Raw genomic sequence first — 242,770 nt, forward strand, 5'->3', positions numbered from 1 at the left:
TTTTCCCTCTTCCTTGGCTGAACGTTTGGACACCACTTTTCATTCTAGAGATTTTCTGCCATCAGATGACAGCACAGGAAAGGCCGTTTCATTTTCCAGTAGCAGATGGTGCATTAAGACTTGGCCTCCTACAGCGTTCCGTGGATCCAAGGGCTCTGCAGTGTGATGCTCCTTCACAGACCGCACTTTTGTCCTGGCTGGGTCACCCTTCACTTCCCACCTGGAGGTTTGGTTTCCTGGGGCACTTGGCCTGTGTTGTGAGCTCTGAGGCTGCCTTATGATCTGTGCTTTGTTACACCTTCCCCAGGTGGTTCTCAGTCCCTCCTGGAAACACCACTGGAGAGTGTACATCAGTAACAGCAGCACCAAGTCTATTGATGGAGCCATGACTGCAAGAATGGAGGTGAGATGTGCGAAGCGTTCGGTCCAAGATATGGCATGTTGGAATGGGATGGAAGAATGGCTGGAAGGCTGTGCTGCCATTTAGTGAGACCTGGACAGGCTGAGAGTTGGGCAGAGAGAAACCAGAGGAGGTTTAATGGGAGCAAGTGTCTAGTCTTGCACCTAGGGAGGAATAACCGCGTGCACCGGTGCAGGCTGGGGATGAGCTGCTGGACAGGAGCTCTGAGGAGAGGGACCTGGGTGTCCTGGTGGGTGACAGGCTGGCCATGAGCAGTGTGCCCTGGTGGCCAAGAAGGACAATGGGATCCCGGAGTGCATTAAGGAGAGCGTGGCCAGCAGGTCGAGGGAGGGGATTTTCCCCCTCTGCTCTGCCCTGGTGAGGCCTCACCTGGAGCACTGTGTCCAGTTCTGGGCTCCCCGGTACAAAACAGACAGGGATCTGCTGGAAAGAGTGCAGCGGAGGGATACAAAGATGATAAAGGGTGTGGAACAGCTCCCTTATGAGGAGAGGCTGAGAGAGCTGGGGCTGTTCAGCCTTGAGGAAAGAAGACTCAGAGGGGATCTGATCCACATCTGTAAATATCTGAGGAGCGGGAGGCAAAGGGACGAGGCCGGACTCTTCTCAGCAGTGTGTGGTGATAGGACGAGGGGAAATGGCCACAAACTGAAGCATAGGAAGTTCTGCATCAATGTGTGTGGGAACTTCTTCACAGTGCAGTGATGGAGCACTGGAGCTGCACAGAGGTGGTGGGGTCTCCTTCTCTGGAGACATTCAGGACCCACCTGGACGCCGAGCTGTGCAACCTGGGCTGGGAGCTGCTTTGGCAGGGAGTTGGACCTGATGATCTCTGGAGGTCCCTTCCAACCCCTACAATTCTGCGATGCTGTGATGATGCTGCACCATCCCAGGCACAGCCACTTGAGCACATCCATCTCTGTTCTTCATTTACCACCCAGAACCACGTAGCTCTGCCGGTCAAGCGCATTGAGGAATGTGCTTTTATGCAGCATCGCTCATCTGGATGGGTCCCAGCCCTAGAAGGAATGTTAAGTGGTTTTACATAAGGCTTTACGTAGGATTAGAGAATGTGATCTGTTTGCATTGTAGTCTTGAGAAGAAGGTTATTTTAATGAGATTTAGTTGATAACGGTCGATGCAAAGCTGCACCAATTTCTAGCTGAACAGCGTTACAGAAGTGCTTTTTAAAGCAGCACTGGGTACAAGATCAGCCCTACCTCTCATGAGATGGCCAAAGCACCTTTAATTTCACATTGCTTAACGACCTCGCACCAAAGCTGCTCAGAACTGTTCTGTGAGATTGCTCTGTGGTTGTGGTGCATCTGACTACTAAAATAGCTCAGATGTGCAGCAGCGAGGAAGCTGAAGGCACAGGAATCGGCGACAGGGCCTGCAGCTTTCCCCTCGTTGATTCATGCCACGCACTCTACATCAGACTTCATTGTTGAGGAGACAAAGTAGGCTCTCAAGAAATGCTGCAGCATTTTCCCTATGGGTTTTTTTGTTTTGTTTTGTTTTTAAGTTTGTGGTTTGGGTTTTTCAGATTGCTTTTCCTCTGTGATGAAACATATGCTTTTGCTACAGAATGTCTCCCTGCTGCTGCCAGCCAGGGGCTTTCCTGGAGGGAAGGACTGAGGAAGATATCCATCCGTTGCCCTATCTCTGGAAATGATGGCCAAGGCCAGGTTGGATGGGGTCCTGGGCAGCCTGGTTTGGTGGCTGGCACCTTCCCTGCCCACAGCAGTGCGGTTGGAACTAGGTGATCCTTGAGGTCCCTTCCAACCCAGACCATGCTGTGATTCTGTGACAGAGAAGTGGAGCAACTTCCAGGGCAGTGCCCTGACACCAAATCCAGTTCTGCCTGCTGTATGTAGGGTGCTGAGCATACGGCAGCTTCCCAGTGTCACTTCAGGAGCTCACAGTGTTGCTTACACCACTTTGTGCTGGTGGGACCCACAGACAGCGGGGGCAGGGCAGGTTTTACAAGGGCAGAATGACCTCTCCTTGTTGGTGCATCCCTTTGGAGCTGGGAGCAGCTAACAGCAAGCACAGGATGCTCAGTACAAAAGATGCCAGAAAGAAAACAACGTGCTAGTAAGAGGACCAAAGATTGCATGTTGCGAGAGCAGAAAGGAAGACTTGTTGCTCTGGAAGGAGAGAAAAGTCACCTAGGGTCAGAAGGACAAAGCCTTCCCAAGCTGCCAAGAGGCACAAAAGTCAAACAAGACCCTCTGCCAGCTTGAAGCCAGCTCCATGGGCAAGGATTTGTTTTCCAGGGAAGGAAGAGGAGCGCAGGTGGCTCTGCACCACTCCTGCGTCACCTTGCTCACATCCCAGGTCGCTCTGCAGCTGTGTGCTGCCTGCAGGAAGGAAGGCAGGGCAGAGGTGAGCTGGCAGCTTCACGGGCAGCAACTGCTCAGCATGAAGATGCAGAGAAATGTGGCTGCTCAATTCAAAGCCACATTAACAGGACGACTTCAGAGAACTGCCTGGAAACCCATCTGCTGCCCCTGCTTTCAGCTGCACGAAACCCGGCTGGAGCACGATGAGAGCACCTCGCTGAGTCTTGCAGACAGGCAGGCTGCGTGGGTATTTCTGCCAAGGCACGAGAGGAGCCGGAACCCTCTCCCTGGGAAGAGGTGGATCTTAGGGGGAAATCCTAGAAACAAACTTGGCACACGCAGGCTTTGGCTTGGGCTTAGTGCAGCCACGTTGCAGAAAACAGAGCAGAGGGAAAGGATGTTTTGAATATAGCGTCCGTCCATCCGTCAGCGTAGGAGAGAAAGAAAGAATTAAAAACAGTATCGGAGATAAATGGGAAGCTGGGCTTAGAAGAGCTCTTACTGACCTTTACAGAGAACTATGAGGAAGGAAGAGGAATGTGGGGAGGCTGTGGCTCGTCCTGCAAAACCGGTATTGTCTGAATCCATGGTTCGGAGTGGGATATTTTGCTCCGGTGCAGCAAAACCCTACAGGAGTCCTCAGGGTGCTGTTTGGGGTGAGGGACCAACTGGAAACAGACCCGGTGGTCCAAATCAGATTAGAAGAGTTGCATCTGTTTATTGCAGGCCTTGTGCAATCATTCCCATGCTCGGCCTGACCGGCGAACCCAGCTGTCCCCACGTGTACTCTGAGGTCGCTCTGGTTGAAGCTTTTGGCTGATATCTATCTCAATCACTTCTTCAATTCTTAACTAGTTCCTGCAGCTTGCAGAGCACCTTCCAGAGGAAGGCCCTCCCCACAGAGGGATTAAACAAGTTAATTAATTAACTGCTGAAATTCCATCTTCTCTGTGAGTGAAGTGGCTGTGTTACAGCTCCGGTGCGCAGCGATGTTAACAGGAGAAGCAAAGAGAGTTTCCTCTGGTTGCAATCCCCATGCATATGTGGGTGGTCACAATGCAGTTCGGGGTGAGAAATAGGAGCTGCAGGAACAGGAGGATTTCCTAAGCAACGAGGATCTGCTTTGCTTAAAAATACCTCAGTAAAGGGGGGGTGGGGGGAAAGGCAAACAGAAATTTGAGACAGGTTTCGGCTCTCAAGGAATGGTGAAAAGCTGATTCTGTTCTATCCCTTTTTGATGTTCCCTAGGAATCTTGGCCTCTTCACCTGAGAGTAAGGGCACAGCAATGAAAACTGATGACCAACTGCCGCCACGGAGCACTGTAAGTGTTCAGGAGCAGTGCAGCTAAGATCTGAATCCCAAGCACTTCCTCATGAAATTAAGCAGAAGCAGTGAAAAAGCAAAGAGTGAGCGGGCAGAGGGGGCAAGAACAACCTCATACAGCAGCATGGGAACAGCCCTGGATGCCACAGGATAATGTGGACCCTCTAAGCAGCCCCCAGTGCGTGGTGGCACCTGCAGGAGAGCCGAGATCGTGCAGCACCCACCCGGCCCTTACATAAGCATCACAATGCTTCTGCCCGTGAAGGGGCGGGGATGGGAAAAGTAGTGGTAAATGCTGCTGTGGTAAAAGTGGGCCAGGAGAGGCAAGGTGAATTATGAAACTGCCCCCGTGAGCAATGCGCATTATTGGGTTTGAATCCAGGTTTTCTGCTCATTCTGTGGCTTTTTAAGTGCTGCATCCCCCAGCACTGCAGCTTGCTGACCCCACGGCCATGCTCATTTTCTGCACGGCGCTTTCTCTTTTTTGCCTTTCTCCCATTTGCCATTGTTTTTCCTTTGAGAATCCTTCCACTGTGTGCCTGCTCAGCCCTGAAATTGACCCTTTGTGATCTGGTTGCTCGGGCATCAAGGACGTGAGGATGCTCCCGAGGGAGGGATGCTCACGGGTGGAACAATGAAGGTGGGAAGAATCAGAGAATTACTTGGGTTGGGTTGGATTGGGCTGGGCTGGAAGGGACCTTACGGCTCCCCAGCCCCACCTCTGCATGGGCTGCATGCCCTCCCAGCTCAGGCTGCCCAGAGTCCATCCCCAGCCTCGGGCACCCCAAGGGATGGGACACCCTATGAGCTGCCTGGAACGTATCATTGATTCATTGTTGAAATTCCCCCCTGGATCACACTGGTTCCCGTGCATCCATCAGATCCCAGAGGCCTCTGGCTGTCCCCGAGAATCTCCACTTACAGACAGCTGAGCCCTTAGTTCCTTTTCCCATCCTTCTTTGCTTCTGTCAGTGCAGTCCCCCCATGATCGCTGCAGGCTGTGCCTCAGGAGCTGCTCTGTGCTCCTCCATCAGTACACCGTGGGCTGGGGTTGGTCACTGCCCACTTTTTGCACCTGGGTGCTCCCATTCACTTATGCTGAGTCACCGTTTCAAAGAGCCATGAATCAATCCCGAATATGAGGGGTCAGAGCTCACTGATATGGGGAAGTGTGGTGTGTGTTATCAATCTCACTGTGGCCACACGACCCCTGGGTTCCACTGGAGCTGGTCCAGAGGAGGGCACAAAGATGCTGGGAGGATGGAGTGAGGCAAGCTGAGAGCTGGGGGTGTTCAGCCCGGAGAGGAGACGGCAACGAGGAGACCTCACTGCGGCCTTCCAGTACCTGGGGGGATCTGACAGACAGGGGGAGAGCTGCTTTTTGCGTGGTCTAATTATCACAGGACAAGGGGGAATGGTTTTAAACTTCAAGAGGGGGGACCTGGGTTAGATGTCAGGGGGAAATCCTTCACCCAGAGGGCGGTGAGGCCCCGGCACTGCGGGTGCCCCATTCCCGGAGGGGCCCGATCCCGTGGATGGTCTCTGGGCAACCTGAGCCGGGGACACCCAGCCCACGCAGGGGTGGGGCAGCGGCTGCCCGCAGAGCCGCAGGCTGAGGGGACGGGAGCGGAGCAGAGCCGTGCCCCGCCGCCAGTTCTCCCCGCGGGGCCGGGCCGGGCCGTGCTACGCCGTAGCGGGCGGGGATGCTGCCGGCGCCCCCGCCCGCCCCGCTCCACCGCGGCAGCCGCGCCAGACGCAGCGCGGCTCGGAGCCCGCACGGAGCTTCCCGCAGCCGCCCCGCGCCATGGCCCGGAACCGCAGGGAGAGGAGCGGCTGGGGTAAGCGGCGGGCTGAGGGTGGGGAGGGGGGAACGGTGAGGGGAGGGGAGGGCACGGCCGCGGCCATCCGCGCCGCCGAACAATGCCGCGGGGCGGGGGGCGCGCCCGGCTCCTCCCGGGCCTCGCTCGGCCGCCGGGGCGGGGCGGGCGGTGGTCGGGTCCTGCGTGTGTGCGTCCGTCCGTCGGCCCGCCGGATGCTGGGGAGGGGGCCGGGGGCTCCGTGCTGTCCCGAGGGGCCGCCGCCCTCAGCCGGGGCCCGGCCGGAGCGCTTCCCCGCCTGTCAGCACCCGCAGCCCCAGCGGGGCGGACCTGCGGCGGTCCCCCCCCCCCCGTGCCCGAGGCTTTCCCCACTGCCGAAGATTTCTCGGTGTGCCGCAGCCCCAGCCGCTTCCACGCCGCTCCGCCTGAGCGCTGGGAGCTTGTAGCATTGCTAGCGAGGAGGAGGAGGAGGAGGAGGAAGCCTTGCAGCCACCTTCGTGCAGGCCTTCCCGTCTCCCAGCCGCCTTCCTGCGGGCGGGCGGGGGAAAGCTGCGTCCCCCCGCAGCCCCGGGCTCTGCCCCGGGCACGCAGCCTGCCCTTCTCCCACCCTGCCTTCCTCACTCGGTGACAACGCAGCTCAGGCGGTGCGCTGCTACTATTTAAGGCTGCAGAAAGCGTGATGTGTCATTCCTCCTGTTCCGTTCCGCCTAGCGAGGCATCAGATGATGCTCCGTCTGCAGGTGAGCGGAGCTCTGATGTTTAGATACGCAAATGAGGTTCTAATTTGGATAGATGAGCATTTCCCATGGTAATGATTAACGGCTCGGGGACGCGTTTGCAGAGGCGCACAGATAACGGAGGCTGTGATTGAAGCAGACGGAGCAGGCGGTGTTCCTTTGGCAGGAGGAAATGAGCAGCGCGCTCGAGAAGGGCCGCGTGTAACCGTGACTGTGCAGGAAGGAGCTCCGAGCTCGGGTGAATGGGGCTGACAGCTCGCAGCGAGCACTGCAACGCCCTCAGCTCTGTCTCACGCGAGCATCGGTCCCGTTTTCTGTGCGGGTTGAGCATTGCGTGCACGTACACACTTTGCACTTTGCATCTTTGATAGCGTGAGAAAAAAAGTGCACGTGATGTCAAAACAGATTGAAATGGAGAAAAAACCATCCCAGGAGGGATAGCCTCGGTCTAGCAAAGCAATTGGGCACGTGCCTGGTGCGAGCGTGCTGCTGAGCCGTGCCGGAGTGACGCTGGTTTGCTTCTGGGTCAGCTTTGCAAGGATCTGGATCCTCACATGGACTGACTGCCTTCCATCCACCCACAGAACAAATATGATGGGGTGGACCTGGGGTGGTTTCCAGCGCTGTGCCAGGCTGCTTGGTGCTGCACTAAGCCGGGGAGCCGAACACTGTGCTTTTAGTACATAACAGCCCCCTTTAAGCAGATGCCTCCATGTGTATGACAGCACCTCGTCGCCTGAAAGATGGGTTTTGTCCACTGCCTGCTGCTGACATCAGTCCATGGGGTGACTTCAGGGCTACATTTCTCAACCTGTCTGCTGAAGAAGGACTCTCGATCTCTGTCCATCCAGGCAGAAAGTGCAGTCACTCAAAATCTGACGCTGTTTTGGAATGGATCAAACTCTGTCCTAGTTCCTAGTTGTTAGGCAGGCCTGAATGCTACTCAGTGCCTTCGTTTCATAAAAATAATTTGCTTTTTTAAAGATCACAGAGTGAATGAGGGTGAGCAATTGCAAGGCACCCAGAAGGAGTTGCCTAGGGTCAGCTATCAAGGCTGGGTTACTGCTGCGTGCAGGAGCACGTCGTGCATGTAGTGCAGGGCTTAGCCCTGGGCACAAGGTCAGCATAAGGCTGTGCATCGTTGGAAGCTCCCTTAGAAAAGTGCTAAGTGGTGCAGACAGCTTCCAGCTGCTGCTGGCTGTGGGATGGCTGGCTGGGAGAGCTGTGCATGGAGAAATCATAGGATCCTAGAAAGGAATCATAGAAGGGCCTCTGTGGGATTCGATCTTCGAGATCATCTAGTTCCCACCTCTGTGCCTGAGAAATCATGCCATGTTTTCATCAGAGAAAGGGATCCTGCTTATACCTGGTCTGAATCCCAGTGGCTGCAGTGTTATGAAGGTCTGCAGTGTGTGGCAGTGATGTTTTTTTCTGAAATTCCTTGTCTTTTTCCTCTGCTGCCACAAAGCCATCCAAGATCTCTGCTCCCAATCACTCCTTTAAACAGCTCGGATGGGAACAAAATACATGAAATCTCTCCTACCCCATAATGGCACATGTTGTCACCAACATGGCTGGCTCGTCAAGAGTTCAGTTTCAAAGACATAAGGAGGATTACAGAGGTTCAATTGAAAGAAAAAAAAAAAAGGTGGTTTTTTTCTGTATACATATGCATATATTTCTGTAGGTGATGTTTCTAACCACCTTTTTGTTTGTTATTCCGTTCCTGCCCTTTTGTGGTGGAATTTCAGATTCTATTTACAGGTGTTTGTTGGTGACTCTGGGTGTCAGGAGCCTCCTGAAATAGGAAAGCTGAGGTTTTCCAGGCAGGAGGACCTTTACATGAATGCTGCTGGAGGTGAGAAGTTGCACAACAAAACTTCTAGCCTGTAAATGAGAAGGGAAGATGAGGTGTTGGGGCTCGTGAGCGAGCCGAGCCAACAGCACAAGCCAGAGATCCAAAGCCCTGAATAGTGTTTGGTCTTGGTGTGCCCGTGGTTGTGAGAGGTAGTTGCACAAAGAATGTGAACAGCAGGGTGTGAGTCATTCAGAGATCAGCAGGAGCAAGTCCAACCTTGCCCCTCCTGGGGAGGAACAAAGACCTCCTGAGCCTTGAGCACAGGTTCAAGAAACAGAGATGTGGCACGTAGGAACATGGTTAGTGAGCATGGTGCTGGTGGGTCACGGTTGGCCTCTGTGCTCATAGCCACCAGGAATTGTGTTAACCCCTCCACGCCGCTGACTGCAGCCACTCCTGCTGTGCTGTGAGGCAGGGGCACGCTGTCAGGCTCTGCAGGGTGCAGGGTTCCAGTGGGTCACCTCCAACACCGCCTTGGTTTGAGGACACCACAGCTCATGAGGAGAGTTCTTGTTTTGCTCTCACAGAATGGCAGCACGGCATGTTGGTGTGTCAGCCACTCCTGCTTTGTTTCATCAGCAAACGTGCACTCCGTCCCTTCATCCAGATTAAGATGTCATAAGAGACCGGTCCCACTACCAACCCCTGGGGAACACCACTGGCTTTGTTCCTGCTAGCAGCCTTCCATTTAGGAGTGTTATCACAGTAGTCACTCATCTCCCTGATCTGTCTGTGTATGGGAACTGTTGAACCATGGCCTGAACCACTGATAGATCAGCTGAGGTGAGCACTGAGTCAGCCATGGGAGCACAGGTGAAGGCAGTGCACTGTGTGAGCAGAAGGAGTCTGACCCCCCCTCTCCCAGACCCCATCTGAGGGCTGACCACCACCACTGGGGAAGGATCTCTTTCTGGAAATCCCTCCTTTGTGGAGTTTTTTCCTGCAAGCCTTGATCCTCAGAGATGGGTGAGCATTTATCCTTATATCAATTGTCTCTTTCCCATCCTGATGATCTTTTTAATTACACCATCTATAAAATATATCAGCTAACAATACAGTGTGGTATTATTCATGTTGTTAACTGCACCCGTTACAGTCTGCCATCAGAAGAGGGAGCTGAACTGTCCGTGCTGCCCTGGTGCCAGCTGGATGTGTCAGGGCTGGCAGGAGGAAGATGCAGGGCCAATTCTTTACATTATGCTGGTGGATGGATGGAAGAGGGCTCTGCCCAGCCTGGCAGCCCTCCTGGAGATGCTGCCTCCCTGGAGCAGCGCTGTTTAGACAGACACCTGGCAGCTCCACACCTGGGGAATTCGCTAACTCACAGCTGCCCTTGGTGCTTTGGGATGCAGCTGTGCCCCTCAGCACTTGGGAAGGAGAGCTCTGCAGCTGAGCCTCAGTGCAGGACTGACACAGGTTGCCTTAACTCTCCATTGTGCGCTTTGTTTCAGTGCTTTATTTCTTGTTTTCCTTCCCTGGCATGCTAAGATGCTGAGTTCTGTGCAAGCCTCTCTCGGGGAGATCTCTGGTTCCCATTCAGAACGCTGCAGTCTTTTCCAGCCTCCTCTGATCCTTTGCTGGTGGTCGTGTGGTGCAGTTAGCTCAGCACGAGCAGAGCCAGCAGGACTCGTGGCACGGGAGCTGGAAGGGTGAGTGCTGGGGATGCCACGGCTGGAGGTAGATGGCTTTCTCTGCCCGAGCTGTTTGCACAGGGCAGATAAGCTTCCTGGCAGCCAGAGCCCTCCGGAGAACGCGCCGAGGGACCCAGGCTGAGCACGATCTGCTCAGTGTTTGGCTCGTGGTGTGGGTAGCAGTACTGTGATATGTTTGTAATGCAAACAGCTGGGGCAAAAACAGCCTCCAGAAGGATCTGCACAGCTATCACTGCTGGCTGAATTAATCCCCGGAGGGCTGCCGATAAGCAACCGAATCCGTCAATACACACGTGGCTCATTCCAGAGAAAGAACCAGTCACAGTCAGAGGGTCACCGAATATCCCGAGCTGGAAGAGGCCCATAAGGATCACTGAGTCCAACTCCAGGCTCTGCTTAAAAATTAGAAGTTAAGCCATTACATTTCTATTTTCTCTCCTTGGTGTTTTCTGTCATTCTGTGCTGTGGAGGCTTTCGGAGCAGCAGCTCCATGGTAAATCAGCGTGTTGTAGCAGGGCCTGGGATGCAGCCCTGCTCCTCCTGCACTGCTCTGCCTGCTGAGGCTGCTGGGCTCCCCTGAGCTGGGCTGCTTGTTGGCCGTCTCAGGGTGTGCCCTGCAGCCCGTGTTTGCACAGGCCGTGCCCTGGGTCGCGGGTTAGTGTCTGGAATGAAATGTATTTGTTGTGCAAACTCATGTAAGGAAAAAGCTGACATTATTAGTCGGTCTCAGCGTATGACTTAGTGCTCACCAAAGCATGCTGCGTGATCAGTGGCGTAGTTTATCTGCTTTCTTCTTCTGTAGTGCCTTCGTTATATTGCAGAATCAGAATTACAGGGGTTGGAAAGAACCTCCAGTGATCATCTAGTCCAGCCCCCTGCCAAAGCAGGCTGTCAGCTGCCTGCCCTCACACAGATGCAGCCTGAAATATGCTGTATTCATTTACTAAACTTGATTTAATTTTAACCGTAAATAATTCCTGCAGCGATTGAAGGAAGCTGTGTTTTTCCCATGGGCTCTCACGCAGGGAGCAGGGCTGTGCTGGGGCTGCCTGCAGGAGCAGGGCTGTTTCCTCACCGCTCTCTGACACAATAAGAGCGAATGCAGATCCCCATCTCCTTCATCTTTTCACTTCAAATCACCGCATGGAAAAGAGACGTGGGTTCCACCCTGCTTCGGAGTCATGGAAATGAGCTGTTATGAAATGGGAAAAAGGAACCGTGTCCTGGTGGTGTGTGAATGAGCAGCTTGAGGACTGACGTAATCGCAGGGCGCCGAGAAGAGGAGGAGGAGGAGGAGGAGGAGGAGTCGAGCCAGAAAAGGAGTGAAAACAAGAGTGTGTCTGGGGGAGCTGAGGCCTCCTGCCCTCCCCTTTTGGCCAGGTGATGTTTTGCCATTGCCAGGTACACCTTCCTGCAAAGCAGATAACTAACTTATGCTGGAAAGAGCAATTAAAGTAATTGTTTTCCAGTAATGCACAGCTAGGTTATAAAAACATCTCTGGCAGATCATCCTTTAACCAGAACCGGAGTTTCATCGCTTGGAAATAAATAGGAAGGATGAGAGCTTTGCAGGCGGCTACATGAAAGCAGAGGAGATAACAGGGCTGAAATGAGCTCAGAGACCTGCTTAATGTGATGCCTCTCCTCCTGGTGTCCCTGAGGAACTGGAAAATCCGTGCATCCTGCTCCTTGTGCTCCATGTTGAGCAGACAGCCTGGCGGCCCACTGCACTCCATGGTGGGAGAAGGACATCCTCCACCAGAGCACAGCCACTTGATACTGCTGCCTGTGTCCCAAAATCCATCACTGCTCAGTGAATTAAAATCAAAGCATTTCCAGTGAAGGGCAGCACAACCTCCTGTTGGTGCTGGTTGGTGATGGAGCAGGGGCCGCCGTCCACTGGATCCCTTTTGTACCCCGTTCTGCTGCGGGTTGCACCACCCTTGGGGAGCTGCTGCAGCTCTCAGCTGCTCCCATTACCATCGAGCTGATCTAATTCTCATGTGAGAGCAGTGGATGCAGTAAGAATTCGTTAGTGGATGTTTCCACCGGGGTGAGAAGATCCCTGCTCTTCCTGTCAGTTGAACGAGAGCAAGAGGAAGACCTGGAGACCTCATCCAGGCACTGGTGCCAGGGAGCTGGGTAGCAAGCATCCCATGGCAGGGTGGGAGGGAACAGGAGTCGGGGTGGATGGATCCACAGCAAGGCCAGGTCTGAGCTGGGGTATCCTTTGTGCCCACCTGAGGTGTCCTGCTGTGGGACTGTGGTCCCTCTGTGTGTATGCTCTGTGGAGGGGGACCTGGGGGTGGCAGTGCTCTGTCACCTGCACGCTGGGTGGCCTTGCCATGGCTACAGCCAGCAGTGTTGAAATTTAAATTCCATTTATACATGTTTTCCTGCCTCCACCATGAGTCACATCCTACAAGGATCTCTCTGCTGTACGTTCTGTGCAGCTGTAGAAAAGAAAAAAAAGGGGGAAAAAAAAAGGGAACTTGCTTAGCTCAGCATTGGGAAACACGGTGGGAGAGAGGTATTTCTGATCGTAGGCTTTATATGGCACTCACAGCATGCAGCCCCTAAAAAGAGCACACAGATCTGTGTCTGTTTGGCACCTGTCTGCACTCCTAATGCTGGAGGAGGTACTGAGTGCGTGCAGAGCAGACAGAGCACTGTGGGGTCTTCAGTTCTCGGGTGAGAACACTTGCCTGCTCTGGGAATGGGGGGGGGGTTTCTTGGGGGCTGCTGAGCAGTGAGGTGGGCCGGGGGCTGGTGCTGCAGCCTGCTGCAGAAGATCACTTTTCAGCACATTTGGGACTTTTTGTTTTGCTAAGGGAACTCCAAACGTGGGGAAGAAAAGATCTTTGTCTTTCAACTGAGCGAAGAAAGCTCGCAGTATATGTCTGAGAACCACCAGAAATCCCATAGCAACGAGGCATAATGATCCTGATATTTCATAGTGGGATCATGGGCAATCAGAAACTCCTACAAAAGCGCCGTTGTTATTTAAAATAAGAAGTTGCTGCTGCAGGCTTCTTTAGAAAGAGGCCAAGAATGGGCAAACCCCATTCCTTGTGGTATTTATAGTTTGCCTTTTAGCATGTCTGTGCTTTGGAACAGCTGGGACAGGCTGAACGCAGGGCCCTGGGGTCAGGGCTGAGCCGTGAGGAGGGATGCTTTGGAGAAAGACCAGGCACTTCCCATCACATTTTCCCTCCCCAGGGCCCATCCACGGCCTCGGGCACCTGCAGGGATGGGGCACACACAGCTCTGGGCAGTGCCAGGGCCTTACTGCCCTTTGTGTGAAGGATTTCCCCCCGACAACTAACCTACATCTTTCTTCTACGTGTTGTCAACACGATTCTCATCCTAAATCTAGAACACAGCACCATATAAGCTGCTAAGGGAGATGCGTTGGCCTAAGCTGATGGAGATGCTGGAGCAATCTTTGTGCATGTTAGAAGGTGTTTCCAATGGGAAGAGAATAATCCGTTCTCCATGTCAACTCTTGTAGGAGCGTTTTGCCCAGGAGGGTTCCAGCAGGGACAGGCAGGCATGCTGACAGATTGCCCCAGTGCAGCCGGTGGCTTTGTCAGGATGTCTGGGGAGTGCTGGAAAGACAGCCACTCTGAGTAATGCTGTTTTGAGGTGGATATTTTGGCCAGCTGATGTGTTACAGCCCTGTCCAGTCCTGCTTTCCGTCCTTCTGTGCTCTGCAGAAGGAACCAAACGTCTCTCGTGTCACTTGTTTCCACAGGTAGTTTTGCAGACAAGGCTTACGAGTGGAGCTCGGAGGAGGAGGAGTCAGTGAGGAAGGCAGGACCGGTGCAAGTCCTCATTGTCAAGGATGACCATTCTTTTGAACTGGATGAAGCCGCGCTCAACCGCATCCTCCTCTCGGAGGCCGTCAGAGATAAGGAGGTTGTGGCTGTGTCCGTTGCAGGAGCGTTCAGAAAGGGAAAGTCCTTCTTGATGGACTTCATGCTGCGGTACATGTACAACAAGGTATGGCTGCCCCTGGCTCTTCCCACTGCTGCTCCGTGCTCCTGTGTACCCAGGGCTGATCAGGAAGGGCTCTGGCTGGGCGCTGTAGAGGTGCTTCAGCCTCTCCTTAGCATGGAGCCTCACAGACTACAATACAGGTGTTTCCACAGCCCCGTGCAGCAGTGGGTCTCCAGTGGGACGCTAGCTTCCTTGGCTCTGGAAATGTTCACATCCTGTATCGTGGGGGCTGCTTGTCTCCAGTGCTGGGGTGGAGGCAGCACAGAAGAGAGGTGGAAAACCACAGTGAAACAGGAATTTCAGCATTTCTTCTGTTCCCACCTGCAGGAAGCAGTGGACTGGGTTGGGGATTACAACGAGCCTCTGACTGGTTTCTCCTGGAGGGGAGGATCTGAGCGGGAGACAACTGGCATCCAGATATGGAGTGAGGTTTTCCTGGTGGACAAGCCTGATGGTAAAAAGGTATTTGCTTCTGTGCTGTGTGGCTTTCTATCTGCGTGTGTTACCCATCAGTTTGTCCTGCTGCTCCAACTTCTGTAGGACTCTACTGCTTTGTTGGAGGTGGCTGAAATGGCTGTGCAGGTTTTTGATACGTACCCCTGATTTAGCATGAGTGGGTGCACCGAGCGATGTGATGTCCAGGTGTTTGTATGTCCCTGATATCCTATCTACTTGTCCCTGTAACTCTGGGCACCCCAGAGATCATTTCTCTGCTGTTTCCAGGGATCTGGGATTTGAGGTCCTTGCAAACTCCTCCTCCTTCCTAAAGCAGTGGCTGTGACACAGAATGCCTTCACTCAGGGAGGTCAAGTGTAGTGAGAACTGGGAAATCCTGCCATTTCAGCTTTTAGGCAGGAATATTTGTATCTGTCAGCTCTTCAGTGAAGCTGAGATATGCTGCTGTATTTGGCTTCTGTGACGTGAAGCTAGTGCAGGCTCAGGAAAAGACCCATCTGCACTGACAGCAAGTGTTAGAAGAACAAAGCAGTCCCCTCCTCTGTGTTGTGCAGCAGTCACTTCTTAACATCAAGAGTGACTCAAGATGCTCTTTTCCTTTATCTTCTGCCAACTGTATGTCTGAGGTGGGAGCACTGACATTCTGCACACAGTAACACAGCTGACATTCAACCACCCATTGGCGTTTGGGAGTGATTTTGCTTGGGTGCAGATGCTGAATGGGTGCATCCAGGCTGACCTGGAGCTTTCTGTTTCTCAGGTTGCTGTGTTGCTGATGGACACACAAGGGACCTTTGACAGTCAGTCCACCCTGCGGGATTCAGCCACCGTGTTTGCCCTTAGCACAATGATCAGCTCAATACAGGTAAGGTGGGAGATGTCTCCAGGAAGCAGCTGCTAAAAGGTGGTGGCTAAGATCCTGCAGCTTGGCACCAGTCTAATGCAGAGACAAATGTGGTGGGAGAGACATAGGCCAGCATGTTGGCTGCACTGGGTTCAGTTGTGACTGCTCCATTGCAGGGAACAGCCTCATCTCCTCACCCCAAAGGCAAGGCCAGCAGCAGATGAACCCCTTTACACCCAGCAGACAGAGAAGAAAGGACATGGCCTGGTGAAGTTCATGTGCCTTTGTCTCAGTGCTGCTTGAGAAACCTCTGGGCTGAGGGTATTCCCACAGCAGGTGTTTGCTGTCTGTCTGTCCAGCAGTGTGGCTGTGCTTGGAGCACCAGGGGCCAGCTGGGCCTTCCCCGTGGTCATGTTGTAAGCCTTAACCACACTGATCCAAGGGACAGTGCTCTGAAGTTTCTGTGTTTACTTATAGGTTTATAACTTGTCACAGAACGTGCAGGAGGATGATCTGCAGCACCTGCAGGTAAGAGCCCTTGTCCCCCTGCTCTGTGTCACTGAGGTCCCTGAATTATGCTCTGCACTGACAAGCTGCATTGCTCTGGAAAGGCATGTTTGCATCTGGAATGACAAGAAGGTCTCAGAGTTTCCCAGCTCTCATTTTGGTTCATGGGCGTAGAGGAACAGTCACTTGTGTTGAAACGTGGCTTGTCCCACAGCATGCCTGCTTGGGGCCCGGGCCCTGTGGCAGGGCAGTCAGTGGGACACTCACCAGGGGCAGAGTCGTGCCCTGTAGGATGTGGGGAGTGGCAGGGGTCTGTTATTTACTCCTAGAATCACAGAATTACAGAATGGCTTGGGTTGGAAGGGACCTTGAAGCCCATCCAGCCCCAGCCCCCACTGTGGGCAGGGACAGCTCTGAACAGAGCAGGCTGCCCAGGGCCCTGTCCAGCCTGGCCTTGGGCAGTGCTGGCGATGGGGCACCCACAGACATTTAAAATGGATATTGGCTGACATACACGGAGCATGCCTTGCACAGAGGCAGTAAAAGTGCTCATTTAGTTTAAGAGACCAGGAAAGTGAAGGCAGAAGTTGCACTGCTGACACCCTACAATAGGAATTTTTGGTTGAGAAACACAGAGCAATTGCATTGTAAGCCTGGATATTGACATCTGGTTGTGGCTCAATACAGATAACCCACAAGGGCTGGTGAAACCCTGAGTGCTGGAGACAAGCAGCTTTGGGGTGTTTTTTTATGGCACACGTGTCCTGCTCACCTCTGCTTACAGTTCTCTCTTGTTCACTTGGCTCCTTGACTGGCTGGTGAGCGTTTTTTCAATAGCTTAAGGAAAAGAGGAGGAAAGGAAAAGTCCACTGGAAAAAATCAGAAGAGTTTTGTGCTGTTTCAGACACTAAACACTTTTTTAGCAATAATACTTCATTTATGCTGCACTTACCCAGTGCAAATCCAGTCTTTCAGATGGCATTGGAAGCCACTTTTGTTTAACACACTGACCGACTTTGAGGCATCTGTGAAATACATTACTGGTGCCTTTGCTAAGAATTTGCAGTCCGGAGAGACTGGAGAGCCTTCAGACGTTGCTGGTAGGCTGATCTTATGGTCTCTGCACAGTGGGGGTTTGCAGGGAAAGTACCCATTTCTGAATTCATTTCCTCTCCTTCTTGGAGCGGGTGAGGAGAGCAGGACTGCAGCAGCCCCCCCCCCCCCACGTGAAGTCTGAAGGCAGCAGCAAGCAGTGGATTGGAGCCATTTTTCACAGATTTGGCAGCCAAAAAAACTCCAGGCTGAGTTTTCTTTCGTGTAAGGGCTCTGCGTGGTGATTGCCCATTGCAGCTCCCCCTGCCTGTAAAACGCAGAGCGAACGTTGCCCTGCCTGTGGCCCCAGGAGCTGACAGTCCTGCTTCCCTTGCATCTCTCCCCAGCTGTTCACGGAGTACGGGCGGCTGGCCATGGAGGAAACCTTCCTGAAGCCCTTCCAGGTGAGTGGAGGCTGCTGGCCGCCAGCGTCCCCCAAACGGATGGCTTTGCCACGAGGTGTCACTGCAGCTTGCAGGACGGATGAGCAGGGAGGTGTGGAGAGTGGCTGAGCTGGGGCGAAGGGAAGGCTTTGTGTCTCCTTACCCCCAAGGAGCTTTCTGAATACATCCAATATCTCTTTCTTCCTGCTCTCAACCTTGGCCGCTGGCAGCTCCCCAGCCCTGCAGCGATCCCCTCACCCCGCAGGTCTGGATGCAGCTGGAGGCTGTTAGCTGAGCCAGGCTTTGTTCCCAGGGACAAAAGGCTTCGGTGCAATGTGATGAGTGCTATGTGGCATCAGCTGTGTCCTGGCAGGGCACCGTACAAGTGATGCTCTGCCTTGAGAGCTGTGAGCACAGTGATGCAGTGTCCCCAGCTGCAGGAGGGAGAGCCATCCCTGCAGCTCAGCCCTGTCCTGCTGGGCTCATGAGGTGGTCAGCTAGAGCTGCAGAATGAATGCCCAGGCAGGTTTGTAACAGAACCAGCTGTGGTTTGTATGGCTTTGATAGGGGCTGTACTGAATCCTGCATACCTGGAAGGCTGGGAAGGGGTCAGACAGGTTTGGAAGGTTTTGGAGATCACTGGTATCTGCACAAGCTAGGAAGCAGAGCCCAGTACTCAGCTCCCTTACCCAAGTGCCCTCTGTCAGTCCCAGAGCCATAGTCCATCCTGTAGCTTGCACCTGCAATAGGAGAGCTGGTTGCTGGATGTGGGGTTTGTGAGCCTCCCGAAGCAGAAAGCAATTGTAAAAATGCACATAGTAATAGGGAATGGGTTACAGCTGTCTTGCTTTGCCTTCCAGTATTAAAAGAGAATTGTCAGTCTCCCTGTCATCCTGGAAGGCAGAAGGGGTTTATAAGGTGGCTGCGGTCAGGAAGGGGGAATAAAAAAAAAAGGTTAAAAAATACAAGTAGACAAACAGAGGTTTGTAGGGAACTTTGAGGATATATTGGACATAGCATGGGTAGATGGTTGGTAAGTGGTGTTAAAGCTACCAGTAAAAATATATGGCCCGTAGCTGTAAGGACCAGGAGAAAACTGTAATACAGTACAGAAGAAGCCAGACATTAAATAAATATTTCTGTTCCTTATTTAAAAGCTAGCAGGATAATCTTGCCAAATATTACAGTAAGAGTGAAATACTTGATGCTCCATCAGTAAGAAAGGGGCTGCACGGAGACACTCTGAAATGTGCTGAAGTCATTAGGACTGGCTGTCAGCCCACAGCTTCACCTAATGCTGCAGGCCGTGTCAAGTCACGCAGGTCTGTGGGCAGCAAGTCTGCTCACACATCCCAGTATATATTTTACAGGGGCACGAGCGTGGTTGATAAAGGTAATATCACCGTGGCACTCTGCCTTCTGTGGGCCTTATCTCCATAAAGTGCTGATTAAAAAGGAGCCAGCAACGTAGCTGCTCAGCATCGTCTGTTTTAATCCGTGTAAATGGATTAAAAACCCATTAAGTGATAGATGGCTGAGAATGCTGAACGAGGAGTGCATAATGCATCTGTGGAGAAGCCCTAAACATGGGCACGTCTCCTCAGTGTCCTGCAGCCTCCGAAAGAACAGCACGTCCTGACAGGCAGAGCTGCGGGCGTCTGCTGTGGCGTGCATTGCCTTCAGGAATGGCCAACTCACTGCTCTTTTTTTTTTCATTTCTTCCTGATGTTTTCTGGAAGAAAAATAAAGAGGGGAAATATTTTTCCCTCCCTGTCCCAGATCTTGGTTTCAAACATAGACAAGTTGCAGGGAAATTCCGATGGAGTGCGTTCCCCTTTTTCCGATGCGGGGGAGAGAGCTGCAGCTCCTCTGCCCCCAGCACTCAGGGCACCCTCAGGACTGTCCCCCTCAAACCTTCCACGGGATGCAGATGAGGCAGTGGAGATGTGGTTCCAAGACCTGATTTGGTAAAGGTGCAGAGCTGTCCGTACCGTATTCATGTGCTGAATAGAAGCGCCGGATGCCTCGGTAAAGATTACCAAAGCCAGCGAGTTCTGAGCTCCTCCTCGTTGTCCTACATGTGCTTCTCGTTATAAGTCTGTCTGGAGAACTGCCCAGTGCAAATGGCTGGAAAACAAGCCTGTGAAATTCCCATAGGATGGAGCTAAATGCGGTCGGAGCTCGCTGCCTTTTGTCCTGGTTAGCAAAAAATCCCTCCCTTGTTTTGCAGTCGAAATGACCGGTGCTGTTTTTCAAGCGAGGGGCTCGAACTGTCATCCAGCAAATCCCCTCCTGATAACGCGTGGCCGTGCAGCGTTGGTCGCTGCTGCTGCGTGCCCTGACTGCCTCTGTTTCTCTTTCCCAGTCCCTTATATTCCTTGTGCGTGACTGGAGTTTTCCCTATGAATTTTCCTACGGGTCCGACGGCGGCGCGAGGTTCCTGGAGAAGCGTCTCAAGGTTTGTTCTTTCTCCTCTGTGTTTCATGAGTGATCTCTACGTGGGCTTGTGCCGCTCTACGAGCCAGGGGTTTGCTCGTGGGTTGGCCGGTGGTTGCCCTTGCCTTAAAATCACAGCAGAGGTGCCTTGGAGAATCATAGAATGGCTTGGGTTGGAAGGGACCTGAAAGGTCATCAGCTGGATGATTCTACTTGATGACCTTTGAGGTTCCTTCCAACTGAAGCCATTCTGTGATCAGTTCCAGCCCCTTACCATGGACAGGGTTGGCAGCCATTCAGTCAGGCAGCAGATCAAGCTGCCCAGGGCCCCATCCAGCTGCCTCTGGGCACCTCCAGGGATGGGGTGTGCCAGCATAGAATCATAGAATCACTCAGGTTGGAAAAGACCTTAAAGATCATTGAGTCCTACCACGGCCTGACCGTACTAATCTAACAGCCCTCCACTAAATCATGCCCCCGAGCACCACGTCAAACAGTTTTTAAACACACCCAGGGATGGTAACTCCCCCACCTCCCTGCAGAGCCCATTCCAGTGCTTAACGACCCTTTCTGTAAAGAAGTGTTCCCTAATGTCCAGCCTAAACTTACCCTGGTGCAGTTTAAGACCATTCCCTTCGTCCTGTCACTGTCACCAGTGAGCAGAGCCCAACCACACTCTCGCTGTGAGCACCTTTCAGATACTGGGAGAAAGCAGTGAGATCTTCCCTCATCTCCTCCTCCCCAGAACACACAGCCCCAGTCCCTTCAGTCTCTCCTCATGGGGCACACTCTCCAAGCCCTTCACAGCCTTCTGTGATTCTATGGTTCTGTGTCATGGGAAGCTGAATTCTCTGGGCTACCCTTCTGCTGGAGGGACCAGGAGAAATGCTTTAGTAATAGGTACTTGCACAGTGAAACTAACAGGCAAGGGCTCTGTGGGGACTGTTCAGGAAATGCATGGGTGATTTGGTAGTGGAGAGACCTGGTCAAAGGGAAGACAAGAATGGCCCAAGTGGGAAATCCCAAATGCTTTTGCATTCAGGTCATACACTCGTGCACATTTTCCAAATGATAATAACATGCCCCAGGGCAGGTTGGAGATGGGCCAGTTCTTGGGCTGCTGGCAGAGCTCTGTGCTCGTGCATTGCTCCTGGTGTGGGGCACCCCGTGCTCCTGCTGGTGCTGTTGTCCCAGTGTCACTGCATCTGAAGAAAACCTGACTGCACTTTGGTCTCTTGCAGGTCTCAGGAAATCAGCACGAAGAACTGCAGAATGTCAGGAAGCACATCCATTCCTGCTTCACCAAAATCTCCTGCTTCCTCTTACCTCACCCCGGCCTGAAGGTAGCCACCAACCCCAATTTCGACGGGAAGCTGAAAGGTACAAGGCCAAGGGCCATTTTCAGACATAGATGCCCAGACACACTGTCCCATTTGCAGATATTTTCCATGAAAGAGCTTCAGCAGTTCATTCCCATTCCTCATTTGCAAACTGGGTGCAGACTGGTTGTCGCACGGCGGGTTGTGCTGGCAGAGGGTGGAGGGTTTGTCACACGTGCTCTCAAAAGAACGTTATTTTTATTTGAAAAGCTTTCCAAGGAGGAAGAGCCCTCCTGACTTGTCGGCGGTTTCCTTTCAGGGCAGACTTAGTTAATCAGGTAGAATAAAAATGAAGGGTAAAAAAAAAAAGAGCAGCAGGGGTTATCTTCAGTTGGGTTAGCTTCAGTTGGGCTGAGATAATTTCTGAGTGCACACCTCACTGAGTTACAGTGTCAGTGCCCGTATCCTAGCTCAGCTTTCCTCTTCTTGTGTGATCAAGAATCATAGAACAGCCTGGGTTGAAAAGGACCACAAAAATCGTCTCATTTCAACCCCCCTAGGTGGGCAGGGTCACCAACCACTGGAGCAGGCTGCCCAGAGCCACATCCACCTTGCCTTGAGTGCCTCCAGCGATGGGGCATCCACAGCCTCTCTGGGCAACGTGTTCCAGTATGTGATGGCAGCACGTGCTGTGGGTGAGGGCTGACACTGATGACGTTGGCCTTATTTTCAGAAATAGACGATGAGTTCATCAAGAACTTGAAGATTTTAATTCCCTGGCTTCTTAGTCCCGAGAGCCTGGATGTTAAGGAGATCAACGGAAACCACATCACCTGCCGAGGCCTTGTGGAGTATTTTAAGGTATTGGCTTTTTCTGGAGGAATGGGGTTTATTTGTTTGCAGCACATTAGTGCTGGAATGAGAGGGGAAAGCAGTGAGCCCGAGGAGCGGGCAGGGCTGCTCCCTTGCCATGGAGAATGGAGGACCAGAGGGAGGGAGGCTGAGGGCCGCATTCCTGTTGCATTTGGAAAACGCTTCATTGCGTTGTCATGGCTACTGGGAGACATCAGTGAGTAATCTCACCACCTACTCTCTGGGGCTACCTGACTCCAGCTCCTTCTCCTTCAGTGAAGGACGGAGGTAGGTGCAGATCCTATGGGGTAGATGCTTGGAGTAAGTGATGGGAGTGTGAGCCTTGAGAGACCCAAGGAACGGACGGCGAGCCCTGCCCAGCAGAGCATCCCCTGCTGAAGCCATCCCATGCCAGGAGCCTCCTGCTCTTCGGGCTCTCCCCACCCTGTTGACGCTGTGCTGTCACTGGGTGGAGGTGTTTGTGCGTTGCACGTGACGTGATTTCGTGTTTTGCAGGCATACATAAAGATCTACCAGGGGGAAGAGCTGCCGCACCCGAAGTCGATGCTGCAGGTAGGTGAGCTGGTGGCCATTCCTGCACTCACTGCTGTTGGTCTCCCGTTCTCTGTTGGAGTCGTGCTAGTGCAGCACACAGTGCAGGGCCGGGCTGCTGAGCTGCAGCTGTTTCCCTGCAGGTGAGCAGTGTTGTCCCCTGGCTGCTGTGCGACCGCACACAGAGGGATGTGCCCCACGTGGGTGCTGCTGTGCCGGGTCAGGGCTCAGCAGGAGGCTGCAGCTGTGGATGTTTACATACCCTGAGCCTTTCATCTGTTTCCTTGCTGTTTCCCACAGCTGAAGCCAGAGGTTCCATCGCTCTGACTTGGAGGGGGGGATCCTCTCTGACACAGGCTTCTCTCTGGGGGACTGAAAGTGGAAATACGGAAGGATCTTGTTAGGTGTTGGTCGGAGTGTGGTTGGACAAGGGAGCTGGGTAACTGTGAGAGCGTGCACCGGGGTGCCATGTGTGCATCCAGGCCTAAAGCACGTGGATTGTGTGCACACGGCTTCCTCACCACCACTGCACTTCTGTAACTACAGGAGTTGGACTCGGTGATCCTTTTTGGATCCCTTCTGCATTGGGATATTGTATGACTCTGTGATCCTTAACTTCACAGTCCTGCAGCTAAACTTTGCACCTTTTTGTCCTTCTTGCAGGCCACAGCTGAAGCCAATAATTTAGCAGCAGTTGCCACTGCCAAAGACACCTACAGCAGGAGAATGGAAGAGGTAGGTGTGCTGAGCACCCTGATTCACAGGCTCTCCTGTCCTGATGGAAAACGTCCTGCAAAGACTTGGCCAACATTTCTGGCCACATCCGTGCTGGTGCAGCACGTTCAGGATCCCAGTGAGGCACTGCCATGTTTGTGGTGGAAAGGGGCTTAAGGGGATCAATGCCTGGTCAGGATTTCATGGTGGGGCACTGGAAGACAGTTGATAGATGGTTGCTCTTCCATCTGATGACAGCTTTTTGCAGAGCATGTGACCTCAGCTGAGTTTGCATCCTTTTCCCAGTGTTCCCTCAGCTGCTGCAACCCCTGAGTGTCAGAATGTGAAGTGATGGCACAGAGGTGCACCAGGGGAGCGTCAGACAGGACATGAAACATTCCTTTCCGTGAGAGTGGTCAGGCACGGGAGCAGGCTTCCCAGCAATGTGTTTGGCTGTCAGCATTCAGAGGGCATTTGGGCAGTGCCCTCAGTCGTGTGCTTTAACTTCTGGTTGGCCCTGAAGTGCTCAGGCAGTGGGACTGGGTGGTCTTTGTGGGTCCCTTCCAACTGAATATCCTGTCCTGTCCTATCCTGATCCTGTCCTGTCCTTTAACCTGTGCTGTGGCTGGTGCTAATTAGGGGATGAAGTCATTATAACTGGCTTTTCAGCATTGCCCTGCCCTACCAGCTCAGGCATGAGATGACTGTGATGCTTTAAGGTGAAGCTCAGCCCTCAGCCTGTCTCCAGCCACTTTCAGGTCTGTTCTATGGTACTGGAGGTTGCTGTGCTTTGGCATGGAAGGGGTGCAGAGCTACATGGCCAAATTCCCATGCCGAAGAGGAGCGCGGGGAGCTGCCATGCTGGTGGTTTGCGTGGCAGAGCACAGGAGCTGAGGGTGCTGAGTGACCAGGCTGTGCTTCCCATGCAGGTGTGTGGTGGGGACAAGCCCTTCCTTGCACCCAGCGACCTGCAGGCCAAACACGTGGAGCTGAAGGACGAGGCCGTGAGGCTGTTCCGCGGGGTGAAGAAGATGGGTGGGGAGGAGTTCAGCCGCCGCTACCTCCAGCAGCTGGAGAACGAGATCGATGAGCTCTACATCCAGTACATCAAGCACAACGACAGCAAGAACATCTTCCACGCCGCCCGCACCCCCGCCACGCTCTTCGTCGTCATCTTCATCACTTACGTGATCGCCGGAGTGACCGGCTTCATTGGCTTGGACATCATAGCCAGTCTGTGCAACATGATCATGGGCTTGACACTTATCACACTGTGTACCTGGGCGTACATCAGATACTCTGGGGAGTACAGAGAACTGGGTGCAGTAATAGACCAGGTGGCGGCGGCGTTGTGGGACCAGGTAGGAGAAAGAGCTTTTCATTTACAAAGCGACTGGCCAAACCCAAGTCCCCCACTGTGTTCTTCAGCACTGTTTCCCGGGGCTTGTCCTCCTCTTGGAATGGCTGTTGGGCTTGCACGCAGGGTTGAGAGGTGCAGAGGGACAGCACGCTTCAGTGCATGCCTTAGGCCTTGTGGATGGGGAAGGTGGGACTGGAAGGAGGGGATATTGACAGGTGGGGGTGTGGAGCTGATTACGAGGGGAGAAGTCTTAGGTTTGGGTGGCTCTCTGAGGACAGAAGAGCACAGTGAGCTGAAGCTGGCTCGAGTGCGATCCCTGCAAGCTGTTTTGTTCTGCCTTTTTCTGCTTTGTTTTACCCATCCCAAAACGCTGCTGTGTGGACTCTAAATGCTGGCACGGGGCAGCACAGAGTGCGACTCTGCTGGGGAGGTGCTCGAGACCACAGGAGTTTGTGTGCTCAGCGTGTGTGCTGAGGAGCCATCCCTGGGCCACAGGAGGCTGAGCTCAGGGCTCTGTCCTGCCTGCTTCACACGTGTCCATCTCACCCTTTCTTTGTCTTTGCTTTGTGCAAACAAGTGCAGAGCTCTTTGGCTCCCTAAAACCTTAACGAAGGTTGCAGTGAGAAAACACTGTCCTTGGCAGCACTGCCCTTTGGCCGCTTTTCATCCACAAGAGAGGAGTTCTTGCTTCAGTGTGACCACCCCTGCCTGCTCCAGGTGCAGCTAACCAGGAGCTAAGCTTTGTTTTTCACGCGGAGCTGTTCATCGCAGCAGTGATGTCACTCGGCGGGGCTGCCTGTAAGACAGCAAGGAGAGCCCATTGTCCCCTGCAACCCGGGCAGGCCCCTCCTGTCATCCCAGCGCTGCTGTTGGTGCTTTTCAGGGGACTGCTGAGCATCGAAGCCCATCCCCGTGCAGGAACCTGGAACGCCTTCAGCACCGTAGCGAGGACAGGATGGGGCCAGCAGGAAGCGAGAGGCACGGGATGCCTGCATGCTGCCCTGCTGGGAAATGTAGAGGTTTAAGTGCTTGCAGCTGCTCCCTGGCGCCCAGCTGCCCCGGGCAGACATCTCAGCACTTCCCCAAAGGAGCGGTGCGGAGCAGCAGTGCCTTAGGGGCTGCTGGGGGGAGGAGCAGCGCTGGGAGCCCTTGGGGCTGTTACGTTGGTGTGCTGTCCCATGGGTGCAGGAGGGCTGGCTGGGGCCCTGGGGGGGTCCTGTGATACACAGAGACGCTTCTTTTTTTATTTTCTTTTTTCCCTTTTTCTTTCCCCAATGCCTCTCGCAGGGGAGCACAAATGAGGTAAGTGTCTCTCGGGTCCCCTTCTCCCCACAGCACTCTCCCGTGGACGCCTCGAGCAATGGGGAACCCCTGGGAGGTGATGCATGTGGAGCTGCTGGGTGCAGGGACGGGGCTGGTGGCACCTCCAGGGCCTGGGGAAGGGCACTGATGGAGGCCAAGCTGGGGAGAGAGTTCGGGGGCTTTTGTGTGTTTGTTCCAAGCGGGGGGAGGGGGGTTGAATCTTTCTCCTTTTAGGAGATGCTGTTTGGGGATGGCGTGGTGTCAGCTCCACTGTGCGGCTTCCCTGCGCTGTCGGCGCTGCTGTGTTTTGCTGCTGTTGAGTTAGGTGGGGATTTGCTTGAGAGGTGGAGCAGCTTTCTCAGGTGCTGAACCCCCTCCGTCCCATGGAGAGCGGAGCAGGGCCGCCTGGGGGGGGTCCCTTATGCCTCAAGCACTGCTGAAGGCTGTGCCTTCTGGGGCTGGGGGCTTTGCTCTTTGTGCAGTGGTAAAATCTCAGCGTCCATCTTTCCCCTTCTGGGTGTCACGGCAGGGCTTGAGCTCCGCCCAACCATTCTGCCGCTCTGTGATCGTACACCATCAGCAGGTGCTGTGCTGCGGGTGAGCTGAGCCTCTCCTCTCTGTTCCTTGCAGGCTCTGTACAAGCTGTACAGCGCGGCCGCCACGCACAGACATTTGTACCACCACGCCTTCCCCGCACAGAGAGCGGAGCCGGCCGAGGGCTCGGAGAGGAAGAAGATGTGACGCAGCCGCGTGCGGTGCCGTCGGTGCGTGGACGACGCGGGTGGGTGGGCTCAGCCCTTCGCTGCTCACCCATCCGGAGCTGCTGCTCAGGGCCTGGGCCCGGCGCGTCCCTGCAGCCCTGGCTGTGCCGGCGGGGGCATGTCTTGTGTTCTGTTAGTTGTACGTCGCGGTGCTGCCGCCGACACAAAGTGCTTTTCGTTTGCGATACCCAGCGTACGTCCCAGCTCGTTTCCGAAGCCTTATTTCTCCCTTTTTAATTAATCATTAAGGTCATGAAGGGAATTAGGATTTGCGTGGTGCTGCGACTAAAGACCTTCCGAACCTTAGCGTTATTCAGAACCGGCTCCTGTCCCGACACCTGGATGAGCTGTAACCACGGTCTGTCCTCACAGCGACATAATTAAAAACCTATTAACCCGCTCCGCCAGCAGCTGTAAGGACACTTGTGCTATGGTGTGTTAACGACGTTGTAAGGAAAGCGTACTTTGCCATTCGTAACCGATGCACACGGTATCACTCTGTACAAGTATTGGAGGAAGTCTCACTGTATTTCTGTATATATATTCGTTATGGTGCGTAGGAATGTGTTCAGCGGTTCTGTTCTCTTATGGTCAGCACTATTAAAGTTTGCTTTCTGTTCCTAAGAAGTTGGCTGCTCGGGTCCCAACTGGGTTGTCCCCCCTCGACGTGGCAGAAATGAGCTGACCGCCCCCGCGCCCGTTAAACAAAGTGATCTTTATTGAATTAATAGGATTTACAAGAAATGCCTTCTCTTTTGTCTGCAACCGTGTTTATTGCACTAAAAAGAATCCATAAATAACATTTCAGGACAATCGAATTGAATGGAAACAGTGGTGAGGGTAACTGTACACATAAAAAAAACCTCCCCCGGGTCAGGAAAGCTCAGGGTGAGACACAGCTCGGCTACAAAAGAGAAGTAAGAAAGGAGAAGGTGGGGACCCAGCCCTGATGTTCCACGTGCGGTGCTGCCACGCTGAGGTTGCTCTTTAAGGAGGGTCAGGTGTTTCAGCCTCTGACATCTGGAGCAGGAAATGCGAGGGAAGGAAGCGTTGAACCGAGTAAAAAAATAAGGCAACTCCTGCTTCACCTGCGTGAAGCCGTGACGCAGCTCCGTGCTGCTGCTACCACTGCCAGTGTTGTGTCCGTTAAAGCTGTAAGCAGAGCTCAGAGCTCCCACTGCGGGAGAGGAAGGCCCGGGGAGATGCACTGCAGTGCCAGCGGTGCTCTGCATCCAGGGCCCTTCTAACCGCATCTATTGCCCATTAAAAACAGCCAGCTTCTCCATAATGCGGCCGACTGCTGGAGAAGGAGAGCAGGATCAGGTCTCTGCTCCAACTCCACGCTGGTTTTCAGCACAATCAACTCGTTTTCTTATGGAAAAAAAAGATTAACAAACGCTTCTAATTCGTATAAACAATACATAAAACCATGTAGAAAAATATTCAAGAGGATAATAACAAAGGTGCAACGTCAACAAAAATAAGCTGCCTTTTCAACCAAAGCACTTCTCGTAGTATGTACTGTGGGGACATCTGAGAGCTCCTGTGTCCGTGGGGCAGGCGTGGCTCAGAAGTTCTTGCCGTGCTGCTGGGCGTACCACTGCTGCCGCTGCTTGCGGTGCTCCAGCTCGGTGAGCAGTGCCTGCCTGTAGGCCTCGTACAGCTTCACGATGCGCTCCAGCTCCTTCATGAAGAGCAGCTTCAGCATGCCCTGGTACGTGTCCAGGTCGGCCAGCTGGAACAGCTCCCACTTGAGGATGTGGTCGTACCTGGAGCGGCACAGAGGTTACCTGCGGCTGCCGCGCTGATTCAGGTCGCTGCCGCTCCGAGGGCAGCGGGAGGGGAGGAGCAGGTAGCACCAGGAAGGAGAAACAGCCCTCATCACCTCGGTGCCAGGCCGCAGCACTGCTGGTAGGCAGCTGCTGGCCAGGTGCCTCAGCTCCCTGAACCCTGCCCTGCTCACCCTCCTAGTTTTTATTTTCCAATAGGGAGCCATTCTGCATTACCCCCGACTTGCTCCGTACCTCTACTTGGATAAAGTACTTGGATGAAGTCCCAGCACTTCCAAACATTGGTAACTAACTCATCCACAACTTGGTTTTCTCGACTTGGATATCAGCAGCTGACAAGGCAGCTACTGAAAGAACAGAAGAAAAGATGGAATGAGCAACAAGCAGAGCTGTGAGATCCTGGTTACGTGGAGGAAGACACAGTGCTTCAAAAGAGGTGAGGAAGAATCTGAACTGCAATCTCTGCTCTGAGGAAGGCACTGTCACACTCCCCTCCCCCTGAAGGCTGCTGTCCCTAACTGCAAAGACAGAAACACCACGTTCAGGGCTTAAGCACATGCCAGGGGTCCTGGCTGCACCACCTGGCAACTGCACTTAAGCTCTCATAAACCCTGGACGGGTCCTGGGAGAAGGAGAAGGTGCTTCAAGGTGTCACCAGTACCTGGATACTGGAAATCACTGCACCTCAAAGCCTCTGTGATAACCAGAGAGCCAAGTGCTGCCTTTTCATTCTTAACAGACTGCTTGTCACCATGAAAGCAGAACCAGAAGATCATGGCTAACAAGTCCCTGTCAGAGCTCTCCAGCAGTCAGAATTCTCCTTCAGAGAAACTCATCAAACCAAGAGCTAGCAGTGCCTACTTGGCCATCACATCTACTTACAAGCATTAACAGCTCCCCCCTCCACGCTGTAAGCCAGTTGTTTTAACAACAGGGGAACCACATTTGTAATGAGAAAATGAGCTGAGGTGACAGCAAGTCAGCTGTTACCTCTCCTCCTCACTTTCCCAGTACAAACTAAGCATGAAACTGGACTTGCTTCTTCACAGCCACATTTGAGAATGCCACAAACACCAGAGTTTGTAGCAGCACTGCTTCAGCTGAACGAAGGTAAAAGGAGACTGGAAAATGTGTGACCGTGGGTTCCTCCCAACAACGGCCGTTCCAACACTGACTTCAGCATCCAACCTGTCAGAGTCTGCGAGTATCTCAGTGCTTATCTCCAAGTGTCAAGAGAGGAACCAGCAAGAACCTATGCAACACAGGCTGAGGCACTTCCAACTGCACGGTCCATGTGTGCCAAAGACCTAACTAAAGAAATGCAGCTGCAGCCAAAACCTGGGAAGTATTTCTAGAAACTCAGCCCTCTCACAGGTTACAGGAACTCAGCATGCCCATGCTGCATGAGCACACAGCTGGATTTTAGGGCCATTTAAATCTGTATGGGTTTGCCAGCAGCCACAGAAGTAATTAAAGCCATTCCAATTACAGTCACTAGAAGCAGCTACACGTTTCAGCTGGAAGACACTGACTGCCACACGGCTGGAGAACTCCCAGCTGCACGCTGAGCTGTTTGCTGCTGTAAGACTGCCTCACCACATTCTCCTTACAAAGAAACACATGGTTATATAGTTACTGAAGTGCCACCTGGATGCTTTTAGAAGCTCAATTCCCACTCAGTGTCAGTCTTCTGCAGAGCTGCAGCCATCAGAAAATGTTTCATTGCACTGACTCAGATTTACTCCTGGAGAAGAGATCCCCTGTTCTTGAAAACATCCCATGTGTTTTATAAGCCACGGGGCACCATTCTGACAAGTGCACTGAAAGTAAAGCCCATCCTCCCAGCTCTTCTCTTGCTATGCTTCTGGAGATGTAAGTGCCATACATATGGTTTAAACCATAATGTATATATACACAGATTATATGCACAGAGAGTTTTCTTAATATAGATGTATACAGACCATACATACACGTTTTAAAAGCATGTTCTGACAGTAGTTTGTTGAATGGGTGATTGAGCACCAAAAACTACACTCTAAAGTGTTCAGGCTGTGGTCCACTCAGTTTAGTGCATCCTGTATTTCTGATACTTCCTCCTCCACTGTCAGCAACAGCTCTCGTGCAATTACAGAACAGACACCAGCTAGAGCTCTGCTTTCAGTCACTGGAATTCATGTGGTTTCTGTCTAAATGATGCACGTGCAATCTGCTGCAAAATAAGAGTAAAGAAAACCAGCTTACTTGACAGGAGCCCTGGCGTAGACCTGCAGCCAGTCTGGGATCTCTGCAGTGTGGTAGGGGTTTGCAGGCACGAGGAGGGGCTGGCTTCTCTCTGCCTGCTGGGGCTGGTAAGTCACTGGGGGAGGCTGGTCGTAACGGGGAACGCTGTGAGAAGGAAGGCAGAGGAATTCAGCAAGCACAGCAAGAAGGAACAAATAGCAGAAATGAACTGCTAGATTTGGTGCACACTAACGTGATTTTACCTTCATATTTTCAGTAGCTAAAATATCTGTTTGCATCCCAGAGATGACTTAGTTCAGGTTTCAGATATGTGCCCTTTGCTCAGACCGTTTCCTGGAACATCAGTCAAGTTCACCTTCAGTCTAAAACCCAATTCTGCTCTCAGCAACTCTGCTGCTTTGCCAACAGAGAACGGCTGCTGAATTTTAGTGAGGGAATAATGATATCCTCTTTCTAAACTAAAGTAACAGGTGAGACAGAAACTGACAATTACAACTTCTAACATCTCAGTTGAGAAGCAGTAAAGCTTGCTTTTAAAAAATCAGCCAGTTTTGGCACACAGCATGCAAGGCAAAAGCAGTTCTACAGTTCACAGCTGGACTAGAAGAAGGACCATCACAACAGGCAAGGCTGGTGTCATACCTGGGAGCACAAGGATGTTTGTACTGAGCTCTTTTATTGATGTGATCCACGTAATACACTCCAAATTCTGCTGACTCAACCCTCTCCCACCCTGGTGGCAGCCCCTCTCTCTCCAGGGGATGGCTCCAATGCGTTGTGTTGGTGTTGTGGTCGATGTAGTACTTCCTTCCTCTAATAGTCCAGTCCACCGACCAGCCGGGGGGAAGAGGTAAGTCTTCAGAGCTATGATTTGTTAAGTTTCCTAGAGATGTAGCAGCAACTCTCCCGATGCCTGGAAACAGAAAATCAAGATATTTACCTCAACGGGTGACACCTCAAACCAACATTACGTACTGACTTAGCTTTCTCCCCTCAGACACAAGGCACGATGAACAATTGTGCCACATTTGCAGCACAGTTCCTTACACATTCGTCAAAACCACCATTCCTTTCCTCAGCTTGTTTGACTCCATCCCTGCTCCAGGATTAGCAGCCAGCTAATCAAAGCCAAAGCTTGTTCAATGAGTGTATGTCACAGGGTGCAAACTGCTGTTATGGTGTCAATTTGCTGAGCCCTACAGGCTGGGGAGGAGTGGCTGGAAAGCTGCCAGAAAGGGACCTCGGTGTGCTGATGGACAGCAGGCTGAATATGAGGCAGCAGTGTGCCCAGATGGCCAAGAAGGCTGATGGCATCCTGGCCTGGATCAGGAGTGGGGCGGTGAGCAGCACTGGGAAGTCATCCTGTCCCTGTACTCAGCACTGGTGAGGCCTCACTGTGTAGTACTGAGTTCAGTTTGGGGCACCTCAGTACAGAAAGGACACTGAGGTGCTGGAGCAGGTCCAAAGGAGGGCAACGAGGCTGTGAAGGGCTTGGAGAGTGTGCCCTACGAGAGGAGACTGAAGGAATTAGGGCAGTTTAGTCTCGGGAAAAGGAGGCTGAGGAGAGATCTTATTGCTCTCTTCCAAAACTGAAAGGTGCTCACAGTGAGAGTGAGGTTGGGCTCTGCTCACTGGTGACAGTGACAGGACAAGGGGAAATGGCCACAAGCTCCATCATCTTTAAGGTCTTTTCCAGCCTGAGTGATTCTATGATTCTATTACTTTTAATTTGTTTAAGAGACTGTTCACTACCATTTTAGCATTCTCTTCTGGTTGCTGGGCACACACAGTTTTACACTGTTGAAGTGAGCGTGCTGGATGCTGGGAGATGTACCAAAGGAACACCATTCCCATTCTGTCTGCCCTTTCCTCCTATGTCCTGTGGATACCCAAGGCTTTTATGTTAGGTACCTTCCTAAGAAAAATTAGAGAAAACAACCAACCAAGTGACGCATTCAAGACTTCCAGAGGTGTCTTTCAACTTCTGAATGCTTACTCAACATGCTCCTGCTGGGCATGCTGGCCCAAATTAACTCTGCTTAAGGAATTCCCTTATCTGCAATGCTACAGTTAATCAGTCTCTGTCTCCCAAGAAATTCCAATTATCTTTTCATCAAATGCATTTATACTCAACCTCAGCACTCAGGGTTTGTGTATTACTATTTCCCTACAGCCACAAGAAGGGGTATGGGAGCTCCCCTCCCCAATCTCTTAAAGTCAAGAAGAGGTATGAGACCATAAATGCTGTGTTAGTGAGTGAGGAACACATCCCTCTACTTCTGCTTTTCAGAGCTAACATTTCTGTGAGCTCATTCCTGAGTGAGTGGAAGGAAAAGGCACAGCCTTTCAGGTACGGACACTAACTACAACATGAAGAGCAAAGCAGCAGCAAAGCTCTTCTGTTTCTCAGGAAATTCCATACTCTTGTTGGCTGACTAAGGAAAACGGCCCTTTTCACCAGTGCACATACAACATATGGCACACTGGCCAGGGGAAGCCACTTCCAGGTTAGCTGCAGAATGACAGATGGACAACTGCCTGGGCTGAGATTCCAGTGAGAGATCAAAGTCATCACCAAAGGAATGGGAAGGATCCAAAGCAACGGGACCAACAAAAGCAGTAAATGCAGGAAGTTCCTCCTGAGTCGTGCCCTGTGGAAGACACCTGCTCACCTACAAACCCACTGCTGGCCTTGGCACGCACTGGATTACACAGCCTCGAAGTTTCTCCCTGTGTTGGCCTACTCACCCACTGGTTAGCTCTACAAAGGCAAGCTCATAGCTGTGCTCACGTGACAGCTCCATCCCTCATTAGCATTAAGCAACTGGCCCTTTACTTGCAGCAAGAAGGAACATCCCAGCTGCTGCCCGACCTTTGGCCATGCTGGGGCCAGGGACACCATTTCAGACTCTAGCCTGAAAGTTACACCATTGGGTTTGTTTTCATTCCAATGTCAAAATACCAACGTTTAAGCTTCTTGAAAACACTGCACTTTGGATAAAAAGCACCAAGAAACAATAAACTGTCACAAGTTTGCATACCCAGACCTGACAGAGGGAAATGACTTTTGTAAAGGAATAAACATTGTGCTGCTCACCCCATCAGTGTTTTGTCTTGTGGTGCTTTTCAAAGAGTTCCTCCCACTCAAATTCCTTCATGATTGCAGCAGCAAATACAAACATATTGGTTTCATGGGGTAAAGGTGAATGTTCCTTAACATTTGAGAGTTGGTATTAGAAGTTGCCCAAGGCAGGATGACAGGCAGCAAGCAGCAAGCCACCATTACTAATTCAGTTGTTTATGTAACGAGTTACTAAAAGCCCAGGGAAATCATATGTTGGTTTTGATTACAGATCTCAGAAGATGCCTCCTCAGAGGGAGAATGAACACAGGTATAAGGAACAGCTCCTGCTACAATTTGAGCAAGAGAACAGTGAAAACCTACTGTCAGATACACATACCTGTGATCATCACTAAGACCAGGCAGCACCAAGAGTTACTTTGTATGCATTCATTTCCAAAGCACCCACCAAAGAAGCAAGCTACAAGATGAAGCCTTTGTGTGTGAAGCTTTTCTGAGTAATACTGATCGAGTTTATAGTCAATGGGGCTTCAATTCAATTTTCAATTCAAAATCTACCATGAGCTGCAGCTCCTCCCAAGCACAGCTCGCCGTACTCCCTCCTCACATTGATCAGTTTTCTCCAACATCACAGGCAGCTGTACACAACACAACTCCACAAAGTCCTTTTACATTGGGATCTCAATCTCCAAATTGTCACACACATGTGAGAACTGCTCAGCTTACTGCTCAAATGGTACAGATTAACTCTGATTAACTTGCTTACAAGTCAGCTCCAATCTATGCTGTGGATATAACTTCACCCACAGACCTCCCCGAACCTTTACCTAGAAGGGAGGAAGAGATGGCAAGGAAGGACAGATAAAGTCTCTTAGATATAAGTTTGAAGCTGACACTTAAAAAAATAAATTACAAATCAAGCAATGCCACAGAGGTAACTAAACATACAACACCATGAAATACCTGAAGGCACTTTTCAGGACAAACAGCAGCACTGGTTAGTAACTAAAATAAACCTAATGAGACTAACAAAAAGAAGGCATGGAGAAATGAACCAAACAGAGAGAGTGTGACTTGAAGGAGAAAGGCCAATGCAATTCAACACTGTTACTGCCAACTCAAGACATCTGCTTAAATGCTTTGCTGAATACTTTGAGCGTGAAGACGTGCTCTCACTGACAGCTTAATTAACTCTGTGAAGAGCTCCACTTGGGTAAAACACTTACAAACAACAATGGAAATGCATGGGGAGGACAAGACAACGAACACAAGGCCTGTCCCTGTGCTGGACACCAAGGACAGAGGAACTAGCAATTAGAGGGACTGGTGCTGCTCAAGGAACAAGGCTCCAGAGCAACAGGCAGCTGAATTAAGACTGAGCTTAGTGGTGAGGGGAAGGAAGGAGGAGACCTGAGGTTTTCTTGACCACATCATACTTCTGCTGATAGAAAGTAACACCGACTCTTGAGAGGACACACAGAAGTTCAGGACGGAGGTTAATATTCTTACTGCAGTGAAACTAAAGGTGGAGCTTAAGAGTGCCCATTCTGTGTAAAGATGAAAGACAAAAACAGAGGATAATACGTTGGCAGACAAGAGGTTCACCTCTTTGGATTATTTCCTGTGTATTTGTAAGACTGAACGCTCATCCATTATGAAATTATTAAAATCTGGCCAAGCTATTAACTGCAAACATACTCCATACATGTGGAGGGGGTCCCCACAAAGTCTGCTTAGACCCAATGTAGTTAGCCAGCATCTAGCAAAGTTAAGGATGGAGCAGCAAGTCTTAAACATCAGCATCTCAGAACACACTGCCTGCCAGCAGCAATGCTAGCAGTGCCACGCCTCTGTATTAAAAAACAACCAGCACCACCAAAGCACTGGCAGCTTCTTAACTCCATCCACAGCCCCAGTGCTGACATTTTTAATAGCACATTGTAAGTAACGATGAACTAACAGCACATTTCATTGCATTATTTGCAAGTCTGAAGTGCTTCTTGCAAACTCCTCCTTGAACATCGTTTCAGCAGTATAAACACTGCTCAAACTCTGCTGCATGTACTGCCTGTAGGGCCCTTCTGTGGGTAGCACCACAACCCCACACTTCTTTCAGTAGATCCACAGCAGCATGGCATACAAAAGAACTCCTCTGTGTCACCACGGATAACCACACACTGCAAGAATTCACACTGAATGATTTTTATTTCTGATTCTCTTATTCCATTAGGAAATGCAACAGATCCCTATGAGTCTGTGAGTGTGGCTGCTTCTCCTCAGTGTTATGCCAGAAAAAAATCAGACTAGGAAGTGAATTTCAGCATTAACAGCACGCCAATTTGCTAATTACACAAGACAGTCATTACTCATTGTTTCATGTTAAGTGATTCGTTATAAAATTAACAAAAATTGAACTATACAATGATATTTATAGTAATAATAGATCAGAGCAGCAATGTTACTGTTTAGACCTGCTGGTTATACAATGCAATGAGAAAACAGCTGCTGTTTCCTACTGAGTCCAACTCCTTGCTTGGAAGCAAGGCAACTGATGTGGTCGAGAGAACAGCACGTGTGTTTGGGATGAAATCTGCTCAGACTTACCTCGCTTATTTCAGAAATGAATCACTGTTTACAAACGCCACCAGACTCAGTCCTGAGGTCTACAAACACACGCTCAGATCACAGAAACACCACTGAAAAAGAGCACCTACGGAAACACGGCCACGACGGCTCAGAAATACCTCTGCACCTGAAGCTTTTCAGTGACAGCAACGAACCATCCTCACCTGAAGTGCGCCGCCCATGGCTGTGAGACATCCTCTGCAAGAGCTCACCGCTGTGCTCGTAATACCTGCAGTCCTCGTGCAAGCGATCATTCAACTGCCGCCTCCTCTGGGCGTTGTAGAAGTGATCGTAGTAGTAACAGCGCGTGCCGGCATCTCCGTTTTCCATAACTGAATTAGTTTCTGTTAAGAAGGACTGGGAGGAAGAGCCATATTCTCTTGCAACATCAGCTAAACTTCGAGCGAAGTAGGAAGGTGCAGACAGCCTGTTGCTCTCGCGCCTCACTATTTCGTGCGGCGGTCGCTGCACTGGGGTTCGAAGGAAGCTCTGGTTTCTGGAAACAGCTCCATCTCCAGCGGAGCCGTATGCAGAAGGACCGGGCTCAGGAGGACAGATATCAGTTCGTCTTGGAATGGTCGGACCGTGACGGATAAAGGAAGGCATCAGATCTGTGACACCAGAGAAGGGAAATGAGCACTATGCATGCACTCAGCTAGCTCCATTCTAACGCCAGTACCCCTTCAAAGCACCTCTAATGCACGTACCAGCACAACACTGCAGTCTGCACTGGTGCAACAAAAACCATTTAGTCTGAGGGGAGACCTCATTGCTCTCTTCAAACACCTGAAAGGTGATCGCAGTGAGAGTGGGGCTGGCCTCTTCTCACTGGTGACAGTGACAGGACAAGGAGAAATGGCCCCAGGTTGCACCAGAGGAGGTTCAAGTTGGATATCAGGAAACACTTCATGGCAGAAAGGATCGTTAAGCACTGGAATGGGCTCCACAGGGAGATGGTTGAGTCACCATCCCTGAATGCATTTAAAAACCATCTGGATGTGGTGCTCAGGGACACGATGTAGCAGAGGGTTGTTACAGTTAGGTTACGATGAGGTTGCAGTTGGACTTGATGATCTTGAAGGTCTTTTCCAACCTGAGCAATTCAACGATTACACCCTCCATCTGCAACAGCAGCTATTGCCAAAGAAGCACAGTTCTGACAGTGTAACTGCAACTAGCAAAAGCAAAAGAAGCCAACAAAAACATCTCCCACTCCCACTGGACTGCAGCTCTATCAATCAGGTTTTAAGCCTCTCTATTAGTCCAAGAATCACAGAATCATAGGGCTTGGAAGGGACCTCTAGAAATCACCGAGTCCAACTCCCCTGCCCAAGCAGGTTACCTACACCTCCCTTGACCTGCTGGCCACGCTCTTTTTAATGCACCCCAGAATGCCAATGGCCCTCTTGGCCACGAGGGCACACTGCTCATGGTCAACCTGTTGTCCACCAGGTCCCTCTCTTCAGAGTTCCTCTCCAGCAGCTCATCCCTCGGCCTGTACTGGTGCATGCAATTATTCCTCCCTAGATGCAAGAATCACCACTTGCTTTTTTTGCTAAACCTCATCCGGTGTCTGACTGCCCAGCTCTCCAGCCTGCCCAGCTCTCGCTGAACGGCAGCACAACCTCCAAGATCCAAGCCCCGTGGCTCCCGCCCCACCAGGACCGCTGCCCTCGTGAACTGAATACACCAGCGCCTACGGGAACCTTACGCTTGGATCAGAACCACAATTCACCCTTTCCACACTCGTTCAAAAAGCTTCACCAGCAAAACGCTTGGCGCGCTCTCGAATCGCCCGCAGGAGCTCGGGAGCGCTCGCAGGGCCGGCCCGACGCGTGCTGCGGGAGCGCGGCCGGGCGAGGGCGCAGCCGAGGGCCACGCAGGGCCGAGCCGCGGCCAAACAACGCGGGCCTCGCGGGTTCCGTGCGGTGCGTGCGTGTGCAGGGCCCCCCTCCCCGGCCCCACGAGGCCCTCGGGCACTCACTGCGGAGCAGCGGGCTGGTCTCCTTCTTCACGTACTTCCCCTGCACCTCGCCCGGCTTCGAGAGCTCCGTCCGCGTCTTCTTCCGCGACAGCATCCCACCTCCTCCTCCCGGCCCGCTCCCGCCGCCCGCATGCCCGGCTCCGCTCCGCTCCGCGCGGGGCCGGGCCGCCCGCGGCCCCCTCAGGCGCTCAGGGCGGCGGGCGGAGGCCGTGAGCGGGGGGCGGGCTGCGGGGAGCCGTTAGGCGCCGGGCGTTGTGGGGCGGCGGCCCCGCCCTGCGGAGAGAGGGTAGAGCGCGGATAGAGCGGCGCGGGAGCGCGGTCACAGCGCCCCCTGGCGGACGGGAGGGCGCACACGGCAGCGCGTGATTCCGGTTGGAAGAGCCGTCTGAGATCGTGGGGTCGTAGGACGGACTGGGTTGGAAAGGGCCTCAAAGATCTCGTTTCAACCGAGGGTGAGGTCTCCAACCACTGGAGCAGGCTGCCCAGAGCCACATCCACCTTGCCTTGAGTGCCTCCAGGGATGGGGCATCCACAGCCTCTCTGGGCAACCTGTCCCAGTGCGTCCCCACCCTCTGAGGTAAAAAGCCAGAATCCAACCCCAACCCGCGCCAGTATTTTCATAAAAGATGAAAACAAACCACCACAAAACAAACAAAACAGAAAAAAAAACAACCCCACAGCCACGAGCAGGGATCTTACAGTGATTTATTTATAATTTTTACATTCATTATAAATAATGTGTAGATTGGCTCCTCCTCCAGCTTTACACGGTGGTGCAAGGACAACACATCACTGGGACACAACAGACTCCATAAAAAAAAACATATACAACAAAAACATATACAACTGTTTTCATTTACACAGAAGACAGGCCAGCAACGGTGGCATCTCACATGGCAGGCAGTCGTGGAAAACCTGAGAGATGGTGATGCCATTTACATTTCACTTAAAAAGATCTAGGCTGTCCCCAGCTCTACCTCGCCTATTATTTGGCTAAAAGTATGTTACAACCTTCTCTTTTTTCAGTCAGAAATGAAATAATTCAATTTTCTTTGTACCTAAAGTGGTAATCAGAGAATGTGTAGCAAAGTATGCTTTTATACCACTCTAAATTGATACGCTGTACTTCAACGGTGTGAATTCAGCTCGCATACACTGAACTCGAGTGTGATTCCTCTGCCTCTCCCTCCTCCTCTTCCCAAAACTCCAACCCTGGATATCCATGTGTCTTTATTTTCACAGTGATTCATAAAGTGAGAGTTGAAAGCATTTAAAACACCTTCTGGCAATAAAGTAACTAATGTCTTAATTAGTGATCCCTGCTGTAACAAGTAGGTCCAGAAATGCAGTGACTTACCATACCACTAAATACTTTGGTATCTTTAAAATGCCTCTAGTGCATAGGAGACACATTCAAGCACAAAAGACCACAAATGCTTAATGGCTTACATGTTTCTACGCTTATTTTCAGTAGCCTTGACATTGTGGAATGAGCTGCTTATCTCTTGAGCTGACACAACAAGCAACACAACACTGGTTGGTGAGCACCGTGACCATTCCCCCCCACCCGGGAAGGGTTTGTCCTGAATTTTCCTGCAGCAACAAAAATAGTACAGCATAGAGAGGCTCCAGCATACGTAATGACAAAAGGCACTTCTGAGATTTCATTCGCACAAGAATTCCAATGAGATTTGAGTTTTTGTCCTCCTCCACCCTTCTCCAGTCCTTTCCCGTGATTATGTTGGTGTTTGACCCCACCACTCCCTGGGCAATACGTGGAGTAGTGTTAATACGTACTAGCTAATAATACATTTCCAAATAGAGATCATCTGAACCATACATGTGTTATTTCTTGGAAATATTTTGGAACTTTGCAAATTTCCATAGCATAAGCATGCTTCAAGGTGTGCTCAGTTACACATTGCTAACATACAGCCCTGGTACCCATGCGTAGAGGTACATTATGATGCAGTGGCACAGGCTGCCCAGAGAGGTGGTGGGGCCCCATCCCCGCAGACACCCAAGGTCAGACTGGACAGGGCTCTGAGTGTCCCTGTTCAGTGTGGGAGTGGGACCAGATGGCTTTTAGGGGTCCCTTCTGACTCAAACCATTCTATGATCACAACTGTTACCACTTATGGTTTAATTAACCAACTCATGTCAGTGCGATTTGTCAAAATGTTTTTGCAGCCTGTGAGAAACAGGATATGTAAATCTCTGAGATTACGTAGCCAAAAAGCCAGTACAGGAATTCAGAACAGCACAAGTAGTGAAATAACTATGAAAGACATTTTTGTTCCTCCAAGATATTCTGCCACTATTGTATGCCTGTTTCCATAAGGCAATAGAGGAGGAGAAGAGGAGGTCATACCCAGCACGTGCAGTTCAGTCCCTCAGCCCTCCGAGTGGCAGGTAACCCCATAGACAAAGGCAGCATCCCCTACAGCCCCAGCACTGGGTGCAAGCCATCTCCAATATGTTACCCTGCAGGGTGTAGGCAGTTGCATCCCAGCGCCCAGAAGACATCTGCCACATTACAAATGCTGTCACAACTGTCACCTCGCTAGTCCCAGAGAAAAAGCTCCCACCTTCCCCTCCTCCATCCTCAATTTACAGATATTGAAAGAGGTGCAGTTTCAAGTATTGCCAGTACAGCCCCTTTTACCAGTTTTATATACATTAAGTACGCCTTACTGGTCTGATGGAGGCCAGGCATTTGTAGGGAGAGCTAGCATCACATTTAGACCATTGGCAATAATCAATTATAACCAGCTCCAGAGCATGCGAGCTCCCCTTCAGTGACTTATGTTGGGCCCATCTCACTCCCGAAGGTGTTCCCAGAAACCATGCTCCCCATGAACTCATCAGATAGGAGGTATAATTACCACCTGTCATTACGAAGCTGTGTGCTCTTCTGCCTTCCTGACTGCAGCACCACTGCAGGTTGCTCTAGGAGTATTAAGGTAATACTCAACCAAACGCAGTTCAGTTTATCCTGCTCTCCCTAACCCATGTTTCTCTCCATCTACTGACACAAACATCCACATTTATTAAACAGAAGGAAACTAATTTAAGATTCTGTTCCCTGAGTTCTTCGTATTCACATCGAGTATGTTTCCTCACAATTAATTGCAAACTTAGTTTCTGTATTCGGATGCCTTACACAAGACCTGTCCTCCCAAATTATCACATCAAACAGAACACTGCATCAGTGACAAAGGTCTGTGAGGCCTGATGACAGGGATTGCTGAAGAAAGCACTGAGTGCCCCTCTTCACTCTTCTGCCAGTTCTTTGATAAGCATACTTCACTGCTTTACTGAATTTACAACTTACATTAACTTCTACACCACTTCTGTTTGGTGACTCTTGTTTAGTATAACAAAAAATGTAAGGCCTCTACAATCTCTTAAAAAAAAAAGAATAAAAAAGGGTAGTAGTCTTTATTTGCCATCTGGGACATTTCTTCAGATAAAATATGGTTATGATAGTTGGAAGCAGTAGTCTATTTACATATTTTTGACTGCTTTTCTTCTGCAGAGAAGCAGCCATGAAGAATTACTAATGCATAGGTTAAACAGAGGTTAATGCCAGGTTCCTAATGCATAAGTTAAACATATTGCTTTACAGAAACTAGAATCGTATTGCAGGATACAGACAACACCAGGAAAGTCTTCCTTTCAACAGCAGTGACATCAGCAGTATTTGAGACCGTAGATGTCCCTCCTCATTCCCTGTTCTAGTTGGACTAGATGACCTAAAGCTCCCTTCAAACTCAGACGAGCCTGATTCTACCAATATCACTAGGTTTGGACCAAGAAGTATCCCAGAGAGCCAAAAGGGTTTGAAAGTTATTAATTCAATACCTTAAGTTTGTGCTTCAATCTAGACAGAAATAATTAATTCAGTAAATTCAGAATTCATGTTTTAAATTTAAACCATAGTATCAAAATAAGTTAACCTAGAAAAACAGACTCGTTTTTCTTTTTCTTTTTTTTTTTTTTTTTACATAGCAGAGATTACTGTTAGACAAAACTTAGCAAAATAGTTCAGGAATAAACAAAAGAATCTCTGTTGGCAGTGTCTGTTTGGGATTTAGCTCTGCCATCCCCTTGGAGGCATCTCTCAACTAAAAGTCATCGATACAAAAAGGCAACGCAGTGAAAAGCTGAAATACTAAAATTCCAGTAAAGTGCATGGGATTGTGGCATACTTAACAGCTTTGCTATGATCATAACTCAGCTGCTGAATTAAAAGATGGGGAAGCCAAGTTCTTCACGATCTTGTTGAGGTTGGCGATTTTTTCTTCTAGCAAATAGTTCTTCTTCTCAGCAGTTTTCTGGCGCTGCTCTGTCATCTCCAAAGCCTTCAGCAGTTGTGCGTTCTCAACATAGAGATCCTTGACCACTGCATCTGCTTTGGTGTTCTTGGAAAGCTGAATTGTGAGTGAAACATAATTACTCGGCACACAAACAGTAAAAGAAAACTGAAAAGCCTCCTTAAAAGGTAAGTAGGTATATCTGAAATCCTTCATTTTAACTTATCCAAGGAAGACAACCCACCCTCTCATTCTATTCTCATTTGTTGCAGTCTACACGTTTATGGAGTCATAATGGATGCTATGAATTTTGAAACTGGAAAGTCTTTGCAAGGAACCTGAAAGACCGTGCAGACGTTGGGAGAGCTTCAAATGACCCCTTTGCCATTTGTCCTCTAAGGACAGGTGTGCTCCACATGCTCATTGGTCCCACAGAGCAACACAGAGGTTTGGACCATCCCATAATATTAGGGAAAGCAGCTCGACGTTTGTCCATTTGCATTTGGAGAAGCTCTTTGGCAGGAGACCCCACTGATGTAGCTTCTCCTTAAAATAAGAGGGGAGATTGTGCCTCAGTAGAGAACAGATATTCTATTGCTATTGTGTCACTACTTTCTAAGTGTACAAAAGACCCTTTTCCTATACTATTGAGGACTTCTGAAGACAGACAACCCAAAGCAAGAACAGGAACCCCAAAATCTTATCAAACAAACAATGCGTTGGGTCAGGGGCGTGGAAAAATCAGTTCTGGTCCCATCATCCCCAGATTCTTCAGGGAATTCTTTACCCTTTTGTAAGCAACTTGTCCAGCTAAAATACTTGGCCCAAATTTGATGTTCGTTTCCTGACCTCAAGTGTCTGCATACCAAATGTGCATAGATTTTGGGAATTAATGAGTGATGAATTCAGACTCCAGTTTGAATTTTTGGGAAGTTCTGGGCAAATACATTGTCTCAGAAGCATTAGAAGAAAAATAGCTTTAACTTTCTTCTGAGCAAGAGCAATGCTGTGGCTTTTACCCACCTAGTTGTTTACAGAAGCAACAGGGAAGATTTGGGGAAAAGAGCAAGAATGCTTACTTGTTCCTTCAGCTGATTTACTTTATCTTGGAGAAGCCTCTTCACAAGCCTCAGTTTCTGTTCAACATCCATCATACGTTCTTCCATCATCTTTAGAAGCTGCTCATGACCTCCCTGGAAAGCAACAGATATGTGAGAACCTGTTAACAAAGATCAGGTCGCATTCAGCACTACTCTTCCTTTCACTTCATGCAGAAGAAAAGTGCTGCCACTCCACGCCTGTGTTTATTTTAAGGAATCAATTGAATTAATGAACAGTTCATGGAAGCAAAACTTTGTGGCAACGTTTAAAGGACACTCATGGCATTAAATCTAAGTTATACTTTGGATTCCTTTATCTAAGACAAATTGATATAAAATTCTAAGTTCTGTATCAACTCTGATAACTGAACCTGGATAGCATCCTTCTCATTTATCTGCTGAGTAGGAAAAGGATGCCAAAGTCTTACTGATTTCAGGGGAAAAAAAAGGCAGTCAAAATGGCTTGTTACTTCGATTGCAACCCTTCATCCCAAAGGCCACTTGAAATTAAATTACATCCTAAAATTAGCACGTCATCATCCCAACCTCAATTTCAAGTTTATTTGACTTAGTTGTAGATGCTTCTGAATAATCCAATGTACTTTTGCTGTTTTTCTTGAGCAAGGTAATGGGTGATCCAGCTAAAATCAAAGCAAACCACTGACATGAGAGCATCTGTTGCATCAACAGTTGAATGAAAGTCTCCCGCATAAGTTAGAAATCCTGGGAGCTGTGAGGAGTTGATCATCTTAACCACCACAGAAAGATCCTGTTGGACTGATTGATTCAAGTCTGCTCAAGATTTTAGTTGTTGGAACTCTGGGAACTCCTAAGTCTACACATGGAGTTGCACAATCACTTAATGCTTATAAAGGCATCAGAAAACATTATGTTAGAGTCATGCAGAAAGCAGATTTAAAGAGCTGCTGGGCTGAGTAACTTTCCAGCTTTTAAAAAGTACAACTAAAAGAAATTCCAGCAAAATCATCTCCAGCTATCTTCTGTAATTTAATTGGAATTCCCATGGTTGACTAGTAGATGTTGTGTTGGTTACAGGAGCCTTGAGAGAATGGTTCAGTGGAATCTGATAATTAGTGGCATTAACATCTCCAATCTATGCTTCTTGGCTTCAAGATAATTTAAGAGTGTTCTACCTAATTTCATATTTAACACTTGATAGAGAAACAAGCTCAAGCATAAAAAAGATAAGCAAAAAGAACATAAGCCTTAGCAGAGTGGTTGCCTACCTCAAATGATTATGAAAAAACCCCATCCTAATTTAATCTAGTACTTGGAAACAGAAGAAAAACCATAAAGGAACACCATCTGAGAAACAAGGCTGATAATTTTCCCCTTTCCTGGCACCACCATTTTTACATTATGGTCACAGCAGTAGGATATGGCTTTGTAGCATTGAGGTTCTTGTCTTAAACGTGTACATCTGCTGGAGAAGCAGAGTTCAGCATCAAAGCACACCTTTATTGCAAATCTTTCCCAGAAGAGACATGATAGCACGGTTGGGTTGGAAGGGAGCCTAAAGCCCAGCCAGTTCCAACCTCCAGCTCAGGGCCCCATCCATGGCCTTGGGTACCACTCTTGACATGAGAAATTCAACAACAGTGTCTAAAACTTGTTAATTCTTGTTCATAAAGCTGAAAATATTGATGCTATTAAGACAAGAGACACTATGTTTAAAAAACATTTTATTTTTTCATTTACATCAGAAATGTCATCTTTCCCTGTTATAAAAGTTTAGACATCTTATACAAAAAAAAAAGCATAAATACCCCAGCTTTCCTTTGTCTCATATAAAATTAGTACCATTTGAGAAAAATAGGCTCTTCCCACATTGAACAAACCCACATTTTAAATAACATAAATAAAAATGATTTGCAACAAATGAAAAAGGACAGCTTACAAACGTCCACAAAATAGCTTCTGGACAAATAAATAGGAAATAACACCTTGGAGGCTTAAAAAAATAAAAATGGATCCTCAAGTTTCTCAGCTTATGCCAGTTTGTATGTTTGTGTGAGTGTATCATGGTAAGGAATGAGATGGTAAGCAGCCAAGCTGTCAGAGGTGCCCGATCCTCCTGTAGGAATCTGCATGCACTGCTCGCTGCTCCGGTAGCAAGGCCTAGAGAGAGAAGGCAAGTGGGACACTTCACGCTGATATCCAGGTTGTCTTTACAAATATGTATGCACACTTACAGCAAATCACCAGTACAAGCCAAGCAAGCAACACAAGACAAAAACACACGCAATGAAAGCAGGCAGAGCACCACGTTACATTCCTCTGTATTAGTGCTACACGAACACAATTAAGGAAATAATCAGGATGTGTTTTCTAGAGGTCAGGATGATGGAGAAGGCTCATCCACGTTTTGAGGGGGGACTTAGAAAGATCAGTGACAGCAATGAAGTGCCATTGGCAAAGCAGCTACATTTCTTCCGGGGCGATTATCTGCCACTATGTATTGCCTCAGGTCACTAAAAAGCACTTGTGGAAAACAGTCTCACTGACCTCCTCTTCAAATTTAGTTGCAAGCCTTCTGCTGAGACAGCTGAGCAAGCTGTTGGCCAGAGGGTACTTGTTTTCCAATGTAAATCAGCAGAAAGGGGGAGTTGAGCAACTCGGAGTACTTCCAAGCAGAACTATGGGTTGGCAGTGGTTGGAGGGGACCTTCTGGGAACCTTGGCTCAGGGATGGGCCCATGGCACTCGTACTGAGCAAGGCCCAATGTGTATGGCAGTACTGGGCAGATGTTGCTCAGGAGAAAGGTAGGCAGGTTAACAGAGGAGAAAAGGCAGAGGGGCTTCAGTGTGATGAAGTTGGAATAGGGAGCTTTGTGAGCAACAGCACGGACTGTAATGCCAAGGAGAACACAGACCACTGCAGCCATGACTGAAAAGCAATGAAGGATGCAAAGCATAAGGAGCACTCAAATTCCAAAAAGGTGGAGGGTAACTTTGGTGCCTTACAAAGAAGGACTGGGGATTGAAGAAAGCAGCACTAACAGAACGAGGTGGTCAACTGGTGCAGAAAACATGAATGAGCTGCCATTGTACTCAATGGTGAGAAGACAGCAAAGAGGGTTAGGATGCAACTTCCCAGGATGCTAAAGGGAACATTACAATGGACGTGAGCCTCAGGATGATGAAGGGAAAAGGCTAAGGATTAAAGCTGTTTAAAGAAGCAGGTTCATCCCAGCTTAAAGCATCCACCACTTTGGCCTTGTTTATTGCTGTAGAATGAATGCTTCACAACAGTGATTTTAGAAAGTCACGTAGTAGAGCCCAAGAAAGCAGCTGCAGGAGATGTTCTGAACTGGAAGTTTGTTCACAGCTGTTCACTTGAAGTTAAAATCGATGCAAAAAGGAAAGTTATGAGGATTAAGTTAACAAATGCTTGCAAAACCTCTCTGAAAGGATTTTCAAATTCATGAAGGTTCTAGGAAACAGAACTGAGACACCTGTAAAACTGTGGGCTCCAGGATACGACCAGTTTGCAAACTGTTTCTCAGGCTTTCAAGAGCACAATTAGAAAGCTACTTCTAAAGCAACGCACACGGCACATTCATTTTGCAGATGCTGCTGCTGTAACATGGCTTTTATTGATTTCAACATTCAGCTGCAGGCTTTGCTTTCCTACGTGTGTAACTGAGTGCATCAGTAATGCACCTCCATCATGACTCAGTGAAAGGGAGAGAAACTGACAACTCACTTTTCCTTCTGTATTCTTTGCTGTTAAGCTCCTTTATATATATAAATAAGTTATAAATATATATATTTGTACATTTCTAATTTCTCTATGTAAAATGCAACAGACTGTAAAATGTATATATTTTTTCTGCTAACAGGTTAAATCAAAGACTTGACATTTTTATTAAGCTATAAGATAAAGCTCTAAGAAAGTCATATTATTTTAAGCCAAAGCTGTAGAGATTTAGGGATGTGGTTACCAAAACATCATTTGATTTTTCCAGTGAAAAAGACCTGCAGAAAGGGGGAGCTGAACAACTCAAAGAACTCTGGACAAAACTATGGGTTGGCAGAGGTCAGTGGACAGCCTGATTTTAAGGTTAATTTTATATGGGAGATGGAACATTTGCTAGTAGATCTGATTGTTGCATCATTCAGTCTTGCATGTTGAAATATGAGGAGTGACTCAGCTCAATGAGTGCAGTGGCTGTATCTTTGCTGGAATTTGACTGTTTTCCCTCAGAAACACTGAGGATGCTGTTTCAGGATAACAGCAATGGTGCCCTTCAAACAACGTCCTCTCGTGACCACATAATGAAAATGGGGAGACTTCAGAAAAAGAGTTACTTGTCTGTATTATGCTCTGCAATGTTTCATGTGGCAGCACCAGCCTGAACTCGTACTTGATGTCTGATGCCAGTGTGTCTGTGCAATGTGCATTTTTTGAAGCAAAGGCTCCAGACAGATGGTAGGGAAAATAAAAAGCCAACTACAAACACTTATACACATTGATCAGAAGGAGAAAAGCCACAGTTGAACATGGATGGAGCAAGCCAAGAAGATGAAGGGGACTCCAGAACTGAGCCATGGCTCGAGCTATATATACCAAATCAAGGTTTGTTTTGTGTAGAGCTTCAATGGAACTACTTTTAATTTTTGAACTGGCATAAACAGAGAACGGATCTCAAAAAAACAAAACAAATCAAAACACCAAACAAACCCAACACCCCACGGACGCAGCAGCCCACCTTGAAACGAGAGCTTTACCTGTTGCACGTTCGTCTCAGAAGCTCTGCTTTCAAGCTCCTCCTGCAGCCGCTGGCTCCGCTGCTCTGCCTGCAGCAGCTGGTGCTGGAGCTGCAGGAGCTGCTCCCTGGGCACCACGGTGCAGCCCTGCTGTGGGAGCTCCCGGAGGTGCAGGGGCTGGCTAAGCATCCCGCTGCCGCTCGAGTGTCGCATCTGCAGAGCAACACAGACAGGCTGTCAGGGGACAGCAGCACCACGGGTTGCACAAGGTGTGTTTCTGGAGTTGTTTGTGATGCATGATGTGCTAGAGCTCAGCTTAAAGCGTTCCTTGCACACAAGAGAATCGAGTCAAGCCAGTAGCAGGTGCTAAGACAAACTTTTCCCAATGAAAAGGATGCATCTATGTGCAGCTCTGCAAAGTCTTTGATTCATAACTTCAGCCCTGATTTACGACTTGTTGAATTTCTGGTGAAATCCTAAGCAGGTGTGTGGTGAGCTATAGCATTTATTTTTCATTGTAACCTTAGTCTTTGCTGCCCTTCTAATAAGAGCATCTTGGTACAAATAAATGCACTAGTATAGAATTATCTTAGACTTAAGGCTGGAGAAGACCTCTAAGATCCCCCAAGACCAATCATCCACCTACAACCAATACTGCCCACTAACCATGTACCTAAGCCTACATTTACACTTTCCTCCAGAGGAAAAGGTACACCAATCCCTAACACCAGAGACAGCGACTGCACCACCTCCCTGGGCAGCCTGTGCCAACCCAACCACCCCTTCAGAGAAGGGATTCTTCCCCATATTCAGCTTAGCATGAGGCAGGCCAAAGGTGCCATCCCCCAGAGCTTATTGTTTCTAGTCTTCAATCTAGGCAAAAAGTAAAACCAAATCCCAAAAGCAAAATAAATTTTCTATACAGTCTGGGGTGATTTAAGGATTTTCATGCTCTCTGCAACGTTGTCCTCAGAATTCACTATTTAGGAGCCCATATATCTACTGAACAAAAGACCTCTCAACACATTTAATGTTCTCCATTTAGAGTCAAGCAGAGCTTGATAAAATTTCTTGAGACTTAAAGTTTCAGACAAGCCAATTTGCAGCTTGAATTTGCATAAGATTAATGCTTTCTTCGTGTAAAAATGATTCTTCCTGTAAGAGCCAGCTAACAAGAGGATTTTATGATGTGGTTATCTCATAACCATTACTGCAGTCCCTTAGGAAAAGGTACGTGAGATTATGTTAGTGGTATTACTTTTCCTTTCACAAATGCTGTAATTAAGGCCTCAATTAGCAGTCACAGTTCCATTACTGAGCTCATCTATAATGGAATCGACTATAAGCATTTTACATAATGGTGTAATTCTATCAAGGGTACTGCTCTAATGGTGTATCCAATGGTGGAGCTTTAACACAGACAGAGAGGGGCTTGAAATGGGATGAGAACATTGGTGCTGTGGCTGTGATAGTGTCTGTTCACCTCTGCTGGCCCAAATGAATAGAATATTGGCTAATAAGGTGTTCTAAAATAGTGTAGTATTTTTTTATATATATATATATCAGAAGGTTTCTCTTGAATCAACTCATCTGGATTGGAGCTATTCTTTTACCACCAGCATCAGCAGTAGAAATAATGAAATATTTAAATGGGATTTGTTCAGACTTTCACGTGATGTGTGACGTTGTAACGCACATGAGCTGAGGAAACCCATCAATAACAAATGCTAGCATCTCAAAATCCAGTTGCATGGCTAATGAAAACAACATAGTCTTTCCATAGTCATCTGTGAAAGGAAGTGGAACAGTAAGGAGCTCACTAAACTATTGGGGATGACACGGTGTGACCACATAGTAGTGTTAGGGAAGCACTTGACAGACTGGTGAAAACACATGCAAGAGGCCAGGGGCAAACATGAGGACGCCTTCAAGCCTCACAGTCACTGGGTGAGAAGGAAGGAACTGAGCCACTTTTCATTTTCTCACAATCAGTTTAATCCTTTTAAATGCAATTGGTCATCTCTCCATTCTCAAAGCAACACCTCTGGAATATGCAGTGCTCCTACCGAATCAAACTGCAGAAAGCACGACCTGCACAAAACAGGTTAGTGCAGCTGCCAAAGCGAGGATGCTACATTAAAATGAATAGTGGCTCCTTTACTTCAGAGATGCATGGCATAAAAAAGAAAATCCATTCAAAGTGTTTTCTTCATGCTATGGTAGTACATTGAAAATTGTTGCTCTACCTTCGCACACTATTTCAGAAAGAGAACTGCACCCTTCTCTGCTAGTTCCAACCACTGAGCTCTAGACAGGTTAGCCATGAACAAAAGGAGAACAGGCACAAAAGAGAAAGTTAGAGGTCACAAAGTGCTGAGTGAATGTTATACACTCCTGTTGGGAAAACGATATCAGAAATAACAAGTCCTGCACGTTTGAACTACAAGTTTTGGGAGGAAACAATTCCACACTTGATGTTCAGACTGAAGAGTCTAACAAAGTTGGGATTTTTCCCAAAGCAGAATTAAGAATACATGAGGCAAAGGCACAGGAAATAAAACTGTTTTCAATGACTTGCCAAAAATTCATCTTTTCTAATCGAATCTTTAATAATTTTACAGCTAATTACACAGTCTATTCAGCATAACATATCTCCCATTTGCTTACTTGATGGGAACCATGAGGCGTTTTAACAAACGATGCTGTAAAAGTCTCATCTGTAAGACATCCTGATTTATGGAACAAGTGCAAAATATGCTTTAAACTCAAATTCAAACCATCAAGATCTTTGCAGAGACAATTTAGAGGTTCAGTTAAGCCCTTCTGTCCCCATCACCACTGTCATTTAAGATGCAGTTTCTGTAACATCCAGCAACACCAAACAAGCCTCTGCACTTACAGCAGGCCTTTAAAGAGACTCTGCTGAAGTTCTCTCTTGTCTTTAACATCAAGTTGCATATGCTCCCATTCAGTTATGCTCTAGATAAGAGAGCAAGGCTTCCATTTGGCCAACTATTCTCGTGGTAAATAAGAACAGGCTTCTACATTAAGAGCAGCATTAGGAAAATATTAGTCAGGAAACTCAAGGTTACATGTTTTATGAAGGAAGAGCGAAGTGTTAGCCTTGCCTCAAGCACAGAAACAAAAATCTTTGCTGTTTGACTTTGTATCTGGAACATTACATGAACTACCATGAACCACACTGTGCTTCACAGAAGCACATTGGTCACACTAACCCTGATCATGAAACATGACAACAACATGAGAGGACATTAATTCTTCTAGTTGTGATCATCGACCCCTGGAGATGAGAGGCTGTTGATTTTTTTCCATTTTATAAATCAAGTCATAAATTCAGTGACATACTGATAAACCTCCACACTACAGTCAATACAGTCAACACCTATTGAGAAGTACCTCCATTAACTGATCATCCAGCTTGACTTGCTTCTTCCTTAGCCCTTCATTTTCCGAGCTCGTTTCCAATTCATGGCCAAGAGAATTCATCTGACTGATCTATGGAAGACAAGAGGTTTCCTTAGAATGGCAGTAGCTTTGTTTTATCTGCTGTATTCAACATGCAAGTCACAAGTTGCTGCACATCACAACTCCAGATTAAGTATTTGGACAAGTGTAATGCTTTGTTAGAAGCTATATCTAAAAGTTATACAGCACGCCAGACAGAAGCATCAAATAAAAGGCAGGGTAGTGTTTTTCAGTTGAAATGTGGTAGATCTAGCAATGCAGATCACTTAGAGGCTACGTTTTGTTTGTGGCTCCCACGTTCCACCAGTGAACAGTTTGTACCAACAGCTCCTACAGCACAGAGCGTTGCTCCGCTGCAGTGCAATCAGCTGAAGCACAGAGCAGGAGACAGTGGGCACCTTGGGACAGGGATGTGTAAAAGACAGAGCACAAAGCTCAGAGTAAAAGAAATAAATCAGTGATTCAGAATTCACAGAATTCATCTCTGTGAGCTGTTTAGTGCAGCGCTGACCCCACAGATTCACCACCAGAGACTAACCTTCCTATTGGCAGACGACAGCTCTTTCTGTAGCTGTTCACACTCTCTCTTCAAGCTTAATTTCTCTTGTTCTATGGCTTTGACAATACCTGACTGGCTTTGATGTTTTTGGTGCTTTAGGGAAAGGACAGTAGATTCCAGCTGTCGGATCTAAAGATACCAGAGATGAACCAATGTGAGGAGACATTTCAAACCATTCCATCTGCTTTGCAGCACATTCCAGTAGGCCAAAACTAACCACCCACTGCAAATCAATTGCATTTGCAGTATCTCACACCAATTGATTTCAGACTCTTAGATTGTGGTACTTCTGATATTTAAGCTTTGAGCATCCCTTCTCCCTCCCTACAACGTGCCTAACATTGCGTACTGAGAAATTAAACATGGAGAATGCTCAAAGGTTTAATAAATAAATCCCAGAATTGCAGGGGTTGGAAGGGCTCTCTAGAGCTTCCCCAGCTCGACCCCCTGCTCAAACATGTTGCACAGGAAAGCATCCAGGTGGGTTTTGAGTATCCCCAGAGAAGGAGACCCCACCACCTCTCTGGGCATCCTGTGCCAGGGCTCTGTCACAGATGATGGCCCTCACAATCCCTGCAACCCTCTGCTGGGTTCTCCCCAGCTGCTGCATGTCTGCTTGGCACTGAGGAACCCAGAAGGGGATCCAGTGCTCCAGATGTGGCCTCCTCAGGGCAGAGCAGAGGAAGCAGACCAAAATCTTAGGCAAGAGACTGTCTGAAACATCACCTACCTTCTCCCTGGCGTGCACCAGCTCTGCGGCAGAGCTGCGGGCCTCCCTCTGCAGCCGCTCCTTCTCCTGCCGCAACAGCTGCTGCTCCTGGGCCATCAGCTGCTCCAGCTCTTCCTGCTGTGAGCACCCTGGGGAAGGCACAGCCCGTGCTAGGACCCGGTTCTTAAGACAGACAAAGTTGCAGGGTTAGGCCTTCAGCAGAGATGTAGATGCTTTCTCCTTTCAGGTGGGGGTTAAGGAGGCTTTGGGTTCCACAGGGTTCCATCTCCCTCCCAGCCTACATGCCATTTTCCAATCAAATCCAGCATGGTCATCCCAGTGTGCAGCCAAGCACTTCACCAAAACCACAGCTGGAGTGGTTACTGCAAGCACACACAGCACAAAAAGGCAATTTGGGCTCTATTTTGCACCCTCATTGAGCAAATAATGGAACCTCATTATGTATTATTCTGTAATAGCTGTGATTCAGTTCCCGCTGCACACTCCTGAAGCATTCTCCTTTCTGTGTGGACATTAAATATTCCTTTAATTATACAGCAAAAGAGCCAAATCAGGGACTACATTCATGATGCCAACACAGGACTGCTGCCTGCCACCTCCTTCAGACCCAGCTCCTCATCAGCTGAGCAGGGCTGCTGGAATGCTGTGTCTTGCCAAAACAAGTTGGGAAATTAGATTGCTGTCAATTAGTTCGATTGTTAATGGCATGTTATGTGTAAACTCACACATTGCCCACTGCTTCCTATGTTTTTATTGGAAAAAGATTTGTTCTGGGGGAAAAGTACTCTTTGGAAATGGACTGCTCATGGTCTGTCCTCATATATAGAGGAATTTTAAAATTAAATTGGTGCTGCAAACAACCTTACAAGACTAATGATAGTTAACTCTTAAAACTGAAAACAATTAAAACCAGAAAACATCATAGAAATACAAGTTCTTTTTATACCTTCCTCCCTCTAGCCAGTTTGACAGCTAGCCTTCTATCATTTGTGTCTGCAAGAGTCAAAACCAATGTCATTCAGAATCTGCTTGCTCAGGCCCGCAGCACTGTTTTTGCCTTACTCATTAATGAGCCAACCTGAAAACTAGACTAGCTCCAGCAGCAGGCTGCAGGATACCCATCTGGAGTCACCCACACGGAGCTGACTGAGGTCAGTTACCTTCTCATTTGCGTTCTGCAGCTGCTTGTGTAAAGACATCACCTCTTGTTCAAGGGTTTCCTTCTCCTGCTGTGCCACCCACAGGTCTGACTTCAGGCGGGACAATTGGAGGGTGGTGGTCTGCAGCACTTCATCCAGGCTCTGAACCTGGAATGTGCAGAAACACAGCTCTGCATCAAGCTTTTGTCTGCTGAGATGTACACATCCCAAGTCTCTGCTATTTGACTGCTGTCTACCTGGTAGGAGTGCAGAGATAACGCTGGCAGCCCACCTCCTAAAACTTTTTTTTACTTCTCTGAATTTCTGCTTCAAATTAGCTGCCATACATTCTTAAATACAGCCAAAATATTGCACTCAGACATCTTAACATTCCAGAATATTTACAGTGATAGGCTGGGAAAAGGAGACTCCTTTCCAATTATTTCTTCTTTCTTGGCCAACAAGAAACAAGAGCAGTGCCACCAGCCAAGCAAATGGTCATTTGTTCCCTCCCTCGGCTGCTAGGAGACAAACTACCACCAAAAAGCAGGGAGCAGAAGCAACATCTCTGCAGTGTCTGAGGGACAGCTGGGCAGAATGAAATAGCAAGAGGAACTTGGCTACAGACATAAAACAGAGCTTATTCTTGGGGAAAAAGAAAAGGTCATCTTTAACAAGTTCTCTCTTGTCCTTTAAGGACAGCACTTTGAAAGCCCATCAAAGCACCCATTCTCAGCCACATGAAGTCTTCATACATGTTAGAAGAAGGCTGTTTTCTAAGAGAAAAGCTGTACGTGAGATTCTGAAACACCATAACAGAACCCACTGTTGTACCTTCTCCTGTGAAGCTGAGAGCTGTGTTTTCAGGGTCTGACTCTGTTGTTCCCAGGACTTCTGCTCCTGCTTCAAGCTGCCAACCATGCTCTCCAAGCAGCTTACTTTGGCCACCTGGAATAAGATTACATCACTAAGCCTGAATCATTCAGGATTTTCCTTAACTCGGTTTGACTTTGGGAGTTCAGATAGATGGAGTTACAGCTACGCAAGGAAATTGGAGGAGAGCAAAAAACACAACCAAACCACCAACTCAGCTCAAATCTCCACATAACAGAACTGTTATTTATGGTGCTGCTCCAGCCTGGAGCTGGAATACAGAGTGCAAGAACACTGTCCTCCTTGTCCTGCTGCAACATTTCTATCCATGCTTCTGTTCTCACAATGCATGGAATCTGCTACATAATCAAACTGCCCTCAAGCTATCTTCCAAAAGCTCTCTTTAAGAGCAGAGGGAAAAAAATGCAATGGCATGGAAGCCTTGATCCAGCCTGGAGGTAAAAAGGAAATTCAAAGTGATTTTACAGCTTAGAGGGATGCAGATTGTGATATAAGAACTTCACCACCTTGTTACAGCACAAGGGTAGGAACACGAGTGTGCAGTCCTGCCTTACCTTATCGATACACCTGCTTAATTCCTCACTCAGGGCTTCCTTTTCTTTCAGCAGCTTTTCATTCTTAGTCATCAAGCTAGAGACTTCATTCTGAAGGTCAGAGAAGTCAGGGCATCTGGGCAGCTGTGGGAAACAACCCCCTCTCATTTCAGAGCCTCGCATGCAAGCACTAAACAAAGCCTTCTCCTCACCTTAGGACCAAGCATCATGTACTGGATAGAGGGGAAAAGACAGGAGCAGAATAACACTCACAACCCAGGACAGCCTGTGTTAGGGCTCCTGCAAACCACGCACCCACAGACAGCTGCTACACTTCCTGCATGGCCTGTATTGGTGTGTTAAAGCCCATCCAAATGGATGGTATCACCATTTACACTGGACAGTGAACATAGCAGACCCCAAATCTTGGAATCTTCATTTTGTGTTATTTATGGTGATTATTACTTCATTTTATTTTCATGAATAATCATAACAGAGTGAGAATTCTCCTTCCCACATCTACATGTCACCATTTGACCTCTAACATCAACGAGGCAGATAAGGCTTTGGATAACTCCTTCCCAGAGAAGGGAGAAAGAAAAGCCATACAGCTGACTTCTGATCCTTTTTTCATTTGGTACAGTGCTTCAGCTTCGTCTGTCTGCTCCTGTGCACTCTGGGCTATGCCACTCAATCTTCTGCCTTCAATTACACTAAAGCCACAATCCACTCTTGACTAAATAGACCTTTTCTGCTTTTGCTTTTTAAGACCATTATAAATCCCAAGCATTGGGAACATCAAATGAGTGCTCTGCTCTAAAGAAAATGACTTTGTGGCACCCTAATCAGGAAGGCTAATTCATTCATAGCCTTCATTATCTACAACTATTATTATATACTTACTGCCAAATCAACCATGTTCATGTGGGCAACAGCCAAGCCCTCCAAGAAATTATCTTTTTAAGCTCTAAGCTGCCAAATTCTCCAAGTGGCACTCTTAATGCTTTGGCTTTGCTAGGGGACATGCTGGAAGTGACCACTCCTTCAGAAGAGCTGGATGGATGTTACCAACTATTCACTGAGGCATTCTCCTGTCCACTCTACCCATGCAAGCTAGAAAAGCCTTATATGTCACTGAATTTGGTCATTCCAACTCAATCAAGAGCTCTCAGCCACCTGGTACCTGGACAGGGTGCCATACCTGTTTTGTCTTCTCCAGTTCCTCCTTGAGAAGGCAGTTTTCCTGCTCCAGTATATGAGCTTGAACTTTCAATTTCGACAGCTCCATCTCCAAGGAGGACACCACATTTGATGACTGCAAAAAGTAAAAGGCTCAGATTTCAGTTTGAGAGGCAGTAACCAAGGTTAAGCAGAGGATGCTGAGACCAGTGATATGGGTTAGAGAAATGGATGCTAATTCCTAAAGGTTACGTTGCTCCATTCCAGTCCCATACCTTAACTTTGTTGTTTTCTAGTTCCTCTTTCAGTGCCAATCTCTCCTTTTCCCACTCTTCCAGGGTACATTTTCCTGCTTCCCTTTCCTTTTGCTTGAGCACTCTTGCCAGCTGTTGGTTGAGATCCTGCACATCTGCTTGATTTTTTGAGTTTCTCTGGCTCAGTTCTATGTTTTCAGAGTCCAGCTGCTGGTTCCTGGCCTTCAGATCTGTTACCTGAATTGGGAGAGCAGTTTCAGTAGTGACAAATCCTGCACTGAATGGTTTTCTTTTTAATAAACCAACCAAACAAAAAACACCTACATTCCTTTTTTATTAAGGTGATTAAGGAGAACTGACAAGTGTCACTCTAATTCACCAGCCCTGCCATGGAAACAATCACAGAACGGTGACTGAGTGGTGAGACATAGCAGACAGTTAACTGTGGACCAGTCATGACCCCAGAGCCTATTGTACCTGCTCCATGCCCTCTTCTGGGGCCAAATCAAGTAGAATTGTTTTCAAGAGCAGGACTGCTGCTGCTGGCATGCTACATGCAGAACTACAGTCTTAGCTATCACCGTCTAAAGAAGGAATGATGGTTATACAGTGATGATGCTCCAGAGAAGCTGATGGACTCCGCATACCTGCTTTTTCAGATTGTCAACCATCTTCTGCACAGCCACTTTCTCCTTCCTTACTGCCTCTATCTTTTGCCTAAGAAAAAGGAAAGCTCATCAGCATAAGGGTCACTTGTTAATATATGTGCCTGCAAGAACAAGCTGGTTGACAACAAGAATTGGTCATTCTGGACTTTTATTTTACATGTGGCATCACTGCTTCGCACAGGCTTGGTGAGTACTTCCTTGACATTCCCATGCATTTGTTTCCTAGAAGACCTATGGGTTAAGCTCCTCCTTTAGCTCTAGGATCAGACAGGAGAAACAGTGGGCTGGGAAGCTGCACAAGGATTGCTGGTAGCACCAGGCAGTCTGCCTGCTTCAAAGCCTGGGCAATATCTAAGGCATGCAGGAGCTCTAGGAGAAAGGACATGACCTTGCATCAAGAGCCCAAAGGTGAAGACGTGGTCCCTCCGAGTCCTTACCGCATCTCCTCCCGGGACCCGTTCAGCTCACGCAGTTTCAGGCTGGAAGCACTGCCCTCCTCATTTAACAGCGTCACTTTGTTTCTCAGAGTAGCATTTTCTTCTCTGAGCTTCTCAGCCTCACATCTGTGGCACAGAGACATGACAGGTGAGAACAGCTTCTGTGCATCACCTAGGAAGAGAAGCCACGAAAGCCTGGACTGCTTGTGACACTTGACAACAAAGCCACACCTGGGAAATTCATATGAGCTGTGTGCAGATTTCACATTTAGACTGCTTCCCAAATCAAGAGAAAGGGGATATATCTGTATAAGACAGCTGCACAAAGTTAAATAATTAAGGTAGCAAGTAGAAGTTTCACACTTCAATACTGTACTGTACCTTCTGATCTTTAGTTACCAATAATGCAGTTGTGGGGCACTGGCACAGGTTGCCCAGAGATATGGTGGTGATCCATCTCTGGAGAAACCCAAGGTCAGGGGATGGGCTCTGAGCACCGATGGAGCTGTGGGTGCCCCTGTGCACTGCAGGGAGTGGGACCAGGTGGCCTTTAAGGGTTCCTTCCAACCCAAACCATTCTATGACTCTTTAGCATTGACTCTGGTATTTAAAAAAAGCAAAACACTTCTAGTAGAACTCAGTACAAGAAAGGAAAACAAAGAGGTGATATTAGTAAAAGCTGAAAGCATTCTGAAGAAATTACCACAATCTTTTAGACACTAAACACAAGAGGTCCCTGCTGTACAAACTACACACTGCACAGGCAGCTACATCCGTGGGCAAGTCACTTGTGTCAAGTTGTGCTAAGCCATGTTCAGAGGAGCAAGACGCATTGTTATCCACATTCAGACACCTAGCAGCACTCAGTCCCAGGCACTGCTTTCTAGGGCTAAACTACAGAGGTTAATGTGGCAGCTGCAGTGTGGTCAGTAGAGCTATGGACGGTCAGCAGGACACACACTAGGTTAGTTTCTACGTGGAGCAAGCAGCAAGCTGGAGTGCCGTGGGGCTGCCACGCCACTTACAGAGCTCTGTAAGTGTACATTACCTCAAAAGATCAACTTTTTGCTGCAGGTCGGTGCACGTGCTCTGTAAGCCATGCATCACCACGTTCCTCTCCTCCTCCTGGAGATGCATGTCACTGGGGTTAACCAGGGTGGTGACCTCCTCCAGCATCCCGCTGAGCTCCTGCAGCCCCATCTTCGCTGGTGATGTTTCTTTCATCGTGCTGTCACGATGCTCATCTAGCAGACCCTTCAGCACTGCAGTCCGTTCTTCTGGCTTTCCAAGCTGGCATCGCAGTCTTAACTTCTCCCTGGACACATCTACTTTTCCTCCAACACCTTGGCTTTGGCCACCTTTCAATTCTTTAACTGTTCTGAGGAGCTGTGTGTTTTCCTCCCAGAGCTTAATGCTTTCTAGGTCATTTCCTTCTAGCTCGCAGTGAAAGCTTCTCAGCTCACACAGGCTGTCTTCCAGCACTCTGTTTTTTTCAGCTAACTTCATCACTTCAGACTTCAGGTCCTCATTTTCTGCCTGAATTTCTTCCTGCAGTGACAGAAGCTTGGCTTGTGCCATCAATCTTTCTTGCAACTCTTCAAATCTTTCCCAGAGTTGAGGTATTGCACTTTCCAGGTCACTGTACATCAATCCAGGAGCACATTCCAGTTCTTCAACACGCTTGAGCTCGGTCTGCAGCTTTGAAGCATCACAATGAAAGCTTTTATTCTTGGGAGCACTTCTGTTACTTAGCAGACAAACATCCTGCTGTTTCATACCACTCTGAAGTATTTTTAGTATGGGTATTCTCCCAAGATCTCTCTTTTCCTGCAGCAGGGACACCTGAGACACTACCTCTTGGTCTTTGTCAAAATCAGGGTTACCATCACTTTCCAGTGCCATTTTACCCCCCTGCACCTGGCACATCCCCACCTTGAGAGCACTGCTGTCTGCTCTGCCTCCATCACACAGCTCCTCCAAATCTGAACGTGTCCCTTCTTCCAGCTCTGCAGCATCAGTCTCCAGAAGCTGCAAGCCATCCAGAGCCACTCCCCTGCCTGCATCTCCACAGTCACAGGGCAGCCCTCTGAAAAGTGGACCCACTTCATCCAGCAGCTGCAATGCCTGGGCAGCAGGGCTGGAGCAGGAAGGGAGGGCAGGCCCTGCAGATCCACACCCAGCAGCTTGCAGCCTTTGCTGCAGCCTGACTATCTCAGAAGCCATCCTGACGTTCTCCTTCACAGCTTGCTCGTGCACTCTCTGCAGGTTTATGAGAACATCTGCATCATCTCCTGGAGGCTCCATACCAGAGAGAGAAGCAATTTTGTTCTTTGCTTTGGCGTATTCATTTTCCAGGACCTTATAATGATTCTGTAGTGTGGAAAAACTAAGGTTCTCCCACTGCAACTTCTGCACTTTTTCTTGGAGGTTTGAGATTTCCAAATTCATCTCTGCCTTTTCTGCTTCTGCTTTTACACAGATGTCCTTGTTTAAACTTTCCAAGGCAAGAAGTTTGGAATTCAGTTCTTCTTTCTCCCGCTTATACTCGCTGCTGAGCCTCTCCAGCTTTTGGCTGACCAGCTTCCCACTTTCCTCTACCGCAGAGATACGCTCCTCTTTGTCCTTCAGCTCTTTCTCGTGGTCATTTTGAAGCTGTAGTATCTCCCGGCTCAGCTTTTTCTCCTGCTCCTCAGCAGCATCCCTCAGCTCTTGCAGCTCTCTCTGGAGCTGCTCCTTCTCACACAGCAGCGTGTTCACCTCCTCCTTAAAGCTCTTCTCCAGGAGCTCTTTCTCTCGGCTCAGGGCAACAGAAGCAGCCCTCTCATTTGCCAGGCTTTCCTTCAGCCGCTCATGGGCTTCAGCAACTTCCTGGGCAACTTCATCCTTTTCAAATTCCCACTGAGACTTCTCCTCTCTCTGCTGATCCACAAGCTCACGCAGCTCTCGCTGGTAGCGGCCCTCCAGAGTTCGGATTGTTTCTTCGTACTTATTCACAAGTGTTTGGGTGTCAGCAGAGAACTGGGTTTCAGCATGAGATGCTCTTCTGTTATATTCACTTGCCATTTTTTTCCTAAACGTGGTTAACATAACACATTACTAAACCCTGGGCTACCTCAGGAAGAGAAGTTGTTAAAGCTACTCAATGAAACAAACCAAATACTTTTTGCTACTGAGTTTTAGCAGCACTATCATTTGCTGGGTGCTTCTGAGAGCAAAAGTTAAACACGAGGCCATTTATTGAAACTCCAAAGATAGAAGTCTAATTGCTATGGGAAGTGCCCTTTGAAACGAATGGTTCTGTATACAGTATGTTCTCCTTCTGTACCTGGAATCAAGTTTGTGGGGGCAGATATTCCTGTCCCCAGCTCTCCCTGTCAGTCCAGGATGGTCTCATTACTTTTGACACTCACTCCCTACTAAATGCATTTACCAACCACCTGTTTACTTCTTCAGAAAAGGACAACCCAAAATCCAGATGTACAAATGATCATAAAGCACAGGGACACCAAGCAGAGTTCAAAGTAACCACTCCTGGTCACACTTTAGTAGTATTGCTGCCTATGGGTGAGCTAAAAACCAAGAATATCTGCTTGAAAAGGGTCAGAAGACAAAGCTCTGGGTACAAAACCACCCAGAATAAAGTACTGTGCAGTTACAACACCTGAAATGAGCAACAGGAGTGAGCTCTGTGCTAGCATCACTGAGGTCACCATGCCAAGCCATCAAACTACAGGGACACTCACCTCTCCTCCTCCAGATCCTGCTTGTGCTTCCTCAGCAGTTCCTCCTTCTCCAGGGCATGCACTTCTGCCATCCTCTCTAGTCGCTGGTGGAAGCTGAGCTCCAGCTCTCCCTTCTCCTCCTGCAGTGTCTGCAGCAGCGCTCTCAACTTCTCCTCTGCCCAGACACTGTTTTGGATCAGCTCCTCCCGTTCCTGACTGAACTTCTCCTTTGCCTGCTCCAGCCTGGCTCTAACATCATCCTCATGCTCCTGCCTCAGGAGCTCTTGCAGATTGGCTTTCTCCTCGCTGAAGCTGATCTGCAGCTTGTTTTTCTCAGCGTTATGTTCACAGCCAAGCTTCTCTTGCTGCTCCCTGAGCACTGCTGCCTCTCCTCGCAGCTCTGCAACTTGGCTCCTGAGCCCAGTAATCTGCTTCTCCATCACACGCATCTCCTCACTGTACTTCTTCCTCACATCCTCCTGCTCCTTTTCACAGCGGGTTTTGGTCTCATCCAGCTGCTTTTCGTAGTGACTCACCTGCAGGAGGAACACAGACTGCTTTGCCTTCTCCAGAATACTCCAGAGATGTTTCCTGTATGTTTCCGTTGTATTTTGTGACAGGAGAGAAAACCCACTCATCATCTCAAAGTCTTAAGTCAGATTTGTAAGCCATTTGTAAGCCACAGTGGGAGCATTTCATTGACTCATTCTTCAAAACCCTCCCCAGATTAAGGGGAGGGTGAGGGGTTTCCCTTTATAAAGGTTTTAGAAATGAGACAAAAAGTAAAGATTTCAGGGTAGTATTGCCTTGGTCCCCTTTCCCCACATGCATTACTCATCCCCCGTTGTAAACCAGGGCACAGAGTTGCCACTGTCAGAATGCAGTTTCACTACCCCTGTCTTATGCCATATATGAACTGAGTGTTATATATACAAGGCATAATTACCTGCTCTTAACTGGAGCTGAAGACCAATGTAACAAATGCAACAGGAGCCTGACCAGATCTCTGACTTCTGGTCCTGCTGCAGAACAAACCTGGACCATCTAAGACCACGCTCATATAAAAAAAGGCCACAAAAGTTGAGAAGCTTTAAACAAAAATAGCTTACAGTGTCTTCCAGCTCCTGCTTGAGGTGATGCAAATCTCTGTGGTGTTGCTCCTTCATTTGCTCAATGGCCATTTCGGCCTCTATGCTCATATTTAATGGATTGCAGTCTTCTGACCCAAGTCCTTTAAAGAGAATAATTACATACATGACCTCGAAACACTGAGAGCTATGTTCTCAACAGAGCATTCATCTGAGCTTTGAATATAGCACAGCAGCCATACTGCACTTAATGTTATACATTAAAACAGGAGTGCTGCCCAAGAAGTTCACTGGGCAGGTTTGGGAGCACCTTTACATAACCCCATCCAAGACATTATAAAGATCTACATCACAGGAGCTCCCACACAGGATTTACCCTGGTCAGGTTCAACGCCGCTGTTGCCATAGCTCTTGATATCAATGTCAAACTCTTCGGACAGTGAGTTTCTCAGAGATGGCCTGAACACCTTGCCCTGAGTGCGGTACTCCTCCAGCTCTGAGTGCAGCTCATCTATCTGGTCCTGCAGCTCCTGCCAGGGGAGGAACAAAGAAAAGCTTCTGTGAAAGCAGCTGCACATAGCACAGAGACAAGACATTCAGGAGAGAATTGCTGTAGGTAAGAACTCAATTTTGCCAGTTATCAGCCAGGATGAGGGGTGATGGCCTTAAGCTGTACCAGAAGAGGGTCAGGTTGGATATTAGGAAACATTTCCTCTCCAAAAGAATGGCTCTGCACTGGCACAGCTGCCCAGGGAGCAGTGGGGTACCATCCCTGCAGGTGTTCCAGGGCCACACAGGTGTGGCACTGAGGGATGTGGGCAGTGGGCACAGTGGGGTGGGTGGGGCTGGGGATCCTGGAGGTCTCCTCCAACCTGAATGATTCTCTAAGTCCTCTTTTGAAGGGGATACCGCTTTTCCAAGTTCTAACCCACATGCAAGTAGCAGATACGTTTCTATTTAAGACAGAGTCCTCTCCCAATAGATACACTCATGCATTATGCTTCTGAACCCTACCACACTGTAGGACCTTTCACTTTTTATTCCTTCTTCCTCCTACAATGGTAAGCAATGCCTTCAGAACGCTTTCAAACATAGTTGAGAAATACCCCCTCAAATACCATTCTACTTGAAAAGTAGAATCAGAAGTAAAAGATCAAATCAGGAAAGAGATATCCTCATTAGCACATTTCCCATCTGGTACTCCTGCCCACTTGCCAGCAGAACCTCTCAAGTGTTTGTGCCAAACGCAATGTGCTCAGCTCAGTGAGCAGCATTTATTGAGGAATATGAATGCCTGAATGTGTAAACACACAACTCTGGAGAGCTGAGGGGTTCAGAAAGGGAACCCAAAGTGTCTGCCAGTACTCAAGAGAGCCAGCTGCATATTCAAACCAATTCTGATCAATCAGTTCAGCAAATATTTCTAGAAAATATTTGCTTTTTAACCCCAACTTAACAAAGCTGCTGTGCTATCTGTCCCTAGCCAAGATGGCTCTTCAATGAACAAGGATAATGCAGAACAGATGATCTGAACGTTATAATCAGTGCAGCCCGCAGAAAAAAGATACAGAAATAGATTCTTGCAGACCCACCTTAAAGGAACATTCAGCTACACAAGACTTGGGAAGGAAAAGGCAAGCTTTAAATGAATGCAGTCTTATTTTCTTAAGCGAGAACTGTTCCAGAAACAGACAGCACTCAGAAATACCCCACTCCTGCCAGGTCCCCAGCCCCAGGGCTCTACTCACCCTGCACTGCAGCTCGTACTCACTCTTCATCTGGGCCAATCTCTCCTCCTGCAGGAAGAACTCTGCACTGCTGGGGTCCAGGTCCCCGAACTGAAACGACACAAGCACCACCCAGTCAGCCCTCCACATACCCACACAGCCTGCTCCCTCTTCCCACTTTATTACTTTCTCACTGGAATACCACCATGTTCAGCTTTTCACCTTGATTCTCAGATGAAATTTTAGCAGAGGCACCAAGCAACACCAAACAGCTCATATATGATCTGCCCTAGGAAGGAACTGCATGTTGGATCTATCTGAAATCAAACAACACCCTGCAAACCTACGGAATGACTGCTTTGCCATATGGCTCTCTACTGTCAATTTCAACAGCACTATAGCCATGATAGAGGATCTGTGATTTTCTTCACTGGAAATGAGTTGGGCCACTGTGAGCACGTGCTGGCAAGAGGAGGCATTACCTTTTCAGCTAGGACATTTTCCAAGTTCCTCTGCAGTTTGCTTGCCAGGCTTTCGTACTCAGCCAGCTTTTCTCCAGTTTCCAAGAGCTCACTCTCCAGACGGCTGTTTTCCTGCACCAAACAAAACCCAACATTTGCAAAAGGAAAGCAATAGCAAGCAACAGCTCATTAGAGTCAAATTAGAGCCTGACACTTAGGAGTTTCAGCCAGCAATGGGAAATGTGCATTGGTTTTCCATTCTCCACACACACACACACACACAAAATCCCTCTTGCCACACCAGAACTGCTGCTGCTGGCCCACTGTCAGTACTTGTGATGTTCACAAGGTGACACCGTTACCCATCACTTGTGATCAGCTTGAAGAAAAAAAAAGCCACACACAACCCAAAGCATTACATTACAATATGTCAGCTGTCAGATTCAGAGAAAAGCTGCTTGGAGTTCGTTTCCTAAAAAACGATATGGGAAAAGGATGTGAACGCATAGGGTCACAGTTGGAAGACTGCACTGGAAGGCAGAAAACAGCTGCTCGAGAGAAATTGCAGCAGACTGTCTTTAACATTTGAAACAGAGCCCCATGAGCCTATGGAGGTGACCCAAAAAACATCATTACAGTCATAGAAACACCCTGAATTGGAAGGGACCCATAAGGGCCACTGAGTCCAATGCCTTTATCTCGCAGCTAGAACTACTACTGAATTGCACTTCTGGGTCCACTTGCATTCAGTCTGTTACCTTCAGGGACAGCGTGAGGCGGTCACGGATGTAGTTCTCATCAGTTTTCAGCTTCTCTATCTCCTGCTCCAGCTCCAGCCGCTGTTTGCTAGCCTGCTGCAGGATTTGCTCTCGCTCTTTCCGCAGTTCATTCTTTAGAGCACCGATTCGTTCCTTGTACTCTTCATCCAGCTTCCTATTACAGCATCAAAGGTAAGACCAGCTCAGAAAAAGCAGCAGGCAAACACTGCTGTGAGTTAAGCTGGGCAGTAATCAGCACTGCTGCTATCAGTGCTGGCACCAGGCTGGACCACTGCCTGCAGAAGCATGGTGGTACACGGATTAACCACACAGCTCAGCAGCACAGTGCTTGCTGAATTCACAGCCCACAGCCCAGCCAGGATTTCAGGATTAAGGCAGACTTTTCTGCAGCCAGAGACGTCAGTATTTGAAGTCTGCTATCGGCACGTGGCTCTCCCTTCATGGGGAAGGTGAATGGTGAGCACAGACACCAGGGAGGGAAGCAGAGAGATGGGAATGGCACTGGCACCAGCTGAGACTCGCTGATGGGTCTGACAGGTGGGAAAGGAACAGCACAGGATTGCATTAGCTTGGCTAAACACCGTTCAAGACAATCTCAGGTTACATTTCAGCCAAACCTCAGGTGCTCACCCCTCCCCCAAGCTCCAGCCCCAAGCGCTTGCAGTGCTGCATCCCTGCAGGGGTGCTCAGGATAAGCAAGAGCTGCTGTGACCCACCACGAGGTGACCCAACACTGTACCTGAGGTTGTACTCATTCCGGCGCTCTATTGCTGCGTGGTGGTCATCCACTTCAGAAGCCATCAGAGATTTCAATTTCTCTGCTTTTTCCAAATCCAAGCGCAGCTTCTCCTTCTCTCTGGCCACTTGGTCAACCCGCTCCCTAGGCCAAAGGAAACTGAGACACTCAGACCTGCCCCATCCTGTAGTCACAGAGGGGACACAGGCAGCTGACAAGCACCAGTGATATAAGCAGATGGGCAACACCTGTGGGCTTAGAGACCAGCAGAAGTCATCCATGCTGTGGCACGGGTGTGTGGATTTGTGGTGGATGCATAACCAAGGACACTATTTCAAGATACACAGCAGAAAACTCGTGGCTGCTTACAGCTGGAGCTTATATGCACTGTGCACAGATGCAACAGCTATACAGGGGGAACAAACCAAAGGGGAAACAGAGCCAGTGACCCCAAGGACTCACAGTAAGTGTCTGATCTCTGTCTTGAAGCTGGCCAGGGCCGCCTGGTGGATGCTGTTCTTGGTTATTAGGAGCTCATTTTCTAGTGCCAGTGTCAGCTCAGTCAGGTTCACCTTTCCATCCAAGCTGAAATCCAAAGCCTGTGAACAATCCAATGTTAGAACAGAACATGCTTTCTTGTGCACTTGGATGTAAAGCGGGGACTAATTGCACTGCCCTTTTAAAATATTCAAGAATATACAGAAGAGTTCTTCTCCTGTGAGATCTCCACCTCTTTCAGAAGGATATTGTGATTACTGACTGGGATTTCCCTCAGCACAAAGCAGGACAGCTGGAATACCCTGCACATGTACTGCAAAGCACAGCAAGCTAGGGAGAAAGCAACAGGCAGGAGGTAAGCTAACTGCATACCACGCAAGTCTGGTTGGCATAGTAGTGTTAGTGAGCTGGGCTACATGCATGCAAGCTCCAGCTGGGTTTTATTGGCCAGAGAGCAAAGACAGAGCTTTGGATAAAGGTTTTACAGCAGCCTGGATGTGCGTAATCTGCACAAACTTGAAATGCTAAGAAAAACTGTTGTTACCATTGCCAGCAACTCAGAAGTGTTCTAGGAACAGGCATGTGCGAGTGCCCAATCCCATGCACAGCCTCTAGCAGGGTGGACAAGGAAGGGACTGACTTCAGGCACCTGACTCACAATGCACAGACCAAGTGGGCAATGTGTAATAAAGCACTAATCACTCAGCAGGGTTTCAAATGCCGCTCTCAGTTCCAGTGCAGGCCATAATCCAAGTCATGAGAGCACTAACAGGTTTGCAGGCACCATACTCAGTGAGGTGAAGGAATTAGATTGCTTTCTACAATCACAGGTGACCTCCCTGAGCTAAGCTGGAAGTCCTATTACACCCACCATTAACTCTTGGCTCTGGGAGGTGCACCACAATGTCAGAAATCACCAGGGGTATCCCAGAACAGTTCTACTCCCATTGGGATTGATTTTTAGCAAGCAAAAACCCAGCTACAGCCCAGAACCCCCCACTGAAGAGCCAGCAGGGCTGAGGTGTGCCCACCGTTACCTTCAGGACATCCTGGCTGTTCTCCACGCCCTCCTGGTGCCAGCAGTCGAGGATGCCCTCCACACAGCCGTAGCCCATCCCATCATCCAGGCTGGAGAAGAGGCAGAACCCGATGGTGCTGGGCATGGCAGTGGGGCCCGTGGTGCGCCGGCCACTCTCGTCGAAGGACTGAAGGGAGAAGGGAGAGCTGCAGTGGGTACAGACAGGCCTGGCCCCCAACACACCCACCCGGGAAGAACTGACGTGGGTTGCGTTGCTAGCGGGGATCTAGAGATTAAGGATTAATCCTCACTGCCATGCCAACGCCCAGCAGTGACCCCATGGGACCGCAGCACAGCCCAGCATGGTGGGCTTAAAGCACACAGCTTACACCCCTCACGTACCACACGTCACTTCTGGCAAGATGCATCTCTCCAAGCCCCGCTATGTTCACAGAATACGGATGGCAAAGACCTCTAAGAGCAAGTCCAGACATCGCTCTCAAGGAAACCATCTCTCCTACCTTGAGCACCAGGACGTTCCTACACTGTTCTGTCCCCACACACCCAGAGGACCTCCAGCTTCCCCTACAGCACACTCCAACTCCACGGGAACCTGGTGCATGCCAATCTCCCCCCCCAGCACAGCACAATGAACCTGGGCTCCATCCCCATCCCTCACCTGCATGGAGAGGTGCCTCTTCAGCTGTCGGTACGGGGTAGATGCTGAGGGTGTCAGTGGCTTTCCATTCCTAAACAAGCTGTAGAAGAAATCCTCCACGCTCATAGTGCCATCCTGCTCCAGGTTATGGAGCACCTCTTTAAGCACCTGCAAGCAGTAGGGGACAGAAATCACAGCTGTCATTGTTGAAATCATTGCAGCAACATTTGGCACAACAGACCAGCTTCTAGATCTCTACAGAGAAAGAAGGAGTAAAGCAAACAGACCAAAAGAGTACGCTGTGTCAGCCAGCCCACTGCTGGAACAGCCATCTTACAGAGCCACACATTACCCAGCTCTGTGGGTAAGCTCCTTATCACCCTTATCTCAGAGCATCCATCTTGTGAAACAGCATGAGAAAGCCTCACCTCGCTCCGCTCACGAGGCGGAGTGACCCCAAGATTTGAGCTCAAGTCAGCGAGAAACATGCCCAGACCCCAGCAGCCTCTGAAGTAACAGAATGGAAAATAGAAGACACTACAAGGTTACAGGAGATATCTGTCATGAAGCATAAAGCACTTCTTTCTTACTAAGACTAACTCCTTTAAGATCAGAGCTGTTGAGCCCACTCTTGTTCCTTGGCCTTGCGGGTTTCCTCATCACTTTCTGCCTTTCCTGTGTTATAAAACTGAAAGCACCATCACGAATACTGCAAAGCCATAACAACTCTGAACCTATCTTTATAAATGACTATTTCAAATCATTTTAAGATGTGAAACAATGCTTTTCCCATTTCTTTAATAAAACCGAATCTTAAATAGACATTTTTCTAAAGAAATAATTCACTCAGGACTCTGCCTGGAGAACAGAAACAGCCTGCAGTTGCTTTTGACTTTGCAAAGACCTATCTAAGGATATTTGAACCAACGTTTATTTTCTAGATAGAAAGTTTTTAGGATTAAGGAGGTATGCTTGGAATCCAGGGTATGTTTTATGGCTTAAGCAACCCCCAGCCCTGCTCACCTCCCCCTCGACGTGTTGCAGCCCATACTGCTCACAGATGGAGACGAGCTTCTTGCGGTTCAGGTGGCCATCCCTGGTGATACCGAGGTGCTCACAGACCTCCTGCAGCTTCTCCTCCACCCACTCTGGTGTGGGCAGCGATGTGCCCTGGGAGGCATTCAGGTCATCTGGGTTCCAGAAGCGCAGCTGCCCTGAAACGGGAGAAAAATCGCCCCAGTGTATGGGATGATCCATTAAAAACAGCCAAGGCCAACAGGAGATCAGTGGGGTTTGCACACCACAAGGAGCTTTGTAGACCCCGATGAACATTTAGCATGTTGAGGTATGACTACCAGTACCAGTGTGGTTGTCAGACTCTTCCAGAAGCAGATTTCACATGACATTTAACTTCTAAGTGCCACCACAAGCAAACGATCCCCACATCCAAGCACAGGGCAAGCTGGGACCTCCAGGATGGAGGTGAGCTGACAGCCACAGTGGGTTTGCAGCCAGAAGGGGACTGCCCTGCTGCCCATCCCCTGATGGGGAAGCAGGTCCTCCTCTCTGAAGGATCACAGGACTTATGGAAAAGACCTTAAGCAGAACCACCTGCCACAAACCAGCTGAAGTCTGCCCAGATGCAAGGCCACCTCCTTGTGCCTGCTGAGAAAGCGGTTTCTGGAGCAAAACCCCACCAGGATGGGGTGAGGGTTAACCAGCAGCTAATGTGAGAGAGGCTGGAGCAACAAGGAGCTGTATGGCTGAGCTATAAGCACATCCTCATGTGCAATGGGCATTGCTTAGAAGAGCAAAGCAGCTTGCTGCATCCCTGTCAGCTCATTGCTGTGGGGTCCACCCTGAGCACCCCAACCCAAACCACACCCCGGGGGCACCCAGCTCTGCCAACAGGACAAAGAATGGAGGGCTGAGCCACAGTGACATCTAATGACCACCCTGTCCCACAGCTCCCATGGCCAAGCAGGGACCAGGATGTGTCCCATGGGGATGAGGAAGAGCACGAGCAGCACCAGGAAAAGGAGAGGGCAGAGCTGCTGAGACACAAGGCAGTACCCTCAAGGATATTTGCTTTCATCCCTGTTCCTGATTTGGGGCTCACTCCCATTTCAAGCCAGGAAAGAGCCTGTTGTGTGGCTGGGACTGTGCCAGCTCAGCCAGAATTGGGACAGGAGCTCAGCACAGCCAGGCAGCACCTCACGCTCCTGCAATCATCCTCCTTCCAGCTTTGCACATCCATCTGCTTGCACTTACCTTCTGCCTCATATTCCTCACTGTCCTGCGTCTTCCAGCACTGGGGAGGAAACAAAAAAGGATCCCAAGCTGTTATGATTGCAAGACACGACATGTATGAAAGAATCCACGATCAGCATCAAACGAGCTGCGAGCCACCAGGCTTTCATCTCCCTGCTCCCAGTGGGCCAGGCTGGCAGCCCTCGGCTGTTTGATGGCTGCTGCTCCTGGCATGTGCTGTGCTGCTGGGGGATACACCACAGCCACAGCAGGAGCTGCCAAAGCCCCACAGATGGCCCAGGAGAGGTATGGTGGCAGATTGCAGCAGGGTCCAGCAGGTTGATGGGGAGGGAGTGAGACATTCACTGGTTTTTTAACTCCCCACACTGCTTTCTTAACAATACTGACTGAGACAGCAGGGAAGCAGCAAAGATTGTGCTGTGCATAGGAATCATCTGAATTTGCATCCCCCCTTCCTTGCAGCACCTGATTTCCTGCTGCAGAGTGACTGCTGCAGCCCACGTGGATCCCACACGTAGCCAGCTGCCTTGCCAGAGCACAAGCAGAGCCCACCTAGAGCCTTGAGCATCCCTCCCACGGACAGCCCTATGGCACAGCCCCACTCTCAGGGTGGCTTCACATCACCTCACACCAGCTGCAAGAGCCTGAGCACTCCAGGCAACACACACCCACAGCAGGTAATTAAGACACAACAATCCTGCTCACAGGAGCACCACAGGGACATCTGCTTCCGTAGCACACACGGTGTGGCAAACAGGGATGCTTTGTGCATCCCATTTTGCAAAGGGAGACCCATCTACCTGCAGAGAATAGAGCCAGCAGCCTGAGCATCCCTCTTCTTCTGTCTCCCTTGTACTAGCTGAGGGTATTTGCTAGCATGCCATGCTTACCAGTATTATCTCCCAGTCCAGCAACAGCATGGGCAGATGTTACTTCTGCATTACAAGTGTGTCCTTGCGCATGCATGGGACTGACAGACTTAAAGTCAAAGTCACTCGGGACATAAAGAGAGTCTAAATCATCCTACAAAAGTTCAACACGTCTCATTCAGATTACAGCTAAAAGCCATTAATCTACAGCATTGCCATGGAAACTGGATTAGGTCACCGTACTCTTTTAGCCCTGCTGTCAGATGAGGGAATGGCCGCTGCCAGCGGCCCCGCACAGCCCTTCACTGAGGGGCCAGGGCAGGAGGCCAGGGGATCCTGGGGAGGGGGAGATCAGCCTTTGTTCCCCTGTAAGGCTGCAGGCAGAGATGGGCTGGCACAGGCAGGGCTGGAGCTCAGCTGGGTGTTCGGGACAAAGCCAGGAACATAAATAACACCACACTAGAAAGCTGTGGATTTTGGCCTCAAGCAGAGCTGCCTGGCTACAGCCACGACTGAGGCACTGGGGCAGGCAGATCTCTCATCTGCCCAACAAATGATGGGCACAGTCAGTGAGGATGTGTTAGGATTGGACTGAAGGGGGTTGGGGGGTCATCTTGGAGGTCTCCTCCTAACCTGAATGGTTCCACGCTTCAGAGAAGCCAGAAAGAAGAGCCAAGTGCCATCTTCAGAGGGGCACAGAGGAGCAGCGATGCCACTGATGCATTCCCCATCACCCCATGTCCAGGGGCCCTTTGTTTGGTGGTGGGGAGAGGGCTTAGGGTCGGCACGGTGGGAGGAAAAAAGGGGCCAGTGCACCCCGCTGTCCCACATGGCATTGTTCCTGGCCCTGCAGCTGGATATGGGTCATGCACATCAGCGGCCGTGTGCGGGAGTGGGATCCCAGGAATGCATTATCCCAGCGGCGCGTGCTCGGCTGCCCGAGGAGCAGATGGCCACAGCTTTCAATGCTCTGGGCCTGCAGCTCGGGGCCCAGCGAGCATCTGCAGCCTGTGCCGTTTGCTCACAGTGGCCTCTCCCCATAATAACTTAGCAACCTCTCCCACCCTGCCATCTGCTTCTGCAGAGACAGACCTTTGTTCTCCCCCAGAATATATGGCTAATTAAAATGATGATCAGGAGCACATACTGAGTGTGAGGTGATCCCTCGTGCCTGCCCTGACAGCCCCTATTTCATCCTCGTGTGTCTGCCTGGGGATGAGCTCGGATCCCAGCAGGCACAGCAAGGACTGCTGGAAGGCAGCACAGCTCTACAACCCACCTTACGGGTTGGGTTATCCTCAGCTGCAAAGTGGAGCATCAGTAAATGTGGTTTTGGGCAGAGCAAGCACAACGCTGAGCTGTTCCTCACAGACCCTGATTCATATAGCCCCATGGTTTGGGGTAAGGCAGCTCTCATCTCCTCTCCCATAACAAAGCCACACCACAGCACTCCCCCTGCCAAAGCAAACACGCAGATGTCTTGGGAACAGATGGGGGCAGGAGCTGCTGTCACATCCCAGTCCCATCCCTTTGGTTTCTATGAGCCTCTGCCTCCTGCAATGAAGGAGGGACCTTTCCCAGAGCAGAGCCCAGCAGCTGGGCAGGGGGAGACGACAGATGCCTGGTGCTGGGGTTTGGAAGTCAGCACAGCCTGAGGATGGGGCACATGTGAACACATCTGGGGAGACAATGCTGGGGACCCCACAGCCATCAAACCCTCCACACCCCAACCACACACCACCAGGCAAAAGGGAAACTAAAGCAAGGCCAACATTCCCCAGGCATGTTTGGCCAGCTCTATGCCACCAGCAGCTTGAAAGCCCAACAAAATCCATCCCTCGCACCAAGATTTTAGGATCACACAATCACTCAGGTTGGAAAAGATCACTGAGATCCTCAAGTCCAACCTCACCCCACCATGCCCACATCCCTCAGTGCCACATCCCCAGAGCTCTCCACCTTCAGGGATGGTCACCCCACCACTCCCTGGCAGCTGTGCCACTGCAGCACCACTCTTCTAAGAAGCGATCTCAGATGATAACTGGGGCTGGAGATGAGCAGCTTCAACCACTGCAAGCTTTCATACTACATTTACAGAGGCTATCACGGTTGTGTCTCAGGCAGGACCACATCCTAAAACTGCCAGATCCACTCTTTTCTCATTATCCATTAGCACACAGCCTGGTGACAGTGCTGAATCCAGCCCTGATTGCTTTGGGTTTGGATGTGGGTTTGGATCCCACCAGGGATGGATGTGGCAGAGCCGCCCCGGGCAGCTGATCCCCACAGACCAGCTCTCCTCAGCTCTGTCAACACGAGATGAGAGGCTGAGAGGGAAGGAAGCTGCTCAGACAGAGCCTGAGCCCTTCTAATTGGCACCGCTTGAAAGCAAGCACCAATTAAGCCACACTGCCCCAGTTCTCAGGCTGGCAAAACACCCCGAGCTGGAGACAAACTCAGAGAGCAGTCAGCAGCGAGTTCATACACATGGCAAGGAATAACTGCTGGGTGGGATGGGCCCCACAGTATTGAAGACTACTCAAGCACTGACACCAGCCAGCATGTCAGCCCCAGGACAATGTCTGCAAACAACCAGATCCTGTTATAACAGGAGAATCACCTTTTGGAGATAAGGTGATAGCACTGATAAAGATGAGAAGTAAGGATTTCAGACTTTTTTTTGGCTGAAGTTGCAAGGGAATTACCACTCCATCCATCCAAAGAAGCACAAGGAGAGGCAGCGCCAGAAGTCTGCGCTCCCTGTTGGCAGCTATGTACCAATTTAGTTAATTGGCTGACCTTGTTAATGGGCTAGCCCTTTACACCTACTCAACAGCTGCAATAGAGGAATAAAGTTAGAGTGGGCTCTATGGAAGACATTACTTCCCTGGAGGGAGTGGGTGGATTCACACCGAGTTCCAGGTCAGGGCAGCACGGGGAGATGGAAGAGCACCCTCACAGCTTTGTGAAGCTCTGCTTCACAGAATTAGTGACTAGAGAAAACTTCTCCAAAAGAATGGGCAGACACAGGCACAGCTGCCCAGGGAGTGGTGGGGTCACCGTCCCTGGAGGTGTCTGAGATCCACAGAGATAGGGCACTGATCAGTGGGCACGGTGGGGTGGGCTGGGAATCCTGGGGGCCTACAATCCTGGGATTGTTATAATACTCCCTGGGAATCCTGGGGGCCTATCCAGCCTCAATGATGCCACAAAATCCCTCCCTTCCTCCTGCAGGGAGGAGCATGCCCATGTGTACGGCAGCTGCAGAGCTCAGAGAGAGCACAGTGACGCCAGGAAGGGGAGGGGAAAGCAGCTGCATTTTTCCTTCCTCCTGAAAAACTCCTACCACGCACTGAGTGCTGAATTGACAATGGCTGGCAGACCCGCAGCAGGCTGGAACGGGCCTGGCTCCAAGGAAACGCTGCTGTGGCAGCCTGCTGCCGAGCTGTGCTGCTGCCTGGAGCTCAGCACATCATTCCCCATCCACCCAGCAGGGAAATGCTTTCAACTAAAAGGGGAGATTTGGATGCGAGGAGAAATCCTTTGCTCAGAGGGCAGTGAGACCTGGTACTGCCCAGAGCTGTGGATGCCCCATCCTTGGAGGTGCCTGAGGCTGTGGATGGGCCCTGGGCAGCCTGAGCTGGGGGCACACACCGGTTTGGGGTCTCTTCCCACCCAGCCATGCTGTGGTTCATGCCCGTGGCTGGCTTTTCATGGCTGAGCTGACGGATGCTGACATGCTCCTTCTGCTAACTTGCCCCTAGCAAGTCAGGTTAGCCACAGAGGCCAGCTCACAGCCAACACTGAATTGCTGGCCAGGAGCACAGGTAGCACACATCACCATGCCAGCACAGCTCCTCCTGGGACCTCTCCAGAGAGAGGGGAGCAGAGAAGCCCGGCCCCGCAGCCGCCCTGCTCACCTCCGGCCGGCCGCTGGTTGCGATGTGTGGAGGCCGTGCTTCCTCACCCAGCGGCTCGAGGACGGTCACCTCAGCAAAGTCCTCCACTGACTGCTGGAACTCCGGCAGCGAGCGGCGGCCATAGCGCTTGCCACCTCTGATGTACTTGGGCTGTGCTTCAGGGGAGCAATCTGCAAAGGTGGAGAGCAAAGGGAGATGGTAATAGGTTAGAATTGCTCCTGCTGACAAAACAACTGCTCCTGCAGAGATCAGGGGGCTCTCCACCTTTCTCACTCAAAATCATTCAGGTTGGGAAAGCACCCTGAGATCCCCAAGCCCACCCCACCACATCCCCCCAGTGCCACATCTCCATGGTTCTGGAAGAGAGTGACTCTCTCTCTCCTCCAGTTAAGGTGCTGGGGAAGCCATCCACACTGCCAGCTCTGCCTGAGATCAGGACATTAATTAGGCCTTCCCTCCTTGTGCTAATCTTCATTAGCAGCGATGGGCAAGTTTAATGTGGGATGCATCCCTTTGGGCAGCACCAGAGACCCACAACACCCTGACAACCTCTGCTGCTTTCCTTTCAATCACAACTGGATTCCAAGTGTGAAAACAACCACAGTAGTGGAAAAAAAACCTGAGCAAGAATGGAGGCAAACATGCCCCAAGGGGCCCAAAACGAGCAGCTGATGCAGGGCAGGTCCCAACCCGAGCACACTGCCAGCTGCAGTATCCAAATAACCCTCCAGAGCTGCCATCTAATTACAGGGGGCTTGGCGGCCCTGCTCACATTCCCCATCTCAGCTTCCCCCAGCAACCTCCTGCCTTCAGGGACTGAATTATCGCCAGCACTTGCAGACAGGGATCAAAACAGGAAAAAAAAAATAAACAAGCCCATTTTGGGCTATTTTCAGCACGAGTCATTTGACAGCTGGAACAGGGGGCAAATTAACCAGGGATTCAATTAGGGAACAGGCTCTCCACTGTGCTTTGGTTCCGTGTTTGCTAACCTTGCTGTCAAACCCCCCCAGGACTCACTCACCTTTGTTTCCTGCAGCACAACGAGGTGGCTTTTTAAAGTTTTATTTGCACAGAGCTCTGGTACAAAACAAATGCGAGAGTGCTGTACTAATAACGAGCAGGGAAGCAGGACTCCAAAACCCCCTGCCCGAACGCCTCCTTGGGTAATATTCTTTTAGATACGGGAAGAAGGCTTCAAGCTTGTTAGAGGAAAAATATTCGGCGACTTAGCTATGCAATGAATTATAAAATACACAGGACTAGGAGGCCTTTGATTCCTCCCGACTCGCACTCCATCCATCCATATTGCAGCTCTGGGGAACGAACCCGGCGCCCGTGTTTGAACAAGGCCACTCTAACGAGATTTGCTGCAGCTGGGACTCCGCACATGAAAGTTGTGCGATGAATTGCGCCGATAGAAAAATCGCAGCGAGGCAGGCTGATGAAGGCAGGGCCCGAGAACAAAAGCAAACCTTATCGCTCCTATTAAAGCCTGCCCGGTGGTGAACAATCTCCATCGAGCAGCTCTCTCTGAAATGCTAATAGTCATGGCTGCCTGCTCAGCCATTCCCTCTCCCCCTGCAGAAGAAGGCTTCGGGGCCTTTGTTTTGGTTTTGATAAATAAATGTTCTCCGCAGGGACAGCAGCGCACCTCTGTGCGATCTGTCTGAGGGGGAAGGCAGCAATTAGGTGAGAATTAAGCTACCGCTAAGTTTTCTCCTGCGTTTCCTAACGCTGAGACAAATCGCATTCCCTAGCTGTGTTTAACCATGGCTGCAGTGAGTTACAAAACCCAGTCGTGCACAGAAACACAGGTGCCTCCACAGCAGGCCGCTCTGCAAGCATCCAACAGCAGAAGGGAGATGAGAGGGTTTCTTTTTGTTGTTTCTTTGTTTTCTAAGCGTTAGCAGGCCAGCAGCTGATGTACCTCTCCCCACTTTACCCACAGCACCTTTGATCTGAGCACCCTGTGCTCATTTTTCCTTCTCCAATGAAGAGATCTAAAGCCTGGGAGTGTCTCCAGGAGGGATGAGTGACCACCACAGCCCGAGATAGGAGCAGAAAGTTGGCTCACACCCTGCAGCACTCCTACACCATGCCTGAGCCCATCACACACGGACAGCCCATCCCTGAATCACCACCGGGTTGGTCATGTTGAAAAAGAGTACTGAGACCACCAAGGCCAACCACCAACCCACGTGCCCACCAAGTCATGTCCCTCATTAACCCATCCCTGCTCGCAGCTCAAGCCACAGCCAAATTCTGTTTGTAGGGCCACTGCTATCCTCTAAATGCTGGTTGACAGAAGCAGCTCAAGCTTCCCAAACGCAATGAGTGGTGCTCAGTTCCCCATTTCCAGCCAAAACCGGTGAGGAAGGATGGCTAAGGGCTTCTTGATCCACACCTGCTCCAAAGGTGCATAGGGAAACAGGTGGGGGATGTCAAAAAACAGTGCTTCAGATGCACACAGGCCAGACCTGTGCTCTTAACCCCAAACCCACACCCATGGGGGGCTGCTCCTGCACCCCACAGGGCAGACGGGTGAGGGATGCTCAGCACAGCCCTTGCTGGCCACTCATCAACAAACGAGGGGGAAAGGGAGAAAGAAAATAAGGAGCAGAAAAAAGGCCAAACACTCCCTGCTTCCTATAGCCCTCAGCAACCCACATGCTGCATAAAATACACACATCAGAACTGGTGCCTAATTAGACACTGGGGGCTTTCTTACCTGCCCTCCCCAGGTGCCGCCCTGAAGGCTGTGAGAGCCCACGGGCCCACACCTAAGCTCCCTGCCCTGCTACTGGGGTGACATGGCCACCCAAAACCGCATTTCAGCCCTGCAGACAGAAGTCATCCATTCCCCAGCTCCCCTCCCCGCAGCTACACGTCACCACAGCTGACAATTTCCACTTGATTCTCTGCCTTTCTGCATGAGATAAGTCATTTCCCACCCTGCTCTGCCCATGGAACCAGGGACTCATCCTGCCTTCCTTGCATAGCACAGGGAGCAGCATCACAAAGCTGCACACAAGAGAGTTGGGTGGTTGTATTTTTTTTTTTTAGAGGGGGGAAGGCAGTTGCCCTGAAATCTGGAGGTACAGAGGCAAAATTAATTTCTTTGTCACTGAAGATTTGGAAGGCAGGAATCCTCCCAGCCACAGCAGACAGCAAATCGCATTACAGATGGGATTGGCTAAGTCCTAATCCCCAGGGATACCAAGTATTGTCTAAACTCCTCATCCCTGCTTCACGCTTTGTGCTCTGTGACTGAGGCAGAGAGGAGCAGGGACCCTCGACCCAAAAATCAAAGTGCCTGTACCCAAATCATCCCCATCCCGTGCCTTTATACTCCACATGAGTCAACTTGCAGACTGCAAAGCTACAAACAACCCTTCCCACCAGGGAATTATCCACCCCAGTTCCCTGCTTGGGCGGGCAATGCTGTTGTCTCCATGGGAAGAACAAGCCCCTCATAAGGGGGCTGACATCAAGCTGCTCTTTAATTTGTCCTGGGTGTTCCCATAATCCCACACCCCACCCAGGTAATCCCTCCCTATCCAAGATGCTAATGCACAGATCTGATTGTTATTTTAAACAAAGTCAGGTTTTTTTTCTTGCCCCCCAACCTTTCAATCCCTTCTGTTATCCCTGGACAACCTCTGCAGAGCAGGCACTCAGCTGCCCCACGCACAAAGCATCAGTGGTCCCGCAGCAGCATCCCCCAGAAACCCAACCCCACACCCATCTCCCTGAGGGTTATTCATGGTTGTCACTCACTGAAGACCCATCCAAGCGTTCTTCTGCTTTTCTAGCACCCAGTTCCCCGCAAGCCATGTCACTTCCCAGCAGCTGACCTAGCTGCTCATGCTCTGCAGCTGGGTCCCCATCCCCTGTGTCCCCAGGGGGGACGGCAGCTGGCAGAGAGCTCTGCCCTTGGAGCAGCAATGCCCACAGCCCCCAAGTCTCACCCTCCTGCCAGCACGCCCTTCAAAGAGGGAACTAAGCTTTGCCGAGGCAAGATAATCAACTCAAATCAGCACCTCTCCCATTTGTTCCTCCTCTCCAAAAATGGGGAAACCCCATTGATCTCTTCTGCAGGAGATGCTTTAGCATCACACAGCCATCCCGGTTCCCTTGTCCCCAACCCATGTGTGACACCATGGCCCCCCAGGGCTGCCCTGCTGGCAGAGCAGTGGCACCAACCCTCCAGCCACATCACCAATGCTGCCACCTCCTCACAGAACAGCAAGCAGCCTTAAAACCCAGCCTTCCCCAAGTACATTTTCACTTCAATCACATGATGCAGAGCTCTAACTCAATCTTCCCCAAGCCCCAGGCTGGCTGCAACACCAGCACTCCGTGCCCGCTGACAGTTTGACACCGACAGCACAGAGCAGCTTGTTCTCCCAATCTCAAGTTTGATCTAAATTAAAAGAAGCAAAGACTTCAGCGTTAACCAACCTGTCACATCCCATTAAAAACAAATGCCTGCAGGGCCCACCTGCACTGGGCTCCCTACCTGCAGCACAAGCCCTTTGATTACCACCATGCTGACACATGTCCCTAAGGTGGGCTGCTCTTGGGGGCTGCCTTTGTCATTTCTCCATTAATAACCCCAAATTTAGCCATTTCTGGAAGATTTTTTTTAATGTCTGTTTTTAAACAAAGCCAGAGCTCCTCGTTCCCCAGTAGATGCGTAGCACTGGGCTCGTTCTGGTCAGCAGGGCTGCCTCTCAGCTCCTCTCCATTGAGCTGGGAAAAACTGCAGCCAACCCAAAACCCCCCGAGACACCAACAAAGCTCCCTCTGGCCCCACTGAGGGATGCCTGGTGTGAGGGCTGTCAGCAGCCATCACCCTCCAAGCATGGAGAGCTTCAAAAATGAGAGGAAAAAAAAATGAAAAAAAAATCCATCTACTGCATCTCTTGAGCTCTGCATTATTTTCTTCTCACAGCTTCTGTAGGAGGGGAGCTGTCATCTTGCTGTCTGGCTGTGCTATGGATGCTCGACGTGCAGATCTGACACAAGAGCAAACCTGGAGCCCCCTCTCCCCCAGCCCAAGCTGTTTCCTCCTCAAGGGCTTTCACGCCCCGCAGGCAGTGTTATGGGTTTGGGATTTACATACAGGGGTGCAGCAGCAAGCCTCAGCCCCCAGCTCCGGCTGGAGTTCAGCCCTGCTTCCCATGGCACCAGAGCTGTCACTTCATCTTCTGCCAGGGGTATAAAATACCCATACCTTAAGGGCATGTGGAAACAAAGCAAAGGAGAACAAAGGATGGTGAGGACTCAGTACCCTCTGCTTCCTCCAGCCAGCCCCATCCTGGCTCATCACAGGGCTCATCTTGGGCAGAAATAACTTAGGGACAGTGAGTAACACCATTTTAGAAATAGAATCAGGTTGGAAAAGACCTCCAAGATCATCCAGTCCAGCCATCTGCCCACCATGGATAGGACATCTCGCACTGGCTTCCTATGGGAAGCGATTTTCCCAGGTCATCTGGGGCACAAAGAAGAAGATGGACTTATAAATAAAACCAGCACTGTGCAGAAGTGACACTTCCATTCCCATCAGCAGGATGAGCTCTTGCCTTATGACCTTCATAAGAGCCAGGGTGGGCTGCAGCTGAGGACATATCTCTGAGCTGAGGACTGGGGAGCTTTAAGGTCCCTTCCAACCCAACCCATGCTGATTCTACAGTTGCAGCACTGAAACCACTCTACTTCTTACTATTGCCTCTGTGAGAGCTACCCAAGAGTTGTTTTAGGCAATTGGGGCACTTACCTGGCTCTTGGAAGTGCTCTTCATTTGACAGTGTTCTGGACAAGATGAGGATAAGTGCTTCTTTGAACTGATCAAAGTGGACCTGTGGAGAAAAAAAAAAACAAAAAGGAGAAGATCAATAGGTGCTGACAGCTTTGGGCTGATAAACCATCAGCAATGCTAACACTTGGTGTTATCACAGAGTGACCCAAAGCCATGACTTGAACTCATTTATGGGTTTTTCTCCATCAAACAGACAGCTGAAATAACCACAGAACCCTTAAGGGTGGAAAAGACCAGTGAGGTCATCTAGTCCAACCATAGCAGCCAGGGGACCTCAGGGAACATCCCAAGTTGGAAGGGACCAAGAGGGACCACTGCAGGGGAGTTGGACCAGATGCCCTTCAAAGGTCCCTCCCAAATCAAACCATTCTGTGGTTCAGTTGCAGAGGAGCTGCAGCATCATCTGCAGCTGCACAGGGGAATCTGAGCAATGCCAGCCATGTGCTGGCACCAGGCAACGCTGGCTGAGCAAGATGGAAAGCCAAGAACAGCTGGGCAAGGCTGCCACGGCCGTCTGTTAGGGCTGAAGACATCTTTGGAGGATTCTCAGCCTTGGAAGAAGGGCTTTATATTTAGAGAAACAGAGTCTGAGCAGATTTCAGTGCTGTTAAGGAGTAGATGAAAAGCAAAGCTTAAGGGTGAACCACAGAGTCACTGCAAAAGACCTCTGAGATCCCCAGCCCACCCCCACTGTGCCCACATCCCTCAGTGCCACAGCTCCATGGTTCTCAGACACCTCTGGGGATGGTGGACCATCCACAAGTCCCCATACCCATCACTGCTGCCTTCCAGAGTAATCCAACAGAAATGAGTTCAAGCAACCTCGTCGAGGAGGCCTTCATCTGAATGCTAATTGCTGCCGTTCACCCCACAGCACCAGCGTGTTGCATGAGAACAGTTTGCAGAGATAGGAGAATTTGACCGATAAAAAAACTTGACATTTAGACTGAAGGAGCATGAATAAAAGATGAGAATAGGAATAACAGTGCCATTCCCCCTCCCCCTTCCCTTGTAAGATCTGCTTGGGGGCAGTAGGCAGAGTCACCCCTTGGTCAGGCACAGGGTCTGGGCTGGGACCTGGCAGCAGCAAGGAAAAATTAATAGGAGTCACCCGGTGTCACTTGTGCAAATGGGATGAGCAGTGGGATTGAACCAGGGGAAGGGGGAGCACGAGGGGAGGGGAAGGAGGATGGGGCTGCAGCTGCACATGGGCAGATGGCTCCAATTTTACCGTGACCACAGCCAAAGGCACTGGTGGAAGATTAGGCTGCGAGGCCAGGGCTGGGAATCCTTCAGTGCTCCTGGATTTCAAATGCAAATGGGCAGCACAGAGACAAGAGGCACACTCACAGGTGTCCCTTAATCACAGAATCATTAAGGTTGGAAAAGACCTGTAAGATAATCTAGCCCAACCACCCACCTTCCGCCAATATCACCCACTGGCCATGTCCCTAAGCACTACATCTACATATTTTGTGAATGCAAGGCTCCTCCACAGCCAAAGGGCAGAGGGAGGTGGCACAAGGATGCACCAACAGCCCTGCAGAGAGCCTGAGTGCCTTTGGGGCAGCAGCACCCAGCTTTGGGATGGAGGCACCATGAGAGCTGGGGGGTATTTCCCTTCCTGTTCAACCTGCTGGAAAACATCAAGCAAATCCCAACAGCCAGCAAGCCAGGAAAAGCAGCGTCTGCTTGTGCCATGCACCTGACCTTGAGTGCTGGAGGGACACACAAAGGCCTAGAAAACTGCAGCTGCTAGAATTAGCACTGTGCTCAAGCACAAGCCAGGCATGGAAACCCGTGGGACAGCAAAGCCACAAGCTCCAAAATAGCTCACACTAAAGAAAGTGAGGCTTTGCCACTGCTCCCAGCACCACCCTCCTCCAATGACATGAGCACTGGACAAAGCTCTCCCAAAGCAGCCTCAGCCACGAGCTGCACAAGCGTAAGGCAGAATGCCCGCAGCAGCGAAACACCAGCAGGGCATTTAAAGTTTAATGCTCTTTTTGACACGCCCGGCTGAGCGCGGGGTATTTCAGGACCTGGAGCCACAACATCAGCCATCCCAGCCATGCTGGGTGACAATGGCAACGTGCGTGAGCCCTGCTGGGATTGGGCTGGGGTCAACACTGCGTCCCCTCGTCCGCATCAGGGCTTGGAAAGGCCACGTTGGGCTAAAGAACAGCCACCAAGGACAGCTCCATGGACATGCCCAACGTGCTCCAACCCCACAGCTCAAGAAGCGTGGAAATATGGCACTTCAGGAGACGGTGGGGATGGGCTGGGGTCAGACTTAGGGACCTTGGAGGTCTTTTCCAACTCGAATGATCCTACAACTCACATCCCTGCCACCATGCTGCCCCTGCAGTGCTGCTCTGTGTTAGCTGCTCGCTGACACACTGCAAGGGGCAAGCAGGCAGCGTGCCCAGGAATGCCAGGAATTGCTGCAAGCATCGCAGAATGGCGTGAGAAGAGGAACTGAGGATGGTCCAGCAGTGCTTGAGGATTTGCACGGCCCCGCTGGGCTGCGGCGATAATCCCCAGCGGCTCGCACAAAGCCGGCAGCAGCACGTGCACCTCCTTGGTGCTGGGATGGGGGGATGCTCCCCCCGGCCCCAAGCATTCAGGCCCAGCACAAAAGGCAGCACGTGGCCACGCCAACTCCCCACCGATCCGCAGACAAAACGTTCCTCCAGAGCCTCCCCATGAAATAAAGCCCAGGAACAAAGCAGCGTGCCCACAGGCAGCTGCAGATCTCCCCCAGTGGTAAATAAAACAGGAACAGCCCAAGCTTGCGGGATCCCGGCTTGTAGGAGGGATGGGGTGAGCATGCCCCATACTTGGGGTGCTCCCAGCAAGGGCTCAACACCCTGGTGCTTCCATCTATAAGGAAACAACCAGAGCATAAAGTCAACTTGCAAAGCACAGTGCAGCCAGGGGATCTGTGGGCCAGCAGGACACCACGGCCCTAAAGGAGGAAGGAGCTATTTCGTGCCAACAGCTGCATGGGGACACCAGGAAATATGGATAGAGGCAGCTCAGATGGACACCACGGAACCTGATGACGTTCTCAATAATGTGGTGGCATGCACTCCAGCCACAGCTGCTGTCCTCAGCAGCTTAAGTCACTCACAGCAGTGGGTTGGAACTGGGTGGGCTTTGAGGTCTGTTCCAACCCAACCATTCTGCAGTTCTTTGAAATCAGAAGCTCAAGCCCTGGCTTTGGGTCCCCATTACCCCCAAGCACCCAGGGAGGTGGTTAAAGTTGGAGATGGCATGAGCGATGCTAAGCATGAAGTGATGGGATTGGAGAACTTCAGTGGGGAGAAATTCAGCGCAATTGGCTCCATTTGGGAAAAAAGCAACAACAACAAAAACCCAAAACACTGCAGTTCACAGTTTTCCTCCTCCCAGTACCACTCACCTCGTGTAGGCTGCCCCATGCCTAACCTATCCCCATGTGATGGAGCAGCAGTGCAAACACAGCCGGAGTCAAGCTGTTCACAGCCCAGTGACCAAAGTGAGAAGCTGTGGGTGCCCCTCATCCCTGGAGGTTCCCAAGGCCATGGATGGGGCAACAGGCAGCCTGAGCTGGATGAGGGAGCACCCAGCCCATGGCAGGGGTGGGGATGTGTGAAGTCTCTTCCAACCCGACCATTCCACGACTCTATGAAACAAGTCATTATCACATGCACAGTGGGGACCACATCCACACACTAACACGACCCCAGCCCCAGCCTTACCCTGCCTAGGAGGTTGTCCTGGAGCAGGGTCTGCTGCAGCACCGGGGCCACCTCCTCCAGGTGCAGCACATGGCACAAGTCGGTGAGCTCCTCCTGCCCCAATGACCCCGTGCCTGTGCTGTCAAAGCTGTCGAAGAGCTCCTTGAGGCGAGCTTCATACTGGTCCTGCTCAGCTTCATCCATCCCATAGCCTGCCACGCTCACCTGCAGGGAGAAGCACGGAGGTAAGGATTCCCACGGCACAGCACAAAGAAAACCCTGAGGGCTGACACAGAGGCAGCTTTGCTCCGTGGTGCATGCCATTTGCATCCGTGTTTGCTTGCATTAAGCCACCCCAGCACTCTGCCAGCCCTGCAGCCTCTGGGTGAAGCCACAGGCAACATACTGCAAAGCTTCAGTGGGAAAACAGTGAGGATCTGGGGACTGCACACCTTGCTGGGTGACTTGCAGGTATGCGTGGCCACTCTGCTGGGTGCTGTACCCCAAAAACCCATGGGGGCTGCCATCACCCAGTCAGGAGCTTCCCTCTGCACATGGCTCTCATTGTATATGGGAACACAGCACATACCCCAAAGCAGCACTTCTGTTACTGCCATGTGCTCAGGGGACATATCCCTGCTGTGTCACTGCTCTGTCCACATCACAATGCTGTGCTGCACAGACCTGAGGTCAAACCCTGCCTGGAGCACTGGGCACTGAGAGGTGGCAGTGCTGGGAGCTGGAATGTGGAGCATCCCAGCCCCAGGGATTTACTTTGGGAGGGGGAGCAGGGAGTGAAATTTCCTGACCAAACCGAGGATTTGGATGGCATCTTTCGATTCTGGCTGCGGGGTTTACCTCCTGGCTCAGGAGGTCAGAGGCAAAACCAACACCACAACACCACCTCAGGGACATGCCAGCAGCCCAGGAGCACACTGCAGGGTTGTACCCAAGGTGCAGCCCAATACAATCCCCCAACACCATCCCCTTCCCACACATCAGCCCCCAGAGACCCCAAAACAGGCTGACCCCAGGAATTTGGAAATTAGAAAACCCACAGGACAGACACTGCAGCCCAGTCCGTGATGCACAGTCACAGTGCATCTGCATCCAACCTGGGGTGCAGAGGAAGTGTCAGCACCTGAAACCCCAAATGCCTGTGAGCAGAGGAAAGGCAGCAAACTGGTTCCTCACTTCTCACCCAGCAATCCTGTTCCCCACCTGCACACATTGGGCAGTACAGCCTGCATGGCAGCCCCAACACTCACAATACACATGCCTACAGCCCCAGGATCTTCCCAGGCACTTCTGGGCTTCGTACCTTTGGGATCAGCCACCTCCTGTCCACACAGACCATCCTGACTGCACATCCACACCCCCAAAACCAGTTCCCCCACCTGGGCAGTGCACAGAGCTAAGAGCCACCTCACAGCACATCCCCAAGTATTAGGAATCACTGATCCCCCCCCCAAACCAACACAGGAGAGCCAAGGGGTGCTGGAGCTCATAAATCCAGCAAGGAATGAACCCACGATGCCACAGAGCAGCCCAGCAGGGAGAGACAGCCAGAGCACGCCAGGCTATAAACACAGAGAGAGACATGGACAGGCAACCAAGGAGGGATTTAAGTTTTCCCAGCCTAAAAATGAACAAAGGAGGGAAACAGGCACAGGACATCCCCCCCTCCCTCCTTTCTACCTGCAGGCAGCCACCGCGGCGGTCCCGCATGCATCCCACACAACCTCCATCTTAGGCAGCTGCCGCGCAAGGTGACCCAAGATGCCTGAATTATTCAGCAGTGCTTCAGGGAGAAGGATCCAACCCAACCCCACGCCTTCCTCCTACTGCCAGGCTGGGAGGCACCGGCACAGCCATCCCACTGCCGTCAGGATAATAGAGTCAGTGCAGCACGGCTGAGCCCCAGCTGCTGGCCGGGGGCATGGAGGGGAATGGGAGCACAAAGGCCGGCTGAGAGCCCACAGCCCTTCCTCTTGGCTCCAGATGGAGCAGCAGCTGAGGTATTGGGAGTGGTGGGACTGGGGGGGAAAGGGGTGGGGGGCGGCAGCTGGGCTGGGCTGCCCCATATACCCTCCCCTCCCCCCTCAGATTGGGGCTCAGTTCCAATGGGGGCTCTTGGTCGCTTTGTTTGGGTTCATTAAGTCCTCCAAAATGACAAACTTTGGTAGAGCGGGCAGGTTTAGGAAAACTGCACTTTATCATTGTTATCATTGTTATTTCTACCGTTCCTATGGCGAGCTTTTGGCAGCAAAGCACTTGGGATGGTGAGATAAGGAATTCCCCCAGCATTTCCCTCCTCCCTTTGCACCCACCCCCTTCAAGGAGCCAGACGATCCTTGCGTACACGGAGGCTGAACCAATGTCATTCCCAGCTCAATTTAACCCCAACAGTACAGGCTATTTATTCCTTCAAGCCAATCCCAGCCTCCAAGCTTCGACCTTGGAGCTGCACATGGCCTGACCCATTGATGGCACACCGCAGTTGGCACAGCACTTGCTTATCAAAGCTAGGAGTGGAAGGAAGGAGACTCTCCTGGTGCTGTTGCAGTGATGCTCTGCCCACATCCCTCCCCTCGGGCTGTATTGCTGATGGCATTTCTGTGCACACAAACCAAGCCATTGCCACAGCCCAACCAAGCCTGGGCATTCAGCAGTGCACAGCCACTCACTGGAGCTCCATCACACGGCCACAGCTAGAACATCAGCAGCTGCAGGACACAGCCAATGTCACCTTGTGCTTAGCAAGGCTGGGACCCAGGCATTAGCACAGCATTTTGTCCCAACGTGCCACTGACATGAAACCCTGGAGCTCTTCTGGAAGGTCAGCACTGGAACTGTCTCATGGAGCTTATCTCCTTTTCCTAATGAACCATCACCCAGCACAGCTGGGGCTGAGCTGACATCATTCCCTGCTCATCACATCACAGACCTCTATTTTGGCTCTTTCAGGGTGATCTCTGAGCTTAATCCACCTCAGGTCCCACTACCTCCTCAGTCAAGCAACGCCCAAAAGCCAAAGGAAAGGAAGGCAATGAGAAAAAGCCAACAACACAAAAACAAACACACACAAAAGGACCAGGCAGCACCCAACTGTCACTCAATGACCACAGCATACCCAGTGCTCCACGGGTCACCCCATAGCCGACCCCACACCTGGCACTTCCCCCACCCCATTGAGCACCTCAATGATATCTGCAGCCCCTCAGTGCCACCTCTCACGCCCAAAACACAGCCAACCTCTCCAAAGCTGGCAGAAAGAGGAGATGCTGTCAAACAGCGGAGAAGAGATGACAAATAAAGCACTATAAATTTACTGGAAGGGCTTCAAAGCATCACTGAGGTTTGAATATTCACGGCATCTCAGGATTTGCATTGTAATGGGTCCTCTCAATAAGCGGCCCCGCGTCAATAAGGAAAAACAATGCTCCCATCTGCTGGGGTTCTGCAAAGCGCTGTGGGGCTGTGCCCCACAACCTGGGGAGCCCACACTGGGCCGAAACCCAGAGCCATGGAATACTGAGAGCCAGACAGAACCCGTGAGGATCGTGGGGCCCAAGTCCTGGCTGCACACCCACAACGCAAACCCTATAATCACAGAATGAGAGAACACCCCGAGTTGGAAAGGACCCATAAAGACACCGGGGGAAACTCCTGGCTCCCCGGAGGGCATCCCAAAATACAAACTCCAGGAATCACAGAACACCCCCAGTCGGAAGGGACCCACGAGGACACGGGGACCGACACCAGACCGCCGTCCCCGCGCTGCGCAGAGCAGTGGGGACGGAGCCCCGAGGACGCGGCTCGGTGCTGAATCACGGTGCCCGCACACCGGCACCCCCACGGCGGAGGTACGGAAGATGCTCAAGCACCGACGCATCCACCCCTAAAGCAACACGCACACCAAAAAAAACAACCCAACCAAAAACCCAGCCTCACCCCAGCCCCTGTCTCCGGCTGACCCTAAGGTCTCGCCCCCCAGCCCCGCGCTCACCCACCAGCTGCCGTCGCGACGGAGGGGATCTCACCGACGACAAACGGAGCGCTGTCACCAACCCAGCCCCCCGCGGCAGCCCACCCAGAATGACGGGAGCGGCCCCGACGGGCGAACCGAAGGAGCACGATTCCCATTCCCACCCCCACCTCCCCCCGGAGCCCCCCGTGCTCACCCGGCTCCGTGCCGGTGTCTGCGGGCGCGGCGGAACGGAACGGGGCTGTGCGGAACGGAGCGTGGCTACCGGAGGCGGTGCCCCGTTCAAATGCGGCCGCGTTTATTGGGCCGCGGAGCGGGGGCGGCCCCGGGGGGCGGGAGGACGGCGGCTCTTTGTGAGCCCGGGGGAGGGCCGGTCCCGAGCGGCTGCGGCGCCCCGGAGCCCCACGCGGGGTCCCCGCCGTGCACCGTGTGGGTGGCATCACCGTGGTGCCGTGTCCCGGCTTGGGGACCCCGTGGCCCAATTCTGTCCCGCGTCACCGTGAGGCCCTGCTGTCTTGCACCCCAGCACGTCACCCCACTGTGTCCAGAGTTGGCCTTCCCCTGCACATCCTTGTGCTGTGGGTCCTGCGGTGGTGACACAAAGCCCACGAGCACCCCCAGAACAATTAAACACCCGCAGCCCTCCTTGGAGCTGGAGCCCTCCTCGGCTGCCACCGAATACTGGGGCTGGGCTGTGGCCTGTGGGATCTCTGCCGGCTCATATGGGGCTGAGCTCACACAGCAACCCACTCTCCCACAGCTGTGGGCTCCTGCTTCGCTTCTTTCTGCAAAAACCCTCAAGGAACACTCCGAGCCCTCTTTTAAGACGAATCTGAAGCTGGACTCAACGTGCTTAGGAAATAAAAGCTTCAAACCCACAAAATCATGCCGCATGGCCAAGGGCCCCACTGACTTCAGTGGGGACAGAGCCTGGAGCTGCCCTGGTCGCCACGCAGTGTCACTGCCTCCTGTCCCTGCAGTCCCCAGCGCGTGCTGCCCGCTGGGGTCACGGCCCCACAGCCCTGGGTGAGGCTAAAGGGGACAGTGGCAGGGACAGGGGCTGTGAGGGACAGATGTTAGTGAGAGGGCTTTGTGCTGGGGGTGGGTGGGATTTTGGGGCCTGTTTTGTAACATTTGCCATTTTTCTCTGCAGCTTTCTTCTGCTCTGACACTTGCTGAGGGTTTTTCTTTCTTTCTTTTTTTCTCCTTTTCTTTCTCCCTCCCTTTCCCCATTTGCTGTTTCATCCCCGGTTCAAATCCTTTTTTTTTTGTTGGTTTTTTTTTTTTGTTGTTTTCTTTTTTCACTGTGCATTATACAGAGCTGGAACCATCTGCTGCTTTGTTTTGTTGGAGCCCTTGGCGAGTGCCAGGACCTTTATCCCCCACACCCCTCCCCACCGTGCTGTGCTAATCCACAGCACTGCCCCAAAATCACTGCTGCCACCAAACAAAGCCTCTGCACGGCTGCGTGCGCGTGGCTGGGTAGGCAGCATGTGTGGCATTCCCATGTCCCCACATCCCCGTGTCCCCAACATCCCTGTGTCCCCACATCTCTGTGTTACCATATCACCACGTCCCTACATCCCCAAGTCCCCACATTCCTACGTCCCTGTGTCCATACTACAGTCCCACACCCCTATGTTCCCACAGCCCCACATCCCCACTAGTGCCCACATCCCTGTGTGTCCCTGCATCCTCAAGTCCCCGTGTTCCCGTCCCCATGTTCTCATCACTGTGTCACTACGTCACCACGTTTCCACATCCCCGTGTCCCAAAACCCCCACGTTCTCAAGTCCCTTGTCACCCATCCCTACATCCTCACATCCCCATATCCCTATTTTCCCACATCCCCGTATCCCCACAGCCCCATGTCTACATATCCCATGTCCTCACGTCCCTGCCTCCCCATCTCCTCGCCCACCCCATAGGCTTGGCAGCGCTAGGGGTCACAAATCCCCCACTCCCTTTTAGGGCTTGCTGCCATCAGAAGCCATCCCAACGTGTTTCCCCTTTCCCATCCTTGCGCAGCCTCTATTTCTGAGCACCCAGCCGAGCTCTGTGAGCTCGCAGGAAGGAAACCACCGCTCGCCGACGCCATCCCATGTGACTCAGGCACAGAGAACGGCAATCCGGGGGAAGCCAGGCCTGCCGGGCAGGATCCGGCCCGGGCCTCGTGTGCGGCCCCACTGCTGGGCAGGAGACCCTAAACCCCCACCCAACGGCAGCAAAGCATGAGCGAGAGGGGCGAATAGCAGCGGGATAGCAGCCGAGGGGAGCCCTGCGGCCGGGGCGGAGACAGGTCGGGGACAGATGGAGCCCAAGCTTGGACACAGTTTGGCTTTCTTCTCGTACTGAAACAATGGCGACGGGCGTCCGCCTGCAGCTCGGTGCTGCCATCCTACGTCCGACTCGGCGCATTCCCGCGCAGCCCCGGCTCCGTGTCTCGGCTCTTACCTATTTTTTATTATTTTAACTGTTTTTAATTATTCTTACTTCTTGTCATTTTGGTTCGGTTGGCTTTTAGCGTTTTTATTTTATTTAGGACTTATCTCACACCTCCCCTCCCGCCCCCCGCAAAGGCTCCACCGCTCCCCAGGGACGTCCAGCGTGGGCGTGGCTCTACGGCAAGAGCCGCGCTGCGATTGGCGAGGCCTAGCTGAGGGGGCGTGTTTTCCCTCCTGGGGGGCGGACCATCGGGGAGTAGCGAGGTTGTGATTGGCAGGTTGCGCCGGGAGGGGCGTGGCTTAGCGGAGGAGGCGTGGCCCAGCAGCGGGGCAGCAGTCGGAAGGCGCGATGCGGCGGGTCGGCGTACCGCCGGCTCCGGAACGTGCGAGTGGCGATGGCAGGTGGCAAACGGCGGGCAGGAACGCGGCCCAGGCCCGGCCCCGGCGGTGAGTACCCGGCTCCGGTCCCCGGCTCCGGTCCCCGGCTCTGTCTCGGGTTTTTGCGTGGCCAGGCAGCGCCGCCGTGCCCCGTGCCGTAACACTACACCCCAGTGCCACGGGCGTGGGGCCACGTGCGCCCCTATGGCAGAGCCACCCCGCTGCGTGTCCCCGATCCCTGTGACCCTGTCTCCCCGGGTCCTCATAGCTTTGTGACCCTGACCTCCGCCATCACTTTTCTTTGGCCAAGCTCCGTGCCATGGCCGCGTCCTAGTGTCACGTTGCGCCCGACCCCGTGCTACGTCCTCAAGTCCTCTGTGCCACACCGCGTCCCCTTGTCATCCCTCCACACACCGTGTCCCGTCACCACGGCTGTGCCACCCCTCTGTGCGCTGCCCCCCGCCCCGGCCCTACCTGCCACACCTACGGGATGTTGTGCAAGCAGGGTGTGAGTGCTCGCCCCTGCACTTGGTGAGGGCGTGCAGCACCTGGTAATTAGCCCTAATGATGGCGAGGGCCGTTGGTGCAGCGCGCAGGGTTCTGCACCCTCCAGTGCCCGCAGGCCGCCTCGAGCTGCCCCTTGCAGCCCTTTCCTGCAGCGCTGCTTGAGGCTGCGGTGCTAAATCTGCCCAAGCACAACCCCACAGTGCCAGTGAAGCACTGAGCTCTGCTTGGATGCACACAGACACCTCTGCCCCAAATCCCTGCCTGTTGCCCCATGGCCCTGCACAGGGCTCGATGACACTGGGAAGCTGCATTGTTTGGCATTTGAAGCCCTCTTGGGTGCTTGTTTCAAAACTGCACCAGCTGTGGAGAGTGTGGATGCGTCCCCAGCGCTTTGGGGTGAGATGAGGCAGCTGTTGGAACATCAGCCCCATGCTGATGGCGTCCCTCATCTGCTCCTTGCGTTGTTTGTCCGCAGCGCTGGGGCTCCCCGAGCGCTTTCCCTGCTCCTTCCTTGTCCCCATCCCTGGGACGCTTCTGTCACCTCTGGGCGTTGTCACAGCGTTGGTGGCTCACTTGGCACGTGCCCTGTCCTTCCTGCCCACTCATGTCCCGTGGGAGGCTGCAGGGGACCTGCAGTGGTGGCCTTTGGTGACGCTGAATCACAGCTCTGAGGGCTCTGCTCCATCCCCAAAAGCCAAACTTTGGGGCAGCACAGCCATAAATCAGCAACGGAGAAAACAAACCCAGCATGAGGCCCTGGTCTTGGGAGGACAAAGCCAACACTGGGGCCTGGGGCAAACACTTGGGTCCAAAGGGGCCATGCTGAGGGTGCTGTGTCCCACAGGGGCTGGCTGAGCTGGTGCCCTCGGCTGCACACTGTCCTCCTGCAGCTGCTCCTCATCTACGTCTCCGTGCCCTTCCTCGTCCGCCTCTTCCCCGTCATCCTCAACAAATTTGTCTTCCTGAACTTCAGTGAGTTGCCTCAGCACCGAGGGAGCCACATGCAGAGCGCTGACGTTTTTGGGGGCTGCCCTTGTTTTTGGGGTGGAGGGGCTAAAACACAGGTGATATGCTTTCAGAGCTCACAGCAGCTCTCCCGTGTTTTGCAAGTGACCCTGTGTGTTGCCAGATGTTGCAACACATCTGAGTATATAATGTGTCCCTATGGCAAGAGGTGGCTGAGGGCCGTGTTCCCATGGGTTCCCATGGTCTTGGTGGGGAATTATATCAAAAAAAGAAAACAAGACCCAAAACAAACGCAACCCGACCAACTGAGTGATGCACCAAAGCAGCTGGCTTAGAGGGAGCACGGAGTCACGGAGTGGTTGAGGTTGGAAGGGACCACTTGGGGTCATCTCATCCAACCCTGGCTCATGCTGTGTCCCACAGTGGCGTTCCCATTCTTCGTGGACCTGCGGCAGCCGGAGCTGCTGCTGAACAACACCATCAGCCTCTACCTGCCCACTGAGCCAGGCGTCACCGTCGGCATCTGGTGAGCGAGGTGGCCGAGCTCCTTGTCCTCCCTTTGGTGGCTGTGGGTTGGGGATGAGCCGTGTCTGTCCCTGCAGGCACATGGTGCCAGGCAGCAGTGGGACTGAGGCACGAGGTCGGGAGCAGCGCTGGTTTGAGGAGGCTCTGGCAGATGCTCACCCCATCATCATCTACCTGCACGGTAACGGGGGCACCAGGCAAGTACCCATTGCTGCCCGACCCAATGGGCACACGGTGACATTGTCCCAGGTGATAGCTGGGTGCTCCTCTTTTGCTCCCAGAGATGTAGAACTGGCCCTTGTTCAACGTGACCCCACAGCTGACCCCATCCTGGTAAAGGGGGAAGACAGCCTGAGCTTTATTCTTGCTTTATTCTCTCTTTCCCCACCAGGGCTGCAGGCCACCGGATCCAGTTCATGAAGGTAAGTGGGGTCCGGGACCTGTGCACGTGGGAGGGGACACGGGGACACCTTCACGAATGCTGTGCCATTTCCACCAGCTGATGGGTGCTGCTGGCTTCCACATCCTGGCTCTGGACTACAGAGGTACTGCCACCCCCACCCCTCATCCTGGGGTCTGTGCCCTCTGGGTGGTGACATGGGAACGTGTCCCCACAGGCTACGGGGACTCCAGTGGGTACCCCTCAGAGAGTGGCTTCACCACCGACGTCCTGGCACTGTATGACTGGGTCAAGGCACGCAGTGGGAACAGCTCCATCATCTTCTGGGGACACTCCATGGGGACTGGGTAGGTGTGGGGCTAGGTGGGGGTGTATGCTGTAGGGCTCCCCCCCCCCCTTATTTACCACCTCCTTTGTTGTAGGATCGCAACGAACGCGGCCAGAAAGCTGCAGGAGGAGCGAGGTAACACCACATTCTGGACACCAGACTATGGGGAGGGAGGCTGCATCACTCTCCTTGAGAATCAAGTGGGGACAAGTGTCTGTCCCCATCCTCCTGGGGATGGGGATGTCCCATCTGACACCTATCCCATGCTGCTCCCAGGGGTCCAGGTGGACGCTGTAGTGCTGGAGTCCCCTTACACCAACATCCGCGACGCGGCCGCCCACATCCCCATCACTAAGGTGAGCACCAGTCCCTCCACTATGGCACCACATCCCTCTGGCAGTGACTCAGTGCGTGCCCTGCTCTCTCCCGAGCAGCTTTATCGGCAGTTCCCAGGTTTTGAGTACCTCATCTTGGACTCCTTGGCTCTGGCCAACATGTTCTTCTGCAATGATGAGAAGTGAGTGCCCAGTGGGATGGGGTGAGGGCACGGGGACGGCAGGAGCTGGGCGGGGTGTTCCACACCGTGGTGTGCTCCCAGTTGTGTTTGCTTAGCTTAGTCATGCCTTAAAAGTGGCTTTTATTTGTATGAGGTCAGATAACAACATTGGTGTCGAGCTAAGCCCACCATCTGGTCACAGAACCATTCAGGTTCATAGGTTCATTAGGTTGGAAAGGACCTACAAGATCATCTAGTCCAACCATCCTCCTATCACCATCCCTACCCACTGAACTAAATCAAATCCCTTAGGAGAAGACCTTTGAGATCCCCAACCTCAGCCCATCCCCACTGTGCCCCCGACCATTTCCCTCAGTGCCACATCCCCACAGCTTCTGAACCCCTGGAGGGATGGTGACTCCACCTCCCTGCACTGCCTGTGCCACGCATCACCACTCGTTTTATTGGCTTTGAGCATGATGTACTTGAAAGCTACCCACATGGCACCGTGGTGATGGGGTCCTCTTGGCTTGGCCTTCATGGACACCTTTGCTAAAGCTGCATGGTCTGTGGGTGCTTTTCCAGTCAGAGCATCCCTGAAAGGCGTTTTGGGTTATTGTTATTATTATTATTACATTATCAGGTGCTCAGTCCTGGAGTGAGCACACTAAGCAGCAGCCCTGGACACAAAGGGTGGCCCCCAAAGACTGGGGGGGGGCTAGGGTCACGTTAGGGGTGTTAGTGGGGCAGGAGAGGCTCCTGCAGCCCCATGCTGACCCCCACCCACAGTGTGAAGGTGCTGGCCTGCCCCCTGCTCATCCTGCATGCAGAGGACGACACCGTGCTGCCCCCGCAGCTGGGACGCCAGGTGGGTCACCTGCCCTGGGGGCTAACGAGGAGGAAGGGGGATTGGGACCCCACTGGAGTCCTGTTCCACTGACCCTGCTCCTACCCCCCTGCAGGTCTTTGAGACCGCGCACAGTGCCTATAAGGACAAGAGCAAGGTGAAACTCATCACCTTCCCTGAGAAGCTGGGGCTGGGCCATGACCACATCTCATCCAACCCGGAGCTGCCCACCCTGGTGAAGTAAGTGTTGCTCTTCACAAACATGGGGCACAGGATAACCCTTGCCCGTGCTCCTTCCCAGCCCCACAGTGAATCATCCCATCCCACCCCATGGCATTCACCGGCACGTATTTACTGAGCCCCCATCGCTTCTCACTGCTCCGAGCTCATCAGCACCCCAGTGATGAGGGGATGGGGGGTGGTGACACAGGGACAGCCCCCTTGGGGTAAGAAATGAGCAGCTGGGGTGAGTGACACAGCGTGAGGTTTATTGCATCGTGTTGCAGAGACTTCTTGAACATGAAGTGATGCCAGCTGCTGCCTGCAGCGCCCATAAGCACTGCCCTTGCACCGCACCGGGATCCCACCGTGGCACTGACCCTACTACTGCTGTATATAATAAACACTGAGACCCGTGCTCGTCCTCCCACTGCTGCGGGGTGCTCGGGGGATGGAGATAGGGCTGCAGGGACAGAGGGATCAAGTGGGGACCGCAAGCAGGGCAAAGGTGCCCTGCAAACACCCCCTCCCCCACACATCCCCAGCACTTTCAGCAATTAGCTTTGCAGCGAGCGAGCCCGGTTCCTCATTCCTCCTCCACCAACCCCCACTCCATCTCCGCATGGCACTTCTAGTTTTAGCCCCTACCGCAAGCAGCGGGTCGCAACGGTTTCGCATTCAGCCCTATGCTCCTCCCCTGTCCTCTGCCTCGCTATGCCCGCGCTGCCGTGCCGTTGGGGGTCCTGTCCTCGGCCCCCTCCCGCGGCTCGTTGGGCGGTGGGATCTTCACGTCGGAGGGCTCCACGTGCCAGATGTCCCGCGCGTACTCCTTGATGGTGCGGTCGCTGGAGAACTTGCCTGCAGCGGCGATGTTCCTGATGACCATCTTGGTCCACGCCTTGGAGTTCTGAGAGAGGAAAGAGGGGATGGAGGGAGGGCTATTGCTATCTCTGTGGATGCCCACCTGCACTGTGCAGTGCTGTTTTGGGGAATCCCACAGCAGACAGCCTCCCTGTCCCCTCCTGTGCTCACCAGGTACAGCTCGCTGACTTTCTCCTGGCACTTGACATAAGCCTCGTAATCTGCGAAGACTTTAAACCTGAGGCAGAGAATTGAGGAGTTAAGGAGAGCAGAGTGGGAGCAGGGCTGGCAGGGAGGAACAGGGCGCTCATATGGGTTCCCCAGCCCCTACTGAATCACAGCCCGCTAGAAAAGCCCTTCAGAAACCTGAAAGCATCCATCCTCTGGCAAGGGCTGTGCATTCCAGTTTCAGTGTGGGTTTAACATAGCCCACCTGAAGGGCCATGGACAGAGAGCCTTTTGTACCAGGGGTACACAGATTGCTTTTCCCTGCGCACAGCAGCTGGCTCAGGAAATGGGTTATTATCAGGCAGTGGGTGTGGGACTGCTCTGTGTGGGCATATGGTCTCCTTTAGGACAAGAGTTAATGGCCTCAAGTTGCACCAGGGGGAGGTTCAGGTTGGATATTAAGAACAATTTCTTCTCTGAAAGAGCAGTTGAGCTCTGGCACAGCTGCCCAGGAGTGGTGGGGTCACCATCCCTGGGGGTGTTCCAGAGCTGAGGACATGTGGCACTGAGGGATGTGGGCAGTGGGCGTGGGGCTTGGGGATCTCAGAGGTCTTCTCCAACCCGAATGATTCTGATGTGGAGCTGGAGCCCAGGGATGGGTGGCATCCCAGCCATGAACCTCACCGGTCATGATGGAAGAGCATGTTGACCACGTCCCTGAAGAGGTCTGGCTCATTCAAGGAGAAGAAGCCGTTCTGGATTTGGTCAACAGCTTGCTTCAGCTCGGGGAGCCGGTCGTAGTACTGCTGGGCGTTGTAGCTGGGGGGCAAAGATCATGAGCCCGTGCTGATCCTGCTGCCCACCACGTGCCCACCACATCCCCATCCCTACCCATTCTTGTCCAGCTCTGCCACGTCCTCCACCCTCATGCCGAAGATGAAGAGGTTTTCCTCTCCGGCCTCCTCAGCCATCTCCACGTTGGCTCCATCCATGGTGCCAATGGTCAGGGCCCCATTCAGCATGAACTTCATGTTCCCTGTGCCCGACGCCTCGGTGCCTGCCGTGGAGATCTGCTCCGACAGGTCGGTGGCGGGGATCACTGCCAACAGAGCACATGGCAAGGGGCTCTCCAAGGTCATGCTGAAGGACATGGGCCAACAAGCAGTCACAGGGCTGCTGTTCCCCTACAAAGCCTACCCTTCTCTGCCAGAGAGACCCTGTAGTTCTCCAGGAAGATGACCTTCAGCTTGCTCCCCACCATGGGGTCGTTGTTGACCACCTGGGCCACGGCGTTGATGAGCTTGATGATCATCTTGGCCATGTGATACCCTGGGGCAGCCTAGAGACAGAGCCATGGTGAGCTCAGAGTGCCAGGACCTCCCTTATAGGGCATCCCAAGGGCTTCCCCCAAACACACATTACCTTGCCCCCAATGATCACCGTCCTAGGGACGAAGAGCTTCGCAGGGTCCCTCTTGATGCCTGGAGGGGAGGGCAGCACTGATGTCAGCTGTGTGCCAGCTCCCACCCCTCCCCTGCCCGTCCCCACGGGGCCTTACGGTTGTACATGGTGATGATGTGCAGGCAGTTCATCAGCTGCCGCTTGTATTCGTGGATCCTCTTCACGTGCACGTCAAACATGGAGGAGGGGTTGATCTTCACCTCATACTCCTTCTCCAGGTACAGTGCAAACTTCAGCTTGTTCTCCTGGCCGAGGACAGGACGAGCATCAGCCTCTTGCCCCCCAAATCCATGCCCAAAAGAGCCGTGCTCCCCTTTATCAGTGCTGCTCACCTGCTTCACTTTGGCGACCTCCCTGATGAACAGGTCATCATCCACAAAGTCGTGCAGCTTCGCCAGCTGGCCCAGGTCCTTCACATAGTCCTCCCCTATTTTCTGCAAGAGGAGCAGAGCCGTGTGCTGATTGCAGAGCAGCAACGGTGTGCGGCCACGCGGGCCTTCAGAGAATAGGTTGGATTGGAAGGCACCTCCAAGCAAGGGCACGCTGCTGGCTCACACCCAGCTCAGGGCTGGAACTCTGTGATCCTTGAGGTCCCTTCCAACCCAAGCCATTCTGTGTCTGTATGATGACCCCCAGGGCTGGGAGCTGTGTGAGGAGAAGCCCGTACCTCTGCGATGAGCTCAGCCAGCCCTGGGTTGCAGAGCAGCAGCCAGCGCCGCGGGGTGATGCCGTTGGTCTTGTTCTGAAATTTGTCTGGCTCCAGCTCTGCAAAATCCCTGAAGCTGCAAGGGCAAGGAGGGGATGGGGGGCAGCATCAGCTCTGTGCCTTTGGGGGGATCCCCCACTGCATCCCGCCTGCCCTTACACTTCAGACTTGATGATCTCGGAGTGGATCTTGGCCACTCCGTTGACAGCGTGGGAGCCAACGATGCAGAGGTGAGCCATGTTGATCCTCTTGGTGCCTCCCTCCTCTATCAGGGACATCCTCCGCAGCCGCTCCACATCGTTGGGGAAGAGGGACGCGATGTGCTGTGAGGGGCGGCCGGGAGGGGGTGAGCACCCAACCCAAAGGACCACCACCCAAGGAGGGGACCACAGCAATTCCTGCTCCAGCAGGGACACTCAGAGCTGGTGCTCAGCCCTATGAAGGTCTCCAAGGAGACCCCACAACCTCTCTGGGCAACCCCTCTGCCAGCAGGAAGGGCTTCGCATTGCTTCACCCAGTTCCTAGGCACCAGCCTCCCCAAAGAGCTGCAGAACCACCCAGCCACCAACCAGATAGTGCAGGTCGTGCACCATCCCCATAGAGCGATTCACACCAGCCCCACCACCCAGAGCCCCCAGCCCACTCACATCCAGGTGCTTCTGGTTGATCTCATAGATGATCTGCAGGTGTCTGGGGAGCAGCTTCTCCACCAGGTCCACTGGCCAGCGCTCCAGGGCTTCGGGCAGCACAGTGTGGTTTGTGTAGGCAAACGTCCTCTTGGTGATGTCCCAGGCCTGCAGGCAGGAGAGCAACATAGGGGCAGCCCTGGGGCACCCGGCAGAGTGTGAACACCTGTGTGTAGTCCTAGGCCCAGAACCATGGCCCCAGCACAGTTCGGGTGTGCAGCACAGGCTCATTCCTCCCCAGTGCCCACTGGTGATCTTCCAACAGTGGGAATGTTCCTGAGCTGCAAGTGTAAACCCCCCCCCCCCCACTCCCACGTGCTGCTTAATTACAAGCATAGGTTGAAAAAGATGAGGTTGGAAAAGCCCTCCAAGATCCCCCAGCCCATCCCCACCGTGCCCACCAACCACATCCCTTGGTGCCCCATCTCCGTGGTCCTTGGACACCTCCAGGGACATGCCCATTGCCCCCTGGGAAGCTGTGCTAGAGCAGCACTGCTCTTATAGAGAAGAAATTTTTCCCCACTCCCCAAACTGACCCTCCCCAGCACAACTTAGGGACACACTCTGATCCCACCATCCTATTAACGAGCACACGGTCCCTACACAAAGGGAAGGGGAGCAGCACCCGTTGCCCAGACATGGAGAGCTGAGCCACATCCCCCAACCTTGCTCCAGGGCATTTTCTCAATGTCCACAAAAATCCTCATCAGCTCAGGGATGGCCATGGCAGGGTGTGTGTCATTCAGCTGGATGGCAACCTGTGGGGACACGGGCACCCATCACCCACACCAGCCCGGTGGTTAAGTTCACCAAACTGCACCAGAGTGTGGGTATACAGGAACTGCTGAATCACAGCCTGAACCACTGATGGATCACCTGAGGTGAGCACTGAATCAGCCATGGGAACACAGCTGAAGGCAATGCACCTGTGTGATCAGAAGGAGCGGAGTCTGGCTCCACCTCTCCCAGACCCCATGTAAGGGCTGACCACCACTGGGAAAGGATCTCTTTCTGGAGATTGCTCCTTTGAGGTTTCTTACTGTGAACCTAGGACATGGCTGAGCCCTTTCCTTTATTTTGATAATCTCTTTCCATCACGATAACCTTAGCATACAGCAGGGAGGTGGAGTGCTGGGCTGGAGGCACACAGCAGAGCAACCCCACTCCGTACCTGGTCTGGGAAGGAGTCAAACACGGTGCGGACATTTTCTGTGCTCCCAAATTTGGATGCTTTGAAGCGGCGGATGATGTCCTGGAGGGTGGCGGCCACAACAAAGTACTCCTGCTTCAGGCGCAGCTCCTTCCCCTCGAAGAACTGCCAGTGAGAGGAGTGGGATGGGCACCAGGCACACATGGGAAGGGCTCACATGGCATCGCATCACACCCCTGCGCCTCTCATCATGCACAGTGATGACACCTGACTTACGTTGTCGTTGGGATAGAGGACGCGGGAGATGTTCTCAGCCAGGTTCCTGTCCAGCACGGCCTGGATGTAGTCCCCAACGTTGACTGTGGAGATGCAGGGGGGTAGGCTCAGATTGACCTCGCTGTATCCCATCATACCTAGACCCTGCTGGCCCTCACTTACAGTCCCGCAGGTTGAAGTCATTGGGAGCCCGAGCCGACCACAGGCGCATGGTGTTGACGGTGTTGTTCATGTACCCGGGCACAGGAGTATCGTAGGGCAGTGCCAGCACCACCTGGAGCATGGGCAAGGCTGAGTAGACTGCAGGCACCACGTCCCTGTGCCCTGCTGGAACCCTCCCAACCACCTCCACAGGAGGGAGCTCAGGGCTGCATCCACCCTTGCAGTGATGACAGGGATGGGGATATGCTTTGACCACAAAGTTTCCCCAAGGTCCGTGCTGCCCGTGCCCCCATACCTGAGTGTCCACCCATTTGGTGCCGTTGTCAGTGTGTTCCACATGGCCATAGAAGTGCACGGGCAGCATGTACTCGGGCCGGGCCTTCTCCCAGGGGTTGCCGTGCCGCAGCCAGTCGTCAGCCTCCTCCACCTGCGTGGGGGAGTCACGGACTCACAGCACTCCCAGCACCAGCCCTGCCGTGGGCTGGCTGCCCCCCACCAGCTCAGGCTGCCCAGGGCCCCGTGCATGGCCTGGGGCTCCCACTGTACCTGCCACCCGTTGCGGATCTTCTGGTTGAAGATGCCATACTCGTAGTGGATGCCATAGCCATAGGCTGCCAACCCCAGCGTCGCCATCGAGTCGAGGAAGCAGGCTGCCAGGGACAGGAAGGAGCAAGAAGCCCCAGGTCACACATCCTGCACACAGGCCTTGCCCCCACCCTGGGAACAACACCTTCTGGGGGTCTGCTCACCTGCGAGCCGGCCAAGCCCACCGTTACCGAGCCCAGCATCCTCCTCAATCTCCTCCAGCTCTTCTATGTCCAACCCGAGCTGGGGACAAGGAGGAGGCAATGGGACCAAGTGCTATTCCCACTGCTGGGACATGGGAACATGACTTGGGGGGGGGGGTAGGGTCCATCCCCAGTGCTTTGGGCCACTACATGGGAAAACCACATCCTTTCCCTTGTTGTGAACAAGCTTACAGGTGGCACCACCCTACAACATGGACACAACACCCCTACAAACACATCTCCAGCTTTCAGCCTGCAGTGCTGTTGAGGAAGAGGTTTTGCTTATGCAAAGCTCCCGGGGCAGCTCAGCAGGAACTCAGCAGAGCCACCAGCTCCCACTTCTCCAAAAAAACAACAAACCTACCAACCAACCAATGGGTTTGCCAGCTCCTCCCCAGCCCAGAGCCCCCCGCAGGTCCTGCAGCACCAGCCCCTCGTTGCATTGCACTGAGCTGCCCAAAGCACCCCTATACACATTCAAACCAAAGCATGTGAAGCCAAATGTTTTATTTTAACAGCTTCAGAAAAAGCCCTACGAATAAATGGCTCTCCCTTTGAATGTCATTCGTTCAAAAGCTGCTCCTGCTGTTGTGCAACTGCTCCCACTGAGTGGTGACTGCCACGCACGGGGGTGGGAGGAGAGGAAAAACCAACCAACCAATCCCTCCATCAGCCCAAGCATCACCCAAGGGTCACGGCTGTGCCACAAGGCCCAGAGCACAGTGCTCACCTGGTACACGGCCTCGTCACAGGCGTTCTGCAGCCCCAGGTTGATCATGGTGTTCTGCAGCGTCCGCCCCATGTAGAACTCCAGGGAGAGGTAATAGATCCTCTGCAGGAGGGATGCAGTCCCGCTCAGCACTCAGCCAACCCCACTGCTGCTCCCAGAGCACAGCTCCAAGGGGGAATCCCCACCTCTCAGCACACTTTGCAGTGGGGATTTTAGGGGTCTGGGTGGGGAAGGGGGGGGATCCATAGCCCTCACCCCATTTTGGCCCCTGGGACATTTTCAAGGAGGGCACAGAAGGTTTGTTTGGCTGGGAGGGTCACCTCGGTACAAAGTTTAAAATCAAAGAGGACACATTTCCTAATATCGCTTGACACTGCAAAGTGGCAAAGCAGAACCAAGGGATTCCCACTTCCCTGGGCAATGCCATCCTACAGTGTCAGCAGAGATGGGTTTAGGGAGGATTGGGGCTGCAGAAGCACTGCCTGCACACTCTGCCCAAAGGGATCAGTGCTGGGCAGGTGGCACCTGGGGGAAAAGGGGGGGGGTCTGCATTTGGAGACCCACAGCAGTGGGGTTCCAGCTCCCAGTAATAAATAAATTGGGATAAATTGGAGCCGACAGCACCGTGCAGGTGGCGGGAGGGGATTAGAGCTTAATCCCCAGCGCAGCCCGGTGCAAACCGCCGGCACCGCTCCCCCTTAGGCCCCAGGTGCTGCAGAACGAGCTCTGCCCGCTGTCTCCTTTCAGCCCCATTTGCTCTGCAAACCCAATCCGCCCTACACCGGAGCGCAGCGTTCCCCGGGGCGCACCCACGCCCGGGCCGGGACAACACCGCCGCCGCTCCCACGCGGGTCAACGCCACTCCCACAGAGGACAACATCGCCATTCCTAAAAGAGACAACGCCGTTCCCATAGGGGACGGCACTGCCGTTCCCATGCTCGGCCTCCAGACCGCTCTGTTTGCTTTGCAAAGCAAAGGGCAGCGGCCTCGCCCGGTAAAGTCCACTCGGGACACTTTGCAAAGTTGAACAGCATCGCCCAGAGCTCTCCGTGCACCTCCCCTCCCCCCCCATCTCCCCAGGGAACCCACCTTGGGGTCCCTCTCGTAGTAATACTGCTGCGTGCGGATCCAGCGTCCCACCAGGTGGTCCCGCACGGTGTGGGCCAACGCGAAGTAGTAATCGCGTGGGGTGGCCACGTTGCGGTCCTTGACCAGCGTGAAGTGCAGGTGCCGGTTGAAGCCCCGCTTCAGCTCGGCCACGTTCTCGGCTCCCACGATGCCGCGGATGCTGATCTGCTTCCGCCGCTCCTGATCCGACAGCGGCCGCGACATCGCCGCGGGGAAAGCGGAGCGGAGCGGGGACGGCCGCGGGGTTCCGCCTCGGAGCGCGGTGGCACCGCCCGGGGGCTGAGCTCTGCCCGGGCCGCCCCCGGAGGGAGGGGAGCCGGGAGCCCTGCCCCTCCCGCTCTCCCCTCCCCTTAGCCTCCGCTTTGTGCACCCAATGCCCTTCACCCCCCTCTCCTCTGCCTCCCATTCACCTGGGACTCCCCACCCTACAACCCGATCTCCCTCACCCCCTCCCCGTCCGTGTTGGCTGTGCGTCCTTTGCGGCTCTCCTCTTCCCCCACCCTACGAAATGCCACCGGTGGCCGCGGTGACCTCTTTCCCAGCCATAGTGATACCACGGTACCATGAAAACCCCACTGATGCTGAAGGGGCTGCGGCGGCGCAGAGACGCTCGGGGAAGCTCAGCTTTTCTCTGATAAAAGTCCTTTATTAGAACAGCAACCGTGACACTTGTCTGTAGCAGAGCAGCTGCAGGCAGCTATCATCGCGGGGCAGTGGGGACGACACCGTACGACCATGAGGAGTCTAATAAGCACCATGAACATCCTAAAGAAGGGGGGAGAACGGCTGAGGGAGGCACCCCATGACCCGGCCACGGGGCCCATCGGGCAGTAAGTGAAGAGCTGCTCGGTGTTGTCCCGCAACGCAGCTCTCCTGCAGCGGAGGAACTCGTCGGTGTAATGAACAAGATAGCACCCAGTCAATAAATTAGGTGAATGTCGTACTAGAGCAACAAGGGGAAGGAAAGGGCTAAGAGGGCGGTGGGGAGGGGGGGTGACCTATGTACAGTCGTTCTGCCGGACCGGGCGGGCGACGAGCCACAGCTTTCTGATGGCACGGGAGCACCACCGCTGGGACGGGGACGGCGAAGGACCGCAAAGCAAAGCGTGGGGACGAGCGCATGCATGGCCCTCGGGTGGGAGCGTGTGCGGGCACGGGTTCCTGAGGGCGGGTCAGCTCTCCGTGCTGCCCGTCCCCGGGCTCCCCGTCAGAACCTCGCTGCTGAGCGAGTCTCCCTGCTAAGGGAAGGATGCTATCGGGCAGTATTTAAGGCTAGGATACAGCAACTCTACAAAAATAAAGAGGAGCTGCACGGCCTGTGGCTGTGACGCCGCTTTGTGGGGAGCTCGGTGCTGGATCTGCCCCAACTCCTGCCCCTGCTGGGCCTGGTTTTGCTCACCGCTCTGCGTGAGCCTGGGGCTGACCCTGGCAACAATGCAGCCCTGCTCCAGCAGCCGGCTGTGCTGTAAGCCCAGCCATGCAGTGTCACCCCTGGGTGCTGCTAGGGGGGGGACCGGCAGCAATCCAGGGCTGACCCCGGCACGTGGCAGAGGTGCTCTGCAAGAAAGGCCACGGGGAAAGAAATATCCTGCAAAGGAATGGGGCTGGAGGGGGCGAAAGCTTTCCTGGGGGGCACAGCCCGGCCACGCAGCTCTGCCAGCTGCAACGGGAAGGGAAGCTCTCATCACAACCCCAAGCCCCAACTCAAATGGGTAAAACCGAACCTAAAAGCAGACACAGGAACATCTCGGGCTACCTAGGTACTTCATCAGCCAAAAAGAGCTAAACAGCGAAGCGTACACACACAGGACAGCGCTGGTGGGTGGAGAACGAAGACTGCCAAAGCTGGCTTCCTCCTTTTCCCTTCTGGCCGCCCCCGTTGCCGGTGCCGCCTCGTGGCACAGCACAGCATCCTCACTGCATGGCCGAGCGCGAGGCGTAGAACTCGGGGACAGGCAGCCCCGTGTGCAGCGTCACCTGCAAGGAGGTAAGGAGAGGGTGAAGGATGCTGGGGGTGATGAACACACACACACACGCACGCAGGCACGCACACGCCCCGAGCTGCTGTGCAGGGTAAGTCAGCTCCGTCCCCAAACGCTTTGATTTGGGAGGAAAGCACAGTTCCTTCTTTTATTGAACAGTTCAGAGGCATTTTGCCCTTCAGATGTGGATTTATAGAAAACTTTGTCTACGATGCAATGATTTCCATCCTGATTAGAGTCACTGTAATTACTCATGCACCTTTGAAAGAGGATAATGAAGGGCTTGGATTTATTAGCAGCCTTTTATCAGCATCCCCTGGGATGTCCTTAATGCTGGGGGATTTCAAGCTCTGCCTTGCACACCGAGCTGCCAGAAACCAGAAGGTCTCTAGAAATGTGCCTGTCTCTTAGGACAATGTGAAGAAGCGTGGCAGGAATTAAACCTATCGTGGAAAAGGACGTTTGTACCACACCAATAAGCATCTCTTAAAGCAGTGCAGACAGAAGGGCTTGTGCAGTGCTGGAGGAGCAAGCAGTGACCAAGGGGATGTGCCACGGCCACGCTGGGAGAACGTGGAGACTCATTGGGGTCAACGAGAGCAGGATGAGAACAGTGAGAAGGGGAAATGAAAGATGAAAATACCAGAGAGGCCCAGGAAGCCACCACTTGGTGATGTTCAGGATAGCAGAGAGCTTGGAAGAGAGGGAGAGAAGAGGGGTTTGAAACTCCTCAAAGGAAAAGAGGCTTTCAGAGATACCCTTCTCCCCAGTAATGCTCCTGTTTAGGACCCTGCAAGGTGAAGGAGCTGGTGAGGCTCCTACAGGGAACCATCACAAAATGGAGCTGTCAAATCCCACCAGTCAGGGGAGCCCCAGTGCCTCGGCAGCCCTGATGGAAAGCCTGGAGCACGGAGCTGGAGGATCAGCTGCTGCACAAAGGCCAGTGCTGATCTTAAAGAGACTGGCAGGAAGATTTGTGTGCAGTAGCTTTTTGCACAAGAGCCCCCTCTGCTCCACAAAGTCCCCGTGCTGCCAAGCATTGTCACACTCTGCAGCGACAGCTAAGAAGAGGAAGAGTCTTCCCATGAGCTCAGACACGGGGTTTGCTGCTGAGGTCAAGTCTCTGCTCCCAGAGTATGGTCTGAACACGTACCTGCACGTTCCTGTTGAGGCTGACTGCTGGGAAGAACAGGCCCTCCAAGTTCTCAAAGGCGACAGGCCCCTGCTGGTCCTCGTTGATGGAGAAGGTCAAGGTCCTCCTGGTCAAATCCAGCAGCACTCCCACTGTGGCACCTTTCGTTATCCCACCCTCGGTCCTGCAGGAGCAAAGAGAAAGTCACAGCATCTCGGTGGCATCACGTCCCTCGTGCTCCTGGCACAAGGATAAACGAATCACAGAATGGTTGGGCTGGAAGGAGTCTTAAAACCCACACAGTTCCAAACTCCTGCCACAGAATCACAGCACGGTTGGGTTGGAAGAGACCCTAAAGCCCATCCAGTTCCAACCACAGGCTCAGGCTGCCCAGGGCCAGTACTTTGTGTGTTAATAGAAGAGCCAGCGTAGGGAAGAAATAGCTGTAGCAGCAAGCCAGTGCAGCAGGGGCCGTATTTTGCTTTGAGCAAGGGCACATCCTCCAACAAAAGTGACAAGGAGCCAGCTCCCAAGCCACGGCCTTACCGTGGAGCCGTGCCTAGGTGCAGAGTGCATACCTGTTGGTGTGCGAGTTGTTGTGCATGAACCAGCTGCGGTTGTTGTCCACGTACATGGCCCAGGCCTTGTCGTCCTTGCCCAGCATGGCGTCCTTCAGGACGTCGATGCGTGCCACGCCGAAGGCCGGGTCCGGGTGGTTATCGTAACGGTCGATGGACAGCTCCCAGTAGTGCAGCCCTTTGGAAAAGCCCGTTTTCCCCAGCACAACCCTGTCATCATAGCTGTTGCAGGTGACAGTCAGGTTGTCGTTAGAGAAGATGATGTCGGCGTGTGCGGAGGCAGGGTCGAAAGAAAACCAAGCTACTGGAATAAATGAAGAGCGAAGGGTTAGGCCAACGGGAACACCACCCTCCATGACCAGAGCACGGGGACCGGACATGCACGCTCCATGCAGGGCCAAGAGCGAGCGAAGGCACAGCCAGCAAACGCTGGGTAATGTGGGCTGGGCTGGGGCTTTATGGCTGGGACCCAATGAGCTGAGCTCTGTTCTGCTGCTCCCTGGGTCCCTGCCTGTCCCAGCTCAGCCTGGAACCCACAGGATTGTCACTGTCTCCTGAAGCCTGGCCCTGGCAGGAGGAGACGTGTGCTCCTGGGCAGCTTCTGGCTAACACAAGGCTCCACGCTCACTCTTCTGGCTACGGGCTGTGTGGGGTCAGGCTTGAGGTGGGAAGGCTAATCTGAGGTTGGGCAGGTAAACTGCATGTGTGCCTTGGAAAGCTGGCAGCTCTGGCAACCGAAAGCACATATAAAGGTCTGTGTTTATGGGAACGCTGCTCCATATCCCTACAGAGCAACCAGCCATGCAGAGACAAGAGTTAGCCCATGGCAATGCTGGGAGATGCCCCCAGACCTCCACACCTGGTTATAAGCACAGACTCGGTCACTGGCAGTCTGACACACGGCGGTGGTTGCACAAACCACCACCCTGCTTTCACAGGTGGTTTTCTCCAGCGGTCACTGAACATCCACCAACACTCTCCCACCCAAAGGAGGAAACACAGATTTAAAGATGGACGCCCTGGGGAGATGTATCCCACTGCTCACTGGATGGTTTCAGAGGACAGCTCGCATGCACGCGGGTGCCCCAGGGCCACAACCCGACAGAAGCGAATCCGTACCTGCCACCATTTTTTTTATGTCAACTGTGGTCATCCCCAAGGAGAGGCATGCAGGAAAGAAAACAGCACGTAAAGTTGGCATTCGGTCAAAGAAGGAACCAGAAACAATTTCTGCCTGCCTGCTTCTCTGGCTTTCAGCACTGTGAGTGCACTGAAATGCAGGGAGGGAATGTGGGGTGCGGGATGGAGGGCATGGAGAGTGCTCCAGGGGACTCCTTCCTCATCCCATCCCATCCCATCAGGATGGGCATTTCAGAGGACTGCTTACTTCATCCCATCAGGATGGGCCCTCCAGGGGACTCCTTCCCCCATCCCATTAGAATGGGACCTCTGGGTGACTTCCTCCTCCATCCCATCCAGTCCCATTAGGATGGGCACTGCAGGGGACTCCTTCCCCCATCCCATCTGGATGGCTTTGCAGGCTGTGAGTGCCATTTCTCCTGGAGAAGGCGGTGGGAGCCTGATGGACATGTCTACCCCAGCACCGCAATTAGCTGCAGGAGGGCTAATTATCTATTTGGGATCTGGCACAAGCTCAAGTATCCTGAATGAATGGAAATGCTTTGAGCAGAAGGCTGGGATTTGAATTAGAGGGCCATGTGCACAGCACTGACTTCAGGTTTCTCTTCATAAGGGGAAAACTTAAAATGCCTTCACAGCATATGGCCGTGACCTTCACATTTGCCTACTGCTGTCTGGGAACGCCCTGCAAGGAGGGTGTGCGTGAGAAATGCTGCTCACCCACCCAGGAAAAGTTAACTATCAGACAGAAAGGATGACCAACATGGAGTAGGTGCCGGTTAATTGTAAGAAAGATACTTGCCTAATTGAGAGTAAGGCGTTCCTTGTGTCTCAAAATTGCATCCTACAAAGAGATACTGCATTTCACACATCACAGCTAAGAAAGAACAACTGGTCTCCTGAAAAGCACTCCTGAGGAGTTAACCCCTAAGGAAGCAGCCACGGGAGGAGTGATTCATTGAAAGCCAGAGAGCACGGAGCGGGCTCCCAGTGCAGCCTGGGGGCATGGGTGACAATGGGGATCTGTGGGGCGGATCTTGGCCTCAGAGAGCTGCAGCCTTCCTCCTGCACAGACTGCACAAGCATCCCCCAGCACCGCCGTGCAGCCAGGCCAGACCCATACGGCTGCCCCCACCTGCAGGGGCTATGATTCTGAGGTCTCTGCGCATGGCTGCAATGCAATTCTGCAGTGCAGAGCAGTGGGGACACGCCGTGTGCTCACGGCCCCGCACCGCCCCATCTGTGCAACACGGGCTCCACGCACGATGCTCACGCCCACTGTGGGAGGTGCCAGGACAGCGGACACAAAGTCAGAAACGTCCGTGACGAGACAGAGCAGAAGCCATCAGCGCACAGCAGGGATGATGAGAAGGAACATAAAAAGCACAAAGAAAATCAAAAGTCGCAAGGCCCCCGCTTATCCCGGCAACGGTCATGCTGCAGCATTCCTCATTCCAGGTGATGAGATGGAAATAAAACGATCGGGGACCCCCATTCTTCCCGGGCTTACACCAGAGGGAAGTGAGAACTGCTCCGCTTGGAGCGGTGTAAACCCAGAGCAGTGGGAGGATCGGGGCCCAGGATCCATTAGTGACAGAGGATGTGCAAAGACTGGTTAGAAAACAGCTCTGAGATGCACTGCGCCTGCGCTCCTTCAGGGCCTCAGGGACCATCCTGCTCCAGCCCACCTCCATAGAGGTTCCTCCCGGGGGGGGGGGGGGGGGGTCTGCTCTGCCCATGTCTCAGCATAGGATGGATGCCAACTCTGAGAGCAGCACTCCCAGCATCGCCCCACGCCTCACACTGACTGTGCTGCTACGGACAGACGGACACACTGCCAGAGCTGCACCACCAGAACGCTCTACACACGTCGGGAGCTCGGGAGCGGAGCGTGGACAAACAGAACAGCTTCCCCCTGCCATCCGCATGTCATGGGAAAAACAAACAACGGAACAAAACAAACAACGACTTTGGAGATGGCCGGAAGCACAGACCAAGAGAAATGCCAGAGGCACTGGGCTCACCGGCTGAATTCAGGGACTGTAAGGAAGAATGCAAGCTCAGCTGGTGGGCCGAAGATCTTAGCTCAAAGTAGGATCTCCCCGGGAAGCTGGGTTGTAGATTAAGGGTGGAGGAGAAAGGACTCATTCTACGAAGCTGCAATCTTTCCAAAGGCACTGGAAAAGGGAGGGTCTGCTCTTCCGACTGCGTTTCTAAACGTGAGATCAATGCAAACCGGAGATCAGACATCAGCACTGCGGGACCCCGACCTCGGCTGCAGTGAGTGCACGTGGGCACGGTGTGTGGGGCAAGACACGTAACCAGCAGCTTTGGAAATGCCCCCGTGTCATCAAGGCACTCGGCACATTGCTTTTCCTCGCAATGAACCCTGCAGCTCTTCACCATCATGCACCTGAAGAAGCTGAGCGGTTACCTGACGTGCTTGCTGCTGTTTTTTAGTGTCTCATACCTTTTTGTGCACCATATTGGCTACATGCGTTGCTTGGCCGCTAAGTTTGGGATGCTGCAGAGGCATTTTGCAGGGCAGGGCCGAGCTCTATTGCCCTAAGTGCCACCAAGCACCCACCTCACTCAAAGGCTGTTCGGGATGGTGTGACCTCAGTATCTCTTTGCACCTGTCAAAACACATCTGAGCCTTACAGTGAGAATGGAACAGCAGAACGTCAATCAGAGGGGACCTCTCATCTCACTGCATTCCATTCCCCCTACCACCAACAGTCCTGCCACCTCCTCCCTGCTGCCTTGGCCAGGGCTGCTCTACTGTGAAGATTTGAATCCTCCATCCTCCACACACTGCAATCCCAGACACTGTCTCCCCAGCCTTCCCACCTCCCTGTGAGTTCAAACAGGCAAAAGGAAGCGTTCCTTTGCATGGCAGATGCTGACTCCTGGGACCTGCTGCTGTGTGAGGTTACGGAAGCAAAGAGCATCAGTGGGTCCAGCAACGGGTGAGGTAAACCACAGCAAAATGTGTCAGTACATGGAGCTCACATTGAAGTCAGGATGTGCCCTCTGATGTCTACCAAGAGCAAGGGGCAGGGGCTGCTGCAGGCAGCCAGGCCCACGGCTCTCCTAACCAGCACCTGATGCTCCTGCAGCTCCTTGTAGTGTCCTCCTTGTGCTGTTCAGCCCTTTCCCAATGAGGCTGGCTCAAAACTTGCTGTTGGAGGTCACTCCGTGGCAGGGATAGATGCTATGTCAGGTAGGGAAGGTGTTATGCTGTGCTCCACCTGAGGGACTGCTGCAATCTTTGGACTTGTGGAGGAGGATTGGGTTTCTTCCAGGCACCCCTGGTTGGAGGGGACCTTAAAGACCATCTGTTATGGGCTGGGTGACCTCCAGCTCAGGCCGCCCAGGGCCCCATCCATGGCCTCGGGCACCTCCAGGGATGGGGCACCCACAGTTCTGGGTGCTCTGAGGAAAGAATTTCCTCCTGAAAAGAATTTCTTTTCTGAAAGAGTGGTCAGGCACTGGAATGGCCTGCCTAGGGAGGTGGTTGAGGCACCATCCCTAGCGCTGTTCAAGAAGCGTTTAGATGAGGTGCTAAAGGACTTAATTTAGTAGTTGGGTAGAGATAGTGATAGGAGGATGGTTGGACTAGATGATCTTATAGGTCCTTTCCAACCTTATGAACTTATGAACTTATGAACTCCTATCACCTAATCTACATTTCCCCTCTCTTCGTTTAAAGCCATTCCCTCTTGTCCTGTCACGATCAGACAAAGCAAGAAGTCAGACACTACCTGCTGGGACCAGAAGCCTGCTTTTCTCTAACAGCTCCTCGGCAGAATATCTCATAAGGACTTACAACGGGACGGCTGTGCTCCGAGAAATGTCCTCGTGCAGAGGGCTGTGCTCCGAGAAATGTCCTCGTGCAGAGCCTGTCTCCTCTTTTGTCCCTCCTTGCTTTCCCACAGGAGCACTTTGCAGCGAGCAGCAGAGCAGGGCTGAAGGGGACAGCCAAGCCTGAAAGCTATTCCAGTGCAAACAGCACTCAGAAGCCCAGTGCTGCTGCACAGACATAAAAGCCCAGATGGATGGCGGTGACGTGCGAGGCGGCCGAGCCACCGCATCACTCAGGTGTCTGCACACAGCTGCAATTTATGGCCCTTTGAGTCCAAAAAGCTCTGACTGCCTCTGAAAGCACAAAGCGCTCCAGGTCCGTTTACTTCTTTCTGCCTCTTTCTTTTTGTGCAGAAACAACAAAAGCCATCCAACACAAAGCCAGCTTCCACCTGAGGCACAGATGAGCGGTTTGTGTGCGCTCCCTGAGCTGGGCACCAGCCCCAGGCACCTCCAGGCCTGCTGGGACCACCAACAGCCGTTCTCTCTTCCAGCTTCCTCCGTATTCTGGAGCTTGGATGGACACTGATAGCACCAACGAGATAAAAGCAGAGCTGGAAAGATCTCCCAGGACTGCCTCCAGGCCAACTGCAGGATGCTGTGTCTCAAATGCAGCCTCAGAGGCACAAATCTGATGCAAAGCCAAAGCCCTGCTGCCTCCTGAGAAGCCAGGCAGTGAGGTGGGTGACATCTGCTGGCTTCAGGAGTCACCCCAGTGTGGGGCTGCTCTGGGTTGTCCCGTCCTTAGCTCTCCAGAGCAAAGCTGCAGCCTCCTTGCTGCGGGTGGACAGCTTTGCAGATGCACACGCAGCTCTCTTGGATGAGAAGGGTTCATCACAGGTTTGCTCTCTCGTTGTCAGATGTGGATCCACTCCCGGCACGTGCCCCTTTCGAACAGAAGCAGCAGTGACCTGCTAGGGATGAGTGCAGGCAAGCACATGGGAGCTCTCTGCATGGCCTTGCTCTGCTCCTACTCTACAGCCCACCTTGCAGCAGGAAACCCTTCTTCTTTCCTGCTCAAATCCACCACTCTGCTCTGCAGCAAGAAGGGTCTCACTACCTTCCCCAGCCTGCAGCATTCCTGAGCCATGTGCTCCCTTCTGTCCCAGCTGCAGGTAGGCATGCTGGTGGGGCTGAGCCCTTCCTGCCCGGCTGCATCACTGCATGCTGACCCCCAGAGCCCAGTGCTAGCCCTGTGACCTGTATGTCAGAAGTGAGCCCATTTGCCATGATGGATTAAGTGCCTGCTGTGACAAACCCACTTAAATTCAGGCGAGGAGCCTCCCTACAACCTTCAAGAAGGTGGTTAATATTCTGAACACGATGCTGATGGTGTCTTTTGGGTCTGCAAGGACATTTGTGTGGCTCCACTGTCCCTGCCCTGTCAGGGGCTTAAGGGGACGTTGTACAGTGATGTCATTCTGCAGCCATGCACAGGAGCAATGCTCGGTGTCCTGTTTTAAACAAAATTAGTGCGGGCATCTGAGCTTCCCTTGGGTGTAATACAAACCCAAACCTTAAAACACCTCCCTCTGGGATACTTTTCACTGCTCCTCCCCAGACAACACCTTCTGCAAAGGAAAGGGGATGAGAGAGAATTGCGGGCACTGCTCGAGGCTCCTGACACAGCCCTTCCTCCTCCCCTCAGCGCTGTCTCCTTGCCATGGCTGCTCAGACACCAGAGACCCAGCGAGCGTGGAATTCCCAGTATGGCAGCACTAAGCCTGGGGTGGTGATGTGCCCCATGTGTGTGTATGAGCAGCAGCCGAGCGCGCGGGGCTGGGGCTGCGGCCGTGCCTTACCCTCGGATGTCTGCAGGACCAGGGTCTTGCTGTAGGGGCTGACTCCTGTTTTGTTGAAGGCTTTGACACGTGCGCTGTAAGTGCTGTTGAAGTGAAGCCCGTCCACCGTGCACATGGTTTCCTTGCCCACGTACACCTCCTGCAGAGCAAGCACGGGTTGGGGTTGGTTAGGAGGGGAAGCACCTGGAGCATCCAACCCTGGGGTGGGAGCACCCCACCTGCCCCTGCTACTCCGTGCTCTGCTGCCTGGGGCATGCATGTTGCTAAAGCCCAGCAGAATGACTCCATGCTTTGTTCCTTGACAATACCGTACAATTTCTATAGGGAAAAGATATGCTAGTCATGTTGGAACAACTTGCAAAGCACCAGTCCCAGCCAAGCTCACTCTGAATCCAGAGGAAATCTGACAGAGAGTTGAATTAATAACACAGAGAGCCCAGGACACAGAAAAACTCTCGCAGAAACTAATTTTGCAAGCTCCTAGACGGCAGGATCAAAGCATTCCTTGAAAGAAAACAAAGTGAACCCAAGCCGTGCTGACTCACCAACATGTCATGCTTCTGCTCCTGTTCAAAGGAACAGGGCTGTGTAAGCAGACAGCACACATCTACGGGCTACTGAAACACCTGGCTCACGAAGCACTGACTTGTCATTAGCAGATCCCACAGCCAGGCTCCATTTTAAACCGTGTGCATGGAGGCTCTGCTTGGGGAGCTCACCTGCACGCTGCCCTGCTCTGAGTGCAGACCCTGCTCTGATGCTGCCTGAGGAGCTAGTACTTGAAGCTGGCTCCTGCCTTCCCAAAGTGTGTGCCTGTCCTCAGGGCTCACAGGGCAGCCTGCAGGCTTCATTTCTTCCTGCCCTGGCTCTGCCCTGGCTCCTGCCCAGCTGAGTTTCTCGGGGATGTACTCAGAAAACACAATGGGCAGTAGCCGTGCCTGCTCCCAGCTGATGGGAGCACACCGGGGTAATTATCAGCGTGTTGGATCAGAGCAAAATCATATTTTAATTGTATAATTACTGCAATTTAAAAGGCTTCAGGCCTTAAATGTCTCTGCTTGCTGGCAGCTGGCAAGCTGTGAGACTTCCACAGCAATTAGCATACCTTGCAGGAAATACTTAGCAACTTAAAAAAGATGGAGCTTCAAACAGGTTTGCAAGCCACGTTGGTCACTGGATAGGTATTTCTACCCCATCAAGTAACCTCAGAGGCCCCAAAAGCCACAGCTTGTCTGCACCATTGGTTTCTCTGTGCGAGTCTCACATTTGTGGGGCAGAAGAGCACTTGCAAGAACCTGGGGAGCTTGCTGGTTGTTCTGTGGCCGTGCCCCAGGGCTGGCTCTGTGCCCCCAGCACTCACCCTGAACTGCCCTCCATTGCCATCATCGAGCTCCAGGATGTAACCTTCCACCTGCACTGTCGACAAGGGGGGCTGCTTCCAGGACAGCGTGGCACTGTTGTTGTGGGTACAGCAATCCTCCAGCTGCAGGATCGGGGGGGCCGGCACTGGGGAGGAAACTAAACACAAATTAGGGTGACCCTGGCTGCTAGCACCACTGGGGAGGAGCGGGGCAGAGCTGTGCGTGTGCAGCTGGAGGGTGGAGGATGTACCCAGGGCCAAGCTAGCTTTGCAAAAGTGATGCCAGAGCTGCAGAGACCAACAACCGTTGGGCTTTGCAGAACAGGTTGGATTTATCCTAAAATGGGAGGCTATGGCATCATCAATTGCAGGACTCTACAAAGAGGAGATGAGCGTCTCCCAGTGATGCTATTTCAGGGAACAGTGGCCCTTGATCGGCCAAAAAAGGCTCAGGGTCCTCCCACGGTGTCCCACACACAGTCCTCACAAATCAGAACCACTCCATCCTCTTCGCCCAGAATTGATTAGGCCCAGTTGGAGAGGACAGGTGGAGAACCCAGGCAAGATGTGGAGAAGCCACAGATGTCTGGGTGAGAAAAGGTGGACTCAATAGCAAAGGTTCCCCATTCACCACATCCTGCTGTGATTCTTCCATGCCTAGGGCTGGACCTTCAGCAGCACAACCCAGCACAGTGCAGCAAGGCCTCCTGGCACAGCATCCTTGAGGGATGTCCCTCAAGGCATAAAAAATGCTTTTTCTCATGCTCAAAAGCGAAATGTCATCTATCTCACTTTGTGGAGCTAAGCCAAAGATCTTCTGTAGCATCCAGCCCACAGTAACCCCGACACCTGGGAACCAAGGGAGTGCTGCCACTGCTGCCAGGGCCACCCAGATGCACAACAGGAGCTGACTGTCTTAAATGAGTATTAAAGGCCCTTTCTTGGAAGGTCTCATCATGCTGCACATGTGCACCTGCACTGTGCAAAGCTGGCTCTGTTCCTGAGCTGTCCATGGGTGGTGCAGTGGGACACAGCTGTTGCAGGGCTGCTCTCTGCTCTTAAACAAGCCCAAAAACTAGCAATGGGGAGTGGGGGGAAAAGCTGCTATCTGCATTTTACCACTGAGAAGCAGAAGCAAGTTGTATCTGGCTGACCCCCGACCTTCCAAACTCTGCTTGTTGGGAGGGATGGGAAGCTCTCCTCTGCTGTCCCTGACCTGTGACAAGTTGCAGGGAGTGCCCGGTGCGAGCAGAGGAATACCCTTACCTTTCATCTGCACGAAGTCGAGCTGATGGATGGACTGCAGCAGGGGGCCGTTGTCAAGGTTCAGGTCAAAGTCCGTGGTCATGCGGGGTGTGAGGGTCCCTTTTCCCCACTGGTCCTCGGTTAAGTGCACTCTCCTGATGAGAGCGTCGGAGATCTGGTGGCAGGGAGCAGCCTCAGCTACCGAGGGCCACCTGGGCTGTGTGCTGAGTCTTATCCCCTCCTCACTGTCCCCCTTCCCTGTGCCTACCAGGCTGCCACCTCTGTCCCCGGACCGCTGGAGTTTTGGTGGTCATTCCTGCCCACGTGCATGCTTGCCCTTGTTGAACCTCATTAATTTCCCCTCCACCCAACTCTCCAGCCTGCCCCGGGCATACTTCTGCTTCTGTTCCACTGCAGCCTGGAGGTGATGAGGGACTGGCCTTTGATTTTAGGGTTGGGAAAGCTGGAGGCAGCACCCTTGCTGCATCTCCTCTGACTACACCGCAGCCCCAGGGCTCTGGCTGTGTGATGCCTTCCCACTGCTCCTGCAGCCTGGCTGGGAGCCGAGCACTGACCTGCAGGAAGCCACTGGGGTCGTTCTCCTTGATCACCTCCAGGCAGTACTCCATCAGCCCCGTGGTCTGCCTCAGCTTGACTGTGCAGTGAGAAATCTGGTCTCGCACCACCTGCAATGGCACAGGGAGAGAGGCACTGGCACATGGATGTGGCCAGATGGGTTAGCTTGTCAACCCCACGCACAGAAACCGCCTGCCTTCATCCCTCCAGCTGGGCTGCTGGGCTCTGCCCTCCCTTCCTTTTGCTGGGACCAGGAGCAATACCTGGCAGCCTGCTATTTCCAGGAGGAAGGAACACATCACAGCCCCATCTTCAGCACAACCACAGCAATAAACTCATCTGTGCTGTGTCCCCTCTGCGAGCACTGTGCAAGGCAGAGGCATGGAGGTGAGTCGAGGCACATGCCAGCCTGCTGCAGCCAGCAAACCTGAGCTGCAGAGGGGGGCAGTGGCTCCTGTAGGGCAATCAATCAGATCACGCGTTGCTTAATTATAATTTAATCACCTCTGCTTAATCACCTAGCAGGAAGAGAAGAGTCAGCAGCTCTGCAGCTTGTGTCTGCTTCTGTGAGACAGTGGGAAACGCTGCCCTGGCTGGCTCCCGGTTTGGGGGGGATTTGCTATTTGCTGAGGCTGGAGAAGGGGTTGCATCAGCATCAGCATCGTAACCACCACCAGCAGCGCACAGCGTGTGCCGAGCCGGAGAGACAGCAGGGGGAGCTCCCAGCTTGTCCTCCATCCGGAGAAGCAGAGGGTGCTGGAGGATTTTTCTGGACCTGCTCTTGCAAAGGCTTGGACGCTGGGACTCCCAGCTGCAAGATATACAATACACATCCCCAGCGCACCCCCAGGCACAGCTGAACTGCAGGCAGCTTCTGCATTCCCAGCCTGCTGGGAACGGCACGTGGCATCGTACTGCATTGCACAGAGCCTTCCCCTTGCAGCCGCCCTCCTGGGAAACAAATGCACGCACACCAGGAAGACAGCAAAGATGGGATTGGGAAAACAATCTTCTTATCTTCTTTGCAGTTTAAATCTCCATCGGGCTGGGCCAGGATAATGAATTTGTGGCCCTCTCCTTGCCCGAAAGGATGCTTTCCAAGCATTACCAGCAAACGGCCATCTGTCAGCAGCAGCCATACATGCACTGCCAGCAAGCAGTGTTCACTCGCTGAGGACCAAGGCTGAGAAGTGATGCTCCCTGGCTGCACAGTCAACCCCAGCCAGCTCCTCTCATCCAAGCTAGGCAGATTATTTCCCAAGCTTCCCAGTGGATAAACCCTGCTAACAGAGGCCTGGTCCCAACCAGGAGGAGCAGGGCGGTCTGTGCCTGCAGGGGATGAGCCAAACACCCGCTGCTCCCAACCCAGCAAGGCTCACAGTGCTGCTGGCTGGAGGTGGCACGGCTAGGCTGGGAGCTCACCATCAGGCTCACAACCCACAGGCCAGGCTCTGAAATGGCTCGCTCACTTCCACAGCCAGCTGCATGGCAGTGCCTCCCCTTGCTACGGAGCACAGTCAGTTCTCACTGCACTGTGTGTTGGGTCTCAGCAGCTCTCCAGAGCATCCATCCCACTGGGGCTGCCCCTCGGCACCGATCCTGCCCTTCTGGAGCTCTGTGATCCCACTCAGGGATCGAGAACCTATTCAGCTGGAGAACTAGAGCATGAAACAGCAGATTAATTGCAGTGGTTCTTCTCTGCTGCTGTCCCCTGGAATTTCCACTCGGTGGGGGATCTCAGCTCCTCATTACACCAAAATAATGGGGGTTTATGTTAAGGGCCAAAAGAAAAAAAAACCTGGAAGCTCTTCAAACCTCTGACTTGCACAGGGAAGCAGGGCAAGCAGCCGTGCAGCTTCAGGAGGGCTCTGAAGGCTTGCAGTGCTCACCAGACCACCAGCAACACCGGGCTTAGCATGGAAGTAGATGGTTTGCAATGCTCTGCTGAAAGCACTGAATGGTGGCATCTTCTGGGAAAAGGCTTATGGGGTACAGAGTGCCTGCTCAGCCGGTGTGGGGGCTGGGGCAGCTCCACACATTTCGTTTCTGATTGCTGTTATCACTTTTTTCCCGTTGCATGTCAACGGAGGTAACAGCCAGAACCTGGTTACTAATTGCAGCTTGCAGAAAGGACGTTTGCTGTGTGCTCACAGCAGCTCCCTGCTACTTTAAAATAGGAAATTTATTTCCAGAGCTTTTCTTTCCTGCAAGATGACATTAACTATAATTTACATTTTAATATAGCTCCTAGAAGGCATCAGCACTCATCTCTACCTAAATGTCTCCCTCCTCTCCCTCCTCTTTTTAGCCCTTGGCTGGGTTTCTGGTTTCCAAGGCACACAGCCTCACGTGAACCTTGGCTGGATGAGCCCTGCTGGGGGCTGCCATCCCATACAAGGGGTCACGGAGCAGCACTTCACCTCTAGAGGTGCCAACACGTCCAGTGACACAGACTGAAGCTCCAAGAGGTATCTCAACTCTTCCTGGAGTAACCCTGCAGGAAGCCGACATGTCCTAAGCTCAAAATGTTTGTGCTGCGGGGCATCTTCCTTTAGGAACCAGAGGCAGCCATGAGAAGCAGAACAGACAAGGTCTGTCCTGGATGTGGAATTTAATCCCTGACCCCACTGCTCCCGCAGACCCCATTTTAATATGAATCCAAATTTGGGGAAGGTTTGGGCATCGGTATCAGCCCATGGATAGCCCTGGCCTGGTGCCTGTCTCCACAAAATGTGTGTCAAGCTAAAGTAGGTCAGTCCTGAAGCTGAGCTGACCCCAAATCTGGGCATAGCAAGCCATGGGCTGAGCACACAGCACAGGGCAGTTGAGGTGGCCCCTCCACGCAGTACCGGGCACCCTGCAGCTGTTCCTTCTGACACCCCACGGGGACAACTGCTCCCCCCACAATGCTTCCAGCCCCACAGAGCCTCCAGGCTTTGTCCTCATCCCCCGCAGGCAGTGCCAGCCTTTGCAGCCTTGGTGATACAGGGGAGGTGCAGCTGCTCTGGGCACAATGGTTGCACAGTTGGGAGCTGCAGGTGCTGCCTTTGTCTGGGGGCTCCTTGGAGGGACAAAGGGAAAGCTGCTCCAGGCAGCAATGACCTGGGCAGCCCACTCCTGTGGGTCACAGGGCTGTGGGGCCTGACGTGGCAAGGGACGAGGAGGAAAGCAGGAGGTGCCCAGCAGGCTTGAACCCATCCTATACCTCCACGTGTGGCAGCAGACAAAGACACTCTCTGCCACTGTCCCCAGGACATGCATTGACCTGATGTGTGTGCCTCAGCCATGGGGGTTACATCTCACAGTGCAGGACTCCACTGCCCTCAGATGGGTCACAGCTTTCCCCATGCAAGCCACAGGCGGCACAGCAGCATCTCTTGCTTATCCCTGCCTGCAGGAACTAGAAGGGAGAATTAATAAATCCAGGCTAAAAGTCTGACCAGCACTGTGCAGAGCAGAAGGGAGCAGTTTCTGGGTTTTAAATAGCAGCCCCTGCAATGCTGCTCACTCCATGGAGCCCTTCCTGCCGTGCAACAATCCTTCTTAGAAAGAGCAGGGAGCTGCAAAACTCCAGGCAGGGAGACTTGAGGGCTGATTTAAGAGTCCAGCATGAAACCCAGGGGCTGGAAGTGCACTCTCAGGGTGGCTGCTTCTCCCTAATGACAAAGCCCAGTTGAGTATGAGAGTGGATGGGGCAGGGTGATCATGTGCATCGGCTGGGGGACACACAATATGGGATGAGCAAGCTGTGGGAAGCAAATTCCTTCCCCTGGCCGAAATATGAAAGGCCTCTGTGGTTTGTGCTGAGCAAAGGAAACGTTTTATGCTTTAATTAACCATGCCCCAAAGGGCAAGAGTGAAAGAGAGCCCACAGACACAGGGGTCCTCCCTGCATCTACAGGCTGGCAGCGAGGCATTGCCTATGTGGGCACTGCCTATGTGGGCTGTGCTTTGTTGTCAGACAGCAAGTCGTGGTGGATCCCCACAAAGCTCCTATTGTCCAGCTCCCTGATGGACCTACGTGGGACCCACAGGGTTTAATTGCGGAGCAGAGTCTCATGCTGCATTGCGCTTGCCCACCCTGCTGGGAGCTTTGGAGGGAGGCTGGGGAGAAGCAGCAGCAAGGAGAGAGTGTAGGACAATGAACATGATGGAAATGCTTGAGAGGGAGGGCTTGAAGGAGGTGCACGCAGAGCTCAGCCTGTTTGTAGCTGACCTTGGTGCTCATGTTGAGATCTGCAGCTCAGCTCCCTCTGTGCCAACATTTCACTGCTGGGTGAAACAATCACCCTGAGGTGCTCATCAAGCAGAACAGAACACAGAGTGATTCCTGCTCCTGCCTGATGCTAACACTGGCATCTCGTGGCTCCAGGACTGCAGCTCGTGCTGAAACCAGCAGAACTCACAGCATTGCATCCTGCAGGGTCAGGTCGGGAGCTCAGAAGCAACGTGGGACATGAACAAGGTCATCGAACAGCCTCTGGATGCTGTACAGAGGGCACTAACAACCTAATCATTTCTAATTGGTGCAGCAATGGAATAATGCAGTGGGAACTCCTCAGAGGCAGCAGCACTTTGCTCAGGACCCATCAGAGCGAGCTGAGCATCTGCAGCAAAAGGGAATTCAATCAGCTCACGTGAGAAACATGGCAGGATGAGCAGCTTCACAGCGAGCCTAACAAACAGCACCACATCCTCACCCTGCTCTGGGGCCAGGCCTGCAGAAAGCTCTCTGAGCCAGGGGCTCACCTTCAGCTTGTGCTCGTGCTCCTTGTTGACGCGGGACAGCAGCTGGGCTTTCCTTCTGTTGAGGGCATCGATGAGGGCGTCACACTGGGCCACCAGGCAGGCCTCGAACTCCACGCTGTTCTCCTGTGGGTCAGAGCAGAGCATCACAGCATGACTTTCCTTCTGGGGTACTACCAGGGCTATTTTGAGGTGTACAGCCAGGCCACTGCAGCACACAGATCTGAGCTCTTAGCACACTGGGTGCATACAGCCCTGGCTAGGGGTAAATACAGCAGCAGTGTGTGTCCTTGGATATGCCTACAGCAGCGTGAGGGGTCTGCTCACTCCATTACACAGACAGCTTCAGGAGGAGCAGTTCTGGGGAAGGATACTATGAAAAGAGGCAGGTGCTGGCTGGGGGACCCTTTGGAGAGGAGACCCCCAAAGCAAGCTGGGGAGATAGGGCAGAAGATCCCAAAGAGCAGCTCATCCCCAGGAAGGGCTGAGCACAGTACCTGGATTTGCTGCACCATGTTGCGGAGCTGGACCAGGAACTCTTTTGCCTCCTTGGCTCTGTCTGACAACCCGTTCAAGGCCTGGGAAAGCTGGCTCTGCAGGGAGAAGAAGTAGTGTCATATTCATGTTTCAAACCCAATCTGCATGCAGGAGGAGCTGATGTGAGCGTGGTGGGGATGGACTGGGGTCCCAGCACTGCCTTTCTGGGGCAGGAAGCATCCTGTTGTGCTGGGAGAAGGAGGGGAAAGGAGGATTAGCCATCATCACACATGCTGAGTTTGGAAAACTTGGTGCCCTCCTCCTCTGCCAGCTTCCCTGGGAGCTCACAGGGAAGTCACATCCATCCATCCTCCCTTGGGGACTGGGGGACAGTGCAGGAGGGATGTGAGGTCACCACCAGTGGGGCTGCAATCACGAGTGGTCCTCCAGACCCACACTCCCACCCCAGATTTAGGAGGATGCCTAAACTGGAAGTGTTTCCAGTGTGCTCTTAATCCTACTGCATCCCTGCTGCTTGTGGCAGGAGTCACCCAGCTGGGGACACGGAGCTGTTAGCCCGTTCAACAATGTTAATTAATGCTAGATGACAACGGAGCGCGTGTGGGAATGTGCACAGGGACTTGCAGGCATGCCTGAATGTATTCATTAAGGACAGCACTGCCGGCACAGTGACAACGTGATTCATAGCTGTGGGGGACAGAAAAACCAAGCCCTTCTGGTTCTTTGTTATTCTAAGTGAGAGAAATCAAATGTCTGGGGGCTGTCAATCCTACAGGTGCTCTCCTGAAAGGCCACTGCCCTTGGAGCAAACCCAAGCTTCAGAGAAGGGTTGGATCACTGTCCCCTGGGCCCAGCGTGGGACCAGAGCAGCATCCCACCCCGACCAGCACGGGTGAGGGAGTGTGAAATGAAGAAACATCCTATTTAGCACGGTCTTAAAAACAAGAGTATTTGTTCTTCCCAAATAGCTGGCCTCCTTTCCTGATGCTCTGCTTACAAAGCAGTGAGAGGAGACCTCTGTAATTCACATTAGCATTAATGGGAGTTAAGCATTTAAATCTCTGTCCCCAGAGCACTTAGGAGAGAATCCATCCCCTTTCTGTGCTCACTAATGGCCCTCCTTCCCAGGCTCTGCTGACAAAGGGATTTCTGTCGGGCTTTGACTCCCATCTCGGGGCAGGGATGAGCACGGCTGTATCAGGGTGAGCCACGCTGGCTGCCCTGGATCACCTTCCCACCTCCCATATGCCTTAACAGCCTCCAGTGGCACTTCCTCTGCTGGGACATGAGCTGTCACACACCACGGGTGTCTGACTGCGAGCAGTGGGGCACTCACAGCGGGGTGAAAGAGGTAGAAGGGCAGCAAAACGGGCAAGGCAAGAAGAGATCTGCTCCCAGCTGTTCTGCTCGTGCCCCTGAAAGGATGAGGTGCTGTCACAGATGCTGGAGCTGAAGTCATGTGCTTCTTTCTTTTAATTAAAGCATAGGACCTACATACAGCCTTCGGATCCTGCGGCAAGCTCGCTGTATGTGATGCACAACTAATTAAAATGGGATGTTTAATTAAAACTTGCATCCACTCAGAAAGTTGACAAAGCTAAACAGCTGCTAATTGGCTTTCTGCTCCAGCCTGACCCCGGTGAGGAAGCAGGGGAGGGATGCAGCCCCTGCTGCTGTGTGTGACTCAGCTCCAGCTCTGGCCCTCCCAGCTTCCCGCGAGATGGATGCACTCCCAGGCTGGCAGAAAGCTCCAAAGAAAGCAACAGATGGAAGAGAAACGACCCCCTGCCTCCTCCTTCGCAGTTATGGGGGTACGCAGGAGAAGGGTGAGATGTGAATGTCAACGTCTAGCAGCCCCACAGCAAGTCCCAGAGCCAGGCTGCTGCCTGCCAGCTGCTAAGGTTTGGATAAAGCCAATTATTTGTGGATAAAAGAACAGCAAAGCAGCTCTGGGGGCTGCAGTACAGAGCAGAAACCAATTCTGGCACGCTGGATTTTAATGCCTTCTCAGCTCTATCCCCCTGCCCCAAGTCACTGTGTATTGAGGTACTTGGACACGTATCTGCCACGCTGTGCTGCTGTGGGGTGGTCGGTGCTCACTGCCTGCAGGGATGGCAGCAAAGGATCCCAGCACAGACCTGGGGGTGTCCCTGCCGGCCCATACCTGCTCAGTTCAGCTCACCCAGACTCAGCTGACTGCAAGAAGCAGCCGGGAGCCCCCAGCATCACCATGCTGTCCTTGTGTGCACAGATGGCCCCAGCCGCTGGCTTTGTTTAGGCAGACACTGGGGCAGTGTCTTTTCTCAGCAGGCAGAAGGGATTCAAAAGCTCCAGCCTGGAAATAAGACAGGGAATATATTCTTTGCAAGCACAATGACCTCGCTGAAGCCCTTTCATTGCCTCCCGTATGGCTCTGGGGTCCCTGCTCTGGGGAGCAGATGCACTGCTCTGCCTCCTCCAGCCTTGCAGGGGGAACACCGAGGCCTCGGTGATGCTGGCACTGCCTGGCAGTGACACACCACAGCCACTGCCCAGAGCCTGTCCACGCAGTGGGAAGGGACCAGGGTCTGTGTTCTGCTTGGCCCCAGGAGCCTCTCTGAAAAGAGGTTTCTCATGTTTTGAAAACCACCTGCTGTCACTTGGTTGCCAGCCCCTGGAATTGCACATTAGCCAGCACTGGGCACTCTGCTGGAAGTAAGACACTCAGGGTAAAAACTGCAATTATTCTCTTCGCATGGATTTTAATGCATGTAATTGCTGTGCCAAAAACCAGCCATGAGTAACTGGGGCCTGCAGGCCCAGCGAGGAGCAGCATGCAGGGCAGAACCCAGCAGGTACAGCAGAGCAGCACAGCACCCTGTGCTCCTGCTGGGAATCCTCACCTGAACCCTACACTTCCCAGTGCAAACCAGAGGAGGAGAAGGTCTGTGACCAGCCCAAGTGATGTGGTGAAGATGCTGCCCTTGCTTTGATACACGGTGTAGCCCTCGCTTTGATTTTTGCAGAGAAGAAATGAGCACCGAGATATTATTAACAGCCCTTTGATACTGCCCAATTAATTCCTGTCTTGCTTCATTAACACTCAACAACAAATCACCTTAGCTTTTCATCAGCAGAATGTCCCACTGAGATCCCGGGGAGGAGCACTGGCTCCATCATGGAGAGCCTGCAATAACCAGAAGCTGAGCAAGGACCGCTGCCTGCTCGCCAGTATGCTGGGCTGAAAAGCTAAAAAAGGCCAAATAGTGGGAAGTGCTGAGCAGGCTGATGGTGAGGAAGTCTGGGCAGCTCCATCTGGCTTCTGGGATGCTCTGGCCAGATCCTGGTGCAAGCTGGTGCCTCCCAGAGCAGCAGCAACTCGTAATAAGGAGCCAAGGCACGTCTTGTCTTGGGGAGTGCAGCCGTAATGGTGGCTGATTCCGGTCACTCGTGGCCCAGCTGGGAGCACACTGATCTACAGCTGCTGTCATGAGGCTGGTGGCATTTCCAACCCCCTGGAAGCACTGGGCTCATGTGCCGTGTGTCAGTGCTGTTACGCTTCCAGAGATGAATGAGGCTGGTGAGAGGCAGAGGACGACCTGCAGCTGATCCAAGGCTTCTCCAGGCTCCCTTCCACTCCCCTGCAGAGCATGGACCAGCCACAGCACGCACTGCTTTTAGGCTGCCCTCTGGGGAAGATGGAAAGGCACCTCCTGCACTTGCTGCATGCACACATGAAGGAAGGTTAGATGCCCTTTGCTGCGTGGCACTGGGGCTGTTCCCTGGGCTGTGATGCTTATGCCACGCTCCTCCTGGGGATGTCAGCCCCTTTTGTCATTGCCTCTTCACCAACACAGGGACACTGCTGCATGGCTTCTCTGCATTTGGGAGCAGATGCTGCTAGCACAGGAGCAGGGAGATAGAACAAGCTGCCCCAGACGGAGAGGGGCGTGGGGCTGCTGCTCTGTGCCCCACCAACGTAGCCCCAGCTCCAAACAAGCACCCAGGAGGGAAGCAGAGGCTGAGGTGTGTGTGGAGTCAGGGCAGCGGTTGGGGCTGCTGTTGGCCTGGTTCACCTGCTGGAGGGCTCTGCAGGTCAGAAGAAAGCGGCTCATCAAGGAAGATCCTCCACCTCTCAGGCAGCCACTGCAAGAGCACTGTTGTTCTGCAGAGCAATCAGCTCATTGCACAGCCTTCATTAGAGAGAGAGGCGGTTCATCAAACCAGACACTGCATTTCCTGAGAGCTCTGCTTAGCGGCTAATCCCTGCAGCAGCTGATCCCTCCTCGGGTCACTGCTCCTTGCAGCGTTTTCCTTTTGCTCCAAATGAGCCCTAAGCTCTGGGTTCCCCTTCGCAGTGTGCAGCAAGCCCATGAATGAGAACAAGGCATCCACGTTGCTGCTGGTGACAGCAGGGACCGACCCGGACAGTGCCATGCCTCCTTTCCCCCTGGTGCCTTCATGCAGCAAGCAGCCCTGTGGATACCACCAGCACCACAGCCCAGGGTCAGCCCTGTGCCCAGCGAGGGCCGTGCTGCAGCCCTTACACTTTCCACCTTAAAATGATGCCCCGTTTGCCTTCAATCCAATTATCGCCTTCCCACTCAGCTGCCTCCATGGTTACTCGCACTTAAGCTCTGCCATCCCATTACTGCATTAAGTCTTCCAATCTGATTACTTATTGGTTGGAGTTAAATTTAAACCTGATTAACTGCACCAACGATGAATTTTACCGATCTTAACCCAAATGCAGGGGCAATGCAGGCTGCAAGGGGCAATTCCCCCTTCTGCACTGAGAGCACTGACCATCCTTTTGTCTTGTCCTACAGCCTCCAACACCCATCTGTGTGCTGCTGCCCGGTATGGCCATAAATAGGCTTGACAGCTAGCCAACATCTTGACTTTGCTTTGACATTTCATTGCCTAGAAATGCAAACAAGGAGAGCAGCCACTCATCACCACCCTGCTGATGGCCACCGTGTCCCACTACAGGGGCCAGCAATGCAGTGGGCTGAACAGACCCACCATCCTATCAAGGACAGTCCCCATGTGGCTTTGCCCAAAGGTAAGAGCTCACCGCGCTGAGCAGAGGCACGCAGCACAGCTCTGGGAGATCCCAGCTCTATCAGCAGATCCTCATTTCACAGCCCTGTGCCTCTTTGGCTGCTGACCAACATCAGCAAGCACTCACACTCTTTGCTGAAGGGAGGTTTTCATAGGCACAGATGGGAGATGGCATCTCGTTCCCTTTGGCTCCTGGCACACAGGCCCTCCCTTCAATGGGGACAAGCTCACATCCCCTGAGCATCTCCGCAAAGCAGGGCTGCGTCGTGCCCTTGCAGACAACCCATCTGCTGCCACTTCCTAACAAATCCTTCATCTGCAGCCTCTGAAGATGAGCTAATGTGCCTCAGTGCCTCCCCCAGCTAAGATAAAGCAACTACAGGTATCTCCTCTCCCACCCCGAAGGACACAACGAACCCCTTCCCTCTGCTTCTCTGCCATTCAGCCCAGCCAGCCTGCCCAGCACAGGCAGCACCAAGGCCAGGAGATCGCTGCCTTATTGGCAGCACACAGAACACGAGCTGATTATTACTGACTTTATGCTTTCTGCTTTTAATAAGATTGCTGATATCACACACAGCCATGGCAGCAGCAGGAGCTGGGGGGAACGAAGGTGAGATGCACACAGACCGATGGGCCTTCCTGCTTCGCTCCTTCCCTCTGCAGCATCAGGGCATGCTGCTCCCCCAGACCAGCTGCCTTGCTCTGTGCCAGGAGCCTTCTGCAGGCAGCACTGGGAGAGGTAACGAGCTCTCCCTGCTTGGGGAGCTGCAGCTTTTCCCTCTGTGAATATCCTTGAGTGGAGATGCTCCCACCTTGCTGCCCACTGGGGTGTCTGGGTGGGGACAGCGAGGCCACTACCAGTCCTTGAACTGCACGTTGTCCTCCCTGGAGAAAACCAAGGGCAGACACAAGAGAGACAAACAGGGTTCCCAACTTCCTTGAAGCACGGCTGCAGAGATATTCCCATCACCATTGACATCAGAGCAGGGGGATGGCAATGCTCGTTGCTGCAGTAGGTGCCTGGGTGGCACTCAGAGCACAGTGATCAAGCTCAGACCTCATCTTGCACAGGATCCAGCCCTCCTCCTCTGCTCACCTTCCTCCAGGCACAGCAGCCTCAGCCTCCACACCAGGGAGTGTCCCAGGGATACCCAAAAAGCAGCCTGGATCACCAGGGCTTCAGGATAAGGAGGGAACAGGACTTGTGGGGATGGGCAGAGAGGGACACGTGGGGAAGAACCTCGTGCCCAGCCTAAGCAGAACCAGGAGCTCCTGCTCCTTATTTCCAGCTGGGTGCGCCTGGGGGCCCTCCTCAGCCCCAGGATGTGATGTCCCCAATCACAGAGGCATGGGATGGGGAGGGAAGGTGTGAGTTAAGCATGTGCACAGGTGTGAAGCCTCCGAGGACTGCAGCTCTCCTGATGCAACCCAGAGAAGGGTCCTCTGGCAAGGCTGCTCCTTGCACTTGGAAGATGCATTTCAAACAGGCTCTTGAGAGCCCCACTAAGATTTTCAGTGTGAATAAACCAGAAAGAGAGCAGTGCAGATGACAAAAGCACTCAAAGGCAGCATGAGAGCAGGAAGGGCATGGGTGGGGGTGGATACTGGGAAGGCTAACCACACAAACTGGGTGGGTTGTGAGAAGATCATGGAGCCATGAATAAAACAGGAGGAAGAATAAATCACAGGGCTGAGGAGTGCCTTTAAAATATTATTCTTTAATAGGAAAGGTCGTACGGCTAATTAGGAAGTAATGACGAACGTGTCAGAGAGAAAGGAGGCGAGGGGACCTCGTGCTCAGTGCTGAAGGATCTCCAGTTGCTGGAGCACGCCAATCCATCTCTGTGCTACGAGGAAAGCAGCTAATGGGCTCACTGAATCATTTATGATAATTTATGAAGAAGTGAAAAACCCAGGAAATACCGAGGGAAGGGAGGGGGCAATCATTCACATTTACTCCAGTAACCACCTTCTTAGAGGAAAGAAAGAAGCGATCCCAAGACCTAAGAGGAAAACCAGCCTAAGGAGAGAAAGGATCACAAGGACTCCATCAAGGTTTTTGGGGGGCAGCAGGAGATGGGAAGCAAACTGGTGGCTGGACAAGGGCCCTCCCCTGCTGCTGTGGGCAAAGGCAATGCTGGAGGTGTCACACGGGACAATACAGCCTTGCCTGGACCTTCATATCCGAGGGGAAGGGCTGATGGCACGCTGGCATTTGACGCTTCTTTAAAAGAAAATGCATATGTCAAAGAGTTACAGGAGACCTCGTGCAATGCATCTGACAGGCAGAAAACCCTCTTGTTTTCCAGAGCCAAAGAGCACCACTCTTCCCACTTGGGTGAAGGGCTCTTTCTAAGTTGCTGTTTTGATTTAAGGGGAAGAGAAATCTTTTCCAACGCTCTTGGAGCATGAAGCTCCTAGGGAGACAGGTGCTTTGCTCATCTTTATGAGCACGAAGGCAGCCAGCTTGCAGCAACAACACGTGGCACCTCGGGAGCTCTACTCCAGCTCCAGTGCAAGGCAAACAAACACTGGGGAGAATGGGAGAGGACCTGCTGGGCGCAGAAAGCAAACCCAGTGTGGTGTGCCAGCAGTGGCTGCCTGCAGCCTGAAAGCAACCAACGTGGGTTGGTTATGTGGGGTGAGAAGAAGACGTCCACCCTGCAGTGACAGATGACCTCAATTAGTAGGATTAACCCAGCTCTGACTCTTAATTAGCTCCTGGGCAGGCTCTGCTGTGTCCCACAGGGCAGGGATCTACCTTGGGTCTGGCCCAGCTCCGGTGTGGCTGCACCCTGGGAAGAGCAGAAGACAGTGTGAGTACCACAGAGAGCCGGGGGGGTCACAAATAGCTCCAGAACGTTCGCTGGGGCTTTTTCAGACTGCAAGGCAACGGGGTGAAGTTATAAAAGCGTTAGGGTCTATTCCTTAGGGCTGCAGCTTTGATGCTGGAAGATTTTGACTGAATCGTGTTTTTATTTAGACTTACAACTAGCTCTGAATACACAAGGGGAAAGCAGCTCATTAGCAAAGCTCCCCAGGCCTGTCCTTCCTTCCCTCCCTTCTCCTGGGGAGGAAGTTTGCAAGGCTCCCAGCCAAGCAGCGGCGGAAAGCACTTGCTGCAAACACAGCAGTACCACAGTGGCATTTGCACCCTGGAAAGGCACCGAGGAGGCACCTGCATGCCCATGGATGAGCTGGAAGAGCAGGAACACTCTTCGCAGTGCAACAGCTCCTCCAAAAACACCCCAGCTTTGCAAAGCCAATAAAGCAGTGCAACGCCGGAGCGCTCCCGTTCAGAGCTGTGCTCAGAGCAGCACGCAGGCAGGGCTCCCTCGTGCTGAGCCAGCTGGCTGCAAAGTGGTGGGAAACCACCAGGCTGTGCTGGGGGGTGCACATGTGGCTGCTGTGCCCACGGGCTGCACAAAGGGCCCTTCTCCCATTGCCAGCCCACTCTTCCTCTGCCCATCATGTGCAGTGCAGGCCAAGGATGCTCTCTGCAGTTGATGACATGCAGCTATGACCCACCTGCTCTCTGCAGCAGGGAATCTCCTGCCATTAACTGCAAAGAAACCAAGCAGCAAAGAGCCTCTGCAGGGCTGGGGGATGCTAAGCACTGGGCTGAAAGGAGGTTGTTTCAAAGCAAAACCCGCCCGTGCTGCTTCTCGCAGCAGATGGGCCACCCGAGCCACCTGCACCACTGAGCACCTTGGGGTCAACCACGAACAGGGTTCAAATGAGGTTTTGGTGTCACCTGCAGGCACAGCTCCTGGAACTCCCATCTGAGCTGGAGGAAAGAGGATATTCGTCCTGAGAGCATAAAGAAAGGAGTCAAACAGCCTCCTAAAGAGCACTGCAATTTCTCCAGCTCCTGCCTCTCAAATCCTGGAGTGTTTCAGGGCTTCCCACTGGAACCAATGAAGCTGCAGTGATTTACCCTTGCTCCAAGATGGCCCAGAGCCCAATTTTCCTTGCAAGTACCTCAGTGGGCATCTCCTGGCACCGAGCACAGTGCTGGCTCCAAAAGTGCCTTGTAGAACTTGCTGTACCACATTACCTTTGATTAATGGGATATTCTTGGATGCTCATTCCTCTGTTAACTGAGGTTAAGTGCAGTGGGAAGAGCTGCTTGACAGAAAGCTGTTTTCTACATCAGTGCTCACACGAGAAGGCAGCATCACCTCCAGATCTGAGACAGAGGGGGACAGGACAGACCCTGCGCTGCAGACAGGGTGAGGGCAGTGGGGATCCAGAAGGGCAGCAAAGCAAAGCTTGGCAAAGAGTAACGGGAAAAGGTTAAGGATTCTCACTGCTTCTGTCTCAGCAGCAAATATTTTACTTCACAACCCAAGCAGACCTTTGTCTTGCAGCAGCTCCTCGGGGTTTCCCACGAGGGTCAGGCAGGCTGATGAATAGTGCTGTCTCCTCGTTGCTGCCTTGGCTCTGGTGCACCAGGCAGGAGCTAACAGGCAACACAGTGTTTCCCACCCTCTTGTTTGCCCCACATGTGCAAAGCAATCGGGCTCAGCATCCTACAGAGCTTCTGATTCATACAGCACAGCTCCCCTGCATCCCTCAGTGCGTGAGCTGGGGCCTAGGTAACACAGCAGCTAATTAGCTCCTGGCTGCTAACCATCATCACAGCCGATTCAACAGTGTGCAACTGCAGCCAGCAGGGCCAGCCCCTGCTGCAAGGAGTGCAGAGATGCTGCAGGGATCTTTGATCTGAGCACAGTTTGGTTTTGGGGCTGTGAGGTCCCTTCTAACCCAACCAGTCCCTCATTCTATCTGTCACCATCAGCAAGCTGCTGAGCCTGCCCTCACCATGCACTTCCCAGCAAGCACAGGAGGGACTCGGATGTGCGAGGAATACATGAGCCAGCTCCATCTTGTGCCTCTGCTCCTGATATGACAGGCAGTACCACGTCTTCCCAGGGTAAAACCCAGACAGCTGCAGTTATGTGTACAAAACCAGGACAATTTGGCTTAAAGCAAAGAAGGAAATGGTTTCTTTGAACATTTACTCCTCTCCCAACAGCTGTCCTGATGGGAAGATAGGAACAGAGAGGATTTCCAGCTTAGAAACCGAAGCTTCCAGCATTATATTCTGTTGTGCATCCCTGCACCGACGCAGTGCTTGGGCCCAGCAGCCCATCAAGCCACACTCAGGTCACCGTGGGCTCCAGAGAGAGTCACGTTCACCTCAGGTCACAAATGAGCACAGATGCATCATGAGGATTATTTTGCACACAGCACTGTGATCACGGGAGAGAAAATAACAACACCTCCATCCCTTCTGATCTGTAGGTGTGTGCTACGAGTGCTCATGGCAGTGGGAAGGTAGGGCAGAAAAGGACACCCTCCCTGAAGGTTTGCCTTGCAGCCAAAGGGCCGTGCTCCCCAAACCTGGGGGGCTCCAGCTCCAATACACGTGGTTTGGCTCCTGATGTCTGTCCCTAACGCAGGATGAGGTCTCACTCATCCAAAGCTGGGCCAATTTCACTGCACAGCATCACAGCGAGAGCTCCTGAGCTCTGGAGGCGAAATCATTCTTTCAAATTAAAATAAATAAAGAAATTAATCATGCTCAATGCCAACAGACCCTTTTCGCTCCCCTAACAAACACGCAGTGGGGAGAGGCAGCACATTCAGGCCCCACATGCACCAAGCTGCCCAAGTGCTCAGCTGTGCTCTGAGCGCCAGCCTTGCTGGTCTGTACCTCGCTGGATGGGATAGCAGAGCACAGCCAAGCTGTGGCAAAAGACTCAGCACCCAGCAGAGCACCAAGGACAGCAGCCCCTGGCTCCTGCACAGATTTCCACTCCCACGAAGTGCAGGAGCAGGTCAGGCTGCAGTCTGCACTCACCGAGGTGGGCAGGGGCAGCGAGATGCTCTGAGCACACTGAGCATGGCAGGAGGATGCTCCCAAGAGCAATCCCCCAGCGCCTTCAGCAGGGGGTCACACGCAGCCCCAGCTCACCAGCTCCTCACTGCCGTGCCCCACACCCTCTCCTGCTGGCGTCACTTCGCTGGAGCTGGGACAAATGTGTCAGGGTTGGTGCAGCCCCTCACAGCCCATGCACCCACCACTGCCCTTCTGCTGCTGGGGGAGGTGAGCTCTGGTGCAGGAGGGGGCAGCTCTGTTCCCAGCCCCAGCAGCCTCTCCTCCAGCAGGGCCCTGTGTGGGAGTGCACTCCAGAGCTGATCAGCATTCAGGGGATGCCACCCTCCTCCTCCTCCTCCCCATGAGTCAGTGTGCAGGAGGCAGGCAGCTCTTCCTCGCTGCCACCATGCTGCAGGTTGGCAATGGTTTGCAACTCGAAGGAGGGGGATTTAGAATCGAAAGGTCAGAAAAGACCTCTAAGATCATCAAGTCCAACTGTGAACCCATCACCACCAGGGACAGGGCTTAGTGGGACGGAGTGACACATCTCCACGGCTCTGCAGCACCCCAGGGGCAGCGATGCCAGCACTCCTTGGGCAGTGCAGCACCGCTCTACCCAACCTGAAGCTCCTTTGGGGCAATATCAGGCCATCACCTCTCATCCTATGTGACATGCCGGGGGGAAATCCTTCACACAGAGGGCGGTGAGGCGGAGCTGTGGGCGCCCCATCCCTGTAGGGCCATGGATGGGCCCTGGGCAGCCTGAGCCGGGGGCACCCAGCCCACGGCAGGGGTGGGTCCGTGGGCCACGAGAGCCCTTCCAACCCAACACGCCGCACTTCCACGCCACGGCAGCTCACCTTGTGCAGCTTCCACATGGCCCCCAGCGCCTTCACCTCGTGGCTGGAGTGCTTGCCTTCCTCCAGGCACTGGTAGCACACGGGGCTCTTGCACTGCACGCAGTACATGCTGTGGTTCTCCAGCTCGTGGTCCGTGCAGGTGGAGATCTTGCGGGGGCTGAGACGGCGACCGACGCGACCCTGAGCGGGCGGCACCAGGCGGTGCTTGGCCAGGGGACCGCGGGGCGGGTGGCAGCGCAGGCGGCACGGCTCGCAGTAGAAGACATCGCACTGCTCGCACATCACGGCCGCCTCCTTGGGAGCTTTCTCGCACAGCTGACACCGCAGCGCCGCCGCCCGGCCCTGCTGGTAGCGGTCGATGACGCCTTCCAGCAGCCGGTTGCGGGGGAAGCCGCGCAGCCCGCGCTCGTCCAGCACCAGGCTGCGGTGGCACTGCGGGCACGTCAGGCACGCGTTGCGGGGAGGAGGCGGCGGAGGGGCCAGCGCTGCTGGGGGCGGCGGGGCGGCGGGAGGGAAGACCCGCACGCCGTTGGGGGATTTCTGGCAGGGGGTGGTGGGAGCGCTGGCGAAGCCGCCGTAGGAGCCGTAGCCGCTGTCCGCCTCGCTGTACAGGCTCATCTTGTCCAGGTCCAGGTAGTCGTAGTCGGAGACGGCCGAGCCCGAAGCGCGGCGACTCTGCGGGGATTCCGAGTCCGGCGTCTGCACCAGGATGTTGCGGGCGCACGCCTGGCACAGGTTGTGCGAGCAGGGCAGGATGATGGGCTCGCGGTAGAAGGAGCCGCACACCGGGCATTTCAACTCCTCCTCCATCTCTTCCATAAGGGGGAAAAAAGCGACGCGCGGCGACGGCCGCGGCACTGCCCGACACCGCACCGCACCGCGACTCAGCGCCGACTGCCGCCCGCCCGCCCGCAGCCCCGCCCCTCCCCGCCCCGCGCCCTCTCATTGGTCCTCTGGCGGCGGGGAGGCGGGCGGCGCGCCTCCATTGGTCACCTCTCCCGTCCGTCCGCTGGCGCCGATGGGGGCCGTCCTCGGGGCTGCGGGGTCGGCTCTGGGGCGGCCGGCAGCCCCCGCCGCAGTCCGGGCTTTACCGGAGCGAACGGTCCCCGCCGCCCGCCATGGGCCGCCCGCCGTTCCCTCCCAGCCCCGCGGGTACCCCCCGAGATGGCGGTGTTGTTGCCGCCGCTCGCCTGCTCCCGGCCGCTTTCTCTCCCCCCCGCGCCCCATCAGCCTGCGGGAGGGTCCGCTTTGTCTGCGGGAGAGATCGGGATGAAACCCGAAGACGTTGCACTGGGGAGCGGTGGGCGGCGCTGATGGGATCGCGCGGGATGTGTTAGCCCTAAAAAATCAAAACGGCGGAGCCTCCGGGAACGCCGATAACGGGGGGGGGGGTCGGGATGCCGTCCCACATCGCCCTCCAGCCTTCATCCCAACCGCATCCTACAGCCGGGCTGTAGGACACGGCTGGGGAGATCGATGTCATTCTCATCTTAGAGCGGAGCGAGATGCGGTGGGACGTGGAGCCGGAGGCTGCCCGTCGCTCATTAACGTGCCACATCCACCTCTGGGCAGCAAGCAGCCCGACTCAGTCTCTCTGCGGGTGGGATCCCAGCACGCTTCATCGAGGCGGTGAACTGGCCGCCTCCCACATTTGCTGCGTGCTGCATCCTCGGTTTTGGGTGAGATTTCGGGGGGGAGGGCCGGGAGGATGGACAAAGGTGTGCCAGGCACACGTGTGTGGGTAATGGGCAGCCAGGGGGTGAATGTGAGGACCAGGAGTCCCTCCATACGTAGGTGAGGCCGGGAGTGCCATCAGAACTGTGTCACACGTTCTTGGCAAGCAGCATCCACAGTGTCCCAGGAAATTTGCCATTTTTGAGGCTTGGGGTTGAGCTCGAACCCAGCAGCACCAGGTGAAGGCTTTCCACTGACTTCAGTGGCTCTGAAGCAGGAGCTTCTTGAGTCACAGCATCTGACTGCATCCATCCCATCCCTGTTCCCAAAGTGATGACACAAAGCTCCTCCAGCTGCTGAGCAGTAGCTGCAGACCTAGGGGTCCCACGCGAAAGTGACACCTCCCTGTCACCTCCCAGCTGCATCTGCTGGAAATACACTTTTGAGGAGCAGTGACAGCCAGGCATCCAGGGACATGGCAGCACCTGGGGACATCTGGGACTGTGGAAGGAAAGCCAGGTGCTGAAATGACACCTCAGCATGTGTCAAAACCCCCTCAAATCTGTATTTGCTGAGAGTGACATCATTTATTTCCATTCTATTTTTCCTCTGGGCTTTCTTGGGAGACTTCTGATTTCATTAGCTGTTGCTAATACACGAGAAGAGCTGAGCTGCCGGGATAAATTGTGATGCTCCTTTGACCGCTGCCTTTGTGCTGCCTACTTACTCATCTCCCCTGAGATTAATGCCCCACTTTCCCAACCTGTGACTCATTTCAGAGAACAGCAACACTGAACTCATCCCACCCGAGCAATCTGTCCTTCCTCCCACAGCCTGGCTGTCTTCTTCCCCTCTCTGTGCTGGTGAAGGGCTCCTCTGGGAGCTTTCAGGCCTGGAGATGCAGCATCCCTGCAGACAGTGCTGCCTCTGCACTGCACCCGTGACACAGAGCTCTCACTGGAGCCACCCATTCTCTGTGCTCCATGCTCACATCCCCTCTGGGATGGCTGATTTGGATGGATGTGAGCCGTCCCCAGTCCTGCAGCTCAGGCAGTGGGGTTGGAAAGTGATGACCAACCCAAGCCATTCTATGATTCTGTGATGTTCCTGTTTTCCAACAATTTCTGCTTGCTTTTAGCAGGATGTGGCTCGTACATCACCCTCTAAACCCATTCCACCTCTACGAAGCTCTGCGGTGCAGTCTGCTTGGCTGTGATACCTGACCGAATGAAACTTCATATCCCAATGAGAGCAGAGAGGGGCTTCAGGAATATCAGTACCACAGAGCAGCACGCTGGCTACTTCATTTCCCAGCCTCGTTCTGCCCACTGTGGCTTATGGCTAAGAGCTTGAGGAAAAGCACTTCAGAAGTTTTCGGATGTATCAAGTGGGAGGCCAAAATCTAATGTATAGCTGCGCCTGGTGCAGACTTCTTCTTGCTGCCATGGTAACCAAACTAACTAAAAATAAGAAGTATTCCCATAAATGTCAAAACACACCATGCTTTCGTGACGTACGGAGTATTTGACCTGAAATCTGTGATCATTATGTAACAGTGTTTAACATTATGGTAATTTCACGGGAGAATTGTCTCCAGGTAAGGCAATTTGCATGGCGTAGGTAGCCAGCCTGCTTCCCTGCATTTTTTGTGTTGCTAACATGATAACCAAGTGCTTAACAGAGCTGTTCACGTCGCTATGATGTGTTATGTGCTAATGCAGACATGGCCCTCATGGAACTGGTGCCATTGACCATTATCTCTGTATAACCATGCCCCTGGGCTTGGTGAAATTCAGGCTTCTGGAAGGCTTCTTGTGCAGATGGCAGCACCATATGGACTTAGGAGCCTTGAAGACTTGGAAAGGAGTGTGGGGAACCTTAGGGGGTAGATGCCTTCATGGGGGGCATCCAGTGTCAGCACCCACCACAGCATCGCTTCCCATGCCAATGGGATAATGAGACAGCTGGGTCAGAAAGACCCACTGAACCCTTGGGGGAGGTCTGGGTGGGTTGGGGCAAAAATAACCAAGCCAGCAAGTCCCAAAGTGAAGGACAGCAGCAAGGGGACCCCATGCTCCACTTCAGGCTGTTTGGGTGGTGGGGCTCCAGCTCCACGTGGGATCAGAGGTGTGGGTCTTGCACTTACTGTCCGCAGGGAATTGCTGCTTCCAGCCCCTGACGTGGGTGCTCCACAAGCCTGTTGCCATGCAGTGACACACTCAGATGAATCAAGGGGGTGGAAGTGTTGAGGAGATGCGAGAGAAGCGAGCCAGGCATGTTCCCAGCCCTGGCACCGCTCCTCACTGAGACATCTCAGGTTGACAAAATCCAATCTTCCATCTCGAGAAATGGACACTGCAGCATGGAGAGAAGCCCACATCTTCTCCCAGGTAGGCTCACACGGTCCTCACCTTGGGGCCACATCTGGAGGTCAAGCATGTATCCACAGGTATCCAGCAGTGCTTCCCCTACACATCGCAGCTACATCCTGCTGTTCTGTGACCAAGGCCAACTTCAGAACAGTCCAGTTTTTGTCTCCTGAGGTCTGGGGAATCTTGGGGTATTCTTAGGAGTTGGACTCGATGATCTTTACAGGTCCCTTCCAATTCAGGATACTCTATGATTCTGTGATCCTTAACAAAGCAGTGCCACCCATACACCCCCACCATGCATTTAGAGGAGCCAGAACCAGCCCTGCTGCAAGAAGATGTGCAGCCCACCCACCTCGGGCATGGCAGCAGATGCTGGCACAGATGAACAGTCGATCTGTGTGGGAGAGGACTGGGAAAGAAAATATCTACTGGGAGACGTCACTTGAGACACTGACTCACTGTGGGCTGAGCTGTCCTCACTGCAGCTTCCCTAGCATGGGCTGATGCTACTCTTTTGGTGGGTACTGTGTTGGCAATGCAGCGGGGTTTTAAATGAAAAGAAGGGGAATAAATCCCCTCTGATGGCTTCATAGATGTCCTGGAGCTGCTCTTGTCTGTCTCTGAGGGCCTTATAAAGGCTCTAAGGCTTCCTCCTCCCATGACTGCTCTGTGTCCACCCACCACACCCAGGATGCCACTGGAGACTTGATGGCTCCAAGGGCTGCTGCTCACCTGCCCTGGGACTTGATTGGGATCCAGGGGGATTGGCCACTTCCACCAGGTCAGTGCTGGCTCTGGGATGCTCTTGGCTTTTTGTTTGTCTTTTTTTTTTTTTTTATAGCTCACTACTCCCATACCTATTGCTTGCCTTCTTCCCTTTTTTCCTTCTCCCTGCTGCCATGGCAACCTCAACATATTCTGGTCACGGCTTTGGCCACAGGAACATCCATCAACAAGTGACACCCCAGCAGGGCAGGCAGAGCCCTGGGGACACCCCTGCAGACAGGAATCCTGCAGCAGGCAGAACTGCTCTCCCCGGGTCCCACTCCTTGTTCCCTCTGCCTGCAGCTGCCCCAGGATTTAGAATAGGGCTGGTTTATAGGGTCTGGCTCTATAGCCCCATGCAGACACAGATAGAGACTTGAGCCACACCTCTCCTGCAAGGGGAAGGTGGCCCCAGACCAGGCTTCAAGCCACCTGAATAAAGTCTTTCCCCCAGAGCATCCCTGAGCTCCTCCAACATTGCAACTCCCAGGGCTGTGAGTGCAGAAGTGCTGCCTGCCTGTGTGACATATAGGAAACCCAAGCAGGTGGCACTGGGGCACCATGGGGCGATGCCTGGGGGCCATCAATCACCCTGAAGCCCTTGGGAACATTCTGCAGCCAAACTGGAGCATTCTGGGGTGTCACCGCTGGCTTGAGGGGTTATAAAATCATTGAGGTTGGAAAAGATCACTAAGATCATCAAGTCCAACTGTTGACCCAGCATTACCACGCCCACTAAGCCATGTCCCTGCTGTGCCCATCAAGACAATGGTGCTTTAGATGTAGTCAGGTCCCAAGGGCATGAGGAGGTGCCCAAGCCAGGCCTGACTGAGGTCACCTCACATGGGGAACTCCAGCTCTGACTGCCTGGAATCTGGGTGATGCCACAGAGGATCCTACAGTGGGAGGAAGTGGGCAGTGTTGGCGATGTGGCCAATAATTCTGCTCCTCAATTCTTCTTGGGAACAAAAGTTGGATTTACCTCAGATGTATGTGATTTCCAGTGCTCAAATGGACCTTCAGCCTGAAGTTTATTTGCATTTTAATAAACTGTCTTTGAGAGAGAACACCCTTCCCTATTCATCTGCCACAAAAGAAGAGTGAATTGAAAATTATGCAGGATCTTAATGGATTTGAAAGGAAATTGCCAGCTCTGACTTGACTTCACTCAGAAATCTGAAGATCAAATGATCCTGCCTGCAACAGACTTAAAAAGCACCAACATCTGCTCGTGCTGAGTGCGCAGAAGGGATCAGCTCTCACAGAAGGATGCTGGGGAGGGAAAAGCAAGGGCATGTGAGGACACAAGAAGGTCCATATGTGCCCCCCTGGGCTGGGGGCTTCACATTGGCAAAAAGTCTAAGGGGAGCACAGCATGGGTTTGGGCTGGAACCGAGGTGCTTTGCCTGCAGGCCCCATGAAGATTTGGCAGGCAGGCTGGGGATGGAGCAGAGCCAGCTTCACAGGATGAGGGATGCTCAGGGCAGGAGCAGCATCTCCCCAGCTCTCATCATCCTCTTTGGAGGATGCTGCAGCTGTGGCTGTGGGTGGAGGTTTGCTGGAGGAGGAGCAGGAGGTGGGCAGACAAAATTACTGAGGAGAAGGGAGATGGAGAATAGGATACGAGCATCTGAGATCTTCATTGTCTTCTTTGTATTCAGCTGGGGAAAATTTAGCACCATCTGAGGAGAGCAAAGCCATCTCCGCAGCTCTGCCTCTTCCCGGTGGAAGCAAGCTCTCTATTTATAGCTGTGTATCAAGTGCTGCTCTGAACCTTCACACCCTGAGCTGCACTGCCTGGAGCTTCCAGGGCCAATGTGAGGGGTTTTAGGTTCTCCAGGTAGATGTCATGGGCTGTGCTTGGCCCCGGGGCAGCTTGCTTGAAATAAGCAAGCACCTGGGGCAAGCTTCCACTTAGGAGACACCTGAGCTCTGCATTCAGCATTCCTACCTGAAAGGAGGTAGAGAGATGGGGATTGGCCTCTGCTCCCAGATATCAGCAGTAGAACAAGAATTAATGGCCTCAAGCTGTGCCAGGGGAGGTTCAAGTTGTATGTTGGGAAACATTTATTCTCTGACAGAGTGGTGATGCCCAGTTTGGGCCATTCTCTGCTCCAAGCTGTCCCAACCCACTCGCTTCACATAGTGTTTATGGGCTGGAAAGGGCCAGAAAGGTTTTCAAGCTGCTCCTCGCTTGGTCTGTGCTTTGAAAATATTTCCCAGGTGCTGTGGAGGCTCGGTGGGAAGCCCATCTCCTCTCCCAATGGCTCCAAACACCTTCATGTTGGCTTTCAAAATAGGCTAATAATTCCGATATGCAGAGTGGTTCTTCAGCTCTGAGCAGTGTGGGGAGGGCCTTCTCTCTCACTGCAGCTGTGGTTCTGCCTTTATGCAGTGAGGAGGCTGCTCAAGGATGGCACACGATTCATTAATGCCCACTTAATGGCTGTAATTATCTACCCTCACACAAATAAGTGGCTGCAAACCTTCCAGAGTTGGTACGGGGTGCCCTGACTCACACAGCAGTAGCAGGAAATGAGACCTGCTAAAGGAAAAATCTTTGCCCAAGTAAGGAATAAATACTACTTTGCCTTTTTCAAAGAGGATGACTCGAGCAGGATGGCAGCTCTTCCAACAGAGCGTCTTGAGCATCACTGCACCTCTGAGTTCATAGGAGATATTACCTTTGTGGGAAAACATCAGGAACCCGTAGGATGTGCCTACTGACACTGGAGACTGACAAAGTTTGGGGCACATGGGCTGGTTTTTGTTTTCTTGTTTTGTTTTAATTGCCATTTGAGGTCCAGGAAAATTAAAGCAGAAATCCTGTCTGCTTGATTTAGCCTGAAAATTTTGATGTGAGAAATCATCAGGATTTGGTTAAAGTGGCTGGCAGTGGGTTTTGCTGCTCTCCCAGACAGACATCTGAACTGTGGAGGACACCCCAAAGCCCACACCTCTGTGGGACAATGTGGAGGACCTACCTGCACCGCAGCTGTGGCCACCCAGAGGATGCACTCCCAAACAGCAACAGATAAAAATACCCATAAAAATGCTGCTCTGACTAAAGCAATGCTAAAATAGAAGGAGATGCAAATCCCTTTTTAGTTGCTCCTCCCCAGCCCCTATGTGCTCCCCTACATCTGCCAGTGGGCGTCACACTGACCCTCATGTCTGCTCCTGCAATGATCCCTAAGGGGTGGTGACAGGATAGCACTTAATCAGTGAGTGGTAATCCCTGTTGGTATTTTTTTTAGAAGCTCCTCAGCTTCAGGCAAGCAGAAGCAGGACAGTGGCAGCAGTGGTATTTAGGGTGGGCTTATGTCCCAGCCTGGGTCCCCAGGAGCAGCTGCCCTGAGTGATGTGCCCTGCCCCAGTAAAATGATGCAGGGTGCTTTGCTTGGGGCTGCAGGGCTCCAGCATTTACATGGTGAGACTGTAGAATCATAGAATGGTTTGTGTTGGGAGGGACCCTTAAAGGCCACCCAGTCCTACTCCCTACAGAGCACAGGGACACCCACAGCTCCACCAGTGCTCAGAGCCCAACCCCTGACCTTGGGTGTGTGCAGGGATGGGGCACACCACCTCTCTGGGGCAGCCCTTTCCAATGCATTCCTACTCTTCTGGAGAAGAAATATTTCCTAACATCCAACTTGCCCCTCCCCTGGCACAACCTGAGGCCGCCTCTCATCCTATCTCTGTTACCTGGGAGCAGGGCTGACCCCCACGTCACCACCACTTCCTCTTAGGGGGTTGTAGAGAGAGATGAGGTCTCCCTTGGGCCTTCATGTCTCCAGAAGAGGAGCACGCAGCATGCTTGTGTCATCTGTCCCTTCACACACTTCTACTGACAACAACAAAACACGTGTGCATTGTTAACAACCCATTACAATTCACTTGGAGCTGCCACTGCTCAACTAGAGGCTGCTCTTGATGCTAAGCCAAACTGAGTTTTTTGTCTCGGCGCTCATGAAAACAAACTGTCAGACATCCAGATGCAAGAATGGAGAAATATTCATGGAGTGTAAGGGCTGATGGGGCTCGGCATATATTCATTTACTAATCTGATTGTTGTGCATAAATTAAATGGCAGCGTTAGAAGTGTATTCCCTGAGCCCGTGTTCCTCTGTATTAATGTGTGACAATTTTGCATCTTGGGTAACTGAGCAAACACATGTTCACAGCGATGAACTGAACCAAAACTGGGTGTGCGTGGCCCGTTGTTTTCACACCTGTAGGTCTCAAAATGCCCAATTTGGAAGATTCCTATGGCAGAACACCATTTCAGGGGTACAAAGCCATTGAATCACAGAATTGAAGAATGGTTGGGTTGGAAAGGACCTTAAATCTCTCCCCCGCCATGGGCTGGTTGCCCTGTGGGCTGATTGCCCCATCTCTGGAGGTGCCCAAGGCCACAGATGGGCCCTGGGCAGGCTGAGCTGGGGGGCACGCAGCTGGGGGGCATGCAGGGGTGGGGCTGCGGGGAAGGGTTGGGATCCCTTCTAACCCAACCATGCTGTGCTTCTGAGATATGATCCTACATCAGCAGCTCTGTGCTGCCCACTGCAGACAGCGGTCCATCAGCAAGGCTGCCGCTCACTGGCTTTGTCTCGTCTCCAGAAGCAAGGACATGCAGCGTAATGACTTCGTTTACAGTGGAAATCCAATTACTGCAGGGAAGCATTTCATTAGGGTGGATTTTCTCTGCTGGCCACCGCACGCTGGGAGCTTGCTGGTGGTGTCGGCGCAGGGCCAGCTGTTTGTGCTGGGGCATGCGTGGCAGTGACAAGCTGTGAAAGGCAGCATGTCACACTCCGGGCTCTGGCAGCTTAGAGCCAGCTTGTGGTGGTGGGGCTTTCTAGGAAAACCTCCTCCAACTCTTCTGTTCATTATGCCTGCTCTCTGCTCAGTTTCTACCAGCTCATATCTGCTTTTGGTGAAATTGGTCCTTCTAATGAGTACGTCCATCCTGCAATGCGTTTCTCCCAAAAAACAGCAAGCAAGCAAGCAGGAGGTGCTGCTGCAGGGGGCATGGTGGCAAGCAGCCTGCACGCAGCAGGCAGCAGATTCATGGGGCTGCAGTCGGGCACTGCAATGCAATTTATCAGCACTGAAGAGCGGAGCTCACCTTCGTGGCAGTGACAGATCACCTCCCCACTATCGCTGCATTGCATTGCTACCAAGAAAATGAAACCGTTTCTCTTGGGGAGTGTCGTGTTGGCAACTTGTCTGGTTGCAGATGTGGGTTTCGTTTCGATGGCACGCAGCAAACTGGGTTGTTGTAGACATGGGAGGAAAGCAGAAACAAATGAACGTGAGAGACAAGATTGGGCAAGAGGGAAGAATGCTCTTTGTGGCCCCACTTTATCAAATGCCCCTCATCTCTCATTTAGAGGCCCTGTGTGGTTTCTGATTCACCCCAAGGACGTGGGCAGTGGGCATGGGGCAGGGGATGGGTTGGGCTTGGACTTGGTGATCTTGGAGGTCATTTCCAACCTGAACAATTCTATGATTTAGTTTTATTCAGCATACTCTGCTTGAAGAAAGCACTTGTGATGACGGCAGGGAAAGCTTCCTCACGCCTGCTTCTATCTCCCTCTTCCCTGTGTTAGCAGATGGAGCTCTACCAGAAGAACACACTTTGCTCTACAATGCCTTTTTTTTGCCCAGTTACCATTGCTGCCTGCAGGTGAGCGAGGCACATGCTGGAGTGGACTCCTGGGAAGAAGGTTCTCTAATGAGTGTGGTTTCTTGCTTGGTTTCTCAATGACATTTTAAGGCATAGGCAGGCAGGGACCTGTGGGTGAGGGAACATTTTGCATCAGCCTACACAGCAGTTACAGCACCCTCAGTAAGTAATGTGTGGGCACATCGTACACAGCTCTTCAAAACAGAGATGCAGATATGTGTGCCAGAGAGAACACCCTCTGTGGAACAGAGGACAGAGCTCTTATTATGGAATCATTGACTCACTTATTCCCTTAAAGCATATGAAAACGACTCCAGAGTTTTTTTGTTTTGTTTTGTTTTTTTACTCTTTTGCAAGGAGATGAATAGATCCATATTTTCTTAGTGTAAATAGGTTTCTATTTGAATAAGCAGAGAGATTGCTAGCTTGGCTGGCCCTCACCCTACAGGCAGCTCAGTGTAACCTCTTGGGCCACCAGCCACAGTGGAAAACAGTGAAAGGGAGATCAACACGACTCTTTAAAGGCACTGAAGTGTGATTGCAGCCCATCGTGCATTGGTCACGATGAAACATTTCTTCTCTGAGTGATCAGGCATTGGGTGGTGGTGGGGTCACTGTCCCTGGAGGTGTTCAGAGCTGTAGGGATGTGGTACTGAGGGACGTGAGCAGTGGGCACAGTGGGTTGGGTTTGGGGATCTCAGAGGGCTTTTCCAACCTGAATGATGCCATAATTCTAAGTTACAAGCAGAAGAGAACTGTTCAAAGAAGAAAACTTTGCAAGTGTTTCTTCCCTTGCCAGCCCCATCGAGGTCAGGTGCCTGCTTCTCTGCCTCACTGCAAGCTCTTGCTGCTATTCCTGCGCTGCTCTGCTGGATCCTTTGATGCTGAGCACTCCATTTTAGAGGTCTTCTTTAAAGAAAAAAAACCCACCAACTTGATTTAAACAACTTTTTCCAATTATCCAGCAGTGGGCTTCCTGCCAACATTCAGCCAGCACCGGCTCCTTCTGAAGGCAGAAATGTCTTTCCAGGTGCTACAAGAATTTTTGTGGCAGAGCTTCATGGCTTGACCTCAACAGCAAAGACATGATGAGAAGAAGGTTGGCAGCAGCACCCTCACAGAGCAGGCTGGAGCAGAAGGGATGTAAAGAAAAGGATTGATGAGATCCCCCATGAACAGTATCTGGATGCCTGGGGTTATGCAGAGAATGGGACTATTTCTCCCTCTCCCTGTGGCTCTTCTGGCCTCGGTGTCCAGGAAGATATCTAATCTAATCTCACAGAATCACAGCAAATCACAGAATCATAGGGCTCACAACAATTTTCTGGTTCCAGCCTCTCCCGTTACAAAGGCATTTCTCATAGTAACAGCACCAATATGAGCTCTGCTGACATCTCTCCCGCCCCGTGATGTTTTGAAGATGGAAACTGGGCCCAAACTGGGGTGTTCTCATTGACATATTTCATGGTGTCACACCTGTCACAGTTAAATGCCCTATTTCCATGTGTTGCCCAAACAAGTCCTGTGCACATTGCATTTGCAGGAGCTCCTAAACCAGCACAAGAATATCTGCACAGACCTTCCTCTTGCAAAAGGGGCACTGTGAAAGAGAAATATTTTTATATCATTTTCCCTCATATGTCTTTGGACACCCTTAGGCAGATAGATTCCTGTGCTGGCGTCAGGGCCACAGGCTGTCATTAAAACACAGCACACAAGTTTCAAGAAGCAAAATAATCGCCATCTCCTGGAACCACGAGGAACTTTCGTACCAACCCAAAGTGATGCGAAACGATCAGGCTGTGAAGGATTTACATTCATATTTTGCTGTGGTAAATAAATACCTGGAGGGCAGGAGATGGTCATGTGGAGCATGGCTCTGCAGTGGAGTGTGCAATACAGTGCTCAGCCCAGCTGTCCCACGTTTTGCTATGCACTGTAAGTCCTGGTTTGTGAATCTTTCATGGCAACATGCTATCAATCAGCAGAGGAAGCAGCAACGCTTGCATTTCTGGTTGCCTGACATTTCCTACTGCAAGCCTTTGCTTTCTGTGTCTTCTCACTTCCCAAGCTGAAATCTTGCACAGTGATGTGTTCCAGGCCAACTAGCTGCCATGGAACAAATATTCTGGAAGGTTTCTGCTCAAAGAGATTTCTTGAGACTGAAACTAGCAAGAAAAGCTTTGCCTCATACTGTGCTTCTATGAGGTTATCTCACTCATCCCTGATCTTGATCAGGCTGGAAATTCGGTGGTTGATCAGACTGGGAACTGGCAGTTCAGTAGTTCAGATCCCTCAGCCGTTCCCCATAAGACTTGTGCTCCAGACCCTCCACAGCTTTGTTGCCCTTCTTTGGACACAGCCCCCACAGATGCATCCCATGCCCATACTGCATCCTACCTGGAAGCCCCTGAGATGTCCTGAGCCCCAAGGGAAAGCCAAAGAGGGAATGAAGCTAATTAGGAGCTCCAGTGGCCTTCAAGAGGGGTGAATCCCCGAGGGAGCAGAATCTCTTTGACACAGCATTTGATGCCAAAAAAGATTCATGGGTTCATAGGTTTCATTTCAGAATACTGCAAGAAAGAAGTTAAAGCAAATGAATAAACAAGTGAGACAGTATTAATTGTCTGAAACGCAATCTGTTTGACTTTTGGTTTATAAAGATCTCTCCACTTTTGTTCCCATGGCAACTATTGCGCAAAACCACACTTTTCCTTATCATCTCCACTGAGTTTAAAGCAGTTTTGTAGTCCAATCAAATGCGAAGAAGAGAATTTGCTTTTGCATTGAGAAAACTGCTACCTAATGAGCAAACAGTGACTGGGAGAGGCCAGATTTACAATTACGACCCTAGAGAGACACTTAATTACTGAATAATTAGCGGTTACTGGAGTTTCTCAGTGCAGAGAGGAAAAAGCTTGTGGGTAGAGGCTGTAATGTGGAAGTCTTCCAAGCAGTTTTCCGAGGTGAGAGCAGTAGACCTCACTGCGCAACGCGTTGCCACCAGATGATGCCAAGTGCAGTCAGGAGCGAATGGTGTGATGGCAGAAGCTGAGGCAGTGCAGCTCTTAGAATGAAGCTGAAGTTTTCAGGATCCCAAGCCCCAGAACACTGCTCTGAGGCAGCTCAGGTGCTGGGGAGCAGAGCATGAGGCTCACATAGAAACTTGCTTTCCAAGGGGGTTTCTCCCAGCACAGTCCCCTGTGGAGGTGGGCGATGACTGCTAATCCTCCCCAGCTGTGTTTGTTCCCAGGCAGCAAGCCCCACCTGGCTCTGGGGCTTCATGGCACTCAGTGCAGATAGGTAGGGTCAGGTTATTTCCCCTTGGATGGAGGGTATTTCCACAGGAGGAAGCGCTGATGCATGGACTGCTTTCCTGTAATGAAATTCAGAGCTACAGAAAAGCAATTAGCTCTTGACTTTAATTCTTCAGATGCTGAAGCCCATAAAACTGTTCTGAGTGGCCAATTTTCCCACAAGGCCAAAGCTCAGACACAGCCAAATAAATTAGGCAGGAGCAGTTTGCCTTCCTACAGCAGGACAGAACGCAGCCCCAGGCTTGCTGTGACTTTCAGGGTCAGCCTGCTTTCACCTTGGGCTCTGGGACAATGACTGCATGTTTCCTGACTCATATGAGCACTCTGCATAATCTCTCAGCATTTCGTAAATGCAGGCTCAGTAAATGAGGTCAGGGCTCTGATGCTGAACCTTGTCCAGGGACTGCAGAGCTCTCTCCATGTTTTGGAATAATGACCTGACCAGCACACCGCTGTCTCAAATCAGTCAGCCCCAGGTGGGCGGCCGCTGTGCTCCTACGAGCATTTATCTGGTTTAGTTCTTTTTGTCAGGACGTGTAAGGGGTCCATTTTTGACCACTTACAGAACTGACTGAATTAGCAAAACCTGTTCATCTCTGTAGCACTAACATCGGGCAAGATGTTGAGGCATTCGTGTGCTTTGGTCTTTTTTTACCGTTCCCAGTTCAAAAGAAATCAAAGCCCGGAAGAAGGGCTCTTTCTACTCCCACTCCTACCTGTGGGATCTGTTTTTCTGAGGCACAGATGTCATCGAGACAAGGATGATTTCTTGGTTACTCAGGCATTTTTCAGTTTATCATCTTTCATCCCAAAGTACAGCTCTGTGAGCAGGATGCATTGGTCTTTCCCAGGTTCTGTGTGTTGTGGCTGGATTTTTCCTTCTCTGATAAGCATTCCCTTCTGTCTCTAATAACTTGTAAGCACGTGCATCAGTCTTTTCCTGTGTATCAGCAATACTTACTCTCTTTTCTAACTGGATGTGACCCCAACTTTGACCAAAATGGCCAGAAATACTGTGGTTGTGTGTTGGGGGGGTCAAAACATAGACTGACCAAAACATCGTCTGTATCTCAGCTCCTATAAGAAAGACAGCCTAGAAACAAGGGACACCATTATTAGACAGCCTTCCACTTGACCGCCTCGAGATAGAACAGGATGCCCCTAGCGGGAAATGCCGATCGTTTCTTAGATGAAGAGGACCTGTTTCTCTCTCCTCCTTGTCTCGAAGCAGCCTCAACTCTGCCCCTTTGTGGCAACGCTGAAAAAGCACATGAAAAATGATCAGTAATCACTGAGCACCGCTGAGCTGACCCCACGGGGACAAAGAGAGCGCCAGCTCAGCACTGTGGTGTGGATGGGATGGTACAAATCGGAATTGGCATCAGATGATCTCCACGACCAGCACTTCATCCCACCAGAGGATCCGCTGCTCTGCAGAACCACGTGGGGCTTTCTTAGTGGAAATGGACAACTGGGGGTTGCAAAAGGAAGGAGATTGGCATTACACAGTGGTCCTTGGGATGAAGTGAGGCCTGGCACTGGGGCCCAGAGCTGTGGGTGCCCCATCCCTGGAGGTGCCCAAGACCATGTGGGATCCTGGGCATCATGAGCATGTGGGCATGCAGCCCACAGCAGGGGTGGGGAGGGCTGTAATCACTTCTATGAAATGCTGTTAAAAGCACAGATCACAGCAAATAAACTTCTTGGTGCAAACAGCATAACTGAATTTTACCACTAACAGGGCACTCTCCATGGGCAGGGTCATGTATTTATTTTCAGGATGCGTAGACAAACTCTGCAAGAACAGAGAACATTAGAGATCTGTAGTAAAATCTCTTTCATATGTGTTAGGCTACACTCCTGCCACTGCGACTTGCACAGTCATAGAATTATTAAGGTTAGAAAAAACCTCTGATATTCCCCCAGCCCACCCCCACCATGCCCACTGCCCACGTCCCTCAGTGCCACATCTCCATGGCTCTGGAACACCTCCAGGGACAGTGACACAACCACTCCCTGGGCAGCTGTGCCACTTTCTGAGAAGTTGTTCTTAATATCTGACTTGAATATCCGACACAATGGAGGAGCATCACGCCTCCAAGGAAGCATGGGAGTGAGAACATGACTGGACTGTGGAGACTAGTGGGTTAAACCAGTGCATCCTCCCATCCTCACCACGTTCATGAAAGATGAAAGTCAATGTTTCTTGCTTCTCAGTAACAGAATAGGCCCCAAAAGAAGGGAAAGGTGAGAGGATCGGGTTAGGGCTGCTCCCAGCCATCCTGTGCTTGGTTACTCATCCCCTTATTCCACTGAGAACCTCATCAGGGCAGATGCTGCTCCCTGCAGCTTGGGAGGGGCTGGATGGGAAGTTGGATGAACGCAGAAGACACTGTCAAGGCTGTTTTCTTCTCAGATACCTCAAAATCATACAAAGGAACAAGAAAGCATCAGCATCATGGTACTGGGGATGAACCATAACAATGACCGTGATTCATGGTCATTATTACTCTCAAAATAATTGCTGGCACCAAGTGGAGGAGGAGATATGCAGTCACACAGACGTCCTTTTGGGGGTCTTTCAAGCTGTGTCCATAGGAGCTCAGCGTGACATTAAAACAGCGCTGCCCCCATGTCCTCTGAAAGATGCGGCAGCACCGCCCGTGGCAGAGGAAGCGGAACACTGGCTCCCCATTGGCCATCCGTCACCGACGTGCCCGCCCCCTCCCCGTTACTCGCCGCCTGATAGGCTGTCGCTCTCTCTGAGCCCGCCCCCCATCCCCATCCAGTCACCGCGCGCTCCTTTGTGCGCATGCTCGGCGTTCCCGGAAGTCGCGTTGTGAGGGCGTGGCGGGTGGGGGGGACGCGCGGGCTGTGATGGCGGGTGGCGTGAGGTGCCCTCAGTTCTCCATGGGCAGCTCTCCCTTTCTGTCCCGGTGCCCTTCTTTTAGACTGTGCTGTACTTTGGTATGCACAGGTGTGGGTTTAATGGCAGTTTACCTGGGAATATTTGCTTTTATTTAGGTTTAAAATACCAGCTGTAGGTATATAACTATGCTATTCTTGAAATAACTGTTTTCTCGCAGGATTAAGCAGGCGATTTGACATCACAGCTCTTCCTACCGTCTATCAGTGCATATGCAATGTGACAGGTTTTTTTGGAGGAGAGAGGAAATATCTTTTCATGTTTTCTGATACAAGCCAATGGGATCTACCACACTCTTAAAGAATGAGACCCCGAGATTCCCATTACTTTATCTATTTTGAGCTTACAATGAATGCCCCTGTTATTTTTTGCCTTCAGGCCATATTTACTCTGTCTTGTCCTGTGTGTTTCTGTTTTGCAACCTTTTCTTTGGAGGTTGGCATTCACGTTGTGTGGCAAGCACATTAGGCAGATGGTTATCTTTTCAGGGAGCTGCAACCTGAAGCCAAGATTCTTAGAGCTGGTTGTGTTTAAGATCACTGGAAAACCTTTTAGAGCCAATATTATCTAAAGCAAAAATTAAATCAAGGCAAAGGGATGTAAGGGAAGAAGTTGAGTGTAAGCAAATGTTGTGTGTTTAGACTGTGTAAAATTAACAGACTTTTTGTTGTTGTTCTTTAACAGCTGTAAAGATGGAGTACTTAGGAAATACCAGGGTGCCAGAACTAAAACTGATCCCATCTATTTCATCAAAGACCATGAATGGAAATGCACTGAACCAGTGTCATCATGGTTTGGTCCTTCCCCCTTCTTGTAAGTTTTAGTGTGACTTCTGTAATGGTTTATTACCAAACAAGCACACTTCAAGGGCATGGTGGGACAGCTGCAGCATGTGTGTGCTTCACCTGGTGCAGTTTCCTGAGTGAGGTTTACTTTTAGGTTTCAAATGCTTGAAGTACAATGCTAGATTGAAATATTACATTTTTATGGCTCTTCTAGGAAGCCTGATGTTATTACTTAGCCTACTTACAAAACCGAGTCTTCAAACTGTGCAGTTGATTTCCTGCAAAGTATTACCCCATACCAAGAAATGCATGAAATAGAGTACTTATTTTAGGATTAATAGGTTTCCTATTGGAAATGTACACTACCAGCTCCTTTCTGCATATTGAAGCAGTGTGCAGGCCTCTATCTGTGAACGTCCACTTGAGCAGCTCAGTCATTAGCAATTTACTTTGTCTCAATGTTTTGAATTCTTTTTTCTTTTAGAGATAATTGATACTTAACACTGAAGTTTCATAATAACAAGGAGATGTTAGAACCAGCAGAATATACGTGGCAGCCTGGTCTTCTTTACTTGTGTGTGAACTGCAGCTAAACTCAACTGTCTGAATATCCCTCAGTTCTTATACTACATGTTTTTTCTTTTTCATTAGGCCAATTCATTGTTTTTGTAAGTGTCTGTATGGGAACTGTTGAATCACGGCCTGAACCACTGACCGGACACCTGAGGTGAGCACCGAGTCAGCCAAAAGGGGCACAGGTGAAGGTGATATACCTGTGTGATTGGAAGGGGTGGAGCCTGGCTCCACCTCTCCCAAACCCCATTTTAGGGCTGACCACCACCAGGGAAGGATCTCTTCTTGGAGATCCCTCCTGTGTGGAGTCCACGGTGAGCCTTTATCATCCTAAAGGTAAGCCACCCTCTTTTGCTTGCTCTCTGTGTACCATCTTTATAGACCTACTGAAATATACCATCTTCCATACTATTTTTGAGTACCATCCTTGGGGATTATTTACCCTAGAGTGTCCAGATTGCTTAATTAGTAATATCTTTAATAGAGTTCCAGCTGTTGGGCTGTAAGTGACTTATGAATTTCAGTCACTTTTATTTATTTTCTGTGTCAACAGGTTCAAGTCAAGGGATTTTGCCGAGGAATTGGTAGTTGTCTGCATGTGGGATATTGTTCAGAGTGATGTCAGCTCTGGAGGTGCTTCTGGAAAATGAGTGCTTACTGAATTAACAGACAGAATAGAAGATAAAAAGCAAATTAGTCCAACAGGAAACCAGGCGTGAGCTGACAGTTGTTCATTGTGCAACTAAATAATGACTCATTAGGCAGATAAGAAGACAGTAGATGTCTGATGGACTTGGATGTTTTCACTTACGCTTTTCTGCTTTGTTTCAGGATGACGAGTGTGTCAGCTTTGCTTCAGTTGTCAGCGTGGATCAGGGTATGTGCTTTGACATCAGCTTGGTTTCAATATTTATGACACTCCCTCATTCTTGAAATGATTCTCCTTCCTTTTCTTCCAACACTGCCGTGGTTATTTAACAGAAAGCATTGGAGTGCTGGTTTGGAGCTCATATACTCTGTTCTTGTTGGCAGCTCTGTCCTCGGGACTGATACTGCAACTTGTGAGTGAACCACTTGAAGCAGATTGGTTTGTGTCTGCTGTGTGCCTTTGCTTTAACCTTATCTTTCTTCCATTGCAGATAAGGAGTTCTTAGTGGTCTGCCTCAGTGCTTCCATGAAACTCAGGCCAGCAGTGTCCTTATTCAAGTAAGCACATGGTATGCTTCTAGTTCAGTGAAGCTGACAGGTAAATCTTAACAAGAATGGGTATGGACCTTGTGTCTGCAGGACAGGAGGTTTAAGGGAGAAGTTTCCATGTGTGACTGCAGTTAATTGCCTTTTGTGGTTTGCAGTGGGCTTGTATATGCAGCGAATACTAAACTATTTCTTAAGACAAATTCTTTCAGTGATAGAAGAATACCGTGTTTCATTCCTGCAAGTTCTGAAATTCTGTGTGTGCAGGGAGATGGAATAAAACTGTTGAACCTCTGCCTTCTCTTCTGGAGCTCTCAGTTTTGAAGAGCTGGGGGATTTGTCTCTTGCTGAAGGGCAAAGTGTCACAGAGCTGTAGTGGTTGGAAGGGACCTCTGGAGATCGTGGAGTCCAACCCTGTGCAAAGCAGCTCCCTGCAGCTGCATGGGGTCTGGGATATCTCCATGGAAGGAACTCTTCCAGCTCCCTGGGCAGCTCCAGTGCTGCATCACCAGAATGTGAAGAAGTTCCTTTGCATTCTGATGTGTTTCCTATGCTTCAGTCTGTGGCCGTTTCTCCTCATCCTGTCCCCAGAGTTTGCTGAGAAGAGGCTGGCCGTGTCCCTTTGACACCCGCACTTAAGATATTTCTAAACATTAATAAGCTCCCCCCTCAGTCTTCGCATGGCTGCTCAGCCTTTCCTCGCAGAGGAGCTGCTCCAAGCCCTGTATCATCTCTGCGCCCTCTGCTGGACTCTTTCCAGGTGCTCCCTGTCTTTTTTTTTGTACTCGTGAGCCCAGGACTGGACACGGTACTCCAAGAGGGAATGGAGGGGAGGATCAGATAAGCCTTGTAAAAGTCAGACTGCCCTTTCTACACCCTTGCTTTGACTGAGCACGTCTAATGTGCTTCCAGAAGGAATGAATTAACTGTAAAGATAGTTGGTTTTTTTTTTTGTTTTGTTTTTTTAGAAAGCTATGGCAATTCTTCACCAAAAAACCAAAACGGAGTGCACCAACTGGAACTGGTTCCTGTGTTAACTATCTCTTTTAGGACAGTATCTGTATAGTGGAGAAGCGAAAATGCAGCTGTTTCCATGGAAAAAAAAATGTTGTAACACTATAGTGAGTGAGCTATTTGTGATACATCTCAGTGAAAAGCTGAGTTTCAATAATTCCTTGGCCTGAAGCTGCACTGAGGTACTTGTGGTCTTCAGCTGGGACTGGCTTGGATATCTCAGGGTCGTTTGAGTCATTTGGGTTAGATGAATTTTATGGTTTGGGAAAGAGCTTTCATGCATACCAGGATTCGAGTGGTGGCTGGAGGGAGGGTGGGCGGGAGGGGGGGGAAGTGTTCTTGTGTTGCAAAAAGAATGTGGGCTAGTTGACAAATGATGTTTAAAATTCACTTCTTTGTGACTTCTTTGCATTTGCTGAAAATCCTGCTGCATATGCATGCAAATCATCTCTGCTACAGACTACTCCCTCCCCTCGTCCACCTACACGCTGTATCTCAAACCCTAGCAGCCGTGGTGGCCGACACCAGTGCGTTTATCTTGGAGTAGGAAGCTTAGATGAGGATTGGCCGAGTTCTGCAATGAAAGATCCTTGGCAGGTGGAACAAACCCACACAAGGTGTGCTCAGCACCCTGAGCCAGCGTACAATTGCTGGCTTTTCTCAGCAGAGCATCTGTTTTGCCTCTGCTTCCTTGCTCTTTCCCCCATCTCTTCCCTTATGGAGTAGAAGTACAGGGTAGTGCTGTGGTCGCTGTTGGAGCGTGTGCAGTTAGCTGGAAAAAGGCAGTGGTGCTCGCTGCAGTTTCTCCCCAACAGGAACAAGGAATACGTATTGCCTGGGGAATGAGTGAACGCTCATATAAGCCCAACTTCCCTCCTCTTCCACTCGATTTATTATGTACAACAGAAAGTAATAGCCAGTCCAAAGGGAAAACAGCTAAAAGTCGAGCTGAAATGGGTAATTAAAATAGTTGGGATTAGCTTCAAGAGCAACAATGAAGTAGCTGCCTTGCCTTCTTTCCTACATCAGCTGAAGGTCAGAGTCTGTCCCCGTGGTGGCACAGTGAGTCTGTCCGCCTCGAGGATGCCATCTCATGAGGTTTGTTCTGCATTGGTGAGGTTCAGACCCACCACCAGCACACTCACGTTGATCTCTGCTATCCGACTCTTCAGGCTGTCCAACACTGCTGACAAATCAGTGTGTGTTTGTCTCAGAATCTGCCAAAAAAAAAAAAAAAGAGAGGAAAACTCGAGGAGTTCAAGTACTGTGTTGTGAATGGCCTGAATTCCATCCATGTGCTGCGTCGAGACGTGGGGGAGAAGAGCCCAGAGCCCCCCAGAGTGCTGGCACAGGGAAACGGGCAGGATGTGAGCTGGATGCAGTCTTCAAGGCTGACAGCTGTGCTGCTGGAGGAGCTGGAGCACAGGAATGAGTGAGCGCGGTGGGGATGTGCTTGGCCTTGTCTTTTGGCTCAGGCAGGTGTGATGCTGCTGCTCCGTGGCACTGAGGGAGGGCTGAGCGAATCCTTCCCTTATCACTGAGCCCGGCTGGTGTGCTCGTGTGGGCTGTTCAGCCCCCGAGGCTTCCAGGAAAATGTCACACGTTTCCCTTGTTGAATTTTTCTTGCTGTTTACTGGGCTGCGGAGCTGATTTCTTAGGTGACTGGAAAAGTGTCTTGGCTCTGAGGATAAGTAACCATGTCCTCCTCCTCCTCTCCCCATCTCCTGGGCCGGAGCTGAGCTTTTGTTGGAGGTTTCTCTGTTTTCTTAGGCAGAAATGAAAAGAGTGAGACCTGCCGGTGTCTGCTGGCCCCTGGGGGAAGGCTGTTTGGCTGTGTGCTTTGCTGGAGCTCTGAGCGATGACTAAACCTGCCCAAATCCCACTCATAGTGCTGCAGAGACCTCGCTGGGCAGGAGGAGCACAGGCCAGGTCAGAGGCATAATAAAACAGCTTTTTTTTTCCCTCTAGGAACTGCTGACTAACTCACCCTTGGAAGTAGCTCTATGTGGAGTGCATGATATGCTGATGTCCTGCGGTCCCTTCTGAAAGCGCCTTGTTTGTCTTCTGCTCACCCAGGAAATGGTGAACCTTGGCTGCTGCCACAACGGTGATTTCAGCTCCAAAACTGTGACTTCTGGGGCAGGATCTTGACAGATGTATGTGGCCATGTGCATGCTCGTGGAGCTTGTGTCATTGCTTCTTGAGTTTGTCTGCTGCGGTTGTGTAGTCGGCCATGAGCTGGTGTTCCTCACCAAAGCTCAGATGTCCCATACAGAGCATAGATCTGTTTGTAAAGGATTTCAGGACATGTTGATAGATGTGTGTACGATGAGTACAGGGCCAAGCTGTGCCACACTATGCTATGGGTGCCCCGTTCCTGGGGCTGCCAAGGCCAGGCTGAGCTGGCAGGTTAGCAACCCTGCCCATGGCAGTGCTTTATAACTACGTGATCTTAGAGGTCCCTTCCAACCCAACCGTTCTTTCATCTCAGCTCTGCTTTTCACGTTGCCCTGGGCCAGGGCCAGGCTGGGGAAGCAGCAGTCAGCTGGTGGCAGCAGAGCCGTGCAGTGTGCGAGCTGCTCGCAGGGTAGGGCTCGTCAAGGTTTGCTCCCTGCAGAGCGTAGGGCTCTGTCACCACCTGGAAAGGCCGGGGGAGAGTGGAGCTGCACTCCTGCCCTCAGGACGGGGGCTGCTGTGGCTGCTGGCTGGATCCTCTGCCCGAGGCTGGTCCATCCCTTCCCTTGCCTCGCCGCCTCTCCCAATCCCAACATGTATTCCTGCCTGTCGGGCCCGGCCCACGTCTGTTGTTTCTGGCTGGATCCACAGAGGCCGTTTATTTACAAATCCCTCCAGAATTGGCCTCTTTCGCTTAAAACTGACGCGGGCGCTGCTTGAAGGAAAGCTGATTTTTGACAGTCTGCGTGAGGACGGGAACAGATGGAGGCTTTGATGAATTAGGTACCAGTAAATGTTGTCCTCCTGCAAATCAGCTTGGTTTTCCCCATTAGCATAAGAAGCAGGAAAAAGGATTTAATTTCTCCAAACGTTTCCCCTTCGCCACCCACCTCTCCAGCTCAGAGATGCGTACTGCAGCGTACCAGGGAAGCGGCTCAACTCCTTCTGCACAGCAGCAGTTCCCAACTCGTTGCTGGCACTCCTCCCTCCCCGCTGTGCTCTCTCCTCCATGGGATGCTAAAACGAGGGCCTTCCCGGGGCCGTGAGTCATCTGCAGTGCGAGTTACTCGTTCTGCTTTGCCAAGAGCAGGAGAGACCCGAGCAGGGCCACGTTACTCGCGGCCGCTCCTCCATCGCAGTCAGCTCGGGGCGACGCAGGCGGTGCAGATGTGGAGAGCACGGCTGCACTGTGAATTATTGATAAGGGAATGAGAACGCCGGGAGATAATCTCTGGTGGAGTGTGGAGAGTAAATCTCTGCTGTGCAGGGAGCGTGTGTCCCCCTTAGGAGAGCTTCTCCCTAGCAGCAGCAGGAGGTTTTGGTTGAGTGCAGAGTACAGAAACGGGCTCCGTGCAGCACTTCAGGGAGGGAGTTTGCCTGGGAGAGAGACAGTTGTACCCTCAGACCTTGCTCTTCCTTCAGGAATGTCAAAATATGCAGCTGAGAGCTGCAGATCCTTCAGGAGAAGGTCAGTGAGATGCTGCAAGATGGAATTGGCACCCCATTACCACCAGTTCACCTCCCTCCAGGTGGACGGACAGGGGTGGCCGCTCTTGCCCAACCCAGAGATGGGTGAGCAGCGATTCTCGTGTTTGTAGACTCATAGAGCTTTCTACCAACTCCAACCATTCTGAGATCCTCAGGGCCATCTGGTCGTGCTCCCCCACGATGCACAGGCACACCCACGGCTCTGTCAGGTGCTCTGGGCCTCCCCACAGCCTGGCCTTGGGTGTCTGTGGGGTGGGAGCATCCCAACCCCACAGAGGCTGTACCAGCCTGGCCCTATGGCTCCTGACACACAGACACACCTGCTGCTCCAGCCAACGAATGCCTTGGGCTGTGTCTCAGCCACTGCATGGCACATGGGCAGGGTAAGGCTGGGAGGATGCTCCCTGTGAAAGCACCATCTGCTTTGCACACACAGACCTGATGCTGTCTGCTGCCCCAGCCTTGCTTCTGGCTGGCCATCTGCTTTCTGCAGGATGGGTTTGCAGCATTCCCTGTCCCCAGGGTTAAGAGCTCAGTGCTGGAGTAGCGCAGGGTTGAGGAGGGTCGTGTGCTTTTCCCCATCTCTGTATTCTCTGTACATGCAGAGCTGTAGCAGTGTGCCCATCTCCCTGTGTTTTGCTGGCTGGGCTGTGCTGGCATAGGATTAATGCAGGTATAGAAGAGCAGACAGAGCTTTCTGTGATTTTTTACTGCCCTGACATACACAGGACTCATTAGATAATTACATTTATTAACACCATCAGTACTAATACATGCACTTAAAACGCCCTATTGCTGTTTTACTGTTCTGTTTCATGTGGTTTTCTTCTTAATTTATTGAGGTTCAACAAGAACAAGTGCTGGGTCCTGTGCTTTGGTCACACCAACCCCAGGCAATGCTACAGTCTTGGGGCAGGGGAGCTGGGCAGAGGAAAAGGGTCTGGGAGTGTTAGCTGACAGCTGCTGAGCATGGGCCGGCAGTGTGCCCAGTGGCCACGAGGGCCAATGACAAGAAATGTGCTCGAGAGCTGTGGAGATGTAGCACTGAAGGACATGGTCGGTGGGCACGGTGGGGGTAGGCTTGTGTTGGGCTTGGGGATCTCAGAGGTCTTTTCCAGTGTTAGGGACTCAGTAATTCTAGGGTTTTGGATCAGGACCAGGAGGAGGGCTGTGGTGTGGGGAGAGGAGAGCTGTGAGTGCCCCTGGAAACTGCTTTTAGCCAATAGTTCCCATCCTGGCCAATGCTGCGATGCAGAGCAAGCCCTGGAGCAGGATGTGATTTAAGGCAGCTTTGTTGCTGAGTGATGGGAGCTGCTGGTGCAAATGGCTTCAGGGTTTGTTTGCTTAAGAGTGAAGTACCAAGGGTCCCCAGGGTGGGAGGTGTTGCCTTGCAGGGACTGTGTTAAATCTGCATGCAGCAGGCAGCTCACCCACAGCAGGTTTTGCCCCACAAACCTGGCATTGTCAGGGCTCTCAGCATATTTCCATAGTCTGAGCTAATTAGCTGGAGGGGATGACAACCAACCCCAGGAAATTGCCTTGGAAAGGATGGATAAATGGGGAGGAAGAGACGGAGGAGCTGCACTTCCCACGAGGCCATGAACAAAGTGCTGCTCTGTTCCCTTGCAGAGCTGTGCTGGTGCTGCTCCCATCCCGCAGGATACGTGCCCATCGCAGCAGCCCTGCACGTGCTGGTGGCTGGTAGGTTGCACTGGGTGATCTTAGTGGGCTTTTCCAGCCTTTTGATCCTATGTCCCAGCTCCTGGCTGGTGCTGGGCTGCTTGCCCACTTGGTGGTGAGCACTGCACGTGGGGCTTTGCTCTTTCTACGTGCTGACCTCTCTGGGTTCTTCAGCTGGCCGCCACCTCCAGCACATCTGTGGGATTTTGGGGTCCTGGGTGGATTTTCTTGGAGGGAGAGAGGAGCTGATGGTGAGGACAAGAGCACGGGGAGGTGATGTCCTGCTGCAGCCTCCCAGGTGACTCACACAGCCTCTATCTCTACCTGCAAGACAGGTGCAACAGGATGGCTTTGACTTCCTGGTGCTTTGTGAGGCTAAATTCCTTACCTGTGAGGAGGTCTGCAGTGATTTCTGTCACTTTTGTTGCTGCTGAGACCCAGCACTTGTAGCTCTGCAGCCCTCCCCTGGGCACACACAGCTCCCCAGAGCAGTGCTGGCATGGCAGCATTGGCTTTGTGCATCTGTTCTGAGGAAGATTTTTGCCTTTTGTGGGGCAGAAGGTGTTGGGTTCATCCTGATGAGCTGGGATGATGGGGATGGGGTCAGGGGAGCCCCGTGGTGTGGTGTGGTGGTGCAGGGTGCTGCAAGCCCACTCTGAAGTTATTAATAAAATTCACAAATGCTTCGAGATCAAATCCCCGTGTCAGCTTGGCTCATCAATTCTTCAGCAACTTCTCTTCGCCAGTCCCTTTGAAGGGATTATTTAAATATGCACAGCGCTCTTCAGACATCCCATAAATAAATCTGTGTCATGAGGGGTCACGCCGCATCCGGCATGCTTCTGGTCTGCAAATAGTGCATCCCTGCTCCTGCGTGGTGGCTCTCGAGCCTGCACACACAGTGCTTGTGCTGCTGTGGCTGGGGAGAGGGGACAGCAGTCACTGAATCATAGGGTTGTAGGAGTTGGAAGGGACCCTCCCCGCAATGAGCGGGACACCCACAGCTCCAGCAGTGCTCAGAGCCTGTCCCCTGAGCTTGGGTGTGTGCAGGGATGGGGCACTGCCACCTCTCTGGGCAGATTGTTCCAAGGGACAACAGCCCAGCCCTGGGGCCCAGGGGGTGGAGGGGTCACCAGGCTGCCCCCTCCTGCATGGCCAAAAGAGAGGGATGCTCCTGATGATGAGCCAGCCCCATGTGTGGGCTCAGCAAGATCCTGAGTGGCATCCAGCTGTGGAACTGGGCCTTGCTTCTTCTTGCTTTCCTCGCCCTCGCTGAATAGCTCTCTTTTTGTACCAGCAGCTCTGCGGATGTTTCAGACACGTCGCTGTTTTCTTGTCACTTGCTATTTCCTGAGTGACTGCTGAGGTGGGCAGCTGAGGGCTGAACATCTTGGACAGATTAAAAGGTTCAGCAGCAGCATGAGGAGAAGAAAACCTGGAGATGATTCTGTGAACCCCGTGTGCTTTTTCTGTCGACAGTGTCCTCTTTGGCCCTGCCTGCTCACTGCAGAATGAAATCACTAAAACCATCAACAAGCCACAGGTTGATTGAGGTTGGCAGTGTCCTCTGGGTCCCTTTGGCCCAGCCCAGCCCCAGCAGGGACACCCAGAGCCGTGCCCATCCCCGTGTCCAGGTGACTTCTGTCCATCTCCAAGGAGGAGATTCCACATGATCCCTGTGCTAGTGTTTAATGACATCTTTCCTGCATGGAGATGGAGTCCATGGAGAGACAGATGGAGCCAGTGATGAAACCCACCCAAGAGGCTGATGGCAGCTGGGAGGTGCTGACCCTGCCCACATGCAGCTGGGTGCAGTGAACCAAACCCACATCCCACTGCCACAGTGGGTGACAAGGAGACAGCAGCACTCGGGGGCAATAGCACAGCTGCACCTGGCCTCTCCTCCTTCACGAAGACAAACTCAGCTCGTTTTCTTTCAGAAAGTAAAAAAGAAAAAAGAAGCAAAGCAAACACCCCGGCCTTTGTTTGGGCAGAAAACAGCCGCAGCCCACTCAGATGGGATTTATTTTGCGCTCAGTAATTCAATCCATTTGGACTCAGGATGTGGCTGAGAGAGCTGAGCCAAAAAATGTGAGTTTAAAGCAAGTCAATTTTATGCTGTGTATACAGTTGAGTTTGGGTTTGGCTGAGGCGAGAAGTTTCCATGTTATTCCTTTTTTTTTTTGCAATCTCTGTTGTAGCAACGAACTCCTTATGCAAAGGAGGGGCTGGAGCCGTGGCTGGAGAGAGGGGCTCAGGAGGAATGGATTCATACAGCCTCAGTGCAATGGGATGAGACACAATCTCTTTGCTTAAATGTCCTTTTCGCTGCCATCAGCTTTTATCAGCGTGGTGCGGGCTGGAATGCTGAATTACTGAATGACTTGGGTTGGAAGGGACCTCAAAGATCTTCCAGTTCCAACCCCTACCTTAAACTCTGGGATACCTCAGGCACCTCCAGGGATGGGTCATCCACAGCTCCGGGCAGCCCCAGGGCTTCATTGCCCTCTGAGTGAAGGATTTCCCCGCTCACATCAGACCCAAATCCCCCCTCTTTTAGTTTAAGGCCATTCCTACCGCTATCTTCCCATGTACAAAGTTGATCTCCTCCAGAAGACAACCTGGGGGCTCCTCCACAAGTGTCCTTCCCTAACCTGAATGACGGAATCATAGAGTCGTTGAGGCTGGGGACGTGAGGATGTGCTGCCTGTCCCCGATGTCACACGAGGGGTGGGGACACCTGGTCACAGCCACCACCACCTCACAGCCTTGTGTCCAATCCCGCAGGCTGCCACCTAACAGAACGTTTCACCGGCTGGCCCCTAAACTGTTAACACATTAATTATGAGAAGAAAGAGGAGTCAGTCCCATTAAGCTCACCATCTGTTTTAATTACCCGCTAATGCTCGTGGAAAGCTTTGTACACACTCTAATTGCATAATTAAAACGAGCTGTTGGGAGATAGACAGCATGGAGATGGCTGGGGTGAGGGACATGTCCTTGCTCCTCTTGCAGCAGCATCCTAATTAAGAGGGAGCAGTAAAGTGGCTCCTTTTGGGGCTGAGTGTAGCAAATTCTGCAAGTCCTGCACTTCCAGCCCAAATCCAGGCTGTGGACTCATTCATGTGGTGCTCATCCAGAACATGTCCGGGTCCCGTTGGGCATGGAGCAGATGTGTTCACACAGTACAGGCTCTCAGATCAGGATAATTCCCTCAGAGAGTGGTGATGCTCTGGAACAGGTTACCCAGAGAGGCTGTGGATGCCCCATCCCTGGAGGCACTCAAGGCAAGGCTGGATGTGGCTCTGGGCAGCCTGCTCCAGTGGTTGGAGACCCTGCCCACGGCAGGGGGTTGAAATGAGATCATCTTTGAAGTCCTTTTCAACCCAGGCTGTTCTATGATCCTACAATATTTCTGAAAAAGCACCAGATACACCCTGTAAATAGTAGGAGGACTTCTTTTCTTTATTTGTTTGTTTGTTTGTCTTGTCCTTTCTTTTTAATGCCTGCGGTACCAAAGTGATGTTCTCATCTCTTCTTACACCTTCTTTTTCCCACACCGCTGCTCTGGCACGTTCCCTGCAATCCCATTCGATGGATTAACGCATTTTGCCATTCGACCTGTGATCTGCACTGAGAAAACATGGTGAAGTCATTGCAAGTCCTGAAAACAGAAAGAAGTCCGCCCTCCTTGGAGCACTCGGAGGGAGTTCTGCAGCCAGGAGGAGGCCCAGAGCACAAGTGTTTGCAGGCAGAGTCTGACTCCTGCAATCTGCCCGCGTGGACTGGGCTGTTGTGAGTCCATGGTGAGTGATGTGCTTAATTAGTGAATAACTCACTGCTGCAGCTCTGCTTCAGCACGGCTCTGATGGGAGATTTTTGCCCTACACCATGCCTAAGAGCTCCTATGGGATGGTATTTGGCCACAAAGTGATTCTCCTAACAACCAACCTGAACCTTCCCTGGTGCAACTTAAGGCCATTACCTCTCATCCTCTCCATGCTGTCCACATTCACCCAAGAGAGCCAAGGGCTGGATCTGTGCCATAATGGTAGAGGGGGTTGGCCATCTCCAGGGAGCTACTGCCACGAAGATCAGAATCTGGGTTGGGCACAAGTTTTCCCCAAAAATGGTTGAGAAGACCATTGTGGCAAAGGGGAGAGCTTTGTGTGCAGCAGCACACAGCCCTGCAGTGCCCAGCGCTCCCCACTGGACATCCCCATGTGCAGCTCCAGACAGATTTCCTGAGAGCAGTAGTTCTGTGCGTGCCACTTTTGGGGGCTCTGGGAATTGCTTGGAAGTGAGAGGTGCTTAGAGCAAGGGATGCTTACTGGAGCATCCAAGGTGCTGGGTGCCTCAGCTGAACCCTCAAAGCAGCCACTGAACCCCAAAACAAAAGAGTCTGGATGAGCCCATGGGATGATCCTGCAGCAGCACACAACTCCCATTGGTTTTCCACATTCTGGGCTCCCTTGCCCATGTGTCTCTCAGAAATCTGCTGGCCTGGGTGCAGGGAGAACATCCCATGAAGTGGCTCAGAGTCACTGTATTTGGGCCTGGCAGAAAAAGGACAGAAAATGTGGATGCAGGTTTCATCTTTCCTAACTCCTCTTAAGCGTATATTAAAATCAATTCAGCTAAGTGCTGGAGTGAAGTAATTGACAGCTTTTCCTTTAGAACATACAGAAACAGGACTGTTTGGCTAACCCCAAACACTTGGAGATGTGTTCAGCCTGTCAAACCACGGCTGCCCTAGAGAACAGTTTCACCCCAAGCCAACTGCTCGTGGGTCCAAATCATGAAGCATCTTCTAGAAAGCATCTCCTCCTCTGGGAGAAGGTCCTGTTAGGAAGGTCCACCAGCAGTGCCCAAAATGTAATGAAGAGCCCTTGGGGTCCTTCAGCCACGCATGAGCAATGCTGGGCCTGCAGAAGGATGTGTGTCCAGGAACCCTTCTTGTACAACAGCCATTAATCAGGGCACCCCTCTAGCATTAATAAAAGCATGAATATATTTTGTATGTATTTTGCATTTGTTTGTATTGCAACGACCTCCACACTGAAGTACAGGGGGAAGGAACAGAATTGTAAATGCTCTGAGGGCTGGGAAGGGGATTTCAGACGAGTGTTAAGTGGGGAGATGTTCTGTTAATGTGAATGAGCAGTGGTATTTCACAGCACATGAAATGCCACAGTGGATACCAACGCTCTTGGGGCAGAGGCGAACCCAAGGAGCTGGGGAGGCTGCTGGCACAGGGCTTTTTATTGTACATTTTTTGACAAAACACTGAGAAACGCCTCATCTGGACCCACCCAGAGCTGCTCATGGGACCAGCACAGAGCTGATAATGCTGGAGTCGGGCAAGCTCTCCCTTTGTGCAGTGATCTGCCTTCCCACGGAGGCAGGCTGCTGAGCAGAAAGCAGTTTGTTTATGAGCACTGAGCTCCAGGCAAGAGAACACCCAAAAGAAGTGAAAAACACCCAAATGAAGTGCTTCAGCCCCAAACCCTGCCCTCCTTCCCCAGTGCTGCTCCACTCCAGCACGCCACGCATTCCCACCGTGCTCCATCCATTCCTGGGGACATTCCCTTTGTGCCACCAGAGCCAGTGGCTGAGCCCTGTGCTCTGCAGGACCCTCCAGCATCCCAAAGTTATGGATGAAAAAGGACATCCCCCATCCCTGCAGGTGCCTGCGACCGTTCTGGGGCCCTGGATGGTCAGAGCTGGTGGGGGGCAGCCCGCTCATGGCAGGGGTGAAACTTTATTTCCCTTCCAACGCAACCATTCTATGACTCTGTGATCCACAACCCCCATCCCCATGGTGCACGCATGCTGCACTGTGCAGCCTGAAGGAGGGTCGATGTAATAAACCCTTTAAAAAGCCGTATTTCAAAGTAATAACCTTTTTGGATGCTCCAGAACGGCCTGTGCTGGGCTGGGCTGAGCTGGAGGCTTGGAAGGGAAGTGCAGGGCTGTCCCTGCTCTGTCTGAACCAGTCAGCTGAGTCATCCCCTGAGTTCATACCTGGCACTGGCCCCAGGATCATGGGGACAGCTGGGGCTGTGCTGGTGGGATGGAGCACGCGAGGCAATGCCAAGAGTGGAAAGGGCATCAGGACGTGAGGTGGGAATACACTGGGATGGGAAGTGGGGACCACATGGTGCTCCAGAAATCTTGTGTGCAAAGATCTCTCCGTGTCCTGCTTGCTTTGGGGCCCCTCCCAGCCCCACAAAGGGATGGAGAGCACCTGCAGGACGTGCTCACCTGGCTCTGTGGGGCTGCCCTCCTCACAGGGAACGCCTCCTGCCCTGCTGGCTGACTCCCAGGGCTCCATTATGAAGGCAAAATGGGTTTAATTAGGGATGCTGGCAAGCTGGCCATCGGGCAAGGCGCTGGTGGAGCTCCAGGGAAGGTTTATCAGCTCAGGCTGTGGAACATCTCAGGATCTATTAGCTAAACACCATCTAATAAGCAAATAAATATCTGCAAATCAACTGCAGCTCTGACGAGTTCCTGCACTTTCCCATTGCCCTGGAGCTGCTCAGAGCACTGAGGTTGGGTAACTCCTCTTGCCTCTGCTTCAAACCGGTGCTGCTGTGTAAGGAGCAGCCTGCAGAAGTCATGGGAAGAAGGGGAGCAGCTCTGCACCCACTGCAGCAGGGACCAGCCTAACCCCTCAACCCCACAACATGAGCACAGGGTGAGCTCTGGAGTAATGTAAATCATCCCAGAAAGTTGTGCCACTGCCCAAAGGTCCATTGGACCCGGTGATCTCAGAGGTTTCACAACCAGAATGACTATGATTTGCCAGCAGTGGTCTTGCAGTGAATCCCGGATTGTGGATGGAAAGGCTTCTGACCTTTCCATGGTGCCAAGTCCCACAGATCCCCACTGCTCTGCTCCTCTGGGGCTGCTGGCTGGGCAGCAACATGCTGGGTTCTCCTCTCCCATTGTTAATCCTTTAATGTCATCTGTATGGAGCTCAGTTCTCAGCAGCAAGCTGAAGATTGCTGTCCCTGCTTTCATGAAAGCCACATTACACACCTTGCAGGCAGGTGGGACAGGCAGCTGGCCCCTCTCCCCCTGCACACCTGGCCTTACCCTCCCTCCTCTTGCAGATCTCCTTTCTTTCTGTGGTCAGCAGCTGGCTTGGTGGGATGAGCCACCTGCACAAAACCCAGCAGAAAGGGAAATGCATCCTCCAGCTCTCCCACCTGCAGGGCTCCAGATCCTGGCTGGGCACTGTGATCCTTTGGGGGTTTTGCATGGCTGAGGATGAGACTCTCCATTGCAAGGAGTGATACAGAGCAGGTTCCTCCAGGTAATTAGGTGGCTGCTTTCCTGGGCTTTCTCTGAAGTCAAAATTGCAACCTGCTGCAGTGCATGCAAGTCACTGGTGGGCTGTGGTGTTTGCAAGGATTTCCAGCCTCTCTCTGCCCACCAGGACAGTCCTTCCCAGTGTTCCTTCCCCTTGACTTTTGGGGTCAGTTAGCACCAAAATGAGTTACAAGGATCCTCTGACACGTTTGCATCTCCATCCCTGCTCTGGGCTTTCCTTGCAGGAGAGCTGAGAAGCTGGAAAAGGAGGGAGAGCTGCTGCACAGGAGGGATGGCACTGTGGTTTGCAGAGCAGAAGGTCTGGGCTCCCTGGTTTGCTCCATCATCGGGTGAGGAGCCCCTGCAGCATCAACAAGAACCTCCTAGGATGGAGCCATGGTGGGAGATGAGCCTGTGCTGGGAGAAATCCTCAGCCTCCTGCCCCAGGGAGGCTAATTAAAGCCTCAGTGTGGAGCAGAGGGACCTTTGATGTGGGGAGCCTGCTACAGGTATCTCCGGGAGGAGATGTCTCCCTGCTGTCTAGACTCCCTTTGCAGCGAGAGCCGGTGTGATTCAGCTCGTCTCGCAGCCTACATCCAAATCCCACCCAGGGTGACTCTTAATGAAGCAAACGATGACAAGGTGGCAGCCCCAATGGGTGCTGCAGGGCTGCAGGATGCATCCAGACCCAGGCTGGGCCCCGGGCTCTGTATCACTCAGGGTGAAAGCAAAGCTTAATTGCAGCATGGGTGGCACCAACGTAGCTGCTGGTGGGTGGTCGGGCTGGTTAAAATCCATGGAGGGAGGTGGTGGCTTCATGCACTAAGATGCCCGCCATGAAAGGGGCATGGATAATGTTCTGCATGGTGGAAAGTCCATGAGCTTCATGCAGGCTGCAGTATGTGGAGCCTGAGCTGTATTTGGAAAGTCCAAGGCCGATGGGAGAATCATGGAATCATTCAGGTCGAAAAAGACCTCCAAGATCCCCAAGCCCACCACACCCCCTGACCGTGTCCCTCAGTGCCACATCTCCACAGTTCTCAAAGAGCTGGAGGGTGCCCCCTGCTCAGCCCCACGGCCCACCCCACGCCTGGATGTGGGAAATGCAGCTGGTGTTGGTGGTGGCTCTCCAGCTCCTCAGGCTGCTCTGTCATCTCCTCCATGGCCAACACCACACCAAGGCATTGGGGGCCCCTTCCCTTTTCTTCAGCGTTGGGGCAGGAAGATGGGGTATGGTGTGGGTACAGTGTGGGTTACACAGATCCCTTCCACAGTGCCCAGGATTTTCCTGGGGAAACCACTCCTCCTGTCCCCTGTCCCACCCTGAGAGGGCTGGTTTTTAACTCAGATCCCGATTTCTGCCTCCTACCACTTGCTGCTCCCCTGAGGAAGAGCTGTGTGAAACTTATCTCATCATCTTTCATTAAAATAAACCAATTAAGCAATGCTCAGGAATCTCTGATCCGGGCCATCCTGGCCAGCCAGCATTCCCATGTTTCCACAGCACCTTCTTGCTCTGCTTGCCCTCTCTTCAAAGCGTGGGGGAGCAGGGTGCTTTGGCAAAGTATGTCAAGAGGTCCGGGAAACAGGATTTAGAGCAGGGGAAATTAGTAACCAAATGAGTTCTTAGCCAAACGGCTCCTCTTCTTGATCTTGGGAAAAGTGGTGTTTAAATTCTCTATCTCATGGTTTAAGACTCAGGAAATGTGATTGCACGTCTGTCATTATTTTACTCTTCTGCGTTGATTGCTCATCTTAAACAAACCACATTCCTGCATCGCTTAGTAATCTCTGCTGTTCCCTTTCCTCTCCGAGGAGGCAAGTCCCAGCTTGACATCAATGTACCTGCTGATCAGAGCTCCACTGCTATCCAACCGGCCGATCCACACAGACACTGGCCACGCGCAGTCCTTGCACCACCGGCCCCTTTCCTCTTCATCGACCCAGCTTAGTGGCAACCCTTTGCCATAACACTTGCTTGGCCAAAGCACAGGAGAAGCCACGATCCACACCTTACTGAGACCCATGTGCTTCTTGGAAGGGCGCTCCAACATTCTCCCATCCTCCTCTGAGCAGGTAAGAACACGCACTTGGGAGTTGGATGCCAGACAAAAAAGGGTAGGTCCCTGCGAGCAGAGCACGGTTCCCAGGAGGAGGTGGAGAGCCCAGTACAGTCCCACCATCCTGCAACAGGATGGAGTCCCACCAGCTGAACCTGCTCTGAGCTGCCATGCCTGTGGGGACACTGAGCCCTCCCTGTGGTGATTTTGCCTTCCAGCCCTGCTGAGATAGCCCTGAGCTCACCATGAAGCTGCCGAAGGAGCCCAACTCGTAGATGTTCCCGGCTGCAGGTAGGAAAGCCTGAGCGTGCTTTTAACTACAGGGAAGGGAAGGGTGGTGCCGAGGGTGATCTGGTCCTGGGGTGCCATCTTAACATGGGGCCATAGCTTTGAGCATTAATGGTTGGACTTGATGAGGATTTGAGAGGTCTTTTCTAACCTAAATGGCTCTACAGTTCTACAGCTCCGTGGTTTCATGGCTCCATAACCCCCTGAGTCTCTGATTCTATGGTTCTGTAATTCGGTGATTTTACAGCTCCATGACCATTAAGTTCTTGTGTTCGTGAACACTTTCCCATGGAGGACCTTGAGGTGACCACAAAATTGTGGTGTTTTGCCTTCTGATGAGGACTAGGTTGGCCAGGCATTGAGTGTGTGTCCCTTCCCCGTGTCCCATGGATGTGCCTGGGAACAAGGGACGTGCAGAGATGAGAGCAGGGTCCTTGGGACCTGGTGGGGATAGAGCCATCTCCAGACCTCCCACCCAGCTCTGGGGAAGAGGTTGTTTGAGATCACTCAGTTTGGATCCGTTTTTTTTTTTTTTGCATTGTCTCCAATGGGGATTCCCAAAGCAGCACCAGGACTGGTGGCTTGGAGGTAGGAGAGGAAAAAAGGGCAAAAAAAAAAAGTGTCCTGTGGGTCACTGAAGGGAAAACAGGAGGAAAGAAAGGTTGGGGTGGTACCAGGGGATGGTAGAACCCACAAGCACTGTCCATCTTGTGCTCCGTCAGCTCTGCTTCTGTCCCCAACGCCTGGGCCCCCTCCATGGGAGTAGGGAGCCCGGTGCTCCTTTGGGTGGCCCCGAGGACTGAGACAGTGGGGTGCTCTCTTGTCTTGCCAACACTGTGCTGTGATCAGTGGGAGATCTTAGAGACAAAGCTGTTTGTTTTTAAATAACTCTGCTCATTGCACAGTGATGTAAGAACCCAAAGCATTTTTCTCCATCAGTCCCTATGGGAAGAGAAGGGGAGACACTGGGATAAGGTTCTGCTGCCCCAGATGAGGCAGAGGTGTAATGGGGGATGGGTGCCCTTCATCCATCATTTCTTATGTATACGGCAGCCATGGCTGGAGTGGTTTTAGCTGGTGTCACCTCCACAAAGTCCAAACCATCCCAACATAGAGAGATCATGCTTGGGCTTCCTTCTGGCCATGGATATTGGGCAGCCTGGGATGCAGACCTGGCCTCAACAGCCAGTGCCACAGTGCATGGGAGAAGGAACAGGACAAGGGTTGCTTCAGGATGTGTGGCACTTGGAAAGTGAGTATGTGGGGTGGTAGGAGCTGCTGCCTTGTGTCCAGCCTAAGGATGGGGTTTGGAAGGGGCTTACACTATGGGGCTTGCACAGAGCTAGCCCCAAGCAAATCCCTGCGTGGAGGAGATGAGCTCTGCATGTCTCATGGCTTGCTGACACCTCCAGAGCCCCCGACTCTCCCCCTCTTTTCCTTTCCCCTAACACACAGTGCAGCCTGGTGTTTCCAGCATGGATCCTTGCCCCAGATTGGCATGCTCACCTTGCAGCCTTTGCTGTGCCACCTCCAGTGCCACCATCGATGGTCCAAAAGTGTCCCATCCTTGTGGGTCCCCAGCCGTCATAGCTTGTACCCAGGGGATGTCCCTTCTTCAACAATGAAGAGCTTCTCCAGCTCATTTCCTTCCATGCCCTCATGGAGGAAATCAGCTTAATTACTTGTCTTGGTGTGTAATTAATTTTCTCCACTTCTTTTGATAGCTCCTCCAAAGCAGGTGAAGAGCTGCCCCTAAGCCCCAAGCCCCATTTGCTCCTTTTTGCTGGGAGCAGCTCAGAGGGGTGGAAATGTCCCAAAAGCATGGGATGAGCAGGGGATGGGACTGTTCTTCAAGAGGTTATCCACCCCGGGGATACATCCAACCCATGGGTCCATGCATCCCCTAGCAGAGCACGGGCGTGCAGCCCCAAATTCTGCTCGGCCATTTTGTAGAGAGGGTTTTGAGCTTCTCCAAACTCAAACATCAGCTTCATTTCCACCGCCAGGTCTTTGCTTTTAATAACAGGAGGGTCTGCTTTTGTTTAGTGGAGAGACATTAATTACTACTCTTACGAAAACGATGTAAATAGGGACTCAGGGAAGCAGCGAGGGTTATTAAGGCGAGGAGGCTGTAATTGCTGTGGTGTGGTGCCCCTCCCTCCCCATCAGATCTCCACGGAGGACCGGCTCATCCAGTCAGGTGTCCCAGCCCTGGGTGTCACCTCAGGACCCTGCACCCGCAGCAGTGTGCAGCCCGGAAGAGGAGCAAGCTTTGGGGTTTTCCTTGGGGAGAGCCTTTAGGAGCCTCCGAGTTGCTGTGGGGTTGGTCTGTGTGTGCACACTGGTATTTTTGGGGTTGTTTTTTAATCGTATCTTCGATTCCGTTTAATAATGGATGAGTGATCAGAACCCCACGCTGGCGCAGAGTGTGGGGCTGTGTGAGAGGTGGAAGATTTCAGTGATGCGTTGGCTGAAAGTATTAAAATATTTAGCAAAAAACTAAAGGGAAACAAGAGAGTGAGAACAAATTAAGGAGTGGAAAACAAATCACTGCCAAAACCGCTGGGAATAGGGGAAAAAACAACACCAAAAGAACCCAAAAATGTAATGGCCAACTCTCTGCAAATCATGAGGCCGCAGCGTGTGTCAATCCTGGGTGGTGTCCATTGGGCCCACAGTCATGCATTGCCCCATGATCTGCCTATGGGATTCAGCTGGGATTGGGGATAGGTCTGTGGGGGGCACCTGTGCTGCTCCATCCCTGTGGTGAAGCAATCACATGCAGTCATTGAGCAGGAAAGAAATAAAGCTGGGGGAAGCGTTGCCTCCATGCCAGTGTGCAGCAACATGCTATGCTTGCTGAGCCTGACCCCACACTGGGAGGTTTTGGGGTGAGATGTGCACTCGGTGCATCACTGGGTCTTGCTGTAGGGTTGGTGTGGGGTAGTGGAGTGGTGCACCAAGTGTTGGGCATTTGCTGAGTGTGGTCTGGGGCACGCAGCTCCCCAGCGTGCCCATGGAAACAGACTGCCGTCTCGTGGGGGATAAAACAAGCAGCATTCAATTTAGGTGGAAAAAAAACTCCTTTTGGTCAACCTCGTGATGGAATGCAAGGCTCCGGATGTGCTCGCTGGCTCTGCTGTTTGTGCTGGGGATCCTCGTGCTGATGACAGTCTGCTCCTCCTCCTGCCATGGAGGATCTGGCTCTGCTGAGGGGGAATTTCCCACTCTCTGTGCCATCAGCCAGTGCTGGGCTGGAAATATGTGCTCCCCTCCCTGCTTGGAGTCCACAGCTGTGGGTGTGGGGGGGCCCTCCAGTCGGCTGCAAACCATCCCATACTATTTTGGAGCAGTTTGGGGATTTCCACCCTCCCTTTGCTTGGGGGCAGCAGGGTGATGTTGAGTGTCATCCCACCCAGGTCCCACATTTGGCCATTCCAAGGAAACAAACTGCCATTTTTCATCTCGTTTTGCAGTTAGGGAGCCCTGTACTGTGGGAAGGATGCAGTGCTGCTGTTTGGTCATTCCCATGAGTGATGAGCAGAGAGGGACACAGAGCAAGAAGGGCTGCAGGGGTTGGAAGAGGGATGCTCAGTGGCTTTGCAAACATCACATCCCCAGGGCTGGCTTTGCTCCATTGCCACACTCTGTTTTTGGGAGGTTTTATCCCCAGGGAAGTGGCTTAGCTGTGCAGTCACCCACGTGCTCCCTAAAACCTGGGGTTTAACTAAAAGCCTGCTGAAAAAATGGTGGAAAAACTCCAGCTTTCTCCAGCTGCTGCATGAGGTGATCCTGTGGGGATGGGAATGGGGAGGGGGAGGAAGAAGGAGAAGGGGAAGGGAGAGGGGAAAGGTAGAGGGAGAAGGGATAAGGGGAAGGGAGAGGGGGAAGGGAGAAGGGGAAGGGAGATGCTGGTGATCTGGCACAGATAATCAACTGGTTGTCACTGCCTCACTACCCCCACCTGGATGGGAATGATGCTTCTAGCACCAAGGGTTTGTAGCTGAGGCAAAAGAAAGCAGACAGGAGCCAACAGGTAATTGTTATCCCTGTAATATCAAGAGTGTCATTTCACTTGGAAAGTACACACATTTTCCTGCTATTCTGCCCTGCTCTTCATTCTTTCCTACAAGAGGGAAAGAGAAACACCCATCTAGCTGGCTGCAGGAGCTGGGCAGAGGTTTACTGTGTTCCTGCATGGGGAACAGCTTTGTTTTGGGGTGGGGACTTTGCAACTGAAAAGCAGAGCTGGGAAATGCCTCTGTGACGCCCCTTGGTCCTGTGCAAACCAAAGCAAGAAGCGATCACAGCCAAGTGCTATTTCCCTAATGGTGTGTCTCCATCTGATAGATAACTACGTCTGTTTCTATCTCATCTCTCGTGGAAAAAAAAAAATCTACATTTCTTTGGCTTTGCTGTTTAAAGTTTAATTACCTTCAATGCAAACCACGTATCAAAGAAGCACAGATATTTCTGTGTGGAGTTCATGCATACCCTGGGAAGCTAAGCACTCACCAACGTGCTCCTCCTCATGAGCAAAAATGTTCGGGCATCACCCAGTTCATCCTCACCCTCCTTCAGATGGGAGCGTGCACACAGCGTGGTGGGGAACAAAGCCACACAGAGCCGGGGCAGCTCTTCATGCCCTGCTTAGCTCTTCCTGCACCATGCCCTGCAATTAGCTGTGTCTGCAGCTAATGGGTTGGCACAGCCCTCACCCTGTGCTCCATCAGCTGCTGTGCTGGGGTCCCCTGGGCTGTGAGCTGTGCTGGGTGCTGCTGGAAGCTGTACTTCTGTGTCCTCAAACACCAGTTTTTCCAGCCTATGGCAAAAAGGAACAGCATTACAACTTTCAGAGCGTCGCTGTGCTCAGAAACAAACATGAAGGCATTAAAAAAATAACACAGATCTGCAGAACATTTGTAACCTATTTGCGTAATGCAAAGGTATTAATTGCCAATTAGTCGTCAAACAGGACTAAAACCATGCAGCTCGGGTAGTGCAGATGTAGCCAGCCCTCTGCAACTGGAAAAACACCAGGTACCTTGTAATTAAATGTCTCCTGCATGCTCACCCCACCTGGCTAGCCTGGGAACTGCTGCAGGAGGCTTCCCACGCTGCAGGGATGGCTACTGCTGGGATGGGTACCACCAGGGTGGGTACCACTGTGCTGGGTAACATCGGGGTGGGTACCACCAGGATGGATGCTGAGATAGATACCAGCAGGATGGATGCCACTAGGCTGGGTATCACCAGGGTGGGTACTACTAGGATGGATACTACCATGGTGAGTACCTACGGGGTGGTACCTTTGGGATGGATGCCACGAGGATGGATACGAGGATGGGTACCACCAGGGTGGGTGTTGTTAGGCTGATACCACTGGGATAGGTACCACTGAGATGGATATTGGGATGGGTTATGCCATGTTGGGTACTGCCAAGATGGGTACCCCTGGGATGGGTACCATAAGGATGGATACTGGGATGGGTACTACCAAAATGGGTACCATTAGGTTGGTACCTCTGGGATGGGTACCACCAGGATGGCTGCTGGTCTTGCTGTGCCATGCAGACCCCAGTCTTCTCCCTGGAGATGAGATGCCCCCAGGTGACTCCATCTCTCAGCAGCGAGTGACCTATTTTGGATCACAAGGAGCAGCACAAACACAGGCTCTTGCAGGAGAGCTTTGAGCAATCCCTGCTGCAGGGCTGTGAGGGTAATTGCAGTGTCTAAAGGACATGGGCAGGAGGAGGTGCAGTATCGGCTTAGGCTGGGTGTGAAGCCCAATGCAAATTTTTAATTGTATTTTTAATGCATCAGCTTAGGTTCCAACACGATCACAAACAGGGGCAGGTGATTGAAGCCTCTGATCCTGCTCTGCAGGTGGGAGTGTCTGCTGAGCTCCACGATGGAGAAATGCAAAAGGCCTTTTCCTTCTTGGAAACTGAACTAATTATACCTGAAAAAGATAGGGGCTTCTACCTGGAAAAAAATATATATATCCCTGAAGAGATAAAAAAACTTACAGCAAATGGGTGCATCGCATTGGGGTGATGGAAAACAGGCAGTGCTGGCTGGAGGGGTCAGGGTGGGGACATGGAAGGGCTCCTCCATGACTGGGATCCAACTGTGTCCCCCAAAACCATCCCAAGGTTTAGAGTGTGGTGACAGTGTGAGTGTGTGAGAGCAATGCCAGATCGGCATCGGGTCACAAAGATACCCCCAGGAGTCCTTATGGGGCAGCTATGGCTGTGGCCACTTGGACTAAAAGGGGAATTGAAGGAGTGAAGGATGGGGGTGCACAGCCCCCACACAGCCCCACAGCTGCTCCGTGGTGCTGTGGGCAGGGAACGTGGCTGGGTACTGTGATGGGATGTGAGGGTCATGACCCCAGCGGGGTGTGCTGATGTGAAGTGCGGGGAGGAGATGGGGGGGGCACTTTCTCCTTTAGTTATATGTGGGTGAATGCAGTGATTCGAACCAGAGGCCCTGGGGAAGGAGTTTGCTTTGGGTCTGGAAGCAAAGAAACCGTGTCCTGAAGAGGTGAGGTCGATGCTGGGTCTGGTCCTGGCCCCATGGGACACCCACAGTACCCGCAGTGCCCACTGCCACGTGGCCCGGGCACATCCGGAGCTGCACATCCCCAAGCTTCCCTTTGTCATCCACTGAAGCTATTTCCTCTGTCTGAAGGAATCCAGATGGAAACCATCTGCTCGCTGCTGCGTCCCTCAGCCCCACATCTCCTCCTGCGTCTCCTGGACCCACATCTGCCGGTCCTGCATCCCCTTGTTTTGTGTTATAGATGTGTCAAAGGAGAGGCCTAAAGTACTCTCTTGGCTGAGATGAATGATCAGAGCTGGGGGTAAGGACGCAGGGCTGCAGGGATGCTGCTAATTAGCTGCATGGCATTAATGATAAACATTAGCCAGGAGGCATCGCTCAGTCTGATTTTGAAGAGCCCTGTTGAGTTTGGCCGGGTGTGGGACCTCTGTGCCAGTGACCCCAGCAGGGATTGGCTCCAAATGGGTCATAGTCCTTCTGCCCTGAGCGCTGCCCTCTCTGGATGCAGCCGAGGGGAAGATCTTCCTGCACTGCTCTGAACCTACAGGTGCTGAGAGCTGCAGGCCCAGGTGTGTGGGTGCAAATAGGATGCTACAACCATGTGGAGGGAGTAGACTGGAGCACCTCCAGCCGCGAGGATGCTCCCTGACCCCAGTTTCTGACTTTTCCACCCCGTTCCCACAGTTTGCCCTCCAGATGTGAACGAGGGAGTGAGGGAGAACTTTGGTGTCATGTGAGTCTGTAATTAAAACCTGCTGGGCAGGGGCTGTGACTGGAGGGCTCGTAGAGCTGAGGCTGCATGCTGTGGATTCTCTGATGTCTCGTAGGACTGAGGTCCTGACCATGCCAATAGCACAGCCCTGGTGTGGTTCCCCGCTCCCAGCCCCGCAATTTGGACCCCCCCCCCCCCCACAAGGAGCTCTGTCCCTCCTCCGGGTGGGACCAGCTCTGCAGCTGCGAGCAGGCGCACAGTTGGGCTAAAAATACTCCTGCTCTGTGCTCCTTCCTGCCCGAGCCGCTGCCTTTCCTGCATTACCGCACGTTTCCACATCTCCCAGCAGCTCCAGCAGGCTGGGAAAAAAAAAACAACCAAAAACAACAAGAAAACCAAACACCAAACAGCAGACAAGTCCAGAGCTCCAATAAGCCCCCAAAATCCCAGCTTGGCCTCAGCACGAAGGCTTTACCAACACTTGGTGCTCTCAGGATGGATTTTCCTTTCCCAGCCTCATATGCTGCTCATCTGTGCTGAGTTCCCAAGCGAAGCAATATTGGGTTGAACAGAATGGAAGGTGAGGGGGTCTGCCCCTCCCCCATGAGAACCCCACTGAGCACAGTGGGGCCATGGGTCACTCTGCATTGCTGGCATTCCTGCACTGCCACTAGCAGCCATCCCATCCTGGCACCCAGCAGGGACACCCCTTGTGCTCCACTCCTAGCGTGGCATGAAAGAAATCAACTTGAGGACAGTATTGCCAACCCCATGCCAGTCCCTTGTCTTCAGGATGTGCCCAGTGTCACCCCAGGAAGCCTGGGAGTGTGTGCCATCCAGGGCCTGCCTGGTGGGGAACAGCTCTCTCTGGGATGTACTGGGATGCACTGGGATGCACTGAGGTGAACTGGGATGCACCTTGATGTACTAGGTTGTACTGGGATGTGTTATCCAAGAGCAGAGGCAGCACCAGACTCTCTATGGATACACTTAGATGCAATGGGATGCTGAGACACACGGGGTTGCTCTGGGATGTGCTGGAATGGATGGTGCTGGGGGTCACTTAAGAGCTATCAGAGAATTGAAGCTGTACCAGGCTCTTTCTGGGATGCACTGGGATGGGTGGTGCTGGGGGTCACTCATCACCTGCCAAAGAACTGAGACAAGATGAGAATTCCTTGGGAATCCCCCACAAAATGCAAAGACGTGGCAAAGGCCAGCCCCATGCCAGAGTTTATGGCAACGCGCGGCTGTTGTGGTTCTGCACAGGGACGAGCAGGGCTTCATTATTTATTTTCTTCCCTTTATGGGCTGAGAAACCATCCCAAAGCCAAGCACAGCCTCCCACCTCTATGTGCTGTCTGCGGAGGGATTCCTGAGCCCCACTCTCAGCTGGAGCCCTGGCTGTGCCACACATCCCTGCGTGGAGGTGACAGCCCTGTCCCTAGGCGCACCCCAGGGCCATGTGTGTGCCACGGGATAAGGCTTATAGAAAAGAAAACAGACCCAGGGAGATCTGGAAGCCTCTCCGTAGTTGCATTTCATCAGCATTTCTGAATATGAGTGACACAAATGGAAGAGCTCACGGCCAACTTACAGAAGGGGTCAGGGTGCACACCTCTGGGAGCCACACTTGGGGCATTTAGATCTTTCCTGGTGAACTTTCTTATGGGGACATCACAAGCGTGACCCACGCGGAGCTGTGGGGTGGGATATGTGGCAGCCAGCATCATGCTGAGAGTCACCGTGCAGCAGTGCCTTTAGGAACAAGCTCTGCACAGAGCTGGGGGCTGAGGGGAGATGAATTGGTTTGCCACTCTGTTGCTTCGTTTATAATTTTGGTCCCATCAGCAAAATCATAGGGAAAACATGCGTGAGATAAGAGAGCTCACATGTCTGTGCAGCAATCCCTGCCAGTAACAATGCTGATACTGAAATGCTGCTGCAAAGAGTCTCGAGTGGAGATTACACGGGATCGTGGTGAGCAGCTGCTGTTTCCCATCCTCTTTGGGTAAATACATCCACTGTGAAAAAAGGCTGCTTTATGAGAAGGAGATTTTCACTCATAACCACAAATCCCTTTAATTTTTTTCCCTGGGACACACCTCAGAATGCAATTAGCCCAGATTTAAAACAAAAAACAAACAAACAAAAAAAAAAACACAAAAAAAAAAAAAACACAAAAAAAAACCAGAAAGAAAAAGCCTCAATTTATGACATTTTCCATCTGCATTTCTGCTTCTTGGAATTTTGGCAACCTGAACCACACAATTGTGAAAGAGAATTGTCGCCTGCATCCTTGGGGCTTTCCTTCCATGAGGAACGCCGGCCGGACACTGGCCCACATCCATCTTTCCGAGCTCTCCCTGCAGAGGGGATGTGCTCGCAGCCTTGGCCTGAAATTGTCTGCATTTGTCATGGGATCCACAGCACAGAGTCCAGACTTGTGTTTATGGATGGCTTTGCTGGCATGCAAAACTTCTTTGTGCTGCTTTATTTGGCTGTGCCAGAGCCTCTGCAGCGGGGCACCTTGTTCCCAAGGGGTGACAGTGGGGAAGGATGGGACTTCTGCGTGACACTGAGCCACGCTCTGTCTGTCTTGAACCGAGGAGCCCAGAACTGCCCCCCAGTGCTCCAGATGTGGTCTCCCCAGGACAGAGCAGAGCAGAACAGAAAGAATACCGCTCTCACCCTGCTGGCATGCTCTGTGCACCCCAGGACACCATCACCTTCTTGGCCATCAGGGCACACTGCTGTCTCAGGGTCAACCATTGGTCAACAGTTGGTCTACCATTCATCAACCACTGGTCAACCAGCTGTTGGCCAACCAGGATCCCCATGTCCTCACGTCCTTCTCTGCAAAACTCCTCTTTCCAGCAGCTCAGCCCCATCCTGTGCTGGTGCACGAGGTTATTCCTCCCCACGTGTCAGACCCTACACTTGCCCTTATTGAAAGCCAAGGATTTCCAGCCCTTATCAAAAGCCAGGCTGGATTTTTCCATGAGGACAGCAACATGCCAGATTCCCGCTGCCTGCACCGTGCACTCACATCATATAATTACCCAGCATGATCTGTTGGGCTGAAAACAGATTTCAGGAAGGAGTGTCGGGGTGTTTGCAGCAGAGCTGCTCTTTATTTAGGTCCGGGAACGAGCGGCTGTTCTCTCCCACAGCCACGCAGAGATTGTGGGGGCAGAGGCGGCCTCGCAGGTCAGCCTGAAGGATGCCTATAGAAGCTTAAAAGTGAGGAATAAATAACTCCTCCCAAAACAACCTCGCCATATGGCACCTCGGAGGAAGGAGCGTGGTGGAGATGCATTGCTGCTAGTTTATGGGGCTGCTGCTTCTATTCTGGTCCCGGGTCACCTATGGAGAGCAGCCCACAGGTGCAAGTTGTGTCTTTTATGTTCACAAGGCATCCGTGGTCCAGCTGCCCGGGTGTCAGTGGGACTCAGGATGTTGGTGGCATGGTTGGTGTCTCAGAGCCTCTGTCCAAGGAGGTGCCCAAGGTCGGCTTGTGCAACCTGATCTGATGGGTGGCAGCCAGTCCACAGCACAGGGTTGGAACTAGATGATCTTGAAGTCCCCTCCGATGTAAGCCATTCTACGAGTCTCGGACATCACACGTGCAGATGCCCAGCTTGGATTGCGTGAAAATCCCACTCAAAGGCTGCGTGGGGGTCTTTGGGACCTCCCTTGGTGGCCCAGCGGCAGCGCAGAGGGTCTGAGCGTCTGAGACGTGCGCTGCAGAGAGGCAAGGCAGCGTGACGGGGACGCAGCCTGGGCACGGCTCATCCCATCCCAAAGGACGGCTCGCGAAAAACAGAGCTGGGAGCCGGGGGTGCTCGCTTCTCCCTCCAGCGATGCCCACGCTCACCCCCAGGGCTGCACTCCCTTCCCCACGGCCCAGGGGCATCCCGCTCCCCCGGGGCTGCCCGCCGTCCCCCGCCTATCCCGGCGCAGCGCCGAGGCGGGCGGGAGGCGGTGCCGGTGCCGCTCGGGGCGGTGCGGCCCGGGAAGGGGCGGGGGCGGCGGGTTGGGCTGGGCACGGCTCGGCTCGGCTCGGCTCGGTACGGCACGGCTCGGCATAGCACGGCTCGGCACGGAGCGCTGTCCCCGGAGCCGCAGGTAGGTGCTCACCCGGCGCCCCGCAGCGCGCTCCCAGCCCGGCTCGGCTCGGCTCAGCGCGGTTCGGTTCGTCTCGGTTCGGCACGGCTCGGCACGGCTCAGCCGCGGCGGTGCCGGCCCGCTGGGGATGTCTCGGGTGGGCCCGGGCCGGAGATGGGCGGTGGGGAGCGGCGCGGCGGCTTGTTGCATTCGGAAGCTGAGTTGGTGCCGGAGAACTGCGAGTGGCTTCATTTTCCAGGAATGCGAGTCATTTCCTCTGGCCAGTCGGAGGGAGTTGAAATTTAACAGCGGCGGGGCTGCTCCGCCAAACCCCTGCCCCGGCCCCAGCCTCGTCTCACGGACCCCTCGGCCCGTGGGATCCCTGCCCGTGGGTCCCCCTGCCTGGGGATCACACTGGCTCGCGAACCGTGCTTGTCCATGTGTCCCCTCACCAGTGGGTCCCTTTGCCTCTTGTCTGTCGGTCTTGTTGTCGGTGTGTTGCAATCGTTAGCATGTTGCATTCAGCCAACATCCCGACATCCGTGCATTCACCCGTAGATCGCATTGCCTTTGGTTTGCATTCACCCAAGGGTCCCATCACTCATGTCCATCAGTTCTCATGTTCACGGTTTGCATTCACCCATGGGTCCCAATGCCCACGGGTGGCAGTCACCTGTAGATCCTATTGTTCTTGGGTTGTGCTTTTCCATGGGTCCTCTTACCTACAGGTCTCATCACCAGTGGGTCCCCTCACTCATAGGTTCTGTTGGCAGTGAGTCCTCTTGTGCATGGGTTGCATTCAGTCGTAGGTCTCATGACCTGTGGTTTGCATTCACCCATGGGTCCCATCAGCCATGGGTTGCACTTGCCTGGGGGATGTCTCATCCTTGGGTCCTCTCACCTGTACATCCTTGTATACTTTAGATCTCTTGTTCATAGTTTTTGTTCATCTGTAGGTCCCATCACCTGTGGCTTATGTTCACCCATAGGTCCCATTGCCCAGGGGTTGCTCTCACCCATAGGTCCCATCACCCATGGATTATATTCACCCATAGGTCCCATCACCTGTGGGTTGCATTCACCCATGGGTCCCATCACCTGTGGGTGGCATTCAGCTGTGGGTTCCGTCAGCCATGGGTCCCATTACACATGGGTTGCACCCACCCATGAGTCGCACCACCCATGGGTTATGTTCACCCATGGGTCCCATCCCCTGTGAGTTACAGACACCCACAGGTCCTGTTATACATGGGTTACAGCCACCTATGAGTCCCATCACCCGTGGTTTGTGTTCTCCCATGCATCCCATCGCCTGTAGGTCGCACTTGCCCATGGGACCTCTACCCCATGGGTCCCATCATCAGCCACTCTCCTCACCCACGGGTCCTCGTGCTGGTGGGTTACACTTGCCCACGGGATGTGTTGCCCACGTGTCCTGTTGTGTGTTGGTACCTACACTTGGGGGTCCTCTTGTCTGTGGCTCCTCCTGGTTCTGGGTGCCCTCACCTCTGGGACCCATCACCCATGAGTCCCATTGCCCAGGGGTGCCCTACACCTATGGGTGCCATCACTGCAGGGCCAGCACTGGGGCAGTCCCATAGGACACCACGTGGCTCTGGGTACCGAGGTGCTCATGGCCATGGCTTGGCCATGATGGCAGTGGGAAGGACGTGGCCGGCGGCCCCCAGACATGTTTGCTGTCATCTTGCAGTCCTGAATCAGCTTTTCCCCCCTCATGGCTGAGCGTTCCCCGAGCACGGGAGTGTTTTAGCCCTAAAGCCAAACTCTGCCCTTCCAGAAGGCGCTGGCTGCACGCGGAGCTCTCGTGCTCTGCGCCGTGTCGGTGTTTTTCCACCAGGCTCTCTAATTCCTGGGTTGAGCGTGGATTGATTTGGTCTCCGTGTAAAACCCCACGTCCCGAAGGCACTCCGGGGTTTGGCAGTGGGAACTGCCTGTCGTTTGCAATGGGGCTCTGTTCCTCTGAGCTCGGGTTTGTTCAGCCTCCGCGAACCCCCCGAATCTGCAAGCAATTATTCCGTGCCATGAAAAGTCAGCACGCTGAAAAAAAAAAGGAGATTAATCCAGACCAGATGTAAAAATAAATGCGAATTTCAAATTAAGATGATGTCAGCTCCCTCCTGCTAAAAAAAAAAAAAAAGAGGGAAAAAAAAAAGCCCCGAAAAGCAGCACTGTGGACTCCAGATGGAATACACAAACGATGGCTGTGGTTAAAATATCTGCCTGGCTTGTTAATTTAGTTTGATGCTTTATTTTCTTCTCTCGGCGGCGCAGCCGGGTGACATTTCTCAGATGCTGCACGCTGCTGGGGAAGGGTGAGCACGGCCCCGACGGCGCTTTTGGGGCCACACAGAGCGCTTTGGGGGTCCAAGAGGGGACTGTGGCTTTGTTTGCCCCAATGTGGAGCTGGGGAGGAGATGCTGTGGGCTCCGGAGGCAGCGGATGGGGCTCTCGGTGTTCAAGGCATCATTGTGTGCGTTTTGGCATAAAATGGAGCTCGTTTCGGTGTAAAATGGAGCTTGTTTTGGCACATCCTGCCCGGGACACGGGCGGTTTTGCAACCACCAACCCGCTCCTGTGGGCGAGGATTGGGGCTCGGGGCAGGGTAGTGCTTCCCCACGTGTGGTTATGAACCCTGATCTCTTTTCTCCTGGGAGATCAGCCCTGTCCCGGGGCTACACCACGCACGAGTGGGGGGCACTGAGCTGAGCCCCAGCTGCTGTGCGGCCGCTCAGCTCCTGCCCGGAGCACAGCTGTGGGGTGGGGCTCCCAAAAGGGATTTCTGTACAGAAATCCTCGGAGCTTTCCCAAAAGCACATCTGGGGAGTTTCCCTGGGGCTGAGGCATCACTGTGGGGATTGGGTTTTGTTCTCATCAGGACTTCCATAGTTTGGAAATAGCCCTTTATTACTCTGCTCCCTATGGCTGCTTTGTGGTTGGAGAGCAGTTCCCACAGCAAATCCAAGGCCAAAACCCAGAAGATCTATGGATGCAGCTTGGACTTGCTCCCCCTGGAAGTGGAGCCGGCACTGCTTCCCCTGTGGGCATGCTCTGGAGCTGCTGTCCTGCAGCTTGAGCACTGGGAGATCTTGCCTTGGTGACACTGAGAGATCCTGCCCTGCTGGCACTGGGAGATGCTGCATTGGTGGCCCTGGGAGATCCTTCCCTGGTGGCACTAGGAGATCCTTCCTTGGTGACAAGAATTGATCCTACCTTGGTGACACTGGGAGCCTTGGTGGCTCTGGGAGATCCTACTTTGACGACACTAAGAGCCTCAGTGGCACTGGGAGATCCTTCTTTGATGGCACTGGGAGATCCTGCACCAGCGGTCATGTGTGATCCTACGTTGGTGACACTGGGAGCCTTGGTGGCACTGAGAAATTCCTCACTGGTGACACTGGGAAATCTTGCCTTGGTGGCACTGGGAACACCTGCCCTGGTGCTAACGGGGCCAGGGAACATTTCACAAAGGCCCCGGAAGGCGTGGGGGGATGAACGGGACGGCGAGGCGCGGGGTGCCGGGGCGCACAAAGCCCCTCTGTTCCCCGCTCTCCTCACATAACCCACAGCTCTGAGCACTCCTCCTCCCCGTGCTGCTGCAGGGATAATTGCTTCCAGCCGGGTGCCAGCCGCCCTGCAGCTCCTCCTTGCTGGAGACCCGAGTGGCTGCTGCACGTCCTGGATTTTGGATGGGGATGGTGGTGGTTTGTGTGAAGCTTTGTGCTCGGAATCTCTCAAAAACCCAAGAAATGAGCCTGGCTTTGTCCTGCAGGACGGAGCATTGCACGCAGCCAGGGGGTCGGTTTGGTATCCCGAATGTCCCCAGATGTCCCCAAAGCAGTGGCCTTGGGGACCCCGCCGCCCTTTGGGGGCAGTGCTGGCCCCAACCCCAGCACCCACCCGGCGTTGCGGTGGATGAAGTAATGCCATATTTATAACCCGTCCCTTTTTTTCCCACTGAAGGGCTCTTTCATCTCCCTCTGTTCGTTATGAGGAAACTGTTGAGTTCGTGGAGAATCGGAGACGATTTTAATTACGGGGCGACCGCAAAGCGTGCATGAATCTGGCTGTCGGGTTAGGAGACGCTGCGCTGAACGCCGGCCCTACGACTTGTAGGAACAGCTTGCGCATACCTGCGCCTTGTGATGTGGGGCAAAACCGACTCTGAACTCTTCCAAACAAGAAATTCCTGCCCCGTGAATTCATCTTCCCATCCAGCCCTGCACTTTGTTCTGCTTTTCCTCTCCGATGGCCCTCCCGTAATCCCTCCGTTCGCCGCTATTGTGGCACAGCAGCGCTGAAACAAAAGCTGGGGATGGGCAGCTGGGGGGGGGGGACAGCTGATGGGACAGCATTTATTGAAGATGAGCAAATGAGCAGGATGTCGTGATGGTTGGGTTGGGGGGACCTGACTTATAGGGTGCACTTTGGGGATGAGCCACTTTCCCAGGAGGAAAGCAGCGGTGTGGCCGTGTAGCTGTGCCGTGCCTGAGCCATCCATCCTGCGTGGGTTTTGCAGCTGCTTTGCTGCTCAAAATTGCTCGTGGGGAAAGTTTGCTGGGGATCTGTCTGCAAATAATGGAATCTGAGGGGCTGAGCCCGGCTGCGATCCTCTCCTGCCGCTCCCAGCCCGCAGCCATGCATGTTCAGCGCTCGTGTCGGTGCTTGTTCGGGCACACGGGGAGAAAAATGCCTGTTCACTGGGAATTTTCACATCGACCACAGGGAGATGGAGTTTGCCCCCGGCTCAGGGTTAGTCAACAACTGCACGTCGGGGGCTCTTTTCCTTTTTTAAGCCTTTCCACCCGGTGCTGGAGGGTGTTTTTGGAGAGCTGTGGCACGGCGGTGCTGCGGGGGCTGCGGGGCACCTTTGGGTGGCAGCGGGTGCAAAGGGTGCTGGCACTGAGCACGCCCAGCCCCGAGGTGTGCTGCCCTCCCCACCACCACCCGCTGCAGCTGCATCACGCCCAGCCCTGCAGCGGCACTGCCAGGTGCCCGGCCGGGGTGGGGACACTCACCAAATACCTTCAGCCCCGTTTCATTCCCTGCTGGGATTTTTAATGAAGCTTAAAACGAGCCTGGCTGCTGCGCTGCTCGCTCCGAGTCAGGATTGGTCATGTCTGGGCATGGTCACGGTGTGCAGATGTAAGGCATGGGTGCAGCGTGCTGCCATGGGTGCAAGGCATCATGCAGTGCATGACCACAGTGCATGGATGCAGTGCATGTATATAATGCAGGCTGTGATGCACAGCTGGGATGGATGCACATACACAAGGCAAAGCCACGGTGCAAGGCTACACAGTGCCTTGGTGCTGCAAACCCTCAGAGTTTCCCAGCTCCTGCTAACCCCCTGTAGCTACCTAACACCATCCTGCCTTGGGGCACTTTTTTCTCTGCTGTAGGAATATAAAAGTGAAACGTTTTTGGAGACCAAAGGTGTTTTAATGTGGACCAAAGCTCAAGTGAAGAGAGAGACACCATGGTGTCCTCAGAAAAAAAGGATTTGCTTCGATTGTCGACATCCATGCTCGTTATTTCATGCATGTGTTCGTGTCCCTGTGGGTACCAATGGCATCAAGAGCACTTCAGGAATATTTGCCCTGGGATCTGGGCTGTGAGGGGTGGCAGTGCCCTGGCATCTTACCCCGGTGTGGGGTGGCTTTCCTTGAGCCCTGTGATGGGGATGTGGCCAGAGGTGGCAGGGAAGAGCGTGCTGTGTTCCCAGCACAAAGCCTTTTTTTTGGTTATTATTCTACCACGCCAGAAAAGGCATTTCTGAGGTTTTTCTGAAATAGGGCCGGGAGAATAAAAGCTCTGCTTCAGGCTTTCGGGGCTGCTGAGCTGAGTTCCCACGCTGCCCAAACCGCAGAGGGACAAGGTCTGGGAAGGGCCAGCGGTGTCACGGGCAGTGGCCGTGCCGTGGGCACACACTGGGGGCCGTGGGATGGGGTCATGCACTGTGTGGGGCTCAGCACCCCTATCCCACAGGGATGGCGCCCACGGGGACCGAGGCCGCCCTGTCCCACCGGTGAGGAGCCCTCTGCCCCCAGCCCGGCCCGGCTGCACTGCCCACGATGAACAAGCTGCCCTTCCACAACAACCGAGTCATGCAGGACCGCCGCAGCGTGTGCATCTTCCTCCCCAACGACGACTCCCTCAACATCATCATCAACGTAAGCTTGGTGGGCCCTGGGGTGCTCTTTTCCAGGCTCTCATTCTGCTTTTGATTTTGTGCCCATCGCCCTCTTCTTGCTGGAGAAACCCACGCGGCACATCCCCCTGCATCAGCTTCTTGAACCATGGGCACGGAGCGCAGAATTCCCACTCTTGGCTTCTTTCTTTGATGTTACCCAATATTCTGTTTCCTGCCAACCTTGGCTTGCCTCTGGGGACTCACATTTTGTCCCCAAGGGAATCCAAAACCCAGACCCCAGCTGGAGACTGCTCTTGGGGACATGGCAGGAGTGGATGCAGCTGTCCATGGTTTGCATCCAGAACACGTGTGTGCTTTCCACAGGTGAAGATCCTGTGCCACGAGCTCCTCGTGCAGGTGTGTGACCTCTTGAGGCTGAAGGACTGCCACCTCTTCGGGCTCAGCGTCATCCAGAGTAAGTCTGGCACTCACCCCGTGGCCCCGGGGACAGTGGGGACGTGTCGCGATGCTCACCCTGCCCAACTCCCCCCAGACAATGAGCACGTCTACATGGACCTGGCCCAGAAACTCTACAAGTACTGCCCCAAGGAGTGGAAGAAGGAGGCCAGCAAGGTCAGCGGTGAGGTGTTGCATGGAGAGATGACGGCACTAAGGCCACCTCTGTCCCCGGCGCAGGTCACTGTCCCTGCGCAGGCGCGGGCTGGGGGTGGGCAGTGCGGGGGGAGAGTGTGGTGCTTGGTGGCTGTCACCCCAGTGCCACCACACCACGTGGGGACGTGTCCTCCACTGGAACTCTGTCCTCCGTGATTATTTCCTTCCTTGTTTCCCACTGGGTGAAGGGATGGGGTGGGATGGGGTGGGATGTAGGAAGGATGGGGAAGTTGGCTCCTGACCCAGTGTGGTTTTTGAACCCGGCCTTTACTTCTTTTAACTCCAAATCCCTTTTGTTTCTTGAGATAAGGCAGATTTGAGGGGAAAACGAGAGGCGGTGTTTGGGAGGGGAATTGCCAAGGCCAGCCCATGTGCTGAGGGCAGCAGTGGAGCCCGGTGCATTGCAGGGGCTGGTGGTCGCAGTGTGACACTGGGATGTCCACAGAAACCCTGAATGTGTTCTGTGTTCCAGGGGATCGACCAGTTTGGCCCTCCCATGATCATCCACTTCCGAGTGCAGTACTACGTGGAGAACGGACGGCTGATCAGGTGCGAGGACGGGGCACAATATCCCAAGTACTGCCAGGAAAACAGATTTTTTGCAAAAGAAATGGGAATGGCACATCTTTCAGAAGTGTTCAGGGACCCAGCTCACACCTTTCAGTTACTTCAGTTGTGCTGTCCCTGCCCCTATCCTTCTGTGTGCCAAGGGACCCCTCCCCATGAACCCTCTACACGGAAACCAGCGGGGACCCTTCTCCCATCCAGTGATAATGACATTGTGGCACTGAGGGACACGGTTGGGAGGGTTGGGATTGGGTTTGAGGATCTTGGAGATCCTTTCCAACCTCTGCTATTCCACAATTCCATGATTTTTGGGGCTGGGAGCAGCAGATTTAGGATTTTATCACCCACGTGCCCAAGGCCAGGAGGGAGCTATCAGAAAACCATCGCCGGGGTCTCACTGTCTCTGGGACGTGTTGGGGACACAGTGGCCACGTGGAGATGCTTCTGTAGGGTTTTTGTAGTTCCCAGCTGCAAACTGCAGCCCTGGTGGTGGGTTCCCTCTGGCATCCTGACATCTCTCATCCCTGCAGTGACCGCACGGCGCGGTACTATTACTACTGGCACCTGCGCAAGCAAGTGCTGCACTCGCAGTGTGTGCTGCGAGAGGAGGCCTATTTCCTGCTCACTGCCTTTGCCCTGCAAGCTGACCTAGGGGACTTCAAGCGCAACAAGCACTATGGGAAGTACTTCGAGCCTGAAGCCTATTTTCCTGCCTGGGTAAGTGCTGTGTGCCTTGAGGTTATGGGGCTCGAGGCGTCTCCTGCTGTTCTCTGCACTGTTGTGCTTGCAGCACAAGGGGCGATGCTGCTGTGTCCACACCTCCTGGTTATTAATAACCAGTGACAACTGTGGGGCTGGAAATAGCTGCAGGCGTGGGTTGGGGTTGGGCAGTCAGTGTGGCCACACCAGTGATGGGGGTTTCCCTGTGTTTGCTAGGGGGATGCTCGCTATGGGGCTGCCCTGCATGTCATGTGCAGTGCAGTGTCACACAGCCATCCCTAGGGGTTTCCTGCAGACTCTGCAGCCCCTGCGGTGCACAGCCCATCCCCCCAAAAAGCCCAGTTGTTAGCTGACCATTGCACATATGCATTAAGGAGGTGCACTGATGGGCAGTGCTTGCAATGCTCTAACACCAAAAAGCTGAGCCTCCCCCGGGGCGTCCCACAGCCCAGGTTGCCGGGATGGGAAAATGAATAAAAGATGTAGGTGCTGCTGCCCGCTTTGATTTATGATTGATGTTCCTTGGGTTTGCCCCAAATCTGCCTGCTTTGCTGTTTTTTGAACTAGTGATGGCCCCGGGGCTGTGTCCCTGCCCAGTGGGAAGCCTGGTGTGTAGGAATGGCTGCTTCTGTGCTGCTGAACGGGTTTTTACCACCAGAAGTTGAGCACTACATTGCTCTGATCCTCCACTGCCCTTGCTGAGCTTCTCGTCTCCTTCAACCAGGTGGTGGCAAAGCGGGGCCGGGACTACATCCTGAAGCACATCCCCAACATGCACAAGGATCAGTTCGCCCTGACGGCCTCCGAAGCTCACCTCAAGTACATCAAGGAGGCCGTGCGGCTGGACGACGTGGCCGTGCACTACTACCGGCTGTACAAGGTGGGAGCCAGGCTGCCCAGAGCCCCATCCAGCCTTCTGTTCAAGTTTGTCTTTGTGAGAGCGTGGGGAATGGCGAGTAATGAGAGGCTGTGAGCAGGGTGAGGGGGCACGTTGTTGAAAAGGGCTGGAAAAAAATAGAGAATATCTCGTTTCAGGCTTTTGTGCCCTGCAAGGAGGTGAGTGGGGTGAGCTGTGTGCTGTCACCTGCTCGGTCCCAGCTCATAGAATTGCCCCAGCTTTGGTTCAGGGAATCATTCAGGTTGGAAAAGACCTCCAAGGTGCCCAAGCCCACCCCTACCCCACTGTGCCCACTGCCCAAGGCCCTCAGTGCCACATCCCCATGGCTCTGAACATTTCCAGGGACAGTGAGCCCACCACTCCTGGGCAGCTGTGCCAGTGTCTGACTGCTCTTTCAGAGTAGAAATGTTTCCTAATATCCAACCTGAACCTCCCCTGGCACAACTTAAATCCACTACCTCTTGGAGGTCCTTCAAGGTTTCCTGGGGTTAAGCTGCTCCCTAGAGGTGAGCATTCTGGGAAAGTGGAGTGGGACCAGCTGAGGATGCAACCTGCAGTGTGTGTGCATCATTCATTGCACGAGCCCAGCACAGGGCAGGAGATGGGGTAACCGGAGGGGCAGCTGTGCTGTGGGGGCAGATTTACCCACTTCATGCTGCAAGTTTAAAAGCATCTCCTATTCCCCTCAGGACAAGAGGGAGGTGGACGCATCACTGACTCTGGGGCTGACGACGCGGGGCATTCAGATCTTCCAGGTATGCACCCAGCTCCAGCCCAGCCCCATCCTTACAGGATGCCCACACCGCCCCTCTCATCCACCTTTATTCGCTTACAGAACCTGGATGAGGAGAAGCAGCTGCTCTACGACTTCCCCTGGACCAACGTGGGCAAACTGGTGTTTGTGGTGAGCGTGGGGCCGTGCACAGCGGGGCTGGCTTGTCGTGGGGAGGGACTGAGCTTCCCCATCTCCTGCTCAGGGCAAGAAGTTTGAGATCCTTCCCGACGGGCTGCCCTCGGCCAGGAAGCTCATCTACTACACGGGCTGCCCGCTGCGCTCCCGCCACCTCCTGCAGCTGCTGAGCAGCAGCCACCGGCTCTACATGAACCTGCAGCCCGTGCTGCGGCAGGTCCGCAGGCTGGAGGAGAACGAGGGTAGGTGCTGGTGCCCTGTGCTCCCCGAATGCTGCCTGTGCCTGGAACTGCCCAGTGGGTCCCCGTGGTGGTCCTGTTCTGATTTTGCCTGATCAGAAATTCTCCCCTGGTTGTGGTGGATGCCTGCAGAGCCCTGGGAATGGTTGCATGCCCTGCTGTGGTCCCTGAGGGTGCCAGTGCTTCAGTGTGGTGTTCCCTTGTCCCTTCCTCAAGCTCAGAAAGCTCTTGTGCAAACAGGAAGGATTCTTCTCCTTCTCTTTCTTTTCTTTCTCTTCTTTCTCCTTCTCCTCCTTTTTATCTTCATTTTTGTCTTTACCTCCTCCTTCTACTTGTCTTTTCCTTTTCTTCCAATTCCTCCAATTCCTCCTCCTCTTTCTCTTCCTCCTTCTTTTCCTCTTACTTCTCCTCTTCCTTTCTTACTCCTTCTTCTCTTCCTCTTCTTTGTCTTCAAACTTTTTTTTCCGATTCCTCCTATTCCTCCTCTTTTTCTTCCTCCTATTCCTCCTCTTCCTCTTCTTTCTCTCTCCCTTCCTCCTCTTCCTCTACCTTGTCTTCTTCCTCCCCTTCCTGCAATTCCTTCTTTCTCCCCCTCTTCCTCCTCCTCCTTCTCCTCCTCATCCTCCTCGTCCTCCTCTTTCTCTTCCTCTTCTTTCTTCTTTCTCTCTCTCCTCCTCCTCTTCTTCTTTCTCTTCTTCTTCCTTGTCTTTCTCTTTCTCCTCCTCCTCCTGTCCCTTTTCCTCTCCCTCCTCCTCCTCTGGAGGAAGGACACAGCACAGAGCCCAGCAGGCCCAAAGCTCCTCACCCACCCCAGCAGTCTCCAAATGCCATCCAAGCAGGCCCGGCTCCCAGTGTACCACCCAATGGGGTTTGTGCCATTGTCCCTGAGCACTGGGGGTTACCTGAGTGCCACATACCGATGCTGTGTGTCCGTCCTGACAGAGAAGAAGCAGTACCGTGAGTCATACATCAGTGACACGCTGGACCTGGACATGGAGCAGCTGGAGAAGCGCTCGCGGGCCAGTGGCAGCAGCGCAGGCAGCATCCGGCACAAGCGCCTGTCCCGGCACTCCACTGCCAGCCACAGCAGCTCCCACACCTCGGGCATCGAGGCTGACCCCAAACCCCGGGACGTGGGACCTGAAGATGCCAATGTTCACCGCAAACTGAAGACCTGCAGCTCCATGACCAGCCACGGCAGCTCCCACACCTCCGGGGTGGAGAGTGGGGGCAAGGACCGGCTGGAGGAGGATCTGCAGGATGATGGTGAGAGGCTCCGGGGTGTGCAAGGTGGGCGCTGCTGGGCTTGGATGTAGGGTGGTGTGGAGGTGACTGTCCCCATCCGTCCTGGCACAGAGATCGAGATGCTGGTGGATGACCCACGGGAGCTGGAGAGAGCGGGTGAGCTGGCGCTGGAGGTGAGCCCTGACATGTGCGTGTACATCACCGAGGACATGCTGCTGTCACGCAAGTTTAATGGGCACTCAGGTAAAGCCACGTTTCATAGCATCACAGAATATCCCGAGTTGGAAGGGACCCCTATGTGTCGTGAAGTCCTACTCCTGGCTCCACCTCAGGACCACCCAAAAATCAGACCATGTGTCTGAGAGCGTTGTCCAAATTCTTCTTGAACCCCAGAAGCTCAGTGCTGTGGGGAGCTGGATCCATGCACATTCTGTGCAGGGCCTTTTCCTGACATCCAGCCTGACCTTCCCCTTCACTCCTTCATTTCCTCCTCCATCATGCATGATGCGGTGCTGGGCAGACCAAAATTAGCCTGAGCTTTCCTTCGGGATGCAAGGAAAACCTGTTTGTCCTGTGACTGGAAGTGGAGATGAACTGTAAAAATCCTGAGAAGGGTGCAGGTTTTCTTCAGGGGAGGATTCACTGTAACTTTTTTGGGTGAAGCACAAATCCGTGCTGGAAACCCCTGCAAGAAGGCATGGGTGGCCACACAAGCTCAGCAGGTGGGGAATGGTGGGAGCCATCTGGGGACACGAGGGGGCAAGGGTAGTGGTGTATCAGATGGAGCCACTGGGAATGATTTTGGCTTTGAATGCCATTTGCGTGTGCCCTCCTCTCCCTCTCTCCTATATCCAACAATCAGGTTGGATATTAGGAAGCATTTCTTCACCTAAAGAGTGGTGCTGCACAGGCACAGCTGCACAGGGGGTGGTGGGTTCACCATCCCTGGAGCTGCTCCAGAGCTGTGGGGATGTGGCACTGAGGGGTGTGGGCAGTGGGCACGGTGGGCTGGGGTTGAGCTTGGGGATCTCAGAGACCTTTTCCTGAACGATTCTGTGATTCCACGCAGGGCTGATCGTAAAGGAGCTCAGCTCCTCCACCTCCAGCTCCTCGGAGACCGTGGTGAAGCTCCGGGGGCAGAGCACCGACTCCTTACCCCAGGTGGGTGCCAACAGTCCTCCTCCCCCCCCCGTCCCCACTCGCAATGGCGTTCCACGTTCCCCCACACCCTCACCCCCTTTCCCTCACTCAGACGACGTGCAGGAAACCCAAAACGTCGACGGACCGGCACAGCCTGAGCCTGGACGACATCCGGCTCTACCAGAAGGACTTCTTGCAGCTGGCAGACCTGTGCCAGGACACGGCGCAGAGCTACACCTTCGGCTGCGGCCACGGCCTCGGCGACGACGGCCTCTACTGCAACGGCTGCCTGGCCCGGCAGTGCCTCAACATCCAGGAGGGCTTCCCTGCCAAACGGACCAGCAAATACTTCTCACTGGACCTCACCCACGACGAAGTCCCTGAGTTCGTCGTCTGAGGGCGGCAGGGACGGCTGAGCTCACAGTGGGGCTGGGGGACGTGGACTGGTCCCTCGGCATCCTTCCGCCTCTGGATGTTGATATGTGTGCATGAATTGTCTTATTTCACCTCGGAGAAGCACAAGGCACTCATCCAGCCGAAGCCAACCCGTGGTTTCCCAGTGGCAAAGATGGGGATCGTCCCCACCCCAAACCCTGTCCTCAGCGTCGCCACTGCCTGCTGGGAAGAAAATGCCAGACTGCTGCGTCCAAGTCAAGCCAAAGAGATGTAAATACCCTAAAGGCCAGTACAGGAAGCGAGAATTAAGCAATAAGCACCAGGGATGTCTGTGCATGGGAAGGAAATCCTTCCAGGAGCAGCACTGCAGCCGGGCTCTGAGCGGTGCTGCTCGGGGCCTTCGTGGAGCTTTGTTTTACAAAAACAAATCCAGAAACCAAAAACACCCCCCAAAAAAGGGAAACGAGAGTGGAGAACATCATCTGTGATAGCACCACAATAACACTTCCCAATATATAGAAGTCACATATATAAATATATCCAAGTACATATGTTTATATATGTCTGGATCTCATAGACCCATTTTCGCTTTACTCCTGCTCCAGAATACCTTTCATACAAAGGATACACCTCTCTCTGATGAAGCATATAGACAATCATTTTTATTCTGAAGCACTACGGTGAGAAAACGGACCTTCCCATGGAGGAGAACATGAATGTGACAGCACCAGGATGGGTTCTGCTCAAGGATGGCAGTGATGTGTGCCCAGGGCACCAGCTGAGCTGCGATGCCATCGGGAGCAGAGGGTGTGATGCAGATGTTCACAGCACAATGCCTTCTTAAGTCGATATTTTTCCTAAGAGTTTAGCGATCGACAGCCAAAGTTTTGCCGTATTTTGATATACCACCTTCTCTTTTTTTTTTTAACTGGAAAGTTTTCTTATCTATATGAAAAAAATATATATATATTATTTTATAAATAAGCACAATCTTATTTTTCTAAAGATCGCTGGGGAGGGAGGGGGGGTCGGTGCAGAGTTGGTTTGAGCAGCACCGGTGATGCTGACTGTGATGGGGAGATGAGGTCCACAGAGGTTCCTTCCAACCCAAACCATTCTGTGGTTCCCTGAGCACGTGCAAATGGTGGAGGCAGCCAAGTGGCAGCAGGATGGGATCCAAGGGAATCTCCTGCTGTGGTTTCAGGGGACCTCCTGAAGCAGCCCAGAAGATCTGTGGGCAGGAGTGGGATGCAGGTGATGGAGTGCTGATGGGATTGGCATGCGGGGTGGGCAGGAAGATTCTCCATGTTCATCCCTGGCCTCTGCCAAAGGGAGATGCATAAATCACTGCTCTCCATCAGTGCTCAGCACTGCTCAGTGTTGCTGACTCATCCCCCAACCCCATACAGAGGGACCTGGACAGACTGGATCAATGGGACAAGGTTAATTGTATGAGTTTCAATAGGCCAAAGTGTCAGGTCCTGCATTTTGGTTACAATAACCCCAGACAACCCTACAGGTGTGGGAAGGAGTGGCTGGAAAGATGCCTGATGGAAAGGGACCTCTGTGTGCTGATGGAAAGCAGGCTGAATACGAGCCAGCAGTGTGCCCAGATGGCCAAGAAGGCTGATGGCATCCTGGCCTGGATCAGGAATGGGGTGGTGAGCAGCACTGGGAAGTCATCCTGTCCCTGTACTTGGCACTGGTGAGGCCTCACCTCGAGTACTGTGTTCAGTTTGGGGCACCTCAGTACAGAAAGGACAAGGAGGTGCTGGAGCAGGTCCAAAGGAGGGCAACAAGGCTGTGAAGGGCTTGGAGAGTGTGCCCTATGAGGAGAGAATGAAGGAGCTGGGGGTGTTTGGTCTGGGGAAAAGGAGGCTGAGGGGAGACCTCATTGCTCTCTTCCAATAACTGCAAGGTGCTCACAGTGAGAGTGTGGTTGGGCTCTGCTCACTGGTGACAGTGACAGGACGAGGGGAGATGACCTTAAGCTGCACCAGGGTAAGTTTAGGTTGGATATCAGGGAACAATTCTTTACAGAAAGGGTCGTTAAGCACTGGAATGGGTTAGGTGGAGGGAGATGCATCCCAAGCATCCATGGGGAGGTGGTGGAGTCACCATCCCTGGGTGTGTTTAAAACCATTTGGATGTGGTGTTCAGGGCCATGATTTAGCAGAGGGCTGTTAGGGCAGTATGGTCAGGTAGTGGTTGGACTCGATGATGTTTAAGGTCTTTTCCAACCTGAGTGATTCTATGATTCTCTAGCCAGGCCATGGGATACAGAGATGCTGTTCATGCTGTGTGTGCCTGGGGTGGGACGGGTATCAGTGGCTTTGTGGTACTGCTGGTCCCATGGCAGTAAGGAACTGGCTAACCCTAACCCTAAATCATCCTTTCTGTGAAAGGATCTTCCAGTCAGGGGGGCGTGAGGGCAAGTGACTGTGCAGCAAAACTAAAAAACCCCGAATTATGACTGAAAGCATAGAGAAGCCCCTAATGGTGTGGTTTTGTAACAGCGAAGTTTGTTGTGTGCCTTTGGTGGTACGGCCAGAAATGACAATAAAGTGACAGTGGTTTGCATCGCTCTCACTCGCAGCGATTGGAAGAGCTCTGGGTCATAAAGAGGTGATGGAAATGTGAAGGGATGTCGTGAGCGTGCCAGGTCGGTGGTGCTCTGCTCCAGCATCGCTGTGCTGGGAGAAGTGGGTGTGGGGTCCCCAGCCCTGTCCCCTGGCAGCAGAACCAAGCGGTGGCATCTGCTGCCATCCTGTGGCAGTGGCAGTGGCTGCGGGGACCTCTGGGTGGCAGCTGGGCCGTATCCCTGCCCGTGTCCCGCGTGAGGCATCGAGGACAGCAGCCACCGATGTGATGAGCATGGCTGTTCTCTGCTCCGGCTCGTACAAAGTCTCCCTCTTGCACTGTGCTGGCTGCATCCCAAATGCCATTGCTCTGAGATTGTCATCCCTCTGCTGGTGTGTTCCTGGCCCTGCTTGCAGCCCCAAGGAAGGGCGGGTATTTGTCCATTCCATTAATCTTCCTTTCCCCATCCTCTGCTGGGAGGGGATGTGCATGGGGAGGGGACTCGGGGCATTTAGGAGCAGCAGTGGAGCGAGCACCCAGTTTGGAAGTGGGTGACCATCCCAACCCAAGCCATTCTATGATCCTATGATGTGATTCTGCGCGGATGAAGGTGAGGATGTGAAGTTGTGCTGGTTTTACAGATACGAAGATAAGGAGGATGAAGATATGAAGGTGGTGAAGAAAATGAAGATGCTCCGTGGCAGGAGGCCATCGTGCAGGCTGCACCTGCTCAACAAGCTCCAGAAGTAGTGCCATGTGATCAGAAATCCCCACGTTCTCTGAAAGCTGCCCCTGTCTTTGGTGGGAGTGTGCCCAGAGAGGGGCAGCGTGGTGGGCTCTCAGTTGCTGACTGCTGCTGGCATGGGATTCTCAGTTAAATGCAATGATGAAGGAGGGGCAAGCACAAGGCAGCAAGAAACATCTGGGGCTGTAGTGATGATTTGACAGCTCGTCCCCATCACTCCTTCGTGGCCCCATGGAGAGGGCCCCAAGGAAGAGCTCTTCTCATCTCCACCCCTTGCAGCCTCACACCAGCTCTCTCTTCGCACTGCTCTCATCCCAGCTGCCAGTTTGACAAGTTCGCATGTTCTAGCTGTCACACAGGAGCTCACATTCCGTCTCCAGTTGCCTCCGTTCCAGACTTGGCGTCTCCCGTCATGGTTTTGGCAGCCTGGGTGGCTGAGGACTTGAGATCTGCAGCGCGACGAAACGCAAATGCCACCTCCCTGGCAGGAGAGACAGCCATCTCTGCGTGCATCCAACCCGACCGAGTGGGTCGGCGTGGAACTGCTTACCTCTACCAGTCAGCCACTGGGAAAAGCTAACGCAAAGTAGAGAAAAAAAGCCCATCCGAAGTAGAAAGTGCTTGGAATGGGAACCATTTGGGCTAAGTGGGAAGCCAGGCACCAAAAAATAAATAAATAAATAAATAAGGCACTTGAAAGAGGAGAATAGGCTGTGGCAGTGCTATTCTGGTTTTGCCACTTGGGCGCTTCCCACTGGGGTCTCCTTCTGGGGGGGCACCCTTGGGTGCTGCTGGAGGCCAGCCCCAGCCTCGCCCTGTGGCTGACCAACCTTGGGAATCGGGCATTGCTGTGGGAATGATGGGGAAGCCCATTTTCTTGCAGCTCACTGCCCCTCCTTCCTGGAAATGTGTGTGGGGAGATCACGTGCAGCCCACAGCCCTGCTTTATAAAGGGGGTTACAGGTTTAATAATGGGGCTTATGGGTTTTGACAAGAGGGCTCATCAAAATGCATCCCAAAAGACAACCCAAGGCACCCGAGGTGAATCCACATCTGGGATGTTGGAGGTCATTTTGGGGTGCAGATGGAGGAAATAAAAGATCTTATAAAGAATCTAACCACCTCCCCAAATCCTAAAAAGATCCTAATCCTAAAATCTGGGCGCTGGGGCTTAAATGTTTCAAAAAGAAAAGATAAAATAAGGAGATGCCAGGGGAGCACGTAGGGGCTGGTGTGGGAGATAGGGGGTTGGAAAGGGCTCGGGGGGGCTGAGGACCCCCAGCAATGGGAGAAGAGGGGATCCAGGGAGGTGTGGGGGCGAGAGAGGGAAGGGCCGGGGGTGATGGGGTACAGGATGTGGTGGGGTGCAGGAAGGGCTGGGGTGCAGGATGTGTGATGGGGTTTCGGAGTGGGGTGGTGGAGGGGAAGGGGTGTGATAAGGTGTGGGGGCGGGGGTGTGATAAGGTGCAGGGGTGTGATGGGAACGAAGGGGGTGTGACGAGATGCAGAGGACATTATGGGGGTTCAGGAGGATGAGATGGGGTGCAGGGGTGTTTTGGGGGAAGGATGTGGTTGTGCGACGGAGCTGCAGGGAGTGGGGCGGGCGCACAGCGGGTTGTGGGGTCGGTGTAGGGCAGGGGTAGGGAGAAGGGGCAGGAGGATGGGAAGGGCAGCCCAGGGCGTAACGGGGCTGCAGAAAATGGGGACCGCGAAGGAGAGGGGACTCGGGGTGGGGAGAAGGGGAGGGGACAGGAGGGAGAGCAGCAGCAGCGGGAGGAGGAGGAGGAGGAGGAGGAGGAGGAGGAAGTCGGGGCCGAGCCGCTTCCTGTAGGCAGAGGGATGAGCGCAGACAAAGCTGGGTGGGGACTCGCCGCTCCGGGCTGCTGCTGACCGCCCCTCTGCCGCCAGCCCGCATCCCTTCTCCATCCATCCCTCCATCCTTCCGTCCGTCCGACTGCCGCCCCGCGGGGAGAGCCGGGGCAGCACCGCCCGCAGGTACGGGGAGAGCCGGGGGGGCAACGGGAGCGGGGCTGGGGGGCAGCGGGCGCTCACGGACCGGGCACACCGTGGCGATCCCGTGGCAGCGCCGTCCCTCGGGCACCAAACCTCTCGCTGCTTATTGCCCCCCAAAAGGCGATCGTTTCACCCAGATTCCCGGTTTGCATCACCCCATCGCTGCCTATGTTGGTTACCCCGCGGGGACCCCGCACCGCCCAGCCCGTAGCCCCAGCACCAATGGGTGCTGCGGGGATGGTGCCCTGCCCCAGCGCTCAGCCCCCAGCAAAGCTCTCTGGGGGCTGATCCTCACTTAATCAACTGATTTGCCATCACATGAACGGCTTTTTCTCATGATGAATGAGAAGTAGTGTTCTCCTGTTTATTTTTTTTTCTCCCCCACCCTCCCCTTCCCTACAGAGGGCTTTCCCTGCCCCAAATCCCTCTTGCTGGCATGGATCTGCTCCCCGCCTGGCTTAGGGAGGGTGTACTTGGGGTGCCCCACCCCATCACCCCCTGTTCTCTCAATGACTGGGATTTCAATGGGAGTCCCGATTTTCCCTGCTGTGGCCATGCAGCAGGAAGCAGCACGACTCGTGCACGGTCTCGGGAAAAGTAACCATGGCAAATGCACTGTGTGCCCAGGCAGCTCCCTGCTGTGCCCAGGGACTGGGGAAAAACGGTCCGAGGTTCCCTGTGCCAGAGGGAGAGGAATCCAGTTCCAGACTTCAGTCTTCTTGCAGCAAAATGGGTTTATAATGAAGGAAAGACTCGAATCTCAGCTCCCCACTTATTGCCAACGAGTCCCTGATAAACTCAGGGTGTGCTGCCCCGATGCTGATGGGGTGGGAGCATAGGGCAGCGTTATCACTTGTTGTTGCACCCTTGTGTGCAGTGCTTGTGGGTTTTCCGTATTGTTTGATTCCTGCTGGACAGACCCCAAATCCCCATGGCACCTCCCGGGGCTGGGGCATGTCCCCTTGGCACCAGGCTGGGCCCAGGCCCAGGGGATTTTTCCACCTAACTGGATTTCCCTCCATGCAGCTGGAGCCTGCAATGCTAATCCTCTTTTCTGCCATATGGCCGCTGGCTGGATTGAAATATGACTCAATTAATTATTGCCAGGAAAGCCCTGGGGCGAAGTCTTTCTCCAGGAGGATGCTCGGAGCTGCTCCGGGCGTTGTTTTCCCACCCCATGCCACGGGCTATGGGGTCAGGCTGTTCCTTTTGCACCTATTTTGGGCCTTTTCTTGCCATTTCCATCCCCTTGCCCGCTTACCAGTGGCACGCTGCCAGCTGCCACCTGTGACACGAGCACGACGTTCTCAGCACCATCTGGATCCCCAGCCCCGGGGGCTGGCATCGTGCTCCTTGGGGTCGGGGCATGGCATCCCAGAGCAATGCATGTAGTCCTGCTGGAGAAACCCAACGATGGGGATCGTTGCCAATCCCCAACCCAGCCAACACCTCCACCACCCAACGCTGGAGCTCAGTGCATGGCAACATCTCCAACTTGGCACGGCACGGCGCTGCCTTCCGCCCGGCCCCACAGATGCACCCGCCTGGATTTTGCTGCTTTGGCCTCAAAACGGCGTCGGCCGAGGCACCACTTCTCCCTTTGAAAACCCGTGAGTCATGGGAGGAGGGAAGGCAGTGCCGCGCATGCAGTTTCCATAGCAATTGGGACTGGAGAGGCGGCACCCAGCCTGCGGCCCTACAAACGCTGCCTGGCCCCACTGATGCTGCTGGAGGGCTATGGGGCCCGGTCCCACAGTGGTTCCCAGGGGGCTTTTATCTGGGCCTTCCCATCTCCATTTTGAGGTTAGGAATTAGGGGACAGCTGTGGGAAAAGCATCATTTTTGGCATGAGTTGCATCGGTGCTCAGCGGGACGTCTGGTTGTGCCTGGAGTGGGATCAGAGTGTGTGCTCATGGCATGCACAAGTGGGAGAGGCGAGTAATGGAGTCGTGTTGTGGGGTTAATTTTCTTGCCTCTCAGCCTCTTTTCTGGCTGTTTTATCCCTCTTGGGGGTGGGATGGTTGGGGAGGCAGCAGGATGCTGCAGCCCAGGCCATGGGATGCAGTGTACAGTGTCCCTGTGTGAGCTACACGTGTGAAGGATGAGGTCTGCAATAATGCATCTCCTCCATTCCATGCAGCCAAAATCATTTTTTCCACATACTCAGTGGCGAAAATAATAATAATAATAAAAAATCCCTGAAATGGCATCGTACCAAACCTTACACCTCCCCACCTTGCCGTTGGTTGGTAACAGCTCTGACAGCTCTTGGGCAGCAGCAGCTGGGTGAGATGCAGGGAGTGGCAACCACATTGTGTTTAAAGGGCACTGTGAAAGGCCCTCTCCATCCCCAGCAGTGTGCTTGGAGGCTCCGGTGGCAGTCTGGGTGTGCTCCACCTGGGGACAGGAGCAGCACCGCAGTGCCTGTGCACGGTTTGAGGCAGCACACATCGTGCTCAGTGGATTGACTCCTCGAGCTGAGCTGCTGTCTCGGTTTAACAGGCTTAGTGCCCTCCTTGACTGGGAAAGAAAGTTAGCTCCGTGCCTCCCGTAATGCTTTACCTGGGTCTGTAAGAGGGGTTGTAACGCGGCTTCCCTGCTCCTTCAGATCTCATCATGCATCCTGAGCAATGAACACCATGCAGTCACAGCAATGGGAAAAAAAACCAAACCAACCATCCAGCACAGGATATTCCCACTGCAGCTCCCAGCAGACCCCGCTGTGCTGCTGCCTCACCTCCAGCATGCTGCCCTGCACCGCTCCCACTGCAGCTCCCTCCCCCTGGGGCTGCAAAGCTCCATCAGTGCGGAGCTGAGAGCTGGAGCCTCGCAGGGATATGAGCCACGAGCAGTTCTGCTTGAGGGAAATGTGCTGTGAGAGTGTCTGGAGTTGAAGAATGGGATCAGCTCCTCGGTGCGGGCGCTTCCCCGGCTGGCACGTTGGGGAACACGCTGACAGCACCCGGATGGATTCATGGCACTAATTATAGGGCTTGTCAGCGCTGTCGTGTCGGTGCTGCTGTGTTGGGAAAGCTATGCTCCTCCAGTGATGGGAGCAGGGACAGATCCTGCAGCTGCATCAGTCCCATGTCGCAACGCATGTCCCATGTCCCAGCCAATACCCCATGTCCCAACCCATGTCCCGTGTCCCAATCCACATCCCAACCCATGTCCCATGTCCCATAGCCATTGTTCTTCAAGGACAGGCAGGGTGTCCACTGCGGTGCTGGAGAACCGGGCTCCTTAGGCCATTCTGTATTGGACGTGAGATGTTCAGCATTGATGCAATTCGTTTTCAGACACGTTTTTGGTGGATTTGCAGGGAATTAGCTGCAGCAAGGAGGAGGGAAGCGAGGTGCAGGATAGGGTGATGGAGGTGGGTGCCTATGCCCCATGGCACTGTAGGGTTTGGGCGCTTTCCAATGCTCTGGGGCTGTTCATGTGCCCATGGGCATGGTCTCCTCACCATATCACTGCTTCCAAACCTTCTTGGGTGCTCTTGGAAAAACACCAGCATGACTGAGCCCCCTGAAACACAAAGCAATGGGAGAAGCTCTGTTTCTGGATTATGAGCCAGGTACCGGTGTATGTCCAAGGCTGTCATCTTGGGAATTGCCTTTGAGCAGCTGTGGGGAGTCCTGAAGCATGCTCCAAATGCACCGGGAGCTGCACAAAGCCCATCACATGAGCATGTTCCTTCTGTAGCTGCTCGGCAGTGCAACTCGTGACACTTCCTGCTCTTACTTATCTCCCGGAACCTCTCACCACCTCCATACAGCATCTCTTGCACAGAGCTGCGCCGGGTGCTGCCATGACATGGGCACATTGGCTCCACACACACTTTGGGATGTCTGTGCTCCCTCCCAGGGTCCCGTTGGCCATGCAAAACCCACCCTCACATTTTTGAGACGGGGGCTTTGGCTCTGGAGGATGCTCTGCTGGCACGTTGTGCCACTCCATCTCACTTGTTTTATGGTTAACATTGGCACTCAGTGCTTCTGCCTGCCTGGCAATTGGCTTTGGTCCATTTTGACTGGAGCTGGATGGAGAGAGCAGGGGAATGCAACACCTCAGAGAGGGAGGTGGGGTCACAGTCCACAAGAACCATGAAGATGTGGCAATGAGAGATACAGGCAGTGGGCATGGTGGGGTGGCATGAGCTTGGGCTCAGGGGTCTCAGAGGTGTGAAAGGAGTGGGGTATTTTGCAAACGGATGTCAGGCCAAAGGGTAAATGATGGTGGTGCTGGGATGCTGTGCTATGGCAAGGAACTCCAACTGAGGTTTTGGCTTTTGCCATGCTGGGATGCATTGTGGCTCAAGAGCAGGTGGCCATGAGAAGAGCTGCCCAAGGATCTGCCCCTTCATTTTTGTAGAATCCTAGAATGGAGTGGGTTGGAACAGACCTCAAAGATGTCCTTTCCATAGTGGAATATTCAGTGTTTCTATGATTCAGGGTTTAAGCTGGAGTCTTCTGTTCCATCCACTGTAAGTCCACGAGGTTCCAGGATCACATCAGCAGCCACTTTCCTCATGTGGCACAGGGAAACCTGCACAAGTCTCCTTCACAAAGCTCTGGGGCATTCTGAGAGTTTCTATACCTTTGTTTGGGCTTCTTCGGGGCCATCGGCCCTCCACAGCCTCTAAAAACTACTCAGAGCTCTTCCTATGAGCTCTGGGATTGTGTCTGCACCTGGAGGAGCTCTTCTCCTGCTGGGAAAGCTTTATGCATCCTCAGGGTCCTGTGTGAGCCCATGGCCTGGGTAGGACCTAGTGAAAAGCTGGTGGCCTCAGGACCTGTGCTCCAACCTGCCCCAAGGACAACGTTTCCAAAGGGCTTTATGTTCAATTATTCAGTGCTGGCCTGTTTGTGCTCCATCCATTGTATTTTTAATACTGTGATGGTGTTTGTGCGGTGCTCTCAGTGCTGGTACCATCAAAATACTTTGCATTATTTATCAGCTGATTTAATATAATTGCTGCTCAGCCTGGCGTCCTCACTGGGGGTGGGATCCATGACTGCTGCTTCCTGGCTGATGCCTGAGGGGGAACGCAGCCACCCCCAGGAGGCACAGAGAGCAAATGAGGGACGTGCTGATCGGTTTTGAGCCTACGTTCGAGCCCTGTGTAAATGCTGCCATTAATGGCTGCAAAACTCAGCCTGGCTTGGAAAGGATGCTGCTCCTCCATCCTACCAAAGCTCAGCCTCCAAAAGAGCAGCTGGCTTCAGTGGTTTCTGCAGCTTAGGCTGGCAGCGATACAGGGAGCAGCAGCAGGATGAGTGCCGAGGAGCCTGTGGGCAGAGAAAACTGAAATGCTGTGGCCACAGGTTGTTCTGAGGGGCTAAGGAGATGGGAGTAGGTATGGGGTGGAATAACTGAGGCATGTGGGGTGTGCAGCATGGCCAGGGTGAGAGCTGTGGGTCCCATCCTGCCCTGCTTTCATCATGTGTCTTCATCCCCACTGCAGCATGGGATGGAGGGATGGATTGAAGGATGGAGGGATGGTTGAATGGAGGGAGAAAGGGATGGAAGTGTGAAGGGAAGGATGGAGGGAGGGATGGAAGGATGAAAGGAAGGGTGGAAGGATGAAGGGAGGGATGGATTGAAGGAGTGAGGGATGGTTGGATGGGTGGAGGGAGGGAGGGATGGAGGCATGGATAGATGATGGAGGAAGGGATGATTGGATGGATGGAGGGAGGGATGGAAGGATGGAAAGATGAAAGGATGGAGGGAGGGTCGGAGGGTTGAATGAATGATGGAGGGAATGACGGAGGTATGGATGGATGATGGAGGCATGGATGGATGATGGAGGGATGGCTGAGTGATGGAGGGAGGGATAGAGGCATGGATGACTGATGGAGGAAAGGGCAGAAGTACGATGGATGTTGGAGGAAGAGACAGATGATGGGGGGAAGGATGGAAGGATGACAGATGGAGGTGTGACAGATGAAAGGGTGAGCTGTGTGGGAAATGCCACCTTGCACTGCTTTACTCAGAGTTTCACACATATTCTTTGGCTTTGCGTTTTTCCTTTGCTTTTTTTACAATGTTTTGTATTGCAAATGTAAAACCACTGCCCCAGCAAGTAGCTCTTGGGTGGTTTTCTTCTTCTGTCTGCGCAATAACAGTGTTTGCTAAGTATGTGTCACTTCACGACGCAGCAAGAATGATGTTTGGTGTCACATGCAGTGCATTGACTCAGCAGGAAGTGTGGCAGGAATGCAGCAGCGGCCGCTCAGCGTTTCCGGCAGATTATTGTCAATAACATTGTGAGAAAAACTGGGTTTCAACAAAGGAGAAAATGCTCTGTGTGCATTTTAAGGGAAAAACAAGCTGGTGCAGGGACTGGGGCTCTGTGGGAAAATGGAGAGGCAGCATCTTGGGGCTGATGGATGTGCTGAGACCCAAAATCCTTCGTCCCAGCAGCCCCCGCCCCAGCTGAGCTTTCTGCTTGCATCAGAAGGGACCCAGGTGTGCAGGCTGCCCTGTAATCACTTTCTGCTTTTGCCTCAAGGCTGCAGCAAGCAGGGCCCAGCAGCAGAACTGCTGTGGAAAGGAGGCAATGTGGGTCAGATGAGGAGCAGCAGCAGCAGCCGCCGCCTACTTCTGGCTCACCAGCCCCGCTGACCCCATTTGCAGCACCACTTGTCCATGGGAAGCAGCTCAGTGTGCTCCTTGGGTTCTAGTGCAAGAAATCATTTTTCAGCATCACGGGTTATAAAAGCATGGGGATTTATTTTTCCTCTTTTCCCCGTTCAATTGGAACCCAGCTAAAATCACCCACACTCCGTAGTGATCCTCCACTTGCTGCATAGGATCTGGCCATCAGAAACTCTTCAGCAGCTATCTTACATTTGCAGGTTATCCATAAAGATCTTTACCCCGCAGCCTGCACACAAAACGTAGCAAACTTCAGAAAACTGTTGTAAATCTCAGCCACCTCCAAGGGGTGTTTGTGTGGTGGATCTCAAAGGCATCTGCTTGTGGAGCTGGGGATGCTTAAAAAGGGAGAAGAGAGGAGGGGGGAAGAGGAAAGGGAAAGAGGAGGGTGGGGGGGAGAAAAGAGAAAAGATAGATAAAAAAGACAAAAAAAAAAGAAAAAAAGGAAGGAAAGGGGGAAAAAAAGAAAGAAATGATGAAAAAGAGAAAAGAAAAATAAATAAAAGAGAGAAGGAAGGGAAAACCATTTCCCAGCCTGCTGCCTTGATAGGGATGGGGGGAGGAGCAATGCTCAGTAGCACTGGGGTTTTGTTCCACCATAGAGGATAGACTGTGACCTGTTCGATGTATTTGAAGCTTGAAATAGTTCCTTATGAGTAATGTGGTTCAGGTGCTTATCACTAATTAATTAATTCTTTTGTAGCGTGGATACCTAATTAAAGCAGTCTAAGGTAACTCCTGAGGGGTCTTAAGCTAAAGGGATGGTTAATGGGGCTGTGTCTGAGCTGATGCAACTCATGGGGCAATTCCCAGTGGCTGGAAAGGTTTATTAGGTTTAGTGTGGCTGTTACTTAAAATAAAATTCCAATAAAGGTTTGATTTGGGTGAAGTCATCAGAGACAGCAGCATGGCTCCCAGAGCACAGCAGGGCTTCTCTGGGCAAAGAAGTGATGTAAAAAGGCACAATTTTGGCGTTTCCAGGGCTGAATGTGCTTAAAAGCATGACTTTCTGGCCAGATTGGTGGCTCATTCCCAAATTCCCGTCCTCTGCCATTCCTGCAGTGGTTGGTGAGTGGCAATAGCTTTGAATGAAGGGCAAGGAGTGCAAGGCATGGGTTTGCCCTTTTGGGAACAGTGCTGCACAGCTAAGTGCCAAAATTCTTCTACAGATGTAGACTCAGAGAATCACAGAATCACTTGATCTGGAAGGGACCTTTGAAAGTCATCTGATGTGACCCAAAATATCTAATCCAATCCAAAACACCGTGTAATGGCACCACGGGTCCGTGCCCTCATTCCTCATACCTCCCATTAACACCTGTATCTTGCTGCTGGGAAATACTTGAGAGCTGTGGGACAAGAGGAGAGGAACTGGGATTTCTAAGCAAGCTGCATTTATTTTAATGTCAATTTGAGTTCTTTTGGTGAACGCATCAAGAAGTGAAAGAACCAAGAACTCAGCAATGTGATGCTTATTCTAATGAAAGAGTGATTTAAGTTTTCTAGTGGTCTCTCCATGGTAGAAATGAACCCTTGAAATGAGGGTTTCTGATCTCCTCTGTTTCCAAAGAAGATCACAGACAGGCCAGAAACCCATGGGTCAGACAGAGGCCAGGCTGTGGGATCCACCAGATAATGCTGGAGTTAAACAACCACCCAGGGTCTGCTGTGGGAAATAGGCTCATAGGCTGCTCTGAGTTGGAAGGGACCCTTGAAGGTCTGGTCCCGCTCCCCTGCAATGAGTAGGGACACCCACAGAACCATTCCTTATATCCAGTCTAAACCTTCCCTAAAATAAGAGGCTCCCCAACTGAGATGAGTGGGTGATGCAAAGCTCACGATCACCACTTTCCTGGGGCTGTGAAGGACATAGGGGGCAGAGATCCAGGAGTGTGACCCATGGGAAGATATCCCCTGATGGGACACACGTGTCACCTTGGAGCAGGGCCAGGAGAAGTCTCTGCTGGGCTGCAGGCACTGGGATTAGTGCTTTGCAGCTGGGGCACTGCTGTTTTTTCCGGGCAGCATCGATGTTTTTAGGGAGTTTCCAAAGCTGCGTGTTCTCTTCTCGGGCCAGCTGCACAACAATAAAACACGAGCATAAAAATAAAATGCGAGCAGCAGAGAGCTTTTGTTATCTCTTTTGGAATGATTTGACATCCTGGTATAGGATGGAGGCCAACGGCTGCTTGCAGGGGTATGAACTGGATGGTCTTTAGGGTTCCTTCCAACCCAAGCCATTCTATGGTTCTGTGATCCCATGACTCCACGCTCTGCTGGCTTTTCCCCCAAACACAGTGCGTTTCCTTTTCCTGCCCACTGGAAAGACAGCTCCTGAGGGCTCTCCCGCTCTGGGAAATGTCCCTTCACCCTCATCGTCTCTTAAGAAAACAATTAAAAAGAAAATAAAGAGAGAATAAAAGGAAGTCGAGGTTGCTTTCAGTTTGTTTTCTCTTCTCAACAGTTGGGGCACGTGTGAGAAAATAGCAACCTGAGATTCTCACTTCTGTATGCCTTTTGGGGCTCCCAAAGGCCAAAGGGAAGAAAGACCCTTGAATGGGGGGGAGGGGGTCTGCCCCATGCTCCGGTTCATGTCTGCATGCATGCAACCCTGTGCTCTGGTGCTCTGCTTTGGAGGAGGCTTCTCCTGAGCTGCCTGGGATGGGACTGCTGTCCTGCACCATCACCTCCATGCATACCCTATATAGGAGATGTTAGCTTTGTGGTCACAGATGGATGGACCAGAGCATTGCTCCCTACAGAGCAACTCTTTATCCCATGCACTGATTTCAGAGGAGAAAACTCATTGGGAACCTCCCTCCATGCACCAGTTTTGGAGGACAAAACTCACTGGGAAACTCTCCCCCAGGTATTAATTTTGGAGGAGAAAACTGGGAAGCCCTCAGCTGTGCCTTACCCCATGTGATGTGGATTGCTTGATGCTGGCACTGCTTTTGGGGTGAAATGGGGTAGCATAGGGCCACACAGGGCTAAGATCGTAGAATCATTTGAGTTGGAAGGAACCTTTAAAGGTTGTCTGGTCCAACCCCCCTGCAATGGACAAGGAGCAGTGGGTTCTCTGCCCCCTCCATTCCAGTGATGGGAGCCCAGAGCAGATAAAGGGTTGTCACCAAACCCTGGATATGGGAATACTGTTGGCATCAGGGCTGGCCCTACACTTGTCACGTCTCGTGCCTGGCTGCTGGATGGTATCAGCTACTGGTGTGATAATGAAGCTGTCACCATGGAAACAGGCTCATTTTCACACTTTAATTTCTTTCCTACTTGGCTCTGTTGTGTCTCTGACCCATGAGCTGCTGTTTGAAGATTTCAGTGCCACGTTGGGCATTGGGCAAGAACATGTAGATTGGAAAAGGGAATGTGGCTTCCTGCTCATTCTGTCAGCAGTATTTTTACAGCTTTCTGTGTACATTTAGTCATTCTGTTTCCAATGGAGCAGCCTGTTTTCCAAGATGGCTTTTAGCACAAATAAGAACTGCGGAGATGCTTCTATGATTCTATCAGACTGAGTCCCTTTAAGTGGACACCACAGTGCCCGTGGCAGGTTTCTGGGCTCAGAAATTTCACTGCTGGGTTTTGCTTGCTGTTGCCCAGCACAGGATCCAGAGACGTGGTGAAGTCACTGTCCCTGCAGGTGTTCAAGAAACATGTAGGTGTGGTACTAAGGAACATGGTTTAGTGGGGAACATTGGTAGGTGGATGGCTGGACTAGATGACCATAGAGGTCTTTTCCAACCTTAATAATTGCATGATTGTATGATTCTATTTCAGTAAAAACACTCTGTTTCCCAATGGGTTGTGCTTAGTGGAGTGTGCCTGAAGTATTTGAATGTTTTCTCCTTCCCCCAGTCAGAAGAGACCCCAAAACTGGGATCTTCCCCTGTCACTTGGGCTTAATCTCAAGTTGAGATAGGAGAAGAAATTCTCCTCAGTGCTTAAAAAGCAGCACTTTAGTAGTGAGCACTGAGTTCAAGAATCTTAAATTGATGACTTTCATTGCAGAATGGGCTATCTTAGAGCACATTTTGCATTGTGTTGGGTCTCCAAGGCAGCAGCACCAGCTGCTTTGCAAAACATAGAAACACAGAATCACTGTGGCTGGAAAAGACCTCTGAGATCCCCAAGCCCAACTCCAGCCCACCCCACTGTGCCTACTGTCCATGTCTTTCAGTGCCAAATCTCCACAGTTCTTGAGCACCTCCAGGGATGGTGACCCCACTACTCCCTGGGCAGCTGTGCCAGTGCCTGTCACTTCTTACAGAGGAGAAATTTTCCAGTGCTGTGCTGTGAATAGCCCACAACCCCTCTGCACAGTACCCAAGCATCAAACCAGCCTGAGAGCCTGAGCTGTAATCACAGCCCAGAGCCCGAAAGAGACAATATCCAGGTACTGTGCATCATAAACATCATTAGCATGAAAATCAACCGCCATCCTTACTCATTAACCTGTGGTCTGCATGGCAGGAATCCTATTATCCAGACACACTGCAGAAGTGCGGTGGTATCGCTGTCCCCATGCAGTGCCATGGAGCCCATAGCTCTGTGCCACTTATGGCACCAGGTACAGCACCTTTAGGGCAAAGTGGGCTTAGGGAATTCCAGCTGATTCTGCTGGGAAATAACCAGGACACCACTTGCCAGCAGCACTCAGATATTTGCCCACTGACTTGAAACCTCTTCCTGTGCTGAAAATCTCATTGCACGCAGAGCATCACTGTGGTCTGTCCCCAGCGAGCTGCTGGGAGCCGGAAGGAAGCTCTGAGCCCTCCTCGGGGACAGAAATAAAAGCATCACCACAGCCATCAGAGCAGGCTTTAAATTTCTCTCCATTTCCCTCCTTCTGTAAAGGTGTTGAAAGCCCCGAAGCGGAGCAGCTGTTGCCCTGAGGACATCCAGCACCAGTGGGACCTAGTTTTGGTAAAGCAATGCTACCCACACCAAGCACTGGGTGCTGGGAGGGAGGGTGATGCTGGGTGCCTGGCTGGGGCTGCTAGAGAGTAGAGGATATAGGTTAAATGGGTATATATGGTACATAGGTTATATGGCATACAGGTTATATAAGGTATATAGGGCATATGAGTTACGTGGGATATACGGAAAAATATCCACAGTGGAGTTGGCATGGCCATGCTGAGCATCCCTTGCCCATCTGGGGTGGAAAATTGAACAATAGGAAACTCCCTCGTACTGTTTGGCATCTGCCTCCCTGGCAGCAGGGATGGAGCAAAGCAGCTCTGCACAGTCACCCCACAACACCTATGGTCACCCCAAATAACCTTAGCTACCCCAAAAGCCACTGGTCCGGAGGGCATGTGGCTGGGGGAGGCAGAGGCATCCCCTGAGCTCGCCCCTTTATTTCCTTCTGCTCTGTTGCACTTTAGCCTTTCTTGTAATGCCCAGTGTCCCCCAAGCATGGCTAACAGGGAACCTCCATTCCAGCAGCTATGTCCACAGAGGATGGTGTCTCTCTGCCCTTGCCCGAATACAAAGCTGAATGCTGGTCTGCATGTCCCCCCCTCACACCCATATTCATATACTCAAACACCTCCACACCCCAAATACAGCCCCACCAAACTGCTTTTGGGATTTCAGGGATTCCAGACTCTGTGCCAAGCCACTGTCCCAGCTCCTGCCTGCTGCCCGCCCGGGGAGTGCCCGGCGTGCCAATGGCCAGCAACAACACCGCGAGCATAGCGCAGGCACGCAAGCTGGTGGAGCAGCTAAAGATGGAGGCCAACATCGACAGGATAAAGGTGATGCAGCTGGGGACTCATTGGGCATGAAGAGGGATGTTGTGAGGGTAGGTGTTGATCAGAATTATATTGTAGGAGCCATCAGATGTGGTACAATGTGGTAGGTATGGAGGACATATGTCCCAATGGCCCCATAGCCATCCCATGGTCATCTCATCAGCTATGGGAGGTGGTTTCTCATTAGCTATGGGAGATGGTTTCTTGGAGCAGTTTCCATGGGGTGGGAAGGTTTAGGGACATGGCTTGGTTGGGCATGGTGGTGGTGGGTCAGCGGTTGGACAAGATGATCATAGCAGTCTTTTCCAACCTTAATGACTCTACGACGCTATGATTCTGTGATTAAAGGCAGGATGTCCCATCCCCAAGATGGGATATTCTGTACCCATGGCAGGGTGTCTCATCCCCAGGGTGGGATATCTCATCCCTAAAACAGGAGTCCCCCACGCCATCTATCTCCAACACATGGCTCCTTCTCTGCAGGTGTCCAAGGCAGCAGCAGACCTGATGGCATACTGCGAAGCTCACGCCAAGGAGGACCCCCTATTGACCCCCGTCCCAGCTTCAGAAAACCCCTTTAGAGAGAAGAAGTTCTTCTGTGTGATCCTGTAAAGCCTCAAGGAGTCTAACAGGCACTCAGGCCACCCTGAACACTGATGTAGAGTTTTTAGGGACGGGGACAACCTGCTAGTCCACAGAATTTAAACAAAAATAAGTAAAATACACGGCCTGGAAGCTACAGAGATGTGCATGTTTAAAGAATCTGGCCGCCTTTGGGGGATATAAGATGATCCGCATTGCGAGGCAAAAGAGCTGAAGTCTGTAGAGTTGCTTAGAAAGAAAAAAAAAAAAAAGGAAAAAAAAGACAAAAAAAAGAATATTCGTGTAAAGAATAAATTCGTGTCACTTTTCAGCTCACAAAATTGTTTTGATTGTTCCATATTTAAAGCACCAGAGTGGTGCTGAGCGAAGTAACCACTAAGGATGTGCATAACCTTCTTGGAATGATGTTGGTTCCTTTCTGAGTACAGGTTTTTTTTTATTTAAGCTGCCGGATCTATAGCTGTAGCTGGCTGTGATGTTACTCAATGTTCGGTCTCGTGCTTTCCCATTCCCTGCTTCCTGTCTTGTGCCTGGTGGCTTTGCCCCGTGGTGAATGGTGTTGTGCTCGCTGCTTCGCGCTCTGTGACAGCTTTTGGTAGTAGTGCATGGGGTTTGGTCTCTGCTCGCCCGCTGTGGGTTTGCTGTTTTGTCTGACACCATGGGCCGGTGGGAGATGCTGCAGGAGGTGATGTCAATGGCAAAGCCAATCCCTGCAGCACCTCTCGACACAGCTGCAGACCCCAAAACCAGTGCTGGCCTCTTTTTCCTAGGTCCAGCCCTTCGTCCCACACCTCCGTGCCTCTCCCCTGCTCCCTGCCCGTCCCTGTGCCCATTCCCCTGCAGCGATGGGAGAGGGCTGGATGCAGGATGATGCCCAGAGCACCCCACTCCCACAGTGCCTGATGCTGTGTTTACACACAGCCCTGTGCCAGGGTGAGGGCTCATTCCAGGTCCAGCATCACCCACCATCAGCATTTAGGGGGAAAAAAACCTCCTCTGGGGGCTGCTGGATGCTTGTGAGGACATGGCTCACCAGGAGCCCCCAGGACACTCCAATGCTCCACATCCAACAGTGGCACCGGGATCCCATAAGGTACTCTGGGCTCTGCATTAACCCCATAGAGTCATTAAGGTTGGAAAAGACCTCTAAGATCATTAAGCCCAACCGCCAACCCATCGCCACCATGCCCACTAAGCCATGTCCCCTTCCACCCCAAACCACATCTACCCAAGAGGGCAATAGTCTTTAGGTACCTTTCTGAGAATCTTTCTAGCCCGTACCAAGTGCATTTTGGGTTTTCTACCTTTTCATACTCTTTTTCTAGCTCTGGTTGGCTGTGGGATGGCGCGCCCGGGGCCGGCCCCGCTCGTGGTGTTCCCGGGCCGTGTAAATACCCCCACCCCTTTGTCTTGGTTGTTGTGATGCCGAATTTCCGCTGAGCTCTGTCATGGTTTGTAAGAAGTTTTTTAACGACTCACATCTTTTACAACAGGAATTCTTAATACATCGACAAAGAGTAATGCGACCGTGTTCGCATCACTCGTTTCCCCATGCAAAAGCCCTCAGCTGCCTCCATCCCGGGCGTGGAAGGGAAAATCCACGGAGCAATCGGTGTGGGATTTGCCCTTCGCCCATCGGTGTGGGGTTTGGGGGAAGGCAGCATGGGGAGGTCGGCGTCGCGGTGTAGCGCATCCCCGTCCCACGTGGTCTGTGTACTCGTTGGAAATAAAGTTGGGATTCGTTTCAAAGCTGCGGTGGTGATGGTGTGTGGGCGTGGGGGGGGGCAATGGGAGGCTGCAGGGAGGGGCGACCTGGCCTGGGTCCTGCTGGCTGGGGGATTGGGAGTGAGAGAGAGCGGGGTCTGGGCTCTGCAGGGCATGGCAAGGCAGGGCAAGGCATGGGAAAGAAAGTAAGGCAAGGCAAGACAAGGGAAAGGAAAGGAAGGTAAGGCAAGGCAAGGGAATCTGGAACGCGTGGGCACAGGCTGCCCAGACAGCAGTGGGCGGCCCGACCCTGGAGATGCCCGAGGCCGCGGACGCAGCGCATGCCGGGGGTGTGGTTGGGGGCAGTGAGGTCCCACCCCGTGCCCCCGCCCCCCTCCCCGGGACTGCCCACCCGCCGCCGCGTCGTTAAAGCCGGATGAGCGTCCACTTCCATCCCGGCTTGCTTTCTCCGCGCTCTGATTGGTGCGTCACCTGCCGCTCAGCGCGCGAGAACCAATAGGAGGTAAGATAGCCCGGGATGGGGGCGGTTCTTCCTGTGCGGCCCCCCGCACAGGGCTGAGCGCGGCGAGCGGCGGGGCCCGGCCGAGGTGGGAGCGCCATGTTCCGCCGCAAGCTCTCGGCGCTCGATTACCACAACCCGGGAGGCTTCAACTGCAGGGGTGAGGGCGGCGGGGCCGGGTTTGGGGCTTCCCCACAGCGGAGGGAGCGCAGGACGAAGGGAGAGGCCTGGGTTTAGGGCGGCAAGGCGCTGCGTGAGGCCTGCTCGGGGCTGGGAGCAGAGCGCAGCCCGGGGACAGCGGTGCCGCTGTGATTCGCTCCTTGTTAGCGTGGGGGGGTCGTGGGTGGGGGCAGGGCCGTTTGTTCTGGTAGCGAGTGGGGCAGAAGTTCCCCTGAGACGTTTAGGTCTTAGGCGTGATCCGTATCGATGCTGTGACGGTCCGTTTATGCAATATTTGACTTCGGCGGTTTGAAATGTTGCAGTGAGTCAGTTATAAGCGTCAGGTCGTGTGGAGCAGGGCCGGGAGAACTTAGAACCACTGTTGTAGGGGGCAGCTGGATGCGAGCCAGCACTGTGCCCTCGCAACCCAAAGCCGACTGTGCCCTGGGCTGCATCCAACACAGCAGGGCAAGGGTGGTGGTCCTGCCTCGCTGCTCTACAGTGTGAGACCTCACCTGGAGCACTGCGTGCAGATGTGGAGGTTTCTGTACAGGGTAGATGTGGACCTGTTGGAGGGTGCCTACAGGAGGGCCACAAAAATGGTCCCTGGGATGGGGCATCTCTATGCAGGGATGGGCTGAGAGAGCTGGGGATGTGCAGCATGGGGAAGGGAAGGCTCCGAGGACAGCTGAGAGTGGCCTGTCAGTATCTAAGGGGGCTGTAAGAAAGGGAGGCACAGGGTCTTTAGCAGTTTCTGCTGTGACAGGACAAGGGGAAATGATTTCAAACTAAAAGAGGGGAGATTTAAACTGGACTTAAAGCTCTTTTACAGTATGAGTAGTGAGGCACTGACACAGGTTTTCTCAGGGAGGTGGTGGTGCCCCATCCCTGGAGACAACCAAGGTCAGGCCGGATGTAGCTCTGAGCACCTATTAGAGTTGTGGGTGTCCCTGCTCATTGTAAGGAGTGGGATCAGATGGCCTTTAAGGGTCCCTTCCTCAGACAACTCTGTGGTCTTTGTAAGGGATTGTATTGCCGTCAGTGCTTCTGGTTGGCTCATTTCTTGTTGAAAGAATGTTCTCTACTGTCATCTTTTCAGTTCTCATAGCTAACGTTTCTTCCTCCTCAGAGGATTGTTTTGTTGATCTTAAAGTTGTTATTAAAAGTCTGTGTATGTTGTGGCTGTGGCAGTTTCTTACAGTACATTCAGTGGAAGTAGGGCATTCATATTGCTTTGAGGAGACACTTCTGACAGGTAAAAATAGCATAGCATCCTATCCCTGATAGGAAAGCACTTTACTTACCCCAGTCCGAGGTACAGGAGGATTTTTGTCTCATTAATCCAGATCACTAAAACTCATCCAGTGCCGAAATTTCACAGGTGGTTTTCAGGATGCTGGTGGTACCCACGAGCTGCAAATTGCAGGTGCAGAATAGTTGCTCTGATCATTACCAGTATCTCTAGACCACAGTCTTTGTATTGTGGAATTCCAACTCCAAATGATGAAATGTTGGCTCAACAACCAAGAGAAGTTGACTCAACAGAGAAGAAGGAAGAAAATGCCTCTGCACAGTCACGGGATGAGGGTGCATTGTTCTTAGGGACAGAGTGGGATTTGTTGCAGCATGTGATGTGTTTGCCCACGCAACAGAGTTGGGCACTGAAAGTCTCAGTGTCATTGTTTTACTTTTCCTTCTTTGCTTAGTAACATTTATAATTGTATTCCTAATACAAACAATCTTTTAGCTGATGCCTTTTAGTGTTGTCCATCAACTGTGGCCAATTCCAAGTAATTTGAGAAATGAAGAAAGCTCAGAGTGTTGAGTTTTGGTCAGAAGTTACCCTGGGCTGTGTGGTAGCATTAGGTATCTTCTTTTTTTTTGTGGCAAGAAATGAAAGTGCTCAGAGACACCAGGATTTGTAGGAACTGACTCATAATTTGAGGGCTTGCTTTTGCCCTTAAGGACTTGGTTAATTCTTGCTGTGTTTACTTCTCCCTGCAGATGAAACAGAATTCAGAAATTTTATTGTCTGGTTGGAGGACCAGAAGATCAGACATTACAAGATTGAAGACCGAGGGAATTTAAGGAACATACACAGTGATGACTGGCCCAAATCGTTTGAGAAGGTACCTTGTTCCAAACACAAATGTGTTAAATGTCTTACCTGAACGACAGCTCAGGGTTTGTAGTTATTGAGTGTAAAGGAGAGAACATTTGTCCTTTCTCTGAATGTTTTCTGTTTCTAGGAATTTAAAGATATAATTGAAGCCAACCTGCATGACTTAAGACAGCAGAATGTTTTGTGTGTAGATTTCACTTAACTGTGTTTTTGCAATAGTGCCTATCCTAATATTTCTTGTCTAAATTGATTTTAGCTTTTGACTGAAAATGAAAAATGGCTGCAAATAAACAGCTTTTTTTCTGTGCTGTGGTTTTCATGCAGCAAAATAAAAATGGATTGGCCTAATAATGGGCTTTGCAGGTGCATGAAATGAAGCTACTAAAGCTCCACTCTGCACCTCCTCTCATGTCAGTAGATGATTTTCCACTGCTAACACAAAGTGTGGCGAGCAGCCATAGCTCTGGGAGTGAGCTCCTGTGTGCTTGTGAGCATTTTGAGTCACTGTAGGCTGCTGGTTCTGTGCTGGTTTCCATTTCCTTGCTCTTGGCAGTGCTGTGAGGAGCTTAAAACACTGCTCCTAGTGTTCAGTGCCCGTTACATCTCACTTCGTTTCCCTGGAACCATTTGTGTTCTTCCCTGCCTGGGAGGTTTGGAGTGGCAGTGTATATGCTTTGTAAGTGGAAGCCTAAAGCACAGTTCCAAAATTGATGGCAGGAGGGAAGCATTCTGACTTTTAAATGTGAGTGATATTGGAATTACTGGCTGCTGGGACTGTTGTGGTGCAGCACTGTGCTGTTGTGTGCAGCCCTTGGAAATGAAATTATTTTTGCTGCCCTGGAGAATCCTCTGGTTTTTGTGCAGATGGTTTAGAGGTGGTGTTGTACCTTGAAAGCAGTATTGTAGAAGCTTTAGTTAACATCCTTCCTCCTTCCTGCTTGAGATAGGAAGCTTTTTGCTGTACTTTGTTCTCTGTCCTTCTCCCTTGCCTCTGCTCACTGTGTAAAGAGAGACAACGGAGGAGGGAGTATCTGGGTTCTCTGGTTGTCATTCTGACAGGGAATGTTACTCATTCAAAGCATTATTAAATGTTTAGTTAAAGACTAAGTGCCTCTGGCATACCTCAGATGCAGCAGGGATGTTTTGTACTGATGCTTCTTCTTAGTAATTATCTTCTAAACTGTGCTGGCTATGGGAAAGTGACTGGTTGCAAATCACTTCTGTGCTTGTAGATAACTTACACAGGAGTTTCCTTCCAGTCTATAATATCTGTTTATTTTCTGCTCTTTCTCCTCCACAGTATATGAAGGATGTAAACTGTCCTTTCAAAATGCAAGAGCGACAGGAGACTGTGGACTGGCTTCTTGGGTTAGCAGTTAGGCTGGAATATGGAGATAATGGTATGTCTGAATTTATGTAATATTTAAAAGTGGAAGGGAAACCTGTTTGACTATTTAAAGTTAAGGAAATGTCAAATTCTGACAGTGTCAGAAGTGAATATATTGTTTTCTTTAAAAAAAAAACACAAAGCCATTTCATCTGCTTGATGCAGCACCATGTTCAGAAGTGGGCTGTCTTTCTCAGCTCGGTTCCTGTGGGACAGTGCAGTAACATAGTCACTTTTGCTATCTATTTCTGGATATAGCAGAACCCTTTGTATATATTTATACCCTTCTCCCTGTGGTATTGCCTTTGAGAACTTACTTCAAAGTGTATGAAGTGCTTTTTTTAATACTACATATATTCAAATAAGTTATTTTAAACCCATGTTTCACTGGGAGCTGATCCTGAACCCTTGGGAACTGGGGCAAGGGTATGAAGAAGTTGCATTCAACCTCAACAGTCAGTAGCTTTGCAGCAAGAGTGCGGATACAAATATGATTCTTGGTGGCAAACATAATAGCCAGAGGACTGTTTTCCATTACCTTTAATTGCAGCAGGACAGGGCTCTGTCCAAGACAAGGATGGGGATATGAATGTTGGCAGTTTAGTTGGTTCTCAGTGCACAGTACTGGAGAAAGTGAGCTTTCTCCTTTGACTCAAGGTTATATGAACATGGAAGAGCCAGTAGAGATCGCCTCGGAATACTTGGGAAAGCACCACTGTGGGTCATGGTTGAGCACTTCAGTCTAGAAAACAAAGCCTCTGTGAATAAAACATTACTAACTGGTGAGGGCCAACTTGAGTCTTGACCCTGCATGAACAGCTGATTGAGGCAAAGGGCCAATCGTGGTTGAATTGATGGAGTTTTCAAGTAGAAGAACTGTAAGTGGCAGCTTATTCAGCTGCCCTCTGGGAGATTTTGAGACCCCTTAATCAAGTGCATAATGACTTGTGTAAGTATGAGGCAAGCTCTGATGCTGCTCTGGGCTAGTGCATGATGAGCTTTGGGCAGGTGGGAGCTGTTAAGACAACTGCCTTTGGGGCATTAAGGAGCTCCAAAATGGCAGCATACAAGCTGAGAATGCTCTTGGGTATTTATCACATCTCCTGAATGTGGTTACCACAAACCAGTTTGGCTTTAAATTTCTAACTAGTTGTTTTCTTAATTAGCCCTAATGGTGGTCATATTTTCTTCCTAATTTAACAGCTGACAAGTATAAGGACTCTACCCCTGACGGTGCTAAAAATACTGACAATACAGCAAAAAATGCAGAACCACTGATTAACTTGGATGGTAAGTGTACAGCAGCATCGGATGGATCACACAGAGTGGCTGCATCGTTCACACATCTATCACATGTTGGCTCGGTCTTCCACAGCTGTACATTCTTCTGTGATCACTGCAACTTTCATGATGGCTAGGCCCGTTGGTACTAAGTAGAGCTGGTGGAAAAACAACTGCAAGGAAATAGCCCCAAATCCTTCAGATCTTTTCCCATTACTTCTACAGAAAAACTGCTAAGAATTGGCCCTGCCTTTATCGAGCAGGCACAGTTCTGCCCTACAGTGATAGAAAGATTTTTCAAAGACATTGTCTTCACTATTGGCTTTAATTTTTAAGACTTAACACTGATCTCCTGTGCAGTAGGATGCATTGGATGTATTTTGCATCGAAAACAATGCTGTTTGAGCTTGGATGGCTTTCCACTATCTGGTTGAAGAACCTAGTGGCATATTGTCATTGCTATGTATCCTCTTTCATAGTTACATGTGAGCTTAAAGCTTGCACCAGGCTGAGCCCTTCCCTTCAGTAACTAAATAGTTGCTTGCTGCTGTGTATCCAAAGCCTCGCCCATGCTTGAGGGCGATCTGATACCATGGAATCAGAAAGCTAATTTTGCCTTTTGCAGTCAGTTAAACCAGCATTTTTTGTTGTTATTATTATATGTTGTTGGTTTTTTTTACAGTGAATAATCCTGATTTCAAGGCTGGAGTGATGGCTTTAGCTAATCTGCTTCAGATCCAGCGACATGATGATTATTTGGTAATGCTTAAGGTGAGCTTCACAGTTTTCAGACCTTGTATCTCCCTTTTTATCCCCCCACAGTGGTTACTGTGTGTGTGTAATAGCCCGTGGTACACAATTACTGAGAGCCAGGACTCTTTCAGGTACAAATAAAGTAAAATCCATCCTTTCCGTGTCCTTTCAAGCAGATAAGAGCACACAGTATTAATCGTGGAAATTAATGCAGGGATCTTGTTAAACAGTTTGATTGTGGCTACGTTCCTGAAGTTCCAGTGCTAGCTGAGGGTTGTCTTTACAAGATTAGAAACCCTCTAGGCTAGTTGGTGTCACTGCTTCGTGAGGTTTCTATACACTTCAGACTTGTGGAAGGATGGGCTCGAAGGACAGCATTGTAGTCCAATTTTAGAAATGAAAAGGTTGAAAACATAGAAGCTAAGTGATGCAAAGGATGTTTTAAAACAATGCAGGAGAGGTTGGTTTGGTTTAGGCATGTCAGCTAATCATAATTTCTGATGCTGTAGAAAGAAAATCATGTCCATTTATTACAGAAGCTGTGGTTTCATGCTAAATTAACATAGGTATCATAGAATCACAGAAGGGTTTGTGTTGGATGGTACCTTAAAACCCATCTGGTTCCAATCCCTAATGTGGGCAGGGACACCTTCCACCAGTCTGGTTTACAGATGATGTCATGCAAGACAGCATCAAATGTTTTGCACAAGTCTGGGCAGATGACATTTGTTGTTCTTCCCTTATCTTCCAGTGTTGTAGTCCTGTAGTAGAAGACCACCAGGCTTGTGGGGCATGCCAGATTTGCTAAGATTTCATCAGGAAATTATGCCCTGTAGTTATCCTATCAGCTCCTTTTTCCTTCTCTCTGCTATTTTGTCCTCCTTTGCTTTTTCTAAATAACCCTTGAGTCCTTTACAAATCCTTAGGGAGGGGTGAAGGTCTCAGCTATCAAACCTCTGAAGGGGGAAAAAGAAACAAAACAAAAATACCCCACAAAGGCATAAACTGAGATGAGAGAGGAGATGCAGTGAATGGCATTGTTGGGGATCTGCATTATCTCAGCCCTTCAGCTGCTGGACAGTCTCAAGGCTAGCAGGCTTTATCTGGATCCACCTAATGGGCATTAACAACTCAGAAAGCAGAATGTTTTTGGCCTGAATATATTTACATTTTTGTCATTCTTTCTGCATTTCTAGTTTTAATTTTTTTTCCCCAATTGGAGGCAATCGGACAAAGCAACCAGCCTGGATTTTCCTACTCTTAATTGCAGGAAGAACAGATTCTTGCAGTGGTGATTCATGTTATGTGAACAACTGCAATGCTGCTTTTCAAAGTGTGATGACAGCAGAACATGTCAGTGAAACGTTTTGGTTCTAAGGAGGCTTGCTGCAATGCCCATACATAGAAATCATGATCCATATTCAGGCTTGGGCACTCTGGCTGCTCAGGAAAAGCAAAAAGCTGCAAGCCTGCCAGAGGCCTCTAACTAGCCCTTGGTCAGAGTGAGCAGAGAGGTATTTGGAGTCCTCCTTTTTTTAACTCAGATTGGATAAATTAGTCAGAAAATGCCTTTTTAACACAGTTGGGTACAGTTTTTCTAATGTGCTCAGGATTCTCTTGTGAGGTCTGATTTCACTGCTGGAATTTAAAGTTTAGCTGCTCATCAAGTCACTTCTTATGCCCAGGTCAATCACCTCAGTTAGAAAGATTTCTAGAAATAACTTTGCAGTATCACTGCTCAGCTTTAGTCATGAACAAAACCAGGAGAAATGTTGGAGGGAGACGTGAAGCAGCACAACTGCTTCTGTCACATTCAGCTATTCATCAGGGAAGGTCTGAGGAATGTGTTTGACAGACGAAGTGCTTTTTGGAGGAACGCTGCCTGCCTGGTGTTCCTTCTGTTATTTTTAGAGGCTCTTACAGCTGTAGGTATCAGTAAGTGATAGCTCAGTGTGGTTTTGTGCTGTGTTCTGCAGCAGGGCTGCTGAGGCTTTGCTTGTTCCTGTGTCTAGAAATTAATCTTTCCTTTTCTTTTTAACACCTGGTTAGGTAGCCTTGTTCTGTGAAAGATGGCTCAACACCTCCTGGAAGACCCCAGTAGCAGCAATTGCTTCCTGAAGCAGCTGTATTGCTGCAGCATTAGAGATGGAACAGTACAATGCAGGCAGTACAAAACTCAAAAACACACCAAAACCGAAGCTGCTGCACTGGGATCAGTATCTAAGAACAGAAAACTTTCTTGTCTGTTCCTGATGCTTTGGTGTTCCTGATCCAGTGGTGTCTGAAATGAATAATGTCCTCATCACTTCTGGTTGAGCTGCCTTCCCTCAGCCAAAGGGGCTGCCTGGGTGAGATGCCATTTGCGCAGGTCTCGGATCAGGAACTTTTCCAGAAGTCTTTCACAGAGCTGTGGTTATGCAAGGTCATAATGCTGACCAGGTTTCCTTTGGAATCTCTCTGAAGTGCATCAAGACATAAATGAGTTACTCTGTCCTTTAAATGTTTCTCTGCAGGCAATTCGCATTTTGGTTCAGGAACGCTTGACACAGGATGCCATAGCGAAGGCCAATCAGTCCAAAGAGGTTTGTATATGCACTGCACAGTTACATCAGTCCTACCTGGGGTTAATTATCATCTTGGTTGAAATGGGTTCTGGTTAAACACTTTAAGAGAATGATGGAAATTTGCTTTGCTGTGGCAATTCTGGTTCTGAAAGACACAGAGGGCAGTAAGCGAAGTTGTTGTGTGCCAGTATTTGTAGCTGTGTGGTGCCACATGTAAATAGCTGTTTTCCTGTCTTAGTGTATGCTGAGGGATGACTGCTGCTATTCAGTGCAACGGGGGCACAGTATCCACAGAAATGCATGTCCTAGCTTTTCCTTGGAGTCAACTGTACTGGCTGCATAAGCAGGTGAATTTTGCCTCCTAAAGAAGCACAACACTCTAAAGTCTAGTGCGTGTTTGAAGAATGGGACACTGGCCACCTGACTTCTCTCCCCTTTTCACCCCAAGTGAGAAATGGTGAAGGAAACTAAAGCAATTAAAGCTCAGACCATCCAGCATTTGGATGCAGCCAGGGAGGGGAGCCTCCTGCCCTGCAGGTGTATGCTGAGGAAGGTCCCTGCTGAAGCAACTCAATCTGGTCAACGAGGGCAAGTCCCTTCATCTCATCTGGCAGTTGCTCAGAGCAGTCCCTGCTTTTATTTGTTATCATAACACTTCTTATGGTGTTTACTGAGTGGCAATTGCAGGTGCTCAGAGATACAATGCAGTAATTGCCAGAAGGCTTGGAACACAAAATCAGAGCTTTGGGCTTTTATGTATGCAAAGACATAAAAGAGTAGGAAAATACGAAAGCAGCTGGGCCTGCTTTCTTCATTGCAGTTTCTATAACTTCTAGTAAAAGGCTGCTTTTTGTTATTGTTTACATAGCTGCAGAGCTGGTGTGGAGGGATCCAAATGCAGTTTGGCAGAGCTAGCTGTTTGAGTGGCAGGGGATTTTTTTTTCATGATGTTTCAACCTAAGAACCTGATTATGAATTGTCCCTGAGTGTCATAATGTCAATTCTTCCTACAAATATTAATTTCCAAATGGGGTGGAGGTGGGGAAAAGACGGGGGGGGGGGGGGGAGGGCAGGGAAAGCAGCTTTGTCTCTGTCATTAGCAATCATCAGCATCATAACATGCTGGATAAAGGGAGAAAATGCCTTGAACATGGGATGGCTGGCTCACAGGGTAGGAGGGCAGGGAAAAGAAATCTCTGCTTCTGACCTTGGCTGACTCGTTATTAGCTAGTGACACTTAGTGTAATTAAGGTCCCTAGAAGTAGTTTATAACTGTTTGGCTTCTGCATGGCTGACAATTTTATACAAGATGTCATGAGCTGTGTTCTTGGCAACGTCAGGATACGGTGGTAAAAGATAAAATAGGTGGAGGAGTAGCCTCTCTGAAGGACACGTGTGAGGGTTGTGCTGAGGAGACTTGCACTCCTGCTTAAGGTTTAAATGTACAAAATAAAATGAGATTTATCCTGAACTGTCGAGCTAAAGTTTTAAAGATAATGAAGACGGGGTTTTTTTAGGTTCCATTGTGAATGCCTTGCAAATTCAATGCATTGGTTGTCTGGATGGGATTCAGATCTGTGCTGATACACACTTAGCCTGTTTCAGGTTTCCCTTACTGGATGAGTGTGTCCTAGGTAGGATCAAGTAGAACAAATGCCCTTGGAGCAGCCCTTTGGGATTGCTCAGGATTGCTCCTTTGCCTGCTTAAAGCTTCTGTGCACATGAATGTGTTCCTGTTTGAACTGCAGCAGTGTGCAGCCCAGAGCCTGCTGTAAGACCACTGCTCTGTCAAAAATGGGCTCCACCAGAGGGAGCAGGCAGCAGCGTGTGGCCAAAAGGGGTTCACAGCAAGAGTGTGGGAGGTCAGGGAAAGCAGTGCTGTGCTTCTAGGGTGTCTGAAAACACCAGCTGCTTTGAAAGTGCTGCTGTGGCCACTCACCGATGGAGGTGCCTGCAGTTGGCCCTGGGAATTGGTCCCTGAAGAACTGGCTGAGTCTGCTGCCCTTGTGATTCTGGAAACACGCTGAGGTCGCAATGGGGTGTTTCCAGCCTTAGGTCTAAGCCTGCTTTCTTAGTGTACATGTGATGAGATATTTCAAGTGGCATTCTTATCCGTGAGATGTTTAAATTCTGGCAACGTGGTCAGCATTCGTGCAGGTGTATCTTTAAGATCATATGTATGTAAATCCTTCTAAGAAATCCTCACACTTTAAAGGCCTGCAGTCCCATTGCTGTTTAGACTATTGTTGTTGAGCTTGGATGATTTTATTGTTGCGAGTCAGATGCTGAGAGAAGTTGCATAGTAAAAGCAAATGCTTAAGATTGTCATTTAAATCAGTGTATGTGCACTGGGAGTGACTGGTCATTGTGACTTCTCCATAGCTGGAGAGGGTGAGGGAAGTAGAGCAGTGCCTATAAATGAGCACTAATAAAACTTGTGCTTGCACTGTTTCTTAGAGCAAGCATTTGGAAGTTAAATGTTTAGATTTATTCCTGAGCTCAACACTTGAGAAAATGCTTCTGAGGATGTTGATGGAGACTGCAAGTACAGTGCTTGAGAAACTTGATTACAGAGAACTTTTACGGCTTGCTTCCAGATCAGCCAGCACTTTGACATCTGGCAGCTGTTGAAAGGCAATAGTTACTAAGAAAGCCCAGTTTGTGCATGCTTATTGTTTGTCTGGCTTGGGATGTAGCTGCATTGGATGTTCTGAGCAGTTGTTAGCCTTTTAAGGATTGAATGTGGGCAGTTTGTGTTCAGTGGGACTCACTCAACAAGTAGAGGGAATATGATTAAGGATGAAAACTACTTATTACTATTATTAATAGTGCTCTGGGCTTGAAGTTTCAGAACACGAAGGCAGATGGAAATCAAGCACAGTGATTTTTTTTCTGAGGTTGTCACATTTCTGCATAAGCAAAACTGAGGTGTCATCTCCAGGGTTATCTGTGGTGGTACTTGATTTTATTTGCCAAACATGCAGAGTGCCGTTCCTAATTGTACTTGCTTTTTTTTTTTTCTCTTAAAAGGGTTTGCCTGTTGCCTTAGAAAAGCACATTCTTGGTTTTGACACAGGAGGTAAGCAATTCCCTTTGTTTTACTTCTAAACAGCAGTGTTTGTCGTTGTCAAGTGTGTTATTGTCAAATAGATAATGTGTGCAGCAAAAAAAATAACCAACAATTCCTCTGGAGCCTGCAGTGGAAAGAATTGCTCCCTCCCAGCTTATTTATGAGCACTCCTGAGCTTTTTGTGTTATAACAGAAAAGCACAGATCTTGGCCGTGGAATACATCATTATTGAAATATTGCTCTGAAACAGCTCTCAATGGCAAGCACACTTGCACATGGAAGGAGTGCATCTCGTTGCTGTTGTCTTGTACAAGCTGACTCCTGCCAGCAGAGGACCCTTGTGCTTCTGCCATGTGTTGCAGCTACCTGGTTAACCTGGCTGGAGGCCAGTGTGACCTGATGGTTTTGCAAGCAGTAGTCAGGTGTCCTACACAAATCTAGCCTGCCTTCATTTTTGCCCCATGGACAACTGAATTACTGCTCGGAGTACTTTGTTCTGACCTGACTTAGCTGGGGATCACTGCAGGGCTGAGTGAGGTTTCGCAGAGCACCCTGTGCAGGGAGAGTTCAGCTTCCTCTTCCAAGTATGAAAGATCACAAGCATGAATGAAGTGCAGAATGTTAACTTAGATGAATCTTTTCTTAAGCCCTCGGTGTCCCGTAGAAATGCTTGACACTTCTCTGTGTCTCACCCAGATGCTGTTATCAATGAAGCTGCCCAAATCCTGCGCTTGCTGCACATAGAGGAGCTCCGAGAGCTGCAGACAAAAATCAACGAAGCCATCGTAGCAGTTCAGGCCATTATTGCTGATCCCAAGACAGACCACAGACTGGGAAAAGTGGGGAGATGAAGGGCTGGGAGCTCCCAGCCCTGGTGCACTTGGTACGGTCAGGCACTGCGTGCAGCTCCGTACAACTCTGGCATGCAGTTTGAAATGGATGCTCTCTTACTGATTTGAAAGAAAACAGGAAGTTGAATTCTGACTGTTCGAGTGAATTATCATTTCTCTTTAAATAAATGCAGTCGGGGAAGTAGAAACAAATGGTTGTGATTAGCTGTGTGTTGGCAGACATGGTTCTTTGTGGGTGTTATTATTCCCCCCCCCGTCGTGTTTGGCTTTGAGTTGAGCAAGGGGGCGTTTCATAAAGGCCCTGCTGAGGCCCTGCCATAACACCAGCCTGCTCCTTCTCTGCAGTCTGCCCTACCACTGAAGCACTTAAAAACTAAATCCAAAAGGAGACGTAGCCATTTTATTCAGTTAATGGAATAACCTAGAAAAAGTGAAGCATAACAACTTTAAAATGTAATTCTGAACATGTATTGGTCTATGGTGGGTAGGTTTGTGAAGGCACTTAGGGGACCAACATGAACAGATCAATCCTTCTAGCATATTCTTCTAATATAAATACTAAAAGACATGCATGGAGGCAGTGTTGAAAATACAGAATGGTCTGGAAAAACGTCAGCGCCTTTGCTGTGTCACAGAGCTGTTCTGAACACACACAGTGCTCTTCAGGGCTGTAGGGCACTTACATTGAGCAACATACTGCACCCACAACTTCCCATCTGTGCTTATTTTTGGATAAAAGGACCTGACGGTCAGATTGTCAAACTGGTAGGAATTAATCCATTCTTCCTCCACTAAAATAAAGCATTTGAGTAAGAAGACTACACTGGAAATCTGCTTGCATAAGCAAGAGTGAGAGTAATGGCCTTAATGTTCACAGGACCATTTCTTCTAATAGCAATATTTTTCACTTATTAAAAAAAAATACAGTAGTAATGACCTGAGGTATAACTTCAAAACCACATAATCTTTTGCAGGACGGAAGGCTGCTGCTTGGCCTTGGAGAAGGGCTTCCCCCTTCCTTGCATGCACTGTCAGTTCTCTGGGTCTGAGGTCCTTTTGGGTGTGAGTGTTGTTTCTTGAAGTTGTCGTTGCTATTTCCTTGCTGCAGAGAGAAATAGATCTCCTTAGCTTGTCTGCCACCTAACAGGGAAGAGAAAAGGGTTGGGTTTTCCTGTGTTTTACCTCCGGGGCAGTAGGGATAAACTGCTGTGATTCCATAGAGGTGTGATCGGTGCTCTGGAAGGTACTCATCCATGAAGGAGCCGGTTTCTTTATTGACAGCAATCACACCATCGCTGTTGATAGAGGAGAAATGCTTCATTTATGTGGTCTTTTTTTTTAATGTTTACCCCATCTACACCCATTTAAGGACAGAGGCAGCTACAAAGAGGTCTGAACACCTGCAGACCATGTCAGAAACACGCCCCATGATTTCCATGTGCAGCACGTTGCTCATTGGTGACGCAGAACCACAGAGCCAGCCTTCCAAGGAGAGATTATCTCCCCGAGAGCCTCGTCCAAGCGTGGCAAGCACTTAAGTGTCTGTTTTAATGTGCTAAGATTTGACTGAAGCTTGAGAGCTTCCAGCTGGAGCGGGAATAGAGGCGAGGTCCTGATGACACTGATGCCTTTGGTGGTGGGGAGAGGGAACAACTGAGGACAGCATCTTTTCTTTGACTTAATCTGGTTTCAGAAGCCTGGGCCAAGTTCTAGATAGAAGAAACAACTGCACTAGTTCAGTCCCTCCCAGGAAGATGGAGTTGTTTCTAAACAACTCTTAGTTCTGTGCAGCAAGGAAGCTTGACAAGCAGCTGCTGCCCAGCGTGGCACTGTGCAAGGCCAGCATTCTGGTGAGGTTTCAGGCCTGGAGCAGCCTGAGGGCAGTGCTTATTTTCCCCTTCTGGAGTGAGTTTTCCTCCCCTTACCGCCTCCAGTCGGTGTGGTAGAAGTGATCAGCGTAACTAACGATGCTGAAGGGGTAGTTGAGGTTGTTCTGAATGACGCGCCTGCCTGCTCCGTCAGGGAACGTGCACTCCAGGTTCTTCGTTCCTTGGCAGAAGCAGAACAGTTACCAGGCCATGCAAACAAATAAACACAAGCTCACTGTACACTATTAATTTTGCAGCAGCTTCTCAGCCCGAGGATGCAGAAGCTGCAAATCCCAAACAGCCCAGTCACACTTGAAGTCTTTTGGCCCAGGACATTGGGGAGGGGGATGGAATGCAGGTACCAACGGGCCAAAGATGCAGCTGTTTTTCCCCACTTTGTGCAGTCCTCTGGTCCACCCTCAGTGCAGTTACCTGCATCTGCCCAACACAGCAGCTTGGAGAAGGGGTCGAACGTCAGGCCGTTGGGCAACCCGATGTCCTTGTTCACCAGCACCCTCCTGTTGGCTCCACTGACGGTGGAGGTTTCGATTTTCGGTGCTTCTCGATTCCAATCCGTCCAGTAAAGGTTGCTTGGGAGATAATCACATAGTGAGCAAACAGGACACGCAACAGTAAGGACAGGAGGGAGAGCACTGGCTTTCTCTTCAGCACTGGTTCTTATCAGGAAGGAAGCCTGGTTTTTTCCTTCTGCTGCCTGCAATCCGTCTCTATTTGAGCTGAAAATTCACTAGGAGAAAACCAGAATGTGTTCTTGTTTACAACCCAAACTGCAGCTTCTAGACGAGGGTGAGTCTTAGGAGCAGCACATTCTGTATTGCAGCAGCACCCCAGGGGCAAGGCTTGTGTTCTCAAACATTGCTTTTCAAAGCTTTTAAAAATAATCCTGACACTGAAACAGCACGTTTAGCCAAACCCTGAATTGTTCAATGAAAGGAGGAATGGGGGGGGAACAGAGCCAGTCCTTCCTGCAGGGTGTGCTGCTCCCAGCGCCAGGACAGGGCCTGGGCCCTGCAAGGAGTGACAAGGCAGCCCGGTAATAACCAGTCCCACCTCAAGCACTCCCCCAAATACATCTCCTACTGCAAATTGGGCATCAGCACATGGGGTCTCACCCTCGGACGGGGTCCACTGTGATGGCCCGAGGGTTGACGAGGTCGGTGTCGAAGAGCACCCGCCGCTCGGAGCCGTCCAGCTGCGCTCTCTCAATCTTATCCAGGCCGCTGTCGGTCCAGAACACGGCTCTGCGCAGGTGGTCCACGGCCAGCCCCTCTGGGCTGATGAGCCCTGCGGGAGGGGTGGGGTGGTCAGCGATGGGGACGTGTGGCTCCCAATCCTCAGCCATCCCCAAAGCCCGAGTCCCAGTGGGGATGGTGGGATGGACCCAGCAGAGGTGGCCTTGAGCAGGTGCCGCTGGTAGGGGGCACACACCTGAGCTGATGATGGTCTCTGGCTCAGAGCCTGGCTCCAGGCCCGCCCTGCTGATGGTTCGGCCGGCCACGTCGGTCCAATAGATTGTCCTTTCCCTGCAGTCGTAATCAATCCCTACCACGATGGAGCCCTGGGTTGGAAGGGACACGGTGAAATCCTGCCTGCACCGTGGCCAGGAGCACCCTCATCCCACCAGCCAGCAGCTGAGGCAGGCCACGAGGTGCAGCGACGGGGACTGATGCTCAGATCCCCTTTCCCTAGCAAAATGCCGCTCTGGGCTCCCGCTGAGCCCTGCAGCAGGGCTCCCAGGCAGCTGCTGCAGGTGCACACCCACGTCCAGCTGGGTCTGAAACCCTTGGGCTCAAGGACAGACTTCTGCAACAGCGAGGCCAGCTGGAGGATCACAGTCAGCATGGGGGGGAAGGAAGAGCTGTTGGCAAGCTGAGCATTGCCTCCCAGCACGCAGGGGAGTTTCTCTCCATCGGGCTTGGCCAGGCTGGACATGTGGAATGGACACGTTCCCACAGTCAGAGGAAGGAAAAGGGTGAACTTTTGGAGATTTCTGGTACTTTGCCACCAAGCCGGGCCGTGACCTCCTCCAGCATCCCCAAATCCCCTTCCCAACCGCATCGCCAGCGATACTTTACATGCAAGGAGAGCAGAGTCTTGGCCGCCTCCTTCTGCAGCCGCGTGCCGTTGAGCGGCAGGTAGCCGATCTGCTGGCCCTGGGCGTACAGCAGGAAGGTCCCCGTGGCCGGCGGAGACACGTCGGGGCGCGGCGAGGGTCGGACACTGGGCGGCGCAACGCTGGGGAGACCTGGTCACAGTGCAGAGGATGAGGAGGGAGGCGGCTCCGAGCGCACCGGGGCGGACGGCACTCGGGTCGTGGGGTCCCAGAGCACTTACATGGTGGGGGGCTGCCGGGCTCCGAGCGCGTGCCTTGGATCTCCCTGCCGCTCTCGTCCACGCACCAGCAGTACCCGCTGTCCCCGTGGCACTGCAGCGGGGTGAAGTGGCCCCGTGCATCACACTGCGGCACGTACTGGTCTCCGCGGGGGCTGCCGCCGTAGTGCTCCAGCAGGCTCTGCCGCCAGCGCTCGCACATGGTCGGGGGACGCTCCGAGGGCTCTGGCACGGGAACGGTGACCCGTCACCCGCCTGCCCACGTGCAGGGACTCGCCGCGGCTCCTCCGTGCTAGCGCTGAGCCTGGGATGCTTTGGGGAGGACGGCCCCGCGGCACCCACCTGCGTTCCCGCAGCGTGGCGGAGTGCTGCCCGGTGCCGTCCTGGTGCCGGCGATCTCCTGCCCCGCGCTGTCCACGCACCAGCAGTGCCCGGTGCTGCCGTGGCACTGCAGGGGTCGGTACCCGCCCCGCTCGTCGCACTGCGGCACGTGCCCGTTGCCCACGGGTGAGGGGCCCGGTGGCACTGCCCGTGGGTACAGCCGCTCGTGCTCGCACGGTGTCAGCTGCTGGGAGGAACCTGCTGGCAGAGAAACACCTGCGGCCACAGGGAGACAAGGAGAAGGCTTGGAGCTGGGCACGCTGCTATAACCCCATGGGCCAGGGTCATTACACGGGAGCCCCCGAGGTACCCAAACCTGCAGAGGGTCCATTCCACTTGCCCCAGCCCACTCTGCTGGTGGCTGAGGCCACGACGGCAGCGGGGACCCAGCCCCCACTCAGCCCTCTCTGACCCTTGGCACAACCGTGCAGCCTGCCAAGCTTTGCCCAACCACCTACACGCATGGCGATCCCATAGAGATGCCAGTGGAATGCTGAAGTTCCCACTGCCCACTTCCTCCATCAATCCCATAAAGATGCCACTGAAAAGATCAAGGACCAACCCCCATCCCATCCACCGATCCACAGAGCTGCCAGCAAAATGCCAAAGGACCTGAACTCCATCATCTCCACCAGTCCCACAGAGATGCCAATGAAATGCTGAAGGACCTGGCTTTCATCACCTCCACCACTTCCACAGAGATCCCAAGAAAATGCTGAAGGATCCAATCCCCATTTCCTCTGCCAGTCCCATAGAGATCCCAACAAAATGCCAAAGGACCCAAACCCCATCCCTTCCGTCAGTTCAACAGAGATGCCAACACAATGCTGTCAGATGCAACCTCCATCCCCCTCCACTAATCCCATAGAGATACCAACGACATGCCAAAGGACATGGCCTCTACCCTCTCGGTCAGTGCCAACAGAATGCTAAAGATCCCGACCCCCACCCCCCTCTGATACTATATTAGTGCTGAAGGACACAACCCCTCATCCCCACACCCTGAGCACAGCAGGGCAGCCCCCACCTGGGTTCCCGCAGCGTGGCGGCGTGCTGCCCGGTGCCGTCCTGGTGCCAGCAATCTCCTGCCCTGAGGCGTCCACGCACCAGCAGTGCCCGGTGCTGCTGTGGCACTGCAGGGGCCGGTAGCCGCCCTGCTCGTCGCACTGTGCCACGTGCCCCGCTGTCCGTGGGTACAGCCGCTCGTGCTCACACGGTGTCAACCTCTGTGTGCTGCTTTGTGCTGCCAGCAAAGCACCGGCAGTGAGGATGGGGACTCTGTGCTGAGTGGAGCTGGCTCAGGGATGCGTCCTGCAGCCTTACCGTGCGTGCACTGAAAGCCATCGCCTTCGTAGCCGGGCTGGCACTGGCAGGAGAACGAGCCAGGAGTGTTGTAGCAGGTGGCAGCGGGGTGACACAGGTTTAGGGTGCACTCATCCACATCTATGCAAGGCAAGACACGGTCAGCCAGGGCAGGGCAACCAACGTATCTCCACCACACCGGCCATCCTGCCCGTACCGGAGCAGACGCGGCCGTCGCCGGCGTACCCGGGCAGGCACTCGCAGGCGGGCTGGCCCCCAGCACGGGGCAGGCAGCGCGCCCGGTCCCTCGGAGCACACGGGTGCCTCCCGTCCTCACAGGGGTCAGCTGCAGGAGCCAGCACTGCGGGGACAGAAGGATGGATGGGAGAGCCCCGTGGGGTGCCGGGGTGGGTGACGCGGTGCCCCACGGGGTGAGGCTGGCACTTACACACACAGCCGTGCCCGTCCTCGGCTGGCCGGTAGCCGCTGCGGCACTCACACCGGTAGCTGCCCGGCACGTTCAGGCAGACAGAGAAAGGGCCACATTGGCCGAAACCCTCCTCACACTCATCCACATCTGCAGGAAGAAGAGACACCGGGCACTCAGTGGTGGGGGGGACCCAACGCAGCCCCCAGTTTTGGTGTTTTGAGGTGCTGGTGCTTCGGCCATCCTGTCCCAAAGCGCCCACCCCATGGCTGCCCCTCTGTCCTGGTCACCTCCAGCCCTCAGCTACCTCTAGGATTCCCAACTCTGCCTCAGTTTCCCCTGTGATTCACCAGCAACTCTTCTGACCAGCATCCCAAATGGAGTCCCCCACACGCACACAGCCCCCCTCACCTTGGCAGCCCCGTCCATCCCCACGGTACCCAGCTGCACACTCGCACGTGTACCCCAGCCCTGTGCCAGGCTGGCAGCGCGCCGTCTCCTCGCACGCATGCGTGCCATCATGGCACGGGTTCACCGGTGGCACCTCAGCATCACCTGAGTGGCAAAAAAGGGTCACGAGCAGGGAGAAAACGCTGAGATAAAATTAAATCCATCTGACACAGGTTATCTTCCACGCTCACCATGTGCTGAGCCGATGCGGCTGGCGAGGGCGTAGCGCAGGACCTGCTCGTGGTCATCATAGAGGGCAAAGGTGCGTGCCACGTTCAGCTGCTGGGCAGCGGGCAGGCGGCTGCGGGCGTGCGGGCAGCCCATCACCGTGATGTTCTGGTGCAGGCGGTAGGACAGAGTCTGGTTGGTGGAGCCCAAGGTGAGGACGTAGTCACGGTGAGCAGAGGATGTCACGGCTGTAAAGGGAGCCCCAGAAAATGGGTTTCAGCACAGGTGGCTGTCTAAGATGTTGGAAATGGTGATGGGGATGGGGTGTTTTGAACCATAGAATCGCAGATTCACGTAGAGTCACGGGATGGGTTGGGCTAGGTTGGGTAGGGTTGACCTGATTTGGGTAGGATTGGGTTGGGCTGAGTAGGGTTGGGTTGGATTGGATTGGGTAGGAAGGGATCTTAAAGCCACTTCCAACTCTCTGGGGCACCACAACTTTGTGGGGACTTATTCAAATGGGGCACATATGGACAGCGTAAGAGAAACCAAAGACAGGGCCAAAAAAAATGGGATACACAGGGCATGGCTCCTACCTGAGCTGGAGTAGTGGTAGATCTCCTTGTAGGGAGTGATGTGGACACTGGTGTTCTCAGGGACGAAAGGCACCTGGCCCTCAATGTGGGTCCTCAGGCTTAAGTAATTGTCTGTCCCCAGCCCTTCAGCAGTCTGAGTGATGTGCAACTGCTCTTCCCCAGGGTAGAAAGTCACCTCCAGGTTCTGGGTGAACTCAGCACCTGGGCAGGAAAGGGGAGTGAATAGGATTTGGTTGTAATGCTGCAGGGAGCACACCCCCAAACCTCTCTGTCACACCCAACAGAGAGGCACAGCAGGCACACAGTGAACTGAATCCAAGAGCAATGGAGAAGTCATCCCCAAACCACATCCCCCATACCCCACCTCCACTCACCAGTGATGCTGAAGCCATTCTCATAGCCAGGCTCCTCGAGGGCGAAGAGCCACCCAAAGAGCCCTCCGAGGGGCAGCAGAGGCAGCAGGGCACGGGCAGCGGGTGCAGGCACCCCGCTGATGGCTGTGTAGGCTCTGCCATCGCTGCCCACGATGTAGGCGTGCAGATCAACATCCTGGAAGCGGACAGGCATCCGTCCCACCACCAGGCTGCCGCTCACCTTCCCATTCAGGCGGTGCACAGCCCCTGGATGAGGACACAGAACAGCCCTGGCAGCGGCCACCCAACCCCGTGCCCCTTCCCCACTGCCCACCCCACATACCTTCGGGCAGGCACTGCCGCCCATTGCCATAGTAGGCAGCCCGGCAGTGGCAGCAGAGCCCGGTGGCATAGTCAGTGCAGAAGGCGTGCGGGGAGCAGCGCCCGTGGTGCTGGGCACACGTCTCTCTGCTGCCTGCATTGTAGGTGAACACTGGGGAGAAGGAGGAGGTAGGTTGGGGACGTGGGGACGGAGTGGGCTCACTGCCTGCAGGCACCTTGCCACAGCTGCCGGGCACACAGTTTGGCCTCTGGGAGCTCGTGGGGTGGCAGCAGTGCCAACCTATGCCCTCTCGGGAAGAGGTGAGCTCGCAACAAATAGGTCCTCCTCACCGTTCGTGTTAAAGTGCACGTCCTCCTCCACACCCACGCCGTGCTGCCCGGAGCTGTAGGACACGGGGCGGCCTCGTGGAGTGTCCCCAACGGGGCGCAGCCTGGGGCTCCATTCCTTCCCCAGTGGGGACACGGGCAGCCCTGAGGGTACGATGCTGAGCAGTGCAGGGTGCGGACGTGGCGATGTTGTCCCTGAGCCAGGTTGGGCCAAAAGCTCAGTGGGCACCGGGGTGTCATCGGTGTCATCAGTGCCATGGGGCGCGGGACTCAGCGCTGCACCGGGGCCATCCCCTGGCTCCACATTCTCCAGGGTGCCCACATGGAAAACCCACACTCCAGGCACCCCCACGTTGCTCTCCCTGCACAGACACACGCATCACAACTGGAGGGGATGTGGGTGCACCGAAGGTCCCCAGGCCCTTATTCCAAGGGAATGGGGTTGCTCCCTGTCCCCCATCCGCACGCACCGCTCCAGCCGCTGCAGTTCCTGCTGGCTGCTGGCCACGCTGTACGAGTGCCCCTCTCTCTTCCCATCGTCGCCATCCCCGCGGCTGAAGCCCACCCTGGCTGGCAGCTCCAGCTGCACGTTGTAGGACTCCTTGGGCCGCGTCCCCAGGAACTGGAGGCCGCCTTCGGGGTAGAGGAAGATGGCATAGGTATCCTCCTCATTGTAGGCTAGAATGGCCTGGAAGGTATTGAGCTGCCAAGAGGATGAAGAGATCATACAATCATTAAGGCTGGAAGAGACCACCAAGAATATCAAGTCCAACCATCAAACCATCCCCACCATGTCTATTCACAGAACCACAGAATCATGGGATTGTTAAGGTTGGAAGAGACTTCCAAGATCAACCATCAACCCATCCCCACCATGCCCACTCATGGAAATCAGGCCTCTAAGACTGTCAGGACCAACCATTAACCCATCCCCACCATGCCCATGAGTAGAATCATAGAATCGTTAGGGTTAGAAAAGACTTCCAAGATCACCAAATCCCATCAGCAACCCATCCCCACCATGCCCACGGACCGTGTCCCCAGTGTCACGGGGAATCTCAATCCTGGAAGCCCTGCACCCTCCGAAAGATGGAGTTGGGGATGTGAAAGCACTCCACAAATGGATGCAAACAGGGGAACCCCTCCCCCCAGAAGCCCTTTGTTGCCCTGCAGACACCACCCAGGAGAGGTTCCTTGGAGCTGCCACGCAGCGGGGTGACAGCCCACTGACTGCACCCCAGGCACCTGCAAGCCCCTTGCTCCCATCCTTCCATCCTGCCTGACCCCAGCAGCCCCCCTCCACTTTCCCATCAGCAGCAGAGGAAAACACACAGCCAGAATCCTATGGGAGAACAAACGTGGCTCGGTTTCCTCTGGAAAAAACACGCACGTGCTGTTGCCCTCCCCACGGCTGTGCTATAGGCACGTGCTATAGGCTTGGGGCAGTGCCAGCCCTGAGCGAGGCAGAGGGGCCACAGGGGCGAGCACAACCCTATCTAGCCACTGGAGAATTCACAGCACCCCCAGGGCTGCAATGCAGAGCACACGCACAGCAGCAGGGGCACAAAGAGCCCCGTTGTCAGCTCACACTCGGCATTCAGACCCTGCAGAGGCAGCCAAAAGGCTGAGGCTGAGCCCCCCCCGGGGTGGATTCCTTCCCCACGCATTACAGGGGGGGGTTGGGGGTGACACATCGGCCCTGAGGCAAACCCTAGAGGAGAGCTCAGCTCCCAGCCCCGGCGTGAGCTGGAGGGTGGCACAGAATGGGGAAAAAAAAAAAATACAAGTGGGGTCTGGTGGATGCTCCCAGCTGAGGGTGGAGGTTATGCACCAACTGAATTTCGGTGCTCCTAACCCAAAGTTTCCACCGAGCTGCTCTGCTCCCTCATCCTGGAGAGGAAGAAAACAATTAGGCAAAGAAAACGAGGCCGCGCTGCCATCGTCTGCAGGGTCGCTGCGAGGCCTCCGATGGCATTTCTTCAGCTGCTTTCCCAAGTTTTAAATAAGAGGAAAAAATGTGCTCTGCTTCCTTCCAAACCCTGCTGGCTTCCTCGCCTGCATGCAGCTCTCCCCATTCGGCCGCCAAAGGGCCCCGGCGCGGGGACGGGACGGCGTCACCGTCACTGCGTGGGTCATTGACCCCCACCCCCCCACGTTTTTGGAGAGAGCTCCAGCACAGAGAGGCAGCGCTGTGGATCTGCCCACGCAGGAACCTTATCAGCTTCAGGGTGGGGAATGCAATCCCGCTCCCCAGAGCATCATCGTGCCAACAGACAAACCCAAGCGAGCAAAGAGGAGAAGCTCGATCCCCATCTGGGGCGAGAAAACCCATCCCAGACGATCACTGAACGCCCCTTCCGACTCAGTTCTGTGACCTCCACAGCCCTACAAACCCCACGACAGCACGGCTCTGCAATCCTGCCCCAACACGGGACACCCAACCCCACCTTTATGGGGGGCTCCCCGTGGGCTCCCACGTCCTCCCAGGTGGCGATGAAGACTCCGCTGGGTGTGAAGGTGCGCGGGAAGCCGGCGTGCACGTATCCTGCCGCCCGCTCCAGCACGGCCGGAGCGTGGTCCTGTCGGTAGTAGATGTCCCCTCTGTCCCCGGAGGTGTCGAGGTCGGCCAGGAAGGGAGCGATGACGGGGAAATCCGTCGGGAAGTCGTCGTCCACGTACTGGGTTTCCCCGGGGAAATCTTGGGTGGAGATGACCCCGTTGGTGCCCACCTGCGAGGAGAGTGGCACACGGGGTTGGGGCCACCACCCTCCTGCTGTCACCCCCTGCCCCTGTGCGTGCCTGAGCAGCACAGTGCTGACAGCCCCAAGGCCGCGTGGCCCTGAACAAAGACCTCTTGGGCTGCTCCGAGCCCGGAGCCAACTGCTGGCAGGGAACAGCTGCAGGGGAAAGGGGAAAAGGGCTCCTTGTTCCCTATGGGAGGAGGTTAGGGTGGGATTGAGGGAGGGGAAAGGTCTGCAGAATGGACGGGGGCGAGACGTGTGGGGTGGGCAGAGGATGGAAAGAATGAGCAGAGCGTAGAAATGTGTGGGTGCAGAAAAGACACGTGCTGGGGTGCTGGGAGAGGGAATGGGGAACACGGGTGTTAAAAGCTGGGGAGAAAGGGGGCGGACGGAGGGAGGGATGGAAAGAGATGGAAGGAGAGAGAGATGGAAGGAGAGGGGCACAGAAGGATGGAGGAACGGAGGAAGTGACAGAGGGGCGGAGGAATGGAGGGAGGCACGGGCCGATGGAAGGAAGAGAGACGGAAGGACAGAGAGAGAAAAAAAAAGGAGGGAGGGTCGGACGGAGCGGACTCACGAAGAGGCGGCGGGCAGCGCGGCCGTAGAGGCGCAGCGGGGTCCTCAAGACCACTCCGGGAGAGCTCTCGTCGTCCCCGTGCCGCAGCATCCCGTCGCCGTGGGCCGTCCCGTGGGGCAGCAGCTCCGTTCGGGGCAACGCCGCCTCCACCGCCGCCGCCACCGCGGCCGCCGCCGCCAGCACGGCCACCGCCGCCCGCATCCCGCGCAGCGCAGCGGAGCCGAGCGGACCCCGACGGGACGGACCGGAGCCGGCGGGGCGGGACGGGACGGGGCGGGCTCAAACCGCGGCCGCGCTGTCATTGGATCCCCCGAGCTTGGGGTCGGCCAATGGGGGCTTACCCCAAAATCCGGCCTGGGGTTGCGCACCCCTCCCCGATTTCCCCCCCGCCCCCCCCCTCCAGGATGGGTACGGCGGGGCCGCCCCCGGAGCCGGGCCAGCCGCCAGCTGGGGCCGGGCCGGGCCGGGTTGGGGGGCCCCGGCCTTTCTCCTCCCTCCGCTCCCCGCAGCCGGGCAGTAACATGACTCCGCATCCCCAGGAGAGCTGCGGAGGGGGAGGACGGGGGGGGGGGAAGAGAGGAAAAGCTGGAAGTGCACAAACAAATGTCGCGCATCGCCCTGGAGCGCTTCCCTGGCCCGAGGCCAACGCCTGTCCCGCTACGCGTGCGGAGACGGCAGATAACGGGGACAGGGGACCCGGCGGCACACCCCAATGACGTCCCCGATGGGAGAGCCGGCGGGATGCCCTCTGCGTGTCCCTACGGCAAGGGTGCGGCTGTGTCACAGTGGTCCCCCATCCCTGAAGCTCACAGAGAGAGTCGGCGACCTGCATCCAGCTCGCACTCATGGGGATGAGCAGGTCCTACAGCTTTGGGGTGACGTCGGGCTGCATCCTGACCCGCTGCAGGCACCTGAAGGGGAACACCTCGGCTCGCTTTGGCCATGGAAAACCATTAAGGCGGCGAGCAGGGCCAGCTGGATGTGCTCCACAGCCTTCCAGCAGCTCCCGGTGGTAAGGGAAGGGCTTCTCTCCCCAGCTCCCCCACACCCCGAGATACCCACAGAACACCTGGAGGGGCAGCAGACCCCCAGCCCTTCCCCTCCCAGCACCCCAAACCCTGTGGTGGGGGTGAATTCAGCCTCGTCCCCCCGAGACCCACGGGGATGGTTTGCAGCTGGTGTCCACAGATGTTTTGCGTTTGGCTCCTAATGTGTTTTTAAGGAGAAAATTGACTAAGGACCTAAGTCTTAGACTCTCTAACCCCACAACGGAGCCACATCCATTTTTGGAAATGGGTGGAAATGGGCAAGAGGAGCATTTGGGCACAGCTGTCAGCTGGAAGTTCTGCTCTCGGAAAGTCCACATTTCTCTGTATGATGAGCATTTCACAGGGGAAAACACCATCAGCTGCAGCTGGCACTGGGATGTCCCCACCTGTGCCTCTTTCCCCTGGTCAGGGTTATCCTGTGTCCAGGACCCCATGGCTCTCAGGGCCCCTCTGTTGGGTCAGGGGGCTGCCAAGCTTCTCCCATAGTCCTTAGGATGCTAAAAAGGGCTTTTCTTAACCCTCCCCCCCCCCCCCCGCGCCCTCACCCTGACTTAGCAAATCCAGCACCACTCAGTGGGGAACCCCTGTAGATAAAAAAAATGGCAGCTGGAAACAGTTGGAGCTTTGCCCTTGTCCTGGGAGGGAGCCTCAGTGTGGGGTGTCCCTCCCTGCCTCAGTGGGGATGGGAATAGGACAAGGATGAGGATGGGATGAAATTGGGAATAGAGAAAAAGGGTGGGAACAGAGGCAGGGAGAAGGAGAGGGATGGGGATGGGATAAGAGGGATGGGGACAGAAACGGGGATGGGGATGGGGATAGGGATGGAGATCACAGAATTGTAGGGGATGAAAGGGACCTCCATAGTCCATGCCCCCTGCAAAGCAGCTCCCTGCCATGGGCTACACAGGTAAAGTGCCACAGGGGATGGGCGTGGAATGGGGATAGAATGGGATAGAACTGGGAACAGGATAAGAGAGATGGGGACAGATGCAGGGATGGGGATGAGATGGGGATGCGTGTGGAATGGGGATGAAGATGGGGAAGGGATTGTGGATGTGGATGGAGATAAGCTGTGGACAGGGATGGAGATGGAGCCATATCATGTTGTGGGCAAGGAGATGCTCACGGGGACTGATCCCTGTAATTGCTTCCATGCAGCTGAGCAGAACCCTTGGTGGGGGTTAGCACTTCCCACGGCCTGGGCATAAAAAAAGAAGCAAGCAGACACTGCCTTGCGCACAACCAGATGTGCTGAGGCTGGAGGATGCTCTGAAGGAAGGGGCTGGGTCCCACCACATCCACCCAACCTCCCTCTGCATGCACAGCTCTGCCTGGGGACCGAGGAAGGGGAAGGGCTGGGGAAGGCCGGGCCGAGGGTCTGCGGGGCAGGAAATCCCAGCAACCTCCAATCGAGGCCACGCAGCGCTCTCAGGACCACAACCAGGCGGAGAGGAGGGAGCAGCAGGAAGCACACAGCTCTGTCCCTGCAGCCACAGCGATGCTGCTTGTACGGGATGAGCCAGGACCCGGGTGGCAGAACCCTCAGAGCATCATTCCTCCGAACCATGCTGTGAGATGCGGGCTCTGCTTTGCCACGGTCATGCCACCACCCATCTGGATGCCCATATTTGGGAGCAGCTCTCATTGATTCAGGTCTCGCTGCTTAGAATCGCCCTCATCTCATATGGCTCAGCCTCTCCTCAGTGCTCCTGTGCTG

General features: G+C 52.6%; 10 protein-coding genes across 19 annotated transcripts; 5 read left to right on the plus strand and 5 right to left on the minus strand.

Annotated features, from left to right (window-relative positions):
* Positions 1-5,876: 5,876 nt before the first annotated feature.
* ATL1 (atlastin GTPase 1) lies at positions 5,877-27,019 on the plus strand. Of its 2 annotated transcripts, none has more exons than XM_065748432.1 (13): positions 5,877-5,925; positions 13,906-14,153; positions 14,478-14,612; positions 15,367-15,471; positions 15,928-15,978; positions 17,397-17,453; positions 19,798-19,890; positions 21,110-21,248; positions 21,921-22,048; positions 22,556-22,612; positions 23,255-23,326; positions 24,235-24,666; positions 26,598-27,019. In XM_065748432.1, exons 1-13 carry the CDS (start codon positions 5,892-5,894, stop codon positions 26,706-26,708), a joined length of 1,662 nt encoding a protein of 553 aa, XP_065604504.1. In that variant the 5' UTR covers positions 5,877-5,891; the 3' UTR covers positions 26,709-27,019. The 2 variants fall into 2 exon arrangements, with proteins under 2 accessions (XP_065604504.1, XP_065604495.1); XM_065748423.1 differs by lacking the exon at positions 5,877-5,925 and adding an exon at positions 8,403-8,499.
* Positions 27,020-28,112: 1,093 nt separating this feature from the next.
* SAV1 (salvador family WW domain containing protein 1) lies at positions 28,113-38,703 on the minus strand. Its single transcript, XM_065748445.1, has 5 exons — positions 38,451-38,703; positions 36,631-37,077; positions 31,402-31,672; positions 30,760-30,903; positions 28,113-28,497 (listed from the first exon to the last, which is right to left on the minus strand). The coding sequence occupies exons 1-5, from the start codon at positions 38,542-38,544 to the stop codon at positions 28,296-28,298; spliced, it is 1,158 nt and encodes a 385-aa protein (XP_065604517.1). The 5' UTR covers positions 38,545-38,703; the 3' UTR covers positions 28,113-28,295.
* Positions 38,704-42,044: 3,341 nt separating this feature from the next.
* On the minus strand, positions 42,045-87,558 carry NIN (ninein). The gene is made up of 30 exons (XM_065748459.1): positions 87,470-87,558; positions 85,793-85,996; positions 82,008-82,089; positions 76,223-76,392; positions 71,434-71,473; positions 70,186-70,376; positions 69,184-69,330; positions 68,524-68,691; positions 67,451-67,587; positions 66,992-67,132; positions 66,232-66,406; positions 65,495-65,605; positions 65,034-65,123; positions 63,662-63,815; positions 63,307-63,428; positions 62,219-62,733; positions 59,524-61,545; positions 58,476-58,601; positions 58,018-58,087; positions 57,392-57,607; positions 57,139-57,252; positions 55,959-56,081; positions 55,345-55,458; positions 54,532-54,678; positions 53,372-53,533; positions 52,621-52,770; positions 52,014-52,112; positions 48,618-48,809; positions 43,846-43,959; positions 42,045-42,883 (listed from the first exon to the last, which is right to left on the minus strand). The coding sequence occupies exons 1-30, from the start codon at positions 87,497-87,499 to the stop codon at positions 42,680-42,682; spliced, it is 6,330 nt and encodes a 2,109-aa protein (XP_065604531.1). The 5' UTR covers positions 87,500-87,558; the 3' UTR covers positions 42,045-42,679.
* Positions 87,559-92,535: 4,977 nt separating this feature from the next.
* ABHD12B (abhydrolase domain containing 12B) lies at positions 92,536-97,246 on the plus strand. Its single transcript, XM_065748787.1, has 13 exons — positions 92,536-92,650; positions 93,933-94,060; positions 94,478-94,580; positions 94,657-94,776; positions 94,971-95,001; positions 95,079-95,124; positions 95,197-95,326; positions 95,402-95,442; positions 95,584-95,663; positions 95,742-95,824; positions 96,593-96,671; positions 96,766-96,890; positions 97,157-97,246. Exons 1-13 carry the CDS (start codon positions 92,553-92,555, stop codon positions 97,176-97,178), a joined length of 1,086 nt encoding a protein of 361 aa, XP_065604859.1. The 5' UTR covers positions 92,536-92,552; the 3' UTR covers positions 97,179-97,246.
* Positions 97,118-105,231, minus strand: PYGL (glycogen phosphorylase L). Its single transcript, XM_065748599.1, has 20 exons — positions 104,948-105,231; positions 103,858-103,959; positions 103,089-103,167; positions 102,886-102,989; positions 102,635-102,766; positions 102,340-102,451; positions 102,178-102,260; positions 101,923-102,066; positions 101,417-101,509; positions 100,713-100,859; positions 100,225-100,388; positions 100,027-100,141; positions 99,692-99,793; positions 99,457-99,604; positions 99,321-99,379; positions 99,096-99,237; positions 98,790-98,997; positions 98,583-98,717; positions 97,902-97,968; positions 97,118-97,776 (listed from the first exon to the last, which is right to left on the minus strand). Exons 1-20 carry the CDS (start codon positions 105,188-105,190, stop codon positions 97,582-97,584), a joined length of 2,574 nt encoding a protein of 857 aa, XP_065604671.1. The 5' UTR covers positions 105,191-105,231; the 3' UTR covers positions 97,118-97,581.
* Positions 105,232-106,892: 1,661 nt separating this feature from the next.
* On the minus strand, positions 106,893-136,518 carry TRIM9 (tripartite motif containing 9). Of its 5 annotated transcripts, none has more exons than XM_065748645.1 (11): positions 135,700-136,518; positions 123,909-124,004; positions 123,415-123,537; positions 118,665-118,775; positions 118,111-118,264; positions 116,845-116,990; positions 115,485-115,623; positions 111,843-112,031; positions 108,679-108,979; positions 108,122-108,284; positions 106,893-106,963 (listed from the first exon to the last, which is right to left on the minus strand). In XM_065748645.1, the coding sequence occupies exons 1-11, from the start codon at positions 136,516-136,518 to the stop codon at positions 106,901-106,903; spliced, it is 2,304 nt and encodes a 767-aa protein (XP_065604717.1). In that variant the 3' UTR covers positions 106,893-106,900. The 5 variants fall into 5 exon arrangements, with proteins under 5 accessions (XP_065604717.1, XP_065604709.1, XP_065604741.1 ...); XM_065748637.1 differs by having other exon boundaries at positions 116,845-117,002; XM_065748669.1 differs by lacking the exon at positions 111,843-112,031 and having other exon boundaries at positions 108,679-108,982.
* A 34,017-nt stretch (positions 136,519-170,535) lies between these two features.
* FRMD6 (FERM domain containing 6) lies at positions 170,536-196,064 on the plus strand. Of its 5 annotated transcripts, XM_065748689.1 has the most exons (15): positions 170,536-170,744; positions 170,947-171,019; positions 188,406-188,590; positions 188,935-189,025; positions 189,104-189,246; positions 189,695-189,771; positions 190,320-190,506; positions 191,234-191,389; positions 192,097-192,162; positions 192,243-192,311; positions 192,385-192,559; positions 193,499-193,822; positions 193,913-194,044; positions 194,871-194,962; positions 195,054-196,064. In XM_065748689.1, exons 3-15 carry the CDS (start codon positions 188,492-188,494, stop codon positions 195,336-195,338), a joined length of 1,896 nt encoding a protein of 631 aa, XP_065604761.1. In that variant the 5' UTR covers positions 170,536-170,744; positions 170,947-171,019; positions 188,406-188,491; the 3' UTR covers positions 195,339-196,064. The 5 variants fall into 5 exon arrangements, with proteins under 5 accessions (XP_065604761.1, XP_065604752.1, XP_065604777.1 ...); XM_065748680.1 differs by lacking the exon at positions 170,536-170,744 and having other exon boundaries at positions 170,824-171,019; XM_065748705.1 differs by lacking the exon at positions 170,536-170,744 and having other exon boundaries at positions 170,825-171,019; positions 189,104-189,183.
* Positions 196,065-212,140: 16,076 nt separating this feature from the next.
* GNG2 (G protein subunit gamma 2) lies at positions 212,141-213,984 on the plus strand. Its single transcript, XM_065748773.1, has 3 exons — positions 212,141-212,273; positions 212,949-213,109; positions 213,590-213,984. Exons 2-3 carry the CDS (start codon positions 213,023-213,025, stop codon positions 213,716-213,718), a joined length of 216 nt encoding a protein of 71 aa, XP_065604845.1. The 5' UTR covers positions 212,141-212,273; positions 212,949-213,022; the 3' UTR covers positions 213,719-213,984.
* Positions 213,985-215,999: 2,015 nt separating this feature from the next.
* Positions 216,000-228,312, plus strand: RTRAF (RNA transcription, translation and transport factor). Its single transcript, XM_065748751.1, has 8 exons — positions 216,000-216,093; positions 218,097-218,221; positions 219,515-219,614; positions 220,805-220,891; positions 221,565-221,653; positions 224,149-224,217; positions 227,230-227,278; positions 227,966-228,312. The coding sequence occupies exons 1-8, from the start codon at positions 216,033-216,035 to the stop codon at positions 228,118-228,120; spliced, it is 735 nt and encodes a 244-aa protein (XP_065604823.1). The 5' UTR covers positions 216,000-216,032; the 3' UTR covers positions 228,121-228,312.
* A 450-nt stretch (positions 228,313-228,762) lies between these two features.
* Positions 228,763-240,205, minus strand: NID2 (nidogen 2). The gene is made up of 22 exons (XM_065748587.1): positions 240,005-240,205; positions 239,134-239,415; positions 237,157-237,389; positions 236,690-237,048; positions 236,361-236,510; positions 236,039-236,284; positions 235,665-235,865; positions 235,092-235,316; positions 234,862-235,005; positions 234,472-234,600; positions 234,241-234,384; positions 234,045-234,164; positions 233,749-233,964; positions 232,683-232,919; positions 232,344-232,565; positions 232,085-232,254; positions 231,438-231,567; positions 231,122-231,293; positions 230,421-230,578; positions 230,046-230,169; positions 229,303-229,415; positions 228,763-229,222 (listed from the first exon to the last, which is right to left on the minus strand). Exons 1-22 carry the CDS (start codon positions 240,203-240,205, stop codon positions 229,212-229,214), a joined length of 3,987 nt encoding a protein of 1,328 aa, XP_065604659.1. The 3' UTR covers positions 228,763-229,211.
* Positions 240,206-242,770: the final 2,565 nt, after the last annotated feature.

Source organism: Cyrtonyx montezumae, unplaced genomic scaffold (genome assembly GCF_038088225.1).
Source record: "Cyrtonyx montezumae isolate F1298 unplaced genomic scaffold, pur_monq_1.0 scaffold_10, whole genome shotgun sequence".
NCBI lineage: Eukaryota > Metazoa > Chordata > Aves > Galliformes > Odontophoridae > Cyrtonyx > Cyrtonyx montezumae.

Bases quoted from the DNA above. Each gene is read 5' to 3' on its own strand.
- ATL1 (XM_065748432.1), top strand. From the start codon at position 5,892: ATGGCCCGGAACCGCAGGGAGAGGAGCGGCTGGG. The intron at 15,979-17,396 runs GTAAGAGCCCTT...ATCTCTCCCCAG, and splicing joins ATGATCTGCAGCACCTGCAG to CTGTTCACGGAGTACGGGCG. The intron at 23,327-24,234 runs GTAGGTGTGCTG...CTTCCCATGCAG, and splicing joins ACAGCAGGAGAATGGAAGAG to GTGTGTGGTGGGGACAAGCC.
- SAV1 (XM_065748445.1), bottom strand. From the start codon at position 38,544: ATGCTGTCGCGGAAGAAGACGCGGACGGAGCTCTCGAAGCCGGGCGAG. The intron at 37,078-38,450 runs GTGAGTGCCCGA...CTGGTGTCACAG, and splicing joins GACCAGCCCGCTGCTCCGCA to ATCTGATGCCTTCCTTTATC. The intron at 28,498-30,759 runs GTAAGCTGGTTT...GTGCCGCTCCAG, and splicing joins TACGCCAGGGCTCCTGTCAA to GTACGACCACATCCTCAAGT.
- NIN (XM_065748459.1), bottom strand. From the start codon at position 87,499: ATGCGGGACCGCCGCGGTGGCTGCCTGCAG. The intron at 69,331-70,185 runs GTGAGCAGGGCT...TACTGCTTGCAG, and splicing joins TGCAACACGTCGAGGGGGAG to GTGCTTAAAGAGGTGCTCCA. The intron at 58,088-58,475 runs GTAAGGACTCGG...CCTTTTTCTTAG, and splicing joins GGGTCCCGGGAGGAGATGCG to GCAAAAGATAGAGGCAGTAA.
- ABHD12B (XM_065748787.1), top strand. From the start codon at position 92,553: ATGCGGCGGGTCGGCGTACCGCCGGCTCCGGAACGTGCGAGTGGCGAT. The intron at 94,777-94,970 runs GCAAGTACCCAT...TTTCCCCACCAG, and splicing joins CACGGTAACGGGGGCACCAG to GGCTGCAGGCCACCGGATCC. The intron at 95,664-95,741 runs GTGAGCACCAGT...TCTCCCGAGCAG, and splicing joins CCCACATCCCCATCACTAAG to CTTTATCGGCAGTTCCCAGG.
- PYGL (XM_065748599.1), bottom strand. From the start codon at position 105,190: ATGTCGCGGCCGCTGTCGGATCAGGAGCGGCGGAAGCAGATCAGCATC. The intron at 102,767-102,885 runs GTACAGTGGGAG...TCCCCCACGCAG, and splicing joins AGATCCGCAACGGGTGGCAG to GTGGAGGAGGCTGACGACTG. The intron at 101,510-101,922 runs GTACGGAGTGGG...GTGTCCCCACAG, and splicing joins TTGACTCCTTCCCAGACCAG to GTTGCCATCCAGCTGAATGA.
- TRIM9 (XM_065748637.1), bottom strand. From the start codon at position 136,518: ATGGAAGAGATGGAGGAGGAGTTGAAATGCCCGGTGTGCGGCTCCTTC. The intron at 118,265-118,664 runs GTCAGTGCTCGG...CCCTGCCACCAG, and splicing joins ACCCCAGTGGCTTCCTGCAG to ATCTCCGACGCTCTCATCAG. The intron at 115,624-116,844 runs GTGAGTGCTGGG...CTTGCTCTGCAG, and splicing joins GCAATGGAGGGCAGTTCAGG to GAGGTGTACGTGGGCAAGGA.
- FRMD6 (XM_065748689.1), top strand. From the start codon at position 188,492: ATGAACAAGCTGCCCTTCCACAACAACCGAGTCATGCAGGACCGCCGC. The intron at 189,026-189,103 runs GTAAGTCTGGCA...AACTCCCCCCAG, and splicing joins CGGGCTCAGCGTCATCCAGA to ACAATGAGCACGTCTACATG. The intron at 194,045-194,870 runs GTAAAGCCACGT...GATTCCACGCAG, and splicing joins CAAGTTTAATGGGCACTCAG to GGCTGATCGTAAAGGAGCTC.
- GNG2 (XM_065748773.1), top strand. From the start codon at position 213,023: ATGGCCAGCAACAACACCGCGAGCATAGCGCAGGCACGCAAGCTGGTG. The intron at 213,110-213,589 runs GTGATGCAGCTG...CCTTCTCTGCAG, and splicing joins CCAACATCGACAGGATAAAG to GTGTCCAAGGCAGCAGCAGA.
- RTRAF (XM_065748751.1), top strand. From the start codon at position 216,033: ATGTTCCGCCGCAAGCTCTCGGCGCTCGATTACCACAACCCGGGAGGC. The intron at 220,892-221,564 runs GTAAGTGTACAG...TTTTTTTTACAG, and splicing joins ACCACTGATTAACTTGGATG to TGAATAATCCTGATTTCAAG. The intron at 224,218-227,229 runs GTTTGTATATGC...TTCTCTTAAAAG, and splicing joins AGGCCAATCAGTCCAAAGAG to GGTTTGCCTGTTGCCTTAGA.
- NID2 (XM_065748587.1), bottom strand. From the start codon at position 240,205: ATGCGGGCGGCGGTGGCCGTGCTGGCGGCGGCGGCCGCGGTGGCGGCG. The intron at 237,049-237,156 runs GTGCGTGCGGAT...GTGTCTGTGCAG, and splicing joins GAACTGCAGCGGCTGGAGCG to GGAGAGCAACGTGGGGGTGC. The intron at 232,920-233,748 runs GTGGGGGCTGCC...CTCTGCCAGCAG, and splicing joins GCCACGCTGCGGGAACCCAG to GTTCCTCCCAGCAGCTGACA.